The 288,358-nt window shown below is 42.5% G+C and overlaps 1 protein-coding gene and 1 long non-coding RNA gene across 12 annotated transcripts; one reads left to right on the forward strand and one right to left on the reverse strand.

Moving 5' to 3' along the window:
• Positions 1 to 99,804: 99,804 nt before the first annotated feature.
• On the forward strand, positions 99,805 to 223,801 carry pcdh7b (protocadherin 7b). Of its 11 annotated transcripts, XR_014909784.1 has the most exons (5): positions 99,822 to 103,872; positions 159,254 to 159,473; positions 165,472 to 166,287; positions 167,023 to 167,083; positions 167,570 to 168,627. XR_014909784.1 is itself a non-coding variant. In XM_085399548.1 (4 exons), the coding sequence occupies exons 2-4, from the start codon at positions 100,798 to 100,800 to the stop codon at positions 219,794 to 219,796; spliced, it is 3,768 nt and encodes a 1,255-aa protein (XP_085255674.1). In that variant the 5' UTR covers positions 99,805 to 99,897; positions 100,017 to 100,797; the 3' UTR covers positions 219,797 to 223,801. The 11 variants fall into 11 exon arrangements, 10 of the variants coding, with proteins under 10 accessions (XP_085255674.1, XP_085255689.1, XP_085255699.1 ...); XM_085399548.1 differs by lacking the exons at positions 165,472 to 166,287; positions 167,023 to 167,083; positions 167,570 to 168,627 and adding an exon at positions 219,324 to 223,801 and having other exon boundaries at positions 99,805 to 99,897; positions 100,017 to 103,872; XM_085399563.1 differs by lacking the exons at positions 159,254 to 159,473; positions 165,472 to 166,287; positions 167,023 to 167,083; positions 167,570 to 168,627 and adding exons at positions 218,038 to 218,056; positions 219,114 to 219,218; positions 219,324 to 223,801.
• Positions 131,416 to 133,927, reverse strand: LOC146674988 (uncharacterized). Its single transcript, XR_014910638.1, has 4 exons — positions 133,770 to 133,927; positions 133,244 to 133,396; positions 132,786 to 132,873; positions 131,416 to 132,196 (listed from the first exon to the last, which is right to left on the reverse strand). It is a non-coding gene; the product is annotated as an uncharacterized LOC146674988 (long non-coding RNA).
• Positions 223,802 to 288,358: the final 64,557 nt, after the last annotated feature.

The raw sequence follows: 288,358 nt of genomic DNA on the forward strand, positions 1-288,358 counted from the left end.
ACCCAAAAACTCCAACCCATCTTGCCTCAATGACTACTGCCCAGTAGCACTCACCCCCATCATCACTAAGTGCTTACAGCAGCTGGTCCTAGCACACTTCAAATCCTGTCTCCCCCCCACCCTGGACTCCCACCAATTCGCATACCGCCAGAACAGGAGCACAGAGGATGCAGTCTCCATCGCACTGCACTCTGTCCTCTCACACCTGGACAACAACAACACCTACGCCAAAATGCTGTTCATAGACTTCAGTTCAGCATTCAATACAATCCACCCCTCACAACTCATCAGGAAACTGACAGACCTGGGCATCAGTTCCCTCATCTGCAAATGGTTACTGGACTTCCTGACCAACCGCCGCCAACATGTCCGGCTGGATAACCACTGTTCATCTACAATCACGATGAACACTGGTGTACCACAAGGCTGTGTGATGAGCCCTTTCCTCTACTCCCTCTTCACCCACGACTGCAGACCTGCTGATGGTTCCAACACCATCATTAAGTTTGCAGATGACACCACGGTGATTGGCCTCATCAGTGACAACGATGAGGCCGCCTACAGGGAGGAGGTGGATCGTCTGGCTGAGTGGTGCGACAGAAACAACCTGCTGCTTAACACTGAGAAGACCAAGGAGCTCATCGTGGACTACAGGAGGAATGCTGACCCTCATCCACCCATCCACATTAAGGGGACGGCTGTGGAGCGTGTGAGCAGCTTCAAGTTCCTGGGAGTCCACATCTCCGAGGATCTCACCTGGACGACCAACTGCTCCAAGCTGGTCAAGAAGGCTCACCAGCGTCTCTTCTTCTTGAGGACTCTGAGGAAGAACCACCTGTCCTCAGACATCCTGGTGAACTTCTATCGTTGCACCATCGAGAGCATCCTGACCAACTGTATAACACTCTGGTACGGGAACTGCTCTACCTCGGACCGGAAGGCGTTGCAGAGGGTCGTGAAAACTGCCCAGCGCATCGCCGGAGCACCACTTCCTGCCATAAAAGACATCTACAGGAAGCGGTGTCTGAAAAGGGCTGGGAAAATCATCAAAGACCCCAGTCACCCATCACATGGACTCTTCACCCTCCTGCCCTCTGGGAGGCGCTACAGGAGCCTCCGGACTAAGACCACCAGGTACCGGAACAGCTTCTTCCCCACAGCTGTCAGACTCCTGAACTCTGCCTCCTGACATCTGACCCACGTTAACACATGGACTGAACATACACACACCCACAATGGACAACTGTACCCTCAAACACACAATAATAACATGGACTGAACCACCACTCACAACCACTAGCACTTAATATAGCCTCTGTAGGAATTATATCTCACTTATCTTAACTGCACTACTGTATAGCTCTGTGTAAATAATCATTCCGTACATTCGATAATTTTTAATCCTACAACTGTTTACAACTTGCATAGTTCCCATTTCTGTATAACTGTATATCTCAGATTCTGTAAAGTTATTTATTTCATATTCTGTATAGTTTTTCATATTTATATCCTGTTCATAGCCTGTACATAGCTTGTACTCACTACAGCCTGTACATACTTATAGTTATAGAATATTCACAACATACTTCATACCGTGTACATGATAACATACCATAATAGACCCATTTCTGTAATATACTCACATACAGTATCTATATTATTGCTAATATATATTGTAATATATCTATATCACTAAAGCACTTCTGGATGGATGCAAACGGCATTTCGTTGCCCTGTACCTGTGCATGTGCAATGACAATAAAGTTGAATTCTATTCTATTCTATTCTATTGTGATATATATTTGTGTGTCATCTGCATAGCTATGATAGTTTATTTTGTTGTTCTTTATAATCTGTGCCAGTGGGAGCATGTAAATGTTAAACAAAAGGGGTCCCAAGATTGAACCTTGGGGAACTCCACATGTGATACTTGTCTGCTCAGATGTGAAGTTACCTATTGCTACAAAGTATTTCCTGTTTTCTAAGTATGTTTTGAACCAGTTTAGTACAGTTCCTGAAAGCTCTGCCCAGTTCTCCAGTCGTAATATGTTGTGGTCAACTGTAGCAAATGCTGCACTGAGATCCAGTAAAACTAAGACTGACATTTTTCCACTGTCTGTGTTCAGACATATGTCATTGAACACTTTGTTCAATGACAGAGAGTTTACAGTATTTAATAATCCAGTAAAGTCCCGTTTCAGAACCTCCGACTGTTGTTTGGACACATCGTTTGACCCTGTATGCAGAACAATGTTCGTCACAGTTGGATATTCATCTGCAACTTGAAGAATTCTCTCCTTCAGGTTGTTGACCATATCCTTAGGAAAGCAGAGGACTTTAGTGTTCTTATCGCACATCCTTTGTACATCCTTTACGGCAGAGTCACCCACAATCAGAGTTTCAGGCCTAGCCTTTAGCTTTCCCTGTGGCCTTTTACTTTTCAACAGATTTTCAGACCTTACTTCGCTACTTTTAGATGGATGGTTGTCCGATATAGATCCAGGGTCCTTTGATAGTGGAGCAAATCTGTTCTGCAGTTTTACATTCAGTTGTTTTGGAGGTTTGTTGTTAACCTTCCTATTCACGGTCCAGTCCTGTTTCCTCTCGTATACAGGGGTAGAAGAGCTTCTCTGTCTCGTAGGAAGTGAAGGCCAGTCGGTTTCAGAGATTTCAGCTCACTGTGCCCTGCCTGTGATACGTCCTCCCCCTTCCAGGAGACATAATTTATGTCTTGGTTTTGCACCAAGACAGTCCAAGGGGTGTTATCGCTTGAGGATTTATTATAATGCACAGAGTCTACTTTCTTGGTCATGTTATCTGTGCTCCTTAGCTGTGTAGTAGCTTGCTCATTGCCATTGTTTTGAATCAAAGGCAAGGTTGTTTCATTTCCACACAGTCCATTTACCTCCACGTTTACTTCTAAGTGATTAATTTTTGTCTCCAGTACTGCAATCTTCTGCAGGAGGCTCATCATATCTATACCATTGTGCTTGACAGTTAGCATGAGGTGTTTGTACTGATATACTGTGTCTAGTTTTCACATGGCACTGTGCATTGTGGCTAAACATCTCCACTTCTCATCTGTTTAAAAGACACTGTTGCTGGTGAAGCATCTCAGTCTCACAGTTACAATAAAAGCTGTAAAATCAGGAGATACTCAAGAGAAATGAATTTACAACGGCAAAAGTGGAAATTAAACATTTTTAAACTTATTCATGAACATTCCAATAACTTTTAACTTGCTTTGATGTGATGAAAATTTATCCAAGCACAAAATGTGCCTTGAACCTGTGCAATTACAGTAATTTGTGCCAGTGGTTTGCTGGCCTCAAGCCGTGTTAACAAAATCTGACTTTATATCATTTAGCAAAATTGTTCAAGGCTTGTGTGTGTGTGTGTGTGTGTGTGTGTGTGTGTGTGTGTGTGTGTGTGTGTGTGTGTATGTGTGTGTGTGTGTGTGTGTGTGTGTGTGTCAGGCCCCCACCTCGACTGTAGTGCCTCTGCAGTAATGTCCTAGCTGGCACATTTGACCTTCAGCATCGCTGGACCATTGTTTAATTAAATTAAATCTCTCTGATACCTCTCTGAGCTGTGGAAAATTAAAGATAACTGCACTCAGATGTGTGTGTGTGTGGGGGGGGGAGAATCATGCAAAATCTGTCAAATCATTGGGGTCTTTTGCCTCTGTTCACTGTTCTTTCTTTATCTGTTATCTCCTATTACCCTCTGACTTACTGAACATTTATAAAAGGTGGAAAAGAAACCCGCCGAAGTAAATGTTACATAAGGCAGGTACTGATTTATTGACATCTGTGAAACCTGAACAAATCAATGACTCATTAAGTTTTACTTTAAAAATAGAAGCGTCTGACTGATGCTGCATGACAGTTGCGAAACATTTTGTGAGCTTTCATCCAGTATATGCAAAGAAAATGTACAATTTCCCATTATCTAGGCGAAATATGGTGTCACGGTGCTACTCACATGTTGAGTTTATGTCTCGCAGTAGTGCCGGCCTGTGGCAATGCTGCTAAAGCAGTTAATTATTGATGAAGTTGATGATGTAAGTCAATAATGCAAACATGCAGACAACCAGGCAGTGGCTTGTGGCAAACAAACACGTGCGCAAACAGCGGCTGAAACGAGCACAGAGCCACACATTTGGTTTGATTTTGCTCTCTTAGCAGCCTCTTTTACGAGTCTCCAGTGTGCAGAGCCGTGTTTGTTTGTGATTTATTGCAATGGTTGCTTCGGTGGTTTATGGCTGTTTATGTCGGTGCAATCCAAGAATAAGCAATCAATTGTACATTACTGACATTACAATTAAAATTAGGCATCTGAGGGATGTGCGCGCACTCGCACAGACGGAGCGACAGATGTAGATCAGCATCTCGAGTGGCTGGGAAGTGAGTCAGCCACCCTTCATCCACTAAAAAAACCCCAAGAAATTAGTTTGTTTTCCTTTTATTTGAGCGAGCTGCTAGATGTTAAATTACATTACTGTTCTCATGCCGCAGGACCTCTTAACACTTTGTCCAAATACTTATTTTTTTTTAGATCATGCCCCTTCAGAGAAGCCCAGTCTGCTATGATTGTTAAGCTTGCCTGTCAGAAATACTGTAAGTATAGGTGCAGTCCAGCTATAAGCTGTAGTTGAACCACATACCTCTGAACTACAATTAGACAGATACCTTACAGAGACTCTAACAGAAGTCCCTTTCATGAAATTGCTTGCAGTTTGACCATTTACTCCTCCACCAAGGCTCAAGTCTCAGTTCAGCTGTGTTTTCAGTATTATTTGTCTTTCAGGGAAAAAAATACCAACTACCAAGCTGACTTTAATGAAACCATGGTCCAGAGGTCAAGCACAGGCAAATGAAAGCCGGCTGATCGTAGGGGGTTATATGGGGCAAATGGCACAGCTGAACACGGTATTCTGTCAGTACCCTGAGTGAACGAAGACTCTTGTGTCGGCGCCTTGAGATCACTGTTTTCGTAAATTGGTGCTTTATAAAAAATACTCGAATAAACTGTGTCTTCTTGCGGCCAACAACAGAGCACTTGTTTGGGAAATTCCAGAGTTAAAGAATCAGCATGTTGAATATATGTGACATAGTGATGTAGATAAGATAACAAAGAACAGCCTAGACTACGCATGATGCATGTGGGCAGTTTGGGAGCAGTACTTTCTGAGGGAGACCCCAGTTTGCTTTGATTCTACAGATACACAAATGCTATCTAGCATATTTTATAGAAAGGAAAAGCCCCAAAAAGCATAAAGCGTTCACTTTAAATCACTTGCGATGGGCAGCTCATTAAATGAGAAATGGCACTAGTCTCAACCACACGCTCTGAACTGGCATCTGTAAATTAAGCAAATTACAAATGATTGCATGCTCTTTCCTGGCATCCCGCTACTGAGAGTCCAATCAAGTTAACAATTCCCCAACCTTGTCTATATGCCAAAAATCGGAAGGGTGAAACAGTGCTGGTTTCTCATGGAAACACTGTGGCTAGAGGGACAAGCTTACTTGCCAGTGAGTAATGTAGAAAGACATGGCTATGAGTGCAGAGATGAATCTTTCAGTGTTTATTTACTGCTGTTTACAGTACGTATTCCTGCCTGCAGCTTTGGATTTATGCCTGTAGTAAAGCCTGCAATGTCAATCAAAGTCAGTTTAACCAGTCAAGGCATTACTGTCACAGAGGCTTTCCTTCATCTCTCGCACAGCGTCTCTTTGGGTCAAGAACGTTTGCTAATCTAGACATAAAGGAAATAAGGTGGGAGAAAAAAGCACGCGTGACCACAGGACTTCTTTATGGTAGTGTTACAAACAAAGTGCTGTATCACTATCCCCCCCTATCGCATCATGTCGCCGTATGAGATTCTGAAAGGAGGCAACAGCTAGCGAGAGAGACACGGGCTCTAATGATGAATAAAAGCAGAAAACATTAGAAATCTGTGGTTTTGCAGAACCTCCGTGCAGAAGCAGATCGAACATCATCATTTGAAAAGTAACATTTTTTTTCTGTTTTAATTGTATTTGATCATATCACCAGTTAATGTTACTGTTTTTTTATTAGGATGAATAAAAGAATAAAAGATTATGATGTGCAAAATAAATAAATAAATAAATCGTGCAATGCATTTCCACATGATTAAATTGATTGAGTTTAGCATTATGTAATTCTGTTGTTCCAACTTATTGCACTTGCATTGCATTGCAACCTAATTAACTAATGATGATTCAGCTTTTTACTATAGCTGCGTGCAATTTAATTTAACTGTGTTTTTAACATATGTTTGGTCCATCTCAATTCAATACGATTGGCCCAGCTAATTTTATAGTAGCGAAATTACATTAGGAGCATGACTTTATCCAACTCGTGCAAATTTAGTCCAACACAACGCGTGTAATCGTAAAATAATTATCTATTAAACCAGAGGCGGAGCCAGACATTTGAAACACCCGGGGCTTAGCCCAAAGAGTAGTATGCATGTGGGATTTTTTTTTTTTTTTTTTTGGGGGGGGGGGGGGGGGGTGTAGAAATGACTAAAAGATTAATAGGCTCTGTTCAAAAAAGAATGACTTCATATAGGGAAAAATATATATCACATGTGCAGGACACCTTAAACTAGTTTTTTAATTAAGCAGCAAGGCAGAACAAGGTCAGGGCTGCATCAAGACACGAGGACTAAACCCCAATTCAACCAGACCCAGAACTGATCCAGAATTAAAACAGGACTACAACAGTTCAAAATCAGGACTACTGAGGACTTAACCAAGACAGAACCAGAATCAGAACTAGATGATAGCACTAAAAATCATCATAGACCTGCACTACACTTATTTTTTAATTCTACCAAAGTCCACTATTTAGATTGAGAAAAGTTTATATAATTATTTAGCCTTGTTGTGCAAACAAGCCTGCAGAACTTAATAAATACAGAATTTGAAAAATAACAAACCTAAAAAGAAACACTAGGTACGAGATACATGAGGACCTGTGATACGGTGATACTTTTGGTAAACAACCATTTGACTAACATGTGTGTCTCACCTGCTCTTGTTCATCTGTTCTGTCCTCGTTCTCCTCTCTCTCCCTCTTTGTGCTGACAATCATCAAATATACAGTTGAAACCAGATATTTACTCTTCAGATAAAAACACTTTTTTAACTGTAACATCAAATCAGACTAAATGTTTATTTTTTTAGATTGATAAATATAAAAACATATTTGTTAACTTTAAGAGTAAAGAGAGAAACTATCTGTATTTCTTAATTGCAAATGGCACCAAATTGTATTCAAACTTGAGCCACACTTATGGAGCTCCACAGTTCTTTTCCTGGTGTTTTGGTTGACATCTCTTGATTTTCCCATGTCAAAGAAACAGGCTCTGTGTTTTGCCTTATATGCATCCACAGCTGTGCCACCAATTTACTCACATGGACTCTACTAACCTATCAGAAGCTTCTTCAGCTCAGAATGGAATCGTCTGGAGTTTTCTTATTAATTAACAATAAATTTAGTGTACATGTACTCCTAAATTTGATGAAAGTGATAAAAATAGCTCTGTCTCTCTTTATTCTGACATTTAACTAATTCAAAATATATTTCAATATTTATCTAAAACAAAAGTTTACTCTAGATTGATGTTGTACAGTAAAAATGTTTTATGTTTTCTCCCTAAAGTGTATGTAAATATCTGGTTACAAATGTGAATATCCTGCTGTGTACTGAAATCCCTCTTGTTTTGCATAGAAATATACTGAACAACATACAAAGCATAATATATAAAATAACATTTACCTGAGTTTTTTCTTTGAAAGAACCCTCTAATGTCCATTCTTATATTTCAGTACATAACTGAAACCGATTTAGTCGGGGAGGGTAAGAACTGAGAATATGAAATAAACACACGTAAGCTAAGACTCTAAAAAAAAATAGCATTTGTTCGGCTTTTCATTTCGCCATTTGTTGATTCACTTGAAGAGCAAGTAACGTAATATGGGTCAAGTGATCAGTTTGATATCAATCTTTCGTGATGCACCGTCATATTTACATTATTTGTACGGTACAAATGATTTGCTTTGGTACCTGGTCAAACTTAAGCTCTCCTTAGTATGGCTGGCTCCGTCTCTCCAACAGCGCACTCACGGGCAGCAGCTGCCCCGCCCCCTCGCTCAGTCGCTTAGTGCCTGAGCTTGGATCATACCAATATCAGGGGGGGATTCACGCACAGTCGTAAATTCCCACAGTGTGCACTATGTGCTTCGAATATTGTGTGTACTTTTTGTTTTATACAGTTGTCAGCCAGACATCTAACTATGAAAAAATTACACTCCAAAATACCCCGGGCTTCTGACAAAACAACCCGGGCTTAAGCCCCGTAAGCCACCCCCCCGCTCCGCCCCTGTATTAAACTATGAACTATACAGTGCAGTCAAATCAAATATTAATGTTTATTAGACGTGAAATAAACAAGTAATTTCCCCCTCAATTTAACAGCATCCTAACAAATTTCATACAGTTGTGACACCGTACTAGAAGATTAAAGAAGCTGTCGTTACAAGTTTTTTCTCTCCTCACAGCTCCTCACAAATAGTTTAAATTAATGGTTAGCAGGCATGTTTATAACATCCTTAAGCATATATGAGATACTTCTAAACAAAGCTGCTATATGCAATTATGAACACAGAAAAAAGTCACATTAGAAGTATCTTTAACAACACAGTGCAGTCATTGGTGCCTTTAAATGCAAGATAACATAAAAAAAAAACAACCGTCACTTTAGCAAACTGTTGTAACAGGTTAAACCATAATAAACAGCAGTAAATGCTTGAATCAGGTAATTTTCTACTTATTTAACTGCTTTGAAGAGCAGACAAACATACAAAAACAAGTGCCAGTTTTGTTTTCTCAGTGTGATACAGAAACTAAACTAAACTAAACATCGCTTCCTAGTGCTTCAGAATAGTAATTCTTTCTTTATCGGAGTCAGAAAGGAGGATTATGTGTTGTCATTAGTTAGCAACTTGTCAATCACAAGTATATATCTACAAGTATATCTATAGGCAACGAGGGCACGATGTCCTCAGTTTTACAGTCAGATCCATCATTCATCACATTAAGTTTCAAATCACCGAAAGTGCTCAGTTTGAAGCTTCATAACGAGGCTTCACTAACCTGTGAGTGACATCATGATGACTACATCCATATTTTAGACTGTCTGTAGCTGCCAGTCACGCCAGACTAAGCAAGACTGTAACAGCAAAGCCTCTGAGTGTAACTGAGCTGAGCAATGGTGCAATTTACCGACTATGTAAAACTTTATTTAGTTTTACACACTCTAGCTTTCATGGCACGGCTCGACTGTGCTGTTGTCTTCTCAATTACTGCTAGTCAGGAACAGAGCTATTAGGTAATGCATAGACGCCAGTAACACCCACTTAATGTAACGTACAGTACAAGGTTAGATATTTTCCACGCTGGTTTTTCTGTGGCTGTTCAGAAATAGGATTTTGTCAAGCGAGAGCATAACATTATATAAAAACCAATCAGTCAAATTTTGACAACAGTGAAGGGGAAGTGTATTTCCTGGTAATATTTCTCTGTGAAGATAGCGGAAATGAAAGGCAGAAGGGAATAAATACAATCAAAAAGCAATAACCTGACCCTCTAATGGAACCTGAGAGGGCACCAAAATAAATACAGACATATGTGTGTTTCCACTGACAGCTAGACAAATTAATATCGCATGATACCAACGCTTCGGGTTAACCCTCTCGTTGCGGATCGCATTGCATCAGCGGAGTGCAAGTTTATGAAATACAGTAAAGAAAACAGCCCGCTTTCTATTGATTTGACATTTTCATTTGACTCTATTAGTTTAAGATATACATCTTTCTAACGTTCCCGGTATGCTGATGGACAAAGCAGGATGTAGCCCAGGGGTGGGCAATCTCAGTCCACGAGGGCCGGTGTCCCTGCAGGTTTTAGATGTGTCCTCGAACCAACACAGCTGATTTAAATGGCTAAATTAGCTCCTCAACACATCCTGAAGTTCTCCGTAGGGACGGACTAACGAACTAATCATGTGATTCAGGTGTGTTGACCCAAGGTGAGATCTAAAACCTGCAGGGACACCGGCCCTCGTGGACTGAGATTACCCACCCCTGATGTAGCCACTTCGGAAGGCTGGTTGTATATTTCTATGCTTTGAATGTTTTTCTCCCACAAATGTTTGGTTTTTTGTTCCACTGCTCTGTGAATATTAAAGAAAAACAGAGCGAAAAAGATAAGAACAAACGTGAAAAATGAGTAAAGTGAGATTTAGATGCTAGAATTGATTCTCTTCGTGAAGCAGCACCACTGTCTTTTCGCTCGCACCTTGTGCATGAGTCACTGTCTGGAAGCTTTGTCCTAACAGATGGAGAAAGAAGGAGTGAAAGAGAGAAACAGACAGAGAGAGAAGGAGGGAGGGGAAGAAGAGAGGCCTGCTGGGTTAATTCTCCTCAACTGATCCTGTTCCTGTTCTGTCAGAGAGTGCTTCGTCTATCCAAACCTCTCTCCCTGGACCTCACACCTGCTCCTAGGCATGGCAATGAGCCTCCACATACACAGGCAGACACACACACACACACGCGCACACAGAGGACGACAGAGATGGGACTATGAAAAGAAAGGAAGAGAGAGGGAGAGGTGCGGTCGAGGAAACAAGAGTAAAGAAAAGAATCAGAAGGTGCGGAAAGCCTCCGCAAGTGAGCGTGAGCGTCCAGTGTCAGAAAGGAGGGAATGTGGGAGAAAGACAGAGGTAATCAAATGTCGAAAATGAATAGTACTGCGGTGGCGAAATAGGAAAACAGATGTAAAGAAGAAGAAGCGATGATAACAGACAGCACGAGAGTCAAAGTGAAGAAGATGGATGAAAAAAAGGGGAAAAAAACACAGCAAAGAGATTAGGACGAGCTATTTAGCGGCATAATACTTCACATGAATTTTAATAAAGCCATTTATTTCACTTGTGGGTGATTAAGTACAGTCATGCAGATAGAACGAATACCGTTGCTTGCTTTCGCGCTCCTTACTTGCTTAACAGATTATGCATTATTTTAGCCGGTCACCACAGAATAATAATTTTTAACACAGGGAAGCTAAACGCGAAGCTTTGGAGACCCAGAGGTTGGCTAACAAAGACACGAGGGTTTCCTGCGACTCATTACATTCTTCTTTATGTAATGCGTGGGCCTTGGCGTTGTCGCTCTGATCCAAACAAAGGCCCCTCGCTTTGGCATTTAGAAAGGTCATAAGCTGCTGATATGAAGATGTGTCTGAGCAATACCCACCAGTTCATCTGAAGCACAGGTGTCAATCCCCAAACCAAGTCTAATGTTCCTGCTGAGCACATTGTTTCAAGTGTAATCTCAAAAAAAAAAAAAAGACCAGAAAAACCCCAAAACAAGTTGGCTGTCAAAGGTGTTGCCTCAGAGGAACAAAGAAATCAAATCTTCAAACAGCCACTGACACCACAGCTCTCACTGATGGATTACATAGCTATAGGTTCAAAATGACAGCGTCGTCTGACAACAGTCTGGTTGATGGAGCTTAAATCTAAATGGAAACCAATGAAAAGCCTCCCAAACTGCAAGTTTAATGGGACAATGCAAAAAGGCAGCACAGGGCTGATTAAAGCAAAAAAAATGATGGGCAGCTCGAAAGTTTTGAATGACTTCTGATCAAACTTTGTTGGGGTGCAGCAGCTGCAAAGTTGCTAACTTAACTGTTAGCCATTAACAATTCCAACTTAATGGCTTATTGGTCAATAATTGACACAAAGCCTTAACTATGACTCTTACCAGTGTGGTGTATGTTGTCAACATATAGAAAGCACGCTGATCTTTCCCTCAAGGTCAAGAGATTGAGCTGATAATAATAATAATAATAATAATAATAATAATAATAATAATAAATACAGCTAATAATTAAAACTATATTTCTTGCTGCTGTTGTTTGTATTGACAACAATGGAGATGAGATGTGGACCTCTGATCTCGTCATCAAGGTAAAATAAGGTCAAACTTTCTAAAATAAGATTTAACTGCCTTTGTACTGGTCACATCTAGGAAATTATACTGGTATGCTCAATTCTATCATACTGGTTTTTCAAAGTTTTACTTTGTACATTGGCGTCTTTTTCACTTTTTTTCACTCCAGTCCTTCACCTGACCGTTTATAGATGGATGTTCTTTTGTTTGTTAAGACACTTAACACCCAATAATCACCAGAAATGATCCTCAAGGAGCAATTATTAAGGAAGGAAACGTAGTGTAGGACTTAGATTACACAAGATAAGGCTGAAAAACAGGTCTGATGGGGGATGAATCCAGATTCATCAATATGTAGGTCAGAAGAGAGGTACAGCAGTGAGTGTCTACAGCAAAGTAGCGTGTCTATCTCATGGTAGCCTAAATGTAAAACAGGTTGTTGAAGTTTGGCTTTAAAATACATTAAAAAAAAAACTCTACCTTGATGTTTCTTTGAGGTCTGTCCTGAACTAATCCTAAGCGCTGCTTTCAAAGACAAAAACAAAAAGGACAGGTTACAGCAGGTGGTTTAGAGAAAACGTTCAGCTTGTATTTTCTCCAGACTAAAAATAGACAAAAAAAGAATTTCCAACATTGTTTGCAGGTATGCGGCTTCACCACAATCATTGTGCCTATGGCCATCAGTAGGAGGTCCGGAGGTCTTTTATCTGTCACATAACACAACGCGGAGTTAGACCAACAGCATGTGATTTTAAAAAACCACCACATCCTGTAGATGGTAAACAGTCAACAGTTTAACACCATCAGAGTTTTGATATCAATTCCATTGCCTGTCCTGTCAACTGGGAGCGCTGCAGGTCAAGAGGCTTGTTCTCATGTGAGTCCTGATGCAAAACCTGACTTCTCATACACTCAGAAAAAAAAAGAAAAAGAAATCTGCCATCTTTCCATTTACTTCACTTGCTACACCGCTATCCATCTCAGCCCATTAACTTGTGCAGGATTGAATTTGTTAAATAACAGCTCTATTTAAGGACGCGACTGTTAAAAAGCAGCCAGCTGCAAACACAGGAGCAGCAGGGCTTCAAACTGAGTTATCACATCGCAGTGATTCAAAAATCCAACTTAGTCAATTGTTATATTGCCTGAAAAGCAGTAAGAGTTACCGGGGATATCGGAACAAATACAATTTTTTTAAAAGCATTAAAAAATCCAGTAGATTTAAATTATTATTAAATCATGCTGCAGGCAATGGATATATGAAGGGACCAATTGAAACAATGTGATCTTTTTCTAATGTTAAAATCGACGTTTTAAGAAAAAAAGCAGCTTAAGAAGCACCCCACATGCTGCACTGTATTTCCCGATTCCCATTAACTGTACCCCATGCATACAACTGCCTACCTGCTGTGACATTAGATATTGAATTCCCAGTGAAAATTGGGGAGAAATGCACGAACAAAAATGAGTGTAAAGGACACCACAGCGAGTGCTGGAAGAACTCAGGCATTGTATCAATAATCCAAACCACTCTGCACAATTGGTATACCACACGCACTGTCCTCAGGTTGTACAGTCTCAAAAATATGTTTACTCTTGTTTAGTACTGCAGCTTTAATACAAAACTACTTGGCTTCTCATATCACAACCTATTCTAGTGCTGAATGCACGGCACGGTTTAAAATATGTCTAAAAATAAATATGTAGCACTTTTTTTTCACCACCTATGAAATAACACCTGCAAAACTGTGAACCCAGTATGGCCAAAGATATTGCTTAAATGGACATTTCTGTATATTTAGACCAACAAACGTCACAATTCATGCTGAAAACAGTCCAACAGCAGGTGCATGTTGTTAACAATGTTAAAAAAAAAAAATCATGTCCTCAAGTGATTTACACATGTATTATTAATATTGTTCTTTTTTTCTTTAAACTTAAATAAGACATTTTGGAGGGGGGGGGGGATTACAGAAACGTCCTTTAGCGTCTAAGATTCTGCAGGTTTGGGACACTGCGCGTGTTGACTGACAGGTAAGCCAGCAGGGGGGCAGTGCGAGGGAAGATACAAGCTTGGTGATTTTCAACCTTCCTCCGCAGGTTAAAAACGAATGGCTTTGATTGGCACTTTAGACATTTATTATTCATCTTTGTGGAACGCAATGCTAAGAAACAAAAAAAGGCAAATTTGCCTCTGTAAAACATGTTGCATTTCTTTGTAGAACTGTTGATCTATTCAGATGTGGGAATGTTTATTTAAAGGCATTTCCTATAGGATACAGAATATTTTCTGTTTTATTTCAGCTTAAGCCAAGACTGCAAACCTGAGGACACTTACCTGCTCAGTTACCTACCACTTCTTTTTATTTAACCTTGCTCTGTAAAGGAGCCACTCATCTGCACAAGATCACAAAGTTGCAAAAAAAACCCAAAAAACTCTTTAGAGCCTTTAGTTACGCTAGCATCTACGCTAATTAAAACTGTAACTTACGGTTAATAAGCTTAGTAGCTCAATAGATCTGTGGACTGTGTCTCACACACAAACACACACCGGATCCTGAATGGCATCTTATTTGCTACCTGCTCTCCATCTTTACTTCAGATTTATGAACTTGTCAAGGGTTTGTGATATTCATTCCTCTTCCTAACCCCCTTTCTTTAGCTGATTAATCTCTTTCTTTGTACCCGTGTTGGGCTAGTTTAGGAAAGTTATTTTTCCTCCTCCTTGATGGCAGCGATGAAGAATGGTTTGGTATTGCCACGCTTGTCACTCACACAGTCAGAAAGGTGTGTGTATGTGTGTGTGTGTGTGCACATGTGCTTAGAACTGTGACAAATCAAATAAGCATGGGTTAGCCATTTAGACAGTGACTCTGTGTGTACCTGTATGTGTGCATGTGTGTGCATAGGCATGTTTGTGTGGCTGCGCCTGTGTGTGCGTGAATCAGGTGGTGGCATGAAGCAGAAGGGAGGAGGGTGAAGCCTCGGTATCTCTGACAGATGAAGTTAAAGATTGGAAAGAGGTGAATGTGTTTGTCTGGGGAGAGACAACGCTTACTTGGATGGGTGGGACCAAGAGGAGCATGTAGTTGGTTGTGATGGATGATATTTAATTCATTAGGAACCCATGAAATCTGACAAATAGCCCCGAGCACTGGATGCTGTGGATTCAGAAAATGTATGTTTCTTTCTGAGAATGTTTATGTATCACAATGCAGCAAACTGTTATGCAGCAGTGTGTAGCTCCCACATGGTAACTGAGATAGACTATGTATAAAAGATGGACATTGCCACCGTGACATCATCCATTGATTTGAGGGCTACCAAGCACTGTGCAAAAGCATGGAATCCTTATCAGAAAATGCTCGCTAACCACTCCATAGACTGCCTGTGTGAGTCACTTGTAGGTACTAGGATGAACATCGTTATGAGCCATGTTACTTGTAAGATAAGTAGAATGAATAATTAAGATAATACATTAAAAAAACAAACATCAAAAATAACCAACAGGGACAGTCTGGTGACCATCAGAACATCCATCTATTCACTTCCACTTATCTGCATCAGGGTTGGGGTCGCAACCATTTACACTCATATACATACCTGTAGGCAACGTTAATCACCACTTAGCCTAACTCCAATAACTGCATGTCTTTGGTCTGTGGGAGGATGCCAGAGTACCCGGTGAAAATCCACAAAGACACAGGGAGAACATGCAAACTCCACACAGAAAACTTCCAGGGTGGAGCTAACCACCTCACCACCATACTGCCCACGGCCACCATTCCTGAGGCAAAAAATGTAATCCCCAGCTGGTTGCAATTGGTTGCTGGAGGTTGCTGGCAGTCAATTTGAAATCAGTTGCTAAAGTCCCAGTCACGCAGGCCTAGAGGCTGGTGATTGCCACACTGGTAACCTTTGGTCACTACAGAAAAGAGAACATTCCATGATGGGTCGGTGACTGCTCGCTGGGGGTTGCTGGCAATTGTTTTCGTGAATTTGGTCACAAAGAGGTGCAATGGACACCTATTGTTGTCCCTGTAACTTAAATTTCACCATTGGACAGTGACCATTCACATGTTTGCCTAGTATTTGTGAGTGTGTGGACTCATCCACAGAGAATTTACACTATATGCATGCACCAATTATGTATGCACTAGGCAGCAGACTTCATAGATTGATAACAGGAAATACTACTCGCCCATCAGGTTTGCTGTCCAGGCTTCAGGGCTCACACCTGTCTGACTGAGGCCCAAGATGAAACCTTTCAGATAGCTAGAGGACACAACTAGCTATCTGACCGCCACGTAAAGTGATCACTCCCCAGATAATGCATAAGCTTTAATACAAAACATTAAAAAAGCAATAAAATCACGCACCATTCAGTTTTTATGTAGAGGAAAATTAGCAATTAATTATAGTTAACATGACCAAAAATTATGAGTTAATGAGTTAAACAACTGTATGTGGCCTAAAAACTTAATGGCTACACTTTCCTTTCACATTTGCAGTGTTTAAAATCACACACCTCGCCTTTGTTTGTCAAAAAAGAGTGCAAAACACTCAAAATAGATGAAGTTTTTTCTAATATTATTATTTTTTTGTACATTGACATTATACATTAGCAGCTTGTTCAGCCTGAGAGTTATTATTGATTTCGGGGTCTTGTATTAAGATGACATGGGCTGTAAACTTATTTGCTTCCAGCACAAGTGTCACTGTCAAAGACAAATAAATTGCAGTGAACTCAAATGACTCAAACGTTCTGTCCTGCCTTTCAAGATGACAGAGCTGAAACGCGCACCTCTGAGTCTGAAAGCAGGTAATTTGCATTTGAAAAATGACAGCACCAATGTCTACAAGTGCTCATTAGGAACAAGGTGAACACTGGGCTATGACATTGCAGAGATCCCTTCTGTGTAATTTGACACATCACAGGTGTGAACAAACTGGCTTTGCACGTGCTGTATATAATGTATATAACTGCCTTTTCATTCCTCATCATTAAAAATATAAAACATTTTCCCACATTTCTTTAGGATTATTTTGCGCCCAGCTCGACTTCCAGCCTTAATTTAGGATGTTATACAAACAACGCTGTATCATCTCCCTGGAACCGCACTCTCGTTGACGCCCACCGCCTCGCTAGCACCTCGATCTCAATCACTAACAAGAGGCCCTTCACCCACAGTGCAACTGCACACTGCTCATTCATCCTAATGAAGCAGGATACAAACACAGTCTCGCTTAAAATGAGGCAAAAACCTACTCTGCGTGGTCTATTTTGAATCAGCCTTTCCTCCCCGTTGCATTAGCTAAACCTCGATTCCAAAAAACACTGAAGCAACACGTCATGTTTTTAGACGCTAAAAGACAGCGGGAAGTGAGATTTTAATTACCAAAGTAAACCAAAAGGTACACATCGTTGAAAGCAGCCAGATTTAGCTTATTTTGATCTATTTTCTTGGCTTGAGAACTTGCGAATTCTAGTTAAGGTAGAAAGAAGAGCGTGACTAAAGCCAGTATCCAAGACAAAAGAACTTAACAAAGGTTGATAGATGGTTAAATATATGGCGCAGCATACAAAGATTTGACTTAAATTGAAAATATGTAACCAAGCCATCCCCGACTGCTCACTTGTGCAATAATTTCAACTCATGTGACGTCTTCGACACACATAGAGACAAAAAGAAAGGCATCTCCTGTTTCTGAGTCGCGCCTGTTTTCTCTCCGACAAGCTGGTAGCCACAATGCCAGATCAAATAGCCGGGCTCATCCTCTGATCACTGACCCAGTGTCGAACGTGTCTCTTTAAAGTGAGAAGATGCAATCAAAAATGATCCTGTGGCAGCCGTCAGATGAGTCATGCCTTCTTTTTGCCCATTTACATTCGTTCTGTCGCTCCCTTTTGTGATGTTTGCCGACAAGGTCCCACCCCACCCTCCACCCCCATCTATACGTCTGCATGTCTTTATATTTCCCTTTTTTCCCCGTTTCGCGGCTGTGGGCGTAGTGTCACAAGAGGTTAGCGTGAGGAATGAGCAGGTGTCACAAACTACGAAAATCGGATGACAATTAATGCCTATGTGCGTTTTAAGTGCAGCAGATATGATTGTCTGCACCTAGGCCTCTCTCTCTCTCTCTCTTTCTCTCTGCCTCTGTCTCTCTCTTGCCACCATTAATATTCAGTGATTGAATAGGCACCTGCCACCATATTCTCGCCAGCCTGCAGGCCTTTTTTTTTATGTTCCTCTCCGCGCAAAATTGTTAAATAGAGAAGCTGATGAGGTGGAATGTCGAAGCAGATTGCATACGACAGGCCCCAACTTGAGGAGGGAGAAATCATCATTTTCACTGCTTTTCTTCGCCCCCCCCCCCCCTTTTTTTTTTCTTTATTCTTTTTCCCTTGACCGGTAGAAACTGATGTGACAATCGGATCTGGAATTGCTGCACATTTCCAAGGAAAGAGGGGTTGGGGGGTGGTGGTGGTCGCGCGGCAAGCAGGAGATGGCGAAAGGAGAATCTATGTTCGAGTCGGCGTGCCTGTCAGTTTTGTGTTTCAGTGTCATTTGAGTGCATGTGGAATGATCGTTGCTGGGATTCATCTCCTGAATAGCAGATAAAAGGAATGAAGAGATATAGTGTCTTGCAGCCCGGGTGAAGAACAGGATAGAAGATTGGAGCGTGACAGATAGCGTGAAGCACATCGGGCGCAATATCTCGCAATCATCTTCCAGAGGCTGTGTGCTGCCTTCAGATGGAAGTTGCTCGCGGATTTGCGCGCATTGTGTACAGTCATGTAAATTCCTCACGACAGCGTTGCTTTGAGGAGTAAACAAAGTGTCACATTTTAGCCACTTATTTCCAGTAGGACATTCTGCCTTGTCTCGATTTATTTATTTTTTATTGCATTATTCTCTACAGTATGATCTCCCACTCACTCCCTGCGCGCACGCTGCAATCTTCTGCTTTTTTTTTCATTCATCGAACACATACAATCATCCACTTGTTCCCCGTCAGGTTTGCTGTTTCCCTCCATGATCTCGAATACATCCCCTGAGAAGTGAAAGATACCCTCTCTCTCCAGATGACAGTGGGTATTCATATAAAGCTGAGCTAAGCCCCATCCAATTTTCTCCTGCTTTCCTTTTCACCTTTCCTTCTTAAATAACAGGTCTCTGGCCTTTATTGCCGGCTGTGGACATTGTGAGGCCATAAGACAAGACGCTAACCAAAATTAATGGGGCCCACCAGCCTGGACTTTCTCCTTGCTGACCGCTTAACGGTCTGCAGAGCACGGGCAGAGAGCAAAAAGATTGCTAATCGGAATTAGACGAGGACAAGCACGCACCCTCCCCTTCAATTATGGACAGTAGGTGGTATTGACAGGTCACTGTGGAGAAACTATGGGAATATTTACTTATACTGAGCGATACATGGCGCTCTGAAAAGCTTTCGTCGTAACAAACGTGTGGTTTTATCAGCTGAATTCCTCTAATAAACCTCTGCATTTTGCCTGATCGTAACAAACAACAAACCCCGTGCGACATGATGCCCCCATGCCAGCCCCACACCTGCTCCAACCTTGGGGTGAAAAGTGGTAAAGTACTTTTCCTTTGTCTTATCTAGCAGCTTCAGTAAAGCCTTATAGGGGGCACCTATATCAGATCCCTCATGCTTGTCATGATCAAGCCTCTCATCAGGCTTTGCACTCTAGTCGGCCGCCTTCTCCCTTCCCTCGTGACAGCATTTTGTTTTCCTGCCGAGAAACACAAAGAGGAACATATTGAAAGGAGGAGAGCGAGACAGAGGCGTCGGTGTACACACATCTCCTGGCTAATAATCCAGCGGAGGAGACAACAGTCATTCATCTGTGTACCGGCACTGGCAGGTTGACTTTTCTTGACTGAAGAAGGGGGAATAATTGCGAGGCTCTCGTAACTGATGAATGCAGCTGAGACTGTAGTGCCGAGAGCGTCCCGACTGCCTTTTTTTTTTTTTAAAAAAGGAGAAAAAAAGCAGGAGAAGATGAAAAGAGGAAATGCACACAAAGGAGCATTTATGTAACAACACAAGGAGTATGTATCAAATAAGCTGTGTTCCACTTAGCATAGCTCCAAAGCCAGACAAGAGGAATCAATAGGCAGCAGCAATTTTGCCCTCTTGAGGAGAGGAAGCTATGAGCAAACAAATACGCAAGGTTCTTAGTTGCATGTCTCTGCAGATTCAGACATCTTCCTCTAAAATATTTGCCATTCATTTCAGACAGCCGGGGATGATTATTTATTTATTTAGCTTTTCTTTTTTTCTTTTCCTTTGCATATATACACAAGTGAAGCGCAGGGATTGGCGAACTAATCAAAAACTTGTACGGCACAAAAAGCCCCGATACAAAGTAGAACTCTGGCATCAATATTCACCGTCTATGCACGCTCCTTAAGTTTGATCATGCAACTCTAACAGAAGTTAAAGTAGAAAGGCGAGATTCTCCCCTTTCTCTTTTCGTCTGCACCACCGTCTCCCAGCTCTCGCCGTCTCCTGTCCCTCCCGTTCCTCTCGTAACCTTCATTCTCTTCCTCTTTGCTCTCCATCTTCTCTCTCATTATTCTCATCCAGCTAACTCCCCCTCCCACCCACCCAAACTTCTGTTGGCTCTTCATTTGCAACACTATCCCCAGGTCAGCGGGGTGGGTGTGGTACAGAATGTGAAGTAATCTCACTTGCTTGATTCTATCAATCCTCTTTTTCACCCGGGTTTTGAACACCTCAATCAAATCTCCCCTCAAGGTCGCCTTTGTTGCATGCTCAGCAGATTAAGTCCCTGTCCATGTGCGGCGTGCGCTTTGAACTGGAGACATCACCCAGAGAAAGATAAAGAAAAAAGAGGGAGAGGAGAGGAGAGGGAAAGAAGGAGGCAGAGAGAAAGGCATGCAGGAGAGTTGGTAGAGGCTTTTTTTCTGCTTTATACTTTGTGAGGGAGGTTCAGGCTATAGTTTAGCATTTAGAATGCAAAAAAAAACCTTCTGCAAGCAATAAACTTAATTTGCTGTTCATTTTATTACAAATGCCCAGAGGCAATCTTCCCATGCTAAATCGATAAATGGTCAAAATCTGACCATTTCCAAGAAGCTGATTGACTGTCGACCGTCCATCCGTATCCGTGCAACATCATTTTTGTCAGCGCTACAGCAGAGGTTTCACCCCACCCCCCACTCTGCCCCATCCAATGCACTATTGTCAACACTTGAGCGTTTCAAACTGTTCCATTAAACCCCAAGCTTGTCAGCCGAAGACTACGCCATGTGATGTCGATGATAGCAGCGGGGGAAAGGGACCACGATATGAATGGTTGGCTGGACGCAATGTTCAATTTCCAGCGGTCTGAGATTTTCATCTATCATCGGCACAATGAAGGAGAGCCAGAGAGCAAGTGAGAGAGAGAGAAAAAGAGTAGGAAGAGAGACGAGTGAACCTCCTTCCCTTGTTCTACCTCATGAACTGAATACCAACTGGAGCTCTGCATGAAGGCGAGAGCGCGAAGGGAGGGTTGCGAACAGGCGCGTGTGGACCTATCAGAGTGTCGTGGATGTTTCCACATCTTGCCTGCTTTTGTTTCTCTTCTTTCAACCACACCTTAATCCTACCTTCCCAACCCCCATCTACATCTCCATCTCTTTCTGGCTCCTGCTCTATTCAAATGTAGCTTGCAAACATACATCATTGGGCATCATTGTTATGCTTGAGGCTCAACAGCATTCATTCTAATATCTGCATGCTATCCAATTTGGAAGAAGAATGAAATAATCTCACCAAGACAAACCAATCATTTATCAAGCTACTCAGCCACGCCACAGTTATTCCACCCACCCCCACATCCCACTTCCTGTGCCTTCTGTCAGCCCACCTAGGTAAAAACAAAAACACAGGCATGACACTCACTGTACCATCTATGTCCATCGAAAAAGTTATGCCCACATACCAAGACACTGATCCATTCCGTGTCTTTTGGGTCCCATGGTGCCAGCTTTGTAACTCCTTTGGATTTTATTCCATCTGCACACTTAAATAAATCTTAACTTAGTAACTTGCAGTGCTTTTATTTCAGCGCTCCTGCTGCTACACATGCATCATCAATATAAGACTATTAGCATGTTAGATAGAAAAATACTGCCAAGACCCACCCCCAACCAGTATAATTGCATGCACCAAAGATCTGTTGCCTAGAAAAGAGGTTGCCTTAAGCCACAATCCCATTATGAGTTCATTCCCGACCTCTATTCTATTGCACGTTTTTCCATCGTTCTCCACAAGGCCTACTTCCCTCCATCTGTAGCCTCTGGCTCTACCCATCTACTGCTATGATTCAATTAATTAGCGTGTGGCTTGTCCAGAGGTTTAAGGCATAATGATACGTTAGCCCCACCACTGTGGATATCTTAAATTGGTCTAATCCCAACAGGCCACATGGGTAACCTCTTGTTTCTCGCAAAAGGGTCACATTATTAGAGAGCAGTGAGGTGTGTGAAGGGGAATAAGGTGATGCAGAATACATGCCGGACTCATGGGACGAGGTGGGTGGGGGGATGTAAGAATCAATGAAAGCAATCACCACATACAATTGAATTTGTTGTGAATTGCACAAAGGACAAAAAACAGATGAATTACACAGAGGTCAAGCAACCATATAGTCTTTGTGAATGGAGGAAAGAAAAATCATACTTTGACTGGAATGGTGTAATATAGCCTAGCAGATTATGGAGTCAACTGCTATAGATTTAAGGCTAAGTAAAACAACAGGAAAATGTCAGTGTGCAGACAAGTATTATTAAAGAGTAAAAGCACACCATGTAGCTCCCTTGCAGTCTATCTAAAAAAACATACATAGTAGAGGGTGGGTGAGTTCAAACATTTCTGTAAATCGTAGGCTTGCCTTTGGGAAAGCTTGAGGTTTTAAGGAAGGAGCAACAGCTTAGAAGACTGGCTGAGTATAACCACCCACTTGCAGATTGCGGCATGTCTTAAATGCTGGGTAATCTGGTGCGGCACTAGCAATAAGCAAGTGACCACTTGACAAGTGGCACCCATAGCCAATGTGATGCAAAGAGGAAACAACAACACAAACACAAAGTACAGCTAAAACTTTTTGCTCTCCTGTTTTCCACTAAACATTTATGACTATCCGGTCTTTAAGTCAGACGTCACTAGCCGTTTGCGGGTCCAACCTCCGCTTCAGGTACCAAAGTCAAACAAACACTGTGGCAACACTTAGAGTTAAAAACTGTCTAAATTGTTTCATCTTTTATAAAATGATCAGTGTGGCTGCTCTACCAGGTGTAATAATTAAGTTTAACATCCAGGCATCGATGAAAACAGAATTTATTAAATTTAACAGAGTTAGACGTTAGCATGAAGTTAGCTTGCTAGTTTCCAGCTAAACATAATATACCATGTTTTGACTGAGGGATTTCTCAAAAAAATTAAAACGTATAGCTCTGCTATCACTTCTAACTTAAATGAAGACAGAAAACTAAATAGTAGTGACGTCTGTAGGGCTACTGAAGTTGGACTAGATGGTATTTAATGATGTTCTACGTGGTGGCTAGCTACACAGCTATGGTTAGCATAATATAAACACATTAGCACTGTGAAGCTGGAGGATGAACGCTAACTTTTTTTCACTCAATAAAAGTTAATGTGAGGGTTCCTGATGGTTAGGGACAAATGCAATTGCATGGCAGGATGATGTAAACGGACCAAACTTCAGCCAGGAGAACAACTGAGATAATTCATCCACAATACGAGGTTAGTCATCAATATACTGCTGCATGGGCTGGGCTGTAGTTACATCATAAGGTTTTAAAAACTGAGCTTTAAAATGAACAGCGGTTATAAAAACCGAGAGAGGCCGACAGTGATCTCTGACTGTTTTAGGGGCTTGTTCAGATTAAATAGAACAAGATACAAAGCATTAAAACATGTTAAAAAATACAACAGCCTTAATTAATGCAGAGTAGTTTGGGTTTATCGCGTCATCATTTAAAGACCTGATCGTGATATCATGTGTTTCTAAGTGACATTGCTCTCTAGCTAACATTATATTGTGGGACAGATTAGCATCCACTACGGCATTTGCTTAGAAGCAATTACAATTACAAGTCTTTTTTTTTTTTTTTTTTAAAGACAAGTAAACAGCTCCCATAATCCACCTCTGAGCCCCTTTTACTCACCTATGAAATCGCCTCCTCTACTGAGCTGATAATGGGCATTTTTTACATTTCTTTTTTCAGTGACCATGCTTATGTAGAGGAGACTTTACATCACACATACTATGACGTAAGCCTGTGTTCAACGGATAGAGTCTTGGTACTTGGTTAATGGATTCTTACATAGCACTTTTCTACTCCACTTGAGCATTCAGTGTCTTTATACAATATGCCATCCATTCATATAAGCACTTTTTCCCCGTGCCTGAGTGCTTTCTATCTAACATTCAAACTTTGATGAACACATCAGAAGAAACTCAGGGTTACAAATCTTGGTCGAGGCATGAAATCTGGAGCAGCCAGCAATCGAACCACCAACCTTCAAATTTACTACACATGCAGGGCCTTGGAGTGGGGGTATGTCACCAGGGTGCAGAGGAGGCTACCCCCCTGTCCCCTTCTGGCTGCCTCTGCCTCAATTTTATCCCACAACTTAGACATTCACATTATTCACACTCTCATTACACATACATATAGGATCTTGGGGGTGGGCACAATCACGGAGTCCAAATCACCATCAGGGTGTATACCTCACCCCTGACGTCGTTGCCCACCTCTCAATTTTAAATACACTTAGTCATTGAGGGCTAGCAGGAGGGACTATGCGCTTACCTGCTGCTCCTTGGCAGGTAGCTCCATGCCCTCCTGGGTTTTAATTGCACCTTAGAACACATATGCATCAACACTACAATGAGCGGGTGGAGGGAGGTTTGGAGTCTTCTCCCACCCCCATTCTCTGCGGCCTGCTGGAGCGGGAGGGCTAGTAGGAGGAGTTGGCCGTCCGACTGCGGTCTGGGGTGTGGGGCCTCCCTGTTGCTGCGGAGTCGGGGCGGTCTGCCTCTCCCCACCGCAGGGAAAAGGGTAACACCACCTGGGTCTGGGTGCAATTCCCCCCTCCAGGGGCAAGGGTACCTAGACCCGGTTTGTAGAGTACGCTTGGGGAGTGTGATTGTGTGTACAGCGTCTCTTTATGTCTGTCTCCACGTTGGTTGAGTGTGGAGTGAGTGCATATGAGAGCATGAGGGTGGGAATGGATGTTTGTGTCTGTGTGTGCCTGTATGTCTGTGTCTATATGTCAGGTTGGGTATCAGACGCCACCTCTCTGGGGACACCTCAGGCCCTCCAAGGTTTGGAGGCCTATCTCCACCCACCACCACTTCCCCTGCCGGTGGCGGACTCCCTCAGGTGTCGGTGTGTTGGTGGTTCTTTGTGTCTGGGGGTGGGCGTCCGGGTACACACCGGCTCACTCCTTGGCGGCCGCTTGTCGGGGCCTGGGGCCTGGGGCTCGCTCGGGCCCCTTTGGAGGTGGGGTGCCCCCGGCCTCTCGGCCTGGGGCTCGGTCACTCAGGCACAGCTGGGGGCCGGCGGAGCTCACGGGCGCGTCACTGCAACTCCCCCTGGCTTCTGCTCCGCGGCTGCTGGGCGAGCCCTCATCTGGGACTCTCCTCAGCTCTTACTGGAACAGTGGCGCGGCTGCCCCTCTGTTGGTCTTCCATGGTCTCTTGTGTTCTGGGGGCCTCTGGATGTCTGGAGTTTTGATCTCCTCCATACCCGCTTCACACCCTGGAGGACGGGGCTGTGGCCCCCCCACACTCCCTAGCAGATCATTACATGGAGAAACCTTTGGAATGCAAGCATGCTGATCCACACAGGTATGCACACATGGGTATTCACAGACGCGGACTAAAGCTTTCTTGGCTGCTGCCTCAAAGCACACTGTGCGCTGTCTATCTTGCGTGCTGCACAATATCGTTTATTATTTAGTAAATATTGATATCTATGACTAGCTAGTTTATTGTGATGGTGCTTTGTTTTCTCTATTATTATGTTACTCTTTGTTGTTTGCTGTCTCCTCTGTTTGTTTTTTTTGTTTGTTTGTTTTTTTTCTCCATACAGGTGACCCAGGAGTTCTTTTTTTTTTTTTTCTCTCTCTTCCCCCCCCCCTTCTCACCGTCTCTTCTCCCCTTTGGTTTTCTTTCTTTCTCTCCCCCTCTTTCTCTCATTCATTCCCCCTGTCCTATTTATTAAAAAAAAAAAAAAAAAAAAAAAATGACAAAGGATGAACTGAAGCTCTGCCATCACGTAATGTCGCATACTGCTGTTTCTGATGTCATTTAAAAAAAAAAAAAAAAAAAAAAAAAGAAAAAGAAATTACTATTCGTTAGAAAGGTGCTATATAAGTACTAGTCACTTTACTGTTTGTTACGCCTGCTATTATTTCACTATATCCATATACTGAGGTTTCTGTTGCTGTAGCAGCTAATTCAGCTATTTCCTATTGATGGCAGAGATCATTGATCAAATTTTGCCCTTTTTGAGATATTCTCCACTTACAGCAGCACGAGCCTCATTCTCCTGATATTCAAGCATGAGCTAACTGCTCAACCTGTCATGTTTTGTTCTTTTGTCTCACACACACATGCACACATACACACTCTGACACATCCCTCATGCATCCATCATTTAGTGAAAAGAAATGATTTGTCCACTAAATGGACAGGCTAATAAATCGATCGCTCAGTTTGAGCTGAAGGTTAATTTCGCCTATCTTTTAACAGTTTCTGAAAATGATTGAGCACTTTGACTCGGCCACAGGGAACGTATCCGTGGCCGAACATCTCCCCGTGAGGAGACTCGATGAAGACGAAGCACTTTTACCGTTTAAGGCAATCAAGGTGAGTTCACGTCAGTATACTTCATTTGGTGTTTCATATGTAGCGCATGCCATCACATCCGACGGAAAATACCATTTGTGAACGACACCAGATTGTGCAGCTAATTATATGTAACACCAGCTGCTATATCCAAGCATAACAAAAGACATTCCTGTAATGAATGCAATCATTTGTGCATCCAAATGATCTGGACACAAATACTGGTAAATTGGACCACAAACAACAATTTATTGCCTCTTTCTGTACGCTCCCCCACCTCTCAGGGGCTCAGCTATATAAGCATCCCATCTCAGAGCTGGTTGATGGCTTCTGCCAACAGAAGGTAGGGATCGCTTTTCCTGCGATTAGTTTCATTTACGCAGTTTTTCTTTGCGTGGTAAATTGTGGCTGGTGAATGGGGGCGAAAAGACGCCTGGTTGGCGGAAGCTAATTTTCCACTTGAGGAAACTGTCTGCAAAATAATAATCTACGGTTTGTTATGTGAAAATGATGATCTCCCTCAACCCTGCCGGGAGCTGGGTAATGGCACAGCAATAGGGAGGCTTTCATGCCACAACTGTGCTTTCCCACAACTGGCTTGTTAGCCAGAGAGCCCGAGCCTGTCACCATGCAGGCAGGCAGGATGAGACTGCAGCATCTGCCACAGACTGGCAAGAGAGTGTTTCGAGGGTTGCACAGCATGCTGAAGTTACTCTATCTGCAGAAAAATATACATGTCCTTTTTAATCTAGCCACTTTCATGAGCATTTTGTAACTTACAGTGTGTATATTCTGTTTTTGTCCATTTTACAGCTGAAACATGAGCAAAGCACTGTACAATTCAAGGTCCTTGTACCATTCAGCTACTTCATTTCATGCCCCTACATTTGCTTTATGAGTTCCGGAGGCAAAATTTACCACTTACACAGACATGCAAATATACAATAAGTCATTTTATATGATGTCTGTGTAAGGCCTCAGTCATCCAGGTCATAGTAGTCTTAGAAAAGAAAGCAACTGGTCTTCTTTAAGTTTGTTGAAGATGTTTGATCTCTCATACGAGAGGCTTTTTGAAGTAGCCCCTTGGATGAGAGGTGAAATGTCTCCAAACAACTTAAAGAAGTCCAGTGACCTTATTTTCAAGCTCCTAAAAGGATCTTGTATGTATCGTGATATATTACTCCAAAAGTATTTGATTGGAAATCTTGCTAACCAACCATTAATGCAGTAATAACCACAAGAGCTTTAATTCCACAGATGTTTACCGGTAATGATGCAAACAAGTATTATCAGAAAGAGCAGACATATGCCGAGCATCCGGATGGGGCCACATTGAGCACTGGTGAACACTGTAAGTTCTGTATATAAAACCCTATATTCAATCATGTATTTTAAAATTGTCTGTTACCATAAAAAATACAGCCGTTTTAAACTGAGCGATTGTCGTGCTGTGCGATACTGCAGATTTTGGCATCAATCTGATACCAAGTAAATACAGGGCCAGTATTGCCAATACCAGTATCGATACTGATACTTTTAACCTATAGAGGAAACTTATGTAGGGGAGTCATGATTTATTTCAATAAGGACAGATCACTTGGAAGAATGCAACATGATTTATTGAGATAAAGAAATTAATGTGTTTGGCGATTAGAGACCCATCATTGGAGTCCGGAATCCCAGTGGTGATAAGATTTAGGACACGACCCCCCTGGATTCTAGACGGTGGTGATGGTGAAGATGAAGGCCGAGGCTTGAATAGAGCTCTGGCTCAGGTGTCTGAGGTGCAGATGAGGAGGAGGGGGGTTGCACAAAAGAGATTCGGAAAGGGAGAATGGTGGCGAGCACAGATTTAAACCATGCAAAATGGAGGCTTATTGGCTCAAAGAAGCCAGGCTAGAAGATAATTGGTCTGGAGAAATGATGTCAGTATGTGGGAAAGTGGTAGATATGTAAACAGAAAAGCAGTCGGACGCCCAGGAAAACAGGCACGCTTCACCATATTAATCATTACCCCCACCTCCCCTCAGCACTTTCATACCCACGTGTTTTTATGAGATGAAAGGTCATCAGTTTGCAAATTCTAAAAAACATTTTAATGACCACTAAATCACTGTGATTTTCACAATAATTAGTTAACACAACAAAACACACCTTTCAGCTTTTCATTTATTTTGAAGCTGGGTCTGTTGGAGACCTGGAATCTAAATTCGTCTCTCTGTAAAGCACTTTGGGTCAGCATCTCCGTTATAGGCTATAAATAAAATAGATGTGACAGTCAACACAAAAAGGTTTAGACATTTTGCACAGTGTATGTTTGAGGTTTATTTTTTTATGTACAGAAAAGATACTTCACCACAGTTCAGTGAGCTACATGCAGAACTCTGAGGACAGAAACAAAGTTTTGATTCTATCGCGCTAGTATCAACCCAAAACTAAGACAGCACTGGTATCCATACTATCGATATTTGGATCGATCCACCCACCTCTCGTAGTTTCTGCCTTCCCTAAACCTTTTTATCTGATCTTTACACGTCAAGAAGTATTTTTACGCGGTTATAAAATACTTCTTCTACCACTGTCTGCGCCCAAACATGGATACAACTAAGGCTTTTTGGTCAAGAATGATTTCTAAACATCGATTTTACCACTTAACTACAAATGTAAAATGAATCCTGAAAGGGGAGTTGCTCCATTCTGTCAGAAGGAGACAGAAACATGCTCTACTATAAATAAATCTTCAGAGCAGGCTCTGTAAGCCGTGGAACTTATTACACTGTTCAGTCTTTGTCTTTGGCTTGGTGTCGTACCAGTAAAAAATAAAAGGTCATTCTTCACTGAAGAGTTATGCAAGTGGCCTTTAGAGGAGCTTCATTTGGTATGGTGTGTGTTTGTGTGTTCCTATAGGGGAGGTCTGCTTAAAAAAAGAGCACCCGGGCTGCCCTGCATGGGCTTCTTGTATTCAGCTCATGTGTGGCGAGAGCAACAATCGACTAATCCTCTTTCCCCCACCACCACCACCCGCCTGAAGTTTGTCTGTTGATTCAAATCCGCTGAGCTGAACTTTAAGCATCCAAGAGGAGATAAGATGGTGAGATACAGAGGTGTGAGGTTCAAAGTCAAGGAAACAAGTTATAGGGGCCTTGCTCTGTTTATTCCTTAATTTTTGTGGTATATTCCAGCGTTTCCCCCTTTGATACACAAAGACACTCAATCGCTTTGCATCTTGATGGAAGATTTCCAATCTAATCACATTTAAGTTTAAACTGTCTGTCTCCTGCTTCTACCCTTTATTCCCTCTCAAGTCTCTCTTATTAGAGTTGATAAATCCACCAGGGCTTCCTCACAGCATGTTTGCGCATTAGCGTGCTGCTAGACAGGCGCACAAATTTACAAACCTCACCGACACGAGGAATAAATTAATCACAACATAAACTGTTTGATACGAGATATGTTTCATCTTGACTGAGTTTTCCCCTCCTATTTGCTGGGTATCTCTCTATTCATGAGGCCACGCATTATCCAGCATATAATTTTTCCTCATTTAGCATCGAGTCCATGAGTGCCTCCCTTCTGCTGGAAATTAATTACTTGAGCTGACTAAATGTGGAGCCATTGAATAAGACAAAGAGCAGAGGTTTTTTCCACTCACTCCGTTTTTGACTTGATACGAGTCTATAAGTGAATTTACATCAGAAACGACGAGGAGAAGAGAACGAGCACAAAGAATTGTAATTTAGTCTGATTATCCAATTCAGGATTTAATTACATCATATCAGTGCAATTTTTTTTTATTTCTAAGACTATTGATGACCCACTTAAAAAACTGTATTGATTCGACTCTGGGGCTTGGCTTTTACCAGCCTTGGTTTTCAGTTTGAAAGCAGGTTAAAGGGTCGTGGCTTTTAAACCTCGGGCTATTAGGTTCGCCCCATAAACACCCTCGCGCACTTTCGCACTCGCACCCATACACGCGCAAGCTGATCGACTCCTAGTTTTTACGTGAGGGAGGGCCAACTTTATCATTTCCCTGTTCAATAATCCATCAACATTTACATTCCATTAATCATCCCACTGTCTGAGTTGGAGTAGAGATCCTGGAAGGGCCCCCTGGGCAGTGCACCAGCCCTCCCTCATTAGCCATAAAACACGCATACACACACACACTCACTCGCGCACACACACACACCCTCACACACTCACGTGATTTACCGCTCGGGACAATATTGACCTCAACAACTCGATCAATCTGCTAAAATGCACCGAATGATGTGCAATAGTGTATTTGTCAGCAAGTGGGGTGTGCTTTAATGTGCGCATGTGATTCCACACAAAGTCACTGATTCCGAGAGAAGAAAGATAACTGAATGTAAAAAACAGGCTGAATGCTGAGAGGAAAATCAAAAAAAGGGGGGGGGGGGGGCAGAGAGAAGTAGTGCTTAAAGGCTTCAATTGAAAGCTGTTTACATGGGACAACCAGCTCAGTAACCATGTCTGCACCACCGCAGGGTGTCGGGCTCACCATCCATCCAGCAGGATCTCATGTACGTAGACACACACACACACACACACACACACACACACACACACACACACACACACACACACACACACATATCATACATCCACATAGGCCCGAAGAGCTGTGAAATCAACATGTCACTAAGCTGCAGTGGCATTGCAGTAGGGGGTGCTAGTTAGCTGGTGAGGTATAATACAACCCCAACTGGGCTCAGTGTGAAGCTTGGTGGGGTTTTACTGTAGCGTCCACAAAACATACACACCACATGTATTCACAAACACACTCAAACTCACACGTGGACAAACATCCCCAGTCTCATTCCAATCCTCCGCGTGCCCCACTCTCTCTCACACACCACACACATATACACAGAGACAAATTGCATTCCCGTTCTCGTCCGTGTTTGTCCATGGAATGAGACTTGTAAGAGATTAATTCCCAGCTGTATACCAGATGATGTAAAAGTACCATAAAACAGAGCTGTATCTTCAGTGGAAGACAAAGAAATAGATGACAGATCATAAATGCCAGACTTTTGCTGACTCCCCACCTCTGTTGCCATTCAGTTAAAAACAAAAATCCATAAATTCACCAGCAGCAATATTCTGCTGTTGGTTGAGTGTCTGCTGAATTTTTTTTTATATTAATGGAAAAACAGGGGAAAAAAAGGCTGCTAACATGACAATATGATTTTATTTTATTTATATATATATTTTTAATGGTGGAACTCATTATCATTTTCTTTTATTTGACCATAGAAACAATTGTAAATACTCTGTAACCTCATTTTTGAAAAAAAGTTTAATTCTCTTGAAGAAACTCCTATTATAAAATTCATTTTAGACTGAAAATTTATTTCAGACTCAATAAAAAACACTGAACTTACTGGTGTTTCTAAAAAAAGATCACGTTTCAAAGTCAGAATAAAAGTCTGGCAATAGAAAATCGCACTTAGACCTCACCAGTGCCTCGAAGTTACAGGTGAAAGTTTGTATCGGTTGTGAGGGAGTGAAACAAGTTTCAGTGAGGACACACTGACTGCAACGCCTGCAGAGAAATTCAGTAAGGCTGTAGTCTACATATCAAACACTCCTTTCCATTAGATGATGAATGACGGGCCTCGCAGCTTGCATATCTATACCACATTAAGGTAAAATATGCAAATGTGTGCATGTGAATATCACATTTCAGGAATTAAAGTCGTAATAGGTACACATTCACCAGACCTTTGAATACAGACTTGATTACAGATGAATACCATTAAAAACTGACGATCTGTGTTTCTTGGTGATACAACAGAATACAAGCCAGGTAGGAGTTTGTAAATCTCCAATGATTCCAGTAAGATTCTGATCATATTTTATATTATTGGTTAAAATACTACAATTACTGAAGTAAAAAAGTCAAATAGATGCATTTAAGAGGCATAAACATTGAAACTTTGACAAAAGAAGCTACCAAATATATTTGATGAGCATAGAAAAAAAGAAAGCATTAAATGACTGAAATAGCCAAATATATCGCACATTCGAGGGAATTTGACCCATTTCAACGAGAAAAAAATTCATGTTTGAGTATTAGAAGGAAGTACCTCCCTGCATGTATCAGAGCTCTGAATTTCTAAAATTTGAATAACAGGTTCCAGTGATTAGAATCTTTTCTTATGGAGTAACAAGTGGAGCTTCCCCTACTTAAACTCATGGTAGAAATGGTGTGGTGTTTTCTCTTTAAGGAAAATGAAAGCGTGGAGTGCCCACTCCGGGTCAGGGACGAGACCCTGCCCCAAGTGGAGGAGTTTAAGTATCTCGGGGCCTTGTTCACGAGTGATGGGAGAAGGGAGCGGGAGATCGAAAGACGGATTGGTGCAGTGGCTGCAGCGATGCGGACGCTGTACTGGTCTGTTTTGCTGAAGAGAGAGCTGAGTGTAAAAGCGAAGCTCTCAATTTACCGGTCAATCTTCGCCCTTATCCTCACCTATGGTCACGAGCTGTGGGTAGTGACCGAAAGAACGAGATCGCGAATACAAGTGGCGGAAAGGAGCTTCCTTCGAAGGGTGGCTGGCCTCTCCCTTAGAGAGAAGTTCGGCCATTCGGGAGGGGCTCAGAGTAGAGCTGCTGCTCCTCCACATCGAAAGGAGCCAGTTTAGGTGGTTTGGGCATCTAGAGAGATTATATCTCTCGGCTGGCCTGGGAGCGCCTTGGTGTTCCCCCGGATAAGCTGGAGGAGGTAGCTGGGGAGAGGGAGGTCTGGGCTTCTCTGCTTGGGCTGCTGGCCCTGTGACCCGGCCCCGGATAAGCGAAAGAAAATGATGGATGGATGATATTCAAAAGGATCCCTGATATTCTTCTAATAACAGTTTTTACTATGAGAAAAGTCATCGACAACTGGCAAAGATTTCAATCTGCTACCGATTTTTCCCCAAAATGGCCACTCCTTAAATCCATGAATAGACTGACGTGTGAGGCAATAAAAAGCATAGCAGTTACATCTTTGTGCACTGTATATTTACACTAATTTGACCTACATATGAGATAGAACTTACTAACAGTAGATATGTTTGGAGATCAAAACAGCCTTTTTTTAAATATAGTTTTAGCTGCATGCAGTCTTTACAGTGCTCAGAAAACCTGTGTGCGTTTAGAGCACAAAAGAGAGCCAAAAAAGGGATTATGTCCACAAAACATGAATACATTGGTTAATTTTACCTTCCACAACTGCCACCACCCAAACTAACACACTTATACAATAGCTTGGCAACGGGTCCCAAGACCTAATTAAATTATTTCCGTATTTGCACGCCACAATAGGGAAGAGTAATTAATTTTTTGCTCAAGTGCAATTCATTACCAAAGGCAATATCAAGTTTATTAAATGTGTCACAAATTAGTTTGATTAATTATATTTGCTGGAAGTTGGGAAATTGAAACTTCACCCACTTATAATTATACGTGATGGAGATATTTTCATATTGTAATGTAAAAAAAAACTGGAGGGGGGGTCATTAACACATATTGAATCGTTTTGATAGCGATTTTTTGTTTTTTTCCCTTGAAACTGGAAACAAAGTGACAGCGAGAAAGCTGTGGATGAGACTGAAAGGAGTCACTTCACATATGCACGCACATTGACGCCACACCTCCACACGCTCTCAGAGTGGCATAAGTGAGGCAGCAGGAATTCTGCTGTCATTCTTGAACATTTTGTTATCAAAAATTATTTATACTATATTCACACTCTGCTCTCACACCACCTTAAAACCCCAGTAATTAAACAACACCTATTCTATTCTCGTCAAAGAATGTGATGGCTGCCGTGCCTGCTCGCGATCCCCTACGGAGCAATGCTTTTGGCTCGCGCTTCTTATCTTACTTTGTTGTTGAATCTACAGGCAGGACGTCGAATGCTGGCTCTGTGATTTGTGAGCACTGAAAAGTAGTTTTCTTTGAAACTCACTACTGTTTCTTCCTCCGTGCGCTTTAATTATGTTCTCGTGCCGCTTTGCTTGTGCACGCCAGCATTTAAAATGCTCGTATTTTCCAGTATGATTTGTTCAATTAAATGGAGATGCGATTTCTAGTAGATTCACTATCACAGAGTAAATGTTCAAGGACTTTTTTAGTTAGTTAGCTTTGAACTTCATATGCATTTCAAACATTTGAAATGAAATGTTTTTGTAGACAACCTGAAAAATTACAGTTTAGAGGTATATATATATATATATACATACAGGGAGTGCAGAATTATTAGGCAAATGAGTATTTTGTCCACATCATCCTCTTCATGCATGTTGTCTTACTCCAAGCTGTATAGGCTCGAAAGCCTACTACCAATTAAGCATATTAGGTGATGTGCATCTCTGTAATGAGAAGGGGTGTGGTCTAATGACATCAACACCCTATATCAGGTGTGCATAATTATTAGGCAGCGTCCTTTCCTTTGGCAAAATGGGTCAAAAGAAGGACTTGACAGGCTCAGAAAAGTCAAAAATAGTGAGATATCTTGCAGAGGGATGCAGCAGTCTCAAAATTGCAAAGCTTCTGAAGCGTGATCATCGAACAATCAAGCGTTTCATTCAAAATAGTCAACAGGGTCGCAAGAAGCATGTGGAAAAACCAAGGTGCAAAATAACTGCCCATGAACTGAGAAAAGTCAAGCGTGCAGCTGCCAAGATGCCACTTGCCACCAGTTTGGCCATATTTCAGAGCTGCAACATCACTGGAGTGCCCAAAAGCACAAGGTGTGCAATACTCAGAGACATGGCCAAGGTAAGAAAGGCTGAAAGACGACCACCACTGAACAAGACACACAAGCTGAAACGTCAAGACTGGGCCAAGAAATATCTCAAGACTGGTTTTTCTAAGGTTTTATGGACTGATGAAATGAGAGTGAGTCTTGATGGGCCAGATGGATGGGCCCGTGGCTGGATTGGTAAAGGGCAGAGAGCTCCAGTCCGACTCAGACGCCAGCAAGGTGGAGGTGGAGTACTGGTTTGGCCTGGTATCATCAAAGATGAGCTTGTGGGGCCTTTTCGGGTTGAGGATGGAGTCAAGCTCAACTCCCAGTCCTACTGCCAGTTTCTGGAAGACACCTTCTTCAAGCAGTGGTACAGGAAGAAGTCTGCATCCTTCAAGAAAAACATGATTTTCATGCAGGACAATGCTCCATCACACACGTCCAAGTACTCCACAGCGTGGCTGGCAAGAAAGGGTATAAAAGAAGAAAAACTAATGACATGGCCTCCTTGTTCACCTGATCTGAACCCCATTGAGAACCTGTGGTCCATCATCAAATGTGAGATTTACAAGGAGGGAAAACAGTACACCTCTCTGAACAGTGTCTGGGAGGCTGTGGTTGCTGCTGCACGCAATGTTGATGGTGAACAGATCAAAACACTGACAGAATCCATGGATGGCAGGCTTTTGAGTGTCCTTGCAAAGAAAGGTGGCTATATTGGTCGCTGATTTGTTTTTGTTTTGTTTTTGAATGTCAGAAATGTATATTTGTGAATATGGAGATGTTATATTGGTTTCACTGGTAAAAATAAATAATTGAAATGGGTATATATTTGTTTTTTGTTAAGTTGCCTAATAATTATGCACAGTAATAGTCACCTGCACACACAGATATCCCCCTAAAATAGCTAAAACTAAAAACTACTTCCAAAAACATTCAGCTTTGATATTAATGAGTTGGGTTCATTGAGAACATGGTTGTTGTTCAATAATAGCATTATTCCTCAAAAATACAACTTGCCTAATAATTCTGCACTCCCTGTGTGTGTGTGTATATATATATATATATATATATATATATATATATTTTTTTTTTTTTTTTTTCTCTAACCAACCACACTACCTTTGCTAAAAATCCAAGATATGATACACTGAGAAATAGTAAAGGTATTACTAAAGGATTCCACACACACAGTGGGTACCACAGGTGTGGAAGAAGTTAACAGTTAACAGCCTCAACCCCATAGATTTCCAGTGTTGGGTAAGTTACTTTTAAAATGTATTCCACAACAGAATACAGAGTACATGCCCCAAAATGTAACCTATTCTGTTACGTTACTCAATGAGAGTAACGTATTCTGAATACTTTGGATTGCTTCATATATTATCATGCTTTTTACAACTACATGAATGGACTATTGCTGTGTGATTTATTACTATTACTGAAGATAAGGTAAGGTAGCTTACTTACAACTGGGCTCGTCAGGCACTCTTTTTGGCTGCAGCGGTTATTATTATATTTACATGCTTCCATCTCACGTTTCTGGTCAGTGACAATTCAATGACAATTCTGGCCGGTGACTATGCCTGTAGCACTCTGCCTATTGCCTTCATATTAAATAATTTTTTGAATAATAATTTAAAAAAATATTTCTTCATGTCATTATGCGGGCCGCAAGTAGGGATGGCATTGGCCGCGAGATTGAGACACAGGCATTAGAGCCTCTTAATGTGTCTTTTGTTTGGGTTTCCACCGGCGTGGAATTACCAAAAATAGAGAGGGCACAGTTTAAAATATCAAACAGGAAAAGACCGCCGTAGCTTAAAGGATTTTTGTCAGCTACTTTAAAGTGAACCGGGCAACCTGCACAATTGCTTGGGATTGAAAACAGTCAGCTGTTGCCAGCTTGCAGTCAGCTGTCAAATGTTGTCAAAAAAAATAATAATTGCAATCAAACAATCAATTTTTCAAGTCACAAGGGGGTTGCTGTAAGTGTGAGCCATTAGAAACTAGCAAAAAGAAAATGATACTGAAGCACTCCAATGAAGTAATCCCATATTTTTAAAGTTTCAGAAGAAGAAACTCCTAATGTGTTCTCAGCTTGTTATAATTCTAGACAAAGGGGAGTAGCAATTTTAATACATAAAAATATTAATTTCACAGTACTCGATACAGTTATAGATCCAGAGGGCAGATTCTTAATCATTAAACTATCTATACTTGATAAAAAGCTATGTATTGCAAGTGTATATGGTCCAAATGTTGATGATCCCTCATTCTTTCACGGTTTTTTCAGTGCACTCTCTGAACACTTAGATGGCACACTTGTTCTTGGAGGTGACCTCAACCTTGGACTAAATGAAGACATGGATAGGCTCAATACAGCGGGAACTCAGCGTAATTGGCAGTCCACAAATATAATCAAACAGTATATGAGCGACTTTGGTCTTTGCGATGCATGGCGCTCCCTTCACCCCACCAGTAAGGAATATACTTTTTTCTCACATGTCCATCACTCCTACTCTCGTCTGGATTATTTTTTGGTCAGCAGCTCACTGCTGAACGACATTTCAGACACTGAGATTCATCCTATAGTTGTCAGCGATCATGGTCCTGTATCTTTAACACTAATGCACAAGAATAATACTACGCCAAGAAAAAACTGGAGATTTAATATATCACTACGTAAAGATGAAGACTTTATTAAATATTTTAAAAAAGAGTGGACTTCATATTTGGACTATAATGACACTCCTGAAACATCAGCTTCTGTTCTATGGGAAGCAGGGAAAGCTGTGATGAGAGGTAAAATAATTTATTTCTCATCACATAAAAAGAAAAAAGAAAACAAAAATATTCAGGAATTAGAAAAAAACATCAAATCACTAGAAGAAGCCTACGCGTCCCACCAAGATCAGGAAACATTGAACAAAATACGCAAAACAAAACTAGAATTAAATGAGATAATTGATAAAAAAAACAAAATTCTTAGTACAAAGACTACGCCTACAAAATTATGAACATGGTAATAAATCCGGTCAATTTCTAGCAAACCAGCTAAAAATAAATAAAGAAAAAACAACTATATGTGCTGTTCAAGATTCATCTGGGAACACAATATATGATCCGATACAAATAAACAACATTTTCAGGGATTTCTATAAAACGTTGTATTCACCACAAATAAACCCATCTAAAAAAGAAATTGATCAGTTTTTGGACAACATAACTCTTCCAAAATTATTGGACACTCAAGCAATGGCACTGGATTCACCACTGACACCAGGTGAACTCCAAGAAGCCTTGATAAGTATGCACAATAATAAGGCTCCAGGTCCAGACGGCTTTCCTGCAGAATTCTACAAAGAATTCTGGTCGATTCTAGCACCAGTTTTCTACAGAACGTTGTTGGAAATTAAAGAAAAGGGCAGACTTCCATCAAATATGAATTCTGCAAACATTAATCTCCTGCTAAAACCAGGCAAAGACCCTGTATATCCCTCAAGCTATCGTCCAATATCCCTTATAAACGTAGACCTTAAAATAATCTGCAAAGCTCTCTCAAAGAGACTGGAGAAAATAACCCCCCTCTTAATTCATCCTGACCAAACTGGTTTCATAAAAGGTAGGCACTCATCAACAAATACACGTAGATTACTTAATTTGATAGACTACTCATACAGTAAAAACCTAGAAACTACAATATTCTCTTTAGACGCAGAAAAAGCATTCGACAGAGTTAACTGGAAATTTCTATTTGCAGCTTTACACAAATTTGGCTTTGGATCCTCTTTCATAAACTGGTTAAAAATATTATATAATTCCCCAACAGCTTGTGTTAGAACAAATGACCAGACATCCTCCAGCTTCTGTCTCTTGAGGGGCACCAGGCAGGGATGCCCACTCTCCCCTTCACTGTTTGCAATTTTTATTGAACCACTAGCAGCAGCAATTAGACAGAATTCAGTAATTAAGGGCATAAAATGCAAGAACGTGGAACATAAAATCAGCCTTTATGCGGATGATGTGTTACTCTTTCTCCAAAATTCACAAACCAATATCTCTGGGGTGATTGAATTGATAAACTCTTTTGCAAGAATATCAGATTACTCAATTAACTGGTCAAAATCTACAGTCCTACCGATTAATTGCTCCCTCCATAATTCCTCTTCTACACCACTACAATCGGGAAATATAAAATATTTAGGTATTAATGTTTCTCCCAAGCTTGCAGATCTAACTAAATTAAACCATATCCCACTTTTAAAGAAGGTAGAAGATGATCTGGCTAGATGGAAATGTCTACCCATATCACTCATGGGAAGGGTTGCCGCTATAAAAATGATGGTCTTACCAAAAATAAATTATTTATTCTCAATGATCCCAACTAAACCGCCACAAGATTGGTTCAGATCTCTAGATTCATATATGTCCAAATTCCTTTGGAAAAATAAACCCCCACGTATAAGCTTAAAAACACTACAAAAGACCAAGGATAGAGGAGGATTAGAACTACCTAACACTCAGCACTACTTCTTAGCCAACAGGCTTCAGTTTATCTCAGGATGGCTAAAACATACCCTCTTAGATGAACCTTGGCTAGATGTAGAACAAGCACTTTGCAATAATCTAGAGATCTCAGACCTACCATTTATCAGCTCAAACATCCAACGACATGAATGCTTTAAAAGCATCAACATCAGTGCTTCTCTGACAGCATGGTGGGAGTTTCTAAAATTGACAGCGTCTTCATTAATCCCATGCAAACGTACACCTATCTGGAACAACCCTGACATATTACAAAACAATAATATGATAAACTTTTCAGATTGGAGTGGTAAAGGAATCAAATATTTAGAACATATACTAGAAGGAACAGAATTTATTTCATTTGACAGACTAGTTACACAATATGGGATCAACAAGAAAAGATTTTTAGAATATCAACAAATTAAATCCATAGTAAAAAAGAAATTTAAACCGGGTCAAGTTGAACTACAAACACCACCAAGTGTGGTTCAATTTCTTACTCTTAAAACCCCCAAATTACTATCCAAAATATACAGAATGCTTTCTAAAACAGATGAATCAATATCACTTCCTATTGCAAAATGGGAAGCGGATTTATCAGTTAACTTAGACCTAAACTTCTGGTCTCAGATTTGCTTAAAAACCTTTAATCTAATTAGAAATCCCAGTCTTCAATTAATTCAATACAAAATATTACATAGAGTGCACTATACAGGTCATCGGATGTTCAAGATGGGCTTTACGTCTACCAACAACTGCTCACACTGCCAAACCAATTCACCGGACAATTATATCCACGCTCTTTGGTTCTGTCCACCAGTTCAGAAGTTTTGGCGCGAGATATGTGAAGACTTATCGAAGTGTCTGAAATGTAACATTCCAACTTCCCCCTTAGTGTGTTTGTTGGGCAGTTTAGATAATGTCACTTCAGAAAAGAATATCGCCCATATGGTTTTCACTGCCCTATGCATAGCCAAGAAAACAGTCCTCATGAACTGGAAAAATAAAAATAATCTTAATTCTAACCAATATAGAAATTATCTATTAGATTACATTAGTCTTGATACAGCCTCTGCCACCACATCAGATCAATTGCTCTGGGCTCCTTTGATCAGCTCCATCACCTAGTGGGGGTGGGGGGTCATAGTCTGGTCCCGCCTTCACTGTTGTGATTGGTGTGGGGGTAGGGACAGGCTTAGGGCGTCGGGGGGTTCCCCGGAGGCATCTTCCTTGGGGGGCTCAACCCGGGGTAGCGGTCATGTCCGGTTAGGGGCTCTGTTGGCTCTCAGGTGACTGTTTCCTCGCGGCTGCGTGCAGCGGGGCTAGGGGAGGGTCTGTGCTGACGGACGTGGGTTACTGACCTGGTAGCCTGGCTGCCCCTGGGTGGGTCCGGGATGGGCGTGAGGTTCTGGGGGCGCTCCGTCTCTGGGCTGGGACCCGGACCGGGCCTCGGGGACTTGGGTCCTGGTTGGTGTGTTGCCGGGGTTGTGGGCGGGTGGGTGCATGGGGGCCCAGCCCTGGAGCGGGGTGCCGCCAGTGCATCGAGCCCCCTGGGGGGCTCTTCAACTGGTGGGGGAGATTGTCACATCTTGCAGGAGCTTTCCTCTCTTCAGGAGCTCCCTCTGCAGGAGGGGGAGATACAGGAGAGGTGGAGGAAGATCTCAGCCTGGGTGTTTATTGTCTTATGTAGTCTGGAAGATGAGTGGATGGTGGGGTGGGTGCAGTTTTCTCTGTGGTGGGGTTGGGTGGACTGTCCCGGGCTCTGTGGGGCCGGGCGGCGCTGCTGCACTGGGCCCGGTCTGGATGGGCCTGGGCCCCCTTTCCCTGGCGGGTCGCGGAGTATGGGGGTGCCTACTGGTGTCAGCGGGGGAGCTGGCCCCAGGGAGGGGTCACTTGCCCCTCCCTTCCTTCCCTCCCCATCTCCAGCTGCCTCCCTCTTCCCGCTCCACCACAACCACCCACACATGCAGGGCCTTGGAGTAGGGGTATGTCACCAGGGTGCAGAGGAGGCTACCCCCCCCCCCCCCCCCCTGTCCCCTTCTGGCTGCCTCTGCCTCAATTTTATCCCACAACTTAGACATTCACATTACTCACACTCTCATTACACATACATATAGGATCTTGGGGGTGGGCACGATACACGGAGTCCAAAGTACCATCAGGGTGTACACCCCACCCCTGGCATCGTTGCCCACCTCTCAATTTTAAATACACGTAGACATTGAGGGCTAGCAGGAGGGACCATGCGCTTACCTGCTGCTCTCTGGCAGGTAGCTCCAAGCCCTCCTGGGTTTTAAATGCACCTTAGAACACACATGCATCAACACTACAATGAGCGGGTGGAGGGAGGTTTGGAGTCTTCTCTCACCCCCATTCTCTGCGACCTGCTGGAGCGGGGGGGCTAGGAGGAGGAGTTGGCCGTCCGACTGCGGTCTGGGAAAAGGGAAACACCACCTGGGTCTGGGTGCAGTTCCCCCCTCCAGGGGCAAGGGCACCTAGACCCGGTTTGTAGAGTACGCTTGGGGAGTGTGATCGTGTGTACAACGTCTCTTTATGTCTGTCTCCACGTTGGTTGAGTGTGGAGTAAGTGCATATGAGAGCATGAGGGTGGGAATGGATGTTTGTATCTGTGTGTGCCTGTATGTCTGTGTCTATATGTCAGGTTGGGTGTCAGGCGCCACCTCTCTGGGGACATCTCAGGCCCTCCAAGGTTTGGAGGCCTATCTCCACCCACCACCACTTCCCCTGCCAGTGGCGGTCCCCCTCGGACATCGGTGCGTTGGTGGTTCTTTGTGTCCGGGGGTGGGCGTCCAGGTACACACCGGCTCACTCCTTGGCGGCCGCTTATCGGGGCCTGGAGCCTGGGGCTCGCTCGGGCCACTTCGGAGGTGGGGTGCCCCCGGCCTCTCGGCCTGGGGCTCGGTCACACAGGCGCGGCTGGCTGCCGGCGGAGCTCACGGGCGCGTCACTGCAACTCCCCCTGGCTTCTGCTCCGCGGCTGCTGGGTGAGCCCTCATCTGGGGCTCTCCTCAGCTCTTTCTGGGACAGTGGCGCGGCTGCCCCTCTGTTGGTCTTCCTTGGTCTCTTGTGTTCTGGGGGCCTCTGGATGTCTGGAGTTTTGATCTCCTCCATACCTGCTTCATGCCCTGAAGGACGGGGCTGTGGCCCCCCCACACCCTCTAGCAGATTATTACATGAAGGAACCTTTTAACCCTTGTATGGTGTTCGGGTCTGTGAGACCCGTGTTCAGTTTTTTTCAAAAGAAAAATTAAACAATTAATTATTTTTTCACGTGTAAATGTGTTGTGTCTTTCCACTCACTCCACTTGATTATAACTGATTTATTTATAACATTTTATATAAAAGAAAAACGAGAAGCACATTAATTCATAAATGTGATCTAACAAAGGTAAAGGGAAAAAATTAACCATGTTTGCTGTTCATATGTCTTGTAATTGGGATGAAGTAAACATCTGTTGAGTAATTTAACATAAAATTGTTTGATAGTGTTAATTTGGAAAGCCAAAACTCTAGCGGGTCCACCAGACCCATGAACACTGGCTGAGTAACAAAAATACGAACACCACACAAGGGTTAAAAAACAAAAAACAAGTGCGTCCATGCTCACAGGTGTACACACGGGTGATCACACCCACAAACTACACCCTTTTTGGCTCCTACCTCAAAGCACACTGTGTTCTGTTGATCTTATGTGCTGCACAATAATGTTTAATATTTAGTATTTACTGTCATATTCCCATATATCATTGTGATGTTGTTTATTCTATTACTCTTGTTCTCTTCTGCTTGTTTTCTTTTTTCTTTCTCAGCAGGTGACCCAGGTGATTGATATATGCATTTTTTTTCTCTGCCCGTTCTGTTGGTTTTTGTCTTTTGCCCTTCTCCCCCGTCCCTCTTCTCAGCTGTTTCTCTTTCCCTCTTTCTTTCTCCCCTTCTTTCCCCCAGTCAAGTCTGTCCCGTATTCAGTAAGTGAAAATAAAATAAACAATAAAAGGTGAATCAAATGGACCATTACGGCAAGGCTGGGATGGTCAATTTGGTAAAGTAAATCCGTTGGGCATCTTTCTTTGCCTTTAGACAACAATTCTGATGGCAAAAGAGCCAAACGGGACGGGCAAAAAAGAAAAAAAAAACTATTCTGTTACGTTACTCAATGACAGTACGGGGACAGGCAAAAAAAAAAAAGAAGAAGAAACTCCCATTTTAAATTTCTTATATTTTTCATTATGACCTCTTGCACTTGCACTTTTGTGATTTCACTATGGTCTTCAAACCTGCACAGGCAGCAAAGGTCAGCTCCTCTTACAAAATCCCTAACTTTCCTGTAGATGATAAAGACTGGCCACAAGAGAAGTGTCTCCGGCTACGAAGCAGAGATCAAACGGCAGTTTTGAATTGAAAAGTTTCCAAACAAGAGCTGGACTGAGAGCGAGCTTGCCTTATTTTCCCCCCCTCTCTTCCTCCCCGAGATTCACAAGGTTGTGCATGTTGAATTCATCCGTCAGAGCGAGACTCTCAAAGCACAGTTCTACTGTAACAATCTCAGGCATCTAAGGGAAAACATTCAGCAGAAACAGCCGAAACCGGCGCATGCCAAGGTGCCATTGTGTGCCACCACACAGAGCATTGAAAACACTTGGCCTCAGCAACATAATTATTGCTCACCACCTGCGCCACTCCTCGGATTTGGCTACATGTGAGTTCCTTCAATTCCACAAAATGAAAATCAAGTTCAAGGGTCAATGTTTTGATGCACCGGAGGAGATCCAGCATGCATCGCAGATGCACTCGTGAAATGGGAACGGACTGAACAATTTAAAAATATCACTCACACTGGAAGCTGGAGAGATCTTTTTATTAACATTTCTTTAAGTTCTGTGCTGAATCTAAGAACTTTTTGATTATACCTTGTCTTTTAAGGTTTTAAATCATATGAACTCCACTCTTTTGGATGAATCTTCTATGTTTCACTTATATTCATCTGCTTTTGTCCACATGCTTCTAAACTATGACAGTCAGTTGTAATGACGATCTTGGAACAAGACCAAAATCAGCTCAGAGGTTTGCACTGTTGTGAGCTAAAAGTAAGACGGTCCCGGTGCAAGGTTAATCTTACATGTGTCCCAGACACTCTGGCGTAAAAGACTCGGAGTTTCATTTCCTGGTTTAAAAAAAGAATCAGACTATTGGCATGCCTTAACGTTTTACATTAACTTTTTCTCCAAAATAGACCAGATACTCAACATATGACTGTTAAACCAAAGCATAGTTTGATGTTTGAAAACAGATGGAAGTCATAAGATTTCTTCCAACTTTGTGGCTGTGTATTATTGGAATAATTTAGCCTGCAGAGTGGATCATACATTAAATCAGCGATTTATTAGGGCAAATTCATTCAAATTATTTTTAACCAATCAAAAGTAATTCCAGTTTTAACAATGGCTGTTCACTGTTATAAATACAAGTCATATTTCATGGCATTATTGTGCCATTTTTGCGCTGTTTGCAGGCTGCTACCCCTGACACTTGGTCACTGCTGCTGTCACCCAACTTTTGCTTCCTTCACACGTAATTTTTCTTGTAAACACTTTCACTCACCCGTTGTCTGTACTCTGTATCAATTACAATTTGAAATGTAGACAAATGCAATACTCGAGATAAAAACTGCTGCATTTCAAAATCACATCATCATTAATTCAATCTAGCCGTCGTCTGGAGTGACATCATCTGCATATCATCGTCTACTTGGCGTCGCCCGCTTCCTTTATCACGTTCTTCCCTTCTCTATTAAAATGTGAATGAAAGAAGGGATGCTGAAGGGAGAAAAAAAATAGCATATGTATCTATCTTCACTATCTTCTATCTCTCAAAAGCTTTTTACTCTCTCCGGTAATCACGCTGCACACCTCTCATTTCAATACAGGGCTGAGTACGCTGAGTGAACACTGCAATCTGGCCCGTGTAATGAAAACATATATTCCAGCTCTCCTTCCTGAAAGGAGGCCCCATTAGAAGACTCAGTCTCATTGATTGAAATGCTTTTAAACTTGCAAGTGTCCATTAATGCAGGAGGGGAGGCTTTTGAGAGGTATAAGACAATAGTACCATACATAAGCTATTCAATATGAAAGCAGAACTAAGGTTCTGGTTAAAAAATGTGAGCATTGAGGGCCAATGAATATATCCCAGCCTGTAACAGAATTAACAGCACATTGTGATACTCGAAGGCTGGCTGCTACCAATCGTCAATGCAAACATAGTCAAACAGAGACTTGTTTAATTAGAAACCTGACTGGACCTTGAAACAAACTACATTTGATAAACATTGAATTACTCACGGATGCAGACAAGGACATGAAAGGTGGATCACCGACTGGAATTGGTAATGAGAGCTGCGAAACTCAACGAAATCAAATTTGATGGCTTTAGAAGGAGCACCGGGTTATGAAGACACATCTGCCCAGCCTATTGCTGAGATGATCCCTGATTATATACGTCTTTGCGCTCCTCTCAACCTGGTGACGGTCACTAGGTAACCGTCACATCCTTGGCTTTAAAGGCATCAGCACGTAGGTCTGCCTGCTAATATGCTTGGAGTTTTCAGGTTTAATGAAGGAAGAAAGAAATTGATTTGACATGCTTCGCCCCTACAACACCATTTGGAATCTCCCTCTCATGTCTAACCAAAAGCTCCTACATGAAAGTTAAGATCTCGACTTTATTTTTTCTCCATTATGCACGCTATCAATTGCATCTAACACAATCTTCTCCGCGTGAAGGGAAAAATACGACTCAAACACATACAGTAAATGGCCCCCACGCCAAACCTACTAGATTTAATCTCTCCTGCTCCCGACGGAGTTCGCCTTTGTATTTCTCTTGCTCCTTTCTCGAGAGGTTATCGTAGCAGAACAGGGTAAGAGTTGTGCGTTTGATCTGACCCCTCAAATTCAATTATGGCCCAATCAGATCCCCATGAGATTGACCCCTCAAGCTAGTCGAAGTGGTCTTGTCTCATTTGGAAAATAGAGGGACAGATACACTTATGCATTTGTAAAGAGACGTCTAGGAGCTCTGGAAGGGAGTGTTGGAAATGTTTATCTAATCTAAGGGTAAGGAGAGGAGAGACAGGTAGAAAAGGCAGCAGGACAGAAAGAGTGAACTGCAAATGACAACAATGACAAATCTCTTTATCCCACAAAATAGCACACATTCTCTTGCCGCCCTGGTGTTTTTAAACACATGCTGTCTATGTCTCAATCCAGATTCATGAACTGCTTATGTAGCCAGCAGGTTGCCTCAGATCAGAGTTTTTTTTTAAGATATGCTCTTAGATGTGTGGGTGCACATCAAGCATAGCCTTCTTGGTTTAATTTCCCTGAGTGGAAAGAGAATAAAGTGTGCATTTACTCTAGAAATGCTGCAGGATGCAGACGGATCAATTTTGTTACGGGTGTGGAGAATGCTTTCAGAGGGAAAAAAAAGAGGCTGCCCCCCCACCCACCCTCCTGTGACCTGACATGACATGACTGAAAAAAATAGCCAGTAAACAGATTTAAATAACTGCACTCTGATGTTAGTCTTCACAGTTGCCTGTTTAATCCTAAACTAGTTGCACTTTTTAATACAGCTCAGTAGTTATGTAGTAATAGTGGTGTAATAAGATAGAAGGTAATAGCAAAATAGCAAGTTATTACCATATAATTACCCAGTAATAACAATGATAAGTGCTACATCATAAATGGTATGATATGTACTTAAATATTAAAGTAGTACTATGATATTAAAATGCTGCAGTTAAAGCTACCTCATGGATCCAACATTCTTCTTTGAGAGTGAAAGTATAAATATTATGTTTAAAGCTGTGGCTTATTGCCTGGAAACACCTGTGGTAGTTTCAGGGTAATTAGGGCTGGAAAGTGCAAAACTGCCTTTCTTATCTAATTCCATGTTGGCAACTTCTAATTAACAAGTATAGTTTGCATGTGATGTGATTACCCAGGAATACGTGTGGTAATCTCTGTGTAATAACCAATAATTGGTGCTGCAGAATGCAAAACTGCACTTTTCTCCTAAATGTCATATTAATGTTAAATGACCTAGAATAAGACAAAGAAACATCTGTATTTGCTAAAAGCAAATATCTTAAATAATTGTGAATCTTGCATGGGTATTAAGGTTATTTCACATTACAGCACTGGGAAGTAAATGTGTGCAACTAAATGATGGTCAAACTCTTTAAATCACAATTCACAAAATATTTATTGACAGGAAATTTCAAGGTGGTTGCTCTGTAAACACACTCCAATCCACATCCTACTATTACCATCATGATAATGTAAAACTGTCTTAATGTGGTGAAGTATAGGCTAGTATTACCTTATTATGATGATGTTGCTGACACTTTTACAGTTTATTAACCACCTTTCTGCAGTTATTACTGTTTAAATATGGGAATTAAGTGATAACAACTTCCAATCTCCATGTTGTTATCTCCTCATTTCTTCTTTATTACCCGGCCATTACCACATTAATACTCAGCAGTAACAGAAAGTGTGTGCTTTTCAGATGGTTGTTTTGCTTGAAGAACTTAACATTTTGACAGTAAGCTGTTATGGGGACCATCTACTTGACTGGCACCAGTCATCCATGAATTATTCAAAAAACATTCCAAATATCACGTAATATCATTCTAGCAAACAGAGGAGAGAGATATTCATATTTTATCATTTGACTCCTGACCTTTTCACAGGCCTGTTTCTCATTCATTCCCATTGCATCAGTATAAACCAATAAAATCTGACGGACAAAGCCTTGATCAAATAGCAGCGCCAGCGAGGCATCCGGAAAAGAAAAACTGGAGATGAGACTGTCTCGCAGTTGCAAGCACTTGGCAAGTAAAAATAGCTCCAATAGCCTCAGGTAAGTTAACTGCCTGAAAGTCCCCAAACTGATTTTAGGTACAGCAGCGTGTGTGGGTGTGAAAATAGCCCCAAGAGTCGTTAAGCTGCTTTAAAAGAGGCAGCTGAGAGGATGCAGTGATAAAATATGAAACAGCGTGATACTTAAACCAAACATTCTCACCTATTTACACCCTTTGCGGGATTTTTTTAAAACATTTTTTACGCTTTTGTTGTGACAAGGTTTCACATTGCAAATTACAGATTAGTTTTAATGGGCTCTTAAGTGAAATACTTAAACAACACATTCAAAGCAAGTAAATAGTGCTTATGCTAAAAGTGATTACATGAATAATAGATAAACTTTTACAGGTTTTTTTCCCCTTTCCTTTGCAAACATTTGTGTCCAGCATGCATTAGACATTTCTTTTAACATAATGAATAAAACACAATACCCGTCGAGTGCAGAATGGAATCGATGACACCTTTCCACTAATTAATTGTTCCTGTTATGCCGAACATCTTGAACCCCTCACAGCATTTTTCAAGTGTTTGTTTTGCAGCCCACTTCATGGTTTTCAAAAGTGAAGTAGAAATGATATTCAATTACAGAAATGAACCAGTCAGATGTTAATGGATTATACCAGTGTCAAAAAAAAAGGAATTCATCAAGCCTCTGTCAAAGGGCGCATGGGGAAATGAGCTCTATCACTCCCAGTGAATGCAGCACTAAAGACGTGTTTTTCTCCTTCACATTTGTGCATTTTTTTTTAATTTTCTCATTTTTTATTTTTAACTTTACTGCAAAAGCTCAGATCCAACTTTGTGTGTACTTTGGACACCCCCCTCGCCCACCTGGGAAGTGCCAGCATCTCCAAATGCGATTGTCAGGGTTAGTCAGTATTGTCTGCTGGAATCACGGGGGGACTGCCAGAGCTGAGGCTCCTCGCAGGGGTTCAAGATATGTGAGGGCTTGCATGATGAGAACAGTGGGAATCTACAATTTTCTTCTGCTTTCGCACCATGCCGCTCCATGTACTTAGAAGTCTGGGTGGGACTCAGTAAGTGTGCGAGGGGTGGAGCGAATATATGAGCAAGCGATGAAGTGAACAAGAGATTTGGCTAACGTGCGTGTTCATGGCTGCGTTGGAAAGCAAGTCAACCACGACCCCAGTTTCCCACAGCTACATAACCCAGTGCCATCTCATGCCACAGAGTAAGTTTGTAGCGTAAACCACCTGAAATAAATGAGACATATTTCTTATATATGTTATCTAGATAAAAAAAAAAAAACTAAGGCTACTACATCAAGAGAAACAGAAACTGAAAGAGACAAGGACGTGTATTTTTGACGCTCTTTCTGATGCATTGCTTTATTTTCATTGTAAAGCAGGCAGATGGCACAGGATGAAAATTATTAGCCTAATAATTATTAATGATCTGTGTAATTAGGTAGAAAAAATTTTTCATAGATATACGGCACACCTATTGTGCACCAGAAAAATGATGGTCAGATTGTCAAAATAAATTTAAAATTTCTAAAAAGCCTGTGGAAATGAACAAAGGGGATCACTAAATGCTGTGCTGCTCTCTCTCTTTCTCTCTGTCTGTCGCTCTCTCGCTCCCTCTTTGTTGACTAAAGTACCTTACAGTATACTGGATGCTGGTGTTAGTGGGAAATGAACCCCTAACCCTGTCAGTGTTACAGCCACAAACTGCCAGCTGTGATAAACATCAGTCTTGCAGCCCAGACATGTCTTGTGGGTTGATCACACTGTGAAACACATCTGGCACTTTTCACTGATAGCGGGCTCCGAGTACTGTAACTACACAGCCAGTCAGTTTTTGGCTGATGGAGTATGACAGCAGTGGACATAACAAGAGGACATGAAGAAAAAAATATACTGGAAGTTTAGGACTCCTTCATGTGACAAATAGCATTTGTCAGATATTTATCTTATTTGACATGATTTTGATATATAAAAATTATTTGTAGTACAGGGTTTAAATACACATGAAATCAATTCTACAGTGTCAATGGAGATTTTCAACAGAGAATAGATAGAGCAGTTTAATTCCTTATCTGTTTTGAAGATTGGTTAGCATAGTGACTATTATAAGTTAGTCCAGGACTAACTTTTAAAGTCAAGTTCAAATAAATTTAATCTATGCAACACACTATAACACTATTACATTTCTTTGGTAATGCAGTAATCTACTGTAACTCAACAGTGCACTGAATTGCGTTATCACATTGCAGTTACAGTTAAGTTGTTACTTGTGTTACAAAAGTTCTTCACTTGTCTGCATGATGGGCAGATAGGAAGAAAACAAACACCAAACATGTGCGGTAATTATTACTAGATTACTTAAAAAAAATAGTAACAAATGATACATTATTGTTTTTTTAATAACAACCCAAACACCACTTCCAAAACCTTCCTGTACTACACAAAATTTCTGTCTTTGTGTTTGTTTCTTTGTCTGCACACTCCTCCTGGACCTGTGTGCCAACCAAACTTGGCACACAGGAACATTTTAGGTATCTGAAGGTTCTTATGTGTACCAGATGTTGTGACATCACCATGTTGCGTAGGAATAGCCTGAAATTACCTTTTGTTTTAGCATCATTAGCATTTAGCATTATCACATTGCCTGGCAGCTACCTTTAAACAGGCCAAAATGACTTTAATCATTTCTAACAACCACACAACAATGGGCTAAAAAGACCCAGTTTTTATTTGTATTTTGTTTTTGTGCTTCTCTCCATATGCTAACTTTGCTAACATCATGAACAGGTCAAACAATACGGTAGCATACTAGCTTAAAATTTTGTGCATTTCTTGATGTCTGTATTAATGTTAATCACAACCTAAGTTTATGCAGAACAGTGGCAAGTGTTAACTTGAATTATATGGTCTACTAAACTCTTATACTTAAAGATTTCATTACAACTGCCTTGTCCCTAAATATTTGCCTTGTCAAATCCTGATGTATCCGGCCTTATTGTTTAACTCCTAGCAACAATCTCCTCTTATCATATTCAAGAGTGAATTTAAATGCAACCTCTGTCTGTCTATAACGATTCCTTTGACTGAGCCAAATTAGAACTGTGTTGTAAGATCTTATTTGTGAAATGTAACTAAGAATTATATCCCTCATATATGTAAAATTCCAGCTGCTTTCCTTGTCTCATAACAGTATTCATTACCAACCTTGGGCTTCTCCAGAATTAACGGGTCAGCGCGAAGCTGCTTTATACCCCTCTGAGAAAAGGGCTCTGCATCGTAAAAGCTTTATGCTGTAGCACTGGCAGACATTTGGCATTTACATTTATCGCCAGCCCGGGTTAATTAAACTCGACCTGCCCACCATCTTGATTAAACAATGGTAAATAAAGACACAATATTTCTCTACAGAGGAGAGTGGTGTCAGGATGGAGGGCATGATAAAGAACACTGAAAGGCCTTTGACACATACACAGAACATAAATGTGTATATGCATAAAACATGTCAAGGATCCTTTCTAACAGCGAGGCAAACACATCTGCAGCAGGCAGGCAGACGACGATCTTCCTTGCTGCGTGCCTTTTGAATCATACTTACGTACCAATCAAGTTGTGCATAAGCAAAGGACAACAAAATGACATATTTGTTTGTCTTGCTTTATTTTCTGTGGCTGAAGCAGCACTTCTGCAAACATTCTAATTTCCCAGTCAATCCTCTTAACAGCCTTGCAAGGGAAGTGCAGGTAAACAAAGCCTTCCCTAACCCCACCTCTGCGCAAGTGCTCAGCCTTTAAAATTGATCTTAATGACTCATGGCTTGTGCTGGGGCTGTTTGTATGAATGTGGGAGTTACAGTAATTGCCAGGCCATTAGAATGCCCGGGATTGTTTTATTTGATTTTTCTGGGTGCTAATTCATTGAGCTTTCATTGGCTCGTCATCTGAATTGGATTTTGGAGCGCAGCTATCAATTTTCACCTGTTGCCATGATTCCTTCCAGGTACACTAAGTTGTTTTCTTTTTTTTTTTTTTTTTTTTTTTTTTTTTTAAAAAAAACTTAAAAAAAAAAAACCACTAAGTTGTTTTCAGTTCACTATGGGTGCAAAAAAAAAAAAAAGTTGGAGTTAAGAAAGGCTTATCAATTTGAGGGGGCATAGGGTTATGCTCATTACTTTATGGATTTTTTTCACATCAGGACATATTAACTCATGTTACACCTGTCTTAAAAGATCGCAAGCTAAGGAAATAAAGTCTGTTCACTAACAAAAGACAGATTACAAGGTTAGTTCCTGTGCGACTGATGAGAAGAAAAGAGGTTGAGAGGACAAGAACATGACCTGAGGAAGAGGCCACCTAAATAGGCTCAACCTACATAGCTCAATAGATTGAGACAAAGGACAGGTGTTTGTTGTCACTCAACAAAGAGCACCTAGAACTTAAGGTCACAGATCACCTCTCCAGGGGCCATCTGAGGAACCCAAGAAGTGAAGTCTTTCATAGCTGCAACACTGAGGTATTCTCTGGGCATTTGATAAATTTCTAACAATCACAGGAGATAATAAGATGTAAGAGCACTGCCACACCAACTCTCCATGTTGGAATGGGTCATAATCCTGCAATGGAAGAAACAAAGTTTAACTAGTAATTCGGGGGAAATGGAAAACAAATTGGCCTACTTTTTTGGGGTTTTTTTTACAGCCCTTTACACTCAAATAATCTTTTGTTTAATGATATACAGGAGATGGGTTTAAAAATACAGCACAACAAAACACTGCAAATCTACTGCAAATAGAGTAGTTTGTAAAACTGGCCCCTTAGTTAACGGATGCACATCGAAAGTCAAGATGAGAGCCACGATTCGGTGTTGGCTAATGATGATAACTGCTGTTGAGCATTTAATTTATTATCTTTTCAATAATGTTTCAGACATCTTTAAATGTAGAAAGATGACCTGACACTGAAACAGAATTCAGTGCAGTATGGACGCAATCCTCCAAAGTTTTGGTTCATACTGACGTGACAGTTGCTGCAGATTTGTCGGCTGCACATCCAAAATGTGAAACCACTGCATCCAAACGATGCATTATGGGTTTGAGATCTGGTAACAGGGGAGGTCATTTGAGTGCAATTTCATGTTCAAGAAAACGGTTTGAGATTATTTGAGGTTTGTGACATAGTGTGTTATCCTGTGGGGAGCAGCCATAAGAAGACTGGAACACTGTGGTCATAAAAGGATGGACACGTCAAAAATGGCTTTAATGCTAAATGTTGTGGTGGCATATAGCGGTGTTTAAACAATGCTCAGTTGGTACTAAGCGGCCCAAAGACAGGAAAAATCAAAGCTTTCATTTACACCATAATTCTGACCCTACTAACAAAATGCCGCAGCAGACTCATCAGACAAAGCCACGTTTTCCAGTTTTCGGTTTTCGGTTTTCCAGGTTTGGTGAGCCTGTTTGTAGCTGCTGCTGCACTGCATCTGCTTGCATTCAGAGATGCTCTTCTGCACACTTTGGTTGTATTTGAGTTGCTGTTCCCTTCCTATCAGCTCAAAGCAGTCTGGTCATTCTCCTCAATGATGTCACTTAAATCACATTTTTTTCCTTAATGTAAAAACTGAGGTTGAACTCAGTTTTTAGGTCGTCTTAACGATGTCTACATGTCTACATTCATCAAGTTGATGTGTGCCTAAAGAACTGGCCAGTTTGGCAAAGACATGATGATAAAATGTGTTTAATATAGTTAAAGAGTATGTTGTAACCCAAACAATGACCTTTCCTTACCCTCACTGAGCTGTTTTTATGCCTGAAGATAACCATGTAATGTTGGTTTAACCCAGGGGTGGGCAACTCCAGGCCTTGAGGGCCGGTGTCCTGCAGGTTTTAGATATGTGCTTGATCCAATACAGCTGATTTAAATGGCTAAATAACCTCCTCAACATGTCCTGAAGTTCCCATTGTTTTAGGCTGTAGGAACAAATCAAAAATCAATATGGTCGTTTAGCCAGAGAACCTTATTGTTAGTTAAAATATAATGCTGCCATCACTTAGATAAAAGATTAAACAAATAGTTAATGTCTTTCCAGAAACCACTTCTATTTTATCAGATAACAAAAACAAAACAAAACAGTATTTACACATGTATAGAGTATTTAAATCCGCACCATAAACACTCATAAAATACATGCCACAGTGTGTGACATATCACCAGCCAAGCTTTGGCTAACCAACACAGTAAAATCAGTCCTGTGTTATTTGTGTTGCCTGCCACTTGTTGTTATTTCACTCTCATTTACCCACAGCACTTTTCCCCCCTCCCCACCCAGCACAGAACATTGTCACTGGACCATCACTGACTGACTGGGCTCAAATGAAATCTAAAATTGCTTTGTTTCCCCTTCCTTGCGCACACATGTCACAGATGTTGTCTGGCGGAGTAATGCGGCATGCCAGAATCAAGCATGACACGCCATTAGCAATCGAGCTGACTGCGCATCGCTCTGCCCTTCTTCCATTATTCGTTTGTGTTGGAGGGCGAGAAATAACGCGGCCCGAGAAAGAAGTGATCTGTGCAGCATAGTGCATCTGTCCTCTTCTAATCGCGGAGCGCGAGCCGCTGTGAGTCATCTTTACCCCGAGATGTTGGATTTTGACGCAAAAACAAACGAGCTTTTAGGCCTTTAATGAATTGGTAGCATGTTTGTCATGTGATTGTGTGCAGGAATAGAGGGAAAAACAATTAAGCAAAGCACCAGAAAGGCTATTAATGGGAGTGCAGTAACCAATCTGAACTGTCACATTCATTCTGCTTTTCAAATAATTTAGATGAAATAAACAGTGGGTCTGTCTGTGCCGCTCAGAGATCTGCCGCGGTATAGTGTCTGTTTTCTCCCTTTCTTCAAGCTGCTCCGAGGTCAACTTCAGATTAACTAACGTGATGTATCCCTGCTGCCACAATGCATTACCACTCACATTGTTCTCCGGGTCGGCTCACAAGGCAGGCATTGCTTTCGATTACACCCTTAACTTTTCTTTTTAATTAAATGTACAGGCAGATTAATTACAGGGCAACTTAAATGATGAAAAAATTAGAGGTGTCCTGCAACATTGTGCTCGACGTGAATCTGCCCGGCTACCTCTCCGGCCCCCTCCAGCCCCTTAAGCTGTCATGCCCGCTGTTCAATAAGCAATCTGGCAGGGAGGCGTACAAACGAGTGGAGTTGCGCGGGGCACTTTGTTTCTGTTTGCCAGACAGGTTCGATTCTTCGAGAGACACAGCCCACAAAACCAGACACCCAGGGCTGGAGGCTGGGTAAAAACTAATTATGGTGGTGTTAAAAGGCAAGCTCAATGAGGCAAAGAAAAGACAGTCAGACTCTCAGCACCTCTTGACTTAGGATCTGCAGGCCAGCAGTGAAAGTTGGAAGGACTCGCACTTTTGATTTGAAGAAACTCACTCCCAAACGAGCTGCCTTCGAGGACGGGACGACGCAGGGGGAAAAAAAGGGAAATTTCCTCACAAACGTAACGGTGGGATCGTGGGTGGAGGAGCATCCACGTGGAAAATACTTCTACGTGTACCCTCTAATCAATTTCAGTTTGATTCACAAAATGGGGGAATGAAATATCACAGCTCATTTCATTTGGGACTCGGATCTCTGCGTGAGACCAGAGTAGACAGATATCCATCACACCCATCCAAATGATCATTGTGATAGAGCTGGTCTATATCTGGAAGACACCAGAGGGCCTTTAAAGAGGCAGAACAACGGATATGTGGGTATCAGATGAAGGCATTAGGGAGAGAGTCTGAGTGACACAAACATGTTATGAGAGATGAGCAACATCTGGTGCAATGGATCTTATCCTCTTGTCGCCAGTCATTACTTTGAGTTCATACGCAGACAAACTATTTTCTCTATAATCTTGGCCCTAATTCCCATGTATCCCCTGGCTTAATGGACTCTTTGGAGTATTAGCATGTTTTACTCTTACATTGCGTTCTTAAAGTATACTTTAATGTTTCTCCTTTACACAGTCGCAACGCCTGTACAATTTGCTAATGCTTATTAAGTGCAGAGCAAAAGCTTTCCGCTTGCTTTGTTTAAGTAGCATTACGAGGGATTTTCATGAACATCTTGCGTGAATTTAGGCATTCGTTCTAGATGATCAAAACACACACACGCATATACAAAGCAAAGGAATTAGGCGAGATTGTGCATTATTTTGCTGCCTTTTGTTTTACTGCACTTCTGCACATACTGAAAACACTCTGTCACCATATATATATATATATATATATATATATATATATATATATATATATATATATATATATATATATATATATATATATATATATATATATATATATATATATATATATATATATATATAGAGAGAGAGAGAGAGAGAGAGAGAGAGAGAGCACATTATATTGCTCCCTTTCAAATCCAGTGAAATGTGAGGAAGAAAGGTAGAGAGCAATACGAGGGGCTAGAGAGGTGGTCAAAACTGCCTCTGACAAAATGAGCGTAGCCCCTGAACTAAGCCCAGGGGATTGAAAGTGGATTGAATGCATCTCACTATATATAGACAACCAGTGGCACGGCGGGAACGGCGATAGGAACGGGGGAGAGACACAGAGAAGGGGGGACTTGGAGTGAGTCGACGAGTGCGACGGGGATGAAGAAAAGGAGCACTGGGAGGAGAGAAAAAGAGCAGTGGTGTGTTACCAGCTGACCGCTGGAGCTTTTCAACCCCTCCATTGTAAGATTACCGAGACTGAGGGCCCTGCTTTCATGCAGCCGTTGAGCATTCTGGTACAGAGCCAAGCCCGCTGGCTGCTCTGCTGAGTGTCCCACCACCTCGCTGCACTATCAACACCAGGAAATGGACACAATTGGAGGAGCCAGACTAATTCCTGGATGAAGAGAGTAAAAGGGCATTGGTTTCCCAGGGGTTAAAATGCCTTAATCTTTTTATCCTCTGCTAGAGAGAACTATTCACAGATTTGATACACTCACCCTAAATCCTTAAGTGACACGCCGGGGCAAAGCTGGGGGGGAATACCCCCACAAACAGATGAATCCTGGCGGCCTGCCGAGGACGGTGGAGCAGTAAATGATCAAATATATGGTGCTGGGATTATAGTGCGAATCACAGCAGTTTTTGTATCGTCCGGTGAAGTTGGTATATTATTGTGAAAACAATGTCACATTCCATTATTAGCCGATGGAAGTTTGTCTGAACTCCTTCTCAACAAACAAACCTGCCATTTAAGCATTTATATTCTTTCCTCTACTCTCCTCTTTCTTGGTACTCTCCGGCATACTCATGCACATTCTCAGCATCCCCAGTTCCCTAATGAGGCGTGATCACTGTGTTAAACTGCTAATTAAAATCAGATATTAAAGCCTACTACCCATAATCCCTCTTGGCTTGCGCTACAAACACCAGGCTGGCTGTCGCCTGGTATTACGCTCCGACGGATCTCAGGCAGTAGCTCCTCTCACCTTCACAAAGCAGCCAGTGCATCAATCAGCAGCTAATCTTTAAACTCGGTAATGTCGGCCATCACAATGCCCCATAACCTTTGATGTTTCCATCTCTTTTCTCCTGCGTGACCCACTTGCAGTCACAAGTTGCGAAAAGAGAATATGCGTAAGCAAACAGATGACAGAAAAGAACTTGTGACGGTGTTCGTCTGCACTTTTCTGATTGGACACAACTTTAAAACCACGCAATGTGTCGGGTGTTTAATGTTGATCATTACTATGCAAGGCTCTACTAGGAAATTTGGCTTGACAAGTAGCACCCACCTAAAGATTGTTAACAACCCCATTCCCCCATCCTTCCACCAGCTTAGCACTTCATAACGGCAGCGGCCTTAATCAGCAGACAGTGCCTCCCTACCTGCTTGAGAACAACTTGAGGTCAAGGTGATGCGCTGATCTTCAAACTCTCAAGGTCCCCATCAGATCAAATATTTACAGAATGCATCCAAATGTCATCTACAGCAGCCCAAACTGCAACCCAGAGGACACGATGGATCCACTGCCATTCTTGCTGTCATACTACCACCGTACACCTCCACCAAAGGCCCTGTATCGCTAAACTCCCCCTCCCGATAGACGTACTTCCACACTGTTGTGTAAGTTTCATTGTTATGGATGATGAGTGTATTTGAACAAGCGAGGCCCTAATTTGAAAAAAGTGAAAGCGACACGTCAGAAAATGCACTGACTCCGCCATCTATGAGGGATCTGGCTTTCACAGAACAGCTGGCGAGCCATTACGGAGCGCGCTCTAATGAACAGCCATGCAAAATTGATGATTCATTGATCTCCCAATGTTCGCTGGATTTCACATAATGAAATTTGCTCTTAATTCTCAATATGTTAAAAAAGGATGAAGAAACAACTCCCTGCCTTTGTTGTTGACGAAAGGCAAAGCGATGCGTCCATTAGCAATGCGTGCGCGTTATTTTTGTAGTAAGCATTTCCAGGCCGTACTCAAACCCCCATTTTACCTCTTAAATCTATCACAACATCAGGAGAAAAAAAAATGTTTCACCGCTAAATTCCAATTAATATTCTCCGCTGTAGTACGATCAAGACCTTACTGATCTTCTGTCTCCTCTGCTCAGGGCAACGCAGCACTGAGGGCACTGCTCCAAACAAACTCAGGTCTCCACGGTGGAGAGTAGGGGTGAACTCTGAACCCTACTCTGCTACCTCATTAGCCTGCGTACACACCGGCATCTGTTCTATCATGAACCCTAATACGACCACATGAAACCAGAAAATAACTGCACTCATCGGACCAGGAGAGATTAGACGGAGGAAGGAGGGGGTGGGGTGACCAGACTTCGACAGCTTTCAGCCTTCATTCATTTGGAGAAGAATTGTCTGCTTAATGGTAAAAAAATAACTAGATGAACCTTTTCAGATGGGATGTGGCTTCTGTAGTCTGCTGATTCTTTTTTTTTCCTAGTGCCGTTCTGCTCGAAGACAGAAAAGCTGATGAAATAAGGAGAGCAGAGAGAGCGCAGCCAAGAAAGAGGGAGAGGAAATCGACAGACAGAGTGAGAGGGGTCATTGAGCACAACAGGAACACGGGACCCCACTCAGCTGGAGGGACTCTGGCGAGGACGAAGCCACCTATCTTATGGTGACAAGCAGCAAATGGGGGCCCATTACCGTACTGAATGCTAATGCCAAACTTTGGGCCCCAGGGACTGGCCCTGTTCCCCAACCACAAGGAGAGGAGACCTGGCAGGGTGCATGCATGACAGGCTCAATTCACACCCACAAGTGCAAAAGATAATAACCGTATAAATCATAAGAGACTCTTAGACTCTTTCTTTCTCACTCCTTTGCCGCTCTCAATCCGTGTTTGGACCGCTTCTAACACTTGCTGTTCCTAATTGTCCCCTCATCTATTTTTCTTGCCCTTCCCTCTCCTTACTCCCAGCCTCCTTTGTTTCCAAACAAATCTTCCACGTTTCTCTTCTATTCGCTGTCATTCACGCTTTGATTTCCCGGGGTAAAAAAAAAAAAGCCCAAAGATAGCTTCTGAAAACCATTCATATTGATTAAACAATCTGTGTTCATCATATCCGAAAATAGTGCTGCCAGTGTCGATTGTAATGCACATTAATAAACAAGCGAGCAGTAGTTAACAATGGTGAACGTGTAGCATGCTGTGCTTCATAGAAATGAATAGCAAAGAATGGGTATAAATGCCCATCATGGGAGAAAAGTGGTTTCTCTATCTTGAATATTTTCAGTCGATATATATATTTCTTTTCTGACGGTTTCTCTTGGCAGGAAAGGAATTAATTATTGAAAATAACTATCTAAAATGTGGATGTTTGCCCATTGTATTCGTGAAAAAGGGGGAGAAAAGTCAAGGGAAAGATGAAGAGAAGAGACTCATGCAGACTTGTCTCTCTGTTCCCTCAGGCCTGTGGTGTGGGCACTGACTCTATTTGACATCGAGATACAGTGCTGAGAAAGACAGAGTGAGGCACAGACAGAAACACAGAGAGGGAGACATCAGAGCTCTTGTGCCTTCAGGGGCTGTGTAAATGTGAGTCATGCCATGATGGGGTGACTTGTTCAGGGTAACATCACCCTTATAACTTTCATTTCGTTTAGGGAGTTCAGACAGTTTCAACTTCCTTGCTCCTACTCTCTTCCGAGTGGCAAAAAGAACTGAGATAAAAATAAAGAAGTGGCAAACTGAGGTTAGCTATTCAAGGGAAACAAGGAGATGTTTAGCCATTCCTGTACATGAATTTCATCTGCCCTGAAAAGCATAAACCGACTGAAACGAGGGGAAACTGAGTAGTACAGTATACAGAAAAACAAGCGCTGCAATGACCAAACCACAGCAGTACAACCGAAACAAAGATTGTAATAATGACAGTTTTAAATGACCAGTGAATCATTTATGTCAATGAGCACATTTTTCTGTCTTTTTTTAAGATAAAGGTTTAGGAGGTTTATTAGTTTTGCTAAATATTTGCAAACTTAGCTCTGATGCTGTGTAAAATGCAAATAAAAACAGAATGCAATGATTTGCACATCTCATAAAAATGTATCTGTATTTTAGCAGAGTAATATGATATTGAAAACACCAAGAGGTCAAATGACCCCTTTGGCAGTTGTAGTGGTAAAGTAACAAGAAAAACAGTTTTCTGAAGTGTTAGGCCATGGAAATTATTTTCACAGAATTAGCTTGCTAAATCTTTTAAGCAGCTCTAATCCCTTTTTAGGCACTTTTCAGATGTGGGATACATAACATTGCTGGCTTCATCGGGCTGTTAAAGTGCAGGCATTCTGCCATTCAAACGTAGATCACGCTTACTGAAATGCTCCGTGCGGCTTCATATATACCGAGATGGAGAAAGCCATCGCACCTCCACTTTTTTTGCCTTAAGAGCAAAAGGCTTTTTAAAGCATTGCCATTGTTTTGTACATTTAGCCCTCTCTAATCATTCACACTTACACGGGATCTGTGTGCGTGTCCTGCACAGTCCTGCAGCAAGTGATATTTACTCAGACCCCTTTCCACATATATATATATATTTTTTTTCTTTTTTTTTTCTGAAAGGGAGAAAAAGGTGAGTTAAGTGATTTTTGAATGTGTTATGATTGGTGCAGCTGCTGGGATTTACACTAGTAAATCTTTACAGAGAAAAAAGAAGCGAAATATCCAGTGAGCAGCAGTTCTCTGAGCAAAAAATGCTTTTAGAAATGTTAAATATTGTTCTGTTAATTGTCCCTGAGGTTAAAGAGGAATGGAAAGACTGGTTCAAGCTGATAGGAAAACAACAATAAGTCAAATGACCACTCGTTACACCCAAAGTATGCAGAAGATCATCTCTGAAAACGCTCTACGCTGAAGCAGATGAGAGATTCACATCATTAATGTTCACAGTGTGTGAATGTGTATGTGAATGGGTGGATGACTGGATATGTAAAGCGCTTTGGGGTCCTTAGGGACTAGTAAAGCGCTATATAAATACAGGCCATTTACATCATTTTTTTTTTTTTTTTTTTTTTTTTTTTTATATTTTATTTTCACTTACTGAATACGGGACAGACTTGACTGGGGGAAAGAAGGGGAGAAAGAAAGAGGGAAAGAGAAACAGCTGAGAAGAGGGACGGGGGAGAAGGGCAAAATACAAAAACCAACAGAACGGGCAGAGAAAAAAAATGCATATATCAATCACCTGGATCACCTGCTGAGAAAGAAAAAAGAAAGCAAGCAGAAGAGAACAAGAGTAATAGAATAAACAACATCACAATGATATATGGGAATATGACAGTAAATACTAAATGTTAAACATTATTGTGCAGCACATAAGATCAACAGAACACAGTGTGCTTTGAGGTAGGAGCCAAAAAGGGTGTAGTTTGTGGGTGTGATCACCCGTGTGTACACCTGTGAGCATGGACGCGCTTGTTTTTTGTTTTTTTAAAAGGTTCCTTCATGTAATAATCTGCTAGAGGGTGTGGGGGGGCCACAGCCCCGTCCTCCAGGGCGTGAAGCAGGTGTGGAGGAGATCAAAACTCCAGACATCCAGAGGCCCCCAGAACACAAGAGACCAAGGAAGACCAACAGAGGGGCAGCCGCGCCACTGTCCCAGAAAGAGCTGAGGAGAGTCCCAGATGAGGGCTCACTCAGCAGCCGCGGAGCAGAAGCCAGGGGGAGTTGCAGTGACGCGCCCGTGAGCTCCGCCGGCAGCCAGCTGCGCCTGAGTGCACCCCACCTCCGAAGTGGCCCGAGCGAGCCCCAGGCTCCAGGCCCCGATAAGCGGCCGCCAAGGAGTGAGCCGGTGTGTACCTGGACGCCCATCCCCGGACACAAAGAACCACCAACGCACCGATGTCTGAGGGAGTCCGCCACTGGCAGGGGAAGTGGTGGTAGGGGGAGATAGGCCTCCAAACCTTGGAGGGCCTGAGATGTCCCCAGAGAGGTGGCGTCTGACACCCAACCTGACATATAGACACAGACATACAGGCACACACAGATACAAACATCCATTCCCACCCTCATGCTCTCATATGCACTTACTCCACACTCAACCAACGTGGAGACAGACATAAAGAGACGTTGTACACACGATCACACTCCCCAAGCGTACTCTACAAACCGGGTCTAGGTGCCCCCGCCCCTGGAGGGGGGGACTGCACCCAGACCCAGGTGGTGTTTCCCTTTTCCCAGACCGCAGTCGGACGGCCAACTCCTCCTCCTAGCCCCCCTGCTCCAGCAGGTCGCAGAGAACGGGGGTGAGAGAAGACTCCAAACCTCCCTCCACCCGCTCATTGTAATGTTGATGCATGTGTGTTCTAAGGTGCATTTAAAACCCAGGAGGGCTTGGAGCTACCTGCCAGAGAGCAGCAGGTAAGCGCATGGTCCCTCCTGCTAGCCCTCAATGTCTACGTGTATTTAAAATTGAGAGGTGGGCAACGATGCCAGGGGTGGGGTGTACACCCTGATGGTACTTTGGACTCCGTGTATCGTGCCCACCCCCAAGATCCTATATGTATGTGTAATGAGAGTGTGAGTAATGTGAATGTCTAAGTTGTGGGATAAAATTGAGGCAGAGGCAGCCAGAAGGGGACAGGGGGGGGGGGGGGGGGGTAGCCTCCTCTGCACCCTGGTGACATACCCCTACTCCAAGGCCCTGCATGTGTGGGTGGTTGTGGTGGAGCGGGAAGAGGGAGGCAGCTGGAGATGGGGAGGGAAGGAAGGGAGGGGCAAGTGACCCCTCCCTGGGGCCAGCTCCCCCGCTGACACCAGTAGGCACCCCCATACTCCGCGACCCGCCAGGGAAAGGGGGCCCAGGCCCATCCAGACCGGGCCCAGTGCAGCAGCGCCGCCCGGCCCCACAGAGCCCGGGACAGTCCACCCAACCCCACCACAGAGAAAACTGCACCCACCCCACCATCCACTCATCTTCCAGACTACATAAGACAATAAACACCCAGGCTGAGATCTTCCTCCACCTCTCCTGTATCGCCCCCTCCTGCAGAGGGAGCTTTCACATAATGAAATTTCCACATATAAGCTCATGGATGTAGATGCCTAATGGATGTAGAGAAAATGCATCACAGTCAAATCTTTTAAAGTAATGGCAGCATGCAAGTTTGATGAGTTAAAATATTATTTTGTCCATGTCAAGTCTACATCAAGATTACTTGGTTTCAGCTCGATACCAAGTAAATACAGTATCACACAGTACTAGTGTGTGTGTCAATAAGTGAATGAGAAATATACTGTAAAGTCATAGGTAGAATGGATGAAGGTAAAGGTTGTGCAAACCACTCATCATAAATAAATGCTACAAGGTTTGACCTAAAAAATAAAATAAAAAAGTCTGCTTTCTCAATTTTTGTACAATTGTTGTCCAGACTGCTCATTCAGACATGCAGCTGACTCATACAGATGCCATCAGATTAATGCAGTGTGCTATGAAAATAGATGGCAGCAGCACAGTGTGCATAGTTAGAAGTTAATGTGCTAAAACATGCAAAAGCTTGAGTATGGTTTTTAATTAGTTTTTGGCTGCTTTATTCATTCCTGTTTTGTGCTATTAATCATTTCTTTGCTAGAACTTTGTAACCCATTTTACAAAAAGGAAAGAGAAATAAACACTACTTTGCTCCTGCAGTGTTTTATACTGATTTCTACCACAACCCTAACCCCGTAATCCTTTCGAATCCGGACGGGATTCCCGGCCGCGTCCTCAGGTCATGCGCGGCTCAGCTGGCTGGAGTGTTCACGCACATCTTCAACCTTTCCCTCTCTCTGTCTGTAGTCCCAGCCTGCTTCAAAATGGCCACCATCGTCCCTGTACCCAAATCCTCCACCATCTCCTCATTGAACGACTGGCGACCTGTAGCCCTGACCCCCATCGTAAGCAAATGCTTCGAGAAGCTGGTCAGGGACTTCATCTGCTCTGCACTACCCGACTCACTGGACCCTCTACAGTTTGCATACCGCCACAACAGGTCCACTGATGATGCCATAGCCCTGACACTACACACTGCCCTGTCACACCTGGAGAAGAGAGACACGTATGTGAGGATGCTGTTTGTAGATTACAGCTCAGCATTCAATACCATCGTTCCCTCGAAGCTGGACAGGAAACTGCAGGATCTAGGACTGAGCAGCTCCCTCTGCAGCTGGATCCTTAGCTTCCTGTCTGACAGACGCCAGGTGGTCAGACTGGGCAGCATCACCTCATCCCCCATCACACTGAACACTGGTGCTCCACAGGGGTGTGTACTGAGCCCTCTCCTGTACTCACTCTACACCTACGACTGCACAGCCACTAACAGCTCCAACATCATTGTGAAGTTTGCGGACGACACTACAGTGGTGGGTCTTATCACCAACGGTGATGAGACGGCTTACAGGGAGGAGGTCAGTGCCCTGACCCACTGGTGTCAAGACAACCATCTCACCCTCAACGTCGCAAAGACAAAGGAGTTGATAGTGGACTTCCGGAGGTGCAGAGAAGTACACACCCCCATCACCATCAACGGCGCTGCTGTGGAGAGAGTGAGCAGCTTCCGGTTCCTTGGAGTACACCTGGCTGAGGATCTTACGTGGTCAGTACACACAAACAAAACAGTGAAGAAGGCGCAGCAGCGCCTCTTCTTTCTCAGGAGACTGAAAAGATTCGGCATGAGCCCCCACATCCTCAGGACCTTCTATCGCTGTGCCATTGAGAGCATCCTCACTGGATGCATCACCACCTGGTATGGCAACAGCACCGCCTACAACTGCAAAGCTCTCCAGCAAGTAGTGCGGTGCTCTGAACGGATAATTGGAGGTGAGCTTCCCTCCCTCCAAGACATCTACAGGAAGCGGTGCCTGAGGAAAGCGGGGAGGATCATCAAGGACTCCAGTCACCCCAGCCATAAACTGTTCAGACTGCTTCCATCAGGAAGGAGGTTCTGCAGCATCCGGTCCCGTACCAGCAGACTGAGAGACAGCTTTTTCCATCAGGCCATCAGACTGCTGAACACGTCATAGACACCTCAGCTTCACTACTGGAACTTCAACATTATGCACTCCACACTGTATATAAATGCCACTTGTTTTGCACATATTCAACTCTGTATATTCTATATATTTTATTATTATTATTATTATTATTATTTTATTTTATTTTTTTACTATTTAATTTGTAAAAATGTGTATACACACACACACACACACACACACACACACACACACACACACACACACACACACACACGTAGGAAAATATTTAGTATACACATCCAGAAATGCATACACTATTATATATTGTACATATATTTATTAGTTTCAGGTTGGCCATTCTTGTATTTTGCTCGTTTGTGTTGTTGTGTTTGCACATCTCTGTTGCTTGTGGGGCTCGCACACAAGAATTTCACTCGCATGTGCTGTGCCAGTGTGCCTGCACATGTGATGTGACAATAAAAAGTGATTTGATTTGACTTCAACAGCGAAAAGTGGACCAAATAGGAGACGAGCCCCAGACTGAGATGGGAGTAAAACCTTTGGGTAATGCACTCCACACAATAGCCCTATTTATTGAGGCACCTGAAAGAGAGCTTCATGGTGCAAAACAGCACATTACTGTGTAGGAGGACTGTGTAGGGTTTCAGACCAATCACATCCTTCATGCGGCTAACAATAAACGTGCAGGTTGGAACGCGGATAGTAGCGGTTCTTGGGTGTACACATGTGTAGGTGTGTATTGACGAAACAATTTTTTCTTATGGATCGACCGGTGTGCGCGTGTAGCTGCTCGAATGTCTGTGTGCACACATTTTTTGATACAGCATCTCTGGGCATAACGTAAACATGAAAATGTATGAGCGTGCTACTTGTCAGGGAAATGGTAAATTCACACTGTGTGTTAAATGGAGGATAATATTTCTTCTTGGAAAGCGAGAAAAATCAGAGAGAAACGTGACAAAAGGAAATGTGAATGCAAAAAGGGAAAACACAGCCCCTCAGCTTTCTAATTGTTCACTTTCTCATGTCTGCGGTTTCTTTTTACGGCTCAAAATGTTGTAATCTAAAATGAAGGGAAACTGAGCAGCACGGTGGAATACATTTTAAAGCGAGCTACCTAGCTTATTGTGCATATGTGCCTAATTATTTGTATTAGTGTCTGTCCCACCGCTTTGCCCGTCATTGTGCATGGCCATTTGGCCGCACACAGTAAGAAACGGAGTGGTTGGTGTTACAAATCCCATCTGAATTCCCCAGCGAAAGGGATTGAGTGCCCACCTTCTGACCGTGCATTCCAAAAAAGCAGCAGGATGTCCTCTTTGATATCTATCCGAAGAACAAAACACAGCTCCATTGCCTATAAGGTGGCATTTTCTATCAAAGCAAAAGGCCATAATCCAGACTTATACACTAAATCCTATGTACACTGACATAATGCCCTCTAAGCTGCCTAATTCCTTCTAGAGCCCTTATTGTTTTCTCCTCTGTCTCTCTTATTTCTGTCTGTCTTGCTCTTTTTCCCTCTCTCTCTCTTACTCGCACTGCATCTTTCCTTCATGTCTTCCCTTTCTTCTCTATCCCTTTTCACATGCCTGTCAGTTCACCCACTTCACAGTATTGTTCTTGCTTTCTCCTATTTTTTTCCTTTACTTCTTTCTATTCATCTCCCTTGCTAGCCCTTCTTTTGTGTCCCCAACACACATTTTTACGCCCCCTCCATTTTCTCTATTTATGTATCTGCACTTGCCTCACAATAACAAACAACGAAAACAACAACAATCTTCCGCGCTACGTACTATGCACAAACAACCACCTGAGTGCTGCCGGTTGCTAGGATACCCCGCGGCCATTATAGCATCTCATTATAGCTGGGATTTGCCATTTAATCCAGGCCATGTAATTGGCCTGCTCTCCAGCATTCAGGCAGGCTTAACTCCTCAGACAGGCATACATTCAGCCGCGATGCAGTGCTATCAACAAATGCAGCAAACTAATAGAGATAGAAATACTCGACCCCGGCGCTCTCGATTCACTTGCCGAGCGTCGTGAGTGACGATGAAACAGCACAAGCTTTGTTCACCGTCCAGCTTGACAACAGCTGCGGTCGGCCACAGTGTGTTATATGACACCGAAAAAGTCAAGCTACATGCGGTTGAATCGCACGTCCTTGTGTGGGTGTCATGAGTGGGAACTGAGCGGACACAGCACAAACACTCACAGGATTTCAAGGTGGCCTTATTACATCGGACCAAGCAAACGATCCCTGTTGGCAGATGTGTCACACATATGTGAACAGACAACCACACACACACACACACACACACGAGATGACTGTCTCTGTGGAAATGTGGTGATGAGACATATATATACTGTAGAATTGTCATGTGGGAGTATGTGTCATAGACAGAGCCTTTATATGCTTACCACAAACTCTGTGTGAAAGATGGACTTAGCCGCCATGATGTCATCCATACTGGTTATCAAGCTACATTCATAAACCGCATTTCAGAGACACAAATACCTCCTAATTAGTTCCAGGGACAAACTAAAACAGTGAAGCACAAAGTCTTTGGACAGAGTGCACCAAAAACCTGTGTCAGATAATTCCATTCACAACATTCAATCAGGAACAAAGTCCTGGGTTTGAGTTCAGCCTGGAGCCTTTCTGTGTGGTGTTTAAATTTCCTCCCTGTGTCTGCTTGGGTTCTCTCTCTCCAACCTCCTCCCACAGTCCAAAGATTAATTTGGTTAACTGGTGATTCTAAAATGACCGTAGGTGTGAATATGAGCATGAACAGTTATCTATCTCTAAGTGATAGCCATGGGACAGATTGCCAACCTGTCCAGACTGTACCTATGGCAGCTGGGGTAGGCTCCAGGCCTCCCGTGACCCTGAATTGAATAAGCGGAAGCAGGAAATGGATGGATGCAACCTTCATTTACATCTAAGGCCTGAGACTGCTTGGTGACCATCTGGCAACCAACTGTTAGGAGAAAAAAATGAGTATACCCCAACCCCAAGATCCTAACGCTTTCCGGAGGTTGCTAGCAGCCGCAAGCAAAGAGGTGCAATGGAAATGTACTGTATGATTGTTGTGGTTATTAGCATGTTGCTGGACGATATCAAGTATCTCCAAAACAGTGGAAAAAGTTGTCTTTAAAAATAGGGTTGGTTGCAACATCAAAGCACAACTTTTACTCGTGACACAGCACCCTCTTTGCAACCGATTTCAACGAGCAACAGCCAGAAACCTTCACCAGTCAAGGAAGTTTTCCCTAGCAACCAGAGTTTGCAGAGGGCCATTGACTCATCTGTGTGACTGCATAAATGTATTTATGCAGTTTTGTGCTAGTGCCACAAAATCTGTCTAACTTACAAGTAAATGGCTCACCCTTCATGTGTCTATGCTTACCTAATTACCTTCTTGAAAAGCCGCTTGAAGAAACAAATGAAATTTCACTCATTTGAAGTCTAATGCTGTAGTGACAGAGGACAAAATACTACAAACTCTGTTTTTAAAACTCCAGAGTTGAACTATCTTCTTGATAAAACATGACAAGGCAGAAAAACTTGTCATTTTGTAATGTGGGTGAAGTGACCCGTTACAATGATCTATTGCAGTGTCTCTCTGTAATAAAGCCTCATTTGATGGTTAATCACAAATTTGTCACAGATAAACTTTCAGCTTAGCGTAACCTTTAACCAGCATCACAAAGCTCTAAAAGTTTTTTAAGCACTTTCAGCTATTTCTACATGTGTGTGAGTGTGTGTGTGGTGGTGGTGTCTGGTTCTGTGTCCTATCCAAGTAAGACTTGCAGACTGTTTATGCGCTAATGGACTTATGGCTCCCATATGGCAGCCATCATGGTTTCAGCACGGGCATGCAAATGCACGAACACAGTGGCAGCTGCTGATTACGACAGGCTCAAGTACAACAAATTTTACGGGGCCTTCCCTTAGGCTGTGATCCGTATAAAACTACAAGAAAGGTATTTGATACCTCAGAAGGTATTTCAATATAAAGTGGAGGAATGTAGAAGGATATATAAAAGTATGTGCAAAAGGCTTCTGCAAGTAAAGCAGAAAGGATGCCATCTAAAATGATGGCTTTTGTATTTTTCTTTGAAAAAATGTAAAAACCTCATTTCAGTCAAAGTGCACTGAAAATAAATCTTGTAATCTCAGACTGACTTTATGGTGCTGTGATCGGGACTCTTTTGAGGACACGTTCGTTCTTTGCGTTTCTTCAAATCTCTGTATTCTGTTCATAATTGAGTTTTATGAATGAATTTCATTTAAAGTCTTATTATGTTTACACTGGTTATCATTAATTCAAAATATATACAAGATTTGTTTTTAAAAATTCTACAGATGTCAGTTTGAATAAAATATCTATTTTAATATTCCAAAACTGATGGCATAGGAATATTAGATATTGTAGAAAAATGCATTTATAAGAATGAATAATTAACTAATTAACATATTTCGCTTTTCACAGTGTATTTTTTAAAATCTACTAATAATAAATATGCAAAACATATGCATTTGTGCTTGTGTGTGACAAATTCAGCCCATATAACTTTGATTAAAATGCCAGAGAATGAAAATGATGAATCCCAAGTAAGGATTAGCACAGGGGTCAGCAACCCTAGGCATGCGTGCCAACGGGTTAACTGATGGCGCGACCATAGCTGGACTGACCATCGGGCATACCGGTCATTTGCGCAGTGGGCCGATGATGGGGGTTTTTTTGTAACGGTATAAACAATGAAAGGTGGTGGATTGGCCAGATGCTGGCCAGTGTGTAAAAATAACTCAGTTGTTTGGTGGTGGCTATGGCCGAGCTTCCACAGATTCAGTAAAATTAACAAGTGGTGGAGGCCAGCAGGTGGATGAGGGAGAGGGGAGGCAGGAGGAGGAGAGACCCGAGGCGGTGAACTGAACTTCAGGTAAGAATTTATGACCTGCAGTCTATCTGGGTCAGATATAAACCAAGTTTAGGTGCAGTTTATTTTCGTTATGCTGACGTTTTACAGTCAGTTACAATAACTCGTACTGCGTATTAGCTAGTATGGCGGAGTTTCTGTACAGCTGGGTGGGTGCTATGATGTTACTGATAGTGAACTTTATTTTATTCATAAGGTTAGTTAGTAGAGTTGCCAACCGTCCTGTACAAACGGAATCGTCCCGCATTCAGAGAAAATATTACGCGTTTCGTGTTGAGCTGAGAAGGGACGCAGTTTGTCTAGGATGGAAAAAGACATTTATTCTGTCTTTACGCTGCGCAGCTGCCTCTTCTTCTCTCATTCTCTCCCGCTGCCTCTCCTGTTGCTACATTAATCATGAAACTGATCAATGATCAGCTGATCGGCTTTTCTTGTTTGTTTATCGCCCACTTTGTGCCAGAAAGAGGAAACCGCCAGATGTCGCGCTAAACAGCAGCACATTTAAGCTTGAGCAGCTGTTGTTAAAATTTATTTAATATTAATTTCAAGTAGAGCAGGGCGATATGACCAAAAATATTTATCACGATATACATTTAAAAATTTGCGATAACGATATAACTGACGATATAATTGACACTAGACAAAATACTTTATAACTCCACAACTTTATTAGTGCAAAAAAAACCATCAATGTATTTTCACTTAAACAAGCAGCTGTTTTTATGTGCATTAAAGTTATATTAAAATGTAACAGTGCAAATGCAAATTCCTTGCTGACAGTTTAACCAAAAGGCATTTCCAGTGGAAATTGGCCGACATATCTTCAGCATAACCATGTATAATATCCACAAAACTTAGACAGAGGTTATACACACACAATACGGTAATATTATGTTGAAGCACAGTACGTATCACTCCGCGAGGTACCTACCTACGATAGCCGTAATGCTCTGACAATCCATCAAGCGGTGCGGGTTCATAGCTTAGCAAAGTCGTACTGAAACATTTTCCAGCGCCGTGTACGACATAAAATCATTTCTAGGTTAGTAAACACAACCAGAATTCATACATAAGGCACACGGGATTATAAGGGGCACTGTCGATTTTCAGAAAAATCAAAGGATTGATTTTAAGTGTGCCGTATTTTCCAAACAACACGGTAATAACGACGGCTCGCTAGCATGCGCTACCAAAAATAGGGCTTTGTTGTGTATCTAACGGACAAAAGCTAAACCAGTTCCACACCACTGAAGTTGCAGCATTTTTACAAACCAATTCTAGTTCATCCGTTTCATTTAACAATCCGCTTTCGGTGTTCTCAGTCTGCGTCACCGCCATGTGCGTATGTAAACATAGACACTGCGAATGCGCGTTTTACCCATATTCTATCGCGATATTTCATTTTCCTATCGTTGCCCAAAATTACACCGGTATTACCATGAACGGTATGATATAGCCCAGCCCTAATTTCAAGTATCAGCTGATGTTTGCTGGAGCCACAGCTGTAAAAGCTGCTGGTCATGATGTCGGTTTGTATATCTGGTGAGAGGGAAACATGAAGATGAAACCAGGAGATGTCCTTACTGAATCATCAGAGCTGAACAGGTGATGGACAAACAGGTTTACCTTTTAGGTGACATGAATGAGTTGAAGGGAAGTTATGAACTGTTTCTGAGAGACAAATAACCCCAGGATCCTTTTCTAAGTAGCTGACAGCTGGTAACTGTGCAGGGGCGGGTCTAGCAAAGTTTTGCCAGGGGGGCCATGTAGGGCATTAATAGGGAAAGGTGGGCACAAAGAAATACTTTCTTATTCTTTAAAATGTCTGGCTGTTATTAAATAATTATCTGAATCTTACAACCAAAGTTTTTATCTGACATAAAATGTATAGAAATCATACATATACCAACAAGACTGTACATCACTGTCACAACAGCATCTGTTTTCATTCAAAGGCTTTATGGCTTTAATACCTGGTGGGCCGGTCTTTAGTCAAAATGCCTGGGCTGTTTTTTTGTCCCAGTCCAGCCCTGGGCACGACGCGCAGTGAATTAATCTAAGAAGGTGCATCAAAAAATAAATGGCCGCGCCAGCGGTGCACATTGCAAATCAGCTCGCATAGACACATTAGTTGTGCCGCTTCTTAATGACGGTATCTTAGCTAATAACCGCAACTACCAGATTCAACTTGTAATTGGCTAAAAATAACTTAGCCTGCTGGTGAGAGGGTCGTTGTTAGCTTTCCATATTCCGACACTTCAAAAGCTTCAGGAGCTGTCCGCTCAGCACAGCATCAGCACCACGGAAATACACGGATACATCCGTAGACTCAAGACACAATGCGTTTTCAGGACTTTCAGGTGTATGGACCAATATTTTATTTTCTGAACAAACCAGAAAGCTTTAATGAGCAGCTAGATTTCTCTCGCATTAACTGGCTGAGTTAATGCCAGTTAATGCAACATCGAAGCAGCTGGAATCCATAGCTGTGCGTGTTCATGGAGCTGCATTTTCACCTGCTGGACATCACTACCTGACAAGTTTAACTGTCTTCAGAACATTGCAGAGGCCTTATTGACAGTATTTGGCTCTACATATCTGTGTGAGCAGATTTTCTCTCACGTGTCCTCAGGTAGCCGTCTGAATGCTGGACACTCGGAGACCTGAGTCTGACCAGAGATCACATTAACACATGTGTATTTCTGTATTAACAAACATGCCATATTGGCTCAGTTTATTTTTCTTATCATTGTTGTGAGGAGACCATAAATAGCATTTGTATTATCTGTTGAACAGTCCATTTGCTGTTATGGATAAAAAGTGTCTTTTTTTGTTTCAAAATAGCTGATAACTATTCGCTGATAGCTGCCAACATCTGCAGACAAATATAATTCTATAAAGTGGCTCTATATAGTGTGTAACTGTTAATATAGAGCGTTATTACATTTATTGCGAATGCAATCATATGGCACACTGACTTCTGAGGAAATTTTAAATGGCACTCGCCATCAGGAAGGTTGCCTACCCCTGGATTAGCAGATCACAGACATATACTAAACCAGCCAGTCACGCCCATGGCACACTGGTTCTTACCATTCATCTTCATTCAACTGTTTTCACTCCATCACCGCTGAAGGTCAAGCTGAGAGATACATGTGAAAGAAATGGTCCGCGTTTTGCAGTCAATTATATGTTCATGTGCCAAAGACATGATGGAGAGGATGTGGGCATGTTGGATTGTGGAGACCTACATGGCATTCTTCCACTTCAGGGTGGGAGGATCACGCTGGGTGATACGCAGCTTTATCATGTGAGGTGTGCAAGCAGGAAGATAGGAAAATGTATGGCCCCATGTTATCCCGGTTTCTTTCTGTCTCCTCAGTTTCGTGGACGAGATAGTGAGACGTTAGGGGCGCTTGCTTTGTGTGTACAGTGTCAGTGGTGAAGACTTCTTTTTTCTAATTAAGCCGTGTAAAGGCTTCGTTTAACCGAATGATTAAACAATATTATGCTCTCGTCCCAGGGCGTTAAAACCTGCCGTTCTGTCTGATTCTGCTGCTGTCTCAAAAATACACAAAAATGTCTGTTGGCAGTTGGTGCACCGACCAGTATTGTTTACCTTGAGATAATTATCCGCATTACATTAGAGGGGTTGCTATGGAGTAAGAACTTTTTCAGCTAGGTTGGCAGAGAGGAGGTTTTGTCCTTTGGGTTAACCGTGCACGTTTAAAAAGTATGCTCATCCATAAATAAGGAAAGGATTGGGAGTGATGGACCTGTCTCACTATTGCCATAAAGATGTCATGGACCATGACTGCTATTGGTTATATTTCATGCCCTGGAAATAAGAGCAGGCTGCAGTTCCAAAACTAAAATAGCATCCGATATTGATTTACAATTGTTCCAAGGAAAATGCTCTGTGTGATTCTGCATTGGTGCATTAGCAAGAGAGAGGTTTTTCTAAATATAATACCTTTCACCACAATAGTACTTGAGGTAACCACTGAGTCACCCCTGAATGGGGGCAACAGATGCTTCAGTCATAAACATACTAATTAAAAAAACACTTCCAAATAAGTATAAGCAATAAGCGTCACATTTGTGCAGATTATCTGTTTTATTTTATTTTTAATTTATTTTTAATTATTTTATAAAATTGGTATAGGTGTGTTGCTGGCAGTAGAAGAAAAAAAAAAGAGTATGAGTGCAGATTTCGTCACCTTCAGCAGCAGGTAGGTGTTTTTATTTCTCCAGAATCGGGGTCAGTAACGAACCCATAACAGCTTGGGGCAACAGAATGAACTAAAGAATAAACCACATTACAAGAAGTCAATGAATTTGTAAGAACTGTTTTCAAAATATGTTTCTCTGTAAATCCTATTAAGGCTATATCAGTAAGGAAGCTGACTAAATATTCACTGATAATTTATGGGACAGGGGTGGGATTAAATAAGTGTATACTTCTTCCCACTCCCTTTCAACATGTAAATTAATCAGAATGTTTTTTTGTATGTAATTTGTATAGTATATTTTTTTTCTCTCATTTCTTTTCTAAATGTACTTGTATATTGTTCACATGTTGAAATAAATTACCAATTACCAATTACCAATTACCAGTTTCTCCCATGGCTGCTATATCTCCTCCAGGTTATACTCTTTATTGCTAAATCATTTTTAAAAGTATAGATTCAATTATTCTTTTATCTGAGTGGGATAATACGACACATAGACCAGAGGATTCTTATATTTATGAAGCAAAATCTATTATAGGTCTTTGCCAAATTTTGTTTGCTATTACTGTCAACATTAGCTTCATTGTCTACTGTTTGGTCGTCACCGCAGTGTTACCTGCTTGTTTGGAGCTGGAGCGGGAGGACAATCCAGGACAAACTTATATATAGGGGTACTATTTTATTTTGTGACAATAAACAAAGAAAACTACAGAAAAAAATGTAATATTTTATAACATGATACTCTATGACCCATTACAGCAAATCTTTAAATCTCCAAATCAATCAATTGATTAAAAGACTGAAATTATTCAGAATATTTTAGGTTAATTTCACAGTGGCTCCACGGTGTTGTGAGTGGCTCTGTAGGGTAGTGGTTAACAAATTTGCCAAATGTCAAAGATCCCTTGTTCAAGAAGGAGGAAGCACAAATCTCTTGGACCAGTTGGGACACAACAGAAGCAGATTTGAGACATAATTTATGTCTCAAGTTTCCATAATTTGGAGTAGGAATAATTAGAACTGTTAGAATTAGACCCAATTTTAAATACTTTATGTCTGTATGAGACATTTAGGAAACTGTAGGCAGCTCAACAGCTTCTCTCATGTTGTGAACCTCTCACTGCTAGGAAGCTGTTTCTCCTGTTTGGGAGGAAGAAAGAAGTGCCTATGGCTAACTGAGTTGACAGAGAGTCTGCATTTAAAGTAAATCAGGTGAATGAGTCCTCTGATATAAAGAGCTAATATATTATAAAGCTTGTAACTTACACTCGATATGCCTAATGGAGAGCACTGGCGGAAAGGGCCTAAAGCTGGGAGTTGAAAAGTTAGATTGTCCTTTCCTGTGTTTTCTTTATTGCAGTGTTAACTAAAAAATAACCTGTTACATTTATATTATTTTGTACTGTGTTCACCTGTTTTTTCATATTACTGTTGTTGGTCGGTTTTTTTGTAGGTAACACCAAAAATGCTCTTCTTATAGTAATTTCCCTAAGTCAGTTGAAGAGCATCAGACAGACACTTCCAACAGTAGGCATTGAGGCTTTACTCACACAGCAGGCAACACAGCTCCAAATGGAAGTAGTGTTAATATCAGCCGAAATCTCAGGAACAGATATCTCGTGTAGTGAGGCTGCTGCTGTGCCTTAACACCATAAATTGCAATGTCTGTGGTTTGGCTCTGGCTAGAGACCTGTGTTGCGTGTCAGATTGTCAAAAACATTTTTTTTAAAAAGAAGGGAAAAAAAGAAAACTGACCCTACATAAGCACGTGTTTTTGGTCCTGGCATGCCAGGGTTTCTCTCCTCTCTTTCTCTCTCTCTCCTTCAGGTGGAGTTGTGGGCCGCCGTTTCCTCGCTGGTCTGCCCGTGAGCAGAGTGTTGCTTTCTTGGACTTTTTCCCCGGGCACCTTTTCTCCATTATCTCACCGTCTCATGGTGTTTTAGGACCGGCTTGTGCCGCTACTCTCTCCACCAGATCGTTGTTGCCATTATGGAGGTAATTAGCCCTCACATGACTCATATCCAGTGTTCCCTCTAATTTTTCATGTGTCTGAGCGAACACACAAACTCCCTGAGTGGTCCCTTGGACCACTGTGAGCAACAGCAGACGTGTGCACTGTGGTCACGCCAGCATCGAATCCATCTAAGTTACATGGTTTATTAAAATAATCAAATTACAGCATTTACATTTATGTTAGACTACTTTTAATTAACTGCTTTAGCCCACTTACAATGAAAATTAAAAAAAATCTTGTTCATGACCTGTGTAGGATGTTAACACTATTGGAAGTAAAAATAACTGGAACTCCAATTTTGAAAACACAACTTTCTTTTTATTTTTATTTTTTATAAAGCTGTGACTTGTATTATGAGTCTGTGGTCTGGGAGAGAGTCCTGTAACTCTCTGTCTGCAAAATACAGCATGTAATGACCAATGTTGGGCAATTAATTATATAGTTACTTCTTCAAAAAAGTAACTGAGTTGTGCAAACAACGAAGTTTATTTGCAGCTGTTTACCTAAAAATGCAGCCATTGTTTAAATAAAGATTTCAAACTATTTACAGAACAATCAGCTGTTCTGCATCAAATCTGATGCCACACAAATTATTTGTGCCACTCCAAAAAATAATTTCTGTCCACTATGAGATAAAGGAGAACAACAGCCTGATACCTGCAGGCCTGACAACAGGAGATGTATCACTGCTGTAACACCTGTAACATTCAGCAGTCGCCTCATTGTTCTGACACACACAACAAAACTACTGACTACACTACACACTAAGTACACAAGATTTGCCCTAAACGTTGCAAATCTCTCACATCTCAAAACACCGCTGTCACTCCTAAAATTAAATGCCATGTTGCCACATCATTTTTTGATTGGTCGACATGGTACATTTTTCCACCAATAGGAAAGGGTGGGGTTTTGGTTTTGCTCACAGGTGGAGTGCTTTCCAGCGTTTTCCTTGTAAAACGCCGTTTTTACCGTTTCTTCGGGCAGTAAATATAAACAACGATAGTATTCAGGAAGAAAACCAAATATTGCATATTTTTATCATAACTCTGGTTGTACGGGGCCTATCAACACAATTTAAAAACTGGTGTAAAGTCCACACACTTAATTGTTCCGTCTGTCCTGCTCACATCTCCAATGGTTGTACACGTTGTCATTAACGTGGCTTCACTCCATATCAGCCACGCCGCTTTGCTAGCTAAAACACCGGTGTCGGCACATAAGGACGCTGTCATAGCCTGTCAACAACGTTGATTATCTGCGTGTATACGAACGTGAATCGCATTATTGGCTGGACTATGGGATACGGTGGCATCGTTGTAATCCCATACGGGAACAGCCAGTCAGTCACTGACTAACACTGCAAAACAGAATTGTTAAAGTATTCATTTTAATTCAGGTTAGATTATTTGGTTTAGGTTAGATTTTTTTTAAATTCAGGTTAGATTTTTTTTTTTTTGTGCTCAACGCAGATTTTCTGTGCGCAGAGACCGTGCCAGCAGTGCACAATTGCGCAAGCGCGCAGCTTAGAGGGAACATTGCTCATATGTCATATCTGTTCTTGTGCTTTTTGTCCTGTAACCCTGCTTTCCCATTTGCTGTTTGCTTGCCTGCCAGAAACTTCTATGTTACCTCTGTCTTCCCGGATTCCTGTTACTTTGAATAATTTAAAGGATACTTCTCAATTTCCTTACCGGAACCCTCCAGCTGGACACTGCACCAAAAAAGAGATAACTTACCTCAATACACCTGCCTGCCCACTCGCTTCCACATCTCTCTCCACTCCCTGGAATCCCTGCCAGCAGCTACTCTGAATCTCCTGCTCAAGATGTCGACAAGTAAGATGACAGACTCTGATTCCAAATATTATAAAATCTCATTAAACTCCCTTTGAGTTGACCTCGCTTCTCTGGAAGAATCTCTAGGCATGTTCCAGTAGAGAAAAGTCCTTCCTGCACCACTTACCTGCTTCCTGAGAACTGAAAGAAATTCAGTAAAACTGCTGCCTGAGTCTGGCATCAAGGTCCACCTCATGGTTAAACATGACAACTTGCAATTTACAGCATTCACCAACTGTAGAAAAGAGATGGAAAGAAAGTAGTTTTCTGGGACTTTATCAAACATCTTGGCACCAATGTTTCCTCACGGGGACACTTTAAAATAGTAAGGGGGGGGGGAGGTGTCAAGTAATTTCCACATTCAAATTCATGCAACCATGTAAGTGTAAAGTTTGGTGACAGGGGGGGGAAAGAGCTCTAATGCATAGCAAACATTCCCATGATGTCCAGAGGTTACATTAACCAGTACTGCTGTCCGTGCTACTCTCCTCCGCAGCAGTCTCTTCTCAGCAGAGCCCAGTAGAGTTGCCGTTTTCATGTGTCTGACTTGTGTTGTTGTTGTTTTCTCCTGTGGGCTGAGTTTTACACAGTCTGTCAATCTCCTGAGCGTCACACATTAGAAGGACCAGTGGAGTGAGACACCATGAGTGATCCCTCAGGGGAACAACTCTCCTACCACCTCCCACCCCAACCCCTTTGTGTTTGTCTCTCTTTATCTTACAGCCTTCCTCTTCTTCGCTCCCTCCAGCGCTGTGTTTTTCTCACTGCATGCCCTCCTCTCTTTCTTCGTCCTCTTCTCTTCCTCCGACTCCATCAACAACTCCCCAGACTCGTGGCCAAGTTTGAGCGCGTCAGATCCCCTCTGTTTGGAAAGGCTAAGCTACATCTGTTGACGCGCTCAGTGCTCGAGTGATCGGCCAAGCTCAGCCAACATCTCCCAGCATGCATCGCAGCGAGTGTGCAGCTAATGAACACAACTAAAGGAATGCGCTCACACCCGTCCCCTTCCTTTCTGTTTGATAAGTTTCACTCTCAATAGGGGTACTGTTTACAATGATTCAGCCCGGAACATAGAGTGGAAATATGGAGTCAGATGACCGTGAAACGTTTGTGGAAACCACTCAGTTGAAACTGGGATCGCCATCCATACCCTCCTCTGACTTCTAAGAAAGAAAGTCAGAGAATCACATGAAGACCACGAGTGAGACTTCTCCGAGATGCAAACTTTAAAAGAATGAGAGAATCCTGACCCAGTAAAACACATGACGGGCGGAAATCAGAAAAGTCAAATGAAAAACAGCAAGAGTCAAAATGTGGAAATCAACTTTCTTTGCTCTTACTGCTGAATTTACTTGAAGGATTGTGTCTTTGCCTTAGTATGGAGATATGGGGATACGCAGGGGTCTGAGAGTTAAGGAAATATGAAAAGGCAGCCCTTTTAACTTGAGCCACTGTGTGAATAGCCCCAGCATTCTTTTGGATTTAATGAAAGCTCCCAAAGTGAGTGAAAGCCTGAAATAGCATTAGCTGGCACACAATAGTAGCCTTAAATGTAGGTATTAAACCTTAACAGCTAAGACCTAATTGGCAGACCAGTGAATAGGCCAATGGGTGGCTGACTCTTAGGCTACAATGTCAGAATGCCTGACTAGCCAACAGCTTGCCCTTGTTTCCTTCAGTCTCCCACAAATGAGAAAAAGTTGGACGTCCTTCTTGACCGAACATCCGTATCGACCTCACATCTCCCCTCACGACCATTCTTTTGTCTACGGGCTTTTCTTCACTGAAGTGTCTGTGATATTCTCTATTGAACGTGAAAGCCTCAGCCTTTTTTGACTAATGCGATCACTGTATTTCTTTCATTTATATGTATGTCCAGCGTTAAGACTTTAGGCCTACTCGAAGAGGAGAGTACTCCTTTCCTCATTGCTGCCTGCATTTAACCAGCCTTCATGTGAGGAAACCAACACAAAAAGACTCAGATCCACGAGTCCGGTGTTTTCTCCACTTGACTTTTACCACAGACACTGGATAGGGGGTCCACGGTGCATCCAATCACTGACTCCAATGAAGTGAACTACTCCCTGACCAATAGAGGAACAAGACACGGGGAATGGTGGAGTACAATCATGCAGTGAAGCTCCCATTATCCAGCCAAGTGTGCTAATCAAAACCCTGTGTGCCTGATCAATACCAGTGGACAACAGATTGCACTTGTGGGGAACCGGTGGATGTTAAAGGGGTGTATCAAAGGCCAGGGGAGAGGGGCCAGATAAGAAAGACTGCAGAGGCTGGGGTGGGGTGATGTGGTAACCGGGGACCAGTTGAGTGATTTGAGCGGGTATAAAATGAGACACTGCCTGGCTCACAGAGAGTGAAAGATCACACAAAGAGAGACAAACACACAGCCTGGGTAGCTATTTAAAGGGATCATGCCTGGGATCTTTATAACACTACAGTCTTAGTGTGGAGAAATGCTTTACAAAGGCCGTGTGCTCCGCAATGCAGATAAATATTATGAAACACAGATTCTCAATTCATGTTAACATGTGTTATCTTTAGTCTTGTTGCATTTTAATGTACTGTGACATTCTATGTTGTAATTTTATGTATTTCTATGCCTGTATTAGATTGTTTTGCACTGTTTGATGGTGTGTTAAATTTCTTATTTATTGTTTTTGTCTGACCTGCCAGGGACTACACATGAAAAGTAGCCTTTTGGCTAACTCTGGGATATTTACATTGGTATGTTCATTAATACGAACAGGTCATTTTGAATAAAAATATTCACATTTTCAGCATCAGGGTTTGAACTGTTAACTAAGCCAAACATTTAGTATATGTGATAGTGCAGTATGTAGATTTCCACTGTCATAGATTTTAAGGTTTTAAATGTTTTTTCGCATTTGTTGATAAAAAATGTTCATATCAAGCTCTATTTCATTCGTCAGATTATATCATCATATATTATATTATCAGCATGAGTTAGCTGTAACAACCACTTTTTTGCAACCAAGATGGCAACAGTAGAAACGCTCATCTCAAGACTTCAAAACAGGAACAGCGGGTGCTACATCTAGCTACATCCATCTTTTACACTTTCAGTGATATTGCGCTGCTTAACAGTTCTTAACTCATCTTGTTTCTTCCTCTTAAAAAGGAGGTTTTTTTCCCCACTGTCACCAAGTACTTGCTCGTGGGGGGGTTTGTCTGATTGTCTGACTGTTGGGGTTTTTCTCTGCATTATTGTATGGTCTTTACTTTACAATATACAGCGCCTTTAGGCAACTGTTGTTTTTGTGATTTCGAACCAAATATGATCAAAGTTTCAGACAGTGAGTTTTCCATCTTAGCCAAAGCCTCAGGCTTCTAACTTCTCCATATACTCAGTTTTTCTATATGGTCATCTCAGCCACAGAAAGAGTTGAAGACAAGAACAAAACATTATATTTATTTAATTTACAGTTTGTTTTTGGGACCTCCATTGTGGCAAGAACAAAAAGCCGGGCTCACAAGTACCAGGTCCTATTGACAGAAGCCAGACGAGGGGCTGCCAGTCTGAAGTGAGATTTTGGGAAGGGATACCTTAAGATGAAGGCTTATTTAAAGCAAAGGATTCACTGAGAAGCTGCATCAAGGACCAGTATAAAACAAATAATTTCCTTTTTTGAAGTGTGAGTCATGCCACTCAAGCTACTCTAGCGGAGTCCCAGAATAAAAACATGGAAACGAGCATAATAGGTCCCCTTGAAACTAAAAGAGGATACACTTTCCTATGCAGGTGGCAAACATTTAGAAAATGATCAGAGAAAAACCCTTTTTGTATTTTATTCCACAGTTGTTGGTATGTGACTCACAGCACTCGTAAGTAGCATATTAACGGTTATGTTGGGCAACAGTAACAGTAGTAACTCTAGAAGGATTATTGTGATAAAAGGAAGAAGATGGATTTGAGTTTTTTGATCATTTTATAAAGTCCTGCTATTTTGGAAACAGAGTTCAGGGACTCTTTAAGAGATGGTCAAGTTGTATTAATGCTAAATGGTATGATAGTTGTGCTGGCTGTAACCGATGCACAAAGACCTACAGAAATTAACAACGTTCTTTGATCCCGCTGTCGTCTCGGTGTGCTTTCAAAAAGAAACCGTGAAGCAGATTTAAAGCATTAAACTTTTAGTTCTAATCACATCAGTAAAGCCGGGGCCTTTTATCCTCCAAAATGTTTCAAAGACGGGTACCTTTTATCCTGCAGTAGGAGCCTTTTTTCTGACCAAGTGCGGTGTTCTGCTTGTGGATAAACAGGTGTTAAGTGAACGTTTGAGATTAATTAAAGCTTGGAAATCAGTGCTTTCAGGGCCATGTCAGAGTGCATGTAAATGAGAAATTCAGGAGGCAGCTTGGATCTGAAGAATTAATCTAGGATAATCTATTGATCAGTCCTGATGATGACATTAATCCCCGCGAATCACTGTCATTGATACAGCCACATAATGGATTCCTATCAATGGAGCCAAATATGGCTCCACCGCATAACTGCAGCGCTAAACGAGGATATTTCTGTGCAGACGTGAGCTTAACAATAACTGCGAACGATAGAGAAAAATGAAATTGATAATTAGAGATAATAAGCGAAAATCAGTAATCAGATCAAACTGCGAAGGTTGTTTTTACATTTATCACGTCCACATTTGTAAAGATGTAGTGGAGTAATGTAGACAGAGATGAACTCTTACTTCCTCTGTGTGTGTTGAAACCTGAGCTCCTTTTTCTGTGGTTGCCTTTGAGAGCGCATTTGTAAAGAGACTCAGAAACTAACCTCTCACGCTTTACATTAAAATGTAGTGTCAGGCATTCTGCTCTACAAAATCAAACAATTAAAAAAAGAGACAAGGACTTAAACTGTTATTCACTTCATTTGTGTTTATGTGTCGTAACATTTGGACAGTGTGAGAGTCTCTCCTCTCTTTCACTGTGTATGTTTAACTGAAAAGAGGACAATATGACGTTACACCGGCCGAAAGTGGCTGGTAATCAGCTGAGTAACCACCGATTACAAGGGAAAATTAGTGTTGACCAGCTGGTTGCAAGTAATTGTTAGCAGTTGATGTAAAATGAAAAAGCCCCAGTCACACAGAGGAACCAACCACTGAACACTAAGGTAAAAATACAAATTCCCCCAACCGGTTAGCAAAGAAGTTTCTGGAGGTTGCTTGTTATTATTACATTAAATTGGCCATAAAGGGATTTATGGTCATACACTGAAACTTCTGCTTTGGTTGCTACGGTAGCGAATTAGTGCAGTCACCTGTGTTTTGATTGAAAGGCACCAACTTGTTTGCAAACATTAACTAACTACTAGTGAAACTTTGAGATGCAGTCCAGAAATGGACACTATTGACCTTCAGAGTAAATGTGTTTCTTTCATCAGACAACTTTTACTTTGAAGGCAAACATTTTCCTTTTCCAATCTGTGTTGCACTTTTTCAAGTTTCACTACCGTCTGTAGGTTAATTGGCAAGTGTTTGCAGACAAGTTGGCATCTTGCAGGCAACTGCAACAACCTGCTAGCAGGCAAAGCAGTCACAAGGAAGGTTTTGCTGTAGTACTTCCTTTGCAATTGATTTCACCCAGCAACAACTAGTAACCACCCACTGGCGACCACCAGTGGGTTACCAACTCGTCTTTAGGCCTGTGTGACTTTGGAAATAAATCGACAAGTAACACGTTGGTATTGACAACTGTGTGTCATAAAACTCACTACCGTAAAGATGATAATAATCAGAATCCGAAAGGGTTTTATTGCCAAATGTTGAGCAGGTTTACAACATTAGGAAATTGCTGCGGTACTGAGTGCAATCATACTGTCAGATAAGGCTTAAATAAACATAAAAATACAAATGAAAAGTGCTAAGTAGATAGATATATATACATGAGTGCAGGTGGTGATCAGTGCAAACATGGAATGATGCAGTGAACACAGAGTAGGGTCATGTGTTAGTGGTGGGAACAGTCATATGGTAATATGGTCACTACAGTGATTTCTCATGTTGATTTCTCAGTTTTTACTTTAAATGGAGACAGAATTTATATCCTAATCAGTTGCAAAAACAATACCTATACTGGCTGCTTACTTGCATGTGTCTGTTTCATTATGTTTCTTTAAGAGGAGTCCAGACTATTTTTTACTTTACCTGAAATCTTAGGGCAGGGCTGCATGCTGGTTTGGGGTGTTATTCATTGAAAATCAATATTTTCCATTTCTGAGGATGCAGAATGAATTACTACTGAGATGAGCATTGTGGAGAGATTGAAGGCTTAGTCTGAGGCATCACTCATCTGAAGACTTTCACAAGGACATTTACTTCTTTTCCCTTGGAGTTAACTCAGTGAACATGGATCTCTGTTTTTCTCACTACTGTCAGAGCACATATCATCCACTTTGTCCTGAAGACCATGTCGCACAGCAACAGGAGAACCAGATGCACACGTGTAGATACGACGACAAATAACTTTGAATTCATCAGGTCGTTAACGATGTTAATTTGCTTTCTGGGGCTAGTCCTCTGGGTTAGAGCTACAACATGTTCTAAAGTTCTTATGTTAGGCCAGTTAGGCAAAGCTGCTCTTTTTAATGAACATGTCCAAAGAATGCCAACCATGTAATCCGGCAATGACCTCAAATCCTTTTTGGAAATGATGAGCTAAACACAGGCACACTCTAATTAATGAGCCACTCACAATAGGAATGAACAAATTATGGAGCCAGTTTGAAATGTCAAGATAACCAATTATCAAATGAAAATGGCCATTAGGTAGTTCCTTCTGGCCACAGGTGATGAAGCCACCTGAAATAATGGGAAAAGCAGAGGCAGAATGGGTTTTATCATTGTCTTAGGCAAAGTATTAGATCAGCCTTAAATGTAAGGTGCCTCGGGGGCCGAATATACCCAGAGAAATTTAGTATCCATAGCATAAAATGAATGCTCATTGGCCTCTTAAAGGATAGATGTGCTACCTGTAAAATTAAATTTTTAATGACAATATAGTTGAACATTTTTCCTGTTTATGTGTCGTGACATTGCAGTGACCCCATACTCTCTAAAGCCACCTTGTAATATATAATAAGTAGAAAAATGTCCACCTATGTTTGCGTTTCTTTGTTTCCAGGCTTTTAACTCTGGCTCAAAACCACTACCTCAGAAACAGCGTGATTCTGAAGTAATGGTTTTCATGTTTATTACTTTTATTTTGAGGGAATATATTTCTGTTACTGTGCCTTATTAAATTTAAATTTAAATTCTTTGTGTGGTTGGCCAGTGTTGTGCTAAGGGATCTGTGCAGGCCAAATCCTTTTACCGCAACACCGGGCAATGCTAACATCATCCACAGTTAACCTGAAATTATGATGTACAGCTCTCCACTAAGACTCCTGTGGCACAACAGAAACAAACAGCCAGTTTTTGAAGATATTCCAGAAGCCCCTTCCAGTAGAATGGAGACTGTAACAGCAACGTATTAAATCACAATGAAGAGCACGATGTCTAGGTGTCAGCACGCTTTTGGCCGTTAAGCTTAGTTCTAAATCTCCGCTACGTCGGCTGTTAAATGACCTGAACTCATTAACTTTATCCACTTTGATTTTATTTGCAATTCCGTCAGCTTACACAGATCATAATCGCTTCTGACAAAGGTACCAAGACCTGCACCGTCTCACAGACAGGACCCAGGAGATAGACATCATGTTTTAGTGAAGAATGGACTTCGGAGTGACTGGCAGATACCTCACTGAGACAGAGAGCTCTGGCAGTGTTCCAGCGAGAGGGAAAGAGAGAGACACACAGAAAGAGAGAAAAGGCAGCATTCAAGGGGAGCTCCACTGGAGAAGATGAGATGCCCTTTCTGTGCGCGCTGAAGGATGGACAGAAGGGGGGTAGGGAAGTGGAGGAAGAGAGAACAAGGGAGCAAGAGAGGAAAAAAACAACGGGGAAGAGAGAGGAAAGGAGGAAACTTTTCAGCCTGTGTTTTCCATTCAAAGACATTTTGACAGGGCAGAGCCCACTCTGTGGCAGGGAGTGGAGCCATTTTGAAGTCTCCTACCGGCAGCTTGAGGGAAGCAGGGAGCCAGAATAGATATATCTCGGGGCTGCCTGGGTTTTTTTTCTCTTTTCTCTTTTTTTTCCTTCTCCTTCCACCGCACTTTCTTTCCCGTTTTTTGACAACCAGCTCCGAATCGCCGAGCAGGTGTCTTCTCATTTTCTGCTGAAACAGTGGGACAGTGCACACAAACACTCCATCGCTGTTCATAAACAGATAAACACATGGGCGGACCAGACAGACAGGCAAACAGACACGCACACGCTTGCACATACATATAAACACAGCGGCGGCACTCAAGAAGTAACTATGCATTGGAAATGACTACCCTTCACACATAATGCTTTCCACACGGCTGCTGAAGTTGAGAGAGGGCGCGAGAGTGTGTGTGCGGGGGGGTGTGAGAGGAGGGGGTTGGAGGGACAATCTGTGACTATCTCCACTGACACAAAATGAGTGTCAAAAAAAAGAGCGCTATTTTCACTTTAATGCATGCAAATAACAGGCAGCCACTGACACAGGGGCGAGATTTAGTATGCTCTGCAATTTTTAGGTCACAGGAGAAGGAGGGGTAATCCATCCTTATTATCCCCTCACCAGATCCTAATAATGTGGCTACTGTTGCATGCTCCGGCTCATATTTTTCCTCTTTTTTTTTTCTTCTTTCGGGAGGGTAGGTCGCGGGGCTGCTGAATTAGAGGAGTTATTGTGCCTAACTTCCCTTTTAAGTGTCAGATTTTCAAGCTTTTTCTCTGTGACAAGTGTCGAGCTCATTGATGTTCGGCGGGTTGAAGGGAGGAGTACGGAGTGTTGACACCGGAATTAGCACAATATAAGTAGCCTCGGACCAAATTTCCTCCAAATCAGCCTATTCATGACAGCCACAGCAACCCTTGTCCCATTGAAAATGAGCCTCTGAATAGATGGTTTAAGAGGTCCTCCTTTTGAAGTCTGAAAAGCAGTGTGTCCCCACTGGTGTCAGTGATTAAGTTGTGACTGGGTGTCTGAGTGTCTGGGTGGGGGTGAACAATGTCTACACAATGTATATGCCCCTTGTACTGACTGTCATGATATGGTGCCAGTGCTTGTAATTGCTCAGTTCTTTGAAGGCTGAGTCAAACATTTAAATATTTGGAAATAAACACATTTTAAAATTTTTATTAGCTAATAACACTTGGTATATCTCAGTGTGGTGTGCAATGTGTCCTTAAAATATTTGAGGAACTGAATGATTAAAAAATAAGTAAAGATGAAAGAATAAGTGTCAGCCTTAAATAAAACAATCTACAGAGATGAACAGCATCCAAAAGTCACCTCCTAATGAAATAGTAAAAGAAATCCAGTAAAAACCTGATATAGGACCTGAGAGATGCATGTGGCCCTTCACTTGATCCATCTAGTGTTCACTGACACCTCATCAGAAATGGTCTCAGTGGAAGGCTGGCTGTCAAAAAGCCAGGAAAAGAAACAGGGAGAAAAGACCGAGGTATGCCAAACTATGCAAAATATGAAATCAGTGAACCAGGTCTGATGGAGTGATGAATCCGAATATCAAAGTTAGGCTTAAATCGTCATCAGTATGTACAGAGGAGGTCAGGAGAGAGGGACAACAGTGAGCGTCTGCAGCCATCTGTACAACACAGAATTATAAAAACAGAAAAGTACCAGCAGATTTTGATCCACCATTCAATACCAGAACCTGAGCTTGGCATGACAATGATCCCAAACACACTGCCAATGCAGAAAAGCATATCTGGATAGAAAAACACACAGTGGTGTACTATCAGTTACGGTTTGGCCTCCCCAGAGCGCGGACATCAACATTGTTGAAGCAGTGTGGGATAATTTTTACAGAGAACTATTCCTAAACACTACTGAAAGAAACTGGACGAAAGCTGCTTCAGAGAGTTCAGGATGTGTTGAAGAATAAAGCTGGTGAAACCAAATATTGACTTTCAAGCTCGTTAGAATTGTTGTCTTATATTCTGTGTCTCCATGTATTTTTTTTCACATTCCATTAAATCACTGTACCTATGTCTCATTTTCTAAGCAAAAATACTTTTTTTGACATTAAGTTAAGAGTTGTATGCTGGTTTAATATCAAAGTATTTACCATTTTTGCCTATTTCACACATCCAAATGGAAAAGCCTCTCAAACAAGAACTTATTAAATGCTACAATTTGAATTTTCTGTAAACGTGTGTGTTTAGCATGTGGTTTAAATGCAACCTAACCCAAAGAAAGCATGCCAGTGGACCCGGCAGATGTTAAGAAGTTTTTCGATAGAAAAGGTTTTATGATAGAAATTATTGATATTTCTGTATTTGAAACTACTTCTTTGAAATGTAGCATCATTTTAGATGATACGTAATTACCAGTTTACTATCTCAACATAATGAGATCTTATTATTTTTGTTCATGGTCTTTTTCAAAAGTCAGCAGTGACCCAAAAAGAAACAGGAAAGACCTTCCTCAACTTTGTGGCCACTACCAGCTCCACCACCATCATCAAGTTTGCTGACGACACCGTCGTGGTGGGCCTGATCTCTGATAACAACGAGACGGCCTACCTGAAGGAGATTAGGAATCTGGAGAACTGGTGCCAGAGGAACAACCTCCTTCTAAACGTCAGTAAGACAAAGGAGCTGATAGTGGACTTCAGCACTAAGCAGGAGAGGAACTACCAGACCCCCGTCATCAACGAGTGCCCAGTGGAGAGAGTGGACAGCTTCAAATACCTCGGAGTTCACATCACGCAGGACCTGTCATGGTCCTGTCACATCAACACCGTGGTGAAAAAGGCCCGACAGCGTCTCTACCACCTCAGACGCTTGAGAGACTTCCAACTGCCCTCCAAGGTGCTCAGGAACTTTTACTCGTGCACCATAGAGAGCATCCTGGCGGGAAACATCTTAACCTGGTTCGGGAACAGCACCATGCAGGACAGACGAGCTCTACAGAGGGTTGTGCGGTCAGCTGAGCGCACCATCCGCTCCGAGCTCCCTGACCTGCACTCAATCTACAGCAGGCGGTGCTGGACCAAGGCCAGGAAGATCGTGAAGGACCTCAGCCATCCCAACAACAGACTGTTCTCTCTGCTGAGGTCAGGAAAGCGATTCCGCTCCCTGAAGACCAACACAGAGAGACTGAGGAGGAGCTTCTTCCCGCAGGCGATACGGTCTCTCAATCACACCACCACACAGTACTGACCCACACATATGGTTCTTACACACACACTGGACTTTCTGGACTTTGGTTTTGCACAACACTGGTCACTATATTCTTCATTTCCAGTTAATACTTGTACAGCTGCTGTTATTGTGTATAATTTTATTTATATTTAGATTTCTTCATACATTCTTATATAGTTCTATATTGTGTATTTTGTTGTACAGTTATTTTATTTTCAACTTTAATTTATATATTTATCTTTATCTTATTCTTCCCAGTTAAATTTACCCTTCATTCTAATTTGTGTTGTACAGTTATTTCATTTTTAACCTTAATTTATATTTTATTCCTTCCTAGTTAAATTTACCCTTTTTAATTTTTCATATTTATTTCCTATCTTATTCATAGCCTTTTCCTTTTTTGTTCTCTTTAGGTCACGAGCAGTTGTCCAAGCATTTCACTACATATCGTACTGTGTATGACTGTGTACGTGACAAATAAAATTTGAATTTGAATTTGAAATTTAGCACACATGACACTAAGGATATCTGCACTTTGTATGCCCATCGACCATCCAAACCACCACTGCAGCTACATGGGCACCATGAACGCATTGCTTCAACCCCTGCTGGTCCTGTGTGGAGCACCCTTTATGTTCTTCATAAGCAGGAGAAATACGACTCCGGTAACCTCCAAATCTTTCTCATTGAAATGCTAGCTGGTGTGCTGACGTTAGCTACTAGTGAGTCTATTGCAATCTAGTCTATTATAATTTTTTGAGTTATGTTACGTTTGCCTGCCAAGTCCTACAGACGGATGTTACTTTTTCAGTTAGAAATAAACTTCTACTAGACATTTGTGGTCTGAATAGGCCGAGCTGTTGCGTACTTTTAAAGGAGGAAACCCTTGAATTGGGAAACAGATGGAGACTGTGTGTGTGGCATCTGCACAGTGTACATGTTCAAATGATTAAAAAGAAAAGCAGCTGAGCAAGCTTGTGAGTATTAGTATGCAATGTGGCAATAAGAAAATTAAAACTTACTGGAATATAAAACATACTAATAATAAACAGCATGACCAATGTCTGGCTGTTTTATCTGTAATTAGGGGAAGTTTAGGGGCTGAGTGAAGTAAGTGAAAAGTATAGAAGTGAAACAAACGCACAAACCCTCATTCACTTATAGTAATAAGAATAATCTAACCTTGTTTATTTTTGTTTAGCTCTGTCTATTTTTGTATCATTCCCCAAATTTAGTGAAGAGTCCTGGCTTGCTGATATTTTTGACCAATGAAATTAATTCTGAAAGTTTGAAATGTAACATTTTAGCTGGTCTGAATGAATGTGACAAATGTGCTACTTGAAATTCTAATTACTCTTAAAAAGTCCATGTAAAAATAGTCCAGTGTCCCAAATTAAAATCCTCATTCTATCACTTCTGAAAGCCTTGCGTCTTCGCTATGGCTTTCATTTGCAGGACTCAGGTGTGCGAATTCTTTAATATGTCACTGGCTTCAGCCTGTGCTCTGTTAGAGTGAGATTTTTGACGCATTTAATAAAAAAAACACAAACAAATTCAGAGTATACTGTAAGATACGGTGATTAAAATGCAAACCATCAAGCTGTATCAGTACTGGTGTCAAACCAGCAGCAAATATAACTCATGAAAGTCACTGCTGTTCTGAATGGATGTGTTTAGAAGGAACCCGAGAAGTAGGCATGCTGCTTTCTCTTCACATTAAAAGGCATGGCGCCATCCATGTTACCCCCTGTGACTAGCTGAATTATCTGGGCAGTATTGAAACTTTTCTGAACCAATTCTATTGTATTGTGATCTCTTCTACAGTTCTTACAAAGCCCAGAGGGAGAAGGCAGAACAAGGCGTTGGGAGTCTCAAAATAGCAACTCGCCAGAGGGAGTTAGAGAGAAAAAGGCTCTGCTGAGCTACACCGCCATCATGCCGGACTTTTCCTTCTCCGTGCTGTTGAGTCACCGCTTGTTGATGTTTCTCTCTGCGGTTCAAAGCCGAGGATGCCGTGACATATTACCTCTCGGGCAGCATTACAAAGAGTTGCCTAAGAGTGGCCCAGCTGGCTGCCTGCCCGCCATTCTGCAGACTTTTTACACATTCTTGACGAATGGTTGTATTTCTCTCCCGAGGCCACGCCGTCAGAGTACACGACGAAGGGGCTCGGCACGCGCTCGGCAAGGGACAGTGACTGACACATCCACGTAGCGGCGTATAAGGAAAAACAGGCACATATGCGCAGAAAATATGCCCACACACAAGCAGTGACACATATGGATACGCACGGGAAAGCAGGGAGAAAGATAAGGGCACGCACATACACGGATGCTAAGGGTTAGGCTCATTCCTCTAACAACGGGGAGTGTCGACACAACGCAGATAAGACACTGAGTGGGTGTGATTTCTGTAAAAAGATAGCCCTGACAGGGGAGACTGTCATTTAAAAGGCACTGTTCACATTTAGACTGGATTGCATCTTTTTGTTTCTACCTCTCAGAGAGTTTTTGTGCTAAAGTGTGCACACAGAAAAGAGGAATTACCTCACTAATATATAAAGCCTTAATTATATTATTTAATGCCACTGCTTGTGTAATGTCTTAAAGGTTGAAAATATATATAAGTGTGTCATCGTCTCTTAACTGCCACACTTCTTGCAAAGTCCATAATTAATCAAATGCAAAGACAGGCCAGCTAAGCATCTGCGTTTTTATGTTATTCAAAGCCCACGAAATTATCCTTCCAACGACGACAAATAGGCTGATTTTTTTCAGACTGTTTAGGGAATGAAGAGTAGAGTTATCCAGCTGTCATGGCATAGCATTAATGGCTGGATGAAAATAACCACATATGCAAAAGAAAAAAAAATGAAATGGGAAAGCCAATTAAGGAGTTGCATGCATCCTGAATTGTCCAGTTGTTGTTATGCATAGCACATTTCCAAAGAATGAAATAACTAATAACGTATGAAAATGAACTTCTTCTTCTTCTTCTTCTTTTTTTAAACTGTGACAGCTTATCCTGGATTGTAGATGTGATGTTGCTGTTATACTCATTATTTCTAACATTTCTAAACTAACTTTCACACTTTCAAAGCAAACAATTATGATCGTATTCCTGCTTTCCACATGAAATGTGGGAATTATCTGACGTTACAATGGTAAAGTAAAGTTCCATCATAAACCGTTACGAAGAAAAAACACCGCTTCTTTTGAACCTGTAATTTCGAAGCCGTGCTTGAAATAATGGTGCCAGTTTTGCTTGTGACATCTAAACTTTCCACCGTGAGCCGAGAAGAATACCTGAAGTCTTGTTGGAAAATTGCTAGCATTGTGGTATCTACTGCATCACGGATGAATGCCAATTAGCAAGACTTTGGAGCAATAAAGCAGGGCTGGCAATCGTGCAGTTTGAATGTATGAGTTCAGCATTCTGCATTCAGATTGCAAATGCAGTGCCAGTCAGAAAAGTTTTCAAATTTATTTTAGACTTCAAATCAGAGCAAACAGAGCAAAAGCAAAGAAGATGAAAGCTTTGCTTTAAGCCTCACTGCTTTATTATTGTCATTCATACATTTTCTTTTTTTTTCTTTCTTTTCTTTGCTTTCTTTTTTTGCTAAATTATATTTTGCGAGGCATGACATGCTTGTATAGCTGTGCCTGGAAAGCCACAGGTCAAACAGGTGGAGTTAGGGTTCTTTTAGGATTTTCAGAGATAAAGCTATTCTTGTATAACAGAATTGAGTCTGAGGTTTTTGCTGTTCCTGAATATGATGCTAAGATTAAGATTCAATGCAAAGTCCAATGTAGTGACCAACGTTTTTAGTCCAGATTGCTTACATGTCAACATTTACTTCATAATAAGTGAAAGCAACAAACATGCCTATTTCTACTTTAATTTGACCTAAAGTAAGCTAAAGATCTGCCGCAGTGTTTTGAATGTTAATCTAAGTTTCTTTTTGTTACAGATAACACCTCCAAATTTTCACTTTAAGTACTGTATCATACTATAGTCATACAGCAGCTGGAGAAAGGAACCCGGCCTAAACCATTTGGACTTGTGATGTCAGTGACTTTGAAATGGTTGCTCTGAAGGTGGGGACCAGGTCTGCGACCGACTTTGGTGCTAGATGGTGATAAAAATGGAAATAAGTTGCAGTCAGTCTTTTGAATGGAGTCAAGTTGGCAGTTAATTGCAGTGTGTTTTTGATAATATGACAACGAACTGTGATAAATGGGCCAAAATCACCAACCTGTTGCTGCCTGCTGCAAATATGTTCCTATATTACATACACAGAAAGCCACATTAAACAGGAATTCATGTTAGCTAACATTCATAGATCTGAAGCATAACAAACAATGATGCAAAAAAACATGCTCATCATGCACATCCTTACTTTAATATAGAAATATGACCAGTATACAACCAGCTGGCAACTTGTTAAGTCAGGTCCCTTATTACAAAGAGAAGTGTTGCACACAAGTTGTGCTCATCTAAAAAAAAAAAAATGAATCAGACTGATTGCAACATCTTGGTAATCCGCCTGTTTATAAATTAGAAGGCAAATATTTACAAACCTTCACCAGTCTGTCTGAGAGTGATTGCAGATTTGTTGGCAGACAGGTTGCCCACCACCAGGCAACCCATGCAATCACTTTGTGATCAAAAGTGAGATCCTCAGCTACTTACAACCAGTCGCTAAATGTGAAAAAAAAATCAGTGCGGTCACCGCTATTTGTAATTTTACTCTAGTGTCACTAAGCCATAAAGTGGCCAACAGTTTGCAGAGCATCACTTGCCTCTCAGTCTACAAGCTTTTTTACAAAACTGTGTACATATTCTGTATGCGTGAATAAATTTGCACCATGTTGCTCAAAGTCTTCTATTCAAGTGTAAATATTATCCTCTAACAGCACAGAAACAACACTGCAGCTTTGCCTTCATGTCTTCATCTGCACTTTTAGACATTGTTATTCTGTATTTACTAAGTCCGAGTAGCAGACCTTCTGCTGTGAGTTGAAATCTAGCTATTTAGCAACCTTACTTGCAAGTGATCATTTTTATATGCAAGTAATTACTTTGAACTGCAACATTTGTCAGCGCGCAGAGGCTGTGATAAATGTAGAGAAAGGACTTGCCGAGACACTGGAGGAAACAAATGCGAAGAAGATGGATATACTGTATGTGCACTTTTGTTACCTATAAAAAATTAATCTGTAGAACGATTATTACATGGTTAGGATTTAGGTGTCTCTCTTCATTTAAGCCATATTGGTGAAATGTGTCAAATCAATCCGGCAAACCTATAATAACACTAAGGTGTATTTTTGTGCTTCAGCCATGCAGCCAGTGATTTCAATACTCCCATTCTCTCATCAGCGGACTACAGGAATGTAATTTCATGTTGACAACGAACATAATTGCAATTTTATTGCGCACAGTGTCACAGCACTACAATATGCATTAACCACTGTAATGTGCCAGTAAGGACATAGGCAGCTTGTATAATGTTTATGAAATGAAAAGCATTAATTCGACAGACTGTGCAATCATCTCGGTTTTTCATTTTATTTTCCCACATTTCGTTAATGCTTCCAGACTGTCCATGGGGAATGAGCAAAATAAGTAAAAGGGAAGAAATGTGTAAAAAGATGTGTTTCTTTTGAAGCTATGACCATTTGGAAATCAGCCATTACTCAACATTTGATTCAAAAATTCTAACGTGGAAAACATTTAGTCTAAAAAATACTTTTTTCTGTGGCCAAATCATGTGATGCATCATCTCTGATCATACCACATTTTAATCTCGATCAGTCATAGCGTGGGAGTATGAGTCACTTTTTTTGAACATCTCATTTTCAAAACACCTCGCTCTCACTGATGAGGTCTTTGTAACGGCATCGAGTGCTTTCCCTTGCGTCATTTTAGACCACTCATTCACTCCAGAGCCGGAGCAGTGTTACACACAGATATGATAATGATTTTCAGTGATGATGCTGAGCCTTGATCGCTAGGGTTCTGCTGGTAAACATGGTCCCTGAATCACCTACGTGCTCATTTTCACTTAGTAACTGGATATTCCAACAGCCTTGGGGCACAGAGTAACTGCTGTTATTTCTTGCCAATTCTTGTTTGATCAAGTGGAGTCACACTGGTTAATAAAAAGTGAGACTTCAAAGAAGACATCAGTATAAATGTGATTGTGTTTTGTTTATTCTTCTCACACAGTCACTGGGTCAAGATTGCGACAGTTTTTCCAGTGCAGCACAGATGCAGTAAATAGGTTAACTTTATGATGTATTTGATATCCCCCGTGTTCCTGTTGTCATAATAATTACTGTTGATCTAGGTTCAACATTTCAAATGAGCAATCACATTCTTATGATGTCATAGTTCTGCAGGGTGAGGAAAGAAAACCCTGCCGAAGTCCATTCAAAACCTCCAAAAGAGAAGAGTTAGGATCAGGGTTACAGGGCAATAGTTGAAGCTATGATCATGGGGTAATGGTTTGGTATGATGCTGTTTCCAAGCTACAAAACTATGACATCACAACAATGTGATTGGTCACTTGCTATGTTGAACCTGAACCACATTTGTTTTTGATGATCCAGGAACAACACCAACACAATAGTGCTAACATTAGCTGGCGCTCATGGGTGGAATAGTGCTCTCTGTGTTTATGTTGGGCAATCCAATATAATATAAATGATTATTAATACAGTAGGACCTATGGTGGCGCAGTGGTTAGCACTGTTGCTTCTGGATTAGGCCTTTCTGTGTGGTGTTTGAAAGTCTTCCATGTGCCTTCATGGGTTTCCTCCAGGTTCTAAGGCTTATAAAGTTATATAAAGTGTTTTATGTGTCTACTATAACATACTTAAAGTCTGGTTAAATATGGCTTGTGGTCTTAAGTGCTTTGAGTGGTTGGAAAGACAAACGAAATGCTATATAAATGCCAATCAATTTACATGTCTGTGTGTGGTTGTCTGTCTCTTCGTGTTAGCCCTGTGATGGGCTGGTGACATGTCCAGGGTGTGCCATGCCAAAACAGCTCATCACAGGGTAAAGTAACCCAGTATTGTAATCATCTGACTTAAACAGGGCCAGATAACCAACAGACCCATCAATGTTTAGTGCACGGATACATGATGACGTTAATAATTATCTGTCTCGCTAATACAGTCAAAACACTGTGAGTCATACAGAAAGCAGCCCTTATTTCATACATAAGTCAAGAACTGCTGTGTGTGTTAGTGACTGAGTTAGAAAGCTCTTTTTTGATTTTCAGAGAAACTAATAATCTGAATGATCAAGTGCCCGCAGTGCATTTGCACCACGGAGCTCTCTCTGCTGTGCTGCTGTCCGAAGTGTTTTGAGCGGGTTTGATTTTAGTTCGACAATAGAGGGCGCAAGTCAGCAAGGATAAACCCACTGCTGGAATTCAGAGAGCCGTGTGCGAAAGATGCAGCTGCTGAGACTGGCTGCCTCTTGTCCTCTCCCCCTCCTTCTTCCCATCCCACTGCCCCTCACTCATTCACTCACTCATTACACTCATCCACTGTATCTATAATTTCACATGCGCACAGCGCCGCAATGCTCCCTTATGATGACCCTCAGTTCAAAGTTGAGGATATCCACACGCACAGGTATTAAAGCACGTTTTTTCTTTGCACCTAGCACGACAACGCGTACGTGCTGAAACAGAGACGAATCCACCTTAAGCACCTTAAAAATGTTCTCATTTACGTACCTCGCAGGCAATGAAATTATGCTGCTGGAGAGAGCGTCCGCGAGCATGTCAAGGATGTCTCTCAGAAAATGTGTCCTGCACAAGCAGTTAAATGACAACTGTAGTATTCACACACTGCACACACACACACACACACGCACTAATCTGATACAGGGAAGTGGGGTTTGCGCAGTGGCCGAAATAACGAAACCCTTTGCTGTGATCGTCTGGATAGCCATGCAGGGCTGATCTATTTATTTTCCTTTTTTGGGGGGGGGTCTTATTCCCTCTTTGTGGAAATGAATTCATAGACACGGTCTCTCACATTCCTGGACGCTGAGCGGACTGAGCAACACGCAGCCGAAAGACACGGAGCTTGCCGCGTCGGAGAGCACAGCCACTGGAGACCACACGCATTCGTATAAGTAACCACAGGGAAACCACAGCACTGCGCACACAGGAAGCCCTGTCCCGTCTCTCCTGTCCTGCTGCTGCTGTCGTGTTAAAACCCGAGAACTTACACTGTCTGATTTTTTTGTTTTACCACGCAAGTTGTAACATGTGTAGGTAACATTGAAACCGATCACTTGTGTCGGTCTGGCAGTGCGTAAAAGTTGCACTCTGGATTTGCGTTCCGGGTAATCTCATGCAGCACAGGGTGGAAAATAGTATAAGAGCGGTACGTTCAAGATTTTCAAATCACAGTTTTGTTTGGTTTTGTTTTGAATCTGATCTCTCGCCATAGCCACAACATAGGATGTTAATGGATTAATACGAAGCATCCGAGAGATCCTCGCAAAGTGCCGAGCCACGTCTCGAGAAAACACCGATGAAAACGAACGTCTGAGTGCATGTTCCTCATATGTCTCCCCCTTTATTATTATTATTATTTTTCCTAATATTGCCTGCTGGCCTCTAGACCTGGCGATCGAGACTTTAAGTCCGACCCTGTTTACGTGCGCTGCTGGAGTAGGGGGGGGGGAGAAGCGAACGGAGGAGGGGGTGGAGAGAGGGAGAGAGAGAGGGGGGAAAGAGAGAGACTGCAATATCATTTGTGAATCCCTCTCACAGTGCTGCAGATAGGGGCTGCCAACACACGCGGCGCGTCTGCAGGTGTGGGAACAGGAGGGATATGTTGGACAAAGTGAGAAATTAAACCAACCGCTTCCCAATAACTGCTTCGGATGTACATTCCATCTTTGTTTTGTTTTATTTTGTATATGTATTTTTTCTATTTTTAATATTACCCTGATTTTTTTCCAGTAGGTTACACATTCGTGCAGCAAGCTGGTAAAAAAGAAGCGAAAGAGATAGAGCGAGAGTACTATTCTGCTAGTTGCAAGTGACTTGGAGGAAGACAGCCGGGCAGGTAATTTCTGCCTTACGTTCGTATCGCCGAGCTCAAGACAGTTAACGAGCTGTTAACACAGTCGGCCGGGTGATGACTTGTCTGAACTGAGCGGGCATTTAAATGATCTTCTGACATATATGGACATATCACCGGACAGAGGAATACAGAGGAATACTGGAGCCTCACCCAAAAATTAAAAGAGCGGGAGCGAGAGAGAGGAGCGTCTACAAACTGTGAGTAAAACGGAGCGGCTTGGACTGAATCTACTTTCTGGTTATTTGATGCTCGGACTATAACGTTTCGGCTTTTTTTTTTTTTTTACACGCATGACATTCAGATATTTTGGGAGGAGGGGGCCACTGTCCGGGGCACACGGAAAATCCGGCTTGTTCTCTACATCACTTTAAAACAAACAAACAGAAAATACTAAAAGAAAGGAAGGAGAGACATTCGAAGGAGGGAAAGCAGAGGAGAGCTGGGTAAGCCCGTGGGTTTGCCGATTTTTTTTCACTGCAGCAGGAGAAAAGTCCGGGAGGATGAAGTCTCACGCATCCCAGACCAGAAGGCTTCGCTCTGAATGAAAGCGATATTTCCTTCCCATATTCGGACTTTCTATTAGTGATTTTTTTTCACTTATTATTAAAGTGGACATTTTTTTCCTCTCCATTCCCCCTTCCTTCTCTGGGCTGAACAATGAGGACTACTGGTGCAGTGGACTATTTGTACTATTGCATGCTCATCTTGCAGCTTGTGCATCAGCCCGCTGCCAAGCAAGTGCTCCGGTACCGTTTAGCTGAGGAGGGACCAGCAGATGTCAGAGTAGGGAACGTAGCCACCGACCTGGGCATTGTCGCCGGGTCCGGTGAGGTGACGTTCACCCTCGAATCCGGGTCCGATTTTTTCAAGATAGACAACATTACAGGTGAGCTCTCCACCAACGAGAGGCGGATAGACCGTGAAAAACTGCAGCAGTGCCAAATGATATTTGATGAAAACGAATGTTTTATTGATTTTGAAGTGTCGGTGATAGGACCAGCGCAGAGCTGGGTCGACCTCTTTGAGGGAAAAGTCATCATATTAGATATAAACGATAACACCCCGTCTTTCCCTTCCCCTGTCCTGACACTTTCTGTGGAGGAAAACAGACCCATTGGAACCCTTTATCTGCTGCCCACAGCCACAGACAGAGATTTTGGCAGAAATGGAATAGAGAGATATGAGCTCATTCAGGACAATGGGGAGAATTCAAGGCGATTGGGGTCTTCTGGGGATTCGTTTTCAGGAAAGAGGAGATTTGAGGAGGGAGCGAGCAGGAGCAGTGTCTTTGAACTGCAAGTTGCTGACACTACTGATGGAGAGAAGCAGCCTCAACTCATCATTAAGGGGGCCCTTGATAGGGAACAGAGAGACTCCTATGAGCTTACACTGCGTGTTAGGGATGGAGGAGATCCCCCTCGCTCCTCTCAGGCCATTCTTAGAGTAATGATAACTGATGTGAATGACAACAGCCCTCGGTTTGAGAAAAGTGTGTATGAGGCTGACCTGCCTGAAAACAGCTCCCCTGGCGCCCCCATACTCCAGCTCAAAGCGGCTGACGCAGATGTGGGGGTTAATGGTCAAATAGAATATGTGTTTGGGGCAGCCACAGAGTCAGTAAGGAGACTGCTGAGGTTGGATGAGAGCACGGGGTGGCTGAGTGTGTTGCACCGCATTGACCGTGAAGAAGTGAGCCAACTGAGGTTTACAGTAATGGCCCGTGACCGAGGCCAGCCACCCAAGATGGACAAGGCCACAGTGGTGCTGAACATCAAGGATGAGAACGACAACGTGCCTGCTATAGAAATTCGGAAAATTGGACGCATTTTCTTAAAAGACGGGATAGCCAATGTGGCTGAGGATGTGGTGGTGGACACACCCATTGCTTTAGTTCAGGTGTCAGATCGTGACCAGGGGGAAAATGGCATAGTGACTTGCACAGTGGTAGGAGATGTGCCCTTTCAGCTCAAACCGGCCAGTGAGATGGAGGGCGAGCAGAATAAAAAGAAATATTTTCTCCACACGTCTGCACAACTGGACTTTGAGGCAACACAGGAATACAATGTGGTCATAGTGGCCGTGGACTCTGGGAGCCCCAGTCTGGCGAGTAATAACTCTCTTCTCGTCAAAGTGGGCGACACTAATGACAACCCTCCTATCTTCAGCCAGAATGTAGTAGAGGTTTCGTTTCCGGAAAACAATGCACCAGGTGAGAGGGTGACAACAGTGAAAGCCATAGATGCAGATAGTGGGAGGAATGCTGAAATAGCCTATTCCCTAGACTCATCAGTAAATGGGATTTTCTCTATTGATGCAGACAGTGGAGACATCCGAGTAAACACCATTCTGGATAGAGAGCTAACAGAGCGCTACGAATTCAAAGTGATAGCCAAAGATAAGGGCATAAACACCCTTCAGGGTTCTGCAACAGTGGTCGTCCTTGTGGCCGACAAGAATGACAATGAGCCAAAGTTCATGCAGGATGTTTTCACCTTTTATGTCAAAGAGAACCTTGATCCTAACAGCCCAGTTGGCATGGTTACAGTAATCGATGCAGATAAAGACCAAAATGCAGAAATGGGCCTCTTTATTGAGGAAGAGGAGGACATTTTCTCTATCGAGAATGAAACCGGGACTATTTTTTCCACCTTGTCCTTTGACCGAGAACAGAAAGGTACCTACACATTCCGCGTCAAGGCTGTGGATGGAGGTGAGCCTCCCAAATCTGCCACCGCCACAGTTTCACTCTTTGTCATGGATGAAAATGACAATGCTCCATCTGTCACTTTCCCAATAAACAGCTCCTACACCCTTCTTCCTCCCTCCACTAACATCAGAACTGTGGTCAGAACCGTCACAGCTAGTGATGCAGATACTGGCATCAATGCGGTCCTGAACTTCAGCATCATTGGGGGTAACCCCTTCAGACTTTTTGAGATTGATGCAGAGAGAGGGGTGATTTCGCTAATGGCAAAGCTGGAGCAGAAGCATCATGGCCTCCACAGACTGGTGGTTCAGGTGAATGACAAGGGGCAGCCTTCGCAGAGCACCACCACACTAGTTCATGTGTATGTTAACGAGACACTTTCCAACTCCTCAGCTGTGGAGGCCCAGGTGGCTAAGAGCCTGAGCACATCTCTGAACACCAACATCGCCGGCGACCCCAACTATGACCTAAGCAAACAGCGGTTAAGTATTGTAATTGGAATAGTTTCAGGCATCATGACAGTCATCCTCATCATTCTTGTTGTTGTCATGGCCCGTTATTGCCGCCCAAAGAACAAGAACGGTTATGAAGCTGGCAAAAAAGACCATGAAGACTTCTTTACACCACAGCAGCATGACAAATCTAAGAAACCCAAGAAAGATAAGAAGAAACAAAAGTCCAAACAGCCGCTCTACAGCAGCATTGTCACTGTAGAGGCCTCGAAACCCAACGGGCAGCGCTATGACGGCGTCAACGAGAAGCTGTCCGACAGCCCTGGCATGGGCCGCTACCGTTCAGTCAACGGAGGGCCGGGAAGCCCAGATCTGGCCCGGCACTACAAGTCCAGCTCGCCACTGCCCACAGTGCAGCTTCACCCGCAGTCGCCGACAGCTGGAAAAAAGCACCAGGCAGTTCAGGACCTGCCCCCTGCCAATACCTTTGTTGGCACCGGAGATAACATTTCCCTTGGATCTGACCACTGCTCTGAATACAGCAGTCAAACTATCAACAAGTACAACAAACAGGTAAGAAGACACATTTCAGTGTTCTTTTGTCTCCCTTCACTACTCTTAAATGTCTTCTGCTTTTTCCTCTTAGTGTTCTCTCTCCCATAATGCTTTCTGACAGGGCTAGTCTCAGTAGTCTTGTTGCCTTTATGGTGCTAATGTGTGTCAAGTTAGCGGTATTGATCTGTTTTGGTTTGGAGTGCCATTCACATGTAATATTGAAAGGAAAGAGAAAGGGTTTAGATTAGCTCAGGAAAGGATACTGTTACAACTTAACCAAATGTCCGACTATTTTGGACTTTTATCTCAGCGTGTTAAGCTGCCTTTTCCGTCATGGGTGTCACAACTCTTAACCTTGGCAATATGTGTTAGAAAACTGTAGACAGCTCACATAAGGATTTGGTTTGCAGTTATTTTATCCCAGAGGGGCGCATGCATGGCAGGGGCTGGCTGCACTCCCCTCTGCCCTGCCCTCTGTCTGAGACAAGGCTACCTTTTCTTCTCATGCAAGGGAGGAAAAAAAATGAACAAAGGCAAAAGAAAAAGGGAAAAGGTAGATGCAACACAAATGTGGCTTTGTTAGGGCTCTGAGTCACTTTGAGAGAATCTACTTGACTAAGAACATCTGGCCCCGAGTCACATTAACATCACGGTGTGCTTCAAGGTCTGCATCAATTCATTGACCTCGCAGTGAAAACTGACACTTTTATATCAACTCCCATGTTGTGCTTCAGCTTCACATCCTCCGTCTTTTCTTTTCATCCATGTTTATAAATGTATGCCGTCTTGTACCTACTGCTCTTTCTCTTCCACACGTATCCGCCCTCCACTCGTCTTTCCCCTTTCATGTTTCCTTTTTCTTTTGCCTTGCTTCCCCCCCCCCCCCCTCTCCCCCCACCTTTAATTCTCTTCTTTCTTTCACAGCACAGACAGAACTTGTAGGTGACGCTATTAGATTTTTAAAGTTGAGGAAGTGTGCGCTTTTATGGACTCGGTCATTATATTTCTCTGGCTGCTTTTGCACTGTTAGGTGAAGCAACAGCGAGGAATCAAAGATAATACTTAATGAAGCCAGCTTATTTGCGTTTTCGTGAAAAAGAACACCATTGTATTTTTCCTTTTTTTTTCCTATGGAAGTCTAATGAATTATTGATCTTTCTTTTACTTTGTGTCAGCACTACTCCTTTTGAAATCGGTAGTGTTGCTCGCTTGCTTGCACTTTTTTATTTCCTGGTTTCCCCCTTCTCCTTTAGATATCTTTGTTCTTGCTTATATTCTTCCCCTTCCCCTCTAACTCTTCCTTGGACCTTTGTAGAACTCCCTTGCATGTCTTGCATCCACCTGTGCCGCCTCCCCCCCCCCCCCCCCCCCCCCGTAGCTCTTCCTCTCCCTCTATTTATTCCAGCCTCATCCACATCTTAGCCCGCACAGCCCAACTCCTTTTTTCCCCTACAGAGCTTTCTTTTTTAATCTTTACTGTCATCTCTCTATGCCCTTCTCTCCTTCCCCTCTGTATTTCTCCCCTTCAAATCATTTCAGCCCTCTTTTAACTTCTCTTCCTTCTCTTTCCCTGCTCTGTCTCTAACAGCCTCTAATATAGTGCATTCACTGAGCTGCTTCCCAGAGTGTGAGGAGTGCTGTTGTTTTCGGATGTCTCCTGCATAATTAAAAGGGCACTCTATTTGCTGCTGCGGCAGCGGCATGTATTGTGTGTCACTATGCTCCACTTATATAATTATTTATTTACTCTCTACATTAATGCACCGCTAACTTTTATGGACTGTGCATTTCTTACCATCCAGCATCTTGGAGGAGGAAAAACAACAACAATCTGCAGCGCATTTTTAAAATGTATTTCTTTATTTTTTGATTCACAGGTGCTTAATTTTGGAACCCAAATGGCATTAAAATGGTACAAAATGTGCTTAGTGCTCTACTGGGCAATAACATCTAAGATCACTGTGTCATATAGCTGGTTTATCATTGAATATACAACTTATAGCATGTGTTCAAATTTCCATTTATGCCCTCTGGGCTCAGTGAATACTTACTGTTGATGCATTCAGTTTGGGTCATAAGGACATAATTAAATGGCTACACAAGAGAGCTAACTGAAGAGAAGGTGTGTGCTCATGTGCTCCAATTATGGCATTAAACAGCCACCTCTGTATGAGATTAAGTAGTGAAGCGGTCACGCTCTTGATTTTAAGATCACTGCATCTAAAAATATTCTGTTGTCTGGCGAGTGCTTCTGAGGCTAAGGACATAATGAAACACTCTAGGAAACTCGTGCGCCTCGCTTATGGGAACAAGTTGTGCACAAAAAAAGTGTTAGAAAATGATAAGATCAAAGAATGCTGCTTTTTTTTTATCACGTTTCATACATTTTTAGACCTAAACTCATGTTCCTGAGCTAATTTAAATGTCAGATTGACCCTTTTTTCACATTTGGCCACAATTAGTTTCTTGTAACTCTCTTTCGGAACATTTGTCACCGTGCACGTGTTTTGTTACGCACACACATACACACAAAACCTTTCTTTCTGGCTTTTTTTATCCATCTGTGGGAAGAAATAGAGACGGGCGCAAGAATGACGGCCCTGTTAGCGGTATAGAGAATGGCCCCCACTGTTTCACAAGGGACTTGGGGTTGGGTGGAAAGACAGAGAGAAGGACAGCGAGAGAGGGAGAAAAGTGCTGACCACTGACTGTAATGTCGGAGGTATCGGGTTCCATCTTTCTCCCTTCTCGCTCTCCTAATCTTACAGTAACCGCACAGGCAACCTGCTCGGGCAGGTAACCAGGCAACTGAGGAAGTTTATCAGTGAGGCGAACCTTTCTTTTTAGCCCGACAGACATTTAAAGAGTCATTAAGTTGAGCTAACTGTGAGGGAGAAGCCAGCGTGTCACCCAGCTGCTGCTGAGTTTGAACAGGAGCAGCAGCAGACCTGACATTTCATCTCTTCCTGTCACTCCATTGATTGCAGCTTATGTCATTTGTAATTGTCTTTATTTTCTTCTTCTTCTTTTTTTTTTTTGCTATATGCGCACAACATTATGCGTGGTCTAACTGCTCCTTATATACGCACGGCCAAGCCATTCCATCCAAAGGCTGATGAGAAGCGCATTCACTTAACAGAACACTTAACTTTATTACTTTTGGCAGTAGCTTCTGTTCTGCGCAGCGGCAAAAAAATAATACCATCCAACCTTGTGAGGAATGAAATCACTTAGTCACTGAATTAGCACAAGCCATCAGCTTTTGTTTTATCATTACACTTCAAAGCGGCGCTCGTGCCCAGGTGGATCACTTTTAATCAGTAGTGAGCCACAGCAGCTTGTATTCTCTGCTCTTGCAGCGTAGCCCCTCAGGGCAGTCAAAGCCGCCGTCCAACCACTTACACCAGGTTATCTTGCCTCGGGGCTGATGCGGCAAGCATAACTGGACGCTGCCCTTAACCCGGCTTCCCCGGTGCTCGTCTCGTGCACTCCGGCCAGCTGTTCCTCCTGCACCTCTCCTGCACGAGCTGAATATGGCCGCGAAGCATCTGATTTGCATAGGGCAAACCCTCGCCCCTCTGCACTTATATAAGACAAACAGTATCGCCATGCAAATGGAGGTCACTTGGGTGGTGGTTGTAGCCAAAACATAGGATGCGATTGCCCTTCAGACTCTAAGACGTTCAGGAAACCAATATGGAAATGTAGCTTTTTGCCTACGGCATCATTTGTTTTAACTTAGGAAATGTAGCTGCCTAAACACCTGTAAAAACCCACAAGTGCACCAATTTAAACTGACAAAGGATCAGTTAGCCTCTATATTAATGCTTGCATTTAGGATCATGTAATCATGTCTCTGATTTCAGCCCACTGCGTGTGTTTTTTGTATTCTAAATACACATATACAGGCATCAAACTCTCATAAGTGGGAGCTAGTGACTCATTCAGCTCAGTAAGACAATTACTTGCTAAAAGGTTCTGCTGAGTCTGTCAGAACTTTAACAGGTTTAGTCATGCCCCAGTCTCCATCTAATTGTTGATTCAGGTCACTTATTTTGCTTTGTTATAATGTGAGCCAGACAGTTGCAAAATCAGGTAAGCAGATAGCTGGGCATGTGGCTGGTTGATATAATCAGATCAGATTTCGACTGAGCCAGATCATGAAAATTGATTGTTCAGATTTAACCGCGGGATATTATTATTTTAGAATTTGACATACATTATGAAAACAACCCATAATGCATTTGGGGATTGTGTATTTTTGGTTCTGTCAGATGACTGTTCTGCTTAATAAAAAAGAAAAAAAAAGGAAACTGAAGCATTAAATACATTGCTTTATTGCACAGCTCTACGTCCTTTCATTTAAAACCACTTAGAGTCGACCCTCACTGCTGGCTGTTCTACCTGCTGTTCTTTGCTCAGCTAGCATCCCACACTGTGATATGTAATTGCCTTTAGAGTGCTGCTATTCGAGATTTGGTAATCTTGCGTCCGTGCACTTCGGTCTAATGCTGCTTTGAAAAACTGGCACAAAACTAAGTTGGATTTTCTGATCCCAGACACGGGATTTCCAAACGCACATCATTAGGACCCAGATTAAACATTTCTGGCCAACTGGCACCATTATCAAATTAGCAAAACTGGTAATGAAAACATTTCAGCTTCACAGAAATTTCCAACAGAATGCCAAAAATGGTGGGAAAAATGAATAATCTTGAAATCTTGTCTTTAGTAAGAAATAAGATAATGTGCAATGAGCTGGTTTGTTTAATGCCTCATTATTATTATTAGTGCTCGTCCTTTCTACTGCTGACTGTGTCTAATTTGATCAAAATTGTTTTGGATCTATTACGGCTTAATTCAATCTACGGCTGCTCGGGCTTTTGTTGTTTATGTTCCTAAAGGAAAATGGAGGGAGTAAGAGAGCTCAGTAATACTCATGAAACTGCAGCGGGCAGCATTTTCTGGTATAATGTGGTTTGGTGATTTGAATGCACTCGCTCTAAGGCAATTACTAATCTAAGGATTAGACTTACCTGATATATGGGCAGAAAATGGTGGCGACTGAGAGAAAAAGGCAGGGAGAGATTGCAACGGCTGGTTGCTACAGTGCCTGCTATATTACTCTGCGTAATATTTTAATACTGAGTGTGTTTTTTTTCCTCCCCGCACCTCCTTTACTTATAGCACGAAAGCATTTCTTCATTTCTTTCCCCCTTCTTCTTCACCTCCCTCTTTTCTTTGCATATGGCAGCGAGCACATAAAAAATCGCAGCGCTTGCCATCACGGAGGGCAAAAAAGCTTCGACTCACCTGCAACGTTTGTCACGATAACATGGGGGGAGTGAAGTGAGGGAGGCGAGAAAAAAACAAAAAGACGAGAAATTTAAGCCGCGTGCCACCTTGATTGCTCTCCACGCTGCTGATTGTAAGTGGCAGTGTCGAGGATGCCACCTTCTCCTCGCCGCTTCTTTCAATTTGATGTCATCGAAAATGGAATTTCATTTCATACTCGGCAGCGATCACATTAGATAGGGCTTACCAGGATAAAGCCGATTCATATTTGCAGATTTGCTTTTCCTGTGGCACTATCAATCACCGCGCGCTCGCCATATTGCACACTTGTTTTTCACGGCAATTGTTCTGAGGAGTTTGTACAGTAAATTGACTTTTACAAGGCTCCCAAGGTTTATGATATGCTATGCTAGCCTCGTTGCTTTCCCCGTTACTGTCCCCTCGTATCGACTCCACAGGCCGGAGCTCAGCTAAATGAGAACAGCACTTAGCTCTACTGCTGTGCTGCTACACCCCCCCAGTAAGTTCCCTGTTGACAGGTTGGCTCACAACACAGATCAAAAAGTAAGAGGGGCTGTTTGTGAGACTAATAGGCAGAACAATAGCTTACTGTGACATTGCACCTCATCAAAATTGCAACAGCGTCTGGCAGGTACATAATAATGTGGGGGGGGAAAGGTCACAGGTCATTTGGTCTCTTGGTGTTGATTCAGTTCATTTTAGTGTATGAACAGGCGCTTCCCTTTGCTCCCACAACCACCTGTCGGGGAGGGGTGGTGATTTAAAACCCCATCCAGCATCAGCCATGTTGTCACATGTGGCCTTCATGAAAATGAGAATAAGAGCCGTGAAAGCCAGACACGCCCATCCATAATTTACCCCTAAGTGCCACCCTTTGCCACCGGCAGGCAACTGTAAAGCTCCTCAGGGCAAAAGTGAACTTGTTTATTAAGCTGACAGGTGGAGAAAAAGAGGCTTTAACTGGCATGCGGTCTCCCAGCTGGGCAGAGGAAGGATGCTGGACTTAGTAAGACAATATGTGTGCGTGTCTGTGTGTGTGTGCGTGTGTATGTATCTCATGGTGTCGACAGGGGGAAAGTTGACAAGTTCAAAGATGTAATTGGACCGTATTTAATAAGTAGAGCGTTCATTCTGGATTCAGTTTTTTGTTGTTTTTTTGGTTTTTGCACCTGTTCTGTCTTTCTTCCCACATTTTTAAAAGTCCTTTTTTCGTGTTGAAAATCTGTTGAAATATTAAGATGGACAGAGACCTCCTGACTGCATAAGACAAAGTAAGAATTGTCCGCGATAAATAATGCATCCAAAGGCTTTGTTGTTGTTTTTTTTTCCTTTTCTTTTCTTTCCAAAGGATTTGCCTTTTTATTAACAGGCTGCAGTCATGCATATTTACTAAGCAGCAGACTATAATGGATATGACTTGACTTGGGTAGGGGAGGAATAGGACAGCTTGACTGCTTCTATTAGCCCTGTTTTGGTGCGGCTCCCACCATGTGGCCCCCAAATGAGATTATATGTGTATGAAACAGGAGGCAGAGCACTCACCGACCATCCATCAAAGCCTGGGGGGACCTGTGTGAAAGTTTGTGCATGTGTACTCAGTGGGTTCGCTCACTGTGTTGATGCATGTGTGCATTTGTTAGGGTGTGATAAAGTGTGTGGGTGTACAGTATGCACGTGTGTGTGTGTGTGTGTGTGTGTTTATGCATCCTGCGAGGACTGGAGAAGAGAGCAAACGGGGGCCTCCGCAGTTCAGCCTCTCCATCATCCTGCACGCCAGGCACACGCGTAGCGACATGCCTGAGAGGGTTTCAATATCCTGTGTATGTGTGTTTGTGTGCCTGCGAAGCTGTGTTTACCCAAGGAATGCAGTTCATTATATTTGTATGTGTGTCTGGTTATTACATATACTCTCTACACACATGCGTAAAGAAGCAGATGGAGAATGAAGGCGGGGGCAATACTTTATCTACACCTTTTAAAAATCCACAACAAGCTCCAGCAGTCCGGGTGTTGATAGCGCGCCTTTTTTCGTGGCTCTCAGCAATCACAAGTGCAAAGGACTTGGAACTTCTTCGCCCCGGCTGAGCTAATTATTGCAACGCCAGCGCGTATATATTTACCCTTTTCAGCTTAAACGTTCGCAGTTCCACGTATATTAAGTCCTGCAGATATGCTTGGAGGAAAGAAAAAAAAAAAGCTGAAATATTCATTAGCAAAGTACTGGCAGGGGCAGCAGAAGCCCCTGTATCGATGGGACCTTACCTGGCAGAGAGCAGGCTATTAGCCAGGCCCGATAAATCTTGTCAGAGGCTGGAAGAATCTGCCTGCCTGCTGAAGAATGAAGGTCACGGGGCAGCTGGAGTTACGACCGGCCTCGCGAGGTAGCTGCTACCAAATCAGCTGAAATATGAAGTACAGCTAGTCTTCTTTTTTTTTTTGAAAAAGCAAATTTTTCAATTTGCCTCTTTCTTGGTGTACAGTTCCCTCTGATAGCTTCTTTCTCTGTGCTGCATAGAGCTATGTGAATAAGTGCTTCCTACGTGCATTTAAAAAAAATCTCGTCTTTGTACTCGTGTTATCATGAAGTAGAAGCATTGACAGCAATTTGAGACCAATCCAGTTTTTGTTCTGTGGCATCAGTAGTGTATGATTTCATAATCAGTATTTATTTATTTATTTTTTTAGAATTGAAGCAATTATTCAGTTGTTATGGACAGAAAATCAAGCATAACAGACAACCACAGTTTCAGTCTCGTGGCAGCGTAGGGTCTCTAACTTACATTATAAAGCACTTTGAGGGGACTGTGGTGATTTGACGCTATATAAATGAAACTGTATTGAATAGAATCTTGCATGTTCCTGTTAAAACGGAGTTTTTCCTTCCCACTGTTGCCAAGTGCTTGCTCATAGGGGTCATCTGTTGGGGTTTTCTCTGTATTATTGTAGCGTCTTTACCTTACAATATAAAGCACCTCACATACCGACTTTTGTGATTTGGCGCATGTAAAAAAAGATGAACTAAAAGCATTTTTCTAATAATATCTTTTAGTTTTAGAACTTTGTTTGAGAAAAATGAGAAAAATCAGTCTGAAGAAGTTAATTTGGGCTTTTGGGAAATGACTAGGCTTCACTAGATCAATAATAATCAAAATACAATCTGTTGCGCCTTAGTTACCATTGGAGTAATGGGTCTGCGATTCAAATATGTGTTCATAACTTTCGTGATGATACAGCGCTTCTGTGGTAGATTTTGCTGATTAAAAAGAAAAGAAAAGAAAAAGATGTCTTGACTAAAAAGCAGTTAAAGTTTTTGCACAGCTCTGTATCATCCTTCAAGAATAAACGGCACTGTATATAGTCTGACACCAGCCCTTGTGCGTTGTGTGTATATACTTCCTCGACCGGCGCTGTTGGAAACTGCAATATAAAGCAAAGACGACTGGCTTTAGTCAGACAAATTCTACTGTGGATTGAGGAGCTCCAGACATTTAATATGGTTTCATGTATTGATTTGCGGCACCTTGCCCTATAGCCTGTTTATTATCTTGCTTTGGTTTCACCTTTTACTATTTTTCTGACAGAATCTCAGGAGATTGAGTCCTCCCAGTTATTTCTCCTCCGCTCTTACCGGCAACAAAGTTCTTGATAGCGACTACACATTAGTCTCTCTCTCAAACTTTGCACTGGGCAAACAACTGGCCTGCTGTTTAGGTTCGCCGATGAGTGGGCGACCCCAGGTGCTTGAATAATAAGAACGTGTTCTGAGCTGTGGCTTTTGCTCAGTTTTCTTCGATTATGGAGGAGAGACAAACGGGGGGTTGTAATCAAGACTGAAAGACTGGCCTTTGACAAGGTTCATTTACTCTTTGAGTTGTTCCAGTGCAACACTTGGGACACAAAAGCTAATTTTAAATTACAGAGTGGATTCAGTGGTGAGAAGTGCCTTGAGGGGGAGCCGGTCCACAGAGTCAGGGTGGGGGGAAATAAGGGAATGTTGTTACATTTGTTGCCATTCGGGTCGAGGTTGATGAGGTCTGGGATTGGGGAGAAAGGCGAGGAAATCAATCAAACTGACATGTCCGGGGCAGCGAGATTATTAGAATAATGGTAAACAAAGCAGCTTAAACATGACTGGGTTTTTCCTGTTTTTTGTTTTTTTTGTGCCTCAACTTTATTCCTCACCCAGCATTTGCTTATTAAGCTTCACTTTACGTCAGATTCATCACTTTTAATCTGCATGTAATGATATATTAATAACAGTCTTCAGTGGAAGGAGGCAAACTGCTGTGAGCGTAAGTGTATAAAGGAAGCCTATCACACAGTGAAGGGCTCTTATGAACTGGTGACGTGAGGGGAGCTCAAAGTGACATCGACAAGCGGCAAAGTGCCTACACGGGTGACATTTACAAGTGCGTCGCGGAGATCCCCAGCTGGACTTAGAGGGAAGATTGTTACTTTCTGTTTAATCACCATCAGAATTCTGCGGGTGCTGCATCAAATGTTTGAGTAGCGCAGATTACTCTCCCCCGTGAAGCCAATTGCGGGCAATCGTTTGATGTCTACGCAAATGTGCTTAACATGCATAACCGTTCCTGCCTCCCTTCCCTTCCTCTGCACATTTGAAAGATTTACGTCGGGGTGTGAGCATGTGTGTGTGCCTACACTTTAAAGTCTCTTTGAATAAGCTTTTCTTTGCAGAAGCAGCCTCTTCTTCTCTGTGAATTGGGGACATGACATGACAATTGGAGACCTTGTAATTTATGTTTAAAAATGCCAGCATTATCCGTGCCAGCGTGATTTTGTTTGAACACGAAGGCACACTGGCTAGGGTCCTCAGTCGCTGTTTAAAACCTTATGCCTGTGTTTGCGCAGGAATCCTTGGTGGGCTATCCATTGTTACTATGGCAATATACCTCCGCCGCACTCTTCCCCCACCCACTGCAACTTCTCCCGTGGCCATATGCCTGGAGTTTTTTAAAAGGTTTTCACTGCTCTCTCATCTCGCTTGTACCCGGTAATTCAGACCCACCAGTGCCAAAAGCTGAGCTCAGGGGCAACGTCCTGCTTAAAAAAAAGTCACGGTATTTTAACAGCTTTGGCCCGAAGTTGGATGAGGCGTGGGAACGTCATGTTCCGCTAAACTGTTTTGATAAAGCCATCTGGGCAAGCGGGGAGCATTTCAAAGATGAAGGTCCCTGAACACTAAATTGGCAGCAGTTTGCTTTACTACAGTGGGCTCATCTCTTCTCTGTGTCACATCTCCTTAGGGAACCTTTGGGATTTACTGCCCTTCCCACTTTGAGTTCTTGATTCATGAGATCAAATTAGACAGTGAGAGAACATCAGTGGTTGCACAATGCTTTGCTCTTTAACTCAAGGCCAGTATTTTGGCAAAGCCTCAAATGCGCTCTACTTGCTGGTTAACCATTTCCTACATCTATTTCTGCTCGAAATGTGTGAATCATAATATGAAACTGCTACAGAGAGATTTGAAATACTAGGAGGGACCACTATAGCCAAAAGATGATCGTGAATTCCATCTGCAGTAAATTATACTGGGTGGTATGGCTCTGTTCATGAACTCTGCACATGCAAACTTGCATACTTGGAAAGACCCATCTCACATTTCCATGAGCGTACGTGGAAAGACAGAACCAGGTAGAGCAGCGGTAAAAACAGAGCAGGTATCAGTGACAACAGATGTGCCATTGATTCATTCAGACGCAGCATTAAGCCTAGATTACACTTATCCGCTAGGGTACGCTTTGGTCCGATTGATGTAAATTTCATCAGGGTCTGTGCACACATCGCTATACCTATCTTAGTCGTCCACGGTTGCTTTACATTACACTGAACCGACTGCACATGCACCTCAGGCGAAGACCTCAAGTGGACTTTGAAGACGTATAACAGGAATAACAGTCTCCAGAGTTTATTCGGGTCTTGTAGGAGGGTTACAAGGCAGCTTGCAGTTGTGCAGCAATTGTGGGGAAGTTTAAACAACTTAAATAGTTTGCCTTATGTGAGACTGGATAATTTTATGTTTAAAAGGGTAATAGCTGAGGCACCAGCCAATATGGACTGGCCCTGGGATCAGCTGACCTACTGGGATTGCCTGAGCTTAATTTTGTGGCTCAGTTATAAGCACTGTTACAAGTTACAAGAAGAGAGAAAAAATATGCTTGATGTGGCTAAACAACAGCAGTTCCAGCCCTTTTGAGACAAGAAATGCTTCGCAAGGTCGAGCCTATTATTGATGGGACGTATTGAAATCTTGTGTTTTTTAAACATTCCACGCAATCTCGTCATGAATCAAGAGATGAAACAAGTTGTCTGTATTTTATTCCATATCTGAGGAGAATGACGACGGAATAGCAATTAATCCAGTGAATGATGGCTGAATAGCAATGAATTCATTCAGGGAGATTAAAGGAACTGGTGTTAAGGATCAAAAAGAAGGAATGGTGAATGCATACAGTGAATGCCTAAGGACTAGAGCGAATGACTAAGTGTGCGTGTGTGTGTGTCCATGTGGTTGTGTTTGTGTACGTAGAGTGAAAGGCAGTAAATCACCCTATCATAACAAGAGGTACACAGGAAGCTCATCAGCCCACAGCTTAAAACCAGAAGCAAGAATAACAGGAATGAACTCCAGAAGTTGTGTGTTTGTGCAACTGTGCGTGCATGTCTGTATTTGTGTGTGAGTGTGTGTGAATCTAGCTGGAGAGTATCTCTTCACCGTAATGACTCTCAGCAAGCATGCAGCCTAATGAAGTGGGACTTTGCCTGTGTGACGACATGAATGCGCCTGATTGGGAAGTTGCTGCGAAATTGCTCCCAAAGACTACCTGCAGTGTTTGAACACGTTCGCTCCATGTTTTACGCTTGGTGATGATAAACACTCACCTTTGTTTTGTCAAATCTTGCAGTTCCACTACCATTTCATCTTACGCATCTAATCCTGTAAGGAGGTGCTGTATTTCAGTCTCCATAAGACATTGCTAGTGTGCAGAGGCAACTTGAAGAATTCTCTTACAATAATAATATCCCTCCTCCTCGTTCTAGAAAAGCTATAGCTGCCTTTAGGAACACACATTGGCTCCTGTATGATTACTGGCCTCTGCGCCTCTGCAGACTTGGTGTCAAAGCTCATAATGAGCGCTGTGGGCAGTGAGCGCCGGGTTCCTCAGTGCGTGATAAAACGAGGGGAAAAGAAGGTGTCTGTGCATGTTTGTCAGACGTGAGCAACGCTAACACAAGCTGCATTTTACCTGTTCCACCTGCAGCAGCGGCCTGATCTGCTTTGCCTGCTTAGCATGTATCTCACTCCAGGCAAGGCTGCGTGAGAGGCTCAGCTGTTTTTATTAACATCCAGGAGGTATAAAAAGGTTGACGAGGAAGACAACCAGGTAAAAAAAAAAGAAAAAAGAAAAAAAAAAAGAAACAAGCTCCACTTCATAAACTGCAGCTGATGGAACTGACTAGGCAATGTGTACAGTTTCTTATATATTGCCTCAGCCATCGTGGCTTATTTATACCGCTCATACTTTCAGGCGTTTGTGTGATTTTTCAGCTCTGACTCAAATACGCCGCACGGATATTGTGTGCTGTCAAAACGCAAATGGAATGGCGGCGAAAAACCCACCGCACCCCCCCTGAAAAAAAACACACGCACCCTGTGTCCCTCCCACAATAAGGTTTGATCCGAGGGTGGATGGATTGTGTGAGGAAATGGACGCCGCCGCCGCTGCCTCACGTGTTTGCCGTGCACAGGCACAATGACAACAACAGTTGCGACAGCACTAGGAGGAGGCCCCTTTTGTACAGCACGAGCTGATACACCGAAAGGGAGTGACAGGTTTGAAAAATTGGCAAACAGTGTTTGCTGGAAGGCTTCCTTGGGGCTTGGGTACCTTTTGAAATCATGTGCGAATGCAGAGGAGTGTGAATGAAAAATAGCTGTGTGATCCTGCCATGTTGCTTCTGTCAAGAACGCGTGATTTTCTATCTTTCTTTCCCTCTCTCACTCCTTCTCCCTCCTTCCCTCCCACAGCTTGCTGTCATCCTCATCTGCCCCTCAAAGCTCACCTCTTTTTCTTCTTCTCCCTTTTCCCCTCTCTCTCTCCGTTTCTCATCATCTCTGTTTTAACGCTCCCATTCTCTTACCAACATGCCCTCCTCCGTCTCTCCTATGTGTTTTTGCTTTTCTCTCGTTCTCACACCCCCCCAACAATCCCCCCCCCCCACGCCCCTGCCCCCCCTCCCTCTGTTCTTCCAGCTTAGCGGACGTGGTTATTTAAGGCTTAGAATCCATAAAACCCGCCTTAGGTGTGTTTGCTTTTGTTACTTTCCCAAAATGGTGCAGTGACTGCCACATTGTTTGCTGTTGATCCTCATTCAGCCACTGCCTGTTAAGAGGAGAGCTTCATGTGGTTTAGCGGTGACTCGCGGCCTTGATGGGGCCCTCCCGTCAGTAGGTTTTAGGTAGCGTACATTCTACCTGCCCCTCACCCTTTTTTTCTTTGCAGCAGGGCTGTAAATGTAAGTTATGATTACTACCTGTGTGCAATACTGCAAATTTCAGTATCGAGCCGATACCAAGTAAATACTGGGCTAATATTCCCGATATCGATAGCAATACTGATACTTTATAAAGGCAGGTTAAGTAGAGGAGAGAAGTGTTCATAATTCCTCAAGTTAATCATCATCAATTTGCTCATTCTGAACACATTTTAATGAGCACGAAAACAGATTTTTTCTTTACTTTACACAATAATTACATCTTTCAGATTTTTCAAGACCTGTCTCTAAGGTGCAACTTCTGTTTTTTAAATGTGTTATAGGCGATAATTAAAACATTTAACCGTCAACACAGTAAGGTTCACACATTTTTCATAGTTCATCTTTGAGGTATATTTTTTCATTTCCAGTTCAGTGGGCTGAATATATTTGAATATATATTATATATTTGTCTCTGTGTACGTAGTCTACATGTACTCTGGATTAATGTTGAAGTCTGACTGCATGAGAAGAGTGTTGTCTGCACCGATGTGTCTCCTTTCTTGATGAACGGGTTCAGTATACTGAACTTAGAGGACAGAATCAAGTCTAGTATCAATCCGATACCAATACCAGCATTTGTATCGATACTAGCATGATTTGTATCGATATGCTCAACTTTACTGAAAACCATAAATGCAATGCCGAGACTAGCAGAAGCCCAACCAGTACAGCAGCATACTCAGCTCCAGACCCATGTGTACGAAACAATTAGTTAATCTCCCCATCTGCAACAGCAAGATTTTTCTTCACCCCCTCTCCTTCGCTGCAACTCAGACCGAAAACAGTCACAGCGTGATTCTTCCTGCACAACATCTGTCCCAGATTGCTCTACCCTTCCTAATTAAACCCTGTTTACCTCAACAGTCTTAAAGCAGACTACTGACTAATTATTAGGCACAAGCTCCTCAAAGCCGTGTTTAAATTTCACAAGCTGATGAGGGTGCTGCTTGTTGGAGCTGGTGAGTGAGCATTAGAAAAAGAGAGCGAGACAGGAACAAGAGCCTTTCCCCTTGAGCGTCCCCTTCTTCGTGTCGTCGCCTGGCATTGCTCTTTCACACCAAAAAAACTTTAATTAATGCTCTGAACAGTTGTTAAACATTGTTTTGGTATATTCAATGGACGAGACTATAAAAGAGTAGAGAAAAGGGGAAATGGAACTTGCGGCAATTTCCAGTCATACATTTTTAATGTTTATTTCACGGTTTCTTAATTAAGTCCATGCATCAGAAAAGCCCCAGTATCAGAAGGGAGTTCAGGGGTTGGGTTAGCTGACAAATTTATAATGCGTTTATTTTCACGACAAGGCCCATGAGGGATTTTAATAGATATATATATTTTTTTCAAGTGGAGTTACACATTTGCCCTTTTGGTGGAAGGACTGGTGGCCCTGGTTAGTTTGATTTCTACTCGGGAAGCTGTGGATACGCCGCAACACATCTTTTCACATGTGAAAATATATTGGATGGTTATCTGAAGCATCAGCACAGAAAGATATATTTTAATGATTTTTCGGCCTGGTTTTACAGACTCTTTAAAAACACCCACAACTCCACAGCTTCTCTATCTTGTGCCTCTCTCTCTTGCTCACACACACACACACACACACACACACACACACACACACACACACACACACACACACACACACACACACACACACACACACACACACACAGAGTTATCCTGGGCGGCAGCCTGATTCAATTAGTAGGAGGTGAGGAGCAGAGAGATGAGGGTCACTCTCGCCTGTTCCAGCCCGAATGGAGATGCTTCCTGGGAGACCCAGTTTGTCTCTAAATTTGGCTGCTCCTGGGTCATTGTTTCATCACAGCCCCAGAATGGTTCCCCGGGCTCCCCGTGACTCTATAAGTCTATCTATACGTCTATAATGTATATTTCAATTTAAAAGCGCCTGCTCCCTTGCTGATTTTGTTTTCTTCCAGTGTTCCCTGTGTCACTGGAGTGAAAACCCTACACCCCTCGAAGCTATTGGGAGATGCTTTGTTTGTTTTTCTCTCCATACACGAGTAAAGCAATGAAGCTGGAATTTACATTTACCAGCAGCGTAAGTACATGCGTATTACTACACTGACATTTTATTTCAAGGCCAGGATTTTCCCTGAAGGCTTTATTTAAAAAAAAAATACAAAATTAAAGCTGGTGGAAAAAGTAATATATACAACTTCTATAAAATCACTTATCACCTATCCCCGAAAATATAATGATAACTAGCCATGCTAGTGCTCCTGTGTTATTGAAGATTTTTAAATGAGCATTCATAACAAGAAAAGTATTAGATATAGATTTCCTGTAATGGCAGTTACTGACAACGGCTGGCCCTCCCATCAAGGTGTAATGGACAGAGGGATCAATGATGAATAAACAGAAGGCCTCAGTATTAGAAAGCTACTCAAACAAGCAGCAGTTCCAATCTCTGATCAGAGTCCCATCAGACCGCTGAGCCAAGAGGTTCAGCGGTCTGATAGGATGCAGAGAAAAAAATAAAAATTCTTCCATGCGAACCAGTCCATTACATGTATAAATAGCACTTCAGTGCGAGCTCACAAAGCATAAAACTCTGTGGCTGCTTGTGTTCACACATTATTGAGGTCTTTTACTTTGCCTTGTTTGTCCACAATGAAAGATTTCTAACCTTTTAGAGCGAAGGCCTCGAAAAGTCTTTCTGGTAGTGTTGATTTTTATGAGAGGCGGTGGATTTCATTAGTGATAAAAAAGGCCAGAAACGTCTCTCCAGCAGAGCCAGCTGTATGTCTTACCGTAGTTTCACGTGGATTATCAGTTGCTGTAACTGAGCAGGTAGAGCAGGTCATCTACTAATCTGAAAGTCGGTGGTCAATCCCTGGCTGCTCCAGTCTGCGTGCCAAATATCCTTGGGCTAATCCCAAGTTGCTCTCTGATGCATCCATCGGAGTGTGTCTGATATGTGAATGTTAGATAGAAAGCACTTAATGGGTGAATGAGGCATGTATAAAGCTCTTTGATTGCTCAGGTAGAGTGGAACCAGCAAATTAGCATTAATCAGCATTAAAATGATCTCCTTAATATTATGTAGATTTCCCTCATGTCGCTGACCTATCGAGGCGCGGAAACAGGACATGTGGTGGTGTTGCGGGGCGGCCAGTAACAGAGCCTTTGGGTTGGGGATCCAATCCAATACAAAAACCCCGCAGTCTTCAGTGGAGTGGGTGGTACCTGTGGAAGTAGCGCGCAACCGAATACCAGAACCGAAGGTTTCCCAGTTAAACTTTACCTTAAAAAAAAGTTAATCCCCTCACCTGCCAGTGATTTTAATGTTGTGACTGATCTGTGTAGCTGTGCTGATACAGTATGCAGAGCGAGGAGATCATCTAAAGACATCAAAGGCACAAAGCAAGAAAGGGGGCTAGCTGTGGGGTGCCTATATTACAGATAATGATGGACAAGGAAGGAAATATTTATGCATCTCGAAAAAAGATCAGCCTAGAAAATTGCGTTTATTTATAAAAGAAATGGTGGAAATATAATGTTTTCCCTCCCTTGAGGCTTAATTTGACTTTATTTTTAAATATTCAGTGTATTAAGAAAATATTATAAAAAAAGAAATCATGTTTTCCTCCTTCAAGCTCAGTAATTTTTTTTCTCCAGCCCTGGGTTGGTGTCACCTCTGCGGAGAGAGTGATATGTATCAAAGTGCAAATACAAAGGCACTTTTGAACACTTACAGAAGCTATCCAGGTCTTTTTGGCCTGTTCGGGATGAACAAAACGAAACTCCAAGGCATCAACAGCACCCGCAGGATTTAATGTCTCATCCTCTCCACAGCCGTGTCTACATGTATTAATAGCAAATCTTACAGGTTTCGAGGATACGGGCGTGAGTCTCCCAGAGTTAACATTGTCTGAAGTCGAGTGAGTTCTGGCACTCGTCTCTGAATCAAATTGTGTGTGAGGCATCTTCCCCTCAGGGGAGAAAGGGAAGATGTGAAGAAGCAAGGAGCTCAACAAAAACAAGTCTTTCTTGTTTTTTTTATTCCACTCAGTGATCGCTAATTACAGACTGACAAGGCTCTTGTTAAAACAGTATAAAAGGTGTGTGTGTGTGGTGGTGGGGGGATAAAGACATGAAGAAAACATTAAATACCCAGCGTAATTACATTTATTGTGGCACGCCGGATGGAACACACTCCTCTTATTCTCCAGAGACTCCCATGTGCTCGTGGAGGGAAATGAATCTGTTTCATTTTAATTAAATAAACACAGATATCTGATAATTTACAGTAGGTGACGGCTTGTGTCAAAGTTAAGAAGGTTTTCTAAGAGTTTTGGAATGATTTCTACACTCCGTTGAATACCTCAAAGGACCACCGTTGAATACCTGGCTCCTTTCCTGCTGACAGAAGTTGTCGCCAAGGCCAACTGTTCCCCTAACTAGTCTAAGCTCTTTGCCAAGTTTTCCTCACATTTCCTTACTTCACTTACACGCCCAGATCATAAACTTCAACTCACCTGGTTTAACTGAACAGGAAGCGGGCGACTTAGATCTTAGTACATGCCTCTATTCGCACCATAATAGTATTGCAACAACTGTAGTGCAGTTTGGATTAGTAGTAATTCTTAGATGAAAGGGCGCATGGCTTAGAAAAGCCATCTCGTGCCAAGTTTAACATGAAAACATTGCGGTTTTTCTTGAAGTCATTTCTTGGTTTTTTTTTGGCTTGCTTTTGTGTTGCAGTGGGCGTGTCCATCCTGTGCTGTCACGTTGGAATGTAACAGTAGCTTCTGCCTGTCATTTACTCTTCAGGCATCCACGTGGTTTGTTCTGGTTTTTCCTGTTCGGTCTCCGTTCGCGTGCATCTCTTTCGTATGCCTCGCTTCCGTCGCTGTGGCACGTAGTTACAAAAGTGTTTATTTCCTGACTGCAACAAGGTCACAGCACTCTGCAAGGTTATTCCACGTCAGGGCTCCAGTACTTCTAATGTCTTAGGGATCGGCAGAGAGTTGAAAGATGTAGATGTGGAACAGGCAGGGTGCTTATATCATAGTGATTTTTTTTTTTAATTCAAGACATTTCCTTAGCCTTTGTAAAGGTTGCCTCAAAAGCGGTACAGTCAGAGAAGTATGAGCCACAGGTAAATGATGGTGCTGCATATTTTAGGAGAAGGAAGATTAGGCCGAGCAAATCAAAGAGATTTTCCCATTTGGAGGTGCTGATATCTGACCATTACAAAATCAATAAACAACTTAGAGATTTCCACAAAGAAGACTTTAATATGCTCTTTCTTCAAATTACCACCTTTAGTGTAATAGTTACCTTGCTTTTACTTTTAATACTTTCTATGCACAAGCGCAACAGTACTTCCCTCGCATTTATACTCCAGAAGATGGGAAAGGACTTCTGCGATTTCTTTGAGACCACCACGACACCTGCCTACCTGCCTCTTTCTTTCTTTTTTTTTTTGTTTTCTGAGATTTATGTGATCCTACAAGGAAATGTTGGATTCTGTGTACAGTAATAATTCATCTCATGTCTCAAGCTCACAGGAGCACTGTCTGTTGCTCACGTTTCAAGCCCCTCTGCATCATTAAAATGCCTCTGGCAACGCACTCCTCGTGTAAGCTGTTTCTTGTCTCACACTTACTATCCAACATCTCATTTTGGCAGTGCGTAGTTGGATCACCTCAGAAAAGTCCAAATAAGGTGTTTTCTTGCAGAAACACCTTTTTTTTTCTCCTCCTTCTCGCTTTCCACTCCCGCTCTTGTGGCCCCTCATTTTTCTAAATCAGCATGCTCTATTAAAACAACGCCAAACAAGGAGCTGTAAGCAAGGAAACAAGCTTAGAAAATTCATTAGTCAGGGCGTTGTTTTTGCAAATTAAACATTAACTTTTCTTTCTTCTTCTTTTTTTTTCTCTTCTTCTTCTTCTTCTTCCCGGCACCTCGCATGAGACACGGTTGCCTGAGTGTTGTTTGTAGCTGTTTCATTCGCCTGGGATAATGAGAAAATTCTGCATATCAATATTAGCCAAATAAATCTCATATCCATACTAGGATGAGGCTGGGTAATTTGAATTTATACCAAGGGATTTACAGTCATTCTGTGTTTTCTGAAATAGGAGGTGGAAAAAAAAAGTGGTTTACAAACTCTTTTTGCTCCCTGTCAGCCCGTGTCGGTTTGATAAATGAGCGATGTTAAGCTTTTTTTAGTCGATCTCGGAGAAAGTAAGGAAGGTGGCGTGTGCCTAATCACGATGTGATGCACAAGGCTTAAAGATTGGTAGAGGGCCCCAGTCTGTCTATCTGTGCGCCTAGATAGGTCTCACTGGAGGAAAGCTACTGTAGCAAGTAGGGTTTTGCAATCTAGCAACTCTTCTTAGTCTGACTGCAGAACCAGGAAATGTAAAGGAAAGGGTGAGTTTAAGGCCTGATTCAGACTTCTGTGGTGAATCTTTGTTGAGCCCACAGCATAACCAATGGAAGTGGCTGATGTCATTGCCAACTTTTACGCTTGTCTCTGGTGCATTATGTCTTAATTCACTTTTATTTTCAGTTTTAATTATATAGTACCAAATCACAACAGCAGTCACCGCAAGGTGTCTTGTATTGTAAGGTAAAGACCCTAGAATGATATGCCAGCCAATGCTGTGCCAGCCAATAGGAACAGATAAAATTCTTTTTGTTGTGGTCAGTTTTTTACAAAAAATGTTGCCACTTCTTTGTACATTCCCTCAAACCCATTTCAATAGTTTCCCCCTCCAGAAATTTGCTGAGATTTGTGGGTGCTTATAGTAATACTATTGAGATACTGAGGTGATAATATCAGTGATGTACTCAGCAACTGCAGCAAAAAAATTAGCCATGCATAGGATGAACATGCACTATCGCAATAGCTGCGGTTTGCGATGACCCAACGTGTAGTTAGATTTCTTTGGCGGCGCACATCAGGTTTCAGGGTTTCAGAGGGGTTTGCGGTCAACGCCGTTGATTTCTCACTGAAGCATAAATCCCTGGTCTTGCTAAGAATTGAAGACTGGAAACCAGAAGACTTCACTGATAACGAAGAATAAAATCAGTAAATATACAAAATAAGTCAGCAACGCACAACAATCAAGTAATGTGTAACAAAACTTGCTGGGTTTACTAGACAATGAAAAGATGTACTTTGATGTGACTGATGTTAACTTTTACTACAACATGCAGGATAATTTGCAGATCCTATAATAGTCCATTAGACATTAATATAGATTGGTCTTTAACGAAGAATTTAAAAGATGTGAGACAAACAGCTGTAAATCCTGCATTTATGATGTATCACTGTGCACACTGTACTAGCAAAGTGTGTGGATATATGTCTGCAAACACACATTAAACTTTATCTTTCCCTAATGGTGTTTATATGACCTACAAACCTGGCCAAGTACCATTAGGTCAGAGTGTGCCACCAGCCTGGCTCTTTCTAGCAAACACATAAATTCGAGTACGTCAGTCGGTCGAGTCTCATTTTCACTTCATTACTGGAGGTAACCGAATGCATTAATTTAGCTCTGCATGCGGAAAATGTGTTAGCCTCAGCATTTTCATCCACGGAAGGCCTTTTAATGAGAGCTGTTTTTATACTACAATGCATTATTCAATTAGAAGGATGAGTAAAGAAAGGCCCGCTGTAAAAGTCTCTGGCACGGGGTACTGGCCAGACAGATCTGGGACCTCATTGAGACAACTGGAAAGAGAAGGCAGAGATGGTGAGATGGAGTAATGAAAAACATTCAGTCTCAGTCAGATTATTAACATGAACCAAAATACACACTCACGCTACCATAGCTTTGCTGGTGGTAGCGTCACTAACCAGCAAACGAAAGCAGAATGATGATAAAATATTTTAGCTTGATCGGCGTGGTACATATAGCACTGAGAGCTATTGTTGAGTTGCACATTTCTTCGATGTTCTTGCTTCTTTGGAATATTAGGCCAACTATTTAGCACTTTAGATCAAGTTCTTTGAGAAAATTGGAAACTGAGTCTGTTCAGGATATGTTTTCCGCAGAAAGCAAAGGCACGTCTTGAGCTTGAGGAAAATGGTGCCTTTATGTTTCCATGTGTCCCAAGCCAAGTTTGCCTTGTGTGGTGTCAGGGGCCCATTAAAAAACAAGCAGGTGCACAAACATACTGTAGCTGCGTCGAACAACACTTGTCAATGGTTCCTTCTCACTCAGGCAGTGAGCCCAGTTTCTCAGGGTCCCTGAACAAAATGAGCGCTGATTGAGCCTGATGTTTTCAAAATGCTTCGCTGCTTTTCCCCTTTCTGCGCTCACACCGACACGCATGCTCGCATGTGGGCGCAGGCAAATAGCCGGAGTTGTGTTGAGAGTAACACGCAGCTGAAAACGAGTTGAGATATCGCCTCGAAATAGCAACTGCCAGATGATGTCTGCTCAGAGATTTCTCTTCCAAACAATAACCTGGAATCGGAGAGGCAAAAGCTGGGACACAGTCTCACTCAGCGGCCAAAGCGGGATAAGAATACAAATGCCCGTTTTGTATGTGGGAGAGAAAGCGAGGCAGGCTGGGATTGCACACAAAGTCCCTCAAATCCTCAGAGGCGCTAGGGGCCATCATGTGCCGAGCGGTAAATTGATCGTGACATAGCTCTGTGGAAAAAAAGGAACCGAGAACGTACGAGCATGTCAAAGCCACAAAAGATGAGGCAGTGGATGCAGGGCCAGAGAGAAAGGGAACACACACCGACCGCATCATTTAAACATCTTCGCTGGAAAGCGGCGCTGCTGCGTCTTTATGTCGACGTACCTGTGCGCCCGATATAGTAGGATGCCACTTTACCCCATGCACAGAGAAAAATCAGTCCTCAGAGATGGTTATGTTGACATTTCGCTTCAACTTACAGTTAAATTTAAGTTTACAGGCTTTGAAAATATAGAAGTTGAGCAAGAAAAAATATGGATGGTTTCAGAGTATATTCAGTGTTAAACAAGCCCTTCCTTTGAAGTGAAATTCTCTGACCCAGAGTGTGCAAGCACTTATGCTCACAACCTTGAAATATTAAAAGCCGCGTGCTGCAAAGATATCTCTGGGAATCCTCTGTTTGCTTTTTCTTGCTTTTTTTTTTTTTCTTGGACCGTCGCACGCAGGACAGTGACCGTCTGGATAAACCTTGCAGGATTTAGTAACATAACCAAATGACCAAAGAAGGTAAATCTAGCAGTGAAGTATTAGGAATGAGGTCAGGCGAGTGACTGGCTTAACCCAAACAATCTGGCATTTTTAGAGTGAAGACACAGTAGAAATGTGACTTTCATCTTGTGCGCCTATGCTGCTAAAACGTGAATGGTCCACTGCTTCATATGACAAGCTGTTTTGTTTCGATGAGTGTAAGCTTGGGCCTTGATGACAGCAAGTTTTATGTTAACGCTGTTTTTACATGTTAGGTTTAATAGTTTATCCAGCCTTGTCTTGGATAGGGAGGTTGCTTTGCTAGGACCATATTCTGTTTTTTATCACTGAATCTCTGGATTGATTTTGGATTGTGGTCTAAACTGGCCATATAAATAACCCTTGGTTACCATTGGGCTACTTGAATGTCCTCTTTGCTAAGCCATTGTCCGACTTGCTTCCATACAACTGCCCCACCCCCCCTCTTTGAAGTGATGCTTACCCTCAGTCTGCCCTTTGATGTGCTCGCCTTGGCCTCCCTTGAACTCTTAACTCAGTAAATTTCTGCACATGCCATTAGGAGTTTAAGAACAGGCTGAATGAATACGGATAAATGAAGGCCATCCCAATATCGCCGTTTCTCTAAGGGGCAACAAAGCAGTCTTGAGGTTTTTTAAGGAGCCTGTGTCTTTTGTTGCTGGATTTTTGTCTTGCATAAGAGGTTCTGTTGAGGTTTAGAAGGATTTCCCCAAACAGGTGCCCTTGCACCTAAAAAAAAGAGGAAAAAAAAAAGGAAAAATGAAGAGAGAGAATAACCATTGTGCTTGTGAAGAGTAAGTGCCTCTCCTAGCACATTTTGCTTTTGACCAGAGAATTGTGTCAGAATATTTCTGTCTCTATTCATGCGATACCCTGCCCTGTTCCCAGCAAGTGATTTGGTTAACCATTGAGCAGCTAGTGCTGATTCTTTATGACTCACGCCAACATCTTTTTCCCTCATCACAGTAGGGGGGCGACCACTTTGTCTTTTTATACACCCAACAACAATAGAAAATGCTGTTGAGTTTTATTCCTCCTTTGACATCAATAGCATTTTAGAACTATGCTGTTGAGGCACGGCTTTTCTGCAGCCGAGCTGGCCTCTCTCTGCCTGGGGCTACAAATGATGCGTGCAGCATACCTCAGCAGGGCTACACAGCTGAAGAACCTTCGCCCCGGTCCCCTCTTGTCTCCAGTCACCTCGGCGCGAGCCAGATCAAACGCAGCGAGAAGCGAGTGCTCGCTCGCGTGCGCGCATCAGCCAAAATCCTATTAGAAAACCTGATAATGTCAAAAACTGATGGGGGATCGAGATTAAAAAAAAAAAAAAACTTGACATGGACGAGTTTCACCCGACTTTTTAGGCGTTCAGACTCCTCTGACGGGCTCGAAAGTTTTAGCCGGAGGATCATATTCAACTCGGCTGTCATTCTGTTTCAGCTCGTCTCTTGATAACCATCTGCGATTTACAACTTAAAGGTCAAAGTCTGCATGAGGAAAACTGAAACTAATCCATCTGCTGAGGATAACTCTTTTTTGATGACACTTTCTGATGAGAATGGCGACATCCTGGGTTTGGAGAAAATCTAATATTTGCAACATGCTGTGTTATTGAAAATGAGATTTTCCATCGTAGATGGAAAAAGCCTCTGTAGACAGAAAAAAAGAAGTTTCAAAACTATTTATAATATTCTCCCCCTGCAGTTGTTGTGTACTTTTGATGCCCGGAGCAGCATCTTTCCCACTATTACACTCTTCTTCTTCTTCTTTTTTGTCCGTCTCTCCTGTTTATTTAGTTTTGTCTCCAGTCCCCTCATTCAATCTTTCCTCAATCTGGTGCTTCTGTCTCCAGTGCGCGAACAGGTCAAGGGCAGGAAAATGATAACATTCACTCATTCTCTGGTCAAATTAGGAGACTGCAGACTATCAGGCGCGCACACACACACACAGCACTGATGGATGAAAGGTCTCACACCAAGGATGTAAACATGATTCATGGTTCCTTTGTGGGTATTAGTCCTACACACATCCACATGAATGCGCGCGCATGCTCTTGACTGTGCTTGTATTTCAGAAATGCACTCTTTTGTCAACACATTTTCTTTATAATGCCAGATGGATTCCACCCCTGGCACTTCACTAGCAACAAAACCTACTACACTGTTTGAATGTCAACAACAAGGAAGAAGCAGGGAGCATTCAACACACTGCCTCCAGTCAGTCACGGCAGGTGGAAGAAGGTTCAAGGAGGTGTTTTTATACCCAGACACACTGCCACACACTCAAGCACACACCCAAGACACAGATGTCGAATGCCTCTGATAGTATTAGCTTTGTTTATACGTGTAGGCTTACGCACATCAGGCGAAGGGACGCAGCAACACTTTCTTGATGAGTGCACCCCCCCACTGATCTCTTAAACAGGCATACATTCAGCCTTCAGAAACTCCAAAATGCTGAGTGGGAAGAAAAGAGAAGAAGACACAAAGAAATGAGGAGAGAGGTAAAACATAGGAATGAAATGTGAAGAGAAAAGGGGGTTATGAAGAAGAAAGGAATGAAGGCAAAGACAAGGGTAGAAAAAGATCAAAGAAGAATAAATGGTCTGGGTCTAAAGCATAAAGAGGAAAATATTTCATGCACAAAATGTGTGCAAGACACACTGAATGCAAGAAATTTTTATATTAACAACATGAGGATGCAAGATTAGTAGTCTATAGTCACACTAGCTGCTCTAAATGGCTACAGCTTGACCATAAACTATACAAATTATAAAAGTTGGGGGACTTCACTCACGACTTTGTGAGGTCCTATTTCGGAGCCTTAATTTTGAGCATTACTGCTATCTCAGTCCTTTGGAGGTGGAATTGACAATAATCAGAAAAGAAGTTTGAGTTAAATTTTGTTAGTAAGGTACATCCATAACACGTATTGATGCTTTACACTGACACAGATGGCTGCTAATTAGCGCTGAGCACAGATTTCTTGGCCATTCCAATAGGCTCTCTGCCACAGTGTGTCCCTTGTCCTGGCTGCCTCACCTCACAGCCCACTAGTTGCAGCAGATAGCTGCCCCTACCTGAACCTGGTTCTACCAGAAGTTTTTTCCTGTGAAAATTGAGTTTTTCCTTCCCTCTGTCACCAAGTGGTTGCTCATAAGGGGTTGTCCGATTTTAGGGGTTTTCTCTTTATCATTGTAGGGTCTCTACATTACAGTATAAAGGGCCTTGAAGGATCTGTTGTTGGGGTTCCCTCTAAACAGGTCGGAGAGCAAATACAGAGACACAGACAACCATTCACACCTGTAGCCAGTTTAGACTCACCAGTTAATGTAACCCTGCAGTGCCCAGAGAGAACCCATGCACAGGGAAGAAGATGCAAACCCTACATATGGTGGATCGGAACCAAGGCCCTTCTTATTATAAGGCAACATTGCACTTTCACACATGGTGCTTTGAACCATCAGCAAGCTAGCACACAAATAGCAAAAGGGAGAATATGTTAAAATGTTAAGTATATTGTTTGACAAGATTTCTGTCTTAGTTTAACTTTCTCTGCCTATTGACAAAGTAATGTAATATATCAAAAACAAACATGAAGGACAAATCTGAGGTTTGCAGTAAAGAGATCCCTGAGATCAAAACATTTATCCTCCATGAACTTCCATTTCAGTAGCTGTCTAAAAATTAAATATATGAGTTTCATGTTGGTACTAGACCTACACTGAAAAAAATATGTTGTTGGATTTACTTAATTCAATGGTGGACATTTGTTGCACACAGATGTTTTGCTTTGGCAGCAACTTAAACAATTGAGTTAAATTAACACAATTTATTCATGTTCAATAAACCTGTGCAATTTGTGTTGATAAAATGTGACTTAAACATGTTTTGATGAAGTAATTTGAGCTCTTGGAATATTTTAATCCTTCACAATTTTTTCACTTTATCCCAACACCATTCAATAACTTTTACCCAATACTACTTGGTCACTTAAATACTACATGTTATCTTCAAATTACATTTTGCTATTATATTCTAGTATCAAATACACAATTTTCAAATGGAGGCCTTATAACAGATTGTATTGTTCTCTTCCAAGATGGTTGCTGGCATCCACCAGTAACCTTTAAAAACAAAATGTCTAATTTCACTGCATTGACAGTAGGTAAAGAATTAAACTGACATTACTCCTCCACTGAATCTACATAAATCAACAGTTAAATAATGTCAGTTCTTCCGTGTTCTCTGGAATCAATCACAGCAAAGAAATTAGACTGTTTCTTTTGAAAAATGTTACAGGACAATACAAAACATTCTATTTAAGGCCTCTGACGTCAAGATTCAGTTAAACAACAATTATAACTAAACAATTTGAGGAAATGTTAGTTTCCATTAACATTAAATTAGGTTACTGAATTGGCAAACACCTTCCTATTAACATTACCCATTTTACCCCAATAACTAAAGAAATTAGCACTTGCAGGTCAAAACCTTTATTCAAGAGACGCAAAAATAACATTGATACAGTGACTGTCAAAAATTACAGCACTGATCATACTGTGACATCTTGGTTCAAAACAGCACACTTAGAAATATTCAACGTTCTTTACTTCAACTGAATGAAACTGAAAATACCATTTCACACGACCCATATGGGATATTTAGACTGTATAACTGTTCACGCTACATCTCTTCACTAGTAAAAGAAAGAAAAAATACAAACAGAAATTGAAAAATGCTGCCAAACAGACAAACAGAGAACTTGTACAGAGCAAAAGGAAAAACAAACAACAACAACAAAAAACAGCTCGTCCTCATGGCAGTTGCAGAGTATATAAAAATGAACCCTGCGATCTGCTCCTGGAATTGAGCTTCAAAAATGCAGCAGAACAAGTGTGAGATTTAAATGTCCTCTCACCTAGAGCTGGTCACCTCACATGCATAACAGTGAGCTTTCCTTGCAGGAGCAGTTTTGTCTTAGTTGTGAGCTTTTCTTGAGAGCTGAGTTGCATCCAACTCCATTACCACCCATTGAATCACCTCAAAAGTGTAGCAGAGTTGTGATGGGTAACTCATGTTGAAGGAATAAAAATGGTCCAAACAGCATGGCTACTGCAAAGGTCACGTTATCCAGATCTTGAAGAACTACTATACCCTCGATGATGATGCCAACATCAGAAAAGTCATTGCCTGGCGCATCTCTGGAGACAGATGTTCATTGTGGTTTTCTCAATCTGTGCAGTGGCCTCAGTCAAGTCCTGGTTAAACACAAAACATTTTTTTAAGATTCCCTTTTAAACTCATCTCTTTTGAATCTACCAGTTCTAATGTTAGAGTAATTTAAACCATAGTAAATAGCTATAGCCAAAGAGTGGCCTGCCATGCTGCCATTCATGGTCTAACAGAGTTTCTAAGAGAGAGTGAAAAACATAATAATTTCAAATGCTTTACATTAGTTTTTGTTAGAAAGACACCGGCCCATCAGAAATCCAGGTTATGTCACTCAGAAGATGTTAGAATTTAGACTTTCAGCCCCACAATTTGGTTAGCTGTTGGTCAGTTGGTCTTTTTTTTTTTTTTCAAACAAAAGCTAATGTAAATACTGGTGGGATTTTCCTTTGTTCATTAGAATGACAAATTTAAAGTTTTTTCACACTGATGTGACCCCTAATACAGGGGTAGGGGTGGGGCCTCAAGGGCCGGCGGCCGAGTTCACTACTAGGCCTCATGTGAACTTCAAATTATTAAAGAGGACTACTGGTCCTAACCAGTCCAATGAGGATCAAGTGGATAACTAAATGCATTTTTAAATGTTGCAAAGCCACAATCTACTCATAAAACACTCACCATGAACTCCTGCACCAAGATGTTGCAATTGTCTTTCACACAGATGCGGAGCACTTTGATGAGACTCCCTTTGAGCATTAATGTCATCCTAAAGTATTATAACAAAGAAAACAGAGATTTGTGAACTTTTCAGTAGCACAGAAGAAAATGATCCCAGACAAAAACTTGACTTTTTAAACCAGTCAACATGCAACACCAGCATCTACAAAGCAATAGCAAAAGTTCCTGTTTGACATCAACTTTATGGATATATAGTTTCCAGAACATTTATTTTTAAAAAAAGATAATTTTTTCTCAGTGGGCCAGTAAATGCATGACAAAAAAGAATGGCATCCTTTCAGTGGAATCAGTACTCACAGGTAATAGTTGACTGTTTCAATGGATGCAGCATAAAAATCTTTTACTGACCTAATGCAATACATATACACTTTGTAGTTAAAGAATTTTAAAGTTCTTACTGTCATCATGGCAGCTACATCCTTTAGCTTTGTGCACTGTTCCCCCGATCACTTTGCAAACACTTTCAGCAGACTGTCAGAGAGAAACTCAGCTCCGTCAGAAACCTTGACTGTAAAGGCAAGGTTGGGATGCACTGGAATGCTGCATTTTATCTGAAATAACATTTTGAAATTTTGAAATAACAGCAGGCACTGTGCTTGGTTAATCAGTAATGTTTTGTTGAATAAAAACTGTGTTTCCAGATCTTATGGGATTAAAAAAATCCAAAGATGTTTGTTTCTGATTTGCAACCCAAGAACCCACAAGTTACAACCTCATTTTAGTTCAAGTGTGCATTAATGTGAGTCCAGTAATCACCTTTCTGACAATACATACAGGTATAAGTTAAACCTATGGCAGATTTTGGATTTCTCAGTTGTTTTAATAGGGTGGTCTATTTGTGTATGCATGCACCTAATAATTATACAAAACCTATTATAATTAAGTTACAGAAACCTTAAGCGAAAATAGAATATACTTTCTTACCATAACACCTTGAACCCACAATCCATCAGCTGACTCCTGGTGAAATGCAGAATAGATGTGGTCTCTCAATGTGCAGCAAAAAAAACAAAAAGAAAAGGACAGCAGGTGAGGGCAGGAGGGGTAGGGATGTAAGCTAGCATAATGCCGCTAATGATATTAGCTAAAGCTGTTCAATGTCCAAAATCTCACTAACACCACGGTGCAGTAAATACACAATGTAACTGAAGAGTCAGTTGGCAAATCTATTCACACAGAAAACCAAATTATGTTATGAGTGCCTCATAATTAGGTTTAATGTGATATTACGGCTCTTGTGCCAAAGACAAATTCAAATGAAAAAGCGCCAATTCTTTGACAACAGATAAAACAGCAAATAAGCTAACGGCTCTTTTTTAGCATGTTACATGGCGACACTCTAGACGTTTAACTACATTTGGCTGAAATATGGTAAATATTAATTAAAAAAATCAAGACATACCAAAAACGTAGAGTTGGCTACTCGACTTGACTGAGATGGATGCCTTTTTTGAACCACGATCCAAAGCCCGCGAGATGAAATCACGCGTGGTTTCACGAGATTTAACGTTGCTATCTTATTGACTTACTTCACCTGAACATGATATGAACAATTTAATACACCCTTTCTGCATATCATGTAGTTTTTACACTATATAGTTACATTTATCTTTAAAACATGAGGTAATTGTGTTAAATACATGCAAGATGCTTACATAAATCCAAGAGATGGCCAGTCCCTTTTTTTCAGTGTACATGCATCATGGGATCCCCAAAGTCATTAGGATTCACCAAATGCAGAACATCAGTGTCTGGATTTATTTATAGTAAATGGTAGATGTAGATGTTAAGGAGTCTCCCTGAATGGGTAATAGCACTGACCCACACCACAGCTTCTGGTGGAAAGTAAATAACTAACACGTTTCATGGCAATCCATCAAATAGAATTTGAGATGTTATATTTACGCTATGGACCAAAGTGGTGGACAGCCCGACAACACTGTGCGAATCTTCAGCATGTGACCATTTTCTCTTTGACACACAGTAATAATTTAGACATCAGTCTCTGAACTTAAGCTCCTTTTTGCTCATCTTCTTCCATGCCCCCACTTCTTTCGTTTCATCTACTTACAATCTCCTTTATCTTATTCATTTCACCGACTCTCATCTCCTCACTGTATCGCTTTTTACAGTCCCCCCCTCCCCCAAGCGTGCACGCTCACACAAAAGTATCATTTTCCCTTTCTTCCACTCATTTTTCTTTGTTCTCTGTTTGGCTTTTTATTCACACACTATAGATGATGTCTACTTTGTCCCTGTGCTGGATGCTGAAATCTGACCTATTTTTGCTGGAAGATTTGGAGGCAGTTTTTTTTTCTTTTCAAACCAAGGCCAGTCTAGAAAAGCTAATTGTATAAAATCCTCACCACATCATCTATTGTGAATTCCTCTGAGAGAATTATTTAAGATGCCTGACCAGGTTGATATGGATAAATGTTCCCATTACCACTAAGTGAAACCCGCAGCTCCGCTCCGATTTTAGATGACACTGACAGCAAAGACAGATATTTCTCAAAAGAAATGTAATTTAATTCTCGTGTACTAAGATTTTTCATCATTTGTCGCCATCAAAATTGAACTCTGCACACTTTGCTATTTCTCTCAAGCTTATTTCCCACAGTCACATTAGTATGTGACCACGGGTAGGATCATAGCTCACCCATTGGGTGCTGTCCAACGGATTTGATCCCCTGCTCTGGCCACGGCCATCTGTGTCTGTTGGCGTTGTAATAACAGAAATCCGCCCGCTGGTCTCTCCTCCAATACCCAGCCAGTCCTTGTGCTTGTGCTGAGCACTGGACGATAGTAATTTGGTACAGGCCTTTCATATATTAAGACCACGTAGTCCTGTCCCTCTGCTTGCATAACCTTGCGGATGATGAAAACCGGATGAAAGGATAAATATATATTTGGAAATTGAAAATGAGCCAGGCACAAACAAGTACTATTTTGCTGTCTCTCTGCTCAGTTAGGCTAAAGAGATAGGGGAAACATTCTGCTTATCCCTTCAGCTAATCCCTTTAGACAAACGCTGAATCCCTCAGAGCATGGTGCTCATTGCAACATTAGCCAATGTGCTCTATCATAACTGATGATTGATTACTGTCCTATATTAAAATATATATATATTTTTTTGGTCATTTTTCAAATGAATTTTTCTTTGTCTTTGACTTCCCATTTGTGCTTGCAACAAAATTTTGACTTTAAGTTTATGAAATATTAGCAGACGTTATCTTTGAGTGGTTAAAAATACACATACCACAGACAATTCTACAATTCAAAATATAGCATGACCAAGACATACAAAATAAATGTAAATTCTTATTCAGTATGATACTCTATGAGTGACAGCACATAAACGCCGCAAGAAAGACAGAAATCAATTTTGTCATAGACTTCTATAGGACCAAAAATCCTATCGCCATCTGGTAGCTTTCAGATAGACTGCAGGTTAGCTTCTTTCTTTTTTTTCTAATGTGAAGCTATGTCCATGACGTCTATGATCTAAGTAAAAATGGCGGTTGCTCCTTCCCTCTCCTAAGCTGTCTTTGTGTAAAGCATCATTTTTTGTCCACCTGTCCAGTAACACATTTGAAAACTCTAGCTATACTACAAAATTAAGAGAATGTTACCTATCAGTCAGTAGGCTTTATTGTGTGAACAAGCAGGCATTCATTTATAGCTTCATATGTTAAGCAACAGACAGTAGATGGCTAGCTTAGCTTACCTTAAAGACTTGAAATGGGAAAACAGGTAGCCTAGCTTTGCCTGAAGATAACAAAATCCATGTACCTTGCTTGAGCTTTATAAAACTCTAAAGTGTTAATACAGCATCTTTGAACCATCAAATAGGGTATGCAGCCGAAGATATGCTAGGCTAACCAGCTATAGCTTAGCTACTGGGCGGAGGGTGGGAGGAGCGGTATAGGTCCTTTCATCCAACCTCCAGTAAAGGGAATAAGAGTAGGCTATTCCCAGAAATGTCAAACTATTCTTTTAATAACGAGTGTCAAGAGGGAGAGAAAGTCTTTAAAGTGACTTGTGCATATGAGTGAAAGTGTGTGTGTGTTGGGCTCTAAATTCCATAGTGGGTGCCTCCCCATAATAATGATGCTATTAAACCCTTCTCTTAAGCTGACTTTGCTTTCCTTTTCCCTCGTCCTTTATCCCCCCTTCCCGCCTCCACCTTTCTCTCTTTCTATCTCCCTCTCTCACTCTCTCTTTACACCCCTGGCCCCTCTCTCACACTTTCTGAACGCTCAGTTGACCACCCCAAACGCCCAGTCCCTCAGTTTCTCCCCCCTGCTGCATTATTATTGCGTATGGCTCTCTCCTGGCTCTGCAGAAGCCATTAGCTGAGATTAGCAGTGGAGGAGCCAGGCTCTCTCTCTCTTTCTCCCCTCCTCTCCTTCTCTCTCCCTTTCGTTCACTTGCTTTATTTCTTTTTTTTTTTTGATTCAGGCTAGCTGTAGCCGCCACGCTTGCTGAATGATTACCATCCATTATAGGACCTTATTGTGCTGACAGAGGCAACTTCAGACCCCAGCCCTGGTCATAAAGAGAAAGAAAGAGTGAGAGGGGGAGAGGGAGAGAGAGAGAGACACTCACAGTCTTAGGCACATTCCCTGTAAGTGTAATGTGTAAAGTGTAATGTGTGCAGATGCATGTGTAAGGTAGAGAGGCAAAGAGCGAAGGATGGAGGCCTGAAAGGAGAGGAGGGAAAAGATAAGGCAAAAGAGAAGTGGGGTGTCTGCATAAGGGGTTTGGAAGCAGGAAGTGGCTGCTATGAATGCGAAACAAGGGGTGGGAATCTGGCAGCGATCGGGCAGTTATTACCAACTATTCGTCGAGGTCTGACGGATGCTACGGTACTGCACAGCCGGATGCTCGTGCACACTACATGCAGCGATGTTAACCTTCTCGGCGAGGGACGGGGCTCCCGTACCCTTGCTGTGATCCCTCAGGCAGGAGGCATCCAAACTCTCACACGATGCACCTTTTTGCTGTACCAAGAAAATTAAAAAATAAATAAAACACTAAAACTTCAGACAGGGCGACAAATCAAGTGTCATTTTTATTTAGAATAGGGGGGTGGAAGAAAATTTCAACAAAACAAGCTGGGCTCATTTCCTGGCTGCTGGATCGGATTGTTAGAGAGACAGAGAAAGACGCAAGCGAGAGAAAATTCTGTCACTTGACTGAAACAGGACAGTCATGGAATATCAATAATTTCTCTCATTTTCTTCCTCCACCCCCCCCCCCCCCCCTTTTTTTCCCTTTTGTTACAACTTCTCCCTATATATAAAAGAAAAGTATGTTCTCTGTTGGCAGCATTTTTTTTCCCTCTTTTAGCCCACAAGGCCTGCAGCGAATAATGCGAAGCTCAAGCTCCGATCATAAAAATACATTCTTTTGTCTCCATTTCTTTTTCTCCTAAATGTTGTCTGGAGAAGAAGTGGGCTTTAAAAAGTTGCAAGTATACTTGGGGAGGAAGGAGGCGGAGGGGGGTTAAACAGTACAAATCTGTGTGATTTCATGTAACAAACAGGAGGAGGGGGGATTTCTTTCAAGTGTTAACAACTCTCAACACCCCCAAAACACCCTCCCTTCCTCCATCTATCAGTCTGCTGCCTCTCTCTCTCGCTCGCAGCTTCTTCTTCAGAGGTTTGCTGAGCTGCATTTCAATGAGTTTGTCCCAAAAATAAAAAAAAAAGCCCCGTCAATTTTCTTGGCAGATCTCTAGAGCGTGATACTGTAAAACTAGATAAAAATGACAGGCAGCGACAGAAATTCACCTGACTTTAAATCTGTGTCTGGATTGTTTTTTTCTTTCAAGAAAAGGCATGATGAAGACAGAAGAGTGTGTGTGCGCATCTGTGTGTGTGTTCCTCTTCCGCATGTGCACAATTTACTCCCTCCATCCGTCAGCTCATGGTCACCACCATGTGTCTGTTGTTGACAGCCCTGGTAGTCTTTACAAGGTCTGGATTAGCATACCGTCAAACCTTGGTCCCACCCCTTTCACCTTTCATAGTTGCTATCTTTAGCCAATGCTAATACAGATACCGACATTTTTATCATGTAGAGGCAGCTAATGTGGGGCAAAGTAGCGGGTTGTGATTTATGAGAGGAATCAACATTAGTTTGCAAATTCTGAACACTAAATCATTGTGATTTTTACTATAATAATTAACTAACACAAAAACACACACCTTTCAGCTGTTCGTGTACTTTGTGCCTGTCTCGAAAGCACTTTGTCTCTAAATAAGCAGTTGGCTCTAAATAAAATAGAAATGCCATTAAAAAAACAAACACACACACACAAAAAGGTTCATACATTTTTCACAGCAGATGTTTGAGCTCTAGCTTTTTTAAAAACAATTTACTTTGATCCACATGTATCGATCCTATCATACTAGTATCGATCCGATACCGATACCAGCTTTGGTGTCCATGCTATCTATATTTGGGTCGATTGGCCCACCTCTACCGAATACCTCTGCTCTTAAGTTTGCACCTTGTATCACTTTCACCTGTCCTCAGATACAAGGTGCAAAGCATCTCTGGCACTGGTTAAAGCATCACCTTCCTATATTTCGACCCCATACATTAGCACTTCCTGCAATTGCATCCACTTCGTCTCCACTCTCCTCCATCTCCTCCTGCCCCCTTCGTACGCATCACTCTCAATCACATCTATCTTCTCGGATCTCCTCCTCCCATTTTCCCCTTTCTTGAGACCCTTCTTTATTTGTAATCTATTTTCTCTCTTTTAGTGAACCTCCCCCCCCCCCTTGCCAATACCTTGCTATCTCTTCCACTTCTCCCCTTCTTTTTTTTTACTACTTTCAATCTCACCCCTTTCAGCCATGCTATTCTCTTTTAGTTTTCCATCTCATCTCGCTTACTCTCTCTCCCCCCTCCCTCTCTGTCTCTCTTTCTCTCCTGCCTGTTTCTCACCAGTCAATAATGAAAATTGCTTGCTACCTTGAATGGATTATGGGTGTGCGCAGGGGCCCCAGGTAGTTTGTTTGAAGGCGCAGCGGTGTCAAATGAAAAGGCCCGGGCCATTTTCTACCTGCCACGGGCCTTCTGCCTCCATCACTGTTCCTGGGGAAAATAAACAACAACAACAAACTGGCGCGCACGGCGGGGTGCGGGAGAGACGCACGAACGGCCACATGATGGAAGCAACCGGACGTGAGCGCGAGCACACCTGCATCCATCTCATCGACGACAGCGGATCAAGCGTTGCCACCGCACTCAAGCGCTCTCCTGCACCTTTCCTCTCTCTTCATCTCTCTTTCTCTCGGTCTCTCTCCTCCCCCTTTCTCCCTCCGGTCATGTATTATGAATGTTGCCTAATTACGCAGCCCCAGAAATTCCTCATACGGGCTGGCACATTTATTTGTTTGCTTTGTATCTCTTTGCCTTTCTCTTGTATGCAAAATCCTTCTGTGATAGACTTGTTTATTCCTTGGCTCTGCCTCGCTGAGATCAAACAATGAGCAGATTGAACGGGGACCGGTGCGCGATTGATGGTCAATCCTCGGGGTCGGTACGCGCCAATGGGGGGACAGACGAAGTGGTAAAACATGCTAAGCAAAGGGTGCATGTCTCTCCAATCCGAAGCACATATGCTTCGACTGTGACACAAATCTAAAGAGATGCGTTTTGTTTGCCTGCCGTCTTAATTATGCCAACCAGTTTACTGCAAAAACCTGACTTCTGCGAATGTGTGAATGCGTGCGTGTGTGTCTAAGATTCGACGTATTACCACAGTTTGGTGCTGTGTATGAGTTAATGCTGCTGTCTTTTTTCTTTTTTCTATCATTTTCTCTTCTCTCTGTCTGTCCCTCTTTCTTTCTTACAGCAGTGATTTCTCCCAACGGTGACTCATGACAACTATTAATTAGGCCCACGAGTGGGAGTGTGTTTTGAAATTCGGTCAAGCTCTGACTGACAGCTGCTGCGTTATCGCCATTGAAAACATAATCACATAAAGCTTTGCATATTGCATCGTCCTCCGGCGAGTGTAAAGTAGCCGCATCTGTTTGACAAATATGTTAAGACGTCGCTTTTTCAACATTGATGCGGACAGAGAGAGATAGTGTGTGTGTGTGCGTTTGTCCAAACAAGGCTGCCTGTTTTAATGTCACATCCACTTAAACGCCACGTCCGTCCCTTTGCGAGTGCGCAGATGTGAGCTTGCGTTGTTTCGGCACTTGTGTGGGAGTGTGTGTGGGAGTGTGTGTGTTACTGTACTGGTGTGTGCGAATGCACACTTTTATTAATGTATAAAGATTTGTGCATGTGGGCTTCTCTTCTAAAGATCTTCGCTCATATAGTGAGACGTGGGCTTTTTTTCTCTTTCTAAACTGTCCAAACACCTTTTTAGGATAATGAGGATCAAATTGAGATGTACATATAAAAGAGCACAGCTGGGGAGTGAGAATGGGGGAAGGGCATTAGAGAGGGAAACAGCACTACCTATAAGCGTCTTGTACGAGTGAGCAATCTCTATTCACTGACCTTAATTGTGAATTTTAATGTAAAGCAAATGTTGGTTTTTTTTGTTTTTTTCCAGCCAGCGACCAAAGTAAACCTGGGTGGAACAAAGACAGGCCTCCTTTGCATCTACAGCAACAGGTTTTGGACATAATAGTGCTTTTGTCCTTCACCCTACATTTTTACTCCTGTATGAATTTGTGCAGAAATCCAAAAAAAGAAAGAAAGAAAAGAGAAAAAAATCCTCTTACAGAAAACCAATAGTGCTTTCTGACTGAAGTCTGTGAATGCAGAAGGAGCTTTGGGGCTAAGATTTCACAGCCACTAATAAGCATTCAGCCTCATCTCCTCCTCTGCCTTGTGATGACTTGGCTGCTAATGTGTGACTGACAACCCTCGGCTTCTGTGTTGATTGGGGCCGTTTTGCAGGTTGGATAAGCGCATGGCTTGATGGACAGATCTGGGCTGCAAGTGGGATGGGCGTGTCTCCTGTCGTCTCGTGCGGCTTCGGATCATACGCGTCAAAGCTTCGTCTTTTGTTGGCTACGCTTCCGCGAGAAGGTGTGCATCTCTGCTCTCTTATTGGCTCGCGTCGCTGGGGCTTTTGCCGAACACTATAATGCTGAAAAACTTTTCGGTGGATTTCAGCCATCTCTCTGGGATGGCCTTGGTTGGCTGGTGGCAGCGGGAGCATTGTTTTTTTTTTTTAGTTTGCCAGATTGCTGGGCCTTGCCTCTCTTGTTTGCCTGCTTAAATTAGCCCAGCAGGGACCTGTGGTTGCCAGAGTGATTTTATCTGGTCAAATTTTAACATAAAGTCCGTCCATATCTTCTTTTCGCTCCCTCCACATATTCCCTTCCCTAACAATCCGATCGATATGTATTAGCTCCAAGGAGGCTACCAGGCTTAGACGGTCACAAGGTCACGTGTGTGCAGGGCTCTAGAGTGCGACCAATTTGGTCGCAAATGCGACCAAATTTTTCAGTGGTGCGACTAAAAATAAATATTTGGTCGCACAGGTGCGACCAACTGTTCCGGTAACAAAAAAAAAATCTCTGTAACTCTCCGTGTGGTCTACAACAGACACACATTATGCCCCTATTGTGGACTAAACCAATCAGAGATAGTCAGGGGCGGGACCTCTCTGATTGGCCGTGGTCCAGTTGAAAGTGCAGGTGGAAGAGAGAGGTGAGTAGCTTGAATAAAGCGATATCAATTCATTAACGGATTCCACACAAAGACCTAAACACGGAGCGGACCCAACACATCAGAATCAGCTTCGTCTTTCTCGGCTTTCTCACCCGACGGCCTGAACACGGACACGCTGTCGGAGCTTAGCGATTCTTCGGGTCCGCGCTGTGTTTACGTCTTTTTGCGCTGATTCTGAGCTGCAGGTTTTGCCTCTCTCCAACCAAAATTCACCGAGCCTGCAGCAAAAGAAGCAGCAAACTGCGCTTCACATTTGATCAATGTCGTCATGAATTCCCTCTGACTTTTGCTGTTTTGCTTCCACCACGATAAAAATCACACTTCCTGCACAGCTCTCTCTCTCTCTGTACTTCAGGAACAGTTTCCCATCTCAAATCTGTTTTCTGCATTATTCATTCGCTTATTACCCACCAGTCTAGCGTTGTTTACAGCGCTTTTTCTTTTTTCACTTAAATGACCTCGGACAAGAAAGCCTAATTTCTGCTGTTCAATACTGAAGAAATTTAAATTTCTTAAAATTATGCAAAATTGCAGAATATTTTTAAGGTTATCTGCTATAAAAAGCCAGACCAGGAAAATCTCCTTCATGTTTTCCTGTGTTTTATTCTCAGTTACTTTCACACAAAGGCATCTGCTGTGATTTTCACAATTCTGATGAAGTCTCATGTGTATCAGTACTGATAAATGATCAGAATTATAATATTTCTGACTGTCTGAGGCTAAATTGAATCAAATCAGGACTTTGAGAACCGGAATTGAATGGATTATAGAAATCAGTGATGATACTCAGCCCTAGTGAGCAGCCTAGGCCTGAGAGAAGTGGATGTACTGTAGCTGTGGGTAATAAGAAAAGATGAAAAGAACTATTGATAACTTTTTTGTTAAGTTAAGGCCTGATCTGTCTGAAATTCATAGCCAGTGCTCTGACACGGTGCCATCAATATTTGAATGCTGAAAAAGCACAGTGTATCCAGAAAACACATTATATGCTGCAGTAAATGCACTGCCCAAGTGTCCCCTCTCCCCACGGCCTTTCAGCAGCAGACAGCAGCAAACAGGTCGTCAGAGGAGGCCAAGATGATGATTAAGTTTTTAACATTTTCTACAATATTGACAAAGCACTTTAAGCACAAGTTTGTTAGTTAATAATTTAGAAATTAATATTGTCTGTATGGACTTCCCCCCCCCCCCAAAGAAAGTGCACATGTAAAACTGCGGTGTTAAGCGATGCGGTTGAAAAATTTGAGTGCGCCTAACTTTTGTGCCGGTACGCCTAAATTTTTAAAGTTAGGCGTACCGGTGCGCCCATGTCAAAAAGTTAGTCTAGAGCCCTGGTGTGTGTAGTGCACTGCACAGAAAGCAGGTTTGGCTCTCCGTGATCACTGCTAATTATTAGCAGTGAAAAAATCAGCAGTAGTCCTGACCCACATCAGTGTCCATCAGAGCCACCGAGCATTGTTTAGTGCTCTAGAAAAGCACACTGAGCTCCTCTCTGTGTTTATGCAAACTCCACTTGGTATCTTAAGCAGATAAAGGCTCGGGAATCTTTTTAAATCCTATCCAGAGCCACCGTGCTCGCATCCGAGTGAAAACAACAGCATGTGACTCGCATCGCATATTGGTCCCTGCATTCAAATTGCAGAGCAGTGAAGAATGGTGAGGACCTCCTGTACGTTAACACCCCCCCCCCCCCCCCCCCCCCCCCCTCTTCCCCCTTCCCCACACTATCTTGTTCTGACATTCTGTTTGTTAAGCCTCCCAGCACTGTGAGGTATGGGCGGGGTTAATCAAAGGTCTTGAATGAATGAGGCATTGTTAATCCAGTTCAGATGTTGTATCTAGGGTAAACCCACGGAACCCAGCATGCACCAAAGACCTACACAGCACACAGTTAATGCTCCTAAACAGATGTCTTTTGGTGAGAGTGCATGCCAGTGACACACACACTAATAGCAAGAGCTTGCAAATTTATTGTCAAAACACACAGCCTCGCACAACTATTGTACAAATATTCAGCTGGACTAAGTGGCGTAATTAACCGTCATTTTACAGTCCACTGCGCCTCCAGCAGCCATGGTGGTATCACATTCTTACTTTCCTAAATGAGGAATTTTGTCCCACACCAAAGAGAATCTATTCTCGAAGCAAATGGCCGCGGTTGCCTCTCATTTAGCTACGCGGCACTTTAAAAACCGAAATTTTCGTTTATTTATGTGGATTCTGGTGGTCTTTTTGCTATATCCACCTCACACGCTCCGTCTCTGCATGTCATCCTCTTCCCATCCTTCTTTTAGTCCTCTCCAACTGCAGCGAGGGCTGAAATGAATTTCGACTTGTCAATTCTGTTTGAAAAAAAAAGGGTGCAGAGAAGGGTGAGGAGAAAAAGAAGACAGAGAATTAAAAAAGCACGCCAGGTCGCTGTTTGAGTTTCTAAATGCCGGGGCCCGGAACGTGACCTACAGATGTGAGATTCCACCACTTGATGAAATATTAACTAGATTGTAGGACTCGGCGGAGATCAGCTGTGCCGGGAAGCGCTGCATGGAGAGAAAGGGGGGGCGACGGTGAAGAATATCAGGGAGACGGTGGCATCTCAACACGATTAAGGTTGATAGGGTCATGTAAAGGAATGTGGGAATGAAATGGAACTCATTAGTGGAGAGGGAGAAGGATGACAGGGACCTTTATTCATATGTGTGTGTGTGTGCTTCCTCGTGAGCATTGAGACACCCGAAAGTTCCTCCAAGGTCTTTACATGGCAGACAAAGCGTAATGGGAAACATACCGCTCACCTTATCACTGGATTTACAACCCAACAACCCCATTCGTCTTTCTCCACCTTGTTAGTATTACGCATCAGCCCCAAAGTGCTGAGATAAGCCAAGCGCGAGACACGAGAATTAGGGAGTGGAAGTGAGCGTGATGGATGAGATGGCGGGAAATATTCTTGACAGATGGATGAGAAATGAAAAGTTGTTGGTGCTGAAAAAACAAACTCACTAATGGCGATGATCACATCTGGATGGGCTGATACCTAGCAAATGTTGGTTTAAATAAAATAAAAAAGCTGCTTGACTCCTGCAAAAACACCAAGAGCATTGTCTTGTTTTTATGCAGAACACATGTTTCTTTTCCGTCTTTGCTGTCTTTAGCCATTGCGGCACCATTTCTACACCGTCAAGTACCAAAAGAAAAGGACACTCACCTCAAACCCAACCCTCTTCAAAAGCACTCCCTTGGGAATACATGTCAATATTAAAAAATATATATTTATATATACAAAGGCAGCATATGCAATTTTCCAGGACTTGAAATAACATTCAAAGACAGATTTGCCTCATGGTGGTAAAGTTGCATTGCATGCTAACCACTAGCAGGGCCACCACTCACGCGTCTTTGTGGTGTATTATTCTGTAATGTATTGAGTTGTCATTTCTGCCTGACCTGCTTTTCTTTCTGGAGTAGAGGTAGAAAAAGAAGTAGAAGAAGAGAAAGACCAGAGGCACAGTGATGGGTGGAGGAAGGGTAGTGGGGGGGCAAACTAAGTACATGGGGGATAACAGAGACTGTAGCCTTCTAAATAACTAGCCTTCCAATGCCCCAAATTCATAATAATATAGTCTGCACTGCAGATAAATAAAACACACCCAATTTTCTTGTTAGTGTAGAAATGTGGGCCAGACAGCTGCCTCTGTGTCTTTTTTTTTTCCCAGATCTTTTACGAGATTTGTAGAGAGAGGAAGAGAGAGAGATTATTGTTGTGTTCTCTATCCAACTCCCTCCATGACCTCTACCTCTCAATTTACGCAGGGGGGTTAAATTAGCCAGCCTGATGAGGGCCGTCATTAGTGCGGTAGGGTGCTGGGCTTTGCTGTGCTACAGCGGTTGGCTCTTGCTTTTGTGAGGCGCTGAATAGGGAGAAAACCTGTTCTGCAATAACTAGGTGCAGCAGAGTGGATGGGGTTTGGAAACAGCCCAGTCTGAGGAAAACCCTGGGCATTGTTCTTAGATCAAAGAAAGAGAAAATGGCAATGTAATACAAGCTCAAATTACATGGATGTTTTGTCTTTTTATGTGACAGCCTCGATTTGGGAGCCTTGAGTCTTGATGTTGGGTTGTGGCTTTATTTTTTTTTTCTTTTTCCCAAGCAGCCCTGTTGTGACTAGGTGGCAGAGGGAGGAAGATATTGAAATAGAGGTGGGAAGGATGGAGGAGGAGGGACACAGAGAATCCACAAGGACGCTGGAAGGCCTATTTATGGCAATCACAAACACACATATGGGTATTGATCTGGCATCACAGACCCATGATGTTGCCACTGCACGTGACGCGTGGCGCTCGTCACTGATAGCGGTCACGCTGGTCTCGCTTTAAATCGATGCCCAGACTGCCGCACACGATCACTGCCACCTACATCAGCTAGTAGTGTAAATACAGGGCCTGTATTGCATCAGTCCAATACCAATACCAGCGTTGGTATCGATGCTATCGATATTTGGACGGCTCCAGCCACCTCTAACACCAGCTCCTTTGTGGAGCTAGCGAGCAAAAACAGGTGCCGTCACTGCATATTGTGTGTATGCATGTGCGAGCGAGTCTCATCATCATCCCCTCACTATTAGTCCAGGATACCTCAATGGCAGCCATTGTTTTTCTGCTCCCCCTCGAAACCCCCGGCCTTCTAATTTCTTTCCATGTCTTGATTAAAAAAATTTTGAGGGTGGAGATGGGGGGGCTCCTGCTTCTGCATTCCAGTTAGGTGCTTTCACCTGCACCATTATGAGAGGAGGGCTTTCACTTCAACACAGGATCCCTTCCATCTGCACCGCTGACACTCTCCCACCCACAATATTCCTTCATCCTCCGCCGCTGCTGGCTATCTCGCTGAAGAGTCTTTTATTCCTAGGATACCAGCTGCCCGTAAGGTGATAGGTGAAACAGGTGAAACACACATGTAGACATGCACACAAGTGGGCGGGGACCGAAGGCACAAGGGGGCAATGCTACGCTGGCACCGAACTCCTGCGGGAGCAGACGCAGGTGTCGAGTAATAATGGCTGCTTGACTTCTCGGTACCCTTTGGGTTGGCTATATATATATATATATATATATATATATATATATATATATATATATATATATATATATATATGAATATTCTCTACATTCTGCCTGATGCCTTAACAGAGAGCTTCTTTGTTGGTGGTGTCCTATGTAACCTGACCACTTCTTATTCAGTGAATGGGAACAGCTTGCAGGCTACAGAGGGCAAAAACAAGGCCAAAGTCAGTCAGTTCTGAATGAATGTCTTTTGCACTCCTCCTCCAGTGTTTTCATTTTTTTTCTTTCCTGCGTTACTTTTGACTTATTTAAGGAGAAATACTAGAGGGAACAAACAAGCCGGGCTGTTAATTGTGTTTTTCGACACTCCTGTGTTCCCTTAACAAAGTGCCACAAGCAGAGTGCTGGAAAGCTGTGACAGTGGAGACCAAAACAACCTGACGCCATTATCAAATTTCCCATTAGCTTCCCCACTCCCGCCAAAAAAAAAAAAAAAAGTCTGCCCAGTCAACAACCGAGTAATGAGATCTAATAGGGCTGGACGAAAATGAGACCTTAAGAGCATGTTGTGGATCTCCCTGGTTTTATCTTCTTTTTCTTCCTTTCACTGGGAATAGTGTCAGAGAGAAGGCAAGATTGAGGAAAGGAGAGCAGAGAGGGGCTGCTTGCTAAGTGCACTCCAAGAAGAGCCTTGGAGGAAAAGGACTATTTTACATGCGGATTAGTGTGCATATCGCCGTCATCAGACAGTGATACGGGGCCTTGATAGACTGTCTGTCTTTGATGCCTTCTGAGGCGCGGGAGCCTTATCCCTTTTTGCCTATTTTCCTCAAACACACATAGACTGATTCAGCTCTTTAGAGCGGCTGAGATTCTGCAGATTGGATTGTGAGATGCGTTTGCCACTTTTTGTAAAAGAGATCATGTGCCTTTCAAAGTGCAGGCAAATATCTGAACTGGCCCGTGTTAGTATGCAAACGTGCTTTAAATGGCACACACACAGGCACACCTGAGCGAGTCAGGGCATTTGTCTTACCTTTAAACACCACACATAAGTTTGAGATATTTACTTTTGAGAGAGACACAGAGACCTACAAAATGTGCACGTTTACTGTTTTACAGTCCATCGTTCGCTGCTGAACAGCTGTGTAGTGCACTGCTACGGCTACTTCATTTTGCATTCCTACGTCAGACAAAATGAACTCTGTCGGCTGGAAAAGCGGCGCCGCCTTTATTCCTCACCCCCATCCCAAATGCTATTAAAATTTTTGTTATGTTTTCCACTTCATCCCCCCACCCCCACTGGAAATAACACTTGGGGATTGTCTGGGCAGGAGCCAAACACACATAAATTTCAATATTAATTTGGTCGGCACCTCGGCAGCCTCCCCAGTCTCCTAATCTCCTACTGCATATCTTCATTATCTGAAAGTGTGCTTTCATCTTAATTCCATTTTCATCCATCAAACGTCGGGGAGGTTTGACCTTGCGTGATCTCGACCAAGATAGCGAGTCAGGAAGGGAGCCGCCGAGAGTGACAGAGACGGAGATAGCGGAGCGAGGGAAGGGGGAAGTTGGGAGATAAAGGGGTCCGAGTGGAGATGATGAGCAGGAATGGAAGGATTGTTGTTGAAGCTGTGTTAAAAACGTCTTTTGAATGCTTTTGGTAATAATCCTTACGTAACGCCGGCTGGAGTGCAACACCGTGACTCCTCGCTCCTCTGTCGACTCCTCTCCTACCCCGCTTCTCTTTATTCATTCCTTCCCTCACTCGCCCTGGGCTCTTTCCATCCTCCTTCATACCTCTCCCTTCACACCGTCAGTTTATTTATCCTGACATTAGGGTTTAATTACTCATTTGTAGTAATTGTTTTCATAATTGTTTGGATCGTAATCATCCAATGCTTCTGTTGTCAGGAACAGGTGGTGGATGGGACCTGTAAGGGAAGCCTCTGTGTGTCTGTGTGTGTCTGTGTGTGTGTGCATTGTGATCAGGACATACAGTTGGAATTCATTTGATTGAGGCAAAGACACGCCACCTGGTGGTACTGTTTCATTGAAGTGTGGGACGTGTGGGTGTTTCTAAAAGATGACAAGAGGGCGCAGACAACAGACAAGAGCTGCAGACACGCAAGGAGACGCACGCTACTTATCCCACATGAATGATACATGCCCCCATGATCATACTCAAATAGAACGCCTCATTAGTGGATAAGCTGGATATGCTCTCTAACCTCCCTCAATCTATCTCTCTTCTCTCTCTTTTTGCCTGTTTGGATGGCAGCCCTGATCCCCTAAATGCAGGTTATCTGTCATCAGTGACTCAGGATGGTAAATAAAGAATCATTTATCAGCCTTATTAAAGGCTCTACAGTGTCTCTTTCTCTCCTCCTTATCTCTGTCTTTTTCGTTCTTTGTCCCTCCCTATCCGAAGTCTGTCTATCCCTTTTGATCATATCGCTCCTTTTTTATTTTTCCTTCCCTCTCCCTCTCTCTGCGGTGGCGTTCGTTTTCTTTAGATATGGCATTTGAAGGCTTTTTACATCTTCCATCTGTGCATGTGCGGGACAGGTAGCGACACAAGCGAGCTGCCGCCTCTCATATCCTCAGCGGCGAATGCTCGGCTCCAGGCATTTGGCCGCTTTGCGCCGACTCCGGGCTTTGTTGATGCCATGTCATGCTTTCTGCTGACACCCAGACCTGTGTCACAATGAGCTAATGTTAGCGCCAGCCCCAGGCTTGTCACAAACTGACAGGAGTAGGCCGTTGGTCAGACGCAGCGCTGCCAGTGCCTGTGATGGATCCCCACATGCGACACCTAGATACTCCCACCCCCCCCACCCCCCCAAATGCCAGAGCTGAGAACCTTAGCTGAGGGGGGTGACATGAGAAATGACATGAAGATGCCAAAGACATGACACATACACATGAATGCTGACACTCAGACAGAGGAGAGGGACACTCGCACACACCTGAATGTGCAGGGAGCGATTTCAACTCGATACGCGCACACACTCAGTGAATGGCACGCCATTCAGCTGTCATCGCATAAACCGAGCACTGAAGTAGAAAAGGAGGGGGTAAAAAATACAGGAAATGCGATCTCAGGATTTGCAGGCAGACTCTATGTAAGCAACACCAGGGTCAGGGTTTGGTTGACACTCGTTCCCCATGTCTGCCAGCACTTGTGTCAGCAGCAGCAGCTATAACACGACGACACAGGAGAAGATCCCATCCATTCCTAATGAGAGGATGCAACATAATTCGTAGTTGACGGTAGCGGATGTTGGTGTTGAAACCCGCAAAAAAAGGGGGGAAAAAATTACCACCCTATACATGGAAGTACATCGACACTGACAAGCGTCCCTTTGTGAATTACGAAGCTTTCATTTATGCCTTTGAATGTCCTTTTTTTTTGCCTCATGCGGTCTGCTACATGACACTGGGCTCGTCTTCATAGTGTTCTTGGAGTTCAGCATCCAAAAAGCAGCTGAATCCTACAAAGGATGTTATTTGTCAGCCCAAAGCTAATCCACTGCCAGTCAAATCTACCCCAACCCTCCCCCCCTTCTCTACTGTCCCCACCAACAACAATTCATTTTGCTCCAACACCCCATAAACCAAAAAAAAGGACTTTCTCTTTGGCATTCAGAACAGGTCAGGGGTTGGACTAAGCTTCTGAAGATGTTCAAACCCATCCCACCAGAATAGTATCTCTGTTACACCAGTGGCCTAATCCGCCACTTGAAGAGCAATTAAAAGTTTAGCCCAGACTTTAAGAAAGTAACCACGTGTGATCTTTTTCCTGTCTTTTTTTTGCTTCCTCCGGGCCCGTCTCTCTGGCTTTGTGCATGGGGTGCATGCTAATAGCAAAGCGCTAGCAGTGGCACTCTTCCAAAGGCATTCCAACCCCACTGAGGAAAGAAAAGACTAAAGTGGACGAAGAAAGGAAATGGATCTCGGGATGGAAGGATCACCAGTTTTTATATCTTTTTTTTTCATTTCAATTCTTTAACCTTTCTTTATTCCCTACGCTTCTTTTCAAACTCTTTCCAACGTTTGCATCTTTTTTTCCCAACTTCAATGCCCACTTCCTCATTTTTTTTTCTTTTCTTTCTCAATCCAAAGTGGTTCCCAAAGCACAAGCTCTGAGAATTGATCCCCGCAGAGTTTCCTGTGCCTAGCAACAACTTTATATGGCACAACCCCAACCATACAACAGTAAGAGGCATCGGAGAGTTCGTGTTTCGGGTTCCCCGCTGTCTTTTTGACTTTCCTTGAATGGTTTTTTTTGTCTTGCTGGACCGCATATGTTTATACAACTCTTCGTTATGCCAAAATTGAGGGCAATAAAGGGTCAGTGAGACTCAAGAGAACGGCGGTAGATGAGCACCGGAGGACAGTCAATTGATCGGCGTTCTGTCAGACCATAAAAGCGACCGGCTGGTAAAACAGAAGAGTAAAAACCACCCTCACGATTCCAAAGATCGACGGGAGAGTGCTAATGGCATCATCTACGCTTAACGAGACCGTGCGCCATGTTGCCTGTAATATCTGCACCTCATGTAATAAAACTTTTTTTAAAAGGTGTTTAAAAATGTTATTATCAAGCTTTGCGCCCATGCTTATTAAAGGACCCCACAGCTCACTCACGTAGTTATGAAAAAGAGATTGTGTGCACAGTTAGGGCTAGAAGGTGGAAGCTGGATGCCCTTGTAAGCTTGAAAAGAAAGTTAAAATAAAAGAAAAAAAACTTTTCCTGAACTCAGCAGAATAGAAAAAGAAGAAGAGGAGGAAAAACAACAACACTCTTTGCATCTTTGTTGACTCTGAAGATAACGTTGCAAAAAATAAAACCCTCAACTCGCAGAAGCCTCTTTTATTTCGTCTTTGTTTTTCTTTGGTTTCTCCTGGAGTCTCGGGTGTTCTTTGGAAACGGTACCCCAGTTTTTTTTCTTCCTCCTCCTGTCTCTCTTTTTCTTTCTTTTTTAATGGGAAAGAGTGACCTGGGTGGAATGTGCATGGACTAGTGAATTCTGAAGAAGACGAGGAACAGGAAGAGGAGCGCTGGAGCTTGACAGGGCCAAAGCTATCAGTCAGGCTAGAACCTGATACCTTCGACTCTGCGGGTGGTTGCCCTAAAAGAAAAAAAAGTTGCAGCCAACTGCTCTGTGAAAATTCCCACAACTTACTCAGCCCTAACCGAATCATTTTAAACCTCCGCCCCCCACCGGCCAATCACAGGGGGGACCTAACGGGCCGGAGAGACCCTCCACTTTCAGCCTAACGCCGCTTGCTTTTAACTGCTGAGGCTGCAACGCATCAGCATTCTCCTCTGTAACGTGGTACCTGAGTACAACTGAGCTGCACCCAAATAGAACCTGAACCCCTCTTGATCAGATTCCGATTGATTTCCAGTCAGTTCACCTTGAGGACATTTGTCTCGTTTAACGCTTCAACATCAGTGCATCTCATGATCTCTGGAATTTGCGGTACTCGAATCACACCGCGTGCATTTGATCTTTGCAAAGCGAGCAGGCGCAATTGGGTTAAGCCAATTTTGGATCTCTGTAAGTATGTTGTTTGGTGTACCCTGGCTATTTGGCACTTTCTTTGTGTCTCAGGTGGCGTATCACAGGTCACTGTCTGGCTGCCATTAAATATGAAACATGGGTTCTTAATTACCGATTGGCACTTTTGGCAATCGCGAATGTTCTCGTGTGTCATTCCTTTCTCTTTACTCTATCCTGGCCTCTTTTTCTCCTTTCTTTTTTTAAGCAGGGTCTGTATCTTTCCTTCCATCTCCCTTACTCAAACTTCCTCCTCTGGATCCTTTCTCTTGGTTGACTGCAAAAAGACACTGGTCCTGCAGTTTATGTTTGCTCCCCTCGCCCCACGTCCAACCCAGCCACAATTGCTTCCTGTGGTTCACGGTAGCGGGTCACTGCCATCTGCCAAGGGTATTTACAGCTGAAATTACACACACACATACACACACACACACACATACACACTGTGCATTTCAGCTAGACTCACTTCCATCGTTCTTCCATCCTTTTCTTCATTCAGGGGCTCCATTATAAAGCCAAGTCTTCCTATATGAAGAATTTTAACACCGAACACACACATTTAGTGCATGCAGTGTCACATTGGCATTAATGAGTCAGTTTTGCCAAGTTAAACAAAGAAGGTAAGTGGACTTCTTATAATAAAGAGCCCTTTGACCGTATTGACGTTAAAGTCCTTGTATAACCTAGACTGATCTTATCAGCTATTTTCAACCAGGGTTGTTGGTCTGAGGTTTCATGAAAAGGCAGAGCTCTCCACTTTAAGCAGTGGGTTATCGTTCAAGGTTTTCTGAGAGATAAAAGAAGAAGTAAGACTCACACAAAGTGCGGCTGACAGCGGCTCAGCATTTTGTTTTTGGGGGGGGAAGAGGAAATGAAAATCAAATCCAAGAGGTCACACATTATTGACACTAGTGGCACGGGTCTGTTTTTATTGGCTTTAGGTTTGTTTGAGCGCAGGCTGCCCATCTGTTTTCCCTTTAGCATCCAGGAAATAGCCCGGGCCGAACTTCAGCCAGAGGTCCCAGTAAACCTGTGGCTTGTTTGCACTGTTCATTTTTTTTGAGGGATGACGGATTTGCTCAATCATCCGTTGCTGTCACAGCTGGATTTAGATTGCAGGCACACCCCTTAAAGGCCCTCTGCTGTCAGGACCCTATAAGACTTCCTGGCATCTGGCAAAAATAGAGCAAAGGAGCGTTAACTTGTAATGAAACCCATATATTAAAAGGTTGGCTACTCTCTGACAGGTAGCAGCATGGGGTTTTTACAGCGTACTTTCTCACATATAAAACGATGGCTTTTTGTACAATCCTCCCCTCATCCCCAGCGGGTCACAGCAGATGGCTGCCCCTATCTGAGCTGGAAGTTTCTTCCTGTTAAAAGGGATTTTTTTCCTTCCCACTGTCGCTAAGTGCTTGCTCACAGGGGGGTCGTTTAATTGTTGGGGTTTTCTCTTTATTATTGTAGAGTCTTTACCCTTGAATATGAAGCGCCTTGAGGCAACCGTTGTTATGATGTGGTGCTAAATAAAAAAACTGAATTGAATCGTCTTCAAATGTCCCCAAAATATCCATCATATATTGGACAGTCAATAAAGTGAAGTGGCTTAATCACAGCTTAAGTTTTTTTTTATTTTAATCCTATGGCTGTCCTTTAAAATGCCATTTTCATTACGTGTGTGTATGTGTGTGTACATGTGTGGCAGTGTCTCTGGCTCAGTCACTGCTGAAATGACTGGCAGCTGAGTGGAGCAGAAGGGCAGGAGGTCAGGGTAGGAGGTAGAGGGACCAGCATCAAAGGGCATGTAGTAAGTCAGGCTTAACAAACACTCCAGGTCTGAAAATGGCCAATATCTAGTGAGAGGAGGTCAACTCTGTGCCATATGACAGCATGGATAGACAGTGAGGAGGGCAGCTTCACTCACTTTTTATTTCTCCGTGTGAAATCTCACTTGCCCGTGCTCATGCATTACATTATCTTCGAGCAAAATCCCATTTGTCAACCCAAGTCCTGTGTGTATGCATGCATGCATGTGTGTGCGCGCGTGTGTGTCCGTATGCAAAGGAGATAATTGTTAAATTTTCCCTGCGGTTTGGACATGTGTCGAGTCCCAAAACGGTCTTCCCTGTGAATGAGAGAGAGAGAGAAAAATTGGTCGTGACAACCAGAAAGCCATATGTTATTTCACACAGCATGCTGGACAATTATTTATTTATTTATTTTCCTGTGCTGGCAACTAGCGAAGCACGCACCTAGATGTAGGCACACAAAAAGAAGTTGAGAAAAAAAAAGGGAACCACAGAGAAAGAATCACTTTAAGAAAAAAAAAATTCATTTATTTAAAAGACACAGAATGAAGGGAGCGAAGGTTGCTGTGCAGACGGCGGCGGTTGCTGCAGATTCTAATCCAAAGCCTCCGGCGATCTCTGCATGAACTCCATTTCTGGTCTGCAAACAAATTAGGTTTTTTTTTTCTTTTCTATCTTGCGTTCCCTCCAGTGAAAATAAGGGGGGAAATTCAGGTGAATAACATGCATTTGTTCATTTTCCTTTCTTTTTTTTTCCTTCTTTTCTCCCTTCCAGTCAGTTTCTTTCCACCCCACCCCACAAACTCAATTTTTCCTCGGCGTGCACCGGCTGGAGTGTTTCTTTTCTTTGCCGCGATCTCGCCTGCTATTCATTAGGCAGCAGTCATTTAATTTGTATCATTAGAAAACCGTGTTTCCCAAGGACTATGGCACTGCTCTAAATCTGATCCAGACAAAGTGCTTTTTTTTTTTTTTAGCTCAAATGGACTTGTTAACACACACCTCTCACTAAACAAGTGTTTTGAAGAAATAGAATAAAACCAAACAAACAAACCAAAAAGAAAACAGGGTTTAATATCTTAACATCTCTTCAAGTGTTATTACACTTATAGAGAGCAGTTCTCCTTCTGGGCTCCGGTTTTAATTATGCAACAAATGTTTGACTATCCAAGTGAAATTTGCATGAATATTTATACCAATTCATTTGTTGAGTGTTGATTGTAATTACATGGAAACATGATTTATTGCCAAGATTGCTGTGTTAGCCAGCCAGCCATAGAAAGACAACCAGGCAGAAATATATAAATATATGTAAATTTGCCCACATACACACACCCGTTCAGCAAAAAAAAAAGCTCTTTTTTCCCAGTGGCTTGTGGGAAATTTTCATTATCAGAAAGAGAATACGCCACACTGTGTGCCTGGCAGAACTTTCTTAAACTAAGTTTAAGAGTTTAAATGATGGAGAGGTCCACTTAAAAAAAAACATGACTGTTCACCTCAAAATCAGGTTTACAGCTTTTGACCGTGACCTGTAGTGCTGCGCTGTTTCGGTCTCAATTTGCAAGAAATTATCTGTAGACATGCTGGACATCTCTTGAATATAATAGAAGTGAATTGCACTCACTGTGTTGGAGCCCAAAACAGTAGATTTTACAAAAACTCAGCATAAGTGTTTCTTGTCATAGAATCATGGCCTGGTTACTTAAGAAAAAAAAGGAAAGAAAATCTGATAAATGAAGTGTAAGTAATTATATTTGATCTTAAGTGATGTGGTGACCAGAAACTTTTGGCAACTTAACTGACTTTGAGCCAAATAACCTTTGGTGACTGTTGGCGGATGGGACCCGAGATAGACTTTTCTCAACTTATATGCACGAGACTGAAGCGACTACCATGAGAAGATAGGATACCACTGATTGAGACATGAACTGGTAGTACATCCAAGAGTACGGTACCTAGATAACAGAAGCCTGGAATGTCCGAAATGGACTACGAGTTTGTTTCAAAGCAAATTGTTTCTAAGTGAAAGACAGTATAAAAAAATGGACGTAGTTACCGTGACATTGCTAGTTGTTCTTTTGAAGTCTCCCTCAGATTCCTCAAGATGAGCTTTGTCAAACAATAGATGCGTCGAGAGATGGTGGGTCTGACTGTAAATCCACAGTCTGAGTCGCTAACGAGTTCTATTGAATAACTTACAAAATATACTTAATTTTTATTCTAATATCACCTAAAAATGAGTGACTGAGCCCATGAGCAGGAAAGAGTGTACAAAGGTCATTTTAGAAAGCCATTTTCCAATAGACCAGTAATCTTTTCCCACGTGTGAGACTAATAAAGGTTTATCTTATCTTATCGTTTATGTAACCACTGCTATCGTCCTCTGATGGCCTTTGCTATGTCCATGTTTCATGCCACGCTCCAGATACATCGGAATTCGGATGTCCGAACTCAGGAGCAATGTCACTTAACGTCTAGATGCACCAGTCAAAAGAACCAAGTAGCTGGCCAACATCACAGCCAAGCTCGTCCTCATATCACCAAGCTAGATGCTTTTTTGGGGGGTGGGATACAGTTGGTATTTTCGGCAAAATCAAGTGTGTTTTCTTTTCTTTTTTGGGTAATTTGGTCCTGACAATAGACATTTGTGCTGAGTATATTTTTTTTAAAGCATTTTTATCTATTTATTTATTTTTGTCTTTTGTGGACCGCAAGGCTATTGGCGTCTACTCAACAGAAGGGAAACATTTTTAGAGCTGATTTCTTCAAAACTAGGCAATTGGGATCAAAATGTTTGACTTTGCAGTGAGCTGTCCCTTTAAGCTGGCCTTTCAACACTTTGTTTTTGAGTTAATGGATCTCTGCCACGTGTAAATATCTGTTGACAGAAGGAGTTTGACGCGATGCTTTCACATCTGCATCTGAGACTGAGCGACAGTGTTAGATGAGTTACGCATGATGTGCAAATTTCAAAGTGCAGGCAACCGTGGCTGATAATAGATTGTACTTCATCAGGTGACACGAATGGGGAACGAATGGAGGGAGAATGCTTTAAGAAGAGAACATTTTTGAGTAATGGGCCTCTGTCCCTGTGTAATATTCTTATGATGAAACAAGGAAACAAGGAGAGCAGAAGGAGGAGTATGTGTCTGTGTGTAGAGGTGTGTGCGTGGGACGTGGGGTAAAATCGGAAGAGATGGAGAACACGAGAAGGTGATGAGGTCCAGTGAGGTGCAAGAGAGAAGATGTGCTGCACCAGAGGCGAGCTCCGACAGTGTTTGCATGTAATTAATTAACGGCATTAGCCATTTGTAATGCCATTTATTCTGGTAATGACCAAGCCTGGTGTTTGGTTCTTCGCCCTGCGCTCATTCTTTCTTTCATTTCTCCTCTCTGCCATTTACCTTTGTACAACGCTAAGGCAGGGGATTAGGAGACACGGAGAGTGGAAAAAGAAAATCAGGCTGATACAGTGAGAAAGAGGCCTCGGCTTTAATGACATGCTCTGTTACTGCTTAACACAAGACACTGTTCAATAATGTGTTAGAGCGGGCTACGCATATTGACAGCGTGAACCCACAGCTCATCAAGAAAAGCCTTTTGTACGTGCGCACTTAGTCGCATGCTGTCAAGTGGGTGTGCCTATTTGTGTGCGCCCGTCTTTTGCCTTTTGCGCCTTCGCTCTCTGGCAGCGAATCAGACCTCCCGGAGAGCTGAAAGCTTGTTCACCTTGTCCTCGTTTTAGTGGGAAAGTAAACAAGTGAATGAGGCTGATGCACCACCATTCCCCCACTCCCACTCCCTCTTTCCATTTTAGCTGTATTTAACACACAAATCTAGCTAGCTACCATGTCTCCTTGGTCCCTTGAGTTCTAAGCGTGCTTGTGAAAGACTCCTTTGTGCAGCTTCTTCTGTGTCCTTTTGAAAGTTTTCAGGGTTAGAGAAAGGCAAAGTAGTTCTTTCTTGGCTACTCTGATAGAAGAGATCATAGTTTTATTTTTGAGGGTGGCATTAGAGCTAGTTTGGTTGCTAAGGTAGCTGCTAATACCCTTAGCCATGGCCTTCACTGAGTCTACGTATCCTAGCCTCCCTTGTTTTCCTAACCTATGTCCCTGCCATCCTGACTTGAATCCCTTCTATTTCCAAAGGATCCCGCTCCCAAGCTGACATCCAATAATAAAAGTTGAAAAAAAAAAAAGTAAAGAAGTCCCTTTAATAGTGACCCTCGGCCGTTTGGTTTCTCTTGTAGCCGTTTCGCCGAGTGACCTTCTCGGTGGTGAGCCAGCCCCAGGATCCTCACCAGCAGGGATCGCTGCAGAGCTGCTACGACAGCGGCCTGGATGAGTCGGAGACACCGAGCAGCAAGAGTTCGTCGGGCCCCCGGCTGGGCGCCCTTCCCCTTCCCGAGGACAGCTACGAGAGGACAACGCCGGATGGCAGTGTCGGTGAGGCAGAGCACATGGAAAATGGTAGGGGCAAACACTGAAAGGAGATGTAGAAACCGTTAAGACACAGGAACAACACATGCACATAACTGGCTAGAGAAATCCAAGCGGGACGCTGTAGAAAGCATCACAAGCAAAGTGCAGAAACACACGAGCGTCCCTTTTTCTTTCTTTCCTTCTTTTTTTGTGCTAAAATGCTTCTGTTGTCAGTTCGACATTTCTCTGTGCCAAGGGTATGGATGTGGTGTGGCGCTTGTGATGCAACTATTTTTTGCTGAAGCCTAAAGCTCATTCAGTGTACATTGTATGAACAACAAGGTCCGGGATTTATTATAAAACCGAGGTCTCTGTTTCAGAAACAGAAGGCTTATTTGATCAAAGGGGCTACAAGAGGGAATACGTAGCAGACGAATTCTTTTAGATCAACCACCTTTCAGGGCCGTCTTTATCCTTCTAGTTTGTTGCTTTGTTGCGCCGTTTTACAAATCCCGCTGAATTCCGTTTGCAGGCTAGATCTCAGCTGCAGGGGAGGATAGGTGTTCAGAAAGATCTCGCTCTCTAGCTCGCCTTGCATTCTTTGAGATAAAGTAAAAGAGGTGTAACGGGGAGGGGGCTAATACTCTGAATTGTTTAGAAGCTGTACAGGCAGCTGCTGCACTGATTTGTGATTTGTGTTTGGCCTCGAGGCCCTCACCAAGGAGTTCATTTTGCTTCAATTAAGGGATCGAACCGATGATCCGTGTGTTGTAATGCATAAAGACTCCAGCCTAGAGAGAGTGGACGGAAGCGGTGGCAGAGTGAAAAAAAAAATCCTTTGTAAAAGCTTCTTCTCTTGCAGAACCTTCTCCTCACAGCTAGCCTGAACTAGTTTCCTACCAAAGCCAAAATATATATGTGTGTGTGTGTGTGTGTGTGTGTGTGTGTGTGTGTGTGTGTGTGTGTGTGTGTGTGTGTGTGTGTGTGTGTGTGTGTGTGCAGTGAGCGATGAGGGTAATGGTCCCATTCATAGTCTAGGAGTCTGAGGCGATGCTTAACAAGGAGTAGCTGTCTTGAGAGTGCTAAGCCTAAGTGCAGAGGCTTCCCCACTGCAGCTTAGGATAAGGATATTCAAATGGCTTAAAGATTCACATCCTCTCTTTTTTACAATGGAGCTGTTAGGCGGATGATGCCCTTACCTTATTTTAAATCAGTGCGGTCAACACAAGCACCATTACATCCACAAGGTGGAGCCTGGACAAACACCTGGTTCTACCTCAAGGGCCGATGTCTAGTTATGGTGTTTGCACTGACTCGAGACAAGCAACAGAAAGTTAGTCAAATCAGACAGATGGGCACATCAAACAGGCCGTTATACCGGAGTGTCCACAGTGAGCTTTTTCAAATTTCGGCCCCGACACAGATTGAAGGGGATTTGAAACACTTTGATGTGAGCATGTGAGCTGATAAGGCTACCTCGTGGATATTAAAAATCTCAATTTTCCGACAACGAGTGCCCATTAAATTACCAAATAAGTCTTTAAATTAAAAGGATCGTTTCATTTTGGTTTCTGTTACAGGAAGGGGGGTGAGTCGATAGCGATCCGGTTAAGGAGCCTGTCGAGTAAAACCACTTTTAGAATAAATACGGCACAAATAGGGAAATGCATTAAACCAAAGATGGAGCGTTTGATACCCAAGGAGCTCTCATACTGGTCCAAATATGCCCACCAGTTTCACTTCTTAGCTCAATGTGCATGTTTTCGCTAATTCCTCAGCTTGGTGAAAAGCATACTGACGCTTCAGAGGAGATTTGCTGGAGAACAGAGTCAAGGTCAATTCATGAATCAGTCTCCATCTAAGAGAAACAACACTCTCCGCTGTTGCTGCTATCTTTAGTGAGATCGGCTGAACTGGTGTGTGTGCGTGTGTGAGAAAGGCAAGGCAACAGCACATGTGTGATTGGAAGAAAAGGGAGCGCTTGTGAACGCTGGCTTGATATTGTTTAAAAAATCAGCCTCTACATCTCACATTTCTTTTGCAGCACAGTTATACAAATTGGAGTTCTTACACAGTTTGTACTCCGAGGCTATGAGCTGATATAATCTGGTAGGCAGCGGGGTGGCCTTGTGGTCTGAGAGACTATAATTGGTCTAGGTCCTGTGATTCAGTCCCAGAGAGAGAGAGCGAGAGAGAGGGAGGAAAAAAAAAAAGCATCTCTGTGCTTCCAGTTAAAGCGTCCTTGAGGACACCGCCGAGTCCCTGCTTGCTCACTTATGGCAGGTCGCTCTGAATGAGGGCATCAGCTAAATACCTAAGTGTAAAGTAAATGCAATCATCTAAGGTTAGGCTAAATATTGGCAAACTGCTTCAGCCTCTGCGGTCATTAGCATCCCTTCTCGTGTTGTGGCAAGAGCTCGCACAGAAAGCATCAGCACCGCATTTACTCAGTGTTAACCCCCACCACCCCACCCCCCAAACATGCCTTTTTTTCCATTTTTTTTTTTTTAGAAAATGAGGGCATTACGAGGAAGAAGGAAAACAAAAGTCAGCAGATGGCTTGCTGTGGCGCTTGTTGCCGGCAAGGGCATCATTAGCGGCATGTAACTATGTAACTGCAGACATTTATGTGCGTAATGCAACGGCTATGTCCTATAGTAGGCCCAAATCTCAACCTTGCCCCTGGAAGCATTAGTATCTGTTTGACAACTTTAGAAACTGAGGATTTGAGAGTTGTTGTATTTTTTCCCCCCTTGTTATCGATCCATCATGTTTGATTGCCGTCTCTTTGTGTTAGGGTGAAATGCAGACAAAAGCGAGTGTCTGCTTTTTTCGATTCGGAGCATTTTCCAGCTCTCGGTTACTCGTTGTCGATCAATGTTCGCACGAACAATCGGCCTCCACCGCAGCTGCTCACATTCATGAATGCATGCATGCAAGTAGCCCCCACCACACACACACACACACACTCACATTGTGTGTTCACCCTGCCTCCTTTTCCCCGTCCTTCCTTTCTTTCCACCCTGCACAGATGTGCTGAGGGACCGTGTTTTCTTTTCCTCATCTCCTTCATCAAGGTCATGTTGCAAACTTTATTATTTTCTGTTGGGTTCCTTCTTTCCGTGGGGAGCGTTAAAAGAAAAACATTTAAAATAAAAAAAGCAAAACAAAAAACAATCAACCTCTCCATCCAAGACAGATTCTTCCCACACTGACTCAGAACAGGGAGTTCATCGTGGGAATATGAACACATTGTTGACCTCAAACACACACTGCTTGATCAGCCTGAGAGACATCCAAAAAGTCTGTGCCAGGAAGCGATAGGAAGTTTTGCTGCACCTCTCCCAACGCCGCTGAACAAAACTGAAATTTCATACTTGCGAGTTACCTGCTCAGGACGCAAAATAATTCAATTTTGCTGCCATTATACTTGGGCCTCCGTATCGCTCAGAGACGCCACTCGGTACGTCTCAATGAAGTCTTGGTCTTTTTTTGATGCTCAGTTGGACCCCCACCCCTCCTCGCACCCTCGCATCCTCACTTATTCATAAGCTTACCCCGGCGCTCATCAGATATTCATAAACATTTGGAGTCAAACAGCCGATTAGGCCGTTATGGATGTCGAACAGCCCTTCCAGATGTACGCCGTTATCGGCGGGTCAAAGACTCGTGCTCTATTATTGATCGCCGCATCGCCAGGGGGGCAGAGGATTTTTCAATTTTTACCGTGTTAGTTCAAGTGCACGTCAAAATAACATGCTTCCACATTGCTCTTTCATGATGAGTTACGTGTCTGAGGTGTGCAAAGTGTTTTTTTTTTCTTTTTTTGTAAAGGCTCTGCATGAATCTGAGCAGCTCCCGGCACTGAAGATGTAATAACATTTTTCAGTAGATCAGTGCAGCTATGCAGTGTGATGTGCTTGTTGCTGTAGGTCACGCTGCCAAGGATGTATTGCATTTGATCCACAACATCACATTATATACATATATTTTTTCTTTACAAAATTGCTAATATATATCTATAACCTCTTACTTTTAAGGTTCACCTTTTGCATTCAAACCATGTTATGTACACTGAGCTGGCAGTGGCTATGCTGGGGTTAGCAAGGCCTGCTGATACTACTGTATGTGGACATAGCACCAAATCACAACAGCAGTCGCCTCAAAGTGCTTCATGTTGCACGGTAAAGAACCTACAGTAATATAAAGAAACCCCAACAATTCGAAGACCCTCTATGAGCAAGCATTTGGCAACAGTGGGGAGGAAAAACTCTCTTTTAAGAGGAAGAAACCTTTCCCAGAGAGGTGCAGCTATCTGACCTGACCATTTGGGAACGTTGAGAATGTAGAGGACAGGACAGTGTTAATAGACTTTGTATTTTCTGCCTGAATTTTGTTTTCAAGAAATATACAATGCTTGTGTGATATGCGCAGTATAACTAACGTATAACCTGACTTGTACCTGCAGGAGATCGTTGACTCAACTTTTTATTCACCTCTGCATCACAGTGCAGATCTCACAGAGGCTGACGCCTGTGCTGAATGCAGAGGCAGAGGAGCACCGCAAATTTATTGTAGCCTCTAAGAGAGTGATAGCACGTCCTACTGGCTGCTAATGTTAGCATGCCTCCCACGTTTTCTTTTCTGCATTGGCTGGCAGACAATCACCCACAGCACACACACACAGACACACACACAGACCAAACACTACCTTTTTCTCCTGTCTGTCCTGCTGAGAAATCTCGGGGTACCACCGCTGGATTACAAACATCATCATTTAGCATTGGCTAGTCGGTTCAATAGAGTAGGACAGACAAGTGGCGCATCACAGCGGTTATCAATCAGGTAGTCAGCGAGAACAAACACCATCTGAGCCTTTGCTAACAAAATCACCAAGTACAAAGCAAACGCCGGACAGACAGACGCTCAAATGCCCACTTTTAGACAAAAATCATCTCTTTGTCGTCTTACACACACACACAGACGCGTGCGCGCACGCACATCCACCCTTCATTCGGCGCAATGAGCCACTGAGTCATTTTCCAGCTCTGTGAAGCACCTCACTAGATCACTTCATTGTTGTTGTTTCTCCATTTCCAAAGCTTTACCCGTTGGAATGCCGCTTTGCCTGGTTAATAGTGTGCGTGTTTGTGTGTGAGGCTGTTCATTAGGCAGGCCCAATTGTAGGGCCAGATGGCAAAGCGAGTTTGTTTAATTAAAACCATTCATATTTCAAGAGTCGAGCGGCAGCAGCGCTGGTCTTAGGTCTGATTTCCCTCAACTTGGTGGCGAGATTTGTGTGTGTGTGTGTGTTTCTGTAACTGGTAGTGTAAAAAAAAAGAAAAAAAATCACTCAGCGGAAGGGAGCCGTGCTATCAATCAGCATGTTACACAATATATTCACCCCACCGCCTCCCGCTTGTGCATTCCCCAAGGTCACGGCGTAAAAACACCACAGCATTAATCCGAAAATTAAAGTCAGCAAAGGAATGAAAGGGAATGATAATCTGTTACATCTTTAAAAAAGCCTATAAATTATTCGGGCGCTTGTGCATTTTGCAGCAAGGTTTAAATTCTGCGCGCGCCTCCAGTCGTGCCGTGTGTCTCTCATCCACTCGCCCCTTATTTTCTTTTATTTTTTGAGAGTGTGTGTGATATCTTCAGGCAAGGGGACAGCATGAGAGATAGAAAGAACAAGAGAACCTGGTGTGATGATGTGAGAAAAAAAAACACTGGGGGGGGGGGACATAAAAAGAGATATGAGTGGCAAGACAGAGTACATGAGTAACACGCCACACAGGAGCCTAGAAATGAATGGGAGGTTGGAAATAGACCAGGAGATAGCGAGGAAAAAAAATTAACAGACAACAAAATAGAGAGAGAGAGAGAAACAGAAGGAAAACGCCAAGGATGGAGGTTATGGAGTCGCCGGCAGGGAGTGGCGGTTGACAGACAGAGATGATTGATCACTGCTCAGGTGGAGGAGGCAGGTATTCAAATCATACCCAAGTGTCACATCCGTGATCCCATCTTTCTCCTCACACAGGCACATTTGGACTTTGAAGCCCCTTCAGTGCAGCCTTCACTTCAGTGCCGCAGCACGCTGACAGAATTAAGCTCGAGGAATACCTGCTCTTAAAAACCAACTGGAGAAACCCGAGGAAGGAGCGGGCGAAGGCTCATTTATGTTTGCGATGAAGGATTGGTTCAAGCAAAGTGCCGGAAACAAAACTTTCTCTCATTTACTTCCGTTGGCATCCACGGAGCTACATAAATCATCTGCTGGTATCATCTTTGACCCACATCTGAATGTTGAGTCTCACTAAGCTCGACTGGGCTTCGATGAACTGTTTAATTCATATTTTCATTTTCTCCCCGCTTTGATCATCGCAGGTCACAGTCTTCATAGTCCGTCTCCAATTGATGCAGAATGCAGCAGGTCACATAACACACCTACTTTTGCTTCCCTTCACTGGCTCCAAATGAAATCCACTTTAAAATCCTGTTATTAACATACACTGAAAAAAGTCTAACATGCAGTCATTCATTCAATCTAATAAGTGCCATTCAAAACAGAATAAAATCATTGATTTGATTGTGAAACCCTTTCTTTTTGCATTTTAAAATACCACTTTTGATTTGGATGAAACTAAATATCTGTACAAAGGACACAACGCAAAGTTTTTGATTTCTCTCAAAACATATATTTCTTTTCATGTTGAACAGATAATATCTTTAATTTGAGTCAAAGTGATTTGCACTTGAACACGCCCACCAGAAATAGACCGGGACCCATTTTTATTCTGCATGGCTGCTGGAAACATCGTGTCACATCTTTGATTAATTTCATCTGAAAATAAACGTAAGTAAAGCCAAGTGTGTTACAAAAGCTTGTATAATTTGTATTGCCAAAATTGCAGAAAATAACCCCATTTAAGCTGGGTCGACAGCCACCCCTAATTTTTGCATGATTGTAGCTGCTAGCTATAAGCTAGCTAGCTATCCTGCGCAATGTTAGAACTGGTTACCAGAAACCGACCATCACAGTCGGGAATGCAAGTTAGGCAAAAAGCCGTTTTTTACCAGTATACTAACTAGCTAGCGTTACCACAATGCGTCGGTGGTGGATACAGCTAGCTAGCATAAGTTCATAGTTCATAACATTCATAGTATAACTCCGTGCTCCGCTTCGTTTGAATTTTTCTGGTGAGCGCGCGGTTTCTAGACACAAGCTTGTGTTTGTGCGCGCACGTTTGTCTCTCTTCATATAAATATCTGTGTGTTATGTGTGTGTACACCGAGCGCAAAAGATAATTATTAATGTGCATGATTTAGAGACAGAAATAACACGCCAGCATATAAGATCAGTGACATAAGACTAATTCCTTCAATTGACTTTCAGGCGCGGCTCGGAAAAATGTGCATTTTCTGAAGAAATTGTAATTTTAACAGCAAAAAATTGACCCTATGCCAAACTTAGTCGCTAATGGCTGGTCTGTAGACTGTTTGGTATGTTATGTTACGTATTTCTTGGTTTTTCTATGTAATGTGTTTTATAGAGAAGTAACATTATTCTTTTTTTTCTGTATGCTTTCAGAACCACAGATCGCTCCATCCATTCCATGGCTGAAGCATACATTTTCATTTAATCTGAACAGGTATCATTTTGCATTTACACTGCACATCCTTTTTAAACATTTCATAATAATCTAGACTCTCCCTCATTATCCTCTCATTCACCTTGCTGATGTGTTGAGGACTTGATAAAAGAATACATGGTATGTCCATATCTGTTCTGTCTCTACATGAGATGCAGTCTCTTGATGTAAATTTGACAACTCTGCTATTAAATGCAGTGATTAATGTAGGACAGCAACGATTAATCAACTCATCAAGTTAATATCTTAGGGTTCTGTATTGTTTTCTTTTTTTTTTCTTGGGCTTTGTGGAACATTTATGAAAATGTTCCACTATTGATTTAATTTAATGATTATGCAATTCACAATCTGATTAGGCAAATAATTGTTCTAATAGTCTGTGACCAAACAACTATCAAAATAGTAGTTTATTATGGTCAAAGATTTATCAGGTGTGCCAGACTTCAGTTCTTCACTTGTACATTTTGTTCCATATTTTACCTCAAGATATCCCAGAAAGATGAAGCTGAGGAAGAGCTGCAGAGTACCACCATGGCACTCTTCGTCTTCAGGGACAACTCAAGCCTCCTACATCAGCCTCGAGACATCGGGATAATCATTGATGGTGTGGAAGTCCTGAATGAGTTGCCTTCTGTGGCAGCTGGAGTGGCAATGGTCTTTGGACTCTGTTATGCTCTTAATATGGAATATCCACGAGGATTCAGGTTCACCTTTGAGGCTCTTCAAAAGATTATGATGGAGCTTGACTTTAACAAGATGACCTCTAAGATTCGCAAACTTAATTGTGAACTTAACACTGCACAGTAGTGTGTTTGCATGCATGTGTATGTGCACATGCATGTGCATGTGTGCTTGGTTATTTTGCTTGGTTGGCCTGCAGTGGTATTCTACATTCAAAATTTATAAGAACACCCATTTGAAAGGGAGATTTAAGTTGATTTCATTGATACATGTGTAGATTTATTTTATTTTTTTTACATTGTACAGGCACAGTGCACATATAAACATTTTTGAGTACTTGCAAATTGGTTTAAAAAGAGTTTTTATAATGGTTTTATGCCAGTTTTAGACAGGTTGCAGGTTTTATACTGGTTTTCAAAAGATTGCAGGTTTTATAAAACAAACATTTCTCTAATCATTTCTGCCGTAGCACTAAATCTGTATATTACTAATCCTCTCTATTGATTATAGTTAAAATGGTTTGGAACAATAAATAATTTTGAAATAATTGGTTGGCCAACTGTCTTGTTTTTTATAGGAAATGCAGAGCATTTTTGAACTGAAATAAAATGAAATGTAAAAAATATAGTTTGAATATATGTAAATCAATTACCTGGCTTCAATACAAACATATTAGTTCATGTTAATTTGGTTCGAATGTGAATACATTAGGTTGGTTAAATTTCAATATATTAGCTTGGTTCAATAATTAAAATATGGTTCTATGTAAAAAAATCAATTTGGATCAATGCAAAATTTAAAGTTTCAGTCAAGTCTAGTAATATTGTTTATATCAACATAAAAGTATCAGGTCATATCAAGTGACTCAATTTGGATTCTATAAAGCCAAATATTTTGCATGTGACAACCGGACATCATTTTTTTTTATTTGAATAGGGTTATTCTTTTTACAGTGTATAAAGCGCCACATGGGCAGACCCCTCATTATATATATCCAGCTACTGACAGCTTGTCGCGGCAGCCGGTTACTCAGATCATCTGATCAAGGTCTCCTGACTGTTCCAGCCTTGTCATGTTTATAAGGTTGTAGCGCCCAAACTTTGGAAAAGCCTTCCTCGGCCTATCAGGTTAGCCGAGTGTGTGCTTTGTTTTAAATGGCTCCTGAGAACTAATTTCTTTAGGTTAGATTCCCCTTAATCATTCCCTCAGTTTGTTAGATCGTATGAAAGTGTGTATGTTGGAATGAATGTGTGACTCTGTGTGTGTGTGTGTGTGTGTTTGAATGTGTAGCTTAATGGTGTGGCTTTTATTCAAACTGTGAAGGACATTGTAACTCTGTGTTTTGAAACGTGCTATACAATTAAAGTCATTATGGAGACTTCACGGTTTATTTGAAGAAAATTTAATGATGTACATCGGAGTGTTTTTTTTTTTCTCCCAGCTTACAGCGTGGAAAAAATGCAGTTTAAGAAAAGCATGAGGTTAGTTTTCTGTGGACAGAAGCAGCGATTTCAACTCAAAGGTAAATAATGGGATTATTTAGTTGGGAGATGATTTAAAGATTTAATTGTGCAAAGTAATTATGTCATTTTTACGTTTTTGGGGGGAACAAATTAAATTAAACTCACCTGCCTGCAATTTCTTTAGGGAAACAGGAGACAGCGAAAGGCAAACAGAGGCAAACCAATCCACTAAATCAGGGATGTCAAACTCATTTTACATTGTGGACCAGATGTAGACCACTTTGATCTCAAGTGAGCCAAACCAGTGACACTCCTCCTTCTGTCAGTGTGAAAAAGTTTAACTACATGTTTAATCCCTGAGATATGTTAACATAAAAAAAGGAATCTCAACAGGACATTTTATTACATGATTAAGAAGTGCTATTGTTGTAGATGAAAGAAACCTGTCAGCACCAGTCTTAGTGGTGAAAAAGTTCTGTTAGCGACAGCTAACTGACTGTCCTACAATTATAAAACTGAAAGTTGTAGTTAGTTAATTGATTTTACTGAGTATCCATTGTACAAAATATACATTTCTACAGTAGTGAAAAAACAGAAATTTTCAATCATTGAATTTTTTTATCTATAACTTTAGTGTTTGAACAGCCATGTGGGAGGTCTTTAGCAGTAACGATTAAGTTGTAAAACCTATGAAAATGCATTAAAAGGACAAATATTTTGCCTTCTCTCATGTTTTCTAAAGGGATTCAATAGGGGCGATGTGGAGTCCTTGCCGGGCTATTTTGGCCCCTGAGCCTTATGTTTGACATCCCTGCTCTAAATCAATTAAAATGTAGAAGAAGATGTAATTAAGAGAGATTTGTTGTAAGACGTGAAAAAGAAAAGATTTGTTGGTATGGTTCTAATATCACTACCTGCGATGTAACTTACAAAGCAACCTGCCACAAACTGAAAACATACGTCGTGCACACACACACCTAAACGCACACACACACACTGTGGCTGTCTGAGTGTGGATAATGGAATTGCTGCTGTGGTGTTTTGTGAAGCCAGGGGCAGACTGACACCCACTCCTGACAGAGATTACAAAAGCCATTCTAGCTGGCTTACAAACACCGATACACAGAGAAGCATTACACAACCACAATGGCCATTTGGGTTAAGAGAGAAAAAAGTGGAGCCATTTTAGATCGACTCTGTATGTATGGTGTACGCACACACACACACACACACAGAAAACGTGGCAAATGTGTTTTTAAAGTGTCATAGTCAAGTGATTCCAATAAGATCTTACCCTCCTCTCTAACTCTTCTTCTTGTTTTTCTTTTTTTTAACTTTCTTCTCTCGCGTCCAAGCATCCTGTTAAGATTCCGTGCACGGTTGCGCCGAGGTGCAGAAGTTGTGCAGAGCGAGCACTCTGGAACATCAGGTGTGCAGCACTGGGACACAGTGGGTGCCGTGTCTTTCCCAGCGTGAGGTCCACAGCGAGGAAGGAGGATTGCCCGTAAGGCATGACAATAATCCTAACTCGCCAAGTTTTCATTTATTTATTTGCGCATTTTCGGATTCTCAAGCACGCGATGACGAGACCGTAAGGTCAGAGGAGTGCGTGTGTTGCAGCACGCCAGCTTCACACCTGAAGCAATATCTGAGAGGAATACTGAGAAAGACAAAGCATTAAGGTCCTATTTTTATGTATTTTTGCTTTTCTCACTTCAGGGAATTCATCCAAAAACCCCACAAACATACAGGATTCAGGTGTTCGCACGTTCTTTAGGCCGACGCCGAGCCGCGGCTCCTCATGCATTCATTCATGTGTTTGCCAAACATATTTTGTGTGCAAACACCGCCCCTTGCCACCCCGCTCCGTCAAATCTTGAGGTTAGGAGATGCAGACAGAAATGCAAGCGTAATAGCCCTCCTGTAGGTTTTTTTTCCTTGCTTTCTTGCTCAACATTGCACACATCTGAAAACTTTCAATTTAATTTGCATGCAAGGAATGCCGCACTGATTGCAAAAAACCAGGCAAACCTTTGCCCAGAGAAAGAAAAAGAAAAGGTGAACAGGGAACAAATTAAACTGTCCAGAATGGGATGTAACCTACTTGTAGCCGGTACATGAACTGTAAAATGTAGCTCTCATTTTGGAGAAAGTTTGTCAGAATTGCTGTAAGATATTGCGACTCCGTGTGTGTGTGTGAGGCTGTGATGCTGTGAGAGACATAGTTTCAGCCTGAATATAAGCAGTGACACTGTTTTTGACCTTTAAGCTAGAAAATGCAAATTGTGTATTTTCCCCCCTCTCTGTGTTTGTGCACGAGCTGACTCATGCATGTTGTAGCTCTTCCTCTGTTTATCTTACACATTATTTATGTGTGGCACCCAGCCTGCCAGTAGCTTAACCTTTGACCTTATGTCACACTGTGCTTTTTTTGGCCACCCGCAGCTCTGCCGCTCATTCACATTTAAAGGAGTGAAAAGCAATACGGAAAAAAAAGAAAGAAATACATTTCCATATTTTCGTTCTTCTCGTCTCGCTACCTCGTCCGAGTTTACCCACGTGTGTCTATTTACAGAGCAGCTTGCTGTTCCACATCTCCAGTAGGCACGGCTGCGGACTGGCATTCCTTCTGGAAAAGGATTTTGTCAGGAAGCTTTGCCAGCAATATCTGCTGCTACCGCTAATTGATAGCAATTAGGTCGCATTATTTAGGAATTTGACATCGTGTTTGTCTTTAATCGGGCTCGTTTGATGAGTCAGATGCACGGCTAAATGCTGTAAAACTGTCAAAACAGGGAAACAAATGCTTGCTTGCTGCAGGCATTGAATAAAAAAAAACCAACTAATAATAATCAGTGCGTGCTTCTTTGTGATAGGATGGCCTCAGTGTATTGTGTGGAGTGTATGGATGGTATGACCTTAAGATGCATTGTGAAACGTTCCCATGCTAAAGCTATGCATCTTTGTCAGTATTGCCTGGAAATTGCTGATAAGCAAAATAATTGTAAATCTCAAGCATCATTTTCTCATTGTGACAACTGAGTGAACGTCATTTGACGGTGGAAATGATGAAATGTTCAGGAATAAACCCTGGGCCTTAAAGGGGACTTGCAATGTGCATTTCCACCTTTGCATTTCTATTCTTGGACTCTACTAGAATAGCTTTATGTGTAGAATCTGTATTTACTTTTTACTGAGTCTTGGTGCAGCCTGTCAAACAAAGCCCAGCAGGTGAGTGGCGCTCCTGCGCTCACAGCCAGCGCTCTATCCGTGACATGACCATTATATAATATTGCGCAAATGTTTGAGTTCCATTGTGTGTTTTTCTATCTAGGGATTCTTCTACTGCGTTGTTACTTTCCAGAAGGAATTGCACGATGGATCAAAATCTCGTGGTTATTTCTGTGTTCAGTATTTTAACGGTTCTGACAAGATCCCCAACAAAACTGACTTTAATGTAGCAACAGAACAGGACAGAGCCACCACTGTGTTTTGCAGTTGAGTATAGACTCTGTCCTGGCCTCCATTGTAACAACACGTTATCAAACCTATTGCTGTGGATTTTTAGGCTAGTTGCTTTGCAATCTGACATGCTTTCCCTTTTTCCTTTTCTTAATCATTTTCATACACCGAGAGCAGGCAGGACTGTGGCAATAATGGCTTCTTCACAGCCACCCTTCCACAGAGACCATTTCTAGTGAGGCTACAGTGATAGTAGTTGGATGAACAGAAAGGCAGATGCGTCTCTCAGGTCCTTCATCTGCTAGTTTTAGACCTGCCACTTCTTTTGTTCTCCACTTGTCCAGTTTCCTCAAATATTTTAAGGACACAGTGCACGCCACGAAGAGAAAGGTGAACTTTTCTGCTAACAGCTCATTGGAAATCACATTTTTGTTGCAAAAATACTGTTTTATTTCTGTCAAACTGTGTTATCTTTGTCATTTTTCACAGATTCAACTAAAGAAATAGAAACATGCTGTTAGTAACAAAGTTCCTAAAGACACAATTTAAAAGATATAATTTAAAACTGGCTCTTTGCTCAGTTGTCTGTTACTTTTTTTTATCCTTGAATGATTCATAGGTCAGTGTTAAGTGGCTTAACAAACAAAATAATGCAAGAAAAAAATGAAATATTTTTCCCTTGGAGGGAAAATATAAAGACGTGAGGGGGTGGCTCAAGACTTCTGCAAGCCATACGCTGTCTGACTGACACCACCCAGTGGATTTACAGCAGCCTCAATATGGAGCTGTTGTCTCATTATTTGTGGAGACACCTGACTATTTGAAACTTTGGCCATGTGTAATAAAAGCAAACACATTATTTCATTTTAAGAGGCTTAATTGGTGCAGAATCACACCATTACACTTACGTTATACTGTATCGTCTATTAAACTCTTACCATACCAGCTATAGATACTGCGATAATTACTTATTATCAGTCATTATAGATAATCATAAATTATCAATTAAGCATTTAAAGAAGTGTTAACAAATGCTTAAGACGGCAGGATAAGAAAGTGGAGGAAATCAGTTCTAACTGCTGTTAGTGCGAGCATGTCTGTGTGTGCATAGATGCACTCGAATCCAAGTAGAGATGCATCATGCTCTCAGTGGTGCAACAAGACTACCTCGGCCCACCAGAACTTATTTTTACTTCCCTCTTCCCCTCTCAACCCTCCGCTCCCCTGCTCTTCGCCTCATAAAAATAGATGAAAGCGTGTAACAATGGAAGAAGGGGGATTATCCTTCCGCTCTCTCTCTCTCGCCTTCTCTCTTTGAGGACACAATTAATGTGTCTCATATGGTGGAAGAGCGAGGGAGGAGGGAGGGAGCAAAGCGAAGCGAGGGAGGGAAGGATGGACTGAAATGAAAAGCTAACACACGATCTACAGGGTGGGACAGTCCGGCCCGCCTGTGGCACAGTTCGCGTTGGAGATCTCCGCGCGGGCCCGCGCTGCCACCTTTGACATCGGTGATGCTGGAGGGCTTCACAACACCGACACACACCGCTCCGAAAAGAGCGACACGGCTGCATACAAAACACTTTGACACACACACACACACGAAAGCATCACAAGTACCTCTATATACAGCTGTATGCATGGATGTGCACACCTCCATTCACCTGGAGGGACAATATCCTCCTGAGCTGCTGTAGCTGAGGAATTTCATTATTTTCTCCCGTCTTATTTCCATTCAGCTGCACTTTTTCTTTTTTTAAATAGGAACTGTGCTCATGGACACAATAACTCTTGGCCATATATGTATCAGCGAAAAGAAAAAAAGAGAAAAATCCTCTCTCAAAGCAGATGTATGATTTTTTTTCTTCCTCTTTTTTCTATTTCGCAGGGAGGAAGAATGCTCATTATTTTTCTTACCCTGAACAATCCTTCCGCGCTTCTCTCAGAAGTCGCTGAGAATGACTTAATGCATTTTCCAACAGACGTTTTTTTTTTTCTTTACAAAGGCTCGTCCATTTAGTCCATCAAAGCAGTTTCCCTGGCGAGAAATTCGCAGAACGGTCAGCATTAGCACCATACATGTTTTATGAAGGCCGGGAGCTCACCCTACTTAAGACAAACGGCACGCATTCGCATTCAGCGCATTCACGTGGCTGGGAAAATGGTATGGTTTGTAGGTGTGTGTGTGCAGAACGAGAAAACTGCCTGTGTGTAAGTGTGTGTGCTGCCAATATTTGCACTCTGTCTGCTTCTCCTTTGTTAGTGTGACGCTACTTGCTTATGCATTGTTGACCCATTTAAGGGCTTTAGTGCTCTCCTAGCTCACAGTGTAAACACTTTATTCCCCTACATATAGTATCTGCAGTCACAAACAACAGCATAAATATATACAAAAAAGAAAAAATCACAGCATTTGGATGCTTTAACAAAACAAGATTTCTAAGCAGGCCGGCCCTTATTTGTTTTCCCTTCATAAATACTCTCTCTCGTTCGCTTCCTTCCTCTATAACCTTGTCTCCCATCTTGGAATGCGAGGATTCGAAGCTAAAATGAAATGTCGTGAGTCGCAGCAGGCAAAACATTGCCTGGCTCTGCTGACAGCTTGGGAATTATTTTGGGGCACAATGCACCATTTCCCACCCCCCTCCCATCATGCTGGGGGATGAATATGCACCCGGTAATTGAAGTGCGGCGTCAACTCGAGCCCGTGACTTGACAAATTTCACCTGGCCCTGTTTCCATCAATACACGCCACTCCCTCCTCCGTGTTGTTTGCGACTTGGAACGCACCTGGTCGTGAAAGGCAAGGAAGCGTGCTCAGATATTAGATCCCGCCCTTCCTCCAGGTGTGGATGTTATTCTTTCCATTTTGTGTGTGTGTGTGTGTGTGTGTGTGTGTGTGTGTGTGTGTGTGTGTGTGTGTGTGTGTGTGTGTGTGTGTGTGAGAATATTTCTTAACCCGAGGTCACAAAACAAGGAGCAAAAAAAAAAAGAAGGAAGAATTCTCCCCATCCTTTGTGTGCCATTCACCGTGGCAGCTGTCCTTTCAAGCCTCTAAATGCAACGCAATCACCTCACAAAAGCAGGCGGCTCAGTTATGCGTGGGCTCCGATGACTACAGTCCTGAGCGTGCACAACTTCCTGTGAGGGATGATTAGAGTGGCCAAAGTGGCAGTCAAAAGCCTCAGTTTTAAAACCACAAAAGGAAAGAGAGCCCAGGAGCCAAAACACATAGGCAGGGACGCACAGTCAGCGCGACGTAACCCGACACCTTCAGCCAAACAATGAAGGCAAATGTGGTGTGGATTTGATGAGTGATATAGCCTGGTGACTGTCCCCCCCCTCCCTCCCGTCCGTCATTCTGGGGTTTACAATAAGATTAACTCCTTGAACAAATGCAATGAGGGCACACCTGTTTTTTTTTTGTTTGTTTTTTTTGTGCACTTGTGGCAAAGTATGTGTTTCTTTGTCTGTTTCCTGCCCTTTTGTTTGCAGTCTCGCCCGCAGACTAATGGCTACCTTGAAGGCTAAAACAATAGCATTTATCTTCTCTGCAGTTCAAACTTAAGCTTCAGGCAATCACTTTAGCCGAGGTTTGTAAGACTAGAAGTGCCTGCACACAGGGCGCAGGGAGGATTGAGTTTAAGTGGTGGAAAACTAGCGAGCAGTGATCTACAGAGAGCCAAAGAGCTGTTTAAGGAACTGCTTTCGAAGTCGTTTGTCTTTCCTTTTATTCCTTATTACTTTGTGTTAATTTTTTCCCTGTTATCGCAGGTTCAAACAGCCCTTCGACTTTTATCAGGTGTTACGAGTGAGTGAGCAGAAAGAAACGAGAAGATATGATGACAAAAGATCCCCTTGCTGCTGATGAAATGACAAAACAAAGCATCCAAATCTAGTTGGTGCATACTGAACAGCACACAAATGTGCATAAAGGCTCATGTTGAGGATGCAAAAAACCTCCCAAAAAATAGATATATATTCAATCTCTTTATACATGCCTATGCCCAGGGATCAGCTTTTGCAAACTTCTACAAACATTGCATCGCCTGCAACTCACTGCGAGGTGTTTTGAGCAGTCGTTGGAGAGATGCTGCTGGCGAGATGTCGACCTCAGGCTGTGTACATACGTAAGCAGGAAGGTGCTGTAGGTGTTTAGCTGGCTTTGGAAGTTTTGAACGATTATGAGAAAATGCGCTCGGCTTACTCCGGTGCTTTTTTTTTTTCTTTTTTGCTTGCACCGGGCTACAGTATGCACAGGGGTCTGGGGGATCCAGAGTAGTGCTGTTTAGGCTGCCTCCCACACACAAATGCACAGCTCGGATTTGAAAATCTCCTGGAAGTGACAGATTGGGTTCACGCACGCTGCTGGGAAACAAGTTACTGTCATTATCCAGTTACAGCTGCCGCGAGGAACTCGTCCTCGAACTGCTCTTAGGGTAGTTGTCTCGTTTCATCTGTTTGCCCTCTCTCAGCACTCTCCAAACCGTAAACATTATTGCTCATTACGGCCTTTAAATATTTAAAGGGTAATTCACATCAAACTCTGTTCGAACCTCTGGGCTGCAAACAAAAAAGTATTTGGATGTTTTCTGGCTCCTGGAGGGAACCGAGTGTAATCTGATGAACTGCTTTCAAGTGATGTCACCTGAGACAAAAGAAGGACTCAGGTGGAAGACTAAAAGTCTGACACTCACAACAAACGTAGGGGTTAGAGTCAGGCACCTTTTTCAGCTGTCATCAACCCATTAAATGGGCATTATCAGTTATTGTCAGTCCGTTATGTGTTGAAAAAGGTAGTTATCACCTCACTGAAATGTGGCCGTTCTGCTCTGCTGAACAGGAGGAATGGGTGGTGTCTGTCCGGTCTGAAAATAGCAACAAAAGTCCACATTAGGAGGTAGTAGGGGTGTTGAAGAGTAAATCCATTTAACTTTCAGCAATGATACATGAGTTTGAGACGCGTCGTTTGAACTTTATCTTCTATTTTCTTGGCATAAGCAGCAAAACTTTTAGTTCAGGAATGGAAAAAGGTCACAGTGTTTGGTTAAAACACACCTTTTTTTCTCCTTTCAATGCGAAACACATATTGCAGTGCCATAATTTGCTAGCTTGCAGTGGCATTCAGCCACAAAGAATTCACACATCCGCAAGGTGTCCTACACAATCTGGCTCGCTCTCTGTTTATCACTGATTAGAATGGATGATAACCACCTTCCTAGCTTGCTAGTAGGTGGAGGAGGGACTGATAACAACTGACAACGGCAGTTTAATGTACTGATAGCATCGAGATCGGATGAGTGAGAAAGAAGGAACAAGAAGAGCGGCCAAACCTCTGTAAACATCCATGTCTCTGCTCGAGGCTAGCAGCAAACCGGCGGTCAGATAGCATTGTGAGAAATGCAGATGGCGGCTTTTGACAAGAACGTGTGTGCACTGGTTGTGATGCATCTCTTTTTTTTTTTAACTGTTCTTTGCGAGTTATTTCATAAGAGTGCGACGGTAAGTCTGCGAAGTGCTCTTTTTGTGACACCCAGAATCCTCCTGTTTACGCCGAATGCACTTAGCCTAAATAGCACCGGCGGTAATGAGAATCAACACTTTGTAGACGGTTTAGCTTTAAGAGGAAGAGCTCTACAAGTTAGTTTTTTTTTACTGACAGCGAGAAGGAAAGAGGGAGACAGATGAATGATGGTTCCATCACCTTGCACATTGTGAATGTGAAGTCACTCCAGGGCAGCATAAATCATCTTAATCCCTGAGTGATTGGAGATGAAGCAAGGACACACACACGCATCCATGCAAACACCTCACCTTGTTCCAAACCCCCTGAAATCACTGTTTAAATCGCTCATCCTTATTTTTAAAATCTCATGCCCTCTCTTAATAGATCACGGGCCTCTAATCTTAATCAAAAGCAGCTGCAGATTATAACCAAGAACAGATGGTTTGGGAGTGAAAATAGTATTTTGCGGGCATTTCTTGATTGTTTGCGCTTTTTTCTCCCCTCCTTAACCCCTCCTCTGTGTTATTATGATTATTACTATCCCTGCTTTTGGCGATTTCATTTCGGCCTCGTACGCATTATCAGAGCTTAAGAGTTGCTGACCAATTCCCAAACCCCCCACCCCCAAAAAACCCCACTCCTGTCACGATCTTTCATTAGCGTCAAAGTCTTAATCCACCTCAATACATACATGCGGTAATCCCCCCCCTCTCCTCTTAAAAAGACCATAGCTGTCAACACTCGTGTTCTTTGGCTGAACTCAGCGTGAGGACAAAGCAATTTGTTTCTAAAACATCAGAGGGGCTAGCGGGGGGGGGGGGGGGGGGGGGGGGGGACTTTGGAGGAGGCAGATGCCAGAGCTGGCTTGCAGAGTGGCGAAAGTGCGAAAGGGATTGCGAGAATAAAGACAACTACCTCCTTTTGTGTGTGTGTGTTTTTTTTTTGAGGGGGGGTGCTTTGATACGAAGCCTGCAAGGCAAAGTCTTTATCCTCTGGCAAAAAGTAATGATGGAAGAGAGGAAGGAGCAGGAGGCAGAGAGAGGGAGAGACTGTGGGAGTGAAGCAGACGCCATCGGATTCTCTTTCAGGTGTTACGCAACCCGGGGAGAGCAGACGCTTACCCTTCCTCGTGATTAATTGTGTGTCTCGGGCAGGAGATTGTGTCAGTTTAATCTGAAGTGCTGATTGTGTGAATAGGGCAAAAAATAAAGAAATAAAAATAATAATAAAGAGAAACAAAGAATGCGCATTTAAGAGCCAGAGAGCACTTCCCCTAATGAAATGCAATGTCTGGTTTTTCATTGGTGCGCACCCTCTAAACGAATGCCTACTCTCTTGATTTGTTACAGAAAAAGAATAAAAGTACAAAGGAAATAAATTACATTCGGCCGCTAAATTGTTTCTCATATATTGCGTTCCTGAATGTAACGTACACGTACCGGAGTGGATGCAGGCGAGCGATCTGTGCGCGTTGTTCTTCCCAAAGAAAGAATTGTAAAAAAAGAATGTTGTTTAGCTTCTACCCGGTGCCGAAACAGAGCAGTGATAAGGTTTTCCAACGTGAAATCACTTGTTTGTGTTGGAGTGAGAATTAGGCCACGGACTAGCCTGAGAAGAGAGAAAAAAAAAGATTGCGCGAACGCACGAATAATCTACAAGTTGTTTCAAATCAAGCAAAAGGCAAATGTTTACTACCCACTCAGTGACACCAGGGTTTTGATTTAGGAGCTCGATGTGTGTTTGTGTGTGCATTTATGTGTGTGTGTTTGCGTGGACTGTAAAGGTCCACTGGACAGGGCTCGCTTTACTCACCCTGACAGGCTGAAAGCTGTAAAAAATTGCACCATATTTCCTCTCAAGTCTCTTCAGATACCGAGAAGCAATGTTTTCACAGCTGCCTCACTCTCTTTTCTCCAGTTTCCCACTGTGTGTGTGTATACTGTACATGTGTGAGCGCTGCTGTGTGTGTGTGTGTGCTTGCATACTATTTCTTTCCTCTTTTTATCCTGTGTGAGCAGAAATACAAAACAAAAACTAGGTGCCAACTATTTGAGGCGCAGAGAGACATGGAAGAGAGGGTCTTTCTTTGTTCCACAAACTTCTCCCCCCTCTCCTTGTTGGCTCAGATCTGTCCACATTTCAGCAAAATACACCCCCCACCTCCTCGTTTTCCCACTTCTCCGCAAACATCTTGTTGTAATGATCTGTTCATGCAAAAAACCCCAATATGATTCACTGGCTAATCAGCCTGCCACCTCCCCAAGAAATGTTATTTCTCGTATTTTGGGGCTTATTTAACTGAAAATGTGATTCTCGACATTCAATGGCGACTCGCAGCATGTGAAACAAGGATGTGGCCTCCTCTGTATCCAATTAGAAGCCAGTCATCTATGATGACAGCGCTGTGTCGACAGGGAGGGAGGAGGCGGCTGCCGCTGCTACTGCTAATAATAGACTAATAACTCTGACGGTGTCTGTGAGTGGTGTTATGTTGCCACGAGACGTTCAGCAATGTAGGAAAGTTTCATGTTCTTATTATGAGAGTGTTCGGTTGCCATTTGCATATGAGTGAGTGTGTGTGCCTGTCCAAGTCCAAGCGTCTGCTGCTGGGTTGTTGAATTTTTGACCTTCTGCATTGCTTTGTCCTTTGTTTTTTGACAAGGCGTGAATAAAACAAACAAAAAAAAAATAATCATGTCAATCTACTTCCATAAAGCTCTGGGTTAGCTCTCACAGGCTTAGAGACTCATCAGTAACCCTGTAGCAATAATGTATTCCTCGGCTACTTGCTGGAGGCTGCTGGCTGTAAATAGGTGAAATCAATCACAAAGAGAAAAACCTCCCGGCGATTACTTTGGTCAGTGGCAGATTGCTGCACTTGACCATAGCTAGCATGCAAGATAGAAGTCGTCTTGTCTGCAAACACTCTCGAACTACTCACCAAGCGGTAGCTGACCTTGTAAATGTGCAGTGCAAACTGAAAACAGAGAGTGTTCACCTTAAAATGAACGCTCACCTTTACAACCAAAAAGTTATGAAAGGTTCAGGTTTTATTATTTTCACCTAGAGAACAGCCACTTATCAAAAGAACAGGGAGTACTCTTTAACAAGTGACCTGTGGTTGCCAGGAGGTCACTAACGACTGAGCCTAGAGGTTTCTTCCTGTTGAAAGGAAGTTCTTCCTTCCCACGGGTCATCTGATTGTTGAGGTTTTTTCTATATTACTGTAGAGTCTTTATCTTACAATATAAAGCGCCTTGATGCAACTATTGTGATTTGATGCTACATAAATAAGTTAGAAAAGTGTATAGCACTACTGTTGTGCATTTCATGTGTCAGCTGGCATTAATTACATACTATTAACATTTAACTCGGTTCAGTCCTCTTTTTCTCCTGCCCTGCATCTACACTGATTACTTTTTAGTGAAACTGAAAGACTTTGGACTTTTTGCTACTCTCAGTGCTGCCTTGGTGTTTGTTTTATTTCAGAAACTAAAAGGTGTTGGGGCTAATAGCTAATTACACCAGATTTAACAAGCAGATAAGCAGGGTGCAGATCCAAGGAAGGCACCAATAACTAACAGCAGGATGTAGATTACACTTTTACCAACACAACAGCAATCTTCATAGAAGACATTTCAAAAAAGACGGAGCTCGTGATTATTTTTCTATCTCATCCAGAATGACACGCAAACTCAGATGTCGATGTTTTTGCTTCCTACCTTAAAATTCTGTGCCCATAAACCCCACATCTCCTGCCAACCTTGACTACACGCTCCCTCTTTTCCTTTAGGAAACAGGTCGAACACAGAGGCTTGTGCTGCTCAGCTCACCCCACGTTCCAGCAGCTTGTACTGGGAGAAGATATCGATCTGAACGTATTGCATGAAACCTTGAGCGTGGAAGGGTTGGTGTTTGTGCTTCACGTTGCTTCACCTAAAGTCCTCTGCTGACAAACAGGGGAAAAAAAAGTCATTAATGATGTATCGTCTGCTGCCAGAGCAGACAGATCTAAATAGGTGTAAATATTTGCGAGCTGGTTAATTGCGTGTCCCCTGTGAGAGCGCGAGTGGCGGATTCTGCCAGCAAGACCATCACACCTGCTCTCAGAAGCCGCCACAAATGAAAATCAAAAGGAGTAGCTGGAGAGCCCTTCTATAATAATAGACGTATAGAGGTCTGCAAGCAACGCTGAGTGTTAGAAGAGGTGTTTTCATAATGGGATAGGGAGAGTGTGTCGTGGTGTGCCATTGTGTATATACGTGTGTGTGTGTGTGTTCGACCAATAGACAGCAACAAAGAAAGCACACTCCGTTGTCTCACCGCATTCCTCTCTGTGTGGCACATCTCCCTTCCCCTCCCCACCTATGCATTGTACATAACCTTGGCTTAACTGTCACCCGCACGCCATGGCAAGAGCAGCAGGACACAAAGCCACTGACTGACTGCTGTGAGGCCAAAGGCTTAGGCAACCTTGTAATGTGTTTAAATGTCAACTCTTCTTAAACAATTCTCTAACCTTGGCTGCCATTCAGCCATACTGTGCCCTCATTCACCTTGTGTAAGGTCAACGGGATCACACTGAAGCGTCAGTACTATAGACATGGCAAACAAAGTTACCGTTACTGCCGATCTTTGCGTCCACCTTTAGCTCGATACACTTAAACAGGCTGATTAATAGAAATGGATACAAGGTTAAAACTGACTTATGCATAACTACTTACAGTTCGCTTTACTCATAATCATCGAGTCAGGTACAGCTCTTGCCCATTTTTAAAAAAATTGTCTTCTGCTCACAGTTTTGGTAGAAGGTAGAGAGGCCCGAAGGTAATGTTCCTGAGAGTAGCTGCTGTGATTTCAGAATGGAGTGTGTGTGTGTGTGTGTGTGTGTGTGTGTGTGTGTGTGTGTGTGTGTGTGTGTGTGCACTGCTGACAGGAAGATGATATACCGGCTGTGGCAAGTGCTGTCTGACAGTAAATGTCTCTCCCCAACCCCACCCCCCTCCACCCAACCTCCTCCATGTTTACAGTCTTAAATGGATTATGGTCCATGGGCAGCTCCACATCGGCTTGCGTGCACATCTGCTACCGGGTGTTCACGTGCGTTGGGAAAGAGATCCCGTAACCGGCACCTCCACCGGGTGCGAACGTGGCCCCCCCGGTTGAACACTAGCATGTCACTAATCACGTTAGCATCGATCGCACGAGCGCCCCGGCTCTGACCTTGGTGTGCTGCGCTCCCCTCTGAGCTTCGATGGAGGTGCAGAGCAGCGTTAGTCAAGCTGCACTTCTTATGGAGCACTTAAGGGCACGAGGCTAACGGTGTCAGTGCATTAAAGAAGCACTAACATGCGGAAACTGTGCAGAAGCTATCACTCAGCAGACTCTTCCCGCTTTCTTTTTTTTGACTGCGGTTGGAACTGTGGGGTTGGGAGAGCTTACATGTTTTATCCCCTTGTGTCAGTATGATGTGTGAGTGTGTGTGTGTGTGAGGGTGTGTGTGTGTGGGCTGCCACCGCAGATACCCCCCACCCCACCCCGGCCCCCTCTTGTAATGCGCTAATATGCATTAGAATTAAGCTCGTGCCTCTGAAATGAAAACACCGGAATTATGAGCCACTGTGAAGAGAGCTGGAAAGAATAGGGGGTGGGGGGGTTCGGGGGGGTGGGGGGTAGCAATATTATGAATGTAATGTTTCTTTTCATAAAGTCAGGGATGAGGTCGCCACAAATGATTCCCCTCGACGTAAGTCCGGGAAATGAAGCTTGCTCTTTTCAACGGGGATAATTAGCTGGGCTGACAGTCGAGCCCCATTTGTGACACCAATTTTTTTTTCTTTCCCCTCTCTAGTTTGGGACTATAATCCCTCCTTTGAGGCTGCGCGAGTGACAGAAGTATTTTTGTCCTTCTAGAATATTCCAGCAATTAGAGAGGGGTACAATAATACCCATCATCTCCTTGTAATTAGCGAGCATTTGAGAGGATGCGAGAGAAACTGAGAGCCCTTTTGACCTCAACAAGGGGCTGAGCGGCGGTTTTGTGTGTCTCTGGGTCTCGGCACGCAGAAAAGAGAGTCGAGTTAGGATGAGTAAGCAGTGTGCTTCCCACCAGAGCACGGTGTACCCATCCTTCACTGAAACTGCTGATTCGGCGTTAAAGCCCGTGCACGCACCTTCAAAGAGAGTCGCCGTGTTTGTGTGTGTGTCTGTGTGAGGTTGCGGTTAAAACCCGGGGGGCAGCACCTCTGTGTGTGTCTTTGAAAAGTTCCCTTTACGTCTGTTGTTGTTTTCAGCTGCCAACTTGCTGTTGACTGTCTGTGTCCGGCGATGGTTATCACAGCTGATGATGCCCTTCCCTGTCAGGCCGTGACCCCTCGCTTCCAGTGAATTATCATCCGTCAGAGACAGAGCGAGGAAGAGGGAAGGGGGAGGTGGAGGAAGGATACAGAAGCGCAGGGGACAGAGGGAAGTTTTGGATGAGTGCCTCAGAGGTGTTTAATTGTCTTCATTGGTGACCGCCCCCACCTGCTCGCTTGACACGCGCTTCCCAGCCAAGGCATGTCGTGCATAAACAAATAACTCATGCGCCGAACCATACACCCATATGCATCTGATGTTTTCTAGCAAATGGCAACTTATACCTTTAGGCCACTCCAGCCAATAGGAAAAAGTTTGAAACCATCTGGTTTTTCCGCAATATTCTCTGCACTGATTGACAGCAAGCATAGTTTCTTTTTTTATTTTTGTGGTTTTTGTTGCTGTCTTCAGCCCATCCCTTCCTATATCTCACTCCTGCTCCATGTCTCACTTGAATTACAGCCTCTTTGCAATGACTGAATTAACAAGTGAACACTAGGGGTCATTAGATTACGGTTACCAGAGATTTATGACATCTCGGGGTCTTCGACCTTGGCTTACTCCTGATTTTATTTCACCAGCAAAAAAGCTAAGTTGCTTCAAACGACTTAGACAAATGCTCGTGTCATTAAATTTAATTGCGTGGTACCGGGTGAGATGGAAAAATAAGAGAAAAAAAACATGAGCTCCAAATAACACCCCTGCTTTTGAAGCAACCTGGATTTGAATATAAACACATTGCAACAGTTGGAAATGCAGTGGGATGTTACTGCAAAAGAACAAGTCAAAACAGTAACCCACTCCTCTTTTTATTTTCCTTCTCTAGAGTTTTGCTCAACTTGGATGGGGGGAAAAAAAGTATTGAAAAGTTTCAATTAGGAGTTTCAGCCACGGCCGCGTTGCGCTCGATCTCCCCCTGCACCCCGACTCCCGCTCTTCATTGCAGACGGTAGTTTGTAAAGGTCAGCGCTGTCTGCCGGCTTTATTTGAGAGTGTCTGAAGACCCATTTAAGACTGGCTTTAACTTCAAATGTGCTGACCTAGACAGCGCTGATCTGCTTGAGTCCAGGGTAGCAAGCTGTGATTTCCCTTGCTCTCTCCAGCCATCTTTCTACATTAGCCTCTCGCAGTGCTTCATTCATTTAGATTGCTTTCTGAGAGAATGCTGAAAGCCCTTGTAAAATGCTTAAGCAGGCTAAATACCGCATGCAATATTCAAAGAGGCCTTTAGTTAAGATGTGGGCATTTCTTTTGGCAATGCATCCAATAAAAAAAACATAGATTCATATTATTTTATTGTATGATTAGTATGCTGTGCACATGCGGCACATTGGTGTCAAATTAAAGGGAAAAAACACAACATTAAAGTATCTTTGTAAGGTGTTAGGTAACCTCATGTCATTCAGTGAGCTACTATATGCTTTAGCTTTGTAGAAGCAACTGGAACTTCACTGGATGGATACATAAAAGTTCACTCATTTAGGATTTTGCTGAGGAGGATGGAGACCTAACATATTAATATCAGGTCTAACTGTATTATTAATGTAATATTATCCCATTCTTACTTATACAGCAAGTGAACCCACCAATTATTTCCTTTAATTTGTCACCCCTCTGTATTTAAACGACTAATGCTGTAGTGAGAGAGCACATTTCTCTGATTTTAGCTTCTCGTCACTGACTAAAGTTAGTTAGAAGTTAGAATTCAATTCAAAATCCTTCTCCTCACATAGAAAATCTGTCACAAAGACTTAAAATGACTCTTCTTGCTGCCTTCAAGAAGCTACCAGTCATTTAATGTCTTTGGACACCCTGTTTTTTACTCCCATGATTGCATCTTACAAGTAGATATTACACTGCCTTTATATAAACATTTTAGGGCACTGAAAACTCCACCTTTTTCCTCTTTCAACCTCATACCCATGTATGACACTAACTGATTCAGACTGAAATGGAAGAACCGAGGGAGGTAAAAGACATGGGGGTGTGGGAGGGGGGTAATGGAAGCAAAAGAGTGAAAGGGAGAGTCGTAAAATAGCTGGAGGTGATGCTGTCGGCCAGAATGGGCCATTTGTGTGTGTCTGTGTGTGTTTTTGCGTGGCTACGGTAAATAGATGTCAGGCCCTATCATCCTCGCCAGCTTAACGAGGCATGGCACTCTCACTAGGTGAGGCCAGGAGGGCAGGCAGGTTAGTAGTTGTTACAGTAGCAGGCAAGCTCACACACATGCGTGCGATACAGCCTCCCTCGCACAAACGCACTGAGGCTTTCTGCCCATGCAGACATGCTGTGGGCTGATATAACATTCCTGTTACATCAGGGGAAAAAAATACATAAATACATTTGTCAGCAGGTTCAGATTCTAGGTTTCCCTGTTAGATGCGAATTCCTTTGCAGAAAAGCTCTTCACAAATTTGAAAATGCACTGACAGGAAGTGCAAAAACTCCCACAACCTACAGGCCCACCGGGTGTGATTAAGGTGAAGTAGGAACATGTTCAGTTTCCATTTGTGCAAAAAAAAAAGAAAAAAAAAAAAAGAAATACAATAAAAATTAGAGGCTCAGAGGCCGCATGAACATACTCGGGATGAGGATGTGTGTGCTTTTCGTGGAGGACGCTGAAAATGTCCTGCCCCACTTCTCGCGCCCCTCATTTCTCGGTGAGGTAGTGAGGGAGGCTGCTCTTTAAATAGCCCTCCCCTGGGTGGGTGGAGGGGGCACCACTGGACACATGCAAAGTCAGCCTTGCTACCCCGCCGATATTCTGGAGCCCGTTTACCCTTCACAACACGGGCGCATCAGCAGCGTTAAACATCGCCTGTCTGATTCTTCACGGCGCTCAGGCCTGCACTAAAGTCAGCACCTGCTCTCCATTTCCACAAAACCATCTGTATGCCACATGTCTCCACCTCCTCACGTATCATCTCGTCTTGTCTCACAACCCTGCTACTTGTCCATCAAATCCTTCCACCACTCGCTCATTCGCTCAGCTTGTCTCTCCCCGACCATCACCACCTCCACCTCCACCTCCACCACCACCCATTGATGCTCTCTCCCCCTTCGCCGGCTCCCTCTACTCTCTTCAGAGCACATCCAATTTGCTGGGAGTGAGTTAGAGAGAGGTGATATGAATCTTATCTCACCGCTGCTTTAATTATTCCATCTTCAAGGTGCGTTCCTTTTAGAGGGGGCTGGGGTTATTAAATAGTGTCCATTTTAATCAAGGCATGCTATAGCCTCAAATTGGGCAAGTAATTAAAGGTGGAATAATGAAATTGAATCGGAGAGTCAACTGCACATTTCTCTGAACTGGATTCGGTTCATTTTGCGGTCGCCAATTGGTCCTCGCTGACAGGCGGCAGACGCCGTGGGACTGAACTGGATTCTTTTCTGAAGAGTTCCTTTCTCAAACATTTAGTAATCTCCCCCTCACCTTCTGTTCCTCAAACTCTACTCCATTCCCCTTTCTGTGTTTTGACACAAATGGGCACAAAATGATACTCCTTCACTGCTTTTTTTTTTTTTACCCCCCCTCCCTTCTTCTGGTCTGTTCTCTTCCTCTCAGTGTCCTCAGTGTCTCTCCAGCACTTTGTAATGAAGCATTACTGCTTCTGTCTCCCAGGCAGGCAGTGATAATTACCAGCAAAGTGAAGCAGACTGCAGTGCGGTGGCTTCATATACCACAAAGACACCTTTTATGGGATTAGAGTGTCCCTTTTATTGTGCTCCTGTCATGTAGAACAAGTGCACATTTGTGCGTACGCGTTCGCGTTTCCTTAGCAACGTGACAAATCGCCGTGTCCGACGGAGTTTTGTTGTTTGTCAATCATCTGCGAGCTACTTTTAGTGAAAGTAAAAGCTTTTAGATGGAGCCTGTTAGCTGTTTTCTATCCAAGTACACTGTGAGCCAGCACTTCCTTTTTTCCAGCCTCTGATCTCGCAGGAAAATACCGTTTCAGAATAAAAAGAACCACGAAACTCAGTCACCGTAATCCTCCATCTATCTAAATGGCCTTTTAATATTGCTATACATTAGGGCTGAACATATACAGTAGTAATATAAACACTGTTCGCACATTTTTCCTTCAGGCTGGTGTTCTCAGATGACACTAGACTGACATTTTTGCAACTGTGAGGAATGTTGGTTTTCTTATTCCCATCATTGGTAACTTTGCAAATCAATGAGCAGGATGTAGATAGATATGGGTAAGTACAATGTAAGTACAATTTCACGTGTCTGGCAATGGCTGGGTTACACAGTAAGATTTTTCCAAATCAATTTTCTTGAAAACGTACTACATGCCTACTTTTTTTTAATCAATAGTGCAAATTACAATAACAAATCAAGCAAAATAAGATTTACATGACGTCCCTCCCCACTTTCCTACATTCTGTCTGCCGGTACTTTGGTAGCAGTTACTTCCAGAGGTGTACAGTAGATCATGTTGACTGTAAGGCTTTGCAGACTTTGCTGCAGAGCATGGGGAAAACCAGGGATCCAGGAGGTTTCTATCTACACCAGAACTTTGGGTACAAAGCCACCACCTATCCCGCGCATATGCATCGTACCTCCCGACATTTTCAGCATTCTCCCTTCAAGTGTGCACACATAACCGAGCATCGCAGTCGCTCTCCTCTGCTTTCCCGTTACCTCACATGCCTCTTCCCGTATCCCGTCTTTGTGCCCCAAGGTGCCCAAGTGCCCTATCAACTGCTCTCCAAACAAACAGCCGCTGGATCAGTGAGGCTCCTTGGGATATGCCTCAGGGATAGAGAGAGGAGAGAGAGGGAAATGGAAGTAGGAGGAGAGCAGAAAACAGGAACTAGGAGTGAAGGAGGAGAAGTGAGACGCACAAAGAGGAATCTGAAATGGGGAAGCAACAGAGACGGCGACTGGTGAAAACAGAGGAGTGTTGGGGGGTTTGAGAGCGTATGTAGAGAGAATGAGAGAATGAGCTCATTAGTCCTTAGTGTACTGTATATTTCTCTCTTCCAGGTAATTACACGCAACACCAGGGTGTCTCATTCCTCTTGGAGCGATGAATAACAGCCGGGTGCGAGTGAACATACAAGTCCACGTGTGTTGTTCTACTGTATGGATTTGCATATTCAGACTCACATCAGCATGCATACAAGGCTGTTTGTTAGCAGCGCTGATGGTTTTTTTTTCTTTTTTGTGTGTGTTTGTGTTCTTAGTTGTCTGAAGGGAACAACGAGGAGCGGTTTGCATATATATATATATATATGTATATATATATATGTGTGTGTGTGTGTGTGTGTGTGTGAGAGAGAGAGAGAGAGAGAGAGAGAGAGAGAGAGAGAGAGAGAGTGTGTGTCCAGGGTGGTAAAGATGTTCTTTGCAAACCCAAGAAGCATGAGCGACTCTCATTCTGTCTCGAGCTCTATTTCTGTTTGTGCCTTGGCAGGCCGGATGCAAAGCCTCTGTAAGCAGGTAATTAATGGGAGTGAACACTGCAGCTATGGAGAGGGGAAGAGGGGAGGGGCCACTTTAGAGCAAAGCAGGAAGGGGGGAAAAAGAAATAAAAAATTTTGAGCTGTAGAGAGATTTTCCCTCTGTTGAGGGGAAAATAACGTCAGGCTCAACTTCACGTCGAGGTTGTGAAATCAAAATGGCTGCTGTGGAAAAAGGCTTTTATCCTTCGTGAATGTGCTGTTTGCTGAGTCACAGCTTAGCTCTTTAGTAACGCTTTATTACTCATTTCACACACTCGAGTTTTCCATGTGTTAAAGGCAGCGGAGAAAAGAAACGGGTCCGGGGGGTGGGGGCCAGACGACGCTGATTGACGTTCAATTGTTGATGCAGGTTATAATGCAGGTGATCGCACCTGACGTGCCTCTCCGTGGTGTGGTGCGGCAGGAAGGCAGTCCCATCCCTAAAAGGACAAGTCATTTAGGCTTAATGACGCGCCACCTGCATAGATTCCAAGTTGGAAACCCAACGGCTCACTTCTGTCCACATGCTGGCATCATTAGCCGGCTTGTGTCCACTTCCCCAGTCAAGGGTCACGATGACAATTCGTCAGTACCATATTTAGGAACTTTACCGCCATAACTCACAGCAGTAATGAGGGGAGCAGCAGATGGATGCCATTCTAGAAACTGTTTTTAATGACTGAACAGGGGATTGGGCTCCTGTCCCCGATTGGACCCTGCAGACTCTCGCTCTTAAAGGGCAACTGCCAGATATCCGAGCCAAATGAAGGCAGGAGGGCTCATTTCTACCCTTTTTCCCTTCTTCTTCTTCGTCATTTTTATTTATTTATTTATTTTCCTTTTTAGCTCTGTCTTGCTCTGGCGGTTATTCTCTCCCTTGTGCTTGTGGCGAGTGGAAGCAGTAGATGAGAGGGGGAGCATTATCCTCGGTTTTCTGTTTTTCTTTCCGAGCAGGCTCTGCGAAGCTGGCTTTGGTTTTATCCAGTGTCGGCCATTTGGGAGAGCCTTGTGTTGCTTTTGTCCGCCTCCTAACCCTCCAATTCCTGATTCCTCCACAATCCTCTGTTTTGTAAATGGATGCTTGTGATGGCTAATCAATACTGGCAGAGTTAGAATGGGATTTAGCATTACAAAGGTGGTCCCTCAACATTGTAATCCCACACCCCCTTTCCTCCCTCACACTTTCATTAGGGAGCAGAAAAACACTGTATAAAAATAGCTTTCATCAACATAGACAAGCTTAAGAGCTCTTTTCCAGCTTTTCCTGTGCTTTTGCCATTCCGCCGCCGCATCGATCAGTAATGCCGACATTTTGCAGACTAATATTTCAGGTTTTAATTGCTACACAGAGACCCTGAGCACTGGAGAGGATAACAACTTGCTTATTTCCTTCCTACTGACATGCGGTCCTGTGTGTTTTCAGCCAAGCCTCACGACAGGTTGAGATTAAGAAAATAGCTGTTTAGAAAGTTGCTGTAAACCTCCAGGGGGAAGATAGGGAGCAAAAGGTTGCAATCGGGGAGAGACAACAGAGTCAGGGTGCACATCCCAACCCCTCAAGGCTCTCTTGCCATTACCTCATTTCCCCTGTTTGTAATTAGCGGCGTGTATTAGCGGCTAGCCGGCACAGATGAAGGCGTATCAGGACATCAAGGAGGCCACGGGGGGTATACTGCAACAGGATATCAGGCCGTCTTCTCTGGTCCCAGAGGGCAAAGCAGGAAAACAGCTTAAGCAAACAGCCTCCCAGGTAGTGTCCTCATTAGTGCTATCATAGCTATTAACAGCATTAGTGCCAATGTTTTGATTGCTGTCATTATCATTAGCAGCTTGAGCAGCACAGCTACCTACCAGGAAGGGGCTGGCAGTGACAGGTGTTTTAACTCAGCCCTTGCTGACAGCCCAAAGCTAACAGGTTGTTGTTTGTAGGCAATCAAGTCATTGCATTCTTGGTGCCAATGTTGTACATTCATCTGAAATGGATCAGAACCAATTTGATGTTGGTTTTTTTTCTATGTTCAACTTATTTGACCAGTGCAGGTGTTTCAGTAAAAACCTGCCGTTTCAAAAACAAGCCTATTCTGTAACACCACAGCGAGCTTTAAGTGAAACCTCCAGGCTCCGTGTGCTGGTTTCTCAACCATCCTCACCCCTCTTGGCCGTATTGACGTGATTTTTCAGGCCGTTGAGTTTTGCAGCAATAAATTGCATTCCACCCATAATGCACCCATAATGCCCCGCCCACAAACTGATAAGCCAAAACTCACGAAAACCATGCTGTTCAAACACACTCTAATTGGACTCCTGCTAAACATCTCACCAGCTTACCTCTGTCGCCCATTCGCATGTTAGTTTGACATCTTAACTGTGCGTCTCCTAAACAATTAACCTGTCAACAGCCAACAAAGGTTGTACACAAAGAAGGAAAGACCAGTGGAGGTACAGGCGGACAGGATGGAGGCAGTGGTGAGAGGCAGTGTGTACAGCTGCACATTTTCTAGCTTGTTGCTGCACTGAAGCACATATTTCTCAGACCATCACGATTGACAGCTTTGGTATCAGCGAGGGAACGCTTGCATGGGGGAACAGGTGTGCATGCACGCAATCACAAGTGTGCTTTCTCCTGTTGAACAGAGACATACAATAGAAGGGAAAGAAAGACGAGAAGGGGAGAGAGGTGGTGGTGGTGGGGGGAGAATTACATTTGAAATGAGTGAGTAAGCAACACCATAAAGGTGAGATTACGTCAGCAAAGTGCAAACTCTCTTTGTCTCTCTCCTTGCTCTTTCCCTCAGGTGGCGTTGTTCAATCGTGGATAGTCATATAATACAGGAAATGGAAACAAGGGAGATAAAAGAGGGAATCAAAGATGGCAGCCTTTCTATAGCTCGTCTCTGTCTTTCGCTCTCATTTCAAATGGTCCTTTTGTAACACGCGGTGGCATCTCCCACTCTGGGCCTATGATCAGGTAGTGGTACTAACAAGCGTTCGACAGGGGGGGAGATTAAACGTGCAACTGTCAGACGCTGCACCCAATGCATTAAATCACAGCTGCTTACATGTGACATTAAGAAACCTGCCAGTGCTAGACACATCAACAAAAGAGATACAGAGAGTGAAAGAGAGGGGAGGGGAGATAGGCACTGGATGTGATGTCAGAAGAAATTAAAGCCTTTAAACTACTTATTGACTGTTCTTCAAGACTTATAGATGGATCTGGAAAAAAAGGGAAAGGAATAGGAAAAAAAATACCAGTGACTGCTTCCAAGCTCTTCAGTGAAAGTAATTTTTCCTCTCAGCAACTTTGAAGTCTCTGCGTGCTAATGTTATAGTGGCTTAAGTAGTTGCTGACTGCCACCTTTTGTACTGTTCTCCCATCCACTTAGGGAAGCACTTGTTCTATCTATAAATACATTTGCAGCTATGTTTATTTGTCAGTTATATTACTTAACAACTTAAAGGTACAGGGTGTAAAATCTCACCACTAGATGTTAATAGATTGCAGATTGCAGTGAACAGAGTTCTGTTTTATTATGCCTCCCAATTGAAGTGCATAATCCTAGCTACAGTCTCCAGTGTTGGACAAAAAAACTCTGGTTGCCATTCATTTGTGAGTGTGGGCTGTCAGCCCGCTGATTAATTCAGCTGTCCACATCCATTTACTCTAGAGGGCACTGCAAAACTTTCTGAAACGAGTCTGATACGAGTGGTACTAATTCTGAACTGAGTTGTTGAGTCTTTCCTTAACCACTGTTAGCCTGTGTTAGCTGCTGTTAGCATGCGTTAGCTGCTGTTAGCCAGCATTAATGAAACTTTTTTGAAATTTATCTAACATTATTGGACTCAGACATTAAGTGATTAAACACTTAGACAATGTGATAATATAATCAAAGGCCAAGTGTGACTTTTGTTTCAAGCCTAATATGAGCTAGCATAACGTTATCTTACAATCGGCTACTATTGTCATTTATCTTGCTAAAAGGGTCACATGTCTAATCTGCTGACAATAAGCAACTGCCACAATATTTGGAATAAATAAACCTGTTTATGCACATATACATGGGTTAGAGCCCTGGCTTCAGTTCAGGCTTGACGTTAGGGGGAAGAGGAGGACGTTTTATTTCATGCGTTCTCTCTTTTCTTTACATTTTCACTCCTTTGGTGAAAGAGGCCCTTTGCTCTAATGATAAAAATGTATGTGTTTGGTCTTTATCCACAAATACAAAACGCAATTAGGTGGAATGGCGATGTTAAACTCACACACTTCCACAAACCGGCACCACTCCTATGTATAATTTAATGGATTAAGTTTAAGTTTATAAGAATGCATTTCTTGAGCTAATCATAGTAATATGTATAAGTACAGCATTGTGCTATTAAATAAACCCCAAAACAACTGACTACACCTTCAACAATATGTGTTAATGTCGATAATAGATCCATAATCCATAATGTGGGGTTTAATGCAAATACTAACATGATTGTGTCTACTTTTTCTGAAGAGCAAACGTTGACATTTGTGCACTGTACACAGAGAAAGTGGGTTTGAAAATAACTATTGGCATCAACCCAGGATACCAACATCTTTACAGTCTAATCCTTCACTGAGGCCATTGCCAAAGCCATGGGGGTGCTATTGATTGTAATCTGAAAAGAGAAATCTATGGTTTTTACACACTCAATGGCTGCCTCCCTGGTGCCTAACATTGGAGATGAATCACGCTCCCCTTAAGGCCCATTATTCACCCATTATTGGCAAGTGCTTGTGCTCACTTAATTGGACAACTTGTCTGCAACTGCCAACCCCCTGGGCTGGCCAAGACAGAGCCTAAGCCAATCAGTCTAATTGATCCCAACAAATGGTATTAGTCACTGTTCGTGGTTGCTGATAGTGGAATCATTTTTTGGAGAGTTTTTGGTGAGCTTAATTTGTGGGAGCTCTGGAAAAAATAAATGAGATTGTTGGAAAAATCTTATGTTTTCATACCAACAGAAATCAACAAAAATTGTTTATTTACTTATTCATTTGGCAGATATTTCCCTAGCAGTCTTGCCAGTTTTTGCCCGTTCTTACGCCAAGATTTGCTCATGAGGGAAAAGAAATTAACCTGTAAAATATTGGATAAATTTCAGCACTGTAACACATACAAGCTTCAGTGTCCTATCACCAAACGAGAAAGCTGCACTGGAAAGGTCTCATCTTGTCCTTAATTCCCAAGGGCAATGTAGGCCACCCAGGCTGAAGTGTCCTTTTCTTGGCAAGACGCAAGACAAAAGAAGAACTCCTCCTAAGTGATTTAGTGCGGTCTCTGTCAGCAAACATCGTTCCATGTCAGTAGTTTCCAAAGCTAATACGTCTAGATTGTTCAGATGCTCTGCCAAAGACAGAGCCGTTATTTCCAACTCGTTTCACTCCTGTGTTGTGAGGAAGAGGTGAGACTCAGGCGTACATAGTTGGAGGGCGGGGTGCAGAAGAAGAGACTTGCCCTGGAGTCAAGCTCAGACTTCCAAGGCCTCTTGTGTTTCTTGCTAAAACGCTCACAGCCAAGAATGATGCACTATTCATGGGTCCTGACGGGGGGAAGAAAGGCTTTGGCCCAAATAGAAATAAATAGCACGAGGAACAAGATGCATTAAGAACGGGAGTATTCACATCAAATGAGCTCATCTTCGCTCTAAGATGTAAATGAGGGAATTGTTGTGCGATAAGACGTTATCTAACAGGTGAGGGGACAGAGGCAAGAGTCTGCGGCAAATGGGTTCGATCAGCTGAACCACAGACCTGATGTTGTGTCTTCTGCATATACAACAGCAACAAAGTCAGAGGAAAGAAAAAGGAGTAGAGACGGGAGGGAGGGGGAGGAGGGGAAGATAGCAGAGCACTCAGTGGGCATTTTAAACACTTTGGTGTTAAGCAGACACATACTGATTCTGCTCCTATCGTTCCAACTGGAGCCAAAGATGCATTTACATTCAGCTGCTGATTAGAAACATAAAGAGGAATGTCAGGAAAAGCTGTGGAGTCTGAGATTTCTAATCACACACTCTGCTTCTTCTTTTTTCCACCCCCCCTCAACTGAAGATGTCTGTGATAGAGTAAAAGAGTACCTTTGAATTTGATGTGCTTTTGATCCAATCTGGCAACTCCCAAATAAATGGGGGTAAGGTTGGTGGTGGGGGGCAAAGAAAGAGGCACGGAAATAAATATATAAATAAATGAGAGAAGAGGAGTCGGGCTTGTGCGCGGACGCCTGCTGTCAGGTCCTTCTGTCAGTGTGAAATATTGCTGATCCCACCACACTTCCAGTGGGGAGGTGCTTGTAATGATTCAGTCCTTGCGGGGTTTCAAAATGTCATCTGTCTCACCTACCTCTGAGTGTACTGGTGTCCTCTAAGTAAAGGCCTCTGCAAAATAGAGATGGCTATTTAAAGTGTAGCGGCGTAGCAATGCATTTAATGGTAGTATTAGCACTGGTCAAGAAGCAAAGCATAGTAAATGCTTTATTTGTTTGTGAAGGCCAACGCTGCATTTTGGTACTGCGCAGAAGTCAACATTGACTCTCGGATTTTCATCCAAAGAGAAATTGACGTATTTCCCACATTAATTACCGGTGTCAGGGGTTTTGCCGCGATGCTTTCCAGCGGGCCACATTCCAGCTCTTTTTCGCTCGCACGCTTGACCCTTCGAGCAACCCTGCTGCCCCCCCCCCAAAGCTAATCGATAACCTGCCCTGATGAGCGGAGACTCTATGTCACCGCCTCCTCGGCCGACAGTAATCAATAAAAAAACAACAGCCATCTACATCCATGAACTCGGGGCCCATTTGTTTTTCCTTTTCATCACTTATGGATGCCGCTCTATCGGAACGCCTTCCAACGGCAAGTGTGAGGTTGAGGGGGGAAAAAAAATGACTATAAAGAGAAGTGTCATTACTTCAGCAGCTGTTGGGGAATGCACGTTGCACAGATGGCAAAGCTTTTAATGTCTACTAGCATTCAAATGTATTCAACTAGTCAATATTTGTCTTAAAAATTTATCGGCATTAAAGAATAAATCTGCCGCTAGTTTGTCTGCTCGCAGCAGTCGAAACGTCACTTATCGCCAGTTGCGTTCAAATAAAGCTGATCAGCCCATCGAACAACTTCTGCATCTGGCAATCTTTAGCAGAGCATGAAGAATTGTTTATGTCTCCTTTTTTTTATGTTTTTTCAAAGGCCACAGCAATTCTGAACCTCCATACTGTTTAGTTTAACATTCACACACTGGCACTGAGCAGTGCGCATCTCAGTAATATGCTCCCTCGCTTGTTTGTGTCAGTAAATATGCGCTCACTTACAGGAAGATGGCCTAATCCATACTCAGCTGTTAGCGGCTGATATGTTTGTTGTGTATTAAATATTTGGTCGGATTTCCTGCCGTGTTGTGATACGCGCAGCTCAAATCGATTGGTAGAGATTTAGCACCCGGGATGCGTCTGTGTTTGAATTCCAAAACCTGTACATAGTTGCATAGTGTTGAAGATCGGGCTGCCACATTTGTATGTCATTGCACTCCCACACACGCAAACACACAAACAGCGCAAAAAAAAAAAAAAAAGGCAATTTGAAGGATGACACAATGTGTTCTTTATAGCGTACAGACGGAAATGAAGAAAGAGATAACCAGGCTGGTATTGTATGAACTGTAGCAGTGTGTACATTGCCTCTTTTCTTCCCCTCCCCGCATATAGACAGAGGTTTTTCACATGACACAAAAAATAAAAAACATTTGAAAGCACTCTATAGCATATTTATTTATGCCGCACACTAACTCCCCAAAATATAGGACAAATAGAATCCAAGAATAGATGGCATTTCATAGCCTAAGCTCATTCCTTTGATTCTTTTGAGGCTCTCTTGCTGCTAAATCCAATGAAAATGTGGTTTTAGTCTCCTTTTCCCTATTCTTATTTTTTTTTTTTCAAAGGCATCATAGTAGGGAGGTTGTCTCCGAGCTTGGCCAGCAAGGTATGCAGTTGCATGGAATATTTACTGACAAATAGCTTTGACACTTCAAGGACTACACCTACACAGCCCCCGAAACGGCCGGGCTGACCTGCAGAAACGAACCGGAGTGGTCATTATTTCTTCACACTTTATAGACTGTGTTGGTTTCACATTCATTTAATACGCCACAGCTGGCGCTTGCATAGCAGTGCGGCTTCTTCAGATTTGAAGACTAATCTCAGACTTTAGGCAAAGTACAATAAAACGGTATTGGACGGATGAGCCGTGCCATACATCAAGTCCCCATCGTGTGAATGATGGAGCCCACTGTGTGCTGCAGGCCTGAGTGGGAGAGAGAGAGAGAGAGAGAGATAAGTGATCTGGGGTGAAAAGGTTATGACTGTGGCCAAAACAAATGTAGTAGGGAGTAGGAAACTTGAGAAAGAAAGGGAATATGGTGTATTCATCTGCTGGAAACGGACTCGTATTTTTCATGTCTGCTCTTAACTAGTGAAACAATGTAAATAGATATAAGCTGCATGCCGGAGCAGTATTCTGGTTTGCGGGTATGAATAAAAGGCAAAGAAAGTGACATATTTGGACTTGGGGTGGCTGTAGCTCAGGAGGTAGAGCAGGTGTCTATCCCTGAAAAAACACACTGATCCCCAAGTTGCTCTCCGATGCATCCATCAGAGAGCGACTGTTAGATAGAAAGCACTTAGATAAAAAGAGCATAGAAAAAAAGTGCTTGAATGGGTGTGAATGGGTGAATGATGCATGCTAAGTAAAACGCTCTGAGTGCTCAATTAGAGTAGAAAAGTGCTGTGTTAGATATTAGCTAACCTAACCACTACCATTTATTTGGATAGTAAGTTAAAAAAAAATAACAGGAGGCCAAGCTCGAGGTTGCAAAGATGTGGAGATTTCCATTGGGAGTGACCAGGTTGGAGAAGATTGATGGACAGAAATGAGCATGAGTCAGACGGACCACTCAGGTTGGGCGGCTTGTGGCTGAGGACATGTGGAGAGGAGGGACAGTGGATATATTGGGCAAAGGATTCTGAAGGTGGAGCTGCCAGGCAGGAGGAGAAGAGGAAGACCGCAGAGGAGATTTATGGATGTAGTGAAGAAGGACATGTGGGGGGTTGGTGTGACTGAGGAGGATGCTTTGGAATAGAATGAGATGGAGGCAGTTGATCTGCTTTGACGACCCCTAAAGGGAGCAGCTGAAAGAAGATGAAGGAGAAGAAGGTGTTGTGTTGTGCGAAAAAAACAAAAAAAACCACTTTGTGAATGATTAAAAAAGATTTTGCACACTATCCTCTCAAGAGATCGGTTCTAGATCTCAGCATCACTCTTTTTTTTAAATGAATTCATTCAAAAAAAGGCAAATTAATTGTATAAAGTGATGTTTTTAACAAACTTTGTAAAAGTGCTGAGCTGGCACAATGCTGAAGCCTTCTTCTCTGCACCAAAACTGGCCGCTGGCAGACGAGCATTCGCTGGATTTAAAATCGGACTTAGCGGCCGCAAAAGTGGTCTTAGTCTGTTTTCAAGGTCTGACCACAGGTCCAGCAGGTGATTTTCAACTGTTGGCAACCGTGTGCACAGATCCTCCATCATTTTGTTCTTGCTGTCAGTGAGAGGCTGCACACTGTGCCCTGACAAGACAGAGAACATTCATAAAGTCTCTAAAACAGTCTCGGCAACCTTGACAGAACGCTGTGTGCATGTCCCCACCCCTTCCTCCAACACAAAAACCACCCCAGAAAAGTAGCCAAAGAGCACCTGCCACATTCTCTGCGCAAAGACGTCAATAAATCTGGCCACTAATGTACCGCAAAATCTTTTTTCTCTGACTCCCTCGCTTCCTCTGCCTCCAATATTAATGAAAGCCAGCTGAATGCTGCCACAGGAAAAGACAGAAACACGTTCTTTCCACTAAGCTAACATGAAAAAAGGTGATAGCTTCTTCCTTAGCTCCCTGAGTGGAACTGGAAGCCAGCTCACTTGGCCGGCGAGGCTTTGCTGCAGAGCCACGGGTTCGCATTAGCCGAGCGATACGCAGGAATTGATGACTTTGAGAAAGGATATTGAAAGCCGCACAAATGAACCTCCCGGCAGCAGGAAAATAATTCTCAAGCTAAGTGATTAAAAGTTGCAAAGAAGAAAAATCATCTAATACCGCGAGTGAATAATAATGTGCGGAACCAGTATGGAAAATGTACTTTTCCATCACCAGCACTTCAACCCAGAAAAATAGGATAGAAAGGGTAGGTGGTGGTAGTGGTGATGGTGGTGGTGGGTGGGTTACGGCACGTGATGAAACCTTGGGGCTATTTTTAGAGAGCGCCTTTGCCTGCAACTCAGCAGTTGTAGCAATGAAAGAAACTCTCTATTCTGTATTCTTCTCCTAAAAGAAATTGTGATAATGAGGCTTCACCAGAGACCGCATGTGCATTAATATTTGATCAATCTGAACACACTGGCATCACACGCCGGGTCTCACAATACTGTACACAACATATGCAATCAAGGAAAATATCAAAATGTGAGACGCTGTTGAATATTTCTGTGTGTGTGTGAGAGACAGAGTGTGTGCTGAACTCCCAGCCCACCATCTCTTCGAGAACTAACATCAAATCATCAGGGTGTCTGTGTGGATCTGTGTGTGTGTCTTGATATACTTGGCCTATATCCTCTTGTGATAGTCACATGGCTTCTCTCAGACAGCAGCCATTTGTTACTGTCCTTTTAATCATGCTAATGCAACCCCGCTCTCCATCAGAGAAGCCGACCAAACTCTGGCACACATAAATTTGTGAGAACACACACTCGCATGCGTGCAGACATTAAAGGCGAAAAGAGAGAGAGAGAGAGAGAGAATGGAGCGCCCAGAGTCCCCAAAGGCGTATGAATATCTTAAGTGGAGAGTTCTATAACTCCGTATCTCCACATGCCCGTGGACACACTTTTTACATGCACCCGTACACGGTATTCGCGCAAATGGTCGCGCACATTGGCACGCGTAAACATAAGAAGAATACAAATCCGAGATGCTACAGTATTGAATCAAATTAAGTGGTAATTTCATAGCACCGGAATGCTGCCGCTGTCTTTTCTCCGCTCCTTTTTCTCAAGTGCTCCACTTTATTAGTATTCTGCTGAGAATCTACTCCGCTTTCTTCTCTGACTCTCCTCCTCTCTCTCGCTCTCCTCCTGGGAGTTGAGCCCAGTGCATGTTAAGTGATATGGCTTCAGAGCCTCACCGGCTGGGTTTGTGGGTGCCACATAACTCGCATGTATCCAGGAATCCAGGAAGTGGGGAGAAGAGGGTGGGTGAGGATTGGCGGGGAGAGGGGTTCCCTTTTAGTAAATCCACCCACCCGTGGAAAAATTATCAATCTCATGAATTTGCCAATTGGGAGTCGTTGGCCGATGAGCGGAGACAGAGGCAGATAATGAGAGAAATGAGGGTTGGGTGTGGGGGCGGGGGGCGGGAGTGACTACAGGGACGACAACGAGGGAATATTGAAAGTTATTGAAGGGAAGAAGGGGAAAAAAAGGAGGGGAAATTGAGCAAGTGTAAGAGAACGGATTAGGGAAGACAAAAGAGCAGGTGAGCCTTGATAGACAGAGATGCTTTAAAAAAAATGGGAACATCAACGTCTGCTCAGTTGTGCAGAGGGAGGGAAGGTGGAAGGGGGAGAAAGAAGAGAGAAATGGGGCATGTTTTTTCTCCCCTTTCACGCTTTGCGTCCCCCTGTCTGAAAGCCAGCAGGCCGTTTTGGCGGCAGTGGAGCAAGGTACATGTTTGGGGTTCTTCTTGTCAAGCGTGAGCAGGTCCCAGTGAGGTAGTGACAAGAGAGCGGATGGGGCTACGGGGTGGTGGTGGTGGTTGGGTAAGGCAACTGCAAAAAAAAAAAAAAAAAAAAAAAAAGGGAAAAAGAAGTGCCTGTCCTAAATTTAAGGCCTGGTATAGCCTTAGGGTGATTCCTACACTACTAGACAGTGTGGTATGTAAATGTCACAGGAATCAACAGAGCGAGAGGCTGTCTTTCTCTGTTCGTTTGACAGGACATGACAGGTCATGGAAGGGGTGGGGGTACATTTCTCAGCTGTGCTGGTGTCAACATGAACAGTCTGAGTTTGACATACCTGAGTAGGGTCGCACCTAAAATGCGACTCGAGGAAAGTCTGTGAAAGTCACACTGAGCAGAAATTCTGAAATACTCAATGAAACCACTCAGTTCAGTGCTTATTTGCCTGTAAACATACGGTGGACTTCCAGCATGAAATACCACTTAAGGTCAGGATGATGCCGGTCTTCCTGGTCAGTGTGCTTTGGATCTTTTTCAGAATAAGGCCATTATTTAGTAAAATGCCATTTAGCCCATAAGCTAATGAGTGAGATCATGGTGGTTGTATCCACTTCTTTTGTTCAGTCTACGACTGTAGGAGATGCACGTTGTAATGTCAAAAGTATATGGACACTTTTCACATACTGAGTTACTCAGATGAAAAAAACATCTCTTCCCTCTCTGTCCTAAGCCCCTCCCTCCATATTATAAATCATGGATGTCATACCGTTTTTTAACATCAAGATGAGAGTTCCCGCCATCACGATATTGCATGCAAAAATAACGGCTATAATGAGAAGGGGTGTGCCTGTGAAACCGTACAATCACTGGCTAACAACTTGTGACTGAAATATTAGCCAAAGACTATGCAGATAATTAATTTTCAAACATTGCATGACCAAGATTTAGAAAATAGACGTGAAGTTTTTATGCATTATCACCCAAAATGAACGAGTGAGCCTGAGTAGGAGCCATGTTTAAAGTGGTCAAGACAGAGAGACGTTTTTTCCTGTAGGGCTATTGCCACAGCTATCGCCATCTGATAGTTTGCACGTTTAAGGCACATTAGCTTTGGCTTCACTTTTTCCCCCTGGCAGTTTTGTCTGTTTTTTAAAATACTTTGTCATCAGAATGGTCAAACATTTGGGTAGAATTTCTGACTGCAGAATGGCTGTGGTCATTTTTGGCATAAACTGCCAGTGAAGGAAATTAACAGTGAATAAATTATCAGCATTAGTCCAAATGAATGTTGCGCTGGTATTCATTTAATCGTGTTTTTGAAAAATATCTTTTGTGATCAACAGAATGACCCACCATTAGAGGCTTTTTAAGAAACAAAAAAAAAGAGCGTTGCTAAACAAAACAAAAGCAGAGCTTAACAATTAAAATTACACATCAGAGTTTTCCTCTGTATTACACAGAAAGGTTCGAAATGCGGATGGGGCGGGTTGGGTCTCTCTTGCATCCACCGCTCAAGTCCACTAACAGTGAACAAAGCTGACTATATTCAGCTGGAGTCAGAATAAGTGTGCAGCATGTGTGACCTTAAAGAAGGGAAGTTTGAAGAATCGCAGCGTAAGGAGTAGAGAGTGAATAATTCTTTAAAGTGTAGCCTGGGGCGCATTAGCATACTGCGCTAGCTGTTGCGGCGACACGTGGCAGTTTTTTTTTTCCTTCGTTCTTTCTTTTTTTTTTTTCCACGGCGCTTTTAGCACACCCCGTTTGTCAGAGGGAGGCATCATCCTTTATCGGCACATTTCATGTTTCCCAGAGGACTCTGTGAAGCGGGTGATATTATTGAGGAGCGCTGAGCCTTATTAAATTCCCAAGCATATTACCAGTCTCTCTCTCTCGCTCTGTCTGTGTGTCTCTCACTCTCGCATACACACTTGCATCTCTCACTCTTTCCCTACCAGTCTCTTAATTTGGCTGCACACTCCACTGTAACTCAACAGCCGCCCTCCTATTCCATTCTCAAGAGAAAACAAAGGAAGTAAATACATATTATTACTTTTTTTCCCCCTCGCTCATCAGGTATTAACACAGCATGCCCTTTCGTGGCTCCAGAACCTCATATGACTCACTTGCTTCCTCATTGTATATGCTATAGTGCAGCCTCATCTGCTCTGTCCTAGTCTTAGTGAATTCTTTTCATCGCAGGACAAAGACAATGCTAATCTTTCATCCAGTGAACTGGATAGAAAGCGAATTCTCTGTCAGCTTTGTGAGAATTAAGTTAGGAGTCATCAAAAGGGTTTTTTTTCTTCCTTTTCTGATCTATCTATGTGTATGGAAAGTGATAATTCCAGAGTACTATGAGTTTAATATCGCGGTACAACCACTGCAACTGTAACTTCTTTCTCTTCTGCGTTCTCCATGATAACGCTTTTAATAGAGCTCAAATCGTATCTGGTCTCAACACATGACAGGAGAACATGTGATCTGTTGTGGTTATAATGGGGATGAAACGAACATACGTCTTCATAGCCCGTGCACAGAGCTGAAACTTCCAGAGCTCTCTATTTCCTTATATATTATTTGCTTAGGCCAAGGGAATGCGTGTGACTGTGCGCCAGGCATATTTATCAAACAAGGCTTTTGCCATTTTTTATGACGCTGACACGGATGGTGATGCCTCTGTCTACCTTGCTGCAAGCGAAGCCTATTTACATATGACCTTGCGTTCAGCAATTGGTGAAACGGGGATTCGCAGAGTTTTATTTTGCTGAAATGATGTGCTTTTACCTCGGATGTGACAGCAGAATATGAATATGAAAATACGAAAGGAGCAGTTGAGTCAGCACGGGTCGTGATATTCATGAGGATTAGACATAATGTGTTTACTAGCTTGGCTGCTGATGTTACTGTATATTATGTCATTGGACTGGTTTAAGACTATTTACATTTACATATATGTGGCTCATTTCACATGTAGCACACATATTGTTCCCTACGTATGAATTAGAAGCTGTCACTTAATACTAGTACAGGTTCGACAAATGATGTGAAAATAGTAATTTAACCTCACTGGGGAAGAGTGCGTGTACTATCGCTATGTGCAAAAGTCTTGAGCAACCTCATCTCATTTCTCTGCTTTGTTTCCAAGGAGCCAGACTTTCCTACAATTGTTGCTTGTAGTAGTCTTGTAGCCCCAAGCGATAGTTTTTTGGTCTTTTAAAGTTTCTCTTTAGACATTGGCTGCTTTTTCACTCAATTTAAGTCCCGTGTACGTGACCATTTTCAGAAAATGTCTGTTAAACTAACTCACACTAACCTATGAATAATTCAAGCTTTAAAAGGGCACTTAACTCAAGGGATGAAGCAGTGTTGTGTCTACATATGACTGCAGACAACTGACTGGTTTAAATTGTATCTTTTAATTTGTGTATTTAGCCACCTTATTACTAACATCCCATTTCTTTAGTTGAATCTGTGAAGAAATCAAAGAATAATACAGTTTGACAGACATGAAATGGTACTTTTTGTACCGACAAAGGGGTTCCCAAAGAGATATTCGCTGAAAACTTGGCATATTTTGGCATGGTGTGCAGTCTGTCCTTAAGAAATGTGAGACAACTGGACAAGTGCATAGCAGACCTAAAAAACTACCTAAAGTAGATGAACATATCTGAAAGTTGTGTCCTTAAGAAACAGGAAAGACCAGACACAGGAGCTTAGAGATGCATCTGGCTCTTACATTAATCCATCTAATATTTACTAAAGCTTTCTCAGAAATGGTCTCAGTGACATGTGGCTCACGTGGCTGTCAAAGAAGCTGTGCTGGAATTATGAACATGGATACAATCAGATTTTGGTACATGTGGTTATGAACAGATGAAGCATTTGATTGGCAAAAACCATGGCATCATTTTTCAACACTGATCCCAAACACACTGCTAAAGCAGTAAAAGCATACCTGGATAGAAAAACATAAAACTACTATCAGTCGTGCATTGGCCTCCCCAGAACCAAGACCTCAGCATTATTGATCACACAGGGATCATCACAGTCATCATCACTTTAGATGTTGTTTATGGCATGTATCAAAGAATAAAGATGGTGGAAAAAATATTGACTTTTAAGCTGGTTAGAATAGCACAGACTCTGTTTTTGCCTCATATATTGTCTTTACATTTATGTATTTTTTTCAATAAATCACTCTTTTGTCCGATTTTACTAGCAAAAGACAAGGAAATGAAGGGCAGCTCAAGACATTTGCAAAGTTTTTTATGTGCACATGCAAGAGAGACGATAAACACCAACGTAAAGCATGGCTGAAGAAAAGGTAAGAATAAGAATACATGGCATACGGTCGATGAACCATAAAACAATACTTGGTCTGTGTCCCTCAAAGAAAATCAAGAGCGGGAGGGAGAGAGTCACACGCTTTAAGAATTTCATCATTTTAGCAGAGTGTGTGTGTGTGTGAGACAGGGCTGTCGAGACTGCTTGATGGTATGAAAATTTGATGCAGAAAATATCCTGTTGGCGCTGCATTTTTAATGGAGACCACGCAGATGCAGGAATTATCTTCAGAATGCTCCCTCTGGCCCCCAGTACCACCTCATGCATAGCACCCAAACAATTCTGCACCTTCAGGACAGACTTGTATGGATTTGCTTCGGGTATTTCAATCATTCTTAGAGAAGTTCTATTTGTCCCCTAAAACATTGTCTCTGACGAGTGACAGCTCACAGGAATCATCGCAGAATCCACAAACGCTCCATCACTCGTCAGACGGCTGGTGTTTTGGTGTATATTTTTCTGTTCTCTATTCAGTTGTTGGAAAATGAGTCTGGCCTCTGGGGCTTTATTGCCCTAATCTGCAGTCCAGCCCGCACTTCTCCCACTGGTGATTGATATTTGGAGACATTGGTGGGACAAAAACAGTTTGAGTTCTGACGCTCATGAAAGACCCATCAGCTCTGTCGTCGATCAATGTGAATAAATATTTCCCACAACCCAGAAGCATTAGAATCAAGGACGGGGAAAAAAGACAGACAGAGGAAAGAGGAAAAATCAATTGGTCGAGAGCTTTGCTAAAAAGGGGGTGGGGAGGCATGGTGGTTGGGGAAAAGGGGGTTGAGGGGAAAAAAAAAGAAAAGAAGAGGCCTGTCAGGCTGGGTGAATAATGAAGCATGTTTTCAGTGCTTCAAAGGCAGAGGAGAAAAGGCATAGTGAAGTCATGTTATGGACTCTGTCATTTAATGTCACTTTATTTTTGGCTCATATGATACTCTATTAAAGTACAGAATGCTGAGGTGAACGCGGGGCTTTTGAACTCTCTGGCATTAATTTGCGGTTCTCAAGTGGCTCTTTAAGGTTCAATCAGTAATATTTGCACAAAGTATCAACAGGAGTTCTCAATAATTGCATATCAGTGTCAAGTTAGTACTCTGCTCCTACTTTTTTTAGGGGCTTTCAAATCTAACTGGCTCTGTGTATTCACTGAAGTGCTCCCCACCTTTGTCCGTGACCAAATGCCCACTGAACTAGCCACTTATCTTTGCAACATTTGAAAGTTTAAGCAACATGAGCTATGCTATCAATAGTAGCTAAAAGGCTGTTTTTCCATGTCCTTAACTAAATGTCAGCTTCACATTTACATTTAACATTCATTCTATTCTCACTTACAACTGTTTCCTAATAAAAGTGGCAGAATTCAAACGTCAAAGTTTTCTGCAGTTACCTGAGCTTATGCTAGAGTTGCATTATATTAGAATGTATTTTTAAGATATTGCTAAGCTATTAGTTAGCATGGTGGTTAGCACTAATGCTACACGTCAAGAAGACTGGGTTCAAATGCAGTTTCAGAGGGTGGGACCTTTCTGTGTTCCCCCCGTATCTGTCTGAGTACTCCGGCTTTTTCCTACAGTCCAAAGACATGGAGTAAGGTTAATTGGTGATTCTAAATCTAAATTGCACACAGTGTAAATTTGAATACCTCACGATCCTTGACTTGATAAGAGCCTTGGATTGGATAGTTTGGAGTGCAGGTCAACACCAGCACCTTTGGTGTGTTCTTGGTATTTGTGTGTCACGTTGTCCTAGAGAGGCTGTGCCTGGTCTTCAACATTCACAAGGCTTTCTGCCAGAACGCTGAATTTTAATTATTTACCTTAGTGGTTTTAATGTAAGTGTATGCAATGTGGCTTTCCACAGAAAGAGCTGAGAGGCTAAACTGTTTCTATCATGCAATATATGTGACCATTTACCCAGTTCAGCTGAAAAAACTGCCTTTGTCCTTCTGTAATGATAGCGTTTCTATCCCACATCCAACAATTTAGACAGTAGATGTTCACTAGTGGCTGCCCACCTGTCTGTACTTCATCTGCCTGTGAAATGATTGTCTTTCTTGCTATCTTTCTATCTCATGCACTCTCTTTATTTTGATAGGGGATCCATTTGGTTTAAATTGACTCATTTTGTCAGTGGGAATCGGAGCAGAGAATCTGAAGAGGGAGAAACAGCCAAGGCTGCTTTGATCCCTCTGACAGGCAGCGTGAAAAGTGCATTTCATAAAGGATGTTCGCCTGTGATGAGCCCGCCAGAGTGACAAATTGGGCCCCTGGTGCTTTAAATAATACACTATGTATGGCTCCAGCTGTGGCACTATGTTCTATATTGCTAAACTGGCCAGTTAAAAGGGGTGTGCTTTGCGAGTTGAAGGCAGGGCATCGGTAGTAATTTAAATCCAGAGCAAGTTTCACTTCCGCTCTGAGCCTTTTCTTGTTCACCACTGTGACGCGTCCAAATGTTAACGTGTCACATGCATTCACGTCTAGATTTGGAGATGCAGGGACGGAAAGCAACTTTTAAGCGATGACTAAGAAGAACCTTGTTGTCTCCCTGTGGCACTTATTGCTGAAAAGACATGTGGTGATGAAAGTTTAAAACGTGGTGTGCCACTGTTACAGACACTCCCCTCAGCTGGTGACGCAGAAGCACCGGATAGAAATGCCTGGATTGACGCTTTGCTTCTTCCTCCTGAATAATTTGCTCCAACATGCAAAACCTCTAGGGAGAAGACACGGGTACTGCACACGCAGCTTTCCAGCTGTGCGTGGGGTAATATATGTTACATTTCAAATGAGAAAAAAAGTCACAAAGAAAAATATCACACAGACATATGCTGTGCTGACGACAGGTGTCACTGTGCCTCATTCATCTTAACCAGTGATGTCAAACTCATTTTACATCGTGGGCCACATACAGCCCACTTTGATCTAAAATGGGCCAGAAACTCCCCTTCTCTGTTCGTCTAAAGAAGTCTAGTTACACATGGAATCCTTGAGATATCTTAATATAAGAAAAAGTAGTGCAGATTCAGTGTTTTCTACAAGATAACAAAATGTGCTGTACTTAATGAAAGAAATCTGTCAGCTCGACTCCTAAATTGTAAGAAATAAACCTGTAAAATTACAAAAAAAGTGTAGCCATGTGTGCAATGCATAGTGTGCAGTGGTTACACAGTGTTATTTTATTTTTAAATGCATCACCTAATTACTCTGGTGTAGCATGAATGGGCAAGTGGGAGGTCTTTATCAGTAAAGATAAGGTGTTAAAAATTTTAAGAATACAGTTAAAAGTCCAAAATTTCCAATAATGCTGTTCAATGGGGCTCGATTGCTGTCTTTATTGGACCAATTGTGGCCTCCGGGCCATGTTTGGCATCTCTGATCAAAACTCTTTGTTTGCCTCTTGTATCATACAGATATTCACATGCAACAGATACAGACTGTCAACCAACCCCACCATCTCTCCTCTTCTCTGGATGCACTCCATAATGGAGGAATCATCAGTGAAAATCTGGAGGTGGTTTGACCCACAGTTGAGTCTCGAGTCAAAAGATAGATTGCGAATAAGGCAGGCGACAGCACGGTGCCTCACTGCAGAAGCAAATCCAATATATTGCTCCAGAAGGGAACAAACTGTGGCCTATCTGCGAGATAGTCTATAATCCAGGACACCTTGGCGTTATCAGGCTGTATCGCTGTGAGCTTCAGCCCGAGCAAGAGTAGCTGGAGAGTGTTTAAGGCACTCAAGAAATCAAAGCTCTCCATTCCCACTGAGCTCTTCTGTTGAAATAAGTGACTTTTTGTCAGTGCACGGTACATCTGGATACGTTTTGTACATATAAGCAGTATGCAGAAGTGGCTTATTAGGACCTTTTCACTGGATGTCTGCCATAGTCTGGGATGAGGCCTTAATGCTGTCACTGAGGCTTTCGCTTTCATTCTTGAACACTCAAACACTGCGGGAGGTTTTGCACAGCAGAGAACCTATTTGCTGACTGGCACATCCTTTTAGCACTTTCATCAGGGGCTGCACTCTGCACAGCCATTTGTTGCAGTTTGTTTTTTAACCTTCCCAGTAGGTGTTCTGCCTGTTCTGCGGGGGAAATTCTCCGAAATCTGTCTGATCGCTTATTTGGTTTCCCAGGTCATTAAAGTGTAAGACTATGTCTTGTAGCATTACTACATTCACATATCCTTAAAAATAAAAGTCGAACTAGAGGGAAAGGATAAGTAGCCAAAACGACATACAACGAGATCCCATGGGACACAGCAACAGGTGTCCCAACCAATCAGATCATTATCACATCATTTTCTAACCTTTGTTATAAAGTAGATTTTGAATCTGCTATTAGTTTAACGTGCACAGTATTCACCGCCCGCTCAGAATTGCACTCGCTAATAGGCTCGGCTTTCCAAAAAAAGGAAAAAAGAAAGAAAGCCAACTTTTAATCCTCCTTAAATCAGCAGAACCTGGTCAGCTCTGTTTCCCTTCAGAGTTTTTTAGGTAGAACACAGAAGTCCATCATGTTTTCAGGACCTGCTGAAACACCGAAAACAAATCCCTCTGGGAAACACAGGCCCCAGATAATTTGCCTTTCCTGCCCCGGAGTGGAGCTCACTTTGCCTGTTTATGAGCCTACATGGTGAAAAACTGAAAGCCTGTCCCTTTAGGTCAGCATAATTACACCCTCCACATTTCCACCACTAGCTTTCCATTAAGGTGGTGACTCACCATGCCCGGCTCACTCTGGCCTAGAATGTGCTAGCAGCTGAGAGCTAATTACCACACACAGGATGACAAGAGTGGTAGATAGTAGGTGTTATTTGGCTGACTCACAAGCTAACTAGCTCGCCTGCTGCTGCTAACTACTTATTACAAGTGGAGCCTTTGTTTTAGACATTTCGTGCGGAGATTACTTATCTGGGCTTTTTTTTTTCTTTCGGTCTTTTGTTATTTAAAATAGGGTCGTTTATTTTTTTAAATAAAGATGACGCAATGCATGAACACAATCTGAGATATGTGGGTCACACGGAATCTTTCTAGCAAACGGGATGAATAATTCTGACGTGCACGCGTCCTCGCCACGTGGTAAGATATTGTACTTTCTCTTAAAGAACGTGCGCTGAACATGAAATGTGTTCTTTTTAAACCGTATCAGAGAACTATATAGATTTTTTTTTCTCAAATGTCCCCATCTTCTGAGCAACAGCCTGCTTATAGTGTGTAGCTCTTTCTCCATGTGGACCTACAGTACGTCCATGAAATCCTATGACTTAGATGTTTTTTTTAATAGTACAGTCACTAAAAAAAAGCACAAATCACAGAGTTTTCTTTTTTCTTCTTCTTTTTTTTATTTTAGGGAGGATTTAATTGAAATTGTATTTTGACAAATAACCATTTAATGGTGTAAAACAGGCTATTGTGTGAGTGTGTCTGGGAGTGTGCGATAAGAGTAACAGTGGAGGGGAAGCAATGACACTTCTTTTTCTAAAGACTGGAGAGAGAGAGAGAGAGAGAGAGAGAGAAGGGGCGGCTGGGATGGAGTGTGTGAGAGAGAGAGAGAGAGAGAGAGAGGGGGGATAATTTATAGGAATAGTAAGGAAAAAAAACTGAAGGAAAACACACATTTTTAACTTATTTAAACCCTCGCTAACACTCTCGCAGCTGCCTAGTGAGCTCTTGCCATTTTGTACACCGATGTGCGTTCTTGTGTCCGCCCTGTTAGGTGACGTAGCACGCTAGTCTTCTCATTTTAGGTATAACCCGAAACGCTTCTGTGAAGTTTGCTACGGCGGGAAAGAAACCGCCAGCGCCTGTGTGAGCGCGCTGCCGAGTTGTTGTTTTATCGGTGGCTAGCATGTGCTGCATGTGTTCACCATAGCAGAGCGGCTAATTCTAATCCTCACACGGGGCTTCCAGAGTGTTCTGTGTGAGCTCAGAGTAGCATGCTGGGCAAAATGGTGGTAATACTTTATTATATATCGTAATTGGGTGTTTTTCAAGCGGAAACAAACTGCGTATAAGAATGTGTTGAGTCGCAGCTTGTAAAGGTGATTATAACTGCTGCACTGCTAATATGAAGCCCGATGAGAAAATCGCCTTTTTGTAAGATTCTGGGTGTGCTGGGCGTAGCTTGGAAGCGTTTTTGAGTTGTTTCAGTAGACTTCAGTGTGTGTGTGTGTGTGTGTGTGTGTAAATGGCAGGAAGCCAGCATCATCAGTCTTATTAGGAGCGTGGATGAGTCACTCGCCTCCTCTCCTCGCCACATCATCTTGCAGTCGCTCTCCTTATAGATAGTTGGGTCAGAAGTGCACAGATGACACAGTTTGTTGTGTCTACATTTATGTATGTGGCTTTTACCTGAGAGAGAGAGCGAATATGCTCCCAGCCAAACATGACAACCACCTGCTGTACAAAGAGCCTGCGCTCGTATGCGCACTTGCACACAAGTCTGCGTGATCGCAAGATGAATGAGGGAGCGTGACAGGCTGGGACGCTTTATTTATGGGGGTCTTTGGCTTTGAGTGCTGAGTGTTCAAATGGGCCGAGAGAGGCAGAGACCCAGGGAGGGAGAACATGTGCAGAGGGTAGGGGGAGAGCGCGAGGCTGCATTTGATAATTGGCTGAGAGATCGTCACCAGAATGAAATTATGCTAGTTAATCTCTCCTGAATTAATTACCTCAGGAGCAAGCCACAGTACATTCATTATTGCGGAAAGAGTATTGACCCTGCTGAAAGAGAAAAGCAGTCCATATCATACCCATAATGCCTACTTGCGGCGTTATTGTAGTGCTTGTTAGCGTATAGACTGCAGGCTGCAAACATGAAATGGAAATGAAAGCGGTGATATCTTCTACCTGTCTATACGGTGACCCAGAAAAAAGATCCTCCCATAAGTTCTCGATGGCTTTGTGTGCATATCTTTTCAAATGTTTACGACACTGTTAACCGCAGAGGTTAGGTATCTAGGGAAATGAGGAAAAGGGAGGCCACAGCTCACTGCGAAACCTGATCAGAGCTTTATGCTCATGTCTGAATGTTTTCTCTCCCCTCTTACTGTCAGGTTTTCCTCCAGCTTGTCTTGCACCTCTCAAGGCAAGGTTTTGGTGGTGGTGAGGCAGAGGGTGATCCAGAATATTCCTTTAGTTGCTCTTCCCAGGTAGTAAATACTTCAAGAGGCACAGGGAGCTGCAGAATACACCTGCTGCCACATTCAACAGCTTTCCTCCAACCGGCCTACGAGCAGCACGGCTAAGGCAGAAAGATGTCGGTTATGAAGAAAAAGGCCACATGTGGGTCAAGTAGGCTCAGGAAGAGTGCCTGATTTGCATAAAAGTACTAATAACACTACTAATAACACTAATAGTCATTTGTAGAATGGTAATTACAGGATGGGAAATTTGTTATTTTATGCTCTTTCGATCCAAGCGGCCTCCCACTTGCAGGATTTTAACTGGGGGGTTAGATGCCACTGAGAGGGGTGAGAAAAAAAAACAAAAAGAAGTATCCGCTGTTGATGTTAATGCGGTCAATTAATGCCGCTGCCGCCGGCGGCGCACACCACGTCTCGGGTTCTCAAAGGTCATTACTCCCCAGGACTTCCCTTTTTGTTCTCGTTTTCCCCTGCGCCGCTGCTTATCTTCCATCCCTCCTTAATTGTCTGGCAAACATCTCAGCAAGAGAAAGACAAATATCGCTTTTTCCTGTGGATATTGTTCTGTCTGAACTCGCCGTCGCCGCGTTAATAATTTAGCACCTATTCCTTTTTCTCGCCGCGCCTCTCTCCCAGGAACATTTCCTCCCTCACCTTATTTTCTCCTTTTAGACCCTTCTCCCTCTTTCTTCTCTTTCTTTTTTTCTTTCCTTCTTTTTTTGCTCTCCATTTCCTCTCTTTTACCCCCTAACCTCCTTCTCTAACCCACCTTTGGTTGGATTATATCTGCAGCTAGGGCTGTCTACCCATCTGCCTTTGATGCTGAGGACCTCTCAGCTTCAAGGCAGTGCCACAGGGGCCCTGCAAAAAAAAAAGTGAGACCGCCAAACACGGAGAGACTCGCTCTGTGCCATAATTAGTCGGCAAGTTTTCAGCTAATTAAACGGGACCCTATTAGAGGCGCGAACGAGTAGAAAGAGGGAAACAAGAAAGACGACTGCTGAGCAACTGTGGGGGGAACGCTAGCACTCTTTGGTGTTGTTGTTTTTTTTAATGCTTGATCCCTAACTCGGGCTCATTTGTTCCACTTTTTCTTGTCTCCTCGTACCCCTTCACACTTGTCCCCCCTTCTTTTTTTTGCATTTTTCCTCACAGACACCAGAGCGTTTCCAAAAGCTGCTCCAACGACACCCGGCAACGTACGTCGTCACTGTGCGCCGTGATTGCAAAAATAGAAAAGTCGATACAGGGAGGGCCTTTCACCAGGGCTGCAGGGCAATCACATGTCCGTTTCTAGGCTAGACTCTGCTCTCACACACAGACACCTTCTTCAAGGCCCTGAAATCTTTCTCTTATCTCTTGTCTTAATCGAGAAATTGAAATCATGTGGACGGGCGTAAATGGCATTTGGGAGGTCATAGCCTTCCTTTTTTGCCTTCTTAATAAAGGAGAGTGAGACAGAAGCACATTAGGTTGAGTTAGAAGAGAGGTGAGTGGCGCCTTGCATCTGGCTGCACACAGGACCTCATTGTTTAGAGGAATAATCCGAAGCTTGAAACGGGCTAAATTAAGGCTTTGGATTGATGAGTTAATGTGCGCTTGCTAGAACAGACATGGAGTGGCATACCAGGAACTATTTACACTAGACCACATATTCTGTTTTATTCTTCTGGCCTTTCTTTATCCTCCTGCGATCTCCCCCCCTTTCCTGTCTTTGCTAATGTCCTCAATTCTTCCTCATCTCCCCCTTGTCTCCCCTACTCTCTTCTCCTCTGAACTGCTCTCTTTGGCAGTGTGTTTGGCCTGTGACGGCCCAGAGGCAGCCATGCTGTCTTCTCCAGTCAGTCTGCTGTTTTTCCTTCTCCCATGCCCCGACCCTGCTATACTCAGCACACACACAAACACACACTCTCTATCACTCTCCTTTATTCTCTTTCTGCCTGTCCTTCGCTCTCTACATCATCCCTGTCTGCGTCTTCTCCCTCATGCCCTTCGCCTCCTTTTTCCGCTCCGACCCCTATCTGCTATCCAGCCAAGTGCAATGTCTGTCAAAGACACAGAGTAGACACACATACAAAGAGAAAAAGAAGAAAAAAATGCGTGCAGGCGCATCATCTCTATTTTATTTCCTCATTTTCCCTCCATCCCTTGCTTTGGCTTTTTGCGTTGAATCTGCTGGCCAGAAATGAGAAAGCCTCAGAGATTGTTGCAGAAAAAAAAGTGACCATCACATGAACTCGCTGACACGCTGTAGTGAAAACACGCAATACGCTACTCTGACATAAACAAAACAGAACAAATTTTAATCTGTAAAGTGTGTGCAAATGCCCGGACAGTCTGGCGCTCTGTTTTTTTTCTCTTTTTTTCTTTTTTTTTTTACTACCACTGCAACATCTTAGCAAGCGCTAAAGACACCGCATCAAATCGCTACTGTACCCAAGCAGCGTAGGCTCTTTGAAATACCCAAAGTGTAAGCTAGTCAGCTGATAGGGGTGGCTGACTAAAGAAAAGCCGCAGCTCGACGATTGGTGCAGCCGCTGGCCCACTTTCAGCCTGCTTCTTTTTTCCCTGCACAGCTGAAGGAGGTCTTCTTTTTATACCCCTTAAAAATGTGCGCGCAGCATGGGGCACTGACATCTCAGAGCGTCGCTTGTACTGAGGCATCTCGGCACTTTTGTTCCTCTTCTGGCTCTTGTCAATCCCCGAGTCATTATCGGCACTCCTCCCTTCATCCTTCAGAAGCCTCCTTTTGAGCGAATGTAAGTCGTGGCCATTATTAGCAGACCAGCCTCCACTCGGCTGAAAGTTCTTGTCTTCCAGCCATGTAGAGAGTGGGCATCCACACTAGTTTTCTAGCTCTGGATCCCCATATAAAAAAGCAACAACAATAAAATAAAAGGTCTGAGCCCTAGGGATGTGACCCAGGATGGAGAGGCCTCCTTGTTTGGCTCTCAGTGTCGCAGTAGGCTTTTTTAACACGCCAGATCTGACCCACTTGCATTGTGTCGTATGGTGGTCAGCAAGCGTGGGTGCGGAGGACGTTTGCGAATATTGTAGCAAAAAGCCAGCGACTCTGCTGTGTGGGCTCAAGGGCTTTTCCTTTGAAGATATTCTATACGACCTCATTTCTGAATTGGCTCTTGAAAGGGCCCCGTGTGTGTGTATGGAAAGCAGCACAGCGCGTCCTCTCCATTGAAACAAACTGGCAATAATTACACTATTTTATTTTTCAGCTTTCATTGTTCAGATTTACATCCTTAAGATTTCGAGTGAGTAGGAATCGAGCGGCCCAGCGTGGGCTCATAAGTGGGAAAATGAAGGAATAATGTTTCTGTCTCTTCTCGGTAAGATAAACAATCAACGTGATGCTAGATTTCATTTAGCACGGCCTCAGCCAGCAGGTGGAGGAACTACTCTCAGCTGAACCCGGCTCCGGCGCACTTATTTGTCCAAAGCTAAAGGACAGATGGATTTAAATGGTTTCATATTGATGGTCCAACCTCTGGGGGAGGTCACGCTCGTGAAGGGAGAAAGAGAGAAGAAGAAGGGAAAAAAAAGTATTTTTGCTTTGATGTAGCAGCCCAATTCATTAGCTCAGTCGGAAATGTCTTCATTTTTAGCAAGCCTGCAGAGTCAATGGACCATAGCTAGAAAATCAGCCTCCTTACAGTGTGCACAACACACTGAGCACTGGCTAACTACCTCAGCATCTCACTGCGCAGGGCGGCAGAGACGGTGCTGCTGAAGGTTGACTGCTTACCCACGAGAGCTGGAGGTAGCGAGTGGTCTTCCCTGCCCTGCTGTTTTTTTGTTTTTTTTGTGGAGTAGTTTGCCTGAATGTGAGTGAGGTGAGAATCCAGTTGGATGAGCATTCAGGAGCAGGGCCACGAAACGGGCCCCGAGAGAGCTGCTGTGCATTGTGGGTAGCTTAATGGCTCAATCCTATGTGTAAATGAGCGAGACAATCAGTACTTGGTGTCCACTTATCTCCTTGATAGCTGTGAGGCAGGGAAAAGGAAGGAAGGGAGGGAGGAAGAAAACACGGTGCCGATCTGAAGCAAAGGTTATCATTTGCATCACACATCAGCCGCCATTAACTGTGATTGCGCTCGCATCTATTTCACTTATTTTCCACGCCATTCTTCTAATTTCTTTAGCTGTTTACAAGTCATTAGGCGCGAATACTTGTATTGTGAGCCCTCAGACGTGGAAAAATAACCCAAAGATTTGTTTTATTTGGTTATTTGAGTTTCTTATTGCCGAGCGGTGCTTACGCCCCTGAGGCTTTGTCTATATATTGACTAGCATTACACAGTTGACGCCGACATGAAAACAGACCGCAAACAGATCTTTAACAAAGATAAGCTTCCGAGAGCGTAGGAATGGCACTCTTGAAGTCCTATCAGATGCTTTGCTGTGAGGCAAATTTCATAGTGGAACAAGTGATTTGTTTGATGAGGCGAAAACCAAATCAGCAGGACTTTAGAAGACCCTCATTTCTGTGTTATCTGTCTCCCCTTTCTTTGCTGTCCTTGTCTCGGCTGCATTCTGTCCTCAGTCATGTGTCTGCTCTGCATAAAACTTTTTTGTGCCGCTGTCAGCGTGTCTTTTAGTTACAGTTTGAAGGCTGCTCAAGGTTTCTCTTGCAGTACATATAATATATATATATATATATAAACTGCGTGACATAAAGGCATAACGATTGATTTCAAATTTTTTTTGTCTTTTACAGGAGAAAAAGAGCATTAAAAGTAAGCCATGGTCCAAACTCTTTTATTTTTCATTTCTGTTGTTGTTTTTCTTAAAGGTAAAGGCATGCTTGGCTTGGTTTGCACTCACCAACGCTTTTGCTTGATTTTTGGGTTTCCATACTTTCCATCAGGTCATGAATAAAAAGACATTAACACAGCATCTCTATAACACCGGCACTTGTGTTACCTTTGGCACTGTGTAGCGTCTAAGCATTCGGGATCCTCCTTTTCTTCCTTCCTTACGGTTTTGGTCTCATATTGAACCAATTCATTAGCTCTGCTTTGCATTTGGGTTAATATACTTCACAGAGTCTGACAGTAGCTATTGACAGAAGGATATCTGTCCAACCTGTTGTCCTGATTTAGCACTGTAAGCACATAATTTGCTTTCTACAATAATGCAGTAGACGTGGTTAATCTGAGGCCAGCGCCCTGCTAGGCAATTTGTTAAGACTCCTATTACGGAATTTAAGAGGATATCAGAGTGCTTGAGCCACGCAAAGCTATTAAGCTACTTAGATCAGAGCATGATTGCCGTCTGCCAATCACCAAAATAAGAAAACAGGCTCTTGTCGGTGCTCTCTTCTCCCAAAAATCCTCAGCCGCACGATTATTAGAGACACACCCAAGCACACTCCCACACAGAGCAGGCTTAATTTTGTATCTTTAAACACACCGAAAGTGTAAACTGACCTCTTCTCTTCTATCTTCATCACTGGTCCCCTCTCCTCCCTTCCCCTCTCCTCCCTTCCCCTCTCAGCACAAGCGCGTTTTGAAGCATGACATTATTTCAACTCTGATTCACGCCACAGTTTTTTTTTTTTTTGTTTGGGGCTGTTGTCGTACCAGTGGAGTCTTCTCTGTTTTTTTTTGGTTTTACTTTTTTCTGTCATGTGGTATGGGTTCTGCATGAAAACGAGAACAACCTCTCTCCGTAAAAGCCTTATTGGACTCACTAGGGATGAAAAATTGGAACTCAGATTAGCTGTGGAAGTGGGTGCCTGGCAACCATCGTGACCAGTTTCTATTGTTTTCTACCTTCTTCATTAACATTCAGATGTGTTGATGACCTCATTAGGGAAAAGTTACAGATTCACGCATCGAATGAAGGAATTCATGACAGCCCAATCATGTAACACATACCACAAACAAACACTTAGTGGTAGGAGAGTGTGTCATTACCATCGTTAGTTTTATCATTAAATAGCCCACTTTAGCAAAACAAGCAGCGTCACTTACTTTTGGTTTTCTCTTCTGCTTCTTCTAGACTCCCGGCCCTTGCCTGACGTAGCCATGACTGGCAAGTGCACGCGGGAATGTGACGAGTATGGCCACTCGGACTCCTGCTGGATGCCTGTGCGCACGTCGCCCGAGCGACGGCCATCCAAGTCAACCACCACCCCCCAACAACCAAAGCTTTCTACTTTCATGAGCGGCAACGGCAGCGGCAGCAGCAGCGCCGAGCAGCCCGGCAGCCAAGAGACCCTCGCCATGGCCGCCATGGCCAACGGAGACCCCACCGCTGCTCACATGATGGGTGACCGCAATCGCAACCTGCTCAACAAGAAGATGGCCTCCTCCTCCTCCTCCTATGAGGCCTTCGGCTCGCCTCCCTATGGCTCGCCAGGAGCCGGGGAGGAGGTGCTGGGCCACCCCACCGAGGAGATCCCCCTTGCACCTACCGGGGAGTACAAGCCCACAACATGTGGTACTCTGACGCGACGGGAGGTGTATCTGTGAGCTGGAAGAGCTCCTCGTGTGTCACAACGTGTGGCATTCAAACACAACAATAAGCATAGCTGCTTACCCACCACCATTACAGCTTTAGAAGCTTTTAGCCACACTTTCTCCAAAGACTTTTTTGCGACAGCTTCTTAATGAAAAATCCCTGTGGATATATAAACATAGTCACCGTTTTTTTAAAGTGCTAATTCTGGCCATTAACTGGACGAAAGGAGGAGGAGGAAGAACTGCTGAGGGCACTGATTCAACTCTCTCTGAGGTTGTTCTACTGGCGAGTCGGGCTCTTAGGACACAGTCTGCTGCCTGACAGTCAGTCTGTACAGTAATCAGCTCATTTTACATATACAGTGCATGCATGCATTAACCCCTGTTCTCATTAAGGGCCCCATTCCCTGAAGTTGACGCTATACAAAAGAGCCCACATCGTTTTTTTCTGTTTGTGTTTTTTCTAGAAACAAAGCTGTACATGTAAACTATTTTGACTTTACAGTGTGTCTGGATATGCCCTTTTTTTTTAAATTTCAAAGAACAGTGTCTGGACATGATGTTTTGTGGCTGAAGTAATATACTGGACAAATTCATGGTCTCATGGTGTAACACGGACCACGGATTCTGTCATCTTTACTGTTTGTGATAAACGTTGCAGACCAAAAGTCAACCGCTTTCGAATCTTATAAGGAGGGGAAAGACTAAGCTTTAAATACTCGTTCCTCTCCCGATGTGGGAATTCGTGGATGGAAATGGGAGCCAATGCAGTTTGCTGCAGTAACCCCCATGGTTTGACTACAACCCTACTGATAGACTGACAAACTTTCAGTGACTGACTCTAAACTACCAGTGTGCACGCTCTCTACAGGAGTCACTCGTTGTACATAAACATCAGCTCATAGCAACAGCGCTAACCGCTCTCATTCCCTTTTGTCTCGCTACCTTTCCTCAGTCTCTCGTTCTTTGTCTTTGATTGGCGAGATTGAGACCCGAACCTTCCTAATAAATGCAAGATCTTACAGCCATCGTCTACAACCGCATTGGCTAGAGCAGCATGTGTGTCCACAATTGTACATTTCGGATCACCTTAGTGGGATGCTAGTATTTATACCAAGTTGTGATACTTACCCTGTTTTTCTCAAACACACACATGCAGACACACACATACAGAAAAGGCAGATTCATTTAACTGAGGCCGCTGGCGCTGCTATACTGACTCATTGAAAATCCTGGGTAAGCACAGTGTGTGGCATGAGATTAAAATTGTCAAGGTTCAATGGAAACTGTATGTGTGTACGGGCCAGATATGCAGTATATAGTGTGTTTGTATAGGCCACTGTAGATGTACACCAATAATAGGCTGGGGGGAGGGGGGAAGCATACACATGGCCTAGTTGGTCCTAAAAACAGCTGCAAGTACAGCTTTTTCTAAAAACTGTTATTTTCTTTTTTGTTGTTGTTGTTGTTGTTGTTGTGTGATAGGACTGAGCAATAAATATCATAATGCACATGTGACCAACAAGCATCAACTTCTCTTTCTCTTCTTCTCAAGCCTTCGAGGTGACATTAACCCACAAGTGGCTGTCTAAGACCTGTTCTACCAGTAGTACATGCCGCTTCCCTTAGTACACAGCGAAGGCTCTTTGGGCATGAATGTAAGAATCAGCTCAATGGAGAACAATCAAAACGCAACTTCTGAATGAGCAGATTCCTGAAGGGTTTTGGATTACAGGCTGAAAAATTTGGTGTTACAGTTAAAACCAAAAGCTTCGTAAGTAATACGAAGCATTCCCTTTTTTCTTTTTCTTTTATAACACGCAGACACAAAACAGAGAGAACTTTGCTGTAAGTACACGAAGAACTATTCTTTTTTTTAAAAATGAAGGTTTGAGTTTGAACGATAAGAATGTGATGTCTCAACAAAACATCCATTACACCCACAGAGCTGATGCTTTATGACCAGTTAAACAGACACATAACAATGTTGAGATGTTGTGCCTCCCTGTCTCCAGTGACTTTTTTTTTTCTTTGCAGCTACAGAGGTGCAAAATCTCATGACTGTAATAAAGCAAAAGATGCAATGGAACTTTTTGTATGTTAGCAAAACCCCTTTGGTTTGACCGGAGATGCTTTTTCTTGCATTTCCGGTAATCTATAGTCTGTAAGTACTACTCGTTGTTTGAAAGAAAGTGCTCCTATACTTATCAACTGTATACATAAATACTTACTTTTTACTGCACGTTTAATGGGAACTTACTTCACTTACTGAGAAGGAAGAAGAAAAAAAACTGTAAAACAAAATGTACAAAAAAAATGTTATCCCTGTAAACACAGAAATTCATCGTTTTTGCTTTTGTTATACCTAAAAACACGAGTTACGTAGGACAACTTAGTACATCGATTTGGACTATGCTGTGGATTTATTTTACCCCCTCCATGCATTTTTCATGCTTAATTTTCATTATTGTTTCACCTCGTGCTACAACAAAAACCCATATCTTTCATATGTTTTCTTTTTCATCAACTTTTTACCTGAAGCTTTTGATTGCTTTTTTTAAAAAATACTCCTTTTTTATTTGATTTTTTTAAACTCACAGATATTGTTTCACAATAACAGTCAAAAGCCGTGAAAATGATCATCAGTATACTATGTGTTTTTTCTTTACCTGGTGCCACTTTGTATATTTAGAGTGAAAAAAAAAGAAAAAAAAGGGAAAAAAAAAGAAACATACAAAAAAAAAAAAAAAAACTAGAGTGAATGCAAATATGCAATTGTGCCTTTTTATACCAATCGGTATGATTAAATGTTGGTTTGGAATGGTGCATAAACAATTACGTTGACATGCAACACAAAAATAGATGGGGTGGCATTTAAGGACTGAAATACATTTGCATATCTTAGATGAAATCCCATGATGTCAAAGGCTTGTTGAAGGACGACCAGTCAAATGTCAGTGAGCCTGTAGGTCTAATAGTCAAACGGCTATTGCTCTTTGGGTTCAATTACCTTGTTGAAATATCCATTCCTAGCTTAGTGCATTACCGAATGAGTGCGGGTACATTCAAAAGTTGCTTGTTGGTAGAAATAATAACGATATAATGGATTTTTTTGTCGTGTTCCACTCATGTACATGTGTGACATCCGAGGTCAAGTAACCTTCTTTGTGCATGAAACAAGCTCTAGGACTGATTTTAGAAGCTTAGCAGGATAGAGAGCAGGAAAAAGAAATTAAAAAAAAATGCTTGGAGACATTTGACTGCTCAGAGTTGAGGGAGCCTAGAGATAAAAATGCTAATGTGACGGTTTACTAGGAATGGAAGTGTGGAGGGGAAAAGCTGCAAGGTAGAGTGGCTGACAGAACACACACCTCAGGATGTGCCATGCAACACAACACTCGTACAGAAAGATTTACAGTGTATGCATATCAGCAGATGATGAAACCCTGTCCTACAACTAAGCACGGTACAGGGTTCGCTATGGTGTTGCAAGGTGATGCCTTGCATTTCGAGATCAGATAAAATGAAAACAAAGTCTCTGTAGAGCAAGTGTCTGAAAAAGAAGCAGCAATGAAAGCAGAAGCACAGTCAACACCATATAATCTTTGAGTGGTGATAGACTGTTTTTATTTGGGGTAGTGGTACAAAAATCTGGACAATAGCAGGTGGGATTTATGTTGAAATTCTCTTTGTTGCTACCTGAGGTATGTGTTCAGTCTGTGCTCTGTTCTATACGTATAGCATTCACAATGTGTAATGAGATTTGTAATATTAACCATTACTATTTGTCCTGCGACTTGGATGTTGATATAGAAATCAAGGAACAAATTTATCATCGTTTAATATGAGTCACTATGCACGCAGCTTAGCTGAACATGGCAAAGTGTATTGAACGCAAGTCCACTTCTATTTATGAGATATTTTACATAATTTAATTTGCTTTTGTACAGGTTTGTGTAAATAAATTGCTTGTCATTTTTGTCTCTGCAGAAATTAAAATATAACATGGTAAAACAACACCTGTCTTTGAAGAGTTTTTAATTCCATTTTTTTTTAATGTGTATGTTTAAAAAAATTACAAAACTTTGATCATTTAATTGCTAATTCTACAATTACTATTTTTTGTCCAATGCTAGATGAATTGTAACCTTGTAAAGGTAGCTATTGCTAATGTGTTAGCAAACTGTTGCACATAACAGTGGCAGTGTCTAATAATCTGTCTATACTAAATATCTTACAGTTTTGTTTTGCTTTTCTAAACTTACATTTTTAGTCTTGACCATGAGGTAAGCAAATTACTTATCACAACTTATCTTTATATAAAACAAAATGTTTATTTATGTATTTATTGTGGCTGAAAAATGAAATTAGTCGACACGACATCCAAAACATTAACATGACTAACTCCACAGAGATCAAGTTCATTGCAGAATAAGGTAATGATTCTTTGTTAGTTTGACTCTGTTTGCAACACTTACATTACACATTTGATCCAGTTGTAACAAAATTCATGCAGCTTAAATTTATGAGAACATTTTAAATGGATTACAAAATAGTTTTGAGGATTGCTCTATTAAATATTCTAAACACGATCTTGTAAATTTGCATCCTCCAAAGAAGAATAACATTAATTTGTCAAATTGAGTTTGGAAGCTTTGTCTGTTATTCTTTTCCATAAAAATGCGATTTAAAAAAAGGAAATATACTAAGCTTTGCAACTCTTCTTATTATAATTACACTTTCTATGTTTGATCAATTCGTAATTAATTATACTTTGCTTTATAAAGAACTTTTAAAAGTTCACGTGACTGAATAGGATAAAATTAACATCTTTTCACATCTTTGAAATTGAGCATTTTCACATTGATATTTTTTCTGCACAATAATGTCAGGTCCCTTTTAATTTTTCACAGGTAAAATATTGCTGAATTTCCAGCCATGAGAAACATTTTTGTCCTTGTCTAACAATAGAATCTGCAATCAAAGTCTGCAGTGCAAACAGTTTCAAAGCAATTCAATGAATGTTTCATTTTACATAATTGTATATATATCTTTATTGTAATGTTTCACATTTTAATTTTTCTCGGTAGCTGTAACTGATTACTATTACTGATATTTTAGAAATCAATTACATAACGTTATCTCATTAACATGAACTAGTCATCACTATGGATAGTATTATATTCATATATAGTTTAGTATAGGTTTCCAATCTTGCCTTTGTGTCTGGGTTGATATATGAGGCGATTACAGTCTAGGTAATTAGAGATCCATTCTAATCCTTTCCCTACGCTCTGATTAACAGCCTGCTGCAGCCTCTCCTACACACTCAAACTGCTAATGGCATCTTTATATAGAACTACAATGCAGTGTTCAATAACATGGAGAAAGTCCCCCCCCCCCTTTAGCTGTCATAGAGACATAAGAGAACATACAATGAAAACATGACTGTAGAGTTGTGTCGTAAATATTGGACAGGAGAAAAACATAGTTCTTCCACAAAGCCGAGGAGTTTGTTTATGTTTGTTTATGTGCGACAATTATCTTTTTCTCCATGTTTGTCTTCAAAAGATGCCACTTCTAAGAAATACTAGGATTCAGTCATGTTGATATGCAAATTGTCTCACTCATTTTCTTGTTCTCTCTGACAAAAAAAAATGAAAATTTGAATTGCCTTGCATGGGATGAACAGCGGGTAGTATTAATTTTTCTGTTGAGACAGGGGGAAATTAATACAAATTAGAATGAAACTGAATGTAATTAATGTTTAGGCAATGCATACCAATGAATTGTTTTGAGATTTATTTTTAATGAATAAAAACAGTGACTGAATATTATGAATACTATAAATAAGAACAAGAGACATTGTGCAAAAATGCCTGACATCACTGGATGGCAGGAGACAGCAGCAATACAGTCAAATGTGAAACAGATTATCTCATCGTTGGTGTTAAATTTGCATATCTATCTATCTATCTATCTATCTATCTATCTATCTATCTATCTATCTATCTATCTATCTATCTATCTATCTATCTATCGTAGAGATGCCTCGGGTCCTATTTTACTTCTACCTATATGCATGGCCTTTCAGTACACCAACAGATACCAGTAGGTAGTTTGAACATGAAAATCTTGGAAATATTACTACTGGGTGTCAGTGCCAAATGGATACTTAATTTACATCAGAAATCCACAAGAAACTGAGATTTGCAACTTTTAGTACTTTTAGTGCTGAAGTCATGCGCTAGAGCTGCTACCTTTGAAATCGTTCTATCAAAGTCTTGACTTGCAAAGCTTTGAAACTAATGGTGCAATCACCATGATGGACCAATACAGAGCAGCAGCCAAATTCTGACATAAAAAGATCGGTCCTAACCTGACCATTATTTGGGTTGGCTGTGGCTCAGGAGGGCACATACTAATCTTAAGGGTGGTGGTTTGATCCCTGTCTGCTCCAGTCTTCTTGCCAAATATCCTTGGTTAAGATACCGACCCCACCCAAGTTGCTCTCTGATACATTCATCTGAGTTTGAATGTTAGACAGAAATCACTTATGTAGAAAAGCTTAGAGAAAATGCTTGTATGAATGGGTGAATGAGGCAAGTTATATAAAGGGCTTTGAGTGCTCAGCTGGAATTGAAAAGCACTACATAAGAACCAGCCCGTTTACCATTTACCTCCATTCACTGCTTGAATCAGAAATTAGTACTTGCATTCCATTGTCAAAGCATATTAAAGGGGTAAGTGAATTTCAAGTGTTTGTTTACTTGCTGTGCTCATTTTACAAATTTCAAAAATGACATGGCAGAGATGATGGAAAAGATGGATGACATGTGGACAGATCCCTACAAAGCAGGGGACAGAATATAGAAGTGTGTCAAAACATTATGTTAAGCATTATGCTACAGTAATTTGGGGCCTTTAAGATTTGTTTAAACTATTCTTTTCCAGGGTGTATATTGTACAACTTCCATTTTTATTGACATTTTATTCTGCTTAATCCACACAGGGTCAAAAGTATACGTACAGGCCCCCTAATACTTGGTTAAATATCCAATAGGAAGTTGTACATGGGCCACTCAACACTTTTGGTGCCCATCAACAAGATTCTGGCATAATTCTGGCTTGATATTTAACTACTCTTCTTGGCAGAATTGGTAGAGTTCAATTAAGTTTATTGGTTTCCAGGCACAAAGCCGGCTTTTAAGCATAGTTCATAAATTTTCATGGCCATTCCAGAAGCTTAATGTTAGTCTGATACATCCATTCCAAAACCAGTTTGGATGTATTGATCACTGTCCTGTTGTGTCCAAATTTTTGGACACAGCTGGGTAGTTGTTGATTTCAGGTGAAATTCAAGAAATTGGAGGTAAATCTATTTAATTATTCTATCCACTTAGTGCAATGTACCAGGATCAGAGGCAGCAAAACAACCCAGATCATGACGCTACCACCATCGGGCTTTGCTGTTGGTACAGTGTTCTTAGGCTTGAAAGCTCCAACTTTACTCTTCTGAAGATAACTTTTGTAATTGTGGCCAAATAGCTCAATCTTTGTCTCATCTAACCATAAAACCTGCCTCCAGAATCGATTAAAACTGGTTTCACTGTGCACAATGATACTGGTGTTCCAGCAGTTTACAGTTCATGGCAGGCCTTGAGCCTTCTCGGATCCTGGGATTCCTGAATATGCTAACTAACTTCTTCTCATCTAAGGGTGACCATTTCAGTCTTCTTCCAGACCTTGGCAAAGTGTTGACACATCACAAAAAACGTGTACTTATGTTGTTTGAGCTGATGATCCTGTGGACTAAGCTTAAAAGCCAGGAATCTGTGTAGATTAGAGAAAATCCGAAATAAAGTCCAACTTTTGCATTTGTTTTATTAAGATGTTTGCAGTATAATCCTTATATCCTGGATATAGGACAGTACCAAGAAATCAAAAATACCATGACTTTCATGCCCATGATGACTGCATTTAATATTTGTATTTCTGTAAAGTTGTACAAAGACACATGGATTATTGTAGGGTCTTTACCCTGGGCCAAGGACAAGGCCAAAACACAAGATTGAAAATATTGCTCATATAACTAAAGCACATCAAAACAAAAATCTACAGTCTTTCTAATTGGGATGTACAGTATAGGCTGTCTTTGTGATTATATTATAAAGCAGAGCACTGCAATAGCTTCACAAGCACCTGATTATTTTTTCGTTGCAACAACAAAACATCCATATGCATACAAATTTGCGAATAAGTCTGGAAATACAGTGACCTCCGACAGGCTTCACTGGGCGAGCACAAGGCCTCACCAAGCCGCAGGTGAGGCCTCGATAGTAATCGGGCATTCGCCTGAATTGAAGGTCCACACTGCAGCGGTGTCGTGTTCAACCAGCCTATGAGGACAGATAGTGTGGAACCAGCAGGCAGATAAAACTACAGGCACCGGAGGATAAGAAAGGGTACGTCCTTAGCATACTGCAGGGCAAAAGAATAATAGAGAAAATATATGGTAAAAGACACTATTCCCCACACTCAAATATGTAAAGCTAATTAATGAAATCATTGATCACTTCTCCAACCTCAAACATGAGGTATGCCATTTAAATAGAAATTTCAATCCCATTTATGCTCGCTGGTGCGAATTAACGACCTAAAATCACATCAGCGAGGGGAATTCAACCATAAACCTTTGAGGAAGCTATTTGATATCCACAATTTATGACTTTTTTATTGTCTTAAAATTTTATTTTTCCCGGGCAACCACGGGAAATGGCATCTAAGGAATAGCAGTTAGGGCTTTGTTAAAATGATTTCTGTTTCATATTTATTTTATGAATGCGCAGAGGGATTGAGGGCAAACTTTTTTTATGTGTTGTGGATGGAACAATAAACAAGTTCATAAGGAAACTCCTGCAATAACTTTGATTTAATTGTGATCACATAAATTCTATCGCTGTTTATTTTGCTAGCGATCATATCCCTGAGGATGATGTCATTACAGTTAATTTTGTTGCTTTCACAGCAGAGATGGACACACACGCGGTAAGTGCTTCAGCCTGTGAGCACACTTAATCTGCTTGAAGTCAATGTTTTCTGAAAGAAATGTATTAATATGAGTAAATTTATGGCCAATCACATACATTTCTATAAAGTGCAATATGGTAGGCTTATTTGTATTGCCTCAAATGTTGTTCAAGCCATAATTCAATTTAATTTTATTTATGTAGCGCATCACAACATTTGCCTCTGGGCACTTTATATTGAAGGTAAAGACCCTGCAATAATACATAGAACAATCCCAACAGTCAGATGACACCCTTTGAGCAAGCACTTGGTGACAGTGGGATGAAAAAACACTCCTTTAGCAGGAAGAAACCTCCAGCAGAACCATGCTCAGGGATGGGAGGCCGTCAGAACTGACTAGTTGGAGGTGATGGGAGGCAGACATGACAAAACACACACTGTGGAAGACAGCCAGAGATTAATAATAACTAATGATTAAATCCAGAGTGCTGCATGAAGAGGTGAGAGAAGAAGAAACATTCATTGCATCATGGGAAGTTTCTAGCATCCTTGGCCAATTGCAGTGTAACCTAGGAAGGATTCAGGGTCACCTGATCCAGATGTAACTATAAGCTTTATTTAAAATGTAAGTTTTAAGCTTAATCTTAAAACCAGAGAGAGTGTCTGCCTCCCAATCCCAAACTGGGAGCTGGTTCCACAGAAGAGGGACCTGAAAGCTGAAGGCTCTGCCTCCCATTCTACTTTTAAATATTATAGGAACCACAAGTAAGCCTGCAGTCTGAGACCGTGTGTGTGTGCCACAATACGTAAAGCCACAATTCACTTCCGTGAAAGATCCTTTTTCAGGTGCCTCAGGGCTTTAGCTGTAGCTGAACTACAGTAGATGTTGACATTTGATTTCAAGATGCACATTCCTGTGAGTCCTGATTTAGAGTATTTAGATCTGGGCACTGTGGGTGATCCTTAACATGATCTCTGGCTCAGTTTGGCACACAAGTGTATTTGCTTACTGCAGAAGTTTTAAGTCCATGTAAGTGTTTGGATCTGGACTTCCAGGGAGCAATGTCAACAAACCAGCAGAACTTGAAGCACTGTAGAGGTGCAGAGTGAGATGACCTTATTTTGATTTTTATCAGCATCTTGGAAACTCCTTTAACACTTTTACCTCAAACATTAACAGCAAACTTGGAGAAAAACAGATGCTGTAAAGATTGCATTTTCTATGAAATAATATCTTAACCTAACCACTAATAGAAGTGGTGTTTTAAATCTTGGACTCAAATGTCCATATCCTGGGTTTTGTATGCCCACTGCTATCCCCAATAAACTATAACACCTGCAGTTCTTGTGTGATGCTGATATACGATGCTCTTGAAAAATGTTACCTGGTAACAGAAGCTCTGGATATCAGAGCATTGAAAAAAAAACAGTAAGTACACTGACAGGGAGGAGGTATGACTGATATAATACCAGTGTGCGGAGTCAAAGGAGCTTGCAAAGAAAAGCGTCTGGACTTCTTTAAGTTGCTTGAAGTCGTTTCACCTCTCATCCGAGAAGCTTCTTCAGTTCTAAGGTCAAATGGTGGAGAGTCCCAGATATAAACCTAGTGGGAGTATCCCCCCAAAGAGGGACAAAAGGACCCCCTGATGATCCTCGATTGCCTGAGCCAAGGTGTGAAACTGGGTGTGGGTCCCAATCAGCCAGGGTTTTGGGTGAGCTCATTGTGAAACCTGGCCCCACCTTATCATGCGAATTCCTGAGGTCAGATGGCCCAGGATGTGAGTGGGCGTTAAGGAGTCTGGGGAGGGATCTCAAAACCAAGTCCAGACGCTTTTCTTTGCAAGCTCCTTTGACTACGATGACCTGGATGACTGAGAACCTTCACAGACACCAGTGTGTTGAGGTCTCCAGTTATCATCCGCGAGACTCCCTGTGACCTTTGCTGTCACACATTCTGCACAGTGACCTGCAGCCAAAAAAGCCATTCATGTGAAGTCCCTCTACGGATATGAGGTATTGATGCAACGCGTTGTGAGGCCAAAAATAAAAAAAATAAAATCTGCAGTGGAACAGGCACATGCACTCACACTCATTAATCACACACCAGTTGTTAGTTGAATGCACACAAATTTATATGTGCTAGATTTATGTGGCAGAAGCAATTTGACAAAAATCCATACAGGTCTTAGTAGTTGGAGCTGCCCAGTGATTAATGAGAACTACTTACATAACAGAAAGTGAGCGGGGAGACAGAGCTGGAGAAGGCAGAGAAATGACAAATAGATGGAAGTATAGATGGGGGGAAAAAGATTGAGAAAAAAAGACGACTAGTTGATTGAGTATCCAACACCCGAACCCCTCCATCCAGACTTTATGCTCTAAAAATTAGGCCTTGACATAAGATGAACACATTTTGGTTTTTTTTGTTTTTTTTTTATTGCAGCCAAAGTCTTACTAGGAAGTTGGTGAGATTTTGAAAACAACTGCTTTTTAATATCTATCTATCTATCTATCTATCTATCTATCTATCTATATATATATATATATATATATATATATATATATATATATATATATATTCTGAAGTCATTCTAAGGTCAAGTTTACCAGCCACACACAGGCCCGTTTACTGGCAGACCTGTTGAATAGAACCTGTCTGACCAAGTAAAGCAGACTAGAAGATCTTTAGAAGCAGCACATCATGCCACCATCTAATGAAACTCTAGAGCTGCTGAGAAACAAGTCACTGATATCTATCAGTCCTGAAAGGGTTACAAAGTGAACCTCAAGCAGCAAACAACAGGAATAGCTCAGTAGGTAGAGTGGTGACTCTGTGATCGGAAGGTCGGTGGTTCGAATCCACTAAACGACTACACTGAGATACCACTGTGCAAGGTACTGTCCCTGCACACTGCTTCCCGGGTGCCCAGTGGTTCCCCACAGCTTCACTGAGTAAATGGGTTAAATGCAGAGAGGAATTTCCCCACGGGGATCAATAAAGTATACATAACTGTTGTTATTATTATTATTAAACCAACCATGTTCTCTCCCCCCCACAAGTCAAGGACCATGTCACGTTTCATTTCACTGCGTGTTACACTTGTATATCTATGCATGTGACGAATAAAGAACCTTGAACCTTCAACAGTAAGAAAGAAAGAAAAATCACATCTGTGGTTTGGATAGCTTTTCCCCCCTTAATAAATCAAATAATAATAATAATTGAACAGCTTTTCGTAATTACTCAGGTTATCTTTTTCTAATATTAACATTTGTTTCACAATCTGAAACATGTGAGTGTAACAAATATGCAACCTTCTGCCCAAAAAACTTAAGAAATCAGGAAGGCAGCAAATACTTTCGTTTGGATGAAAAACCAGAACACGAGTTCGACCTTTAGTCAAAGAGCATTAATAATGAAAACATACAATACTCACACTCTGGGGAAAGGCCACTATGTAGAAATGTTCATTTATGGCAGACTTTGTGACGAGGATCATCTTTGACATATGAATCATGGGGAGATATTATGCAAAATTAGCCTCGATGATAACGCATACTGCTTACACTTTGGCAGCAGGAATCATATCTTGTCTAGAATTTTACGCGTTGCCATTGCACACAGTGTTGCAGACTCTCAAATTAAAACACTTCACTTCTGCCGCCGCAGTTAGCCTCTGCTGAAGTCTAACAAAAAAGCAAAGTGCCCCGGAAGATATGAGCACTTGAACCTGCCGTCAAACCGGTGACATGAAATCCACAGCTGTTCTTGTTCTTTAACTTTTTGTTTTGATTTCCCTTCTTCTTCCTTTTATTTTTCCCCAATTCCCTGTCTGCAGGCTTCTTGTGTATTCCCTTCACATGCTCTAGTTTTTGCATTAACAGAAGCCAGAGGGAAGGAATGAGTGAGAAAGAAAAAGGAAGAGGAAAAAAGAGAGAGGCGCGTGGATGGAGAGCTGGATTTTCTTCTTGCCTCGTGCTGTTAGCATGCAGAGGGCATCAGCCATGAAAATGCAATGGATTTCTTTTTCTAAGAGAATGATCTTAGTGATCTCATTATTTCCCATGTGGACAAATGTATAATGGAGCAGTTGTATGTGCAGGGCCAGAGGGCACACATGTGAGAGTGCCCTGCTTATGCGCCTAAAGAGCCTTCTAGCTCAAGAATGAACCCAGTCTTAAGTGTTTCTGCTGTCTGTCTGTCTGTTTAACTCCTTTGTCTCTCTTAGTCACCCTTTGAGGCCAAATCACGAATATAGCGGTTGACTCAGGAGTGATTTTATTGACCTTACAGTATGAGTGTAGGTGTGTGTATGTCTGTCTGCATGTGAGTGTGAATGCCTGACTCACCCTGTGGCTCGAGGCCAGAGTGCAGCACAGCTATATTCCATTTTGACACTTTGATAGACACCAAGCCATTTCCATCCCACTGTGCCCTGCTAGCTCTGTCACTCTGCTGCACTTCTCATTACTGTTAAACTAAAAGAAATGACTGGGTAGGTAAAAGGATTGTCAAAATGCGAAGCATAGAAAGAGAGCTGTTTGTAAAAGTCATAAACCACACTGTATGCCTTTTATTGTTATTATTATTAGTTAGCTGTGTGTGAACATCAACAATACACCAAATAACCTTCCAGTAAAAGAACCATAAATCACTCTCCCCATTAGAGCCATTTACTATAGTAACTGTTGTGGAGTTGTCAATTTGAATAGGATCCAGTCACACAGGCATAAAAAAGTGGTTGGCAACCTCCTGGCAACCACTGGTTTGTGCAGCACTGTACGTATCTTTGCGACTAATTTCAGCAACTCCTGCAGCAACTATCTAATCAAGTGGAAGATGCACATTTTAGCAACTTCCCTAGTGACGAGAGTTTGTCAGGGTGTTGCTGAATGGTGACTGATGGAATATGTTGGAGCTGTTATTTATTTATGCAATCAGGAGGTAGTTTTAAAAAAGTGTCCAAGCAGCACCTGAACCAGGAGTGGCTGCATACGCACTTATTTTCCCATACACATTTCGATTATATTGAGTTGACTTTCCACCTGATTCCAAGTGGAGGAAGCAATGTATTTAAATCCCTGTTTTTCCTCTTCAGTCTGGGCTTCGGGGACAGATGGAGGAAATAAGTCTTGAGAGTAAAGACAGTAACTTCCCACACTTCTTTTCAGTGATCTGAATGATTTTTTTTGTCAACAGTTTGCCTCATTCTACTTAGTTCTCTAAGTAAAACAGAAGCAGACCAAGAATAACACTGTAAATAAAGCCTTTCACTGAAAAAGAATAATGGACAACAGAATAGACCATCCAATTAAAGCAGGCCAGTAAGGTTTGTAATGAATCTGCAGGATAGACGGTGCTCAGTGCATGTAAACATAGCACGTGTATGTGCGATGCTGAATTAAATCCTAAGTCTAGCTGACAAATAGCATTAGGAGAAGAATCAGCTCATCACTGCATCATCAGCATGACGAGAAAACGTAACACTTTGGCTGGTATTGAGTTTTAGTTCAAATAGCAGCTGAAAATGTGCAACCTTTTCGTCTCCTTCAGGCTTTCTGACGGAAAGGATCTGTTCTGCCAGAACATAATGTGCTAGGTATGAACTGAAGTTAGTAATAATGAATCACACCGATGTACAGATATGAACTTGAACAGGTATAAAGATGATAAACCCAAATATATTTGAGGTACAGATGTTTTCATTACCCACAGAGGAAAAGGACTGACTAGGAGGAGAGATCGAGCTCAAAGGGATGGTTTGAGTGATTAATGATATAGATGGAAATTTGCTAACAGGAGAGTGAAGAGAGCACTGAGAAGATAGGAGTACTGTGAGGATCTGATGAATGTAGAAAATGAGAGAGCGAGGGGAGGACGGACGGAGGACAGTTAGGAGAAGAGGAAGACCACAGAGGGTTAATGCGACAGAGGAGAATGGAAGAGATAGGATGAGATAGAGTAAGATGATCTGCTGTGGTGATCCATAAAAGGACCAGCAGCAGCAAAGGAGACAGTACTTAAAAAGAAAATCTGTGCATGTGGTCTTTTTGGAACTTTAATTCTGAAAAGCCAACCTAGTGTTTCTGTGCATCATTTATTTTTAAGTGTCTTAGCTCATTAATAAAGAAAGAACTTTTACAACTACGAAGATGTCGGCCTTTAGGTTTTGTTAGAAACATATCAGAAATAGATTCATACCAGTCTGTGCATTTTCAACTCCTGCCTTTCTTTTCATCAAACAGTCCGTACCGGTGCACTGAATCCCTGCTCACATATGCAGTGTTTGACGTGAACATGTGTACATACATTAGCAAATGAATTCACTCCAATCCATTCAACTATTGATCCCTCAGTGATCTCTTAAACCTACTGCTGGTCCAACCTGCTGCTATCTATTTACATATCTCTTTTGCATACCAAAGTAACACTGTCCCTGACACTTGCTCATGAATTATTCATTATAGGTACAGAGCCAGGCCTCAACCTGAAATCTCCACCAGTGGTATGGGAGTGACTTTCGGATGGGTCTTTGCCGTGTGGAAGATTTTTGCATTAAGTATTCTCTCTGCTCACCCCCTCCTCCTTCCCCCTGACGGCACTAATTAATTAGCTACTTTCAGCTTCTGCCAAGATCAATGGATTTGGCTACCCATGCAGACTAATACAATTCACATAATGAGGGTCGAGTGTAGAAGCATATACATCCGTGGGCCAATTGTCCTGGGAGAGTGGCCTCTTCCTTCCACTTTTCACGGATCCTTGCAACTCAACTCTAGCAAGCAAAACACAAAATACTTAATGCAAAGCCCTTCTTGGTCTTAAACCTTGAGTCTTTCTACCAGCAAAAGGCCTCAGGAGACAATAAGTTTGTTTTTTCTTTTTCTTTTTTGTCTTGTCTTGTTTTTCTGTCTCATGAGTGTCTCATGAGGTCAGTGGTTGGTCAAGTTTGTCATCTTTATGCAAAATGCTTCACTGCACCTTCAGTACACTGGAGAGAGGCAAGTTTATTTATGAGGCAGTTTCTCATATATTCATTTATATGTGGCAGTGGCCATATATAAATGAATGTATCCATTTGTCTGACACAAATAGATTTTCTATTTTTGGAGCCACACACCTTGTCCGTACACCGGCCCTTATTCTGTGACATAGCCCACCCAAAGAGATGTGGACACACATGCGCTGTGAACCATTCTACCCATTTCTGAATGGTGTCTCTCTGTCTCGGCACTCCCAATGTCTACACTCAAGAGGTGTGGTCCTGACATCTCTGTTTTAAAACCTTCAACACTTAAAATCTACATCACTTTGTAAAGTACCAACCATCACTTTAAAACTGAGGGACACTTCACGGTGCAAAACATCCTCAAACCCAAGGCCTAAAGAAATACTAGAGCACCCCTTGGAGTTCTGTATAAAGTTTATGTTTGAAGAGGATGGAACTTATTTTTATGGCTTCTTGCATATGCATTTATAATGGGTGCTTTTGCATAACTGTGGTAAAGAATTCCAAAGTTCTGGGGGGAAAAAATCTAATCATTCAGGCACTTATGCATGCATACATCTACAAATTTATATAAATACATTGCTAAGAACAAGGCAACTTTTTTGTTGATGTATTTAGGTCAGAAGCGCTGTATAAAAAAAATCTTAGTATCAAAAGACGCTGCTTTGTGACAATTACTGATCAGTTTGTTGTTTTCTGATTGATGTATGGGTTGCGAGACCAGAGATTATTTGAAATATGACGCTGCAGACGCTAATTTTATGCGACGTGAACTTAAATTCACCCTTCTGCAAAATTTAATGTCACGTAAAAAAAGCAAAGCACCTCAAACTGATTGTGCATCCTCTTTTTTTTCTTCCTGTCTTTTACTTGAAGACACCCACGGCCCGAGTGTGAACTGCAGCATCCCTACAGCCACTTTGTTTACTTGCTGCCTCTCTCTGTTTTGCTACACCTAATATGATGAAGAGAGCATTTTGAGGCGTGAGGTGGGGGGATTGGAGTTACAGTGCGTTTCCCACGAGAGGCTGTGTGTCTGGACCCTTTGGTGAAACCTCTGCTTGCTGCCTTTTTCCTTAAGAAGAAAATTGTATTTGTGCGTGTGTCACGTGTTAACTACACAACAAACACATAGGCGATGTACATACAAACTAATGTCAGCAGCCACGCTCTTATCCTCTGTATTAATCACACAGTTCCACTATTTGGGCTTCAATTTCTGTTCTCATTTGATGTTCCCATCTCTGTGCTGTTGAGTCACATGGGATAAAATGTGTGATAAAACCACCTGTGTCACCGCTGGGATGTTGAGAATTTATGCCGTCAGGTTTCATCATCTGTTTCAAATGCTTGTTTATATAGCAGCGGGATCTACTTCTCCATCGACAATTACTGACAGTGTGCCCTTGAGCAACACCTTTAACTTCCTTTGCTGTGTGATTGTTGCAAGTGGAAAAGACTCAGCTTGACAAAGTGTCTGCCGTGACTCAAACTGACAATAGCTGTGCTGCAGAATAACTCTTTAAACTCACCTGGATAAATAACAAGTGTCTTCAGATGCTTTCTAAATGACTGGGGATGTAGCCATGGGTGGCAATACAATCTCACTTGTACGTGCAGTAAGTGAGATTACACTTCCTGAATATAGTTGTTGGCCCTAAAGTGCCACGGTTGAAAAATATTAAATTCATACATCAGCTCTGCTTGAGCGTGCCCTCTTTGCTCATGCAGTAAGCTGTAGTACTGCATGTATTTGGTGGTAAAATTGTGGTCTGCACATTTTTAACACCAAATACCATTTTAAATAATAATGTGCAAAAGTCTTGAGTCACTTATTTCTTTATATTTTGCTTCCAAGGAGCCATACTTTACTATTTTTTGCAGTCTCGAGTAATACTGTAGGTCTACAGGCTTTTTTCTGAATTCTTTAGAATTTTTCAATGGACACTGGTTGGTTAGCCACTGGCTTAAGTCATTTAAATTTCTTCCCATTTCTTTAGCTGAATCCACAATTTCTTCCAAAGATAATACAGTCTGACAGGCACAAAATAGTATATTTGCATCAATGAAGTGATTCCCGAGGAACTATTAACTGAAAAACTGCATGGTGTGCAGTGTGACCTTAAAAAAACTTGAGGAAACTGGATAAGTGAGGGACAATAGAAGTGGCAGAGCTAAAAAACGATGTAGAGCAAATTCACATTATTTGAAAGTCATATGCTTATATGCTTAGGGAATAGGGGATAAAATCTACACAGGAGACAGGACCAGAGAGATGCAGCCGGAAATGAAAAAAGAACTGGACTGAAACTCTGTGGCAACAGGTAGTTTTTTTAAATCCAGATTTGAAATGCATAGTTTAAACCCTTATTAACAGTCAGTGTCTACAGCTAATTGTAAAGGCTCTGTCATTCCTTGGAGCTGCATTTCAGCCAGTGGTATTGGAGACTTTATCAAAATTGATGGAATTAAAAACACAGAAAAGATTTTGATTCACAGTGTAATACCATCTGGAGAGCATCAACAGCTCATCACGGTGATCCCAAACACACTGCCGGTGCAGTGAAGGTATATCTATAGATAGTCTTTTATTGTGCGTTTTTCTATCAGTCATGGATTGGCCTCCCCAGAGCTCAGACTTCAACAATATTGAAGCAGTGTGAGACCTTTGCAGAGAACAGAACGAAAAGGCAGCCAATATCCAAAGAAGAGCTTTGAATTTCCTTCAAGAAGCCTAGAGAACTATTCCTGAAGACTACTTAAAGAAATTATAAGAAAGCTTGACTAAGAGAGTTCGGGCTGTGTTGAAGAATAAAGGATGTTGACTTTCAAGCTCATTAGAAGTTCACTGACTCTTGTGAAATGATGAGTCACTCAAGACTTTTGCACAGAACTGTACACATACGCAGCAGTTATATTTCAGCTTTCATGAATGAAACTCTAGGTTTAACTCGTTTTTGCTGCAACTCTGTATTCAGGCTTTCACCTTAAGAGGCACATCATGTCATGTAGTGGCACTGAGTGCCGAAATGTTCAATAACTTGTCCTAGTTTTGCTCAAGACAAAGTGGCCCCTTCACTTTTTGTTGAACTTGTGACTCTCTGGATATTGAACTTGTGACCCTCACTGTCAGACCACTGCCTCCTCTGTGTAAAGGAAGTGCATAAAACTCTCAGTCTACCCCCGGTCGATGTCATTTATTGAGTCTACTGACGTACTGTGGCAGCATTACTTCTGCAACACTTGTTTATCTGTGAAAGTGATAGCAGCCCATGCAATGCCTCCAACCTGGCACATGAGATTAGTGTCTGCTCTCTCTGCTGCCATGCCAATCAGTTCAACAGAGACAGAGGGATGGCAGGCCACCCACAAACACACATGCAAACATCACGCAGACGCACACAGCACCACCACTCCCCTCTGAAGAGCCAGATGATGGCACAGGACTGGTGTGCTGGTGACAGTTTTTCTTGCGAGTCAACATGAGGAATACAATGGAGCGTGTTTAGCCAGAGGGTTGGGGGGCGGGGCAGGGGGGGGGGGGGGGTACAGACACAAGGGGAACGAGGGAGTAAGAAGGAGAAAGTTAGAGAGATGTATTGTACACACAGTGCACATTGCAGATGTCTCCTCTATCCATCTGCTGTGCTGTAAGAAAAGCAGAAGTTTGATTTTTTTTCCTCCCCTCTTGTTTCACATCGTCAGTCAGGATGTGTGTGGAGCAGAATTTAGATGACTGATTCAGAGCACTATTAGGCTATAGGAACAGCCCACACATGGTGAACAAGCTGCAGTATGAACATTGCCTCCAACATACGTATTTCATAATCGTTTGCAGTAGACGGTGTACTTTTCTATGTTGTTGATACATCTTGTAGGTTTACATGCTTTATTGATTTGGATGATGGTAATCTCTGTATGTACAGTATCTTTTCATGAAATAAAATTTAAAATATTCTTACCAAGATTATTTATTTTCTCAATATGACAGTTAACACTTAACGCAGTAACGTTCAGTGACCTTTACAGAAAGGCAGGGACTAAGTCAGGTTTGCTTAAAGGTACTATTACAAACCTTTTCAAACTGCACTCTAACTACTCTACATTACACACGCTGGCCAAGCTGATTAGTAAGAGAAAGCTCATCTGGTAAGTTGATAAATAGTGGTCATTTGCTTGCTAATGCTAGCTCTGTTTTGACAAATGCACAGACCATACTCATCTCAAAGCAGTGAAAGCAGAGCCAGAAGCTTCTCCAGTAAATAGATCAGAGGTTTATCCACAACGCACATGCACAACCAACCAAAAAAAGATGCTGTCCTCACAGCTTCACCAGGCTGCTGTTAAAGGGACACAGACACTCCCGTGACAATCAACAGAAACTCAAGCAGACTTAAGCCTGTGTCCAGAGTCAATAACTGAAAGCAGCCACTAGATGTCAGTAATATAAGTGATAGAGGCAAGCAGGTGAGAATGTTTTGAGATGAAAACAATGGTCGCTTTCCCTTTGGTACATTTTAATTGATGCTAGGGCTGAATAATTATGGCCAACATGGTTTTACATGAATTGCAGCTATAAAACCCACTTTAAATTGCATTTAGTGCATTTTCAGTATCTTAGTCTTTTCAAGCTTATCTTGATTCATATTCACATTATCTTAGATGTAAAACATTTGCAATAAGGTCTGGAGCATCCTTTAACTTACAGTTGGAGTCCATTGTCATGCGCATCCATTGTATTGAATAATAACTACAGTAAGATACAGGAAATCTTTCAGAGGCAGATAACCAGACAGCTGCCTTACTGTCCACATCAGCCGGATAATAAGAAAGTAGCCTACACAATTTTTTTTTTTTTTTGTAGATGATAATAAATCCAGTGTCCAGTGAAGAAAACCTGAGGTCCACAGAGGTCTATCTGCAACAGAAAACTTTGCGTTTCTCTCATCTCCTGCTGTCTGCACATTTCAACCTGCTTTCTGGAAATTGCCATGCTTTGGAAATGATCTGCACCACTGCAAAACCTTGATTTGAAAAAAAGAAGCTATTGTCAGAATTTACTGAAGGGACACAGTAAGTTTTTAAAAGGAATCATCCAAACCTGATTTACAAAAGCCTCCTGCAGAAATGTCTATATTTTACTAAATTTTACTGTAAAGCTGTAAATTCGGTACCAAAGCTTTAGCTGACTCCTTTAGCTCTTCGGTCCTCACTCTAAATGTTCAGAGTATAGTCTCAACTATCTCCTTAATAATAGTGGCATATTTCTTTCTTTCTGTCTTTATTTTTTACTTCTCTCTAGTATTGGATCATACTGAAACATCTGTCAAAAGGCAGGAATTAATGGGACAGATGTGAAGTGTGTTAGATTAATATCACAAAAATTCTAACATAGTACTGTTCTCCTGCATCTCACTGATCTGAATTGCATAAAACATACATTTTAATGAATTCTGGTTGTTATAGATTATTGATTTATTAAATAGACTATGCCTTTGTTTGTACATTAGCATATCTTCTGTGGCTCACCAGTAAAACTTCCCCTCCTATAGATGCATTTTTACATTTGCAGCCTCACATAAATATGCACCACATAGTATCTGGCCCACAGAGTCACACTGGCCAAAATACACCTATATCACCATTGGCATCTAGCTAGTGGCAATATGTCAATAACAGTATCATTTACTGTTATTGTGTATCATTTACCCATTATCAGTCATAACCAGAACTCCAAAGTTGTTCTAAAAATGAGAAGTAATTCACAAACCCTATGTAAAAGCTAAAATATTTTGTGTTTTCATTTTTCTGCTGCTGTTTTTTTCGGTTTAAGATTTAAGGGTACATGATGGTTTGGGTTGAATTTCACCTTTCATATTAAAATGCCAATTTTTCCCAAACCTCATTTCCTAGCATACAGTGGGGCAAAAAAGTATTTAGTCAGCCACCGATTGTGCAAGTTCCCCAACTTAAAATGATGACAGAGGTCAGTAATTTGCACCAGAGGTACACTTCAACTGTGAGAGACAGAATGTGAAAAAAAAATCCATGAATCCACATGGTAGGATTTGTAAAGAATTTATTCGTAAATTAGGGTGGAAAATAAGTATTTGGTCACCTCAAACAAGAAAAATCTCTGGCTCTCACAGACCTGTAACGTCTTCTGTAAGAAGCTTTTCTGTCCCCCACTCGTTACCTGTATGAATGGCACCTGTTTGAACTCATCATCTGTATAAAAGACACCTGTCCACAGCCTCAAACAGTCAGACTCCAAACTCCGCCATGGCCAAGACCAAAGAGCTTTCGAAGGACACCAGGAAAAGTATTGTAGACCTGCACCAGACTGGGAAGAGTGAATCTACAATAGGCAAGCAGCTTGGTGTGAAAAAATCAACTGTGGGAGCAATCATCAGAAAATGGAAGACATACAAGACCACTGATAATCTCCCTCGATCTGGGGCTCCACGCAAGATCTCATCCCGTGGGGTCAAAATGATCATGAGAACGGTGAGCAAAGATCCCAGAACCACACGGGGGGACCTGGTGAATGACCTGCAGAGAGCTGGGACCAAAGTAACAAAGGTCACCATCAGTAACACACTACAACGGCAGGGAATCAAATCCCGCAGTGCCAGACGTGTTCCGCTGCTGAAGCCAGTGCATGTCCAGGCCCGTCTGAAGTTTGCCAGAGAGCACATGGATGATACAGCAGAGGATTGGGAGAATGTCATGTGGTCAGATGAAACCAAAGTAGAACTTTTTGGTATAAACTCAACTCGTCGTGTTTGGAGGAAGAAGAATACTGAGTTGCATCCCAAGAACACCATACCTACTGTGAAGCATGGGGGTGGAAACATCATGCTATGGGGCTGTTTTTCTGCCAAGGGGACAGGACGACTGATCCGTGTTAAGGACAGAATGAATGGGGCCATGTATCGTGAGATTTTGAGCCAAAACCTCCTTCCATCAGTGAGAACTTTGAAGATGAAATGAGGCTGGGTCTTCCAACATGACAATGATCCAAAACACACCGCCCGGGCAACAAAGGAGTGGCACCGTAAGAAGCATTTGAAAGTCCTGGAGTGGCCTAGCCAGTCTCCAGACCTCAACCCCATAGAAAATCTGTGGCGGGAGTTGAAAGTCCGTGTTGCTCGGCGACAGCCCCAAAACATCACTGCTCTCGAGAAGATCTGCATGGAGGAATGGGCCAAAATACCAGCTACTGTGTGTGCAAACCTGGTAAAGACCTATAGTAAACGTTTGACCTCTGTTATTGCCAACAAAGGTTATGTTACAAAGTATTGAGTTGTATTTTTGTTATTGACCAAATACTTATTTTCCACCCTGATTTACGAATAAATTCTTTACAAATCCTACCATGTGGATTCATGGATTTTTTTTTTCACATTCTGTCTCTCACAGTTGAAGTGTACCTCTGGTGCAAATTACTGACCTCTGTCATCATTTTAGGTGGGGGAACTTGCACAATCGGTGGCTGACTAAATACTTTTTTGCCCCACTGTATTTGTGACGGTACCAATCACCATTATGATTACACATCCTCGGTTACCATAGTTATCCATCCTACAAGAGCGATGACACCAGCACTTTCCCCCCACAGATGTTGATGGATCCCTGTTGAACGCTACCAGGCAACCCACCACATCACAATGTGTCAGTATGTGACAACTGGGGAGGTGAGAAAGGGCTGCAGTTTCAAGAAAACATTTCTTGGCAAAAACACTAAGATTAGCGAGTCTTGTTACACACAGAGTCTATAATTTCTTGAGGTTTTTGCAACATTTTTAAAGGAAATCTTCTTACTAATTGTGAAAATATCAAAGAAAACCAAAACAAAACTGAAGGTAATCAGTGACGTGTGAAGAACTGAGAAGTTGTGTGCATTTGTTTGACGCAGATGCCCCATCTCCCCTCTGTGTCACTGCACGTAAACCCATTACAGCTGCTGTAGATGTATGTGTTTTGAGTCAACTTCATTCAATATGTTTTAGAGTAATTGAGGGAAGATTGGAAAATCTGGGGCCTCTGAATTGCTCACCATCAGCATTCCTGCCCAACTTAGTGGCTTATTTGTCATCCCATTGACACCTCTGATCACAGAGAAAGGTCGGCAGTCTATCATATTACATTATATCTCTCTCCTCCCCTGTATTGACACCAGTGGTTTGGAGAGGGGTGTGCTGGTGTGTTATTTGCTATGCATCTCATAGTGGAGTGCAGCAGAAATATTTGCATTTTTCACTCTGTGCTGGCCGGGCAGACAGTTAGTCACTAGAGACGGGAAGTAATGATAAAACAACAGAGAGAGATGTGATGATGTGCAAAAACAATGAAGTGAGGAGGGATGTGGGTGTGCATCAGTACATTTGTTCTCCTTGCTTTCACTGAGACTGAACTGGCCTGATCCTTTTTTTTTGTCACATGCACACCTATTTGTGCACATAGCTGTCTGTGCAGGTCCCTCTGTGTTCACCTGTCAGCTGGTTTTGCTTAATGTCATTTCCCATGCGCTCCTTCTCTGTATTTACAGCTTTTTCCATTTCCATCACTCTCTTCAGTCTTCCGTCTTTAACGCGTCAGCTCTCCTCCTTCCTCGTTCCTTTCCCCTCATTTCTCCTTCCTGCCTCGTCTCCTCCCCACAGGTCCTTTCTCCTTTCACTCGCCCAACACAGTGAAAAACACAGCGATGATAATGAGCGCTAGTTGGTATTCCCAGCTTGCTTGCTCCTCTACCGTCCTACTATGCTCTGCCTCGCTTCTTCTCTGACATTTATGTTTTCAATTAGGCACTCCACCGACGAGCCCTGTGCCCCTCCGCCTTAACCCCTGCATCCAAAAAAAAAGAGAAAAAAAATGCATTAAGTAGAACACCTCCTGGGACTTTTTCCAAAAAAACTGAGAAACAGCCAGGTGATGCTGGCAGCTGATACTGTGCATTTAAAGCAGCGTGGATCTCTCCTGCTGAAACACATTTTAAATGGCACATCTTCTGCAAAATGACTCTGACATTCGCACCAATTGGGGTAAATGCAGTCCACGAGCTCCCTGTCGATTTTCCATTTGGCAGAAAGTTGTTTTCCTTTTTTCCTTCTTTTTTTTTCTTTTGATTGCGTTCAGGCTCCATGTGCTCTGTGCTTCCATCTCTTTATATAAAGCTATGTATTGCAGGGGAAGTGTAAATGTTTGTTTTGGGGCTTGGAAATGGTCAATCCTCTTTCACTGTCAGTTTGAGGGCTAAGAAATATTTCCCCAGGAGTTCTGTAATCTACTCCGAGTCTTGCTGCGTGTGTGTGACAGACTCCCTCATTTTCACTCACTTATCCGGCAGCCTGTATGTGTGCGCAAGTGCGCTTTTTCCCTCCGCCACACATGTGCTTCTCTACTTCTCCTCCTCTCCCCCGTTGCACACTGAGCAGAGGTGAAGTGATGATGACTGAAGACAAAAATAAGGAGGGGAGAGAGGCTTGGCTCGCTGTTTGACTTTCCCATCTTGTTCCCATGTCTTCAGGTATTGAGAGTGTGGGTGTAGGGTTGAGCTTGCAATTAAGATTCTGCTCAGCCTGCCTACTCCAACGGCTCAATGGGGCAGGAATGAGCAAGCCCGTTGGTGATAAATGGCCCACATCGCTGTCCATGTCCTTCCAATATAACCTGGGCATTAATTACACCAATTGGTATTGCACTGTCATCAATATCCATCTGTACTGTGGCCCACATGCGCGAGAGTGCATGCGGATATGTGAATTTGTTCGATGTATCACTCTCACCGAGCAAATATTGGAGCGCTTGCACCGAGCACTGGAATGATTTCATCTTAAAAGCAAACTTCAGTCAATAACATGCACTTGGCTTGTTCAAAAAGAGTGAAGTACACACAACAAGATTTCAGTGACCGTTTGCTTTAAAGACAGCGCACCCTCATTTTCTGCTTTTTAAGCGGCTGTGTTATTATGGGGTTTTTGCAAACATGCCTGGATTGACCTTTCTTACATTATCATTCACAGGTGTCTCTGCCTACAAGCTATTCAATTTTAAACAGTAAAAAGGGAAAAAAAGTTTTTCGTTAAATCAATTGGAGAAAACGTCGAGTGTTTGATCATCTTTGTCAGAGTTACTTCGCACGAGAGCTGGAGAGTCTGGAGCTGTCAATCAAAACACATGGGGAGAGGAAACAAAAGGGAAGGAAAATATGTAACAAAGCAGTCCGGGCTGGTCTAAGTAACTCTAAGTAACCATGAGACATAATCAGTGGCTTCGGTGTTGGCAGGGTGTTAAGTTTGATTATCAGCTTAATATTCATGTGTGACACTCGACAAATCAAGTAAATGTTAGCTAATTGAACAGACATGCTGAAAAATAGCTCGGTATCTTCTAAAACGGACGTTATTGGTCCTGTCATGTGACGCATCGCAATAATGAGTAAGCTGCAAGTGACAGCTCTTTCTTGCAAATGTGAAAAAGGACCTACTGAGCAGTTGAGAAAGAACACTTGATTTACTGAAGTGCAGTTAAGTGCAATTGTGAGGTATTTGTACTTTGCTACCTTGTCAGAGGTTTTCAGGTTTTTAAGTTTTAAAAATGTCCCCAAATTTATATAGTACAAATTAGTGTATGCTGTTTTATTATTCAAAATCATTCATCATGAATAGATAAGAGGTCCTTTATGGGAAATACGTTCAGGCAGCTCATCTTTTAAACTAAGCATCAATTACAACTATCCAAATATCACCTTGAAAAATGTGTCTTTAACCTCTGTAAACATAGCTGACCCTAATAAAGATTCATTGTTTTAAGACATTTAATCCAACAAGAACTGACCTCGTGAAGTTATTGTACTGCTTTGAATTTACTGACCATAATTTGCTGTGTTTGCCAATTCAGCAGTAGCAGTACATTATAGGCAGAAGAAGGTGAAAAGAGTGCAACTACCTAAAGTGACTTTGGTTCGAAACTCAGGCCATCTGGCCTGTCACTTAACCTGCACCTTTATGTTTGCTCCTTGTCCCTCGAACCTTCACCGTACCAGCTCTGTCATTCTTTCTTAATTAGCAGAGGTACATTTCACGAACTACATTGTAAGATGGATTTATTGTTGGCGTTGGTGTCAGTGCCAGGTTCAACTGACCAGAAACCTTTGAAAACCATATGGTGAGCATGCCGATGTCATTCTGAAGTCTTTGGGCAGTTAACTTACAGAGGAAGTCGATCTGATGTCTTTTGCATTCTAATTTTGTGCCAGAACTGAACCCTTATGCACTGTTCAGGTCAAATTTAACTCATTTTGACTAACGACAGCGGCGAGAATTCCCAAATGTCAATCTTTTACCTTGAAATTTGATTATAGTTCCTTACTGTCAGGTGTGTTCCTGCCACATTTGCCCACATTGACACAGAGACAGGCTGAGGTTTGAATCAGAGGTCAAAGGGCACCTTGATAGAGATGCACACCTGTGCATTAACAAAATAATCTAAAAATAAACAAATCAGATTCATTTTTTGAGACTGAGATTAAATTAACTCAGAGCTAACTGAGATTAAAACAGAGGTTATAAGAGGGGTTGTAGGGGTCGTAAGATTATAACAGCACCTGAGCTGCCATTGCAGTGAGTGTGCGAAACACATATACCACACTTGGAAGCTTACAACTGGCATTTTTATGATTTCTGTTCTAAATGTTAATAAATGTTGAAGTTTATAATTTTAGATGGTAGTTACGAGGATTTTATTTACGATACAGCAGTGAATGAAGCATTTAATGCATTTCGTTGCCTTGTACCTGTCATGGTTCTCAAGATCTGGAGAGGTCGTGGTGTGTGTATTGTTTGTCTTAACCTCTCCCACCAGGGCGGAACTGGACCTTGGTTCCCCGCCTCTGAACCCACCCTGAACACACACCTGTGGCTCATTCACACTGATCCTGGCAGACTACTTAAGATGGCAAGAGAGGCTGCTTCCTCGCTGGATCGTCACATTACCAAGTGTCAGTGTAGTGTAACCTATGAAAATGTTCCTTTGATCCCCTAGAGTTTCCTCCTGACTTTGTTTTTTCCTCTGTGTACAGGCCTTCTAGACTTCCTGCCCGTCTTCCCTGCCGTCCGGATTTCTGTGGATGTGTGTGAGTGAGCGTGAGCTTCTTAGTGTGGACATTTTTGAGTTACGGATCGAGTGGAAGAAGAGCGTGTGTGTACCCCCGTCTTGGACCTTCCCTTCGGACCCCGCCCTACTCCCTGGAGCCCCGTGTTATCTGTTCCACTGTATATATGTATATATTCTCACTTGGTGTCACATTTCAAATAAACCCTCACCCTCTCTCTAAACTTCAGAGTCCTGCGAGTGAGTCCTCTGCCTACTAATCTGTGACAGAACGATCCAGCCACTATGGACTCAGCGGATTCTGACCCTGTTCAACGGGCTCTCCTCACTCAGGAAGCCCTGCTGGAGCGGCACGAGAAGATGCTCCACCATATCAATAAAGAGCTCTCCGCTCTTACACAGGCTCTCGCCCAGCGCACACCCCTGGTAAGCTCGCCCTCTCCGAGCGTAAACCCATCTCCGCGTGTAAGTCCCTCTCCATCGCCGAATCCCCAGGCCGCTGCTGCACCCCCCGACCCTCCCGCTGCCTGGCTAGAGGCCCCGGGGAGGACGATGCCTAGCCCCGAGCCGTTTACAGGAGAGCTGGAAAAATGTTCGGGTTTTCTTGCCCAAGTCTCCCTGTTTTTCCGTCAGCAGAACAGGACGTATGCCAGCGACGGTGCCCGGATTGCTTTCTTTGTTCAGCTATTACGAGATCGCGCGCTCCAGTGGGCTCAGGTGCTATTGAAAACCCTGCCGAATATCTCCTACCTCGACTTCCTGACTGAATTCAAAAGCGTGTTTGAAAGGGATGGCGGGCCCTCTGCTGCTGCACAGCGTCTACTAAATCTGAAACAAGGTAAACGCACTATGGCTGACTTCTCGGTTGACTTCCGCATTCTCGCTGTAGAAACCGGGTGGAAAGAAGAGGCAGTAAAGGAGGTTCTGCTCAACAATATTGCGGAGGATTTGAAGGATGAGCTCATGACGAGGGAATTACCATCATCTCTCAGCTCATTAATGTCCCTGTGCATTCACGTTGACGAGCGCCTGCGAATGCGCCGTGGGACGCGCCACTCAGTTTCCCAGAGTGCTCCGCTCAGTGTTGGGATTTTTGCCGGTAGTGCTGCTTCACCACAACAGCCGGCCTCGGTGGATGTGAGCCCCGGCGAGGCAGAGCCGATGCAGATTGGACGTGCCCGGCTTACACCAACGGAGAGGCAGCGCCGTTTCATGGCTGGTGAGTGTTTATACTGCGGCCGTCACGGACATTTCATCGCCGTCTGCCCCGCACGAGCAAAAGGGCGTGCCCGCCAGTAGAAACGGGGGTACTGGTGGGCGAAATAAACATCTCTCATTCCCCTCCTCATCTTTTGTTACCAGCTAAGCTCACTGCTCACGCCACCACTCACTCACTCAAGGCTTTGATAGACTCAGGGGCCGAACAGAGTTTTATTGATGCATCACTCGCTAAGAAACTGGGCCTAACTATTGAACCTCTGCCCCATGCTCTTCGAGCCTCATCTCTGAACGGACAGCGTTTGCCTGATGTCACCCATGTTTCTGAACCAGTCACCCTGTGTTTGTCTGGAAATCACACTGAATTAATCAGTCTGTTTGTTTTCAAAGCTCCGCTGACGCCTCTGGTTCTGGGCTATCCATGGCTGTTGCAGCATAACCCACTGATTGATTGGCAGGCGGGCTGTGTGTCTAGATGGGGGGAGGGTTGCCATATGACTTGCTTAAAATCAGCCATTCCATCCATTGGCTCCTCCGCATCACCCCCGCAGACTCCTCCGGACCTAACAGCAGTTCCTTCAGTGTACCATGAACTAGCGGAGGTGTTTAGTAAGGATCGCGCCCGTTCCCTTCCCCCACACCGGCCTTATGATTGTGCCATTGACTTGTTACCAGGAGCTCCGTTGCCTACTAGCCGACTCTATAGCCTGTCACGGCCAGAAAGAGAAGCCATGGAGGAGTACATTACTGATGCTCTGGCTGCGGGACTCATTCGGCCATCTACCTCTCCCTTGGCATCAGGATTTTTCTTCGTGGACAAGAAGGACAAGTCCCTCCGGCCATGCGTTGACTATCGGGGCTTGAATGCAATCACTGTCAAGAATAAATACCCGCTGCCCCTGCTGACCTCGGCGTTTGAGCTTCTCCACGGGATGAAAATGTTCAGTAAACTCGACCTCCGCAGTGCTTACCATTTGGTTCGCATTAGGGCAGGGGATGAGTGGAAGACTGCCTTCAACACCCATCTGGGACATTTTGAATATCTTGTAATGCCTTTTGGATTAACAAATGCCCCGGCAGTCTTCCAAGCCCTCGTAAATGACATCCTCAGAGACTTCCTCAACCACTTTGTTTTCGTCTACCTGGACGATATACTCATCTTCTCCAGGTCAGTGTCAGAGCACGAAAGACATGTCAAACTGGTGTTACAAAGATTGTTGCAAAACCGCCTTTTTGTCAAAGCAGAGAAGTGTGAGTTTCATGTAACCACTGTTTCTTTCCTTGGATTCATAATTGAGCAGGGAAACTTGAGACCGGATCCTGGAAAGGTCAAAGCGGTTTTGGAGTGGCCCACACCCCCAAACCGCAAACAGCTTCAACATTTTTTGGGGTTTGCAAATTTCTATCGCCGTTTCATCCGTGACTTCAGCAAAATTGTCTCACCTCTTACTCACCTCACTTCCCCTAAGGTTCCGTTCCAGTGGGGACAGGCAGCCGCGGAGGCGTTCATTCATCTGAAACAACGGTTTGCCTCCGCTCCCATCCTCTCCCAGCCGGATCTCAACCAACCCTTCATCGTGGAGGTGGATGCTTCGGATGTGGGCGTGGGGGCCGTCCTCTCTCAGAATACTGAAGGTAAACTCCATCCATGCGCTTACTTCTCTCGTCGGCTTTCACCCGCAGAGCAAAACTACGATGTTGGCGACAGGGAGCTACTCGCCATCAAACTGGCACTTGAGGAGTGGCGGCATTGGCTAGAGGGGACGGCACAGCCTTTCATTGTGTGGACCGACCACAAGAACCTCGCCTACCTTCAGGCAGCAAAACGCCTCAACGCACGTCAAGCCAGGTGGGCGCTTTTCTTCACCCGTTTCAATTTCTCCATTACTTACAGGCCCGGGTCCCGAAATGTCAAACCAGATGCTTTATCACGTCAGTTTTCATCCTCTGAGGGGGATCGGGAGGTGGCGTCGATCTTTCCTCCGGGCTGTGTCATAGGAGGCCTCACTTGGGAGATTGAGTCAATGGTGCGGCAGGCCCAGCGTACCGAACCTGATCCGGGGACAGGACCCCCGGGGCGGCTCTACATCCCTTCGTCCGTACGATCCCAGGTGCTCCAATGGGCCCACACAGCAAGATTCTCATGTCACCCTGGAATCCAACGCACCATTGCCTTTCTGGAACGCGCCTTCTGGTGGCCATCTTTAGCCCAAGATGCCCGAGAATATGTTAAAGCCTGTACTACCTGCGCCCAAAATAAGTCACAAAACACTCCTCCCGCAGGCTTACTTCATCCACTCCCTACCCCGGGTCGACCGTGGTCACACATTGCCCTCGACTTTGTTACTGGACTTCCACCTTCGGCAGGTAACACAGTAATTCTGTCTATTGTCGATCGCTTCTCTAAAGCAGCACATTTTGTAGCATTACCCAAGCTTCCCACAGCCCTAGAGACCGCCCAGCTGCTTACCAACCACGTGTTTCGCCTTCATGGAATTCCCTCTGACATCGTCTCTGATCGTGGGCCGCAGTTCACATCCAAGGTATGGAAAGAATTCTGCTCATCCATTGGTGCCCAGGTCAGTCTCTCTTCAGGGTACCATCCCCAAACCAATGGGCAGACGGAGAGGCTGAACCAGGAACTGGAAACAGCCCTGCGATGCGTGGCCTCGACAAACCAAAACACCTGGTGCTCGCATCTAGCCTGGATTGAGTACGCTCACAACAGCCACACCTCCTCCGCCACTGGAATGTCGCCTTTCGAGGCCTCGCTTGGATATCAGCCGGCCCTTCTCCCATCTGTGGAAGGTGAGCATCTCGTTCCCTCTGTGCAGCACCACCTCCGCAAATGTCGGGGACTCTGGCGAGCTACCCGTGCCGCCCTCCTTCGAACCAAGGAACAGAATCAACGGCTAGCTGACCGTCGGAGGTTGCCCGCACCCACCTACACACCGGGGCAAAAGGTATGGCTCTCCACGAGGTTCGTCCCTGTCCGCACTGAGTCTAAGAAACTCACACCCACCTTCATTGGACCCTTTACCGTCGAGGCTGTTGTTAACCCAGTCTCGGTCCTTTTGCAGCTCCCGCGTAGCATGCGTGTCCACAACGTGTTCCATGTGTCTCAGTTGAAACCACACCTGTCCAGTCCTCTGTATATATATATATATATATATATATATATATATATATATATATATATATATATATATATATATATATATATATATATATATATATATATTAGGGGTGCAACGATACACAAAATTCACGGTTCGGTTCGGTTCGATACTTTGGTGTCACGGTTCGATATTTTTTCGATACAAAAAAAATGTTCATGCCTTTTTAATCTGTCATTTATTAAAATTATAAATATATATTTTAACTCAAAAGTACAGTTTTTAAATTTAACCCTAACCCTTGTGCGCGTTTTTTATTTTGACAGCGAATGCGCACCTGCGGACCACTTATGTGCAGCCCTGGTTATTCAGCTCATCATATTGCAGCCACAGAAATTCTTTTGTCCATATAAACCATAAAGCTGCACTTTCTTCTTGCCTTATAGTCTGATTTGTCATAACTTCTCCGTTTTGTGGTAAGCTTTTCTTTGGCTGTCACTTCTTCACCCTGACCTGTCTTATTTGACTCAGAAGAAATGAAATATATATCCTCCTGCTTTTACACACGCACTCACATAAGCTCAGCGATTCTCTGCGCGATCAACCTCTCACATGTTTAAGCTTGCTGCGGGAGATTTCACTTGTCATGTTTGCATAGTAAGCTAACGATTAATAAGACGATGTCAGAGGAATTGGTGCACAAATTATCATCACTCACAGATCAGTGCTGTCGCTCTCTATACACAGTTCGCGCGATTGCAAAGTGAAAGCAAAAAAACAAGCGCAAATTCAAACGCGATTTCAATATGTCACATATTGACAGTGGCTCACCGATGCCAATGACATAATTACCCAGCTACATTTCTGAAAGAATGCAAAAGCATTGACATATATTTTTCCTTCCTACAATAGCCCGACGGGCAGGGAAGAGATAGATTTTGGTAGCCCGACTGAAAAAAATCGCTAGCCCCAGGACGTCGGGCTAGCGATATTGCAAGCCCTGTATCTGATTGAGGAATCACTCATCTTTGGAAAAGAGAGTTTATTACAGAGAAATGTCTCTTTCCAAAATAAAAGCTATACTATCCGCTTCTTCTGGGCTATATTCTCAGCAGCATAAGGAGAATCATGTGCTAACAGCTGTCTAAATGACTCGGCTAAAGTTAGTTAGTTCTTTTTGTCTTTGCACTAGGATGATGTCGGCGTAAATGTGCAGTCATATTCGTTGTGTTCCCACTAGTGCTTTCAGGTTAATCTCGTTGAAATGACCTTAACGCCACAACACGGCAAATCTCCGTTAACGAGCTACCGCCGATCGCCCCGTGCATGGGGCTAGACGGCCAACACGTTAACGAGCTAACTGCGCTAACACACTAGCTCCCACCCATGTAATTGAGCATTGCACGGCACATCCAACATACTGTTTTACTTTAGTCCATGACTCGCTTACCTTACTCGAATATCGTTGGTAATTATGTCATTGGCATCGATGAGCCACTGTCAATATGTGACATATTGAAATCGCGTTTGAATTTGTGCTTGTTTTTTTGCTTTCACTTTGCAATCGTGCGAACTGTGTATAGAGAGCGACAGCACTGATCTGTGAGTGATGATAATTTGTGCACCAATTCCTCTGACATCGTCTTATCAATCGTTAGCTTACTACGCAAACATGACAAGTGAAATCTCACGCAGCAAGCTTAAACATGTGAGAGGTTGATCGCGCAGAGAATCGCTGAGCTTATGTGAGTGCGTGTGGAAAAGCAGCAGGATTTATATTTCAGCTCTGCTGAGCCAAATAAGACAGGTCAGGGTGAAGAAGTGACAGCCAAAGAAAAGCTTACCACAAAACAGAAAAGTTATGACAAATCAGACTATAAGGCAAAAAGAAAGTGCAGCTTTGTGGTTTCATGGACAAAAGAATTTCTGTGGCTGCAATATGACGAGCTATATAACCAGGGGTGCACATAAGTGGTCCGCAGGTGCACATTCGCTGTCAAAATAAAAAACACGCACAAGGGTTAGGGTTAAATTTAAAAACTGTACTTTTGAGTTAAAATATATATTTATAATTTTAATAAATGACAGATTAAAAAGGCATGAACTTTTTTTTTGTATCGAAAAAATATCGAACTGTGACACCAAAGTATCGAACCGAACCGAACCGTGAATTTTGTGTATCATTGCACCCCTAATATATATATATATATATATATATATATATATATATATATATTTATTAGGGGTGCAACAATACTCATATCGATATTGAACCGTTCGATACAGTGCTTTCGGTTCGGTACGCATATGTATCAAACAATACAAAATTTTTAATCTATTTTATCAACTTTCCTTCTGACGATGCTGTCTGTGTTGAGCGCTCAGTGGATCTGCGCTCGACAGTGCAGCCTAGGCGGAGGAGTCGAACGCAGATTCACTGAGCGCAGGGCAAGCTAGCGAGACAAAAGTTAAGCTCTCCTTGCAACATGGCAAATTGAACCTCCCCCACCCTCATTCAGATCTGGCGTTTGGAACTACGTGACGTATGACCCTGAAGGTAAGCGCGTCATGGACTAAAGTAAAACAGTATGTTGGATGTGCCACGCAATGCTCAATTACATGGGTGGGAGCTAGTGTGTTAGCGCAGTTAGCTCGTTAACGTGTTGGCCGTCCAGCCCCACGCACGGGGCGATCGGCGGTAGCTCGTTAACGGAGATTTGCCGTGTTGTGGCGTTAACGTCATTTCAACGAGATTTACGCTGACAGCACTAGTGGGAACAAAACGAATATGACTGCACATTTACTCCGACATCATCCTAGTGCAAAGACAAGTGGAAGCTGACAAAAACAAAGCAGGCATGCTACAAACTTTACCCGAGTCATTTAGACAGCCGTTAGCACACGATTCTCCTTATGGGGACCTGATATGTTTAATATGCTGCTGAGAATATAGCCCAGAAGAAGCGTATAGTATAGCTTTTATTTTGGAAAGAGCCATTTCTCTGTAATAAACTCTCTTTTCCAAAGATGAGTGATTCCTCAATCAGACAGATTTATTTTTATTACTTTGTTGTTTCAGCAACATTAAATTTAAAAACTGTACTTTTGAGTTAAAATATATATTTATAATTTAAATCAATGACAAATTAAAAAGGCATGAACATTTATTTTTGTATTGAAAAAATATCCAACCATGACACCAAAGTATCGAACCGAACCGAACCGTGAATTTTGTGTATCGTTGCACCCCTGATATATATATATATATATATATATATATATATATATATATATATATATATCCAGTAACCATCACAGTGGCAGATATCCAAGAAAGGGTCTCCAGTATGAAGAGTTGGACAGCACCAGGACTCGACATGGTTCACGCCTACTGGCTGAAGAAGCTGACTGCACTCCACGAGCGCCTGGCAGCACAAATGAACCAGCTGCTAGTTAACGAGAGACACCCGGAATGGCTAACCGAAGGTCGGACGGTCCTGATCCCCAAGGACCCCAAGAAGGGACCGGTCCCCTCCAACTACCGACCAATAACCTGCCTCAGTACTACATGGAAGCTCCTGTCAGGCATCATATCGGCTAAGATGAACAGGCACATGGGTCAATACATGAGCGGGACACAGAAAGGGATTGGCAAGAATACCAGAGGCGCAAAACACCAGCTACTGGTAGACAGAACAGTCAGCCGAGACTGCAAGACCAGACTGACCAACCTGTGCACTGCCTGGATTGATTACAAGAAGGCCTATGACTCAATGCCCCACAGCTGGATACTGGAATGCCTAGAATTGTACAAGATCAATGGGACCCTAAGAGCCTTCATCAGGAACTCAATGGGGATGTGGCGTACAACACTAGAGGCCAACTCCAAGCCCATAGCACAAGTCACCATCAAGTGCGGGATCTACCAAGGAGATGCTCTGTCCCCACTGCTGTTCTGCATAGGCCTGAACCCCCTCAGTGAGATCATTAACAAGACTGGCTACGGATACCGACTACGGAACGAAGCAGTTGTCAGCCACCTCCTGTACATGGATGACATCAAGCTGTATGCCAAGAGTGAACGAGACATCGATTCACTGATCCACACTACCAGGCTATACAGCAATGACATTGGAATGTCATTTGGACTGGAGAAGTGTAGTCGGATGGTAACAAAGAGAGGGAAGGTAGTCAGAACTGAGGGGATTGAACTACCAGAAGGCAACATTGCAGACATAGAGGACAGTTACAAGTACCTGGGGATCCCGCAGGCGAATGGGAACCATGAAGAGGCCGCTAGAAAAGCTGCAACCACCAAGTACCTGCAGAGGGTCAGGCAAGTCCTGAGGAGTCAGCTGAATGGTAAGGACAAGATCCGGGCCATCAACACGTACGCCCTGCCCGTGATCAGGTACCCTGCTGGGATAATAGGCTGGCCAAAGGAGGAGATAGAAGCCACTGACATCAAGACAAGAAAGCTCCTTACCATGCATGGAGGGTTTCACCCCAAGTCCAGCACCCTGAGGCTGTACGCTAAGCGGAAGGAAGGGGGCCGGGGACTGGTGAGTGTCAGCACCACAGTCCAGGATGAGACAACGAACATCCAAGAATTAATTGGGAAGATGGCCCCAACTGACCGAGTGCTCAGTGAATACCTCAGGCAGCAGAAACCCAAGAAAGAGGAGGGAGACGAGGAACCATCATGGAAGGACAGGCCCCTGCACGGTATGTACCACCGGCAGATAGAGGAGGTGGCTGATATCCAGAAATCCTACCAGTGGCTGGACAAAGCTGGACTGAAAGACAGCACAGAGGCACTAATCATGGCAGCACAAGAACAAGCTCTGAGCACAAGATCCATAGAGGCTGGGGTCTATCACACCAGGCAAGACCCCAGGTGCAGGCTGTGTAAAGATGCCCCAGAGACAATCCAGCACATAACAGCAGGGTGCAAGATGCTAGCAGGCAAGGCATACATGGAACGCCATAACCAAGTGGCCGGCATAGTGTACAGGAACATCTGTGCAGAGTATAATCTGGAAGTCCCGAGGTCAAAATGGGAGATGCCCCCAAGGGTGGTGGAGAATGACCGAGCTAAGATCCTGTGGGACTTCCAGATACAGACGGACAAAATGGTGGTGGCTAACCAACCGGACATAGTAGTGGTAGACAAACAGAAGAAGACGGCCGTAGTGATCGATGTAGCGGTTCCGAATGACAGCAATATCAGGAAGAAGGAACACGAGAAGCTGGAGAAATACCGAGGGCTCAGAGAAGAGCTCGAGAGGATGTGGAGGGTGAAGGTAACGGTGGTCCCCGTGGTAATCGGAGCACTAGGTGCGGTGACTCCCAAGCTAAGCGAGTGGCTCCAGCAGATCCCGGGAATAACATCGGAGATCTCTGTCCAGAAGAGCACAGTCCTGGGAACAGCTAAGATACTGCGCAGGACCCTCAAGCTCCCAGGCCTCTGGTAGAGGACCCGAGCTTGAAGGATAAACCGCCCGCAGGGGCGTGCTGGGTGTGTTTTTATATATATATATATATATATATATATATATATATATATATATATATATATATGTCATGGAACAGGAAGGGGAGTGTATGAATTTCAGATAAACTGTCTTCGAGGAGATTATTCCTAAGAATTCTGGTTTAAAATTAAATGTTTATTGGGATTTTAAATGTTTGCAATTGGAAAAAAAAATGTTGCAGAGCCACCCAAACCCCCACAAAGTGTGAGGTTTTCTGACCCACTCGGCTGTGCGACAAGCAGTTGTGGCAGAGTCAAATATTTCTGATGGTCCCCGAACAGAAAACACGGGCTGTGATCTCATGTCATATTTCCTATGCATCTCCTATTAGGCTGTTTTTCAAAGGCATCGCTTGGAATGAAAGCAATCACGGCACTTTGCTTCTCAATTCGACCTTTGCAAACAAACAGAAAAACAGATAGGCTTCTGTGTTTAATACTCTCGCCCCCTTTCCTCCAGCTATACTACACCACAGAGGTCACCGAAACGGGGCCTATGGACAGAAATATCCCCTTTTGTCTGAGCAGCGGTGGATGGTTTGTCTTCCAAACTATATTTATGAGATCTCATTATTTTCATTTCCCATCCTGTCACTTAGTATTAGGTTTCTTCCGTTCAGTGCACACAGGAATAGCTCCACTCTTGATACGAAGCCAGGGTCCTCTGAAAGAAATGCATTTCAATAACAAAGGGATATATCACTAAGGATTGGCGGTTTAGTACCGTAAAATATCATTTGCTCAAATGCTTCAATCTTTTTACTGTGCAGGGATGTGCTCAGCTGAGCTGGAATGGAAATCAACATAAAATGGGCTACTTATTACAAGCAGAATGGGTCTCTTCTTTAGTCCCTCCCTAATAATTTTGCAAATGAAATTACAAACCGTTGTGTTCCCCAGCACCATGTAGAAATGGAAATGCACCAGTGTTAATTCATGCATGAAAGCATAGTTGGTGCTGTTGAAAAATTCCACTGATTCCAGACGCCGGAATCCACCGTGGTATTATTCATTAAGACAAGTGAAACGTTGGGAGTCTGCAAGTGTATCTCAAAACAGGGCCGACCATATGTTTAGTGTCAATATGACTTCACGGTTGCCCATGTGGAAAATAGCTCCGGGCCACAGAATGCACACTTGCACAGAGCTGTGTTTAGATAAATAATCTTGAACTGTGAAATGCGAAATAGGAAACGAGAGCCATGTCTAAAAATAATTTCCATGTATTGCTTCTTAATTGCGACAGAGATGAAACTAAATGGTCGATTATGAAAAAACAAAACAAAAAAACAACTCAGGTCTGTTTTTGGGAATAGGGAAGAGTTGTCTGATTGTTTCCAATGCCCTTGGTGATTCTCCAAGGACTGGCCTGGCATGAAATTGGCAGAAGCATGGACCGGAGCGAGGAGTGAAGAAGAAAGCAAGAAAATAATGTGCAAGCGAGAACAGATATAACTGTGGGTAAAATGTCCAAGAGTAAAGGAATGGTGTGCAAGAGAGCTGAAATGATGAAAAGACCCAGAAAAGGGAGGAGGATAATTTGAGGTCTGCTGGGTTTCCTCCCAGCGATATACACTCCAGAAACTTTGCCGTTAAAAAAAAGAAATCCTCAAAGTTCAATACAAATGACCAGGAGCCTTTAGCGAGACTCAGACACGGTAAAGCTTCTCATTAACGGGAGGGTTCACACCAAACGCGCCGTCACAAATGCATTACATTTGAACATGTTACCCCTCGTTCTTCCGTGGTGTTACCAATAATTAGAAGAGATTTCTGGTTTCATCGTGTGTGTCTTGTAGTAATAGAATGAACTCGCCAAATTAAAGAAGAACCACAAGTTACCAGTGAAACTCAGTGAACTCGTTAGTCCTTCAAAACCTTGGGAAACTTTAACTTTACGCTATGATAGGAGCGCGAGATACATTTACAGTTTTGCTTGGCTAACCTGTTACATCGGTGAGAACACGTCTTTCTCCCAATTACAAGTGTAGTGCTACAGAAGATATTGCAAACTATAACAAGATGGAAAAAAAATTAATGGCTTCAGATATTCCTGACTAATCACCAAGTAAAGCAGAAAATTCCCTCCAGCTTCCACCTTCCCTCCAGCTGGAATCTTCCCCAAAGCACTGCAGTGAATTTTGCATTTCAACTCACATTTCTACCTGCGTTTGCATTCATCCTGTTAAATCTTAAAGTCCCATGCTTATCTGCAGTTTTTTCTTCCTGTTAAAAGAACGCTTTGGATCTTTACCTTTTCAATATCAATCAAGAGCATAATCATCAACAATCAATACAGCTGGACCTTTCAGACACAGCCTATTCCCCAAGACAAGGATCGTCCTTTCTTTCATTCCCTACTTCCCGAGAGACCCCTTGCCACTGTGAGCTTGTGTTCCACGTGGCCTCTCTCACAGCTCCCTGCTGTTTTTATGGACCCGTTTCATTAGCCACCTAGCTTGAATAGTCCCAGAGGAAAGCCAGAGGGGCTCACTGTTTACTAAATGTACCTTTTACTGCACATCATCCTTGTAAAAGATGCAAAAGCCTCTATTTAGGAAGATGGAGCTAAACGAGAACGTGGTAATGGGATTGGCATTTCACAAAAGGCAGATTTGACTTCATGCTAATGTGATTGTACTCTCTCTCTCTCTCTCTCTCTCTCTCTCTCTCTCTCTTTCTTTGCAAGGAGACCAGAATGAGGTGGGTGAGAGTTTTCTAGAGGACATATGTGTTCAACCTACTTTTCAAACCAACCAGGCTTTTGCCTTTTTTTTTCTCTTTATGGGTAGTCATTTTCATTTTTCGCTTTATATATGAGGCAGTCAACTGACCTACCAATTGCTTACTTTTGAGGTGTTCATATATATATATATATATATATATATATATATATATATATATATATATATATATATATATATATATATTCTGTGTTTCAAGTTATACTGAATGAAAGTGATTGACTTAAGCCATCGTTTTGCGGGATTTCATAAACTTTGGTTCTTCCCCTGCACACCTCATCCCCATCTCTGTTTTTCCCCTCTAAATTTCCACACTACCCTCCATTGCAATTGGACTAATCAACCTTATCAGCTGTTCGACTGTGGAGCACTACCCAATTACAACCTCAGCAGATCTCAAGACACTGACGAGTGTGGGGGTATTACTGTCCAATCACATATCCAGCTCTGACACTCTGCTACGGGCTCATCGACTCGGCCTCCTAATCCTGTTCCAAGTATCAGCCTGACATGCAGATGGAGTTGATTCTAAGTGTCTCCATTTGTTTTTCTGCAGTGGCTGATGTACAGACTCAGGCACTCTCACTTCTTTCTATCTGCTGATTAAGACCGATCCTCCGGCAGGCTGAGCCAAAGCTAAATTAATCATCCCAGAAATGGGTTACGTGTCAATTTTTTGGTGATAAGTGTTGCGCTGGAAAATGGCTGTCATGCTATGTTGGATGAGGGAAAAACAGAACAGGTAAGGAATGACTGCTCCTGATGCAACCACTATGGATTTCAGTGGTATGGATTATGCTCCGTGTGCTGCTAATGCAACTGAATATGATAAATTAGTTTTTTTGACATTTGACATACAAAATAGCACTTTAGTCGGACAGGTTTTCCAATGAACCAAATAACAACCTACAAAATGAAATGTCTGTTTGGGCTGATTCTTGGCATCTGAAAGTAAACCAGAGCGAGAAGGGAAATTTGGGTTTTGCACATAAACAACCCCAAAACGAAAGTGAGGGCAAGAAAGTTGTTTTCATCCTGTAGTAAACAAAACATTCCCCTGCGGGGTAAAATCTCCTCGAACATCTGGCTCCATTATAGGCCCTGTCCAGTCTGCACTTGCTGTAGAAGCTAATTAGAAAGAGAGAGCAGATGAGGGGAAAGAGTGAGGGCAGAGAGAGGAAGACCCAAGATAGAGCTCCAGATTTTTCAGGCCAGTAATACACGACCCACATTTTCTTTAAAACCACTTACATCTCAGAGGTTTCTTGAGAGCTACAAGGCAACAGATGAGGAAAAAAATGGAAATAGACTGGTCCTCGTCTGTCATAAATAAGTGGTTAAGGCATTCACTAAATAGATTGCTGTTTTTGATGTTATCTTTCCAAAATTGTGGCACAAGTTCAACTCAAAACAGCCGGCACCGTCAAGCCCTCTCTGAAAATTAAAATGCTAAAAAGATGCTAAGGGGGTGGATGCTATTGATGTCACTGCAGCATGAGTTATATTTTAAATAATAATGAGTGATAGTGTTTGTTGGTCCTAAAAACAGGACATGAGAGGCTACACATCCAAATCCTTTATCCAACCTCAAACAGGCCTCAGACAGGCTAACGCTATATGTGAGAAAGCATGCTAGCTTGTGTCGATACAACGATAATACTGTTAACTTAAATATCCTTTCAAGCTGTGTTTGTGTTACCGGCACCAGACCTAGGGGAATCTGGACCGGCAGCAAGCGGCACACAGGCTAGAGAGCACTGCGTAGCCAAATATGAGCAAACTGTGGATTAATAGAGAGGACACCGAAGTTAGCGTCTTGCTCAGGCCGGAGCTCATTTATTTCTCTACATATACACAATACAAATCACACTAGACCATGCATTCTTCCCATAAAATAACAGAGTTCATAAACAAAAATGAAGTTACAAAAAGCATTCTCTCAAAAGCAAAATAAATACAAACTAATTCAAAATGACTTTACATACTCACAACTTAAACAAAACACTCACGGTTAAAGCATAACAACATACCACATTCACACAACCTTTCCCCACATTGGCGCCATATACGCTATTACTTTTGAACATGGCGTCCCTTGAACGCAACACAACATGGCGGCAGACGACTGCAAACGTTGTTTCACCAACAAAAAGCTTTCCCCTTAATACATGTACTCAGTACTGCTTGGCTAACACTAAAACAACCACTACAACACATTTTCGGAAGTCGCAGGTTGCCACTGTCATAGCATATACTTATAGTGCTACGTAGCATTATAGCATTATGCCGATGATACACTAATACTCATTACAACGAAATACCACAAAACAACATCATCACTCTCATCTCAAAATATAGCCGAACAGTTGTTACTCAACTTACATGACATTTAGAACCAGTTCGGTAACATAAAAGTTTGTTTGTCAGTACCTGTGGATTAATAGAGAGGACACCGAAGTTAGCGTCTTGCTCAGGCCGGAGCTCATTTATTTCTGAGCTGCGCATGCGCAGAGCCTATAGCTAGTCTCTCTGGTAGTTCCACAGCAGTGCAAGAGCACCATCTACTGGCATAATGAAATATAACCATGGTCTGGCAACACATAACAATGTCAACATAAGTCACAATAATAAACAAAAAAATAAGGGGGTAATTGGTTTTCTTACAAAAATAAACATGTAGCTTTTTCAACCTGCTACACTCTCCCCTGCTTTAAGAGATGGCTCCGGACATCTGGAACCAAACTAACACACTTCATGGCATTTGCCCAAAGTCTTTAAAGTCTAATAGTCAAAACTATTACAGTTCCAGGAGTAATGTCAAAAGGTCTTTTGGTCACCAGTCTAACATGTCCATACTGGTGTGGGGTAATAACAGTCAGGAACAGCTGGGTAAAGTGGCATGTGGCAGGGAACATATGCAAGCATCATGTTTGCTCCAGGTCTCCAGAGCTGATATGAAGGCTGTCCCATTTGGCTATATGTAAAAACCTCTCTCGGTCTCTCAAATGTTCCACTGCTTCGAGATCTTTTGGGTCTATCTGGACACCTTCACTGGTCACCAAGCGCCCAACATACCTGACCTGACGCTTAAACAGTTCACATTTTTTGGGACGTAGCTTCACACCATGCTCTCGCAGGCGGCAAAGCACATGCCTCAGATCATCAACATGGTCATGAAAAGTCTTGGAAAAGCAAAGCACATCATCTAAATATGGTGAGCAGCACTCATCCCTCAGACCATCAAGGACCCCCTCCATGCATCTCTGAAATGCTGCTGGGGCGTTGGTAAGGCCAAATGGGAGGCGGATCCACTCGTACAACCCCCACGGCGTGCTGAATGCTGTCAGGTGTCTTGAGCTTTCATCAACAAAGCCCTGGTGGTACGCACTACCCTGGTCGAGTATTGAAAACCATGAATAGCCCCCCAAATTATCCAGCAGGTCTTGGATGCGTGGTAGTGGGTGGCGGTCAGCAATGGTTTTACGGTTAAGGCCCCGAAAGTCAATACACAAGCGTAAGCTTTTGTCTTTCTTTCGGACACACACCACCGGAGATGAGTAGGGTGATGTGGACTTTCTGATCCAGCCGTTGTCCAGCAAATTCTGAACATATTCTTTTACCTCTTTATACAAAGGTTTGGGGACCGAATTGTAGGATGTCTGGACAGGCGTATCGTCTTTCAGATTAATTTTCAACTGCAAGCTTGGGATGCAACCAATGTCAGAGTCACTTTGGGCAAAAACATCTGACTGTTCATACAACATATCTCTAACTACCTTTTGTTCATCCTCTGTCAGGTAGGACAAATCAACAGGTGGATGCCATCTCTGACCTTCATTGACTTCTGTCTGGTGCTTTTCGTTACCTAGCTGAACTGAACACACTTTTACATTTGTATGGGCTGATGACCCTGCGTCAGCGGAGAGATACTTGACAGGTTTTACTTCAGTCACCTCTTCCAATGTACCTAAGACTGTTCTTTTGGAGAGAAAAATGTCATGTTTGGTAGGATTCTGAATGGGAATCTTAACAATTTTTGTCAACCCACTGGGGACATCTACCAAAGCTGGGAACAACTCCAAACCCTCGGGGCAGCTGTTCTCTAGATTTGGTTGGAAGAGTCGTGGGCCACCTCTTGGCCATTCTCTGACTCTACACTTTACTTCACAAATCTGTCCTGCAGGAATCATTACACCTTTTTTTCCTGTTCTCACACTACACTCAGGATCTATTTCATCAGGGGTGGGCATCTGAAGTGCTGAAACTAGAGCATCTACTGCACTGCTGCTGACACTTAATGCTTCTTTGAGGAGCGCAGACAGGTCAGCCCCACCTCTCTGTTCTTTATTGGTTTTTAGGATTTCAGCTATTACGTTGCTGCCTAAAATAGGACAGTTAAGGTTGTGCTGACTGATAAGCACTGGCACTTGTATGGCGACATGCCCATAGTTCACACTCTGAATTTGAAGTTCCGTGTCTGCCCAACCATCAAATGGAACGTCTGTACCATTAGCTGCCGCTATTTCCAGAGGCTGGTCTGAAAGGAGGGACTCAAGTGGCTTGATCTTAATGTGGGGGATGTTTTTCTCTATCCATGCTCTTGACACCATGGTCACTTGGGCCCCTGAATCAAGCAGCATCTTAAGTGGTACTCCATTGATGGCACATGAGACCATACATCTGTTCCCAATAAGCTGTGCAGTGGGTTTCACTGGTGGTGCAGGACTGGGTGCATTTGATCTCACCACACTTGAAGTCTTAGTAAAACTGGTGTGTGCTGGGGACTCCTCGGCTTGTTCGGTCACTGGCAGCCCCTCTCCAGTGACCTCACCCCGTTTCCCGACACCTTACGCCGCAGGCAGCCAATAGCCCGGTGTCCTGGCTGGCCACACGCAAAACAGTGGGGGCAGCTCACTTTGCCTTGCTGTACACAATCACCACATCTGCCCCGGTTCTCAGCTGGAGGTGTTGGAGGGTGGTTCAGGGGCGAGCAGGAGTCTCCAGATGTCACACTATCAGTCTGGCTCACCACTTTAGTTAGCTGTCTGGTCAATGAAGACACTTGGGCAGTCAGTTCTCTAATAGCTGCACGGTTAGCCTGTAGCTCAGTGTCAACCTTCGCTTGCTCAGTCAAGTCAGTGTTAGCAAGCTGAGCGGCACTTATAGTCACAGGTCTAATTTTAGATGCTGTACCCAGTCGCCTCAGTCTCTCAGCTTCCTCACTGGTGGACTTTGTAATCTGTTCAAGCAAAAAGTCGTCACTAACCTGCAAGTCATTAAGAAAAGGTTTGAGGTCTTGTCTCACATAGTTGTTTTTTTCATTGAACCCTTGATAAAGTGTATGAAGAAATGTGCCCTGCACAAGCTTTTTGTCATAGCTAAAGTCTGCACCAGGCTGTCGTGACTCAAATAGTACACGCTGTTTTAACCCTATAATTCTGTACAAAAACTGCTGTGCACTCTCTTTGTCTTGCTGCTTAGCATTACTTAGCTCTTGAAAGAGTTCAGCACTATTCTTGTCTCGAATATGAGAGCGGAGAAGTTTCTTCAAACCATCAACTGTCAAATCATCTTTGTTGGTTAACATTTCCTTGAGAGTACCAGGCTTCATTATCTTTAGCACGGTTCTGATTATTTCACACTCAGTAAACCCTTCTTGTAACCCCTCATCAATTTGTTTGCACAGACTACTGTAGGACATATCCGAGCCAAGATCTGAAATTTGTCCACCATGCAACTTGAATTCTCTGCGTGGAAACAAAGCTGCCACATCACTGAGACTCAAAACTTGGTCATATCCTCTGGACGGACGACTCACCCTGCCAGGGGAAACCCCAGCGACACTAGGCGCCGGTGACACTGAAGCTGGGATGTTGAAGTTCTTGGTGGGCGTATCAGTGTCTCTTAGCACGGATGAGGGAAAGGTAGAGATGTCTCTGTCCTGCGGTAGAATGGGCTGTGTGTGAGAGTCTTTGTTAGGGTGTGATGGTAGAGTGGGGATGTGGTCAGCTGGCATAGCCAGGTGTCTGTCAGGATGTGTGGGGTCAGTGTGGGGTGAAGTAGGGCACTCCTGCTGCTGGTTAGGAATGTCTTCCATCTCAAGCGGCACGGCCAGATGATCTCCAGCCCCTCCGACGTCCGTTGACAGCAGGTCACTCACGATGTCGTCGAGGAGCAAGAGCTGGGCCATACCTTCATCCTCCAATGCTCTCAACTTTTCACCTCTGATGTACTCAACGATCAGGTCATACAGTTCTGGTTCATCTAAGCCATCAAGATTGCGAGTCATACTGCCATCCTCCACTGAAGAAACCACAGTGCGCAGCTGGCTCACACTCAAATCACAAAGTCTTTTCTGGATCTTTACTATCAACAACCGCCGTGGGGTAACAGTGGCCATCTTGACGTTTTGACTGTGACCTGGGCTCCCTGGATGACACACTCAATGCAGCCTTCCCTGAGACTTTGGACACCAGTTCTGGTCGTTTGGCACACACGTCACCACTAGACGATCCCGGACGAGCCCCCAGTTGTTACCGGCACCAGACCTAGGGGAATCTGGACCGGCAGCAAGCGGCACACAGGCTAGAGAGCACTGCGTAGCCAAATATGAGCAAACTGTGGATTAATAGAGAGGACACCGAAGTTAGCGTCTTGCTCAGGCCGGAGCTCATTTATTTCTCTACATATACACAATACAAATCACACTAGACCATGCATTCTTCCCATAAAATAACAGAGTTCATAAACAAAAATGAAGTTACAAAAAGCATTCTCTCAAAAGCAAAATAAATACAAACTAATTCAAAATGACTTTACATACTCACAACTTAAACAAAACACTCACGGTTAAAGCATAACAACATACCACATTCACACAACCTTTCCCCACATTGGCGCCATATACGCTATTACTTTTGAACATGGCGTCCCTTGAACGCAACACAACATGGCGGCAGACGACTGCAAACGTTGTTTCACCAACAAAAAGCTTTCCCCTTAATACATGTACTCAGTACTGCTTGGCTAACACTAAAACAACCACTACAACACATTTTCGGAAGTCGCAGGTTGCCACTGTCATAGCATATACTTATAGTGCTACGTAGCATTATAGCATTATGCCGATGATACACTAATACTCATTACAACGAAATACCACAAAACAACATCATCACTCTCATCTCAAAATATAGCCGAACAGTTGTTACTCAACTTACATGACATTTAGAACCAGTTCGGTAACATAAAAGTTTGTTTGTCAGTACCTGTGGATTAATAGAGAGGACACCGAAGTTAGCGTCTTGCTCAGGCCGGAGCTCATTTATTTCTGAGCTGCGCATGCGCAGAGCCTATAGCTAGTCTCTCTGGTAGTTCCACAGCAGTGCAAGAGCACCATCTACTGGCATAATGAAATATAACCATGGTCTGGCAACACATAACAATGTCAACATAAGTCACAATAATAAACAAAAAAATAAGGGGGTAATTGGTTTTCTTACAAAAATAAACATGTAGCTTTTTCAACCTGCTACATTTGCTTGACTGATGCAGATCATGAAGGGTTGATTTCAGACACTGTAAAAAGTTGTTTCCATGAACTTAAATGTATTTAGCTTGATGATAACAGAAGTGCCAGAGACTGGGGGACTGACCAGCTTAGCCACTCGTCCATTTGGAAACCTGTGGAATTGATTCCTAGAAAGTGCTAGACTGTTGCATTGAACAATTGCACTTTTTCAATGTTGGTACAATCTTGTTTATTTTTAAGGCGTTTGCACTAGTAGCTAATACTCTTCCAAACTTCAAGCTACTAAACACTGGCATGTTTGGATAATGAGTTTGGAACGAATGCATGTAAAACAGTAAAAGTACATGGCTCCTTCTGGATTTCTTTTTTATATTTTTGCCACACTTACATGTTTCAGATCTTCGCCTTGTAATCGGAAGGTTGCCGGTTCGAGCCTCGCCTCTGACAGTCTCGGTCTTTGTGTGCTTGGGCAAGACACTTCACCCGTTGCCTACTCCAGAGGGCCCGGTGGCGCCAGTGTCCGGCAGCCTCGCCTCTGTCTGTGCGCCCCAGGACAGCTGTGGCTACAATGTAGCTTGCCATCACCAGTGTGTGTGTGGATGACTGGTTGTGTAAAGCGCTTTGGGGTCCTTAGGGACAAGTAAAGCGCTATATAAATACAGGCCATTTACCGTTCTAAGGAGGATGGACAAACCCTCTATAATGCATTACAACCTTCACATATCTGCTTGCGTAGGTTTGCACAGACGGTCACGGGGACCAGAGGTATTAGCTCCCCAGTGTGTACAGAATGGTTTCACATATGCGCATATTCCACAAGTTTCACAATAACACGTCAACAAATAGAAACTTTGGAATGGATCTTCCATTAATCTGTTGTAGGGTCGTTGTCACTGCAGACATTTTGTTGTGTTTTTGCCTGTGACTTTTTGAGCTATGTGATGAAATTGAGCAATCATAGGTAAAATTAGTTTGTTATGCTTTTTTCTGTCACAGCACATTGTTTGCTGGGGGAGACGGGGGGACGGGGACAGGGGGGGGGGGACGGTCTTACACATGAAGGTGTGGTCATTAGTGTGGGCACACCTTCTGATGAGCACTGAGCTTGAGTTGACCAAAAAGTGCACACAAACACTCATGGAAGCAGCAGCACTGTCTTAATTGACAACATCCTGAGAGAAATCTGCCCACTGGGCCTGAACGGCTCCTTTGAAAGGCCCTTTGACAGAACTGCGGGCCATTCACTCTGAGGGGCAGAGGAGCGCATCACCTCGCATTTCCGCCTCATGGCTTGTTGGAAATACTTCAGGAGAGGATGTTAGAAACCAATCTCTCCCCAAAGCCCTCATGACAAGCCGAGATTGCTGACGCATACACTTTGATAGCTGAATGTGACGGGGCCCTCTCCAGCAGAAGCTGTGGGAAAGAGAGCGCGCTGTCGAGCAGCTCACCAAATCAGCTTCTCTCTCCTTATACCACTTCTGAAAGCTCAACAATTTACCTTGCAAGCAGAACTGCTGCACTGTGCATGCGTATTCTGCAGAGTCTGCACCACAGAATCATAAAATCCTAAATGCACCAACCTTTGCCTCTTACATTTCAGGCAGCATTAGGCAGCTCTAGGCTCTGCATTGGCACCGTGCTATACCGGGAGACCAACCAGGGTGTCAGCTGAGCAGCTGAGTCATGCTGTATGCCAGAATCAATGTCTGCATCTCAAGTCAGTGGCAAAAATCTCTGTGTGACTTTTGAGTTTGTTGGAAAAAACTCAATTCAGAATGGGTGCTTTTGCCTAACTTCTGAACTTACTCCAAAATTCTATCTATTAATATGAAACCAGTCGCCTTTACCCAGCAATGCAATGCTCAGAACAGTGAACATCTTCATAAATATATTGGGATTCTTTGTAACATCAGGATTCATCAGGAGTGTTGTTGTAGTAGTAGAAATGGGCAGATTGCATGTGTGGGGGTTAGATGGACTCTGTGCTGGTAAGACGTGTTCCTTTGTAACTGTCCTCTCCTAAAGCCATAAACTGATAAGTGTAAATGCGGCATTTTTATTTCTAATTGTAAAGGTCATAAAATGTTTTTCATTACTTACAGCACAAAAAATATACTTTTAAATGCTGTTTGGTATTTATGCATTAATATATTTCTATGACTATATATTTTCTGTGATTTATCTTTTTGGAAATTTAAATTTAAGCAATTAGCAACTTACAAATGTAATTTCTTCATATCTATTTGAATGTTATCACACTTTTCCATTTTGTGTTTGAAACGGCTAGTGTGGGAAACCATTCAAATGCTTGAATAATTTTTTATGTAAATTTTTTTTTACATTAAGAATTAGACGGGAAGGGAAGAGAGGCCCGCTGCCATTTGTGCACTGATTTTGCTGTTTGGTCTTTTCGTCTAGATAATAAATTCAGCTTTGCAACTTGTTCCTGTTTGTTGATACAGTGCAGTCAACTAGCTCATATCTGCTACATATGCAAGATGTCATGAGTCACCCCTGATGTAGTGTTGTTTTCATCCATGATGACACACTATGAGAGTTAAAGCGCCCATTTTCATTCCTGTCCCAAAGCCAAGCCTTATGTCATTGGGTTTGAGCTGATGTTGTGTAGTCTGAACCTGGCATAAGGTGGTCATAAACTAGCATATATTAGATCCGTAGGCCACTGCAATGCTTTAAGAACCCGATATGAAAAAGTTTTCAGGTTAGGCTGATTAGTTGGCAGGAGCTTAACTTGCCGACGCTGCCATTCTAATCAGTGGTGGCTAGCGTGGCCAAATTAACTGCTAAAACTTAAGAATATATTTGAGGAATTAACATCACTTGTGCAATGCAATTTTCCAACTTTAATTTATGGAAATAGTCATTAACAAACCTACTCAGGTGAAAACAGTCTTAAAGCTTTCATTACATACAATATTTATGAAGAAGTCATCCAATTAGTAGCGCACTTCTTAAGTTGAATTCAGGCGGAAGATGAAGCAAAATTCAAACGTGTAAATGCATGCATCAGGATTGGAAGACAAATGGGAGAAAAATGAAGGAATGTCGTTAAACTTCCTGGAAGAGTTGTAACACTGACGATAACACTGTAGCAGCTTTTTAGCCACTTGAATATGGATTTAATCAAATGCAAGTTAATAAGTAAATCCCGAATTTGGCACAGATTATATTAAGTATTGCACAATGCTAATTCAAAACCAGCTTTATTTTTATTGGTGAATAAATCTATACAGCTTTTCTGACCCTTCACTGACCCTCCTCACACGTGTTCGGAGCCACGCTGTTATCTCTGTTAGCCACATTAATGCACACCGGTGTTGCTGAGTTACATGTATCTCGCTAACCTCCCACTGTAATTCTGTGAGCCGAAACGCCGCTTGGATTAAGCCTGTGGCCCTAACCTTTCCCTCTAGCTGCGGAGAGAGCAATTTGCCTGATTCTGTCGCCGCCGTGGGTGGCTCCCCTCCCGATGACATCTCCTGCTGTGCGCCCAGCGTCGCAGGCCAGCTCGCTCCCTGAGGGGTGATCAAGATGCCAGAAAAAAAGCTCACTAACACCTGCCACCGAGAGCATTGTGCTGATTAAGGGAGAACTTTGACTCTCAGCCGACAAGAGCAGAAGGAGAGGGGGAGTGCGTGAGGAAGACAGTGAGGGACGGGGGAAGCTAACGGGCCCATTGGGGGTCAGGGGCAGCAGTCTTGTTATGCTGACAGGATCGCCAAAGTCACGGCACTTTACTGCTTCGCTCAAGCATTCGATTTGCATGCAACGCAAAGATTTATTTCTTATGTCAGTGGATTCAGTCTTTCTAAAGCTCAGAGCTTTTGAAACAAGCGTGCGAAGCACCGAGGTTGAGGAGCGGGCAGAGCATGCACGAGATGCTCTAGTTCACACTTTGTAAATTGGCCAGTAATCCCGGTGAGAACATGCTTCAGCTGCTTGTACATCCACACAGTGTATTTTATATGCTTTTAACGGAGTCTCCCACAGATGATATTCGTAATGAGCCTTGCAGGAAGCCCCTGTCATCATTAGAAGGCCCCGGGGGGAAAAATTGGCTCGACTGCTTCCCGTTTGACCCTGCCTTTCTATTCGACAGACAGAGGGGATGAGGTGGGCTCTGCCCAGTGAGGCTGCGGTGTGGGTGGCTCTGCTATTAGAAGTCAAGAAACCCGGCGCTGGCCCTGTTGGTAATGACCAGAGTGACCACATGCAGAGAGAATCCGCTGACCCCAGAACGGCTGTGGATTATAAAAATAGAATGGGAAAGGATGGAGTATCAGAGGCAACACGAATGGCATTATTTGGTCAGGCTATTCTTTATACTGATGTTTGTTCTTCCTTATATGTATTGATATTCAGGATGTGCCTGCAAACTTAGCTGAGCAATTGCACACAGAAAAAAAATGTTATTTGTTTGGCAGAGTCCCTTTCAAAAAGCAATCTGTATAATTTGAGTATGCCAATTATTCTCAACAACTAAAAAGAGTATTAATGAATATTAAATATTTCTCATGCTTTTAAGACCAGTGGGAAACCTTTTTGTGTTTTCTTGTTCTTAATTAACCCCTTCCTCTACTGAATCTACTGTTTGAGATCCCCTTTAGTTTACAGGATTACAATTACATCCTAATCACTGTTTGCAGCCTTTTCTGTGTTTGTGTAAGCTTCTAATCACTGTGTTCTGTTTTTTGGGGGGCTCCATGCTGGGTTTCATTAAGGAACAGCACTCCCCCACCTCCAAACTCTGAACCATACGGGCTCTGGGATGCTACTGGGAGATTGCAGGCACGATCTGTTGATTGTAACTCATTAAGCTGAGGTAATTAGTGCCTGTGAGATAAGTTTAGTAAGATTTGGTGACTTTTTTTTTTTCTTTTTTTTTTTTTTGCTGTGAAGGTACCACCATTTGAAATAACCATTAGCAGTAATTACAGCAAGGCGGAAAAAAGAAAGGGCTATTCTGAGAACATGTTGCATAGCTAGTTTACAGCCAAATAATGTCCCCCCTCAGATTAGCCTGAAAGGAGCAGCCTCTGTAGTTGGCCAGTGTGTGAATTTCTAATGTAGTTCCTTTATTTATTTTTTATTTTTTTTGAAGTATCAAAAGAAATTCAATATGTTAGAAATCAAGGATAAGAATCGTGCAGTATATGCAAATGTTAATATTATGTTTTGTTTGACAAAAAAATCTTTTGTTTTGGAAGTCTTTAGCATAAATCCTAATTTCCTTTGACGGAACATCATGTGGGCTTACGTTGCACAAACACTTGAATTAACAGGCTTTATTGTGCAATGCAATCTGTGGAGTCACATTCATTTAAACAAACATAAACCGTTTGCGCTTGCATAAAAATTCTCTATATGGAATGAAATAAGGTCTCTTTAAATCAGACTCGGTCGTGATTGTATTGCAAAGCAGAATTCTGCAGTTCTGGGGCCATGCATGGTCAGGGGAGGATGCAGGGAAAACATAATTGCAAAAGCTAGTCAAGCCTAACAAAACATTGCTTAGAGCCTGTATTACTATTGCTTCTGAGCGACCCTTTTTTTTTTGTCACTCCCATTATTCACAGTCTATGCGAACCAGGCAGGAATTAGTTTATTGTAATTCTAGAGCAGAGTAATTGTGAGGCAATAGCTACAGGAGGAGGAAAAATGACTGAGACAAAGGTATTTGAGTGAAAAAGAAAAGCTTTGAATCTGCAGCATCTCATTCACTCGTGTTTCTCCCAATAGGCTGAAAGTTTAACTCATACATATAGAAAGATCGTTGCACATTCTGTATGCCTTGAGCACAAAGCAGCCATCCATTGCACAAAAAAGAAAAGAAGGGAGAAAAAAGAGAGCATGTGGGCGCAGTGGGGCCATAGACCTACTGGAGACAATATACCATTTTAATCAATGCTGCACTTTATGAGAATGACACCTGCTGAGGCACTTTTTCAACTTGAAGAAGTGCCTCAACTTAAATGATTATTTTAATCCATGGTGTGTAATTGTAATTGGCAAAGGTAATATTGGATGGATGTAATTTAGATCTCTATTACCTTTAATGTTCTTCTTTGAACGACTACAGAACAGTTAAGGAGTCCGCGAGGAATCGAGGCTGAAGGCTGAAAAAGGCTGAAGTCCATACGTTCCCATAGCTACATATGCACTTGTATCAGCAGCATTCTCATATGTGACACGCACACGCACACAAACTTCGGCTATAATAAGCGCAACACACTCATTGTAATATAATCCAATAGAGGAGGAAAAATCACCACATTATTGGATAGAGGCAGAAATGCCCATCTTGGGTACATGCCATCTGTCTCTGGGAATCAATCAATCGCCTCAACCCTATTACACCATCCAACCGAACAAGGGGAGAGACAGAAGGGAGGCACTGAGGACAACTGTAGTCTCCGTCTGACCAACTTTGCACAGCTTAGGATCTCTGAAATTTATTGTCAGTCAACTCATTGCGGCTTCCTGCAGCTTACGATGAAATGACACACCTGATATCAAAACAAGGTCCAATACAATCCATAAACTACACGCCAATCACACAAATCCACTTTATTGTCTTTCATTTCCTCCACACATCTGGTGCCACTTCTAATCGTCGGTGCAATGCTATAAAACCGGGCCTTTTGAATTCACCATAGCTTGCACTTCAAATTCTTAATGGGCAATTTAATGGCTGTTTGGGTGTGAATCTTCCTATGATAACTCTCTTCTCAGCCTATCACGTGTACTCACCTGTATCCAGAAGTGGGTTAGGGTGCTACTGCTCTTCACTCTCCTCCTCTTCACTCGTTGGCAGATTGTTCTTCTACTCTGTGTAGTAGTACAGCTCAGGCGTTGTTAAACCTAGACGAGATTATCAGTTTACCTGTGAACATGCTTGTCTTGATCCTACTTGCAGAAATCTCAGTTGGTGTGCTGTTAGGAAGATTTACCAGACTTATACCTGGAAGTTTTGCCCTGTGAAAAAAAGTAAATGATGTCATGTTTGGAGAGTCCTTAGCCAAGTTATGGTAAACAGACGGGTTCTTATGCAGTGCTTTTCTACTCTGCTTAAGCACTCAAAGCACTATACATCCACACAAATTTACACAAGCACTTTTTTCTTGGCCTAAGTGCTTTCTATCTGTCATTCACACACATACAGTGGGGCAAAAAAGTATTTAGTCAGCCACCGATTGTGCAAGTTCCCCCACTTAAAATGATGACAGAGGTCAGTAATTTGCACCAGAGGTACACTTCAACTGTGAGAGACAGAATGTGAAAAAAAAATCCATGAATCCACATGGTAGGATTTGTAAAGAATTTATTCGTAAATTAGGGTGGAAAATAAGTATTTGGTCACCTCAAACAAGGAAAATCTCTGGCTCTCACAGACCTGTAACGTCTTCTGTAAGAAGCTTTTCTGTCCCCCACTCGTTACCTGTATGAATGGCACCTGTTTGAACTCATCGTCTGTATAAAAGACACCTGTCCACAGCCTCAAACAGTCAGACTCCAAACGCCGCCATGGCCAAGACCAAAGAGCTTTCGAAGGACACCAGGTAAAGTATTGTAGACCTGCACCAGACTGGGAAGAGTGAATCTACAATAGGCAAGCAGCTTGGTGTGAAAAAATCAACTGTGGGAGCAATCATCAGAAAATGGAAGACATACAAGACCACTGATAATCTCCCTCGATCTGGGGCTCCACGCAAGATCTCATCCCGTGGGGTCAAAATGATCATGAGAACGGTGAGCAAAGATCCCAGAACCACACGGGGGGACCTGGTGAATGACCTGCAGAGAGCTGGGACCAAAGTAACAAAGGTCACCATCAGTAACACACTACAACGGCAGGGAATCAAATCCCGCAGTGCCAGACGTGTTCCGCTGCTGAAGCCAGTGCATGTCCAGGCCCGTCTGAAGTTTGCCAGAGAGCACATGGATGATACAGCAGAGGATTGGGAGAATGTCATGTGGTCAGATGAAACCAAAGTAGAACTTTTTGGTATAAACTCAACTCGTCGTGTTTGGAGGAAGAAGAATACTGAGTTGCATCCCAAGAACACCATACCTACTGTGACGCATGGGGGTGGAAACATCATGCTATGGGGCTGTTTTTCTGCCAAGGGGACAGGACGACTGATCCGTGTTAAGGACAGAATGAATGGGGCCATGTATCGTGAGATTTTGAGCCAAAACCTCCTTCCATCAGTGAGAACTTTGAAGATGAAACGAGGCTGGGTCTTCCAACATGACAATGATCCAAAACACACCGCCTGGGCAACAAAGGAGTGGCTCCGTAAGAAGCATTTGAAAGTCCTGGAGTGGCCTAGCCAGTCTCCAGACCTCAACCCCATAGAAAATCTGTGGCGGGAGTTGAAAGTCCGTGTTGCTCGGCGACAGCCCCAAAACATCACTGCTCTCGAGAAGATCTGCATGGAGGAATGGGCCAAAATACCAGCTACTGTGTGTGCAAACCTGGTAAAGACCTATAGTAAACGTTTGACCTCTGTTATTGCCAACAAAGGTTATGTTACAAAGTATTGAGTTGTATTTTTGTTATTGACCAAATACTTATTTTCCACCCTGATTTACGAATAAATTCTTTACAAATCCTACCATGTGGATTCATGGATTTTTTTTTTCACATTCTGTCTCTCACAGTTGAAGTGTACCTCTGGTGCAAATTACTGACCTCTGTCATCATTTTAGGTGGGGGAACTTGCACAATCGGTGGCTGACTAAATACTTTTTTGCCCCACTGTATGAACACATTGGGATCAACTTAGGGCTCAGTATCTTGCCCATGTATACTGGAATGCAAACTGGAGCAGCCAGAAGTTGAACCGCCAACCTTACGATTGATAAATGACCTGCTCCTGATCCACAGCCAGAGAGTTGTAGTTCTGGAAAATCTGGCAGTAAAGTAGTGATATTTTTTTTTATCAATTTATTAAGGCCCGTTAAACAATTTTCCTACTATTGAGCCCTTTAAGGGAAAGCATAACAGATAGTTCCTTGTTTTGCGATATTAAAAGAAAGTTGATATGAATCTACACCGCAATTTGACTGGTTGTTTTGTTCGCTCCACAGCCGAAAAAAAGAAAGAGAGCTGTGTCTCTGGTGGGAGGTCAAGACGTCAAGAGCAGTGCTGTCCATACATTTAGATTTTAGGTGTCCTTTTGTTTTTGTTTGTTTTTTAAAAAAAGACAGTAAAGAAGAAGTTGCTAAATCTAGTAACAAAGTTGTTAAGTCGGCAACAGCAGGATGAACTGATGATCACTGCTGTAAGTGAGAGTGAGCAGGATGTCAGACACCCAAGCTGATACAGAAAATATAAACATAAAAAAATCATAATCTGAAAACTGAGAAGCGTTTTTTTTAAAGTAATCTCCTTACTCAAATATACATCTAAAGCATAGCAGCACCTCTGAAGCCCACTGGTTATCATATTCTAACTTATTTAATTCAACATTTTCTGCTTTTAGTATTTTTACAGATATATATCAAATGTGTCCACTGTAAATAATCCTAATGCAAAATGGTACCAAAAAGTTTACTGCTACAATCCCACAATGCAATGCATTATGGATGCAAACCTATCATTGAGCATCCTTGTATCTGTCAGTAACCATGCAACATTATTACTGGATGTCCAAAATCCCAATTTACTGCTCACAGTTGACAAAACGGTTTAGCGCTTATAATACAGGGACTTGGGAATGAGTGAGCAAAGGGGGCGATTTTGCACAAAGGCTATTTATTGGCCATGACTAGCACCTTCCTGGCTTCTCTGCCGGTTGCCTGGTAACTGGTTCTCTGACATTTTTTCTCTAATTTAACACTCTACAAGAAAATAAATAAGCCTATTTCCCAAAACATTTAACTTTTTCTTTATCAATACGGCAGTGAGTAGCAGTTCACACAAGCAGTCAGGTACACAGAGCGCAAACACACATTAGAGACCTAGAGGTCCGACGCCTGAAAGCTGCACTGTTGTGTGCAGAGCCTATCGTTTCCTGTTTTTCTAGTGCAGTATCCCAGGCATGTTAGCAAAGGTTTTATTCATAAACTGCGATATCTGGAATGCTGACGCTATGGGGTCTCGTACGAGTGCAACATCATTTGTGAGGTGCCACCACAAAAAAGTCTGAAGTAGATGATAATAATAGACTTTCTTTCTATAGAGCCTTTCTAAACCAAACTTACAGTGTGCTGCACAGAATTCACAAAATAAAAGTAGCACAAGGTGAACCACTGTCAAGAAAAGCAACGGGCAGCCCTTCACACACAGAGATTCCTTCATTTATTAAGATGCACTTGACCTCCCTGAAACTTGAGATTTTCAGTATCTGATGCAATCGTATTGGAAAAAGGATCAAAATACAAAACGCTCACAATGATAACATCGTTTCGCCTCATATTTTACACCATTTATACTATTTTGCAACACCGCCAACCTTCCAAGGTCACAATTTCCTCTGCTTCCAGAACAGATTTTGTATTATTTCCTGTTTTTTTTTTTAAAAAAAAACATAAACTACATTACATTCTTGCTTATTATCGGTACAGATTTTCTGGAAGCTGTATTAGCCAGTGTAATTACTGCTTTGTAGCAATGGTGTGCATGTGTGTGTGTCCCTGTGTTATCTGTAGAACTTCAACAACTGCAAAGATTTGGTTTAATATCTCCCCCCACTCGTATTCCCACCAGGGGTGTAATTTCCAGGGGGGTTATGACCCCCTCCAATAATCAGACCAACCAATATAACGTCTCCAATAAAATTATGAACTATCTTGCATAAATAGGCTGTTGATTTTCTTTACTCATTTCAGGTATTACCAGCAAAATAGTTGCTCAAGCTCAAAAACAGCAACATTAATCGCCATCATTTGGTTCAAAAGTTCCTACTATTCCATTCTCTCTTGTCTCCACACATTTTTATATCTTTTTGGGAACATATATATATATATATATATATATATATATATATATATATACATATATATATATATATATATATATATATATATATATATATATATATATATATATATATGACAGAGCATTATTTTGCACTCTGCTCTCACCCCCCCATCCAGACTGGCCACCCCAGGTGCCACCCCGAAGCTAAAACAATAAAATTTTATGAAATATCAAATGTACGATTATGGTTTCACAGTGAAGCTCAGATATCCGAGGGTAAGTGAATGCAGCACCGGCTTCTGCACTATGCGCATCATGTTAGCAAAGGTAGGAGAGCCAAGCACGAAAAGCACCGCAGAAAACATTTTTTCGGCGAAAGATTAACAAGTTAACATAGCTGGACTAGCCATCGGACATTTGCACGGTGGGCTGATGACTTATTTATGAGAGGTGGTGGATTGGCCAGATGCTGGCCGATGTGTAAAAATAACTCTGGTGGTGGCTATGGCGGAGCTTCCACAGAGGCAACAGGTGGATGAGGGAAGGTGAGGCAGGAGGAGAGACCCGAGGCGGCCGCCGGTCCGAGTGTCAGGTGAACTGAACTTCAGGTAAGAAGTTATGACCTGCAGTCTATCTGGGTCAGATATAAACCAAGTTTAGGTGCAGTTTATTTTCGTTGTGCTGACTTTTTACAGTCAGTTACAATACCTCATACTGCGTGAGCTAGCATGACAGTTTATACAGCTGTTCGGTTGCTATGATGTTACTGATAGTGAACTTTATTTTATTCATAAGGTTAGTTAGTAGAGTTGCCAACAGCTCCTTAAAAAATGTGATGGTCCCTCATTCAGAGAAAATATTACGCGTTTCGTATTGAGCTGAGAAGAGACGCAGTTTGTCCCGAACTTTAGCTAGAATGGAAAAAAGACACAAAGCTGGAGTTATTCTGTCGTTACGCTGCACAGCTGCCTCTTCTTCTCTCATTCTCTCCCCCTGCCTCTCCTGTTGCTACTTCAATCATGAAACTGATCAATGATCAGCTGATCGGCTTTTCTCTCTTGTTTGTTTATCGCCCACTTTGCGCCAGAAACAGGAAACCAGCGGATGTCGCGGTAAACAACAGCAGCACGTTTAAGCTTGATCAGCTGTTGTTAGAATTTATTTAATATTAATTTCTAGTATCAGCTGATGTTTGCTGGAGCCACAGCTGTAAACCTGCTGGTCATGATGTCGGTTTGTATATGTGGTGAGAGGGAAACATGAAGATGAAACCAGGAGATGTCCTTACTGAATCAGCAGAGCTGTGATGGAGAAACAGGTTTACCTTTTAGGTGACATGAATGAGTTGAAGTTATGAGCTGTTTCTGAGAGACAAATAACACCAGGATCCTTTTCTAAGTAGCTGACAACTGGTAACTGTGCAGGGGCGGGTCTAGCAAAGTGTTTCCAGGGGGCCAGGTAGGGCATTAACAGGGAGAGGGGGGCACAAAGAAATACTTTTCTTTTTTATTCTCATTTAAAATATCTAGCTTTTATTAAATAATTATCTAAATCTTGTGAACAAAGTTTTTATCTGACGTAAAATGTATAGAAATCATACATATACCAAAAAGACACTGTACATCACTGTCACAACAGTGTTTGTTTTCATTCAAAGGCTTTATGGCTTTAACACCTGGTGGGCCGGTCTGTAGTCAAAATGCCCGATTTTCTGTCCCAGTCCAGTCCTGCAGGTTAATACTGGCAGTGTCACCATGCCAGCTGACTGTATTTCATCATCAGCCAGTGTTGTTCTTTATACATCAATATTACCAAAGTTTATCATAAGGCAGCATATAAAGTATTTACTTGCTTTCAGGTTTTATTCAAATGTTAGTCTTTTCATTTGTTTCCCCACTTTTTTCCTATTTCAAAATCAAACACCAGTTTGTGAGAAGATTATCTTCTTTTTTTTAACAGGCATTGGCTAATTTGCCAATTGTATGTTAAAAATGTTCGTATTTTAATATTCAAAAATGTTTTTGCCCAAAACATATGTGCACTACATGTCAGTAAAAATACTATGCAAATATTGATGTCCTTGAATGCTGAGTAAACACTGACAAAGCACTGATTGTATCTCTTGTACTTTATCAACGCAGTATCTAAAAACTTTGCACCGTAGTGGTTAAAATCTCATTCTAATAAGAGTTAAAAGTGCATTCGGTTATTAGGTTTATAGGATTATTGAATTATGGTTAACGGTTGGTAGAATTGTTTTTAACATTATCTGCCAATTACATCTGCCACCCTTCTCCAAATCTGTGCCCCTACCTGGCCCCCCCAACAAAAATTCTCTAGACACGCCACTGCTCTCACTGGCTCTGGCCTATAAATAGGACTCTGATGATTTTTCCTCCAGCCAAAAAACTTCTGTGTGAGAAGCAAGAGTTGACATCTGACCTCATTTGTTGTCTAAATGTTACAAATAACTGTAATTTACCATGCCACAGCATTGACCTTATTATGTGGTGAACAATAGCGCTGCCACTTTTTTGGACTTCCTCTAGGCCAATGCCGAGTCCTTGATGATATATAATACCACTTGGCAGGCAAGTTAATTATAAGCTGGCCCCCAACACTCGGTGTCGGTGAAGCCCGCCATCTGAAGGCAATGCGACTGCGGTGGTGGTGTGTGTGTCTTTATGTGTGTGGGCAGTGAGGAAAGCAGGGTAGCACTGTTATCCAAACTGTCAGAGTCACTTTCAAAAGAGTTGGGGAGACAAGACCGGTGTCCACACCTCTTCTGCGTTCACAGCCATTTAGTGTGTACACACTGTATACAAGCTGCTGCAGATGCTACAGCAGAAATGTGGTGGAAAAACAGGATGCCCGACACATATTGTAATCTTGGCACATGATAAATGCACATATGGAGTCAACATTGCAAAGTTACACAGTTTGCTCTTGTTGAAATATTTTATGTCACATGTGAAATTTTGTCAACACTTCTTCGTTAGCCAAAAAGGCTATATTGTTTTAGCAAACAACACAGCACGAAACTTATAGCACAAACACAAGTTCTTTAATTTTATCCTACAGCTAAAGAAACAACAAAACAAGGTTTCTGTATTGTGCCAGGAAGGTTTTTTTTTTGCCAGGTGTGATAAGATAAAATGCTGCATTGTTACTCAGTTGGCTGTGCAAATGGCTAGAAACCACTCATTTGCCATGCTCTAGCAAAACATAGAGCGTGGCACTGTGAACACACTTGTAACCCTGTCATAAAAGCACAGTTGCCAAAATCATCCTTTTCTGCTGCAAACCTGGTTAGACTGGATCACTGAAACTTGCACTCCTATCCTAAAAAGATGGCTACATTAATCAACTCAACTTTAGTAAGCTAGCTAGCATTAGCAAATTAGCAGCCACTGAGTGCACATAATAAATCTTCCCTGTTGACAATTGACAGCATCAGGGATAAAATATTTAAATTTAATCTTGCCTCCAAGTAACACCATGTATCTGAATTTCCACCATGACAGTTTTTAGCAAATACTTTCTTTTCTACACTGAATATGCTTACATGGTACCAGCATATGTTAGGAGAGACAACAGATAGCAAACTGAGAATGAGAGTTTGCTCCTGCTGATATCTTTTTGGGAAGGTATTGATGATAGTTTGGTTTGATAAACTGCTGATGTGAGGCTTCCTAAAATATGCTTACACACTTTATCTGTGTTATCCATTTACAGTTTTCCACAGCGGTGTAATGTAATGCTGTCTGAGGATAATGCTCAGTAGTAAAGCAAAGCATAACACTTTCAAGCACATAAAATACTGCAGGTTGCATCAAAAAGAATCCAAATTCAAAAGGCTATATTTTATTTTAAGTAATGGACATAGACACTTTCTCTGTAATTTTACTGTATTTTTTTCTCCATTTACTATATCAGCCTTTTTTTTTTATCATGTAGAATAACTGCTGAAATCGGACCTCTCTATCTTATAGTAAGCTATCTCTTACTAATGTAAAGTTAAACTTCTTTACATTGAGAGAAAAAGGGACTTTCACTGATCTGGCCCACTTAGCTCTACAGTGGATTGTGTGTAATGTTAAATGACTTTGACAATGCCGATGTAAGATATTAAAACACTGTTTTTTATGATCTTAAAGTAATAGTATTTGGCTCTCCTGTAAGACTTCAGGATCAGGGTCCAGTATTTCACCAAAAATCACAGAATTAAGAAAAAGCCCAAAACCTGATTTTTGTGTGGAGCTGTTTCTTTTTTCCAGTAATAATTTCACAACCTCTAATATTTATCTGGTGTCCTGCATATTACATTTACTACAAAGAAGGTCAAATTAGCTTCATCTCAAGCAGCTGTCACACTAACATGCTTCTTATACAAAGTGATGCTATGGTGCACTGTAAAAAAAATTGTAATATAAAAGTATTTTACTGTGTATTTTACAGTTTTGTACTGTTCTTCTAGAATATCATTAAATTCACATAAATAGACTGTGATTTTACATTTCAAATGTAAATTAACATAAAATCACTGTAAATGTAATAAAACATCATTTTCTTGTTTTTTAAATGTATCTGTCTGTACATATGCATATTTAGATTGTTAAAATACATTCACAAATGCATCATAATTTCACAAATATTTGTCCGTTATTTGAAAGATTGAACTGTTAAATTCAAATGTAATGCTATGGAAAAATATGTAAAATGATTCATTTAAACTTTTTTACATCAAATAATTATTATTATTGTTATTTAGGGCGATCGTGGCTCAAGAGTTGGCAGTTTGCCTTGCAATCAGAAGGTTGTCGGTTCGAGCCCCGGCTCGGACACTCTCGGTTGTTGTGTCCTTGGGCAAGACACTTCACCTACCACCAACTGGTGATGGCCAGAGGGGAATTATAAAGTGGAATTGTAAAGCACTTTGAGGGTCTCAAAAAGCGCTATATGAATGCAATCCATTATTATTTAAACTAACTGTATATTTCTGTACAGTTAAGTATTATTATTCATATTGCCGCATTCATTGACCTTGTTTATAGGTAATTTCATTGTTTAATCACATTAAATTGTTCTTAATTTAATGTTTAAAAGCACTTGAAAAAGGCAAAATCCCATGTAAAATTATGGCAACAAACTGTATTGTCATTACTGAAAATAACCGTATTTTCATGGGAAAGTTATTTTCTGGTATTATTTTATATATTATATTATATATTTATATATTTATATTTATAATATATTATCCCAGCTGCCGGAATATTACTGGTTTTTTTTAGAATTTTTTTTTTTACAGTGTGGTAATAATCTAATCAAATCTAATAAAAGATTTCATTTAAGGGCTCAACTTACATTTGGTACTGAGTGATGCTCTTACTTTTGTGCTTTTACTCAAGTATGATCTTTTATAACTGATTATTTTTACACTTGGAACTTTTGGTGATTGATTTGAATACTTTTCTCACCACAGGTAAAACTTAGACAAACCTAACTTATTAAAATACTTTTTAAACTGGTGGCAATATTAATTATTTTTTTAATTTGGGCAATTTAACATCCTATGCATTTCTGAATAACTGGAGACTAAACATGCTCTTTTCAAATTAGTGGCTACTGGAAATTATTTGTTTTAAAATGCCCTAATTGTAGATTTTAACTAAAGACCTTGTGTTCAAGTAAAATTAAAAACTGTTGTACTGTTTGCGGTCGAACTCTCAGCATGCTTATGTTCACGTTTTTCAGCCAGCTTCACTTTAAAGCTAACACCATATTTATGTCCTCAGAATTACAGCTAATCTCCCCATCAAACAGGGAAGATTTACAGCAGCTTACAGGCAGAGAATCCAGTTTGGCTTTGCCTGTAACAAGCCGAGCCATCTCCCCCTTGTCTTCCATCAATCTGACAGTCAACATCGCTTCAATAAACCTGGCCCCGTCTAGACTCACTCTTGCAGATTTAATTCAAACAGCTGTTCACTCCTTACTCCAGACGCCCTGAGCACTTCCACTGAGCAATCGGAAGTGGAAGGGGGTGGGGAGGTGGAGTGGAGGGGCTCGTGCCTATCTGGAGAATGCATGCTGGAGGTGTGGGAGGAAGTGACCGCGAGGATATGAGGATGTCAACTGCTAGTTAGCTACACATTTTGGGTTGTTTTGTTTTCAACTCTCATACAAATTGCTATGACCTGAACAGCTGTTGCCGCTGCTTTTAGAGCACAGAAGATATATCAATGTTGCTGTAGCACCGAGTTGTTAATTTGCATGATGCAGATCTGTGCAGAGTCTCTGTGTTATGAAATAAAGATGATCCTGCGCAGTGCCTAAACTTTTGGTGTATAATATACCCTCATATGTGTTTTTCTCAAGATTCTTTTTTTTTTGATCATTTCAGAGTGTTCCAAAGTTAGTTATTTACAATTTCAAATTGTTGCTAAGGTTTCAAATTACAATGTGCAATAAAATATATTTTAAGCACCATTATAAAATAGATACTCATTTAATATATATATTTATAGCAGTGAGCTGAGAAATCTAACAAAGCTCCCACACAGATGTTATACCCCAAACAGATAGGGGGAGCTATTTATTGAACACTTAAGCTGTACCACAGTGTGCTTCAGAGCGTCAGTAACTGCACGTCTGAACTCTCTCAGGGTACAACATTCTTTCCATCAGCAATAACTGTCGGTGAATTTATACTGCAGCATCAACAAGAACAGTTAAGAGAACAGTTAAACGCCACGTAACAATAAACAAACGTCTTATCTAAACTATCTAAACAGCAAGCAACACATATTCCCAAGGCATATTCCGAACACGCCATATATATATATACATATATATATATTTTTTTACTTCTTAAGATATTAATATCCCAATGTTGCTATGATGTACAAAGGTGTAGGAAAGTTAATTATTTTTTTACTTTCTACTTTAATGAGTTTCTCCACAGAGTCCCTAAGCCTTGTCTCATGCTAAGCTTGATGGCGATATCTGAGTAATAAATCTGCAAAGGCTTCAAAAACAATTGCAGTGGTGTGGAAAGTACAATACTTTCTCTATGAAATTCACTGCAGATACACTGCTTATTAGATCACTGATTGATATGAGATCACTTGTCATAAAAACCAGAAAACATAAACCTATCAAAAACGTGTTTAAAATAAAAAAGTATAATGAATTACGATAATCAATTCATTATAATTAACAAACTGATTTTATGTTTTTACAAGCAGCCTATCTATCTATCTATCTATCTATCTATCTATCTATCTATCTATCTATCTATCTATCTATCTATCTATCTATCTATCTATCTATCCATCTATCCATCCATCCATCCATCCATCCATCCATCCATCCATCCATCCATCTATCAGTAGGCAAATTGATATTGCATCCTTATCAAAAAATAATAACTTTGTAAACCTGGAAAATCCATACAGTTGCCTCAAGGCACTTTATATTGTAAGGTAAAGACACTACAATAATACAGAGAAAACACCAACAAACATATCCCCCCATGAAGAAGTGCTTTGGCAGCAGAAGGAAGGAAAAATTCCCTTTTAACATGAAGACACCTCTGGCAGAACCAGGCTCAGGGAGGGGCAGCCAGCTGCCGTGACTGGTTGGAAGACGAGACAAAGACACCCTGTGGAAAAGCATTTAAAAAGGTTGTTCATACTTGTGGGTTAACCATTAGAGAAACACACAAAACTATTTTTGGTAATTAGCAGCACCTTTCATTTAGAGCAGCTGTAGGATAAACCTGATGTTGGATGTTGGTACCATAAATCTGTTAGGCATTGCATAAGTGAGCAGAAAAATGAAATACTCAAGTAAGGTACCAAAAAACGCTGTCTAAAGGTACAAAGTGTTCGAATGTTAAATCATTTGAACATTTTCAGATATAGTTTAAAAGAGCTATTTGTAATATTAAAAATAAAAATAACTTCTAAGCATACCGCAATTTATGAGGAACATCTCAGCCACTGTAGTCAAGATGTCGGGGGCAACATGACAGCCTCCACAAACCCGCTCCTATCTTTAATTTTTTTATTGCAGTTGTTATTTTAACATGATCTGTTTCAGTGCTTCTGTTCAGTTAATAAAGACATGTAGCCATCCCTTTTTAAAACACAGCCTAAAGGTGTTACAGCTGTCTGGTTGGTGGGTGGTGTTTACTGTGCAGTTGGCCTCTTTTCTGGCAACCTGCTGGTTACTGTTACAATGAACGTACAATAAATGATATCCTCATACCTATTTCTTCAACCCAGTTCAATTAATATTTTTCTCAAATAAATTCTATTGTGCAGGCACTACTTTAGAAATACCCCTTGAGATAGCCATACCCGGCTGTCTGGGAGTGAGTCGAGGCTGCATGTGTGCATGTGTTTGTTGTGCCTCATCTACCATCTTGCCTCAGCTCTGACCAAGCCCCTCAGTGGGTATGGGAGCACCTTGTTTGTGTATGTGTGTCTGTGTGTCCTCCACAGTCCAACATTCAGACTGGGGCTCACAGAGCAGATTGCCTGGCTGCTAAAGAGGTGCTGAGGCCTACGGTGCTTCCCACCCTCCCCCACCCGCCCAGCGGAGCTCCGCAGATGCCCAGGTACAGTAGGCGCTCTTGTGTGCATAAGCCCCTGCCAGTAGACGGGATGGGTGGAAGGAGAAGTGACAAGCATGGCCCCACGCTGGTCTCCAAGCTGTCCCGCAGATCTGCTCCCTTTGCCGCTCTCTCCCTCTCACAATTCAATTTTTATCCCTCCCTCTCTTGCTCTCTCTTGTCGACACACTAAGTTCTGCTTCACCCCAAACTGAACTGATAAAAAAATGTGGAAGAAAGGAGAAAAAAAAGAGGGACAAATACAAGGGAGGGCGCAAAGAGGAGGGAAGGAGGCCCAGTGTGAAAGAATTGTGTTGACAGTGGGAGAGCCGGAACGGAGCAGTGAATGCCCTTCATTATGAACAGTTGGAGGCCACGCGTGGCAGGACACATCTGTCTCACTTTTGTTTGTGTGTTATTTCCTTTTGTCTTTTTCTTCTTTCGTCTTCTTCCAGCCTCTTTGCAGAAACACCTCTGATACATTGCAGTTTTGTAACCAACTCCTCATTACAATGCTCTCAGTGGAAATAACCACTTTTCACCATGGCTTAACTCGTTTATTGCGAATAGTGAGTCCTCCCATCCAACCCCTTATTTCTCTAAAACTTATGGAGTGGGGAATGAGTGAATGGTGACACTTCCTAATGAAATATAATGGCTTGTGATTGGATTCGAATGGATAGCAGTGACTTCATTACTCATAGCAGTGT

This window comes from Rhamphochromis longiceps, linkage group LG3 (genome assembly GCF_057381845.1).
Source record: "Rhamphochromis longiceps isolate RC_006_pf linkage group LG3, R_longiceps_female_GT1.1, whole genome shotgun sequence".
NCBI classification, from domain to species: Eukaryota; Metazoa; Chordata; class Actinopteri; order Cichliformes; family Cichlidae; genus Rhamphochromis; species Rhamphochromis longiceps.

Coding starts and splice junctions, on each gene's coding strand:
- pcdh7b (XM_085399548.1), top strand. CDS start 100,798: ATGAGGACTACTGGTGCAGTGGACTATTTGTACTATTGCATGCTCATC. Junction 103,873..159,253: donor TCAACAAGTACAACAAACAG/GTAAGAAGACAC, acceptor TTTCTCTTGTAG/CCGTTTCGCCGAGTGACCTT. Junction 159,474..219,323: donor GGCAGAGCACATGGAAAATG/GTAGGGGCAAAC, acceptor TGCTTCTTCTAG/ACTCCCGGCCCTTGCCTGAC.